Here is a 254,827-nt window from a genome sequence, read left to right as displayed (position 1 = left end):
TTGACCTCCAGGGACCCCAGCCAGCTCGTGGCCCAGCCTAGCCTGGGCCTGGTGCAGCTCGACGAGCCCTTGGCACCTCTTCCGCCCCACGCCCTGCCTCGCTGGCTCTGGGTCTGCGCTCGGTGCAGTCACCTCCACCTGGCCTGCAGCTACCCCTCGGGGTGGGCAGAGCCAGGGCAGCAGGCTGCTTCCACTCCCTGCAGCGCTCTGCCCTGCTGCCCAGGGACACCAGAGGCAGAGGTGAGGGGCCCACCCAGCCCGGGGAGCCAGTACAGCGTTCCCTTCTTCAGCCAGGTGGGGACACTGAGGCCGGGATTGCCTAGGACAGTCAGTTCCTCCGGGGCCCATGGGAGCCAATGCCGGGATGTGCTACCCTGCATGCCCACCCTGTCCAGGGGGCACGGGGCAGCAGGGACATGGCCCTGTGACCCGACAGAAGGGTGCTACACAACCCGACTGCCAGCACGCTGAGCCCAAGGGCTCTGGGCCAGGCATTGACGGGGGACGAGGGCTCAGTGGCCTCCATGGGGAAGGGACCAGGCCAGCCCGTGGGGGCCAGCGGGACGTGCTGGGCTCAGGCCTTGGGATCTGCTGGAGCTTGGCTGCCTGGCAGGCCTCCACCCAGGGGGTCCAGCTTGTCTCCTGCAGGCAGGGCGGGGGCCCCAGTCCCGCTCCTCGTTCCCAGGCCCCACGCCAGGGACATGACAGTCTATTCTTGGCGCCCTAGGAACTGGCAGCTGAGCCCCTGGGTTGGCCCAGGGGATTTTTAGCTCAGCCCAGGGCCGCTGCTGGATTTCTGGCTTCTTTGCCAGGGACCTCTGGAGCGTCCAGCCAGGGCAGGCCCAGCTCAGGGACTTTGCTCCTGCTCACACCCAGGGTCTTGGCAGCCGAGAGGGAGCCGGCAAAGACCACGGGTGAGATGTGGGTGGGGGTCTCAGCCAAGGCTGCAGCCGGGGGGCTGGGCCTGCCGCGAGTGCCCAGGCTCAGAAGGGTGAGGCTGGGGCAGGACCTGGCTGGGACACAGCAGGATGACGTGGTGATGGCGATTCAGTGGGAGGTGATGCCCTTCCGTGGCCGTGCAGAGCTAGGAGGCGCTGTGGTAGAGGGGAGCCTTCCTTGACCCTAGTGCCCCAGTGTGGGGGTTAGCTGGGGGGGCAGTATGATCTGCTGGGGGGATTCCATGCCCTGCTGTGGCCATGGCTCCGGGGGGGCAGCAAGCCCTGCTGTGGCCGTGGCTCCGGGGGCACCGCGCCCTGCTGTGGTCACGGCACCGGGGGGCACCGTGCCCTGCTGTGGCCGTGGCTCCGGGGGGGCAGCAAGCCCTGCTGTGGCCATGGCTCCGGGGGCACCATGCCCTGCTGTGGCCATGGCTCCGGGGGGCACCGTGCCCTGCTGTGGCCATGGCTCGGGGGGGGGGGGGCACAGCAGCTGAGTGCAGGCCCTGTGGCGAGGAGGGGCCGGCTGCAGGCCATGTGTGTTTGGGGTGTGGGTTGCTAAGTGGCCGTGGAGCTGAGGCCTGGCTGGGTGCCCGCAGGGAAGCCCTGCCGGAGCCCTCTGGCATGCACTGACTCATCGGCTGAGGCGGGGAGAGGTCGGAGCAGCCCTGGGCCTTGGCAGCGAGGCGATCCAGCCCCTGAGGCAGCCGCACTGGGATGACTCACGCTCCAGTCGCCCTGCACTGGTGTCAGTTGTGGCTGTGCTGGGCGGCCGGCGGAACCAGTGCGGACACGGCTCAGGGGAAGGGGCTCCAGGCAGCGCCGGGATCAGAGGCTCCAGAGCCTGGCATGCCAGCAGGGCTGCCACCTGCCCACGTGGTCACAGGAGTGTCGTGCTAGTCAGGGAGCTGGCCTGGGAACTGTCAGGATGTTCAGTGCCCGCGGCCAGCAGCCCTGCCTGTGGGCTCAGCAGCACCCGCGGGGCTTGGTGTTTTGGGACCTCAGAGGTGGCAGCCCCAGATGCTGGGTCGAAGGGGCTGCTCCTCCAGCACATTGCCCCGCAGAGAGTCATTTACACTCACTGTGCACAGGGGTAACTGGTCAGCAGGACTGGGGCAGGATTAGGCCCAATGGGCAGGGCCAGGGCAGGATTGGGCCCTTGATTTTCCCCTGACCAGGTCCCCCTGGAGCTGAGCGATCAGCACCTGAATGACGCAGCCCTGCACCCTGCCCCACAGGAGGCCACAGGGCTCCCTGGCCCTGCCCCTGCGGGACCTGCCCCCTCACCGGGCCAGGTAGACCCAGAGCTGAGAAGCTGTGAGGAGTCCTGACACAAGCACATGGCTCTGCGCCCCACCCCAGGCGCCTGCTTGCTGCCCCGGTGCAGGACCTCTGGAGCCAGGTGTGGGGCCGGGGCGGGGGGACTCCTTGGCTTTAATGAGCGAGTTATTCCAGCTGCTGAGTGAGAGCTGGGGCCCTGTGTGCACCCCCCAGCTCTGCCCGCGCCCCCCACTCCCAGCCTCCAGCACCCCTGCTGTTCTGCCGGCCTGACTTTGGCTGGCATTACCGGTGCCCCACACTCCTGACCCGCAGCCCCCCGCTTTCCCAGCCCTGGGCACCCCCATAGCTCTGCCGGTGCCCCTCACTCCCGAGCTGCAGCCCCCCGCTATCCCAGCTCTGGGCACCCCCATAGCTCTGCCGGTGCCCCTCACTCCTGACCCGCAGCCCCCCACTTTCCCAGCCCTGGGCACCCCCATAGCTCTGCCGGTGCCCCTCACTCCTGACCCGCAGCCCCCCGCTTTCCCAGCCCTGGGCACCCCCATAGCTCTGCCGGTGCCCCTCACTCCTGACCCGCAGCCCCCCGCTTTCCCAGCCCTGGGCACCCCCATAGCTCTGCCGGTGCCCCTCACTCCCGAGCTGCAGCCCCCCGCTTTCCCAACCCTGGGCACCCCCATAGCTCTGCCGGTGCCCCTCACTCCTGACCCGCAGCCCCCCACTTTCCCAGCCCTGGGCACCCCCATAGCTCTGCCGGTGCCCATCACTCCCGACCCGCAGCCCCTGCTACCCTGGCCCTGTTTTTCTGATCTTTTTCAAGCCTGGGGTTGGCACTGGGTGTTGCCCATCCTCAGCGCCCTCCCTCCCCCCGGCTGAGCCCTTTGCTCCCAGTGACTCCGGAGTCCAAAGGCCATGAGGAGTGGGGTGCAGGGCCCCCGTTCACACCACTGCCCAGCCTGGCCAGGGTGGGGACAGAGGTCACTCCAGCAGCTGCCTCCTTATCTCTGGCAGGGGGTGGGGGGTGAAACACGCGCCAGGCCCTTTACGGCACCATGGAAACCGGGCTGGGGCTGGGGCTAGCCTGACACAGAGCTGGGCAGGGTGGGGGAAACCTGCTGCCTCCGGCACCTGCCCCCAAACCCCCTGCCCGGGTTCTGCTCCCAGTGGCGGTGATGCCTGGGACAAAGGAGGAGCTGTCCCCACCCCGCCCCCACCAGCCGGGATCCCTTGGGTGCCGCGAGGAGCCAGCCGCTAGCCTGCCGGGGACTCACCGTGCTGGAGCCCCTGCCTCAAGGAACCAGCTCAGGCCTGCGGGGGCCGGGGGGGGGCGGGAGGGGACTGTCCACACACAGCCCTCGGCGGGGTGGGGGGGCAGCAGGGCAGGCTTGGGGTGCAGGGAGCTGGGGGGAGCTGAGTTGGGGAGTGACCCTCTCCCTAGTCCGCGGGGAGGGGAGATAGTGAATTGGGGAGGGGTAGCTCAGTGGTTTGAGCATTGGCCTGCTAAACCCAGGGTTGTGAGTTCAATCCTTGAGGGGGCCATTTAGGGATCTGGGCCAAAAATTGGGGATTGGTCCTGCTTTGAGCAGGGGGTTGGACTAGATGACCTCCTGAGGTCCCTTCCAACCCTGATCTTCTGTGGTTGCTGCCCCTGCAGCCTGGGGTGGGGGGGATTCAAACCTGTGCCCCCCGCCCCCAGCAGCTGTAACCCCTTGGGTGCCAGGCCCGCCCCAGCTGCAGGGCGTGCTCCTGTAGGGGGGCATGGGGACAGGCGCTGGGGTCTGGGTCATGCCCCCAGCTGACCCCCAGATGCTGTTGGGGGGTGAGAAGCTGCCCCCCATGACGGTGCCAGGAGTGGGGCAGGGAGCCCCGGCCTCGCTGAGATCTCCCCGCTGCCCTGGCTCAGTGGGCACAGCCCCCCCGGATTAATCCCCCATAGCGCTGAAGAGCCGGGCCCGGGCCGGCAGGGGGAGGGGCCCGATCGGAGGGGCGGGGCCGCGGCAGCCCGTATGCAGATGTGTGTGCGAGCAGAGCCTTGTGGGAGGGGAGCCGGCTGCCGAGCCGGGCCCGAATTCGGCAGGCGGGGCTCGGCGGGGAGAAGGCTGGGGCCCCGGGGACACGCGGGGCAGGTCGCGGCAGCGGGGGCCGGCGCGGGCGGGGCCGGCGGGCGTGTCGCGGCGGGCCCCACCGTGGGTTGAGAGTGCGGGGCGAGCGAGGGCGGGCGGCTGTCCTGCCGCCGCGTCTTCCCGCTGGGGCTTCGCTGCGGTCCCCTCTGTCCGCCCGAGCGGAGCCGCTTGTCCGCCTCCCGCCCCGGTCCCTCTCGGGCTCCTCCCGCCCCCGCAGCACGAAGCCTGGTTTTCACTCGGCCGCCGGGAGACCTTCCCTTGGGGCACCTTAGGGACCGACCCCTTTACTGGAGCCTCAGCTTCCGTGGGCGGCAGCTCGCCCCGTCGGACGTATCTCTAAGGCGCCACAAGTCCCCCTGTTCTCTCGGCGGACGCAGACTAACAGGGCGGCTACTCGGACACCGGCCAGTCTCCTTCTTCAAACCAGCCACCTTGGGCTGACAGACGCCAGGCCGGCCTGGCACAGCCCTGGGGGGGAGCAGGTTTTTTCCATTGCTTTAGCCCCCCCCCCAGTGCCCTGAAGGGGGTTAGGTGGGCTCGGGAGCGGGTTTCCTTGTCACCCCCCCACGGACGGAGCAAGGGCGACTTGTGAATTCAGGCTGCATTGCGGCGGCGGGCGTCCGACACCGGCGGGAGACGCCTGACTGGGGCGGAAGGTCAGGGCGATGGGAGTGTTTCGGGGCCCGGAGCCTGACCTCCGAAGGGGGCCGCGGCCCCTGGCCCAGCGCGCCTCCCGGCGCTACCCAAGGGGTGGGCACGGCCCAGCCCGGCACACCGAGGGCGGTGAGTTAGGATGGGACGCTCACAACCCTGCTGGCTTGTCAAGTCCGCGGGGAGCACCTGTGTCCCCGGGCGGTTGTGGGGACGCGCCGCGTCGGCCTGCGAGGGAGAGGGCGGAGCCCGGACAGCCCTGCGCGGCCTCCTGCTGGAGCGGAAACTGGACATCCCTCTGGCTGCGCTTGAGAGAGGAGCGGGGCGGGGAGGAAGAAGGGCCGGAGCAAGGGCAGAGATGGGGCCGGCGGGGGGCTGGCTACATAGGGAGGAAAAAACTCGGCTCCCTGAAATATTTCAGACCGTTCTCCCTGAACAGGGCTGGTTTGTGATGCCTTTAGGGACGTGTTTTCTTTCCAAACAGACTCCATCCCAAACGGCGGTGCTAACATGCCCCCCCTCCGCCATTACCCCACTGTCCAAGCGTCTTCCTAATCTTCACTGTCGTTCTCCTCCCAAGGCTCGTGCCAGCAGGGACGCGCCATCAGCCCCATTTTCCGGATGGGAAAACTGAGGCCCAGAGCGCCTGAGTGAGGAGGTGAGAGGGTGGGAGAGCAGGGGGCAGGACCCCGAGGCTTTCTCTTCGGGTTCCTGCTCCTCCCCCCACACCCCACCTTCTGGCTGGCTTGTGAGTGGCTCCTGCTCCCCCCGTGGCCTTTTTGCCCCCTCTCTGCTCTGTCTGCTGAGGCCCCGCTGAGTCCAGTTCAGGAGTGGGGCCGGCTTGGCGGGCTGGGGACAATGGTGGCCCGAACCCACACGGAGGCCTCTCAAAGTCCGTTCCCTGACGGCGCCACCCATGGCAGCTGCTTGCCTGCGCCAGAGTTCCTGGAGTCACACATGCGGTGAGTTTGCTGGGCTCAGCGCACTTGGTTTAGCACCAAGGAGCTGCCTGCTCGGGGGTGGGGAGGGCTGCCGGGACCGGGCGGTGTAGGCCTGGCAGCCTCGGCAGTGGTGGGGAGGGAAGCGTGCTGACTGCTGCTGTCCTCCCCTGGGCAAGGGGTCCCCTGGTTGCAGGGCCGTACAGCCACCCCATGGCAGCACTGGGAGGGCCCCGCCCTTGTCAGGGCAGTGGGGCAGCATGGTAGGCATCCAGCCCAGCCACAGGAGCCAGCCTAGGAGCCGTGCACGCAACCCAGTGCTAGCTGCAGGGGGCACGAAGGTCAGAGGAGGCCCCCGTCACTCAGCACCGGCCCGTGGGGGGGCAGAATGGGGCCATGGGCAGCTGGGGATGCAAGTGGGGCACTGGCTGTGGGGGCCCCCAAGCCCAGTGAGTGAGCATCTGCTGCCCCCTCGTGGGGAGAAGGTGCAAGTGCTGGGAGCCCCTGCCCAGTGAAGGCTCGTGGCCCCCCCCCAGGCCCTGGGGGGAGGGGATCTGTTACCCTTCGGGCCCATGCACAGCCCAGCGGCCCCATGGCAAGGGTGCGCATTGGGCTGGCGTCTGCTGGGCAGGGCAGAGTCCCTGGGCTGGAGGGGTCTTGTCCAGCGCTTGCCCTGCCTGGTGCTGACACCTGCCCCCTCTGCGAACTGGGGGCGCACTCCCTGGTGGCACACGCAGCCCGGGGAGGGCAGCACCTGCCTCCCTTCCCGGGCCTGGTGGGGCCATTCATTCCCTCCAGCCGTGGGACCGGGCTGGGTGTGCCGGGACCACCTCGCCCCCCCCCCCACTGTCAGGGCTGAGCGCCCCAAACTCATTGCATGGCCAGGGCCTGGAGCCAGGCAGGCGGCATCAGTCCCAGGTTGAGCCAGCTGGTGCCTTTAACCAGCAGGAAATGACCCTGCCACCAAAGAGTGGCTGGACAGGAGCCCTGACATCTCCCCCCACCCCGGTCCGCCCAGCTCTGCACAGGGGTCTGGCACCCCCAGCCCCTCACTGATCACACTATGGGCCTGACCCGCATTTCTGGGGCTCCCAGCTCTGTCCTGCGGGCTATCGCTGGGCGGGGCCCTGCGTGTCATGAGTTTGGGGGGGCTCAGCCAGTCATTACTGGTATTTTCATGCACTTGCACAGCTGCTTCCTTGCACAGTTGATGTCCAGCTTCCCCCCCCACCCCGCACCATTCCTGTTCACAATGTGGCCTGTGTCTGATGCCCCCCCCACGGTGAGCGGTTCAGCCCCGCCCCTTGCTTTTGCCCCACACAAGATTCTGGAACTAGGCAGAGGGCTAGAACCCAGGCGTCCTGGCGCCCAGCTGCTCCGCTCTAACCACAGGGCCCCACTCCCCTCCCAGCGCTGGGCTAGAACCTCTGGCTCTAAGCACAGGGCAACGGTGGGACTAAAGGGTCTCATGCCCCCCCCCACCAGTTCATTTGGCCAGATCCCGGTGCCCCCAGCACTTTGCAGAGCTGCCGGCGGCTTTGGGGCTCGCGAATGGGAGCCATGTCAATGCAGCGCCGGCCGGGTCCCTGGGGCCCCTTGCTGCACCGCCCGGCTCGGCTTCAGGCACTGCATTGGCTCGCTGGGCGCCGACCGTTCGCTGGCCCCGCGGCAGCCGGCCAGTGTCCCCTCGTGCCGCTCGCGGTGCGGGGCGCCCCTGTGGCACGGCAGGGCCTACGCCGCGCTCAGGGGCCACACGGGCCAGCGCTCGGGCCGGGTGTCTGCCCAGCTTGCCAGCACCTTCAGCTCCAGCTGGCTCATCAATGGGCACATGCCAGCCTAGAGCCACGTGCAGCCCTTCGGCCTGGCCACCTGGGTAGGCTGCGAGTCCTCCCCAGCTGGGGGGTGGGGGTGGGGGGGTGGTTAAACCTCCCCCACCCCCGGCAGGGGCCCTGGTGCTGTAAACCCTGCTCATGTGGGTCACATCAGGGGTGCATCAAAACAGCCCCTGTAACCCCCCGCCCCCCGCACCTGGCAGTGCCGGGCCCCTGAGCCCACATGCAGGTGAGCACAGGGCCTGCAGGGGGCAGTGTTTGCCCGTGGAATCGGGGCACAGGGCCACGGCCGCCCGCCTGGCAGGAGCCCGCCCAGGTCCCCCAGCACCGTCCGTGCCTGGCTGGGGAGCCTGACCCCCCATCAGTCACGGGGGGGAGATCCGGCCCCCACGCCCCCAGGCAGCCTGCGAGCCTGGGGCCAGCTGTGAGCCAAGTGGGCAGCGCACCCCCCCAGAGCCCCCGGACACACACTGCCCCCCAGCCTGTGCCCTCTAGACCCCCCCTACACACACTGCCCCCACTGTCCTCTACAGCCCCCCCCCACAGTAGCCCCCCAGCTTTGTGAATGCTCCCCTACCTCCACGCAGCCATGTACACACTGCCCAAAAGACCCCCCCAAACATACATCGGGCGCACACACTGCCCTGCCACAAATGTGTCCCCACACACGTGGGCACTCACTAAGGCTGCCCCCCCCGCAACCTGCAGAGATCCCCACCCCCCCCAGGCTCCAGGCACATGTGTACACACTCACTCTCTCTCTCTCACGGGCCAGACGAAGAACGAGGCCGGGACACCAGCAGATCTGGGATAGACAATATATATTTTACTCTTTAAAAATAAACCTTCCAGCCCACGGCTAAGGGTCTGTACAAACTACAAAAATAAACCTTTCTTCTTTGTAATATAAATAATTTATATGGCATGGCCCGACTGGGGCCGGGGCACCGCGCGCCCCGCCTGCCCCCCATGTCTCAGGGGGCGCCGGGGGCAGGTGCACCGCTTGGCAGCTCAGGGCTGTGGGTACCCCAGCTCCACGCCGTACTGACGGCTGAGTTACTTCCACCAGCCACACCCACTGGCCCAGGCGGGGACAATCGCTGAGAAGCTGCCGGCTGGACCAGGCCCCCGTCGCCGCCCTGGGCAAGGAACCCAAAGGCAAGCCCCAGGCGGGGCTGATGGGGACCCTGGGGCCGGAGGGAGCTTTAAAGTGCCGGGGAACGGAGAGGCAAGGGCCAGCAACTCCACGCCAACCCCCTGGGAGCCCAGCTGATCTCTGCCTGCCTCCAGCGAGTGGCCCCAGCCACAGGATCGGGGCCCGGCAGGCAGGGGGGAAAAGCCCATCCTAGGGGGCAGGGCAGGTTTCTGTTTTTCAAAGGCTCCCTGATCTGGCTGCAAGTGCCCAGGCAGGTGTGGGGGGGGCAGGGAGGGGGTCATGCAGGGGAGTTGTGCAATTGCACAAGGGTGTTTGGAATACACCCTTCCCCTACCAGTCAACTTCCATCGGGCAGCATCAAGGGACCCCATAAAGGGTGTCGGCGAGACATATGGGGTACCTAGGCCTTGGATGGGCTTGTATGGGGCAGCACATCCCGCTCCAATTTGTCCCAGATCCGCTTCCTGCCAGGACAGCCCCCCCCGCCCATCCAACACACAGGAGGAGCCCTCACAGTTCGGTCTCACAGCCATTTACAAAGGAGGATGGGTAGCGTTGTCCCCATGGGGAAACTGAGGCAGGGAGGAAGGGAGTACTTTTCCCAAGGAGCGGGGAGGAGAACCCAGGTGTCCTGAGGCCCAGGCCAGCTCTCTATTCATTAGGCCCCGCTGGATCTGGGCCCTGCTGGTGTCAGGATTTAGTGAGAAAATGTCCTACTCTGTGAGCGAGAGTTTCCCTTTTCAGTAACTAGGGTCAGGGCCGTTCCCATCTCCCAGGGTGGGGGGGACACGGCCCCTGTTCCAGCCCCTCGCCTGAGTCCAGGGCACCCCCTGGGCCAGAGCTCAGCCCCCCGCAACAGGGGAAGGGACGCTCCCCCCGACGCTCCCATCCCAGGCCAGGGTGGGGTCGGGTCTCCCCACTGGGGCTGGCATCTCATTCCCCTGTTGGGGGCATTGCTGGGCCTCTCCCCAGACACAGTTGCTCCCTGCCCCGGTCTCCTGGGGAGCCCCATGACTCAGTGCTGGGGGCAGGGCAGCAGGGCACGGCCCCGGCTCCTGTCCAAGGGATCCGCTAAGCGCCCCCAGCCCCAGGGCATACGCAAAATGGGCGGCTTCCTGCCCCTGCCAGTGCGGGGTGCAGAGGCCCGGGACAACCCACTTGGGCAGGGACCTGACCTGGGAACACCGGAGTGGGGGACAGCTGGGGGGAGTGGGGAAAGGGAATGGCTGAGGGGCCAGCCCGTTCACACACACCTTGCATAGAAACCTTGATGCAGCGATTCCCCCAAAGGCTCAGCTGTGCCCCCCAGCCCGGGGCAGCAGCCCCCGCCAGCCCAGCCATCACCTGCTGCGGGGCTTGGGGCGCTGCCAGGTGAGGTCAGGGCAGATCTCCGTCCCAGCGCGGAGCAATAATAATAAAATAAGAATAATTAATCACTGGGGAATAGCAGCAAATGCAGGGATGGCGGCAGCCCCGCTCCTGCCCCCGTCCGTGGGCACTGCCCCTGCTGGCAGCGCCAGGCGCAGGTCACCAGTCCAACAGCTCGCTCCAGCGCAGTGTTCAGCTGGCATCCATGCACGGGTACCAGCGCCCACCACGTCTCTCCGCTCTGCCCGCTCCCTGGGCAGGGGAGCTGGATCCGGCCGCACGGCAGGCCTGGGCTAGGAACCACGGCGCTTCCCGGGGGCAACCTGTGCGGAGACACAAGCCAGCCGGGTGAGCCGGATCCCCAACAGGGCTACAGCTCCGCTGGCTTCTCCAAGGCACCTGCCCGCAGGGGCCTCCCACACGCCACGAGCACCCGTGGAGTCGACACGTGGGCGTGGGCAGGTGTGCACCCTGCGCACGTCCCTGTCTGCGGGCACGAGTGTGCAAGCCCACTAGGTAGGTGCGGACGTGCACTGCCTGTGTGTGCATCCACCCGGTGTGTACATGTGGGCACCCTCTGTGTGTGCGAGCGGGCGTGCACCGTGTCCCTGTCTGCAGGCACAAGTGTGCGAGCCCCTGGGAACGTGCGAACATGCACTGTCTGTGTGTGCGAGCGGGTGTGCACCCATCCCTGTCTGCAGGCACAAGTGTGTGAGCCCCCTGGGAGCATGCGGACATGCACTGTCTGTGTGTGCGAGCGGGCGTGCACCGTGTCCCTGTCTGCGGGCACAAGTGTGTGAGCCCCCTGGGAGCGTGCGGACATGCACTGTGTGTGTGTGCGAGCGGGCGTGCACCGTGTCCCTGTCTGTGGGCACAAGTGTGCCAGCCCCTGGGAGCGTGCGGACATGCACTGTGTGTGCGAGCAGGCGTGCACCGTGTCCCTGTCTGCGGACACAAGTGTGCGAGCCCCTGGGAGCGTGCGGACATGCACTGTGTGTGCAAGCAGGCATGCACTGTGTCCCTGTCTGCGGGCACAAGTGTGTGAGCCCCTGGGAGCGTGCGGACATGCACTGTCTGTGTGTGCGAGCGGGCGTGCACCGTGTCCCTGTCTGCAGGCACAAGTGTGCGAGCCCCTGGGAGCGTGCGGACATGCACTGTCTGTGTGTGCGAGCGGGCGTGCACCGTGTCCCTGTCTGTGGGCACAAGTGTGCGAGCCCCCTGGGAGCGTGCAGACATGCACTGTGTGTGTGTGCGAGCGGGCGTGCACTGTGTCCCTGTCTGCAGGCACAAGTGTGCGAGCCCCCTGGGAGCGTGCGGACATGCACTGTCTGTGTGTGCGAGTGGGCGTGCACCGTGTCCCTGTCTGCAGGCACAAGTGTGCGAGCCCCTGGGAGCGTGCGGACATGCACCATCTGTGTATGTGTGGGGGGGGGCGTGCACCGTGTCCCTGTCTGCGGGCACAAGTGTGCGAGCCCCTGGGAGCGTGCAGACATGCACTGTCTGTGTGTGCGAGCGGGCGTGCACCGTGTCCCTGTCTGCAGGCACAAGTGTGCGAGCCCCTGGGAGCGTGCGGACAGACACCATCTGTGTATGTGTGGGGGGGGGCTTACACAGCCGCTGCTTTGGCATCAAATTGCCTCGCGGCGCCCGGGGGCGCTAACGCGCAGGGAGTTTACCCCAAGAGGCAGTAACCCCCGGGGCGGCCGGGCGCTGGCCCTGCCTGGCACGGTGGGGGGCGAAGGAGCCCCTCGCACAGGGCTCAGTCCCCGGGCTCACCTAGGGCCTCGCGGAGCCCTCTGCCCGTCCCGGGGGGTGTAGTGCGCGGCTCTCGGGTGTGGCCCAGCCGTGGGCGTTGCAGGCGGGCAGGCCGGGCTCCTCCGGGCAGTCCGACTCGCTGTCCTCGTAGCTCTCGTGGGTGTAACCCTGCAGGGAGCCTGGCAGGGGAGGGTGCAGGGCCAGCGTCACGGAGGCCGTGGCCATCACCGTGGCATAGCTGCCGCTGTAGGCGGGGAGGGCAGTCCGCAGGGGCCGGGGGGCTCGGGGTGGGGCTGTCCTGGCTCCGGGGGGGCCGGCCCGGGGCAGTCTGTGCTGGGGCAAGTCCCTGAGATCCGGGCCGGCCAATGGGAGGGGGTCGCCGGCAGGCAGGGGCTGGTTGGTGCTCGGTGGCTCCTTCTTCCCCGGCGGCTCCTGGTTCTCCGGGTAGGTTTTCACCACCTGTGCAGGGCAGAGACTCCCGTGAGCCAGTGGGCAAAGAAGGGGGCGGGGGGGGGCTGCTAACGGGGCAGCCAGAGTCCACACCCGGGGGGGGCCTCAGGACAAGAGCTACCTCCGCTCCCCGGCACTCACCGACCGTCCAGCCAAGCCCTGGGTGCAACCCCCCGCCCCGCTCTAACCCCTACCACACGCTCCCTTCCAGAGCCCGGCGGGGCACGGCCTGACAGAGCTCCGTGGGCGGGTGGGGCTGGCGCTGTCTGGCAGGGACTGAGCCGGATGGGCACCGTGCCTGCACTCACCGTGATGGTGGGGAAGCTGGGATTCTTGCCGGCCTGCACCAGGACCCGGGCTGGGGCGGGCGGCAGGATGTAGGCGCTGGGGTCGTAGGGCTGGGCGTGGGCCAGCCCCGAGCCCGCGGTGCTCTCCGAGTAGTACTCCGAGTTCGAGGAGTCCGCAAAGGTGCCAGGCCAGGCTGGGGGCGGCCGCATGTAGAAGCCGTGATGGCTGATGGGCGGGGGGATGGGCTCTGGTGAAGGCAGGCGGCTGCCATTATCCACCGGGATGACCTGGGCGAGAGGAGGGCGCAGGGTGAGACGGGAAGGCAATGGGATGCCCGGGGGTACAGGGAACCGGGCTGGGGGCACCATCAGAGCCAGGGTTGGCCCTTCTGAATGGGCTCCAGGCCTACATAGAGGCAGCTTTGGGAGAGGTGTCCCCGGTCCAGCTCAATGAAGCATTAACTCTGAAACCTAATGGTGGTCACTTTAACCTCAGCACTGATCATTCTCCAAGGAACTTCTAGTTCCCATGGGCTTGTGGGTGGAGCCTGTGGGTGTGGGTGGAGCCAGTGTGAGGCACAGACCACTGTTTCCCCCTCCCCCCCATCTGACGCTGGACCCAGCAAGGCAGAGGCAGACTTGGGAATGAACCCAGGCATCCTGGTGGCCACGCCCCTCTTCAAGCACTAGGCTCCACTCCCTGCCAGGCCCCATTGCCGGGGGGCTGTGGCTCAGTGTGGGGTGGGGGGCTCTCACCTCGGCCGGGGGCCCGATGACCGACAGCAGGACGGGCAGCAGCACCAGGCCATTCAGGAGGCCCAAGACGGTCAGGACGGTGAGCACGGCAAAGAAATACCTGGCAGAGGAGACGTGGTGAGAGGAACCCAGCCGCGCCATGGGCACAGGGCATCCCAGCATGCTCTGCAAACAGGGCCCACCCCCTCAGCCCTGACAGGCAGGGTAGGAGCATCGCAGAGGCAAATGGGCCTGGGGGGCGTAGAGCACCCAGCACAGTGGGGCTTTGCGCCCCCCACCCCATGACCCCACCCTGCCCTGCTGCCCTAGCACAGACTCTCTGCCTGGCCTCCTAACACCGCTGCCCCCATGCATCCCTGCACGCTCACGCACACCCATACATCCCCCCCGGACACGCCCACATGCACCTACACCCCCAGGAACCCCTGCACGCTCGCACATGCCCCCCACACCCCTGCACGCTCATGCACACCCATACATCCCCCCTGGACACGCCCACATGCACCTACACCCCCAAAAACCCTGCACGCTCACACATGCCCCCCACACCCCTGCACGCTCACGCACACCCATACATCCCCCCCCGGACACGCCCGCATGCACCCACACCCCCAGGAACCCCACAATGCTTGCACACACCCCCGCACACTGTTGCACACTTGCCCATGCCCACACCGCCCCCGCATGCTCATCCATGCCCACCCCCCGAACACTCACCAACACCCGGCCCACACCCCCCCCATGCTCATCCGCCCCCACGCCTGCATGCTTGCCCACACACACATTCCTGCACGCTCACCTACACACGTGTGTGCACACACCCCCGGGCACCCTGCACGCTCACCCGTGTGCACACACCCCCCACCCCTGCACACTCCCCCCCAAACACACCGAGGCACATTCGCCTACACACACGCACCCCTGCACACTCACCCACATGCACACCCATCCCTGGGCACCTTCCACACGTGCCCATGCCCACACCCACTCCTGGGCCCCCCCGGGCCCCCTGTATCTACCCCCAGAGCTGAGTAAAGAGCCGCTCCGGCCTCCCGCGCGCTGGTACCTCAGGATGAAGTCGAACTCGGAGCCGGCCAGCATAAGCAGGCCCAGCAGCGTGGAGAGCGCCCCGTCCAGCACGGGCGCCAGCGTGTGCTCCAGGGCCAGGGCCGAGCGCAGCGTCCGGCTGCCCATGGCCGTCAGGAACCCCTGCGGGAGGACAAACGGCTCAGCTCTGGGCCGGGGCGGGCAGGGAGACGGGCTGACCCTGCCCCTCCCGCCGGGGACTGACTGACCCTGCCCCTCCCCCTGGGGCCGGACAGACTGACCCTGCTCCTCCCCCTGGGGCCGGACAGACTGCCCCTGCCCCTCCCCAGCCCCTCCCACGGCCAGCCAGACAGACTGACCCTGCCCCTCCCCCCTGGGGCAGGACAGACTGACCCTGTCCCTCCCCAGCCCCTCCCACGGCCAGCCAGACAGACTGCCCCTGCCCCTCCCCCCTGGGGCCGGACAGACTGCCCCTGCCCCTCCCCAGCCCCTCCCACGGCCAGCCAGACAGACTGCCCCTGCCCCTCCCCCCTGGGGCAGGACAGACTGACCCTGTCCCTCCCCAGCCCCTCCCACGGCCAGCCAGCCAGACTGCCCCTGCCCCTCCCCCCTGGGGCAGGACAGACTGCCCCTGCCCCTCCCCAGCCCCTCCCACGGCCAGCCAGACAGACTGCCCCTGCCCCTCCCCCCTGGGGCAGGACAGACTGACCCTGCCCCTCCCCAGCCCCTGCCAGGGCCAGCCGGACAGACTGACCCTGCCCCTCCCGCCGGGGACTGACTGACCCTGCCCCTCCCCCTGGGGCCGGACAGACTGACCCTGCTCCTCCCCCTGGGGCCGGACAGACTGACCCTGTCCCTCCCCAGCCCCTCCCACGGCCAGCCAGACAGACTGCCCCTGCCCCTCCCCCCTGGGGCAGGACAGACTGACCCTGTCCCTCCCCAGCCCCTCCCACGGCCAGCCAGACAGACTGCCCCTGCCCCTCCCCCCTGGGGCAGGACAGACTGCCCCTGCCCCTCCCCAGCCCCTCCCACGGCCAGCCAGACAGACTGACCCTGCCCCTCCCCCCTGGGGCAGGACAGACTGACCCTGTCCCTCCCCAGCCCCTCCCACGGCCAGCCAGACAGACTGCCCCTGCCCCTCCCCCCTGGGGCCGGACAGACTGCCCCTGCCCCTCCCCAGCCCCTCCCACGGCCAGCCAGACAGACTGACCCTGCCCCTCCCCCCTGGGGCAGGACAGACTGACCCTGTCCCTCCCCAGCCCCTCCCACGGCCAGCCAGACAGACTGCCCCTGCCCCTCCCCCCTGGGGCAGGACAGACTGCCCCTGCCCCTCCCCAGCCCCTCCCACGGCCAGCCAGACAGACTGCCCCTGCCCCTCCCCCCTGGGGCAGGACAGACTGACCCTGTCCCTCCCCAGCCCCTCCCAGGGCCAGCCGGACAGACTGACCCTGCTCCTCCTCCTGGGGCCGGACAGACTGACCCTGCTCCTCCCCCTTGGGGCCGGACAGACTGACCCTGCTCCTCCCCCCTGGGGCCGGACAGACTGCCCCTGCCCCTCCCCCCTGGGGCCGGACGGACAGACTGCCCCTGCCCCACCCCCCTGGGGCCGGACGGACAGACTGCCCCTGCCCCTCCCCCCTGCGGACGGACAGACTGCCCCTGCCCCTCCCCAGTCCCTCCCAGGGCCAGCCAGACAGACTGCCCCTGCTCCTCCCCCTGGGGCCGGACGGACTGACCCTGCTCCTCCCCCCTGGGGCCGGACGGACTGACCCTGCTCCTCCCCCCTGGGGCCGGACAGACTGCCCCTGCCCCACCCCCCTGGGGCCGGACGGACAGACTGCCCCTGCCCCTCCCCCCTGCGGACAGACAGACTGCCCCTGCCCCTCCCCAGTCCCTCCCAGGGCCAGCCGGACAGACTGCCCCTGCTCCTCCCCCTGGGGCCGGACAGACTGACCCTGCTCCTCCCCCCTGGGGCCGGACAGACTGACCCTGCTCCTCCCCCTGGGGCCAGACGGACAGACTGCCCCTGCCCCTCCCCAACCCCTCCCAGGGCCAGCTGGACAGACTGACCCTGCCCCTCCCCCTGGGGCCAGACAGACTGACCCTGCCCCTCCCCAGCCCCTCCCAGGGCAAGCCGGACAGACTAACCCTGCCCCTCCCCCTGGGGCCGGACGGACAGACTGCCCCTGCTCCTCCCCCTGGGGCCGGACGGACTGACCCTGCTCCTCCCCCCTGGGGCCGGACGGACAGACTGCCCCTGCCCCACCCCCCTGGGGCCGGACGGACAGACTGCCCCTGCCCCTCCCCCCTGCGGACGGACAGACTGCCCCTGCTCCTCCCCCTGGGGCCGGACAGACTGACTGACCCTGCCCCTCCCCAGCCCCTCCCAGGGCAAGCCAGCTAGACTGCCCCTGCCCCTCCCCCTGGGGCCGGACAGACTGACTGACCCTGCCCCTCTCCCCTGGGGCCGGACGGACAGACTGACCCTGCTCCTCCCCCTGGGGCAGGACGGACTGACCCTGCCCCTCCCCAACCCCTCCCAGGGCCAGCTGGACAGACTCACCCTGCCCCTCCCCCCTGTGGCCGGACGGACAGACTGCCCCTGCCCCTCTCCCCTGGGGCCGGACGGACAGACTGCCCCTGCCCCTCCCCCCTGAGGATGGACAGACTGCCCCTGCCCCTCCCACTGGGGCCTGGGGTGGCTGGACACCCCCAGGTTGGGGGGCTCAGGGGGACGGTGCTCAGTGGGGGGCGCTGCCAGAACAGGGGCTGCCCTGGCCCAAATGGGCTTCCCCCCACCTTGTGGGGCTGAGCTGGGGGTGGTGGCTCAGCTCCCCCAGGGGGCCTAGCCCTGCTGGCCCAGGCTCTGCCCACCCGTGGGCGAGTGGCACCGACTCACCAGGGCCACGTGGACGGTGAACTCGACGCCGATGCCCACCGAGGCGATGAGGATCACGGCCGGGATGGCGCTCAGCTTGATGCCCATCAGCCCCATGATCCCGAAGAGTTCCACCGTCATCATGGCCAGCACGGCCACCTGCCGGGCACGGGGGAGAGTCACTCAGAGAGCAGGGCCCGCCCCACGGCCCTGCCCCACTGCATCCGCCCCACGGCCCTGCCCCACTGCATCCGCTCCACTGCCCTGCCCCACTGCATCCACCCCACAGCGCTGCCCCACGGCCCTGCCCCACTGCATCCGCTCCACGGCACTGCCCCACTGCATCCACCCCACAGCGCTGCCCCACTGCCCTGCCCCACTGCATCCGCTCCACTGCACTGCCCCACTGCATCCACCCCACAGCGCTGCCCCACGGCCCTGCCCCACTGCATCCGCTCCATGGCGCTGCCCCACTGCATCCGCTCCACTGCCCTGCCCCACTGCATCCACCCCACAGCACTGCCCCACTGCCCTGCCCCACTGCATCTGCTCCATTGCACTGCCCCACTGCATCCGCTCCATGGCGCTGCCCCACTGCATCCACCCCACAGCGCTGCCCCACTGCCCTGACCCACTGCATCCGCTCCACTGCCCTGCCCCACTGCATCCACCCCACAGCGCTGCCCCACGGCCCTGCCCCACTGCATCCGCTCCATGGCACTGCCCCACTGCATCCACCCCACAGCGCTGCCCCACTGCCCTGCCCCACTGCATCCGCTCCACTGCACTGCCCCACTGCATCCACCCCACAGCGCTGCCCCACGGCCCTGCCCCACTGCATCCGCTCCATGGCGCTGCCCCACTGCATCCGCTCCACTGCCCTGCCCCACTGCATCCACCCCACAGCGCTGCCCCACTGCCCTGCCCCACTGCATCCGCTCCATTGCACTGCCCCACTGCATCCGCTCCATGGCGCTGCCCCACTGCATCCACCCCACAGCGCTGCCCCACTGCCCTGACCCACTGCATCCGCTCCATGGCGCTGCCCCACTGCATCCACCCCACAGCGGTGCCCCACTGCCCTGCCCCACTGCATCCGCTCCACTGCCCTGCCCCACTGCATCCACCCCACAGCGCTGCCCCACTGCCCTGCCCCACTGCATCCGCTCCATTGCACTTCCCCACTGCATCCGCCCCACGGCGCTGCCCCACTGCTTCCACCCCACAGCGCAGCCCCACTGCCCTGCCCCACTGCATCCGCTCCATTGCACTGCCCCACTGCATCCGCCCCACGGCGCTGCCCCATGGCCCTGCCCCACTGCATCCGCCCCACAGCCCTGCCCCACTGCATCCGCCCCACTGCCCTGCCCCACTGCATCCGCTCCATTGCCAGACAGACTGCATCCGCCCCATGGCGCTGCCCCACGGCCCTGCCCCACTGCATCCGCTCCACTGCACTGCCCCACGGCCCTGCCCCACTGCATCCGCCCCATGGCCCTGCCCCACTGCATCCACCCTACGGCCCTGCCCCACTACATCTGCTCCATTGCACTGCCCCACTGCATCCACCCCACGGCCCTGCCCCACTGCATCCGCTCCACTGCACTGCCCCACGGCCCTGCCCCACTGCATCTGCTCCATTGCACTGCCCCACTGCATCCACCCCACGGCCCTGCCCCACTGCATCCCCTCCACTGCACTGCCCCACGGCCCTGCCCCACTGCATCCGCTCCATTGCACTTCCCCACTGCATCCACCCCACGGCGCTGCCCCACTGCATCCATTCCACGGCCCTGCCCCACTGCATCCACCCCATAGTGCTGCCCCATGGCCCTGCCCCACTGCATCCGCTCCATTGCACTGCCCCACTGCATCCGCCCCACGGCGCTGCCCCCCTGCATCCAATCCACTGACCTGCCTCACTGCACCTGCTGCAGCACTCTGCACCTTCCTGTCTGCCCCACTGCACTGCCCCATGGCAGCCACCCACTCTGCCCCACACAAGAGCCCAGATGCCAGGGCGATGGGTGCCCTATTGCTGTGAATGATACCAATTACAGACGCTTTGCCCAGCCGCCCTGGGAACGGGCACCATGGGCGTGTGAAGGGACATGCCGATGGGGAGGGCCTACCTCAACCGGGGGGCTGGTCTGGGGCGCCAGGTTGGGCGGGGGGTATTTGGAACGAACCCCCCCCCCACCACCACCAATTGGATCCGCTCACCTGGAGCCCAGGGGTCAGCACTCGGGGCAGCAGAACCGCCTGCAGGGTCAGGGCCTGAGAGCACCTGCCCTGGCGGGAGGGGAGGGAGGGGGCGATGCCAGGGGCCCCCAGGCTGGGAGAGCGCTGGTGCCAGGGGGCGGAAGCCAGGCCAGGCCAGCCTGTCCTGGTCCGTTCTCCACCCTGGCGTCGGGAGCTCCCGGTCACCCCCTGGAGACACTCGGGAGGCACTGGACTGTGCTCCAGCCCCTGTGGGCGCTCGGGGGCACCTGGGGGCTGGGGGTCCACCCGCGAACAAGGTGCCCCAGGTGAGGTCTCGAGTGACAGCTGCAGGGCCAGTGGGAAAGGCTGATGGGCCAGAGGGCAGGGGATGTGCTGGCTGTGGGGTCCTGGAGATCCCGGGGGGCTGGGCGGCGTCTGGATCCCACCCCGTGGTGCTCCCCACCCCGTGCCCATCCCCGTGGCGTCTGGGCGTACTCACGATGATGCCGGCGGTCCAGGGGTTGAGCAGCAGCAGGGCACACACCAGGAAGGTGCAGGCCAGCACGATGCTGACGGCCAGCAGGAACCAGTGGCGCAGGCCGATGTACTGCTCCCAGAAGAGGAAGGGGTAGCCGCTGGGGTAGCTGGCCACGCCGCGCTCCCGGGCCGCCTCCTCGCACACGGCCCGCACGCTCTCGATGGCCTCCACGAAGTCCGCGGTCTGGCGCAGGCCGCTCAGGTAGAAGGGGAACTGGGCGAACTCCAGGGGCTGGGCTGCGGGGACTGGGGGGAGGGGGCAGCGCGGGTCAGGCAGGGGGATGCCACGGCCCCCGACCCCCGACACTGCCCCCTTCCTCCTCCCACGCCAGCCCAGATGGGGGGCAACTCTGGAACAGGTCGCTCAGCACAGCTGGCATGGGGGAGGTGCCCGGCTGCACCCTGTGTGAGGCTTGAGGGCATGCCCGGCAGGACCCCGTGTGGGGCGCTGGCATGGCGGGGTGTGCCTGGCCGGATCCTGCATGGCATGTGGGGGGTGTCTGCCTGGACCCTGTGTGGCATGTGGGGGGTATCTGGCAGGACCCCGTGTGGGGCGCTGGCGGAGGGGGGGTGCCTGGCAGGACCTTGCGTGGTGCACTGGAGCGTGCCCAGCCTCCATGTGCCCACGGGTGCCCAGGCGTGCCTGCGGCCACACTCACTTCGCAGGTTCTCGCCGGTGGCGTCGTACTTGTCGTGCATCCACTCGGGCGGCGGGGGGTAGAAGTTGGCATGGGAGGCGGCGACGCCCAGCGGGTCGTTGCTCACCCACACGGTCAGGCAGATGTAGAAGGTCTCCGGGGGGATGATGCCGTTCTCGTCCACCAGCCGGCGCGTAGTGAGCTGCGGGGAGCAGACGGGCACGGGGTGAGCTGCGGCCAGGCCGGCTCAGAGGCGAGTTCAGGGCCATGCCAGGCTCTCGGGGGGGGCGGGGGGGGGACGGGCATGGGGTGAGCTGCGGCCAGGCCAGCTCAGAGGCGAGTTCAGGGCCATGCCAGGCTCTCGGGGGGGGGGGGACGGGCATGGGGTGAGCTGCGGCCAGGCCGGCTCAGAGGCGAGTTCAGGGCCACGCCAGGCTCTCGGGGGGGGGTGGGGGGCCGGGCACGGGGTGAGCTGCGGCCAGGCCGGCTCAGAGGCGAGTTCAGGGCCACGCCAGGCTCTCGGCGAGGCCGGGCACGGGGTGCGCTGCGGCCAGGCCAGCTCAGAGGCGAGTTCAGGGCCACGCCAGGCTCTCGGGGGGGGGGGGGGGCGGGCACGGGGTGAGCTGCGGCCAGGCCGGCTCAGAGGCGAGTTCAGGGCCACGCCAGGCTCTCGGGGGGGGGGGGGGGGGGGCGGGCACGGGGTGAGCTGCGGCCAGGCCGGCTCAGAGGCGAGTTCAGGGCCACGCCAGGCTCTCGGCGAGGCCGGGCACGGGGTGCGCTGCGGCCAGGCCGGCTCAGAGGCGAGTTCAGGGCCACGCCAGGCTCTTGGCGAGGCCGGGCACGGGGTGCGCTGCGGCCAGGCCGGCTCAGAGGCGAGTTCAGGGCCACGCCAGGCTCTCGGGGGGGGGGCCGGGCACGGGGTGCGCTGCGGCCAGGCCGGCTCAGAGGCGAGTTCAGGGCCACGCCAGGCTCTCGGGGGCGGGGGGGCGGGCACGGGGTGAGCTGCGGCCAGGCCGGCTCAGAGGCGAGTTCTGGGCCACGCCAGGCTCTTGGGCGGGGCCGGGCACGGGGTGAGCTGCGGCCAGGCCGGCTCAGAGGCGAGTTCAGGGCCACGCCAGGCTCTCGGGGGCGGGGGGGCGGGCACGGGGTGAGCTGCGGCCAGGCCGGCTCAGAGGCGAGTTCAGGGCCACGCCAGGCTCTCGGGGGGAGGGGGGGGCGGGCACGGGGTGAGCTGCGGCCAGGCCGGCTCAGAGGCGAGTTCAGGGCCACGCCAGGCTCTTGGGCGGGGCCGGGCACGGGCCGGCTCACCTGATTGTAGTTGAACGGCTCCTTTTTGTTGCCCGTCTGGATGAGCAGCTTGTAGGCCAGTGCACCGTCCTCGGAGCCATTCCGGTAGCTGTCACGGGTGATGCGCCCGGCCTGCCACTCCTTGTCGAAGGCGGCCTGCAGGCCTGGGGACAGAGTGCAGGGCTTACAGGGACGGAGGGAGACCTCCCCACGCTGCACGGCCCTTCCCAGCCACGGGCCAGCGAAGCCGGCTGGGCAGTGCCCTCGGGGCGGGGCTGCCGTCCTGTCTGGCTGAGCTGGCCCCTGGGCACCTCCATGCCCACCCCCTGCTACTGCTCCGTAACCTGAGCGAGTGCTGCCCAGAGCCATGGCCGCAGCAGGGCAGAGCGGGCCTGGGACGGGTGGGCCCGTGTGCATGCGGGCCACGGGGACAGAACTCTGGTGTGCCAGCCCAGGCGTGGGTGCGTGGCAGCCCACCTGCAGGTACCATGGCTGCCACCCCAGATTTAGAGACACGCGGGGACAGGTTATCCAAACCCATAGGTCGGCAGCAGGACCCCACCAAGCCCAGGGGCTGGCCCTGCTCTGGGTGCCCCCTCCTGATGCTCTCGTTTCCGGTCTCCAGCTCATCTGCAGGTGAGGCCGGCAATGCAGAGAGGGGCTGGCGGGGCGGACAGGGACAGATGGAGGTTGGCAGGGACACGCAGGGCAGACGGGCGCAGGTGGAGGCCAGTGAGGGCACATGGAGGCCGGCAGGGGCATGCAGGGCAGGCGGGGGCCAGTGGAGGCCAGCAGGGGCACACAAGGCAGGCGGAGGCTAGCAGGGTAGGCGGGAGCCAGAGGGTCAGGCGGGGGCAGGCAGAGGCTGGCAGCGGGCACACAGGGCAGGTGGGTGCAGGCGGAGGCCGGCAGGGGGCACACAGGGCAGGCGGGGGCTAGCAGGGTAGGCGGGAGCCAGAGGCCCAGGCAGGTGCAGGTGGAGGCCGGCAGGGGGCACACAGGGCAGGCAGGGCAGGCAGGGCAGGCAGGGCAGGCGGAGGCTGGCACAGGGGCAGGCAGGGCAGGCGGGGGCAGGTAGGGGGCACACAGGGCAGGCGGGGGCAGGCGGAGGCTGGCACAGGAGCAGGCAGGGCAGGTGGGGGCAGGCGGGCAGGCAGAGGCTGGCACAGGGGCAGGCAGGGCAGGCGGGGGCCAGCCGGGCAGGCGAGGGCAGGCGGAGGCTGGCACAGGGGCAGGCAGGGCAGGCGGAGGCTGGCACAGGGGCAGGCAGGGCAGGCAGAGGCTGGCACAGGGGCAGGCAGGGCAGGCGGGGGCCAGCCGGGCAGGCGAGGGCAGGCGGAGGCTGGCACAGGGGCAGGCAGGGCAGGCAGGGCAGGCGGAGGCTGGCACAGGGGCAGGCAGGGCAGGCAGAGGCTGGCACAGGGGCAGGCAGGGCAGGCGGGGGCCAGCCGGGCAGGCGAGGGCAGGCGGAGGCTGGCACAGGGGCAGGCAGGGCAGACGGAGGCTGGCACAGGGGCAGGCAGGGCAGGCGGGGGCCAGCCGGGCAGGCGAGGGCAGGCGGAGGCTGGCACAGGGGCAGGCAGGGCAGGCGGAGGCTGGCACAGGGGCAGGCAGGGCAGGCGGGGGCCAGCCGGGCAGGCGAGGGCAGGCGGAGGCTGGCACAGGGGCAGGCAGGGCAGGCGGAGGCTGGCACAGGGGCAGGCAGGGCAGGCAGAGGCTGGCACAGGGGCAGGCAGGGCAGGCGGGGGCCAGCCGGGCAGGTGAGGGCAGGCGGAGGCTGGCACAGGGGCAGGCAGGGCAGGCAGGGCAGGCGGAGGCTGGCACAGGGGCAGGCGGGGGCTGGCACAGGGGCAGGCAGGGCAGGCAGGGCAGGCGGAGGCTGGCACAGGGGCAGGCAGGGCAGGCGGGGGCCAGCCGGGCAGGCGAGGGCAGGCGGAGGCTGGCACAGGGCCAGCCGGGCAGGCGAGGGCAGGCGGAGGCTGGCACAGGGGCAGGCAGGGCAGGCAGAGGCTGGCACAGGGGCAGGCAGGGCAGGCAGAGGCTGGCACAGGGGCAGGCAGGGCAGGCGGGGGCCAGCCGGGCAGGCGAGGGCAGGCGGAGGCTGGCACAGGGGCAGGCAGGGCAGGCAGGGCAGGCGGAGGCTGGCACAGGGGCAGGCGGGGGCTGGCACAGGGGCAGGCAGGGCAGGCAGGGCAGGCGGAGGCTGGCACAGGGGCAGGCAGGGCAGGCAGAGGCTGGCACAGGGGCAGGCAGGGCAGGCAGGGCAGGCAGAGGCTGGCACAGGGGCAGGCAGGGCAGGCGGGGGGCCAGCCGGGCAGGCGAGGGCAGGCGGAGGCTGGCACAGGGGCAGGCAGGGCAGGCAGGGCAGGCGGAGGCTGGCACAGGGGCAGGCAGGGCAGGCAGGGCAGGCGGAGGCTGGCACAGGGGCAGGCGGAGGCTGGCACAGGGGCAGGCAGGGCAGGCAGGGCAGGCAGAGGCTGGCACAGGGGCAGGCAGGGCAGGCAGAGGCTGGCACAGGGGCAGGCGGGCCCTCACCTCGCAGCCAGTCCTGGAAGTAGTGCAGCCACATCTTGGGTGGCTGGCGGGCGCGGTCGCGCACCACGTGCGGGAGGCCGCCCAGGGCCCGGTGCAGGCCGTACAACGCCTCCTGCGAGCTGGGGTAGTGGAAGCCGCCCTGGGTGGCGATGAAGACGTGGTAGAAGGAGAAGTACTTGGCCTGGGTGGCGATGAAGGCATGCTCCTTGGTGCCCCGCGGCACGATGTCCGTCAGGTACAGCCCGTCGTGCACCAGCGTGGTGCCATACAGGGTGAGGCCCAGCAGCGCCAGGAACAGCAGCACCACGATGCCCTGGGGGGGGGAGCCTGTCAGTCTGTGCCGGGCACCCCCGTGGGCAGGCCGGAGCCACCCCGGCACAGACCCCCCGCCCCCTGCCCTGCCGCACAGGCCCACAGCAAGCAGTGGGCACCCAGCTCCCCCCAGAGTGCCAGCAAGCCTCCCAACCCCTCAGTGCCAGGGTCTCATCCCAGCTCTCCGGGCGCCCTCCCAGTGTGCCACAGTGCCAGGGAGTCACCCCAGCACCTCCCCCATGCCCGGGGGCCCCCAAACCGCCAGCGGCAGGGAGCCCCCCAGCATTCCCCTGCCGAGCCTGGGAGTTAGCCCCAGTCCCCAAGCTCCCCAGCACCGCCAGCGTCCGCCCCCAGCCCCCCAACCTTGCACCGCTCCCCAGGGGGACGAGGGGCCAACATGAGCCGGGGGCGGCAGGCCCAGCCCCCCTACCTTGGTCTGGGTTTGCAGCAGGAGGGGGGCGTACTTCTCCCTGGCGAAGTCGGCCAGATTCCAGCGGCACAGGGGCAGTGGCCCGCACTCCCGGCCCCCCTTGGCCCCGTCCAGCAGGTCGCGGGTGGAGCTGGCCGGGGCGAAGAGCTGGGAGCCCAGCGGGTCAGCGGGGGACAGCGGCATGGCGGGCGCGGTGCAGACCTGGGCGGTGGGCGGCAGGATGGTGACAATGTGCCGGCCCGAGGGGTCGCAGCAGGTGAAGGCCTGCACCGTGGTGGTGATCTGGGTGCTGGTGGCCACGGGCGGGTGCCCGTAGGGTGAGGGGTGGGAGGCATGGTTCTCGTTGGCGTCGGCGAACTCCTGCGGCTGGATCTGGATGACGCGGGAGGAGCACGGGCTGGGGGAGGAGGAGCCGGGGGGGCGTTCAGAGAGCTGTGATAGGCGCCCCTCTGACCACGCACGGCTGCCCTGGTGGTTACCGCACCCACGCTGGCATGCGCCCGCTGCTGGGGTGCAGCACCGCCCCTGCTTAGCAGGGAGTGGGATTCTCCCTGGAGCGACCCCTCCTGGCCGCCCCAGGAAAGGCACCCAGCTGTGCTCAAGCCGGGGGGCGAGGCCCCAAGCACCTCCGAGCCACTGCGTAGCCCTGCCAGCTGGGCCCCGATCCTGGCGCGGCAGGACGATCCGCACAGGGGCTGCCTGCGGGCTCAGGCTTGGGCCCAGCTGTGCCGGGCACGTGGGCTCTGCTGCCTATCGCCCCCCTCCCGGAGCACGGCGCGGGCCCGGCTCTGCCCTGGGTGTCCCCAGCCCCCCTCCCAGAGCACGGCATGGGCCCAGCTCTGCCCTGGGCCCCCCCCCGGATCCTCTCCCAAACACGGCAAGGGCCCGGCTCTGCCCTGGGCCCCACTCTGGACCCTCTCCCGGAGCACGGCACGGGCCCGGCTCTGCCCTAGGCACCCCCTGGGCCCCCTCCCGGAGCACGGCACGGGCCCGGCTCTGCTCTGGGCCCCCCTCTGACCTCCTCCTGGAGCACGGCACGGGCCTGGTTCTGCCCTGCCCCCCCCCCCCGACCCTCTCCTGGAGCATGGCACGGGCCTGGCTCTGCCCTGGGCGCCCCCCGGACCCTCTCCTGGAGCACGGCACGGGCCTGGTTCTGCCCTGCCCCCCCCGACCCTCTCCCAGAACACGGCACAGGCCTGGCTCTGCCCTGGGCGCCCCCCGGACCCTCTCCCGGAGCACGGCACGGGCCTGGCTCTGCCCTGCGCCCCCCGCGGACCCTCTCCCAGAGCACGGCACGGGCCTGGCTCTGCCCTGCGCCCCCCGCGGACCCTCTCCCAGAACACGGCACGGGCCTGGCTCTGCCCTGGGCCCCCCGCGGACCCTCTCCCAGAGCACGGCACGGGCCCGGCTCTGCCCTGGGCCCCCCTCTGGACCCTCTCCCGGAGCATGGCACGGGCCCGGCTCTGCCCTGGGCCCCCCTCTGGACCCTCTCCCGGAGCACGGCATGGGCCCGGCTCTGCTCTGGGCCCCCCTCTGGACCCTCTCCCGGAGCACGGCACGGGCCCGGCTCTGCTCTGGGCCCCCCTCTGGACCCTCTCCCGGAGCACGGCACGGGCCTGGTTCTGCCCTGTCCCCCCCCCCCCCCGACCCTCTCCCGGAGCACGGCACGGGCCTGGCTCTGCTCTGGGCCCCCCTCTGACCTCCTCCCGGAGCACGGCACGGGCCTGGTTCTGTCCTCCCCGCCCCCCCCCGACCCTCTCCCGGAGCACGGCAAGGGCCCGGCTCTGCCCCGGGGGCCGGCACCTGTAGAAGCAGCAGAGGACATCGAGCCGCTGGTCCTGGCGCCGGTGCAGGTCCAGGCTCAGGATGGCCGGGAAGATGAGCAGCACCATGGCGAAGTTAAACACCACGACCACGGCAGCCTGCGGGGACACAGGGCGCAGAGCTCAGGCCACGGGGCTCGAGGGGTTAAACCCGGCTCACCACGCTGCCCGGGAGCCCGGGTCTGCATGTCCGACACGCGTGTGGGGCCATGTCACACCTCGGTCAGTTACAGGGGAAGAGCGGGGGGGGAATACCTGCAGGGAGGCGCGGGGCGGGGGCGGGGTGAGGGGTGGCGGGGGGGCCGTACCTGCCAGGGGAAGGCGGGGCGGGGCGGGGGGGGTGAGGGGTGGCGGGGGGGCCGTACCTGCAGGGGGAAGGCGGGTGGGGCGGGGCGGGGGAGGTGAGGGGGGGCCGTACCTGCAGGGAGAAGGCGCGCAGGGCGGGGATGGGCACCAGGGCTGCCATGAAGAAGGCGATCATGTTGCTGATCGAGGTGAGGGCCACGCTGGTGCCCGTACGTCTCAGGCACTCACCTGTCCGCTCCTGTGCGGGAAACAAACAGGACAGGTCACCCAGCGCCCCGCGCCCGCCCCTGCCCCCCGAGGCAGGTCACCCAGCGCCCCACGCCCGCCCCTGCCCCCCGAGGCAGGTCACCCAGCACCCCGCGCCCGTCCCTGCCCCCCGAGGCAGGTCACCCAGCGCCCCGCGCCCGCCCCTGCCCCCCGAGGCTGGTGACCCAGTGCCCCGCGCCCGCCCCTGCCCCCCGAGGCTAGTCACCCAGCGCCCCGCGCCCGCCCCTGCCCCCCCGAGGCTGGTCACCCAGCGCCCCGCGCCCGCCCCTGCCCCCCCGAGGCAGGTCACCCAGCGCCCCGCGCCCGCCCCTGCCCCCCGAGGCTGGTGACCCAGTGCCCCGCGCCCGCCCCTGCCCCCCGAGGCTAGTCACCCAGTGCCCCGCGCCCGCCCCTGCCCCCCGAGGCTGGTCACCCAGGCCAGGGCGGCCTCACCTTGAAGGGGACGTGCTGGCTGGTCTCGGTGAAGGCGTGAGCGAGGAGGAACATATCGTCCACCCCGATGCCCAGGGCCAGGAACGGCAGCACCTGTGGGGACAGGAACCCGCCTCGATACTGAGCGTCTGCAGCCGGTCCAGCTGCCACCACCCCACGCCAGAATGCGCCCACCTCTGGGGGAGAAGCACCGGCCACAGCTCCACCCGGAGAACCCAGGATCCCATGGCCACAGGGCAAGGGATCCCCAGGGGCAACCAGCACAGGCTGGGGCACAGCCCCCCCCGGTCTGCCCCCCCGCAAGAGCAGATAGCGCTCTGCATCAGGCTGAGATGCTGGGGAGAGCGCTCCCTACTGAGCCCCCACCCCACGCCCTGCAGCACAGCGCCCCCCAGGGCCACACTGCGGTATTGGGGCCCAGGGCAGAGTACCCCCACGGAGCCCCCACCCTGCTCCTCAGCACAGCGCCCCCCAGTGCCACACTGCGGTATTGGGGCCAAGGGCAGAGTACCCCCACGGAGCCCCCACCCTGCTCCTCAGCACAGCGCCCCCCAGTGCCGCACTGCGGTATTGGGGCCAAGGGCAGAGTACCCCCACGGAGCCCCCACCCTGCTCCTCAGCACAGCGCCCCCCAGTGCCGCACTGCGGTATTGGGACCAAGGTCAGAGTACCCCCACGGAGCCCCCACCCTGCTCCTCAGCACAGCGCCCCCCAGTGCCGCACTGCGGTATTGGGGCCAAGGGCAGAGTACCCCCACGGAGCCCCCACCCTGCTCCTCAGCACAGCGCCCCCCAGTGCCACACTGCGGTATTGGGGCCAAAGGCAGAGTACCCCCACGGAGCCCCCACCCCACGCCCTGCAGCACAGCACCCCCCAGGGCCACACTGCGGTATTGGGGCCAAGGGCAGAGTACCCCCACGGAGCCCCCACCCTGCTCCTCAGCACAGCGCCCCCCAGTGCCACACTGCGGTATTGGGGCCAAGGGCAGAGTACCCCCACGGAGCCCCCACCCTGCTCCTCAGCACAGCGCCCCCCAGTGCCACACTGCGGTATTGGGGCCAAGGGCAGAGTACCCCCACGGAGCCCCCACCCTGCTCCTCAGCACAGCGCCCCCCAGTGCCGCACTGCGGTATTGGGGCCAGCCCTGACAGCGAGGGCAGAGTGCCAACGTTATTCCCCGCAGGTCTCCCACACCGCTGCGGAGCGGGTGAGAAGGTGGGTCCCGGCCCCAGAGGTGCCAGCTGTGGCCCCAGCAGCCCCCGCGCAGGAGGGCAGCAAGGCACGGCGGGCAGGCAGGGGCTCCCCATGGCCCTGCCGGCCCTGGCGTGCAGTACCTGGGTGGTGGCTGCGTTGAAGGAGATCCCCAGCAGCGAGCAGAGCCCGAGTCCTGACGCCACGGACAGGGCCACCAGCAGGACGCCGGCCAGGCCCACGGCCCCCTGGGATTTGGAGCAGTCCCAGCGCAGCATGGTCACGCAGGCGTACGCCAGCTGGAAGCAGAGCGGGGGCGGGTGAGCGCAGGCGGGCTTAGCGTGGGCGGGGGGCGGGCTGGCGGAGGGGGTGGGTACCTACCATCAGGAGGTAGCCCCCGGCCACGCGGATGGCGCTCACGTCCGAGAAGGACTTCATGATGTCGCTGAGCGTGGTGGTGGAGAAGGCGTGGACACCCTGGGAGCTGTTCTGCGGGAGGGACTCCTGCGCCAGCTGGGGAGAGACGGGGCCTCAGAGACCCGGCCGGCGGGCACCACACCCAGGGCAGCACCGTGGGCAGCCCCCCGGCACCCTCTCAGTGGGCCCCCCGCCCCAGGCCACGCCACACTACACTGCTCCCAGGGGGCAGCCCTCCCACCACCCTCCGCCCCTTGCAGTGGGCACCCCACCCGGGCTACCCCACACCCTCCCAGCAGCACCCGACCCCCTGCTACACCCCTCCTGGTGGGCAGCCTGCGACCTCCCCATGGGGCACAGCAGGAGGAGGCCGCAGCCAAACCCCCAGGCCCTGGGCTGTATCTGGCTGAGACCCTGTGGGCCCTGCAGCCAAGGGCCCCTGTGGGAACCTGGCACTGAGAGCTGGGGGAAGGGGGAGTCCTGAACCCATGCCAAGCCGGCCAGAGCTGCCCCCGGCACAGCCCCAGCCAGCCCTCGATGCCAGGCATGCTGTGCCCAATGTGGGGCTCTGACTCCCACAGGGGGGCTGAGCGCAGACGCTGAGAGGGCACTGGGGGTCCACCCCCCCAGCCCTCATTTCACCAGAGCCCCGGTGCAACCCCCAGAGCACGGCCACGGCCAACGTAGCATCATGCTGCCCTTCACCAAGCATGCTCACCCCCCGGCACGCTCAGCCCCCCCAGCTCACTCACATACACCCCGGCACGCTCACCCCCCGGCACGCTCACACACCCCAGCATGCTCACACACCCCCCGGCACGCTCACACGCACCCCGGCACGCTCAAACCCCCCAGCATGTTCACACCCCCCAGCATGTTCTCACACACCCTGGCACACTCACACACACCCTGGCACGCTCACACCCCCCAGCATGCTCTCACACCCCCCAGCATGTTCTCACACACCCCGGCATGCTCTCACACCCCCCAGCATGTTCTCACACACCCCGGCACGCTCACCCCCCCGGCACGCTCACACGCACCCCGGCACGCTCACACCCCCCAGCAAGTTCTCACACACCCTGGCACGCTCACACACACCCTGGCACGCTCACACCCCCCAGCATGCTCTCACCCCCCCCAGCATGTTCTCACACACCCCGGCATGCTCTCACACACCCTGGCACGCTCACACATACCCCGGCACGCTCACACCACACAGCATGCTCTCACACCCCCCAGCATGTTCTCACACACCCCGGCACGCTCACACCCCCCAGCATGCTCACACCCCCCCCAACATGTTCACACCCCCCAGCATGCTCTCACACACCCTGGCACGCTCACCCCCCCAGCATGCTCACCCCCCCAGCTCACTCACACACACCCCAGCACGCTCACACACACCCCGGCACGCTCACACCCCCCAGCATGTTCACACCCCCCAGCACGCTCTCACACACCCCGGCACGCTCTCACACACCCCGGCATGCTCACCCCCCCAGCTCACTCACACACACCCTGGCACGCTTACACCCCCCAGCATGCTCACACCCCCCAGCATGTTCACACCCCCCAGCATGCTCTCACACACCCCGGCACGCTCACCCCCCAGCATGTTCACACCCCCCAGCATGCTCTCACACCCCCCAGCACGCTCTCACACACCCTGGCACGCTCACCCCCCCGGCATGCTCACCCCCCCAGCTCACTCACACACACCCTGGCACGCTCACAGCCCCCAGCATGTTCTCACACACCCTGGCACGCTCACACACACCCCGGCATGCTCACACCCCCCAACATGTTCTCACACACTCCGGCACGCTCACACCCCCCAGCATGTTCACCCCCCCCAGCATGATCTCACACACACCCTGGCACGCTCACACACACCCTGGCACACTCACACCCCCCAGCATGTTCACACACCCCAGCATGATATCACACACCCCAGCATGCTCACACACACCCTGGCATGCTCACGCACACCCTGGCATGCTCACACCCCCCCAGCATTTCTCACACACACACCAGCATGCTCACACACACCCTGGCACGCTCACACCCCCCGCACGCTCACACACACCCCAGCATGCTCACACACACCCTGGCACACTCACACACACCCTGGCATGCTCACACCCCCCAGCATGTTCTCACACACCCCGGTATGCTCACACACACCCCGGCATGCTCACACACACCCTGGCACGCTCACCCCCCCAGCATGCTCACACACACCCTGGCACACTCACACACACCCTGGCATGCTCACACCCCCCAGCATGTTCTCACACACCCCGGCATGCTCACACACACCCCAGCATTCTCACACCCCCCAGCATGCTCTCACAACCCCCTGCATGCTCTCATACACCCCGGCACGCTCACACCCCCCAGCATGCTCACACACACCCTGGCACGCTCACACACCCCAGCATGCTCACACACACACCCCGGCACGCTCACACACACCCCGGCACGCTCACCCCCCCCAGCATGTTCACACCCCTCAGCATGCTTACACACACCCCGGCACGCTCACACACACCCCGGCACGCTCACACCCCCCAGCATGCTCTCACACACCCTGGCATGCTCACACCCCCCAGCATGCTCACACACACCCTGGCACGCTCACACACCCCAGCATGCTCACACACACACCCCGGCACGCTCACACACACCCCGGCACGCTCACACCCCCCAGCATGTTCACCCCCCCCCAGCATGCTCTCACACACCCCGGCACGCTCACACACACCCCGGCACACTCACACACCCCGGCACGCTCACACCCCCCAGCATGCTCACACACACCCCGGCACGCTCACACCCCCCAGCATGCTCACAACCTCCAGCATGTTCTCACACACCCCAGCATGCTCACACACACCCCGGCACGCTCACACACACCTCGGCACACTCACTCCCACCTCGGCACGCTCAGCCGCGAGCACAGATGTGTGCACGTAGAGACCCCGCAAGTCCCCCCCTGTTGCACTGCTGATGAGCGGCCATCCCCTCTATCCCCACATAGGGTGGGGATCAGCCCCCTGCTCCCAGCCCCTCCTACCTCCACGAACTCCCTCTGCCAGGCCTCCAGGATGGCAGCCGCCTTCTCCTCACTCCAGCCAATCTCTTGGATCTCGTAGTCGTCCTTGAAGTGCTCGAAGAGCTGCCGCGGGCTCATGAGCAGGAACATGGTTTGCAGGGCCTCAGCGCTGCCGGGACAGGACACACCTATGGGCCCAGCCATGGGACCCCCAGTGCCAAACGAAGCGCCCCAGCTGGGCGGCCAGCCCTGCCCCCGGTGCCCCCTCCAGAGCACTGTAGCTGGGCGGCCAGCCCCCAAACCCTGGAGGCACCAGGCAGCAGAGGCCTGGGCTGGCCTAGGTGGAAACAAGGGGCTCGTGGGTTTGTCCCTGACACAGCCTGGGCAGGAGAGAACTCACAGCGCCTTCGCCCTCCCAGCCATGCCTGTTCCCCACCCCGCCGCGTGGGCTTGTCCGTGGGAAAGTGACCAGCCCCACACGGGGGACCCTGAGGCCCAGGCCTCACCCCCCGTGCTCCCGCTTACCTCAGCAGCCTGCCCTGGGGGTCCTTTGTGGTGCCACCCAGGATCAGCTCCTCTTGCCAGTGCATGAATTTCCGGGAGAAGCCGTGGCAGCCCCCCGTCAGCTCAGCGGGGATGTCGGGGTCCTGGGGGGAGCAGGAGGGTGGGGTGGGTGAGGACAGGCACAGGAGCCGGGGAAGCCAGGCCGTGCACCTCCCAGGCCCAAAATGTTGTGAGGGCCGATGCCAGGGGTCCAGCTGTGCCCACGCAGGCGCCAATCTGGAGCAGAGTCACCCTGGCGGGACACGGCCCAAGGCCTCCCTGCTGCCGGCTCCAGCCGCCGGGAGCCGTGCCCTGCTGGCAGGAGCTGGGGAAGGGTCCAGGCTGTTTACAAGACCCGAGACCGTCCAGGCTGTCACTTGCCTGAACCCCGGCGCTCTGCCCACGGGGGCCTCCACCTCCAACCTCTGCTCTGCCTGGGCAAGGCTTTGGCTGGCAACTCCCAATGCTCTCCAGCATGGCAGGCGGTCACCCTTGGGCAGCCGGCAGTGCAGTCAGACCGCCCTGGCCCCTGGCTTGGGGTCCCGCTGGGGCTTATTCTCTGTCCCTGACTGGAAAGGGACGATCCAGTGGGCTTGGACCAGCCCAGCGGGTAAAGCAGAAACCCACCATCTGCCAAGCAGCCCTTTCTGCCCCCAGCCCCCCAGGCACGGCTCTCGCTCCCGGAGGGGCTCTGTGGAGCCCCTGCAGTGCCAACGGGTAAGATACCCACCAGCACCTGCCCTCCGCAGGCTGTGTGCTGCCCTGCCCGGGCGCCCCCCCCCCCCCCCCCCCAAATCCCATAGCGTCTTCCTCTGGCTGCTGCAGCCAGGCGGGGGGAATTGTTTGGGGTGGCTACATGGCCCTGCAAGCCAGGGGGCGCGGTGTTACAACTGACCCTCCCGCCCGCTGTCCACCCCACGCTTACCCCTGGCCCCAGCTCCCAAACTGTCCCCTGCTCCGGGAGGCCTTCCAATGAGAACTGCCCACCAGGCTGTGTTTGGTCGGCCCGCTGGCAGCCCTGGGGCTCGGGGGAGCCTCTGCCCTGCTGGCACAGCTCTCCAGCTGCCTCGAGCCATCAGGCGCTGCTAAAATGAGGAACCAACCTTGCAGATTCTGCACTTTACTCTGCCGGGGGAGCAAAGCCGCTGGTTCTGGATCGGTTCTGGATCCGGGGATGGAGGGGCCCAGCGCTGTCTGCCGGGCGGGCGGCAGAGAACCAAACCCTGCCAAAGCACTAGCTGTCAGCAGAGGGGCCCCGCTGCAGTGTGTGTGTGTGGGGGGGGGGTGGTTCCCTTTGCTCTCCGGTTCCTGTGTCCTGGCAGTCTCAGGGGTCACTGGGCCCATTGCAAAGGGGTCAACGCAGCCCCGGCAGCCCCTGACAGGGCTGGTGGACACGGTGCCGAGACAGGGATGGAGACGGAGCGGGGAGCAGCTTTGAGACGTCCCCAATTCCCTGGCAGGGTCGGAGCCGGGGCCGGGGCCACAGGGATGGCCTGTCTAAAATACACGGACAGCTCCTCCACGGCTGGCCATGGAGGACACCAGGGAGCGGCTGCCCCGCATGTCCACCCAGACAGCGTCCCCATGCGGCGTCCCGCTCCCAGAGCCTGCAAGCTGAACTGAGCGAGACAGGGAGGGAAACACACAGCAGGGACACACACAGGCAGGGACCCCTCCGCCCCTGCGTCCGGTGGCACCCACCTGCTGGCTCAGCCTGTTGGGGGCGCTGGCGGGGCACGCGGGCTCGCGGGGGTTGAGGCAGGGCCGCTCCACGTAGGCCTGCCCCACCTGCGCCTTGTCCAGCAGCTCCCGGAAGCCGTCCAGCGAGGTGAACTGGCCCAGCTCCTCCAGCAGCTGCACGGGGTCCAGGTTCGTCCACTGGATGTCCGGCCGCCCCCTGCCAAAACGGGAGCAAGCGCCCAGAGAATCAGGGACCCGGCCACTCCCCTCCGGACACCTGCCCCTGGACTGATGTGTGGTGATGTGGCCCGGCAGGATCGGGGCCCCCTTCCCAGTGGCACCTGCCCTCTGGCCACGCCCAGGCTAGTAAAGCAGGAGGGTGCCCTCCCACTCCCCCAGCCACCTCTGTCCCAAGCCCCTGGGTCCCTGGCAAACGCCCCTCTCCCTGCGCCCAGGACTCCCCCGCGGGACCGGCCAGACACCACCCCTACCCAATGCAGGAGGGACTAGGGCAAGGGTGGGATGGGAGCTGTAGCAATGGGGCTGCGAGGATTTGCCAACCCCCTCCCCGCCGTGGGGCTGTGACAGGCTTCATGCCCCCCCCCCTTTGCAAGGCGGCTGCCCCCAGAGCCGGCGCCAGATGCCAAGTCAAATAGCATGGCTGATCCTGTTACACGCCCCCGGCCCAGCGTGGCTCCCGGCCCCTCCTTTGTGCCGCCAGTCAGGGCAATTAGCGCCCGCGCCCTGACGTCTTGATAGAGGGGAGCAGGCGGCCGGGACAGGGCCAGGCAGCAGGGGACGGGGCAGCACCCCGGGGCAGGCGGGGGAAAGCAAGAACGGACAGCAAACTGCCCCCAGTCCCCTCTAGCCCCCTTCCATTCCCCCCTCCATCTCTTCCCCTCTCCTCCCCACAGCTTGCTCCCCCCGCAGTACGGAGCTCCCCTCCCCCGGCCCGTGCTTCGCCCCGCAGCTGTGGATGGTGCAGAGCAGGATGCAGCCGGCACAAGCACCTGCTGCTGGCATTTGCTTCACAAGCGGGGCAGCGGGTCCAGTGGGGAAGGGGCTTCTTGGCTCTGCTGCTGACCAGCTGGGCAACCCTGGGCGAGTCCCGCCACCGGGCCTCAGCTCCCCCTTCCACCCTGCACCAGCCTCTTCTACGCAGCACGTAGGCTGCTTGAGGCAGGGGCTGCTTGCTGCCACGTGTGTGATCTCCCCCCAGCCCCGCCCTGCCAAGGGCAGCCCAGAGTGCATGCCAACCCCCCACCACCCGCACACAGCACGCCAGGGCTCCGACCCATGGGCACGAGGGCTGCTGCACAGCCAGACCCCAGAGACCCCTGGGAAATCACAAAGGGGGGGAAGGCTTTACAATCCAGCCAGGCTTGTAATGCATGGCAGCACTGCCCTGCCTCCCACCCTGCCCCCTTGGGGGGGGGCCCAGCTGGCCACACCCTGAGAGTAGGGGGTGGGTGCTGGGACAGCCTGGCTCCTGAGCCATCTCCTCACTGTCCCCAGATGCAGGGATCCAGCAAATCTCCATTCACTGAAGCTGCCCGGACCCCTAGTGCACACCACGTAAACAAGGGGGGCAGCAGCCGGGCATGGTCCCAACCTGCTCCCTGCAGCCCCCACAGACCGGGTGAGAGCCCCGTCCTTCTGGACTGGGCCTGGGGTGGAGAGGGACCAGCGGGGACCCGCTGGCGCAGGGGCTGTAGGCAGGCAGACCCACAGGGGGTCATACCCCAGGAATCCTGCGCCCCCTGGTGTCCAGGCAGGAAGTGGGGCACGTCTGAGTGGAGGAGGGGGAGCAATGCCCAGGGTGGGAGTAACAGCCGTCCCCTCCCTCTCCTGTCAGCCTGGCCGCTTACCCCATCCTCTGCCCTGGATCAGGCCTGGGCCAGCTGCCATCCATGCCGTACACTAACACCATGCCAGCCCCGGGATCTGCCGCTCACGTGGGTCCCACGGGATGGGCATGAGGGAGCCCGGCCCAACGCCCCCCCCCCCGAGCACAGCCACCTTCTGCCGCCTCCTCCAGCACCGCACGGGGGGCTGCGAACCGAAGCTTTGACCCGCAGGCCCCGAGAGAGACGGGCCAGGCTAAGGGCACGGCCCAGGAGGCCAGGGGCACTCCGCAGAGGGGGTGCCAGCCACACGTCAGCGCCCGACAGACTTGGCCAGCCTTCAGTGGCCATGGGGCTGAGGCACAGGGCAGATGGCAAGCGAGATCTCTGGCTAGCTTGGCTAAGCAACACGCCCATGGGGGGCTAGGCGGGAAACGTCTCGGAGAGTTTGATGGGTGCGGAACCTGCAGGGGTGCAGGGAAGGGCGACCTGGGCGACTCCAACGGGCGTCTCTACAAGCTTGGGGAGGAGCGAGCCAACGAACGCGTCAGCTGAGCCCCAGAAGGATCTAGCCGGGGGCGACTCCGACTGCGGGGCCGGCTTCCGAGGGCAGGGCGGGAGCCCCGTCACCAGAGACGCTGGCCCAACCCCAGAGATCGGCCCGTAGGGAACAACCCTGCACTGGCAGCCGGGGATGGGCGTGGTGGGGCCAGACCAGCTTCCTCTTCTACAGCCCTGTGGCTAGAGGTGGGCTCAGCCACTGGCCGATCGCAGCGAGCACTGGAGATAGGGACTAGCCCTGGCCAATGGGCACCAGCCACCGTATGGACCAGCGGGCCCCATGTGGCCCTGATCTCGGAGGCTGGCAGAAGCTAGAGTCTCCTGGGCCAAGGACTCTCCTGCTGCTTTGGTCACGCGGCTCGGTCCAGCCACGCCAGCTGGCAGGAGGAGCACGCCATGGGTCCCAGCCTCAGCATCTGCTTGCTCCAGCTTCCAGGGCCCAAGGGATTCCAGTGCCTCAGGGAGGATCTGGAGCCGGCCTTTCCTTGGACACACCAACGCCCCTTCCCAGTGCCCATGGGACCAGCCGGGCACAGCAAAGCAGAGCTCCCTCTTCGGATGCTGTCGGCAGCCCTGGCCCCGCCTCCCACTCCATGAGCTCTGCTGAGCCGGTGCCGTGAGCTCCAGCCCCTCTGCTGAGCCGGTGCCGCAGCCCTCCGCTGTACTGCCTTCTGGATCCCACACAAGAGCAGGGAGCAGGGATGGCAGGGTCCGGGCCGGCGGGCGACTTCTCCTCCTTTCTCATAAAGAAACGAAGGAGAGAATAACGAGCTCCAGGAGGAGAAAGGAAGAGCGAGAGAGGGAGCGAGACGAGGCGGAGAGGAGCTGGGCATGAGGCAGAAACTCACTCCAATAATTCACGGCGGCTGGCTCGGAACTGGGCGAGCGCGTTGAGATTCCCACATACCGAACGGCCGCTGCCAGAGAGGGCTCCTTTATCTGCGGCTTCGTGCTTCACTGAGCCAAGTCAGCCCCTTTTGTTTTTCCAGCCATCGCTGCGCTTTGACCCCCTCCCCCTCGCGGAGAACCCCTCCGCTGGAGTGAAGTGGAAGCCGGGGCCGGGGGGAAAAGAGCCGGAGATTTCAGCCCCTCCGCACTGAGACCGGTTCACATTCAGAATTGGGAAACAGAGAGAGAGCCCCTTTCCCTCCGGCCCAGGGGCTGGGCGCAGGGGCAGAGAGGAAGGAAGAAGTGAGGAGCCGGGCCTGGAAGGGGGGTCATCCCGCCCCGGCTGTGTCTGCTCCCCGCTCTGCTGACACCGCTTCGGCGTGCGGCCACAAGATCCCCTTTTACCAGCCGGGGTGCTGCAGCCTCCCGGCTGACTCTGACCCCCGGCATGGCAGATCACAGCCCCCTGGCCACGTTTTCCCCTGCCTCCAGCACCCCCTCCTTTTGCCACCCATCCCAAAGTCAAGGGGGTGGGGGGAGTCGTCCAGGATTTTGTGGGGGGGGGTGTTTTACAAGCCTTCCCTCCCTTTATCTGCTGGGGTTTGAAAACCCCCCTCTCTCCCTCCCGCTCTCGTGGGGCAGCAGGCTGAATAACGCCACTCTTTCATTTGTTGGGCAACTTGGGCTTTCAGGGCAGCATTAGCATGAGAATGCAGGCACTGCCGTTTGCTGACAAAGGGCCTCGCAGACAAACAGCCGTGTAAACAGAAAGAACGCTATGGATTGTTCCCCACCCCCTCCTCCCCGCGCCGCGCCCAGGGTTCCCCCTCCAGACCCACCCACCCACCCTCAGAGAAACCGGAGGACCAGCCAGGAGAGAGGCGTCAGGGCCTGCCGCTAACGCACCCAGCTTGGAGCTGGGAAAGCTGGGTTCTCCTGCTGGCTCTGGTACTGAGCCGCCAGGCGACCTTGGCCAACTCTCCCCACTGCAGTTTCCGTGTCTGTATAACAGGGACAGTGACACGGACGGCTGACATTCTGCCCCCTCTCCGAGGTGGGTGGGTATCGGTGCCCCCATATACAGGTGGGGAAACTGAGGCACAGGGCAGCACTGCAACTTGCCCAGGGTCATGCAGGGAGTCAGTTGTGGAGCGACGAACCCAGGAGTCCTGCATTCTGCTGCTCACTCACCGGGAGACTTAATTCAAATTTGCGAATAGTGCCAGCAAAACACTCGAGGGTCTCACACCCTCTGCTCCTCCCATCCCTCCAGGGGCAGCGCCAACAGGCTGACACATGGGCTGGGCACAGAGGAGCATCAACTCAGCTCCACAGCGCGGTGCCCCTGGCCCAGGGCTGCAGCCTGCCCTGCAAGCAGGAGGCATTTGGCCCCGCGCCACCCGCCAGCCCGACACGCGCACAGGGTCACTACCGTGCCCCGCCCTGGGGTGAGGTCGCAGGCCTGAGCTCTGGCCCCACAGGCTGCGACCCCCCGCTGTGCCTGCTGCCCTCTGATGAGCCACAGTCCAGTCCAGGAGCAGATGGAGACTCCGCACAGCCCGGTGGGCAGCAACCCTGCCCCGTGGGGTCGCCGAGGGACTATCGCCAGGGGGTGCCCAGCTACTGGCAAGCACTACGGCTTCCCACAGCCTGGATCTGGGGAGCCCCCAAGATGGGAGAGGCCAGCTGGCTAGGACGTGAGCCCCCTGGACTTCATGGCCAGTGCCCAGGAGCCTCATCACAAGAGGAGAGCCATGAAAACAGTCGGGGGGCCGGAGAAGGTCAGCCTGCAGGGTCCTTGGCTGAGCAGCGGTCAGGGCCACGTGGGCAGAGAGACGAGTCCTGCACTGACCAGCCTGGGAATCCCTGGCTGTTTCCATTGCTAGCTCCTGCAGGGTGGCGGAAGTGGGGTACCGCGCACGCCAGGGGCGCTGGGGACTGGCGCAGCAGCTAATTGGCAAGAGGCAACTGGGCAGAGCTGGCTGCGTGCGCCGCCCCACCGAAACCCCGGAGGAGACCCCACTGGGAAAGGGGGACCCAGCTCCTCCCGCAGGGCGATAGGGGGAGGGCACTCACGGGAGGTAGGCGGAGCCTCCTTGCAGCTTGGCACCGTCCCAGAAGCAGTCCAGCGGGGTCAGGATCACGCAGGGGAAAAGCTTCTCGATCATCTGGGGGGGCGGGGGCGACACAAGGGGAGGGATCAGAACCATGGCAGAGACGCTGGATCCCCCGGGGCACTATCCCACCCTCCATTTGCTACTTCCCCTGCCGGCCACGGCCCCCACCCCTGGCTTCTCCTCTGCAACTCCAGCAGCCTCCCTGAGACCGACCCCAAGTGGCAGGACTCCCCGCTATGCGGCGCCAGACACCCCCCCCGCCTCTCTGCGCTGGGGCCAGACAAGCTCTGGATCCAACCCAGTCTTTTGTCATCGCCACCGGCCCTGGCAGCCAAGGGGCCATGCAGAGCGAGAGCCCCTCGTGCCCCATGCTCTCTGCCTCTGCCGGCGACGCCAGCATGGGGCCCAGGCAGCAGGACGTCGGGGATTTCCCGGTCTGGTCCCAGGGCCTCACTCGCTCGATCATGCCATTCTCAATGATGGGGACACCGGACTTATAGCAGATTTTGTTCAAATCCCAGGATCTGGGGAAATAAGCAGAGAAATTAAAGGAAGGTGAGACCGGCGGAGGTAGCTGTATGGTGCTGGGCGTTGGGCGGGGCGGGGCAAGGACATGGGGTGTGGGGCATCAGGAGGGGGCAGGGCATCAAGAGAGACAGGGTCATTAGGAAGACTTAGGAGGGGCAGGGCCTTGGGGCGTCAGGCGGGGCGGGGGGGGCAGGGGCATTAGGAGGGGCGGGCAGGGTGGAATCCAGACCTGGGACCCCCATGATCCATGGCCCTTTTGCGTCACACTCACTTTCCATACAGCGAGACTTGCACCTTGCTGGCTGCCAGCGCCGCCTCGAGGTGCAGCTCCAGAGCCTCCTGGGTGAGGACGTTCTCCCCTTCCCGTTTTGGGGTCTGGATCAGCATTTGGGACGTGTAGATGGATTCTTCCCCCAGCTTCTCTTTCGTGTATCTGAGCTCCTGGCTGACGCGGCTGCCAGCTGGGGAGAGAATGAGAGAACTCCACTAAACGCACTGCCCGCGAGGTGGCTGGGGACCCTCCTGGAGCCAGCTCCCTCCTGCACTGTGCTGAGAGCGCTGGAGAAGGCGGACACCACCTGTACATGAGACTGGCTGGAGCTCGGCTCTGCCCAGAGCACTAGAACAAGGGGACACCTAACGAAACAAGGAGGCAAGAAATTAGAGAACATGTTTTTACGCAATGCAAAATTAACCCGTGGAACTCCTTGCCACAGGATATCACAGAGCTCAGCAGGGGATCAGACGTTTCTATGGATCTTGAGACAGGCTGGGCCTACAAATTTACCCCAGTTGTGAGCTCAGTTGTAAAAAGTTCATCAGATGTTACAATAACCAACACTGGTGAGCAAAGGTCCAAAAGGGCGACAGAAAAACTGACGTAATCCAAGCTGACATCACTCAAGGACTGTGCTGAAATTAGCAGGTGAGGTGCAGCCGGAAGTTAATGTGCAAAGTTGATATGTCTGATATTAGGCCTCACTGGTGGACAAAATCATGAAAGAAAGAGGTTTTGTGGGGAAAGACATAAAGACCAGACAGAGGCTATTGCAGTGAGGCCCCCCACCCTAGCTGCCACCCGCACTGCCTCCGGGGGCCCTGGGCCTTCGTCACGCTGATCCGGAGACCTTTCCTGATCAGAACAGAGAGAGACGGACCCAGCCGACGTCGCCACCCCATCGGCTCCAGCCGCATCCCAAACGCCGGCTGGGTGGACCATTCTGACCATCTTTGATACCATTTAAAGCGATCAGACAAGGGGGCCTTTCCTTCTAAGGACGGGCTCCAGCTGACGGGAGCGGGAATGGGGCCTGGGTTACAATAAAAGCCATAGTTTATCTTTGACGTTTCAAAGGCTTTAGCCGTTTTCCCTTCTTTTCTGTATCTTTAATGAAAGGTTAGAAGGGTTTTAAGGGTGCATTTGCCGGGGCAGGAAGTGGGCTGAGTCTCTGTCCACCAAGCCCCGGGGTTTGTTTAACTCTGGACAATGACTGCATTACGTTATGGGGTACCGCCCGGATACACCAGAAGAGAAACAGAAGAGGAAGCAACCCCCCCCCCCCCCCCGCAGCCTGTCCAGCCCGAGCTGCCTCGTAAGCACGGTTTTGCTGCCCGCACCCTTGCGGCTCTGCGAGCAAGGCGCCCCTGCCTGTAAATACGGACACTCTCGTTTGCTTTCTCAGCACCTAGCGCATGCCAGCAGTTTGGCCAAACCCACCCGACACCTGAAAAACCCCCTTGACAGATACTACCCTGGCTGGGCAGGACGTCTGGGAACTGAGTCGATTCTCAATTCAGCTGTGCCGTCCCGCTCCTCCCGCTCATCGGATGCCCCAAGCCGAGCCCCACCCACCCTTCCTTCACTAACACGGATGTGGGGGAGCCGTCGGACCCGCCATTCAAAGCGAAATGAGAGGGACAGGATCAGAGCGATGGGCCATCCCATCTGGCTCGTCTTCCTGCCCCGTTGGGACCAGGTGTGGGGTCCGTAAAACGCACTGCACGCTCTCTGGGGCAGGGAATTGTCCTCTCTAGGGTGAGGCCTGGACCTGGCTGGCCTCTGCACACTGAAACAAACAACAATTCCTTGTGCTTTGCTGCTCATTAGATAAATCAGACTGGCCCGGAGATCACGACGTCAGGAATCTGCCTCGGCTGGGCCAGTCCCTTGGTGCGGGGAAAGGGCACGCCGTGGGTTTGTCCTGAATCTCCCTCGGCTCGTTACAAATTTCAATCCATTGTCGGCAGCTGGATGCAAAACAGAGCAACGCAGCCCACCCCAGTGGGTGGCTGGGACCCTGGCACCCTCACCTCCTTTGCCAGCTCTGAGCCTCGGGGCACCTGGGGAAGAGTTTCTGAGCTTCCAGCCTGTGTTTCAGGATGGCATCAGGCAGCCCTTGCTCCGCAGCGAGGCAGACAGAGGCTTGGGTGGCAGCCCAGGACTGCTCAGGCCTTGCCTTCATTTCCCATTCGCTGTCCCCTAAGTTCCCTCTCAGCTGCGCGGCCGCCCAGCTGCCGACTCAGCCCCGCGCAGGGGCTCAGGGCTGTGGCGGGGAGAGATGCCCCTCCCGCAGCACGGACCTGCCCCAGCGGGGAGAGCCGCCCCTCCCGCAGCACGGACCTGCCCCAGCGGGGAGAGCCGCCCCTCCCGCAGCACGGACCTGCCCCAGCGGGGAGAGCCGCCCCTCCCGCAGCACGGACCTGCCCCAGCGGGGAGAGCCGCCCCTCCCGCAGCACGGACCTGCCCCAGCGGGGAGAGCCGCCCCTCCCCGCCGGCCCCAGCGCGGACCTGCCCCGGACTGGCGGTGGCTGAGGGAGAGGAGTCCCTCCCCCTGGCTCAGCCGCGCCAGACCTCTCCTCCGTCCCAGAGCTGCTGCGGTGAGACAGGGCTGAGGGGAGTCCTCTCTCCCCACCGCAGCCCCAGGGCAGTCTGCACCCCAAACCCCTCATCCCTGGCCCCACTCCGGAGCCTGCATCCCCCTGCACCTCAACCCTCTGGCCCAGCCCTGAGCCCCCTCCAGCTCCCCGAGCCCTGCATCCCTGGCCCCACCCCAGAGTCTGCACCCCCAGCCAGAGCCCTCACCACCCCTGCACCCCAACCCTCTGCCCCAGAAATGAGCCCCCTCCCGCACTCCGAACCCCTCTGCCCCACCCCATGAATTTTGTTACGTGCACCAGTATGAACGTGATGTGTCACAGGGTCGTGTCACACATCACCTCCAGATTGGGGCACAGAACAAAATTCATTCGGCACATGGACGTAAAAAGTTAGAGGAAACACTGGTCCGGGCCCACGTCAACATCAGCCCTGCGGCCGCAGCCGGGGACGGACACGTCTTCAGCCCCTCCCACACAGCCTGCGCTGGTTCCTCCCCAGACGCAGGCTCCCCCAAGCGCTCCTGCCTGCACCCCTGTAGCCATCCCAGAGCGCTCCTCGCGTGGCCCCTGTCTGACAGACACTGGCGAGGTTTTGGTCCTTCCTTTCGGTTTGCCTCTGCTCCCGCCCCACCCAGCAGCGGGGCCGAGAGCCTTTCTCCAGGGGACTTGACGCCCTGCAGCCCCTGGCACGCCGGGCACCCCGCCGTGTGGCAGGCTCCTCACTCGCCCGTCTGCCGTCCTGACCAGCCCCGCCCTGAGAACAACCCTGTGAATTCAACACAGCGGAAAGCGGGAAAGCAGATGTGTCCAGCAGTACCTCAGCAGGTGCCGGCTGGGCCCACTGTCCAGCGGCTCCTACATTCAGGCAGCCCCAGCCCCTCGGCCCCCCGCCCGTCACCACCCAAAGGTGGCCGATCGCTCCTGCTAAGCACCCCCGTCTCGCCAGCTGCCAGTGACCGGACCCGTTTCTCCACCCGGCTGCGCTTCTAGACCATCCCAGGTCTTTCCTGACAGGCCTCCCCATAGCCTGGGGGGGTCTGGTGCCTCCGTTTTCACTTGAGAAGCCCTGAGATTTCCGTTCCCCGGCTGGCCCCGCAGCTCGACGTCTCCAGGCTCTAGCTGCCTTTCCCGTCTCAGCCAGGGCCAGGCCAACCATTTCCAGAGAAAGGGCAACGGCGGGGGCAGGGGGTTGTTTTCTGGAAATAAAATGCAGGGTTGGCAAACCTGACACTTGCCCCTTCCTCTAAAGCAGCTGCACCAGCACCAGGCGGGGGCAGGACACCCCATGGAACAGGCCCAGGATGGGATGGGGCACCCCACAGAACAGGCCCAGGATGGGACACCATGCAGAACGGGGCACCTGGGGGAGTGGGGGGGAGGATGATGCTGCAGGTGCGTGTCAACGTGGCGTTAGGGGTGCCGTCCGGGTGTGACTCTGCAGGACCGAAGCACCCGATCCTGCAGCCCTTCCCCAAGGCAGGAGCACAAGGTGACAGGAGCCCTAGGCTGCATTCCCAGCTCTGCCACGGGACCTTGGGCAGGGCTCCCGCTCTGTCCAGCACCAACTCTCCCCCTCCCCGGGGTGGCGGCAGGTTGTGAGGGTGCTGTGAGGAACGGAGAAAGAAGCGGGTGCTATCGCTCTTCCCCCCAATCAGCCATGGGCCCTCACATTCCCGTCCACCTGGGACGGACCATAGCAAGGGCAGGCCCAGGACGGGAGGGGACGCCCCTCAGAACGGGCCTGGGATGGGACAGGAGACCCTGAAGAGCAGGGCACCCCATGGAACAGGCCCAAGACGCCTCAGGGCACAGGACGAGAGGGGACGCCATGCAGAACGGGACACCCCATGGAACAGGACTGGGACGGGAGGAGACGCCCCTCAGAATGGGCCTGGGAGGGGACGGGACACCCTGCAGAACAGGACTGTCATGGAGTCCCTGGGCGATGCTCTGGAACTGCTCCCTATGAAGCCAGGCAGGACTCTGGGGAAGTCTCCTCTCTGGGAGCAGCCTGTCTGCAGGACACACGGCTCCCCCGGCTTCCACCTTCCTGGGTCTGACCCCGGAGCATTCAGCATCCTCTGCCCCTCCGTGCACTTCCCACAGCGAGTCCGCCCAGGTGGGGTCCTGGGGAAGCCAGAGGGTCCTGCCCCACAACTCCGCAGTCAGATGGGACTCTCAGCCAGCCAGTAAAACAGAGGTTTATTAAACGACAGGAACATGGTCTAAAACAGAGCTTGTAGGTGCAGAGAACGGGACCCCTCAGCTGGGTCCATTTTGGGGGGCAGTGAGCCAGACAACCACGTCTGCACTTCACTCCATGTCCCAGCCAGCCCCAAACTGAAACTCCCTCCAGCCCCTCCTCCTCTGGGCTTTGTCCCTTTCCCGGGCCAGGAGGTCACCGGATTCCTTTGTTCTCCAACCCTTTAGCTCTCACCTTGCAGGGGGGAAGGGCCCAGGCCATCAGTGGCCAGGAAACAGGGTGTCGGCCATTCTCTGTGTCCAGATCCCTGCACACATCTGCCCTCTAGGACTCTGGAACGGTCATAGACCCTTACCCCACCACCTAGACACTTAAGAACTGCATAGGGAAAACTGAGGCACCCCCACACTATTCAGAGGAAACATTAAGAACAGTCCCACTTTGTCACAAGGACACCCCATGGAACAGGGCCAAGATGGGATGGGGCACCCCACAGAACAGGCCCAGGGCACCCCATGGAACAGGACTGGGACAGAACACCGTGCAGCACGGGGCACCCCGTGGAACAGGCCGGGGACGGGACGCCGTGCAGCACGGGGCACCCCGTGGAACGGGCCGGGGACGGGACGCCGTGCAGCACGGGGCACCCCGTGGAACGGGCCGGGGACGGGACGCCGTGCAGCACGGGGCACCCCGTGGAACGGGCCGGGGACGGGACGCCGTGCCGCACGGGGCACCCCGTGGAACGGGCCGGGGACGGGACGCCGTGCCGCACGGGGCACCCCGTGGAACGGGCCGGGGACGGGACGCCGTGCAGCACGGGGCACCCCGTGGAACGGGCCGGGGACGGGACGCCGTGCCGCACGGGGCACCCCGTGGAACGGGCCGGGGACGGGACGCCGTGCCGCAAGGGGCACCCCGTGGAACGGGCCGGGGACGGGACGCCGTGCCGCACGGGGCACCCCGTGGAACGGGCCGGGGACGGGACGCCGTGCCGCAAGGGGCACCCCGTGGAACGGGCCGGGGACGGGACGCCGTGCCGCACGGGGCACCCCGTGGAACGGGCCGGGGACGGGACGCCGTGCCGCACGGGGCACCCCGTGGAACGGGCCGGGGACGGGACGCCGTGCCGCACGGGGCACCCCGTGGAACGGGCCGGGGACGGGACGCCGTGCCGCACGGGGCACCCCGTGGAACGGGCCGGGGACGGGACGCCGTGCAGCACGGGGCACCCCGTGGAACGGGCCGGGGACGGGACGCCGTGCAGCACGGGGCACCCCGTGGAACGGGCCGGGGACGGGACGCCGTGCAGCACGGGGCACCCCGTGGAAAAGGCCCAGCAGGGAACAGGCCCTGGACACCCCACGGAACGGCCCAGGACAGGGCACCACACGGAGGGCTGGGCCTGCTCAGGTTTCCTTCTCTCATTCTGTTTATTACAGTGGCACCTACAGCCCCTCTGCAGCCTGGTGCCCCGCTGTGCCAGGTGCTGCCCATGCCCCTGCCCAGAAGAGCTCACAATCTAACCCGACAGGACACACTGAGGGGAAGCAGCGCCAGGGAGGGGGTGACTTGCCACTGTTGCTCAGCCAGGCAGTGACCCAGCTGGCACCAGACCCCCACATGGCTGGCTGCTGGACCCCCGTTTACAGTCAGTCTTTCTTCAGGCTGCAGCCGCTCAGCGCCTGGAGACGCTGGATGTACCAGTCCTAAAGCACAGATCCCAGCAGGGAGCAGCCTGGGTTACAGCGGCCATGGGGCTGGGAGGGAAGGAACTCCGTGGGCCCCAGCGCCCGGCCAAGGGAGCAGGATTGGGACCACTCTCCGTCCCTCCCGCTGCCGGCTCACTGCGGCACGCTGCCAGCTCTGGCTGCCGGCCAGCGCATGGGAGGCCAGGCGCAGCGAGAGCGAGACCACAAATAAGCAACAGAATCTTTGCCTTTAATGACTTATTATTTCTTTCATGCTTTTATTTTCCATCCCACCCTCCCTGAAGGGCTGGGGGAACAGCTGGGGACAGTTGGATGCCAGTTGTGAAGGATGCCTTGCCAGGGAAGGTGGCCTGGGGCGGGGGAGAGCCATTGTGCCTGTGAAATGGGACAGTGAGATGCAGGGGGTGCTGCGTGGGTGTCGGAGGAGGCATCCAAACCATTGCCAGCTGTTTGGGAGATCAGGCGGGAGGTGCACTGAGCTGCTCTGGCCTCAGCTGAGCCACCCAGGAGAAACCCAGCATGGAGAGAGAGATAGGATGCTTGGGGGGGGGGTTAGGAGGATGGACAGCATAAGCTAGCGAGCGGGGGGTTTAGGAGGATAGATGGCATAAGCTAGCAAGCTCGCAGGCCTATTGTCTAGCCCCTCCTGCCGTGCATGCCCCACGGACCCCACAGCGAGCCTGCCCCGCAAGGTCCCGGCCATCCAGCTGCTGGGGATTTCCATGGTGTGTATGTCGTTACCGACAATTGCCACTGCAGGAATAACTGCACATCTGCAAGTGCTGGGGGGAGGGCGTCCCTAGTAATTAGTGTTAATTTGGAACAGGGCGCTCCGAGCCACGGGAGAGCTTCAAAGGCGACTGAGGAAGCCTCAAATTCCAACCCCCTAATTAACCAGGGAGCGAGATGAAAAGGCAAGGCCGAAGCCCAGGCCTGCCAAGCGCACTTCCAACGGGAGGGTCGCTGGCTGGCCGGGCCAGGCCCCAGTGCTGGCACAGGGGGGCACGCGCCCACCCCGGCCCCCCAGATCTGAGCTGAGGGAGTGCCACCGTGTCAGCCGTGGCTGGCCGCTGTCGTCCCAGGGGCAAGGGGGCTGCGTAGGGGGGAGGGGGCTCTGCCAACCAGCAAGATAGCAACAACGAGCATGTTAATGAGGAGCACTATGAAAATTTTCCTTTCCTCCAATTAACAAATGGAGCACTTGACTTTCTCATGCACAGGGCCCCTCTGGTTCCAGCCCCCCGGCCCCCCTTGGGCTTATTAATGCCTTTACCTCTGAGTGGGGCTTTGGAGCCCCCCCACAGCTCTGCAGGGGGAGCAGCCGGGTCCCAATCTCTCCTGAGCCCTGAGGGCTTGGGGTGCCGGACCCTCCCTCTCCCTCTTGTGCTTCAGCATCCAGGCACTGAGGGGATCTGCACACAGAGTGCCAGGGCCCCTGGGCTGGGGAGCCTCGGGCAGTGCCTGAGCCCCCCGGCATGCCCCCGAACAAGCCCGGCTCCCCACAGCCCTGCACTCTAAGCTGGGCCTCACCATGCACCAGGCCCGGGGCTGGGTTAAAACCAGAGACCCCTCATGTCACTGGCAGAGCACCGCCTGGCCTGGCCCTGCCAGCAGGGGACGGACCCCCCAGGACCAACAGGGCCGTGCCAGTTCTGGTGCCAATCGGCCTCCAAACACAGCGCGGGGGGGGGCCCTATTCCCTCTCAGGGCAGCTCGGTGGGAGCTGGCATCTGGGCCTGCCAGCAGGGGCAATGCCAGTCGGGGCGAGTTCAGAGCCGGGCCAGCCCAGCCCAGGTGCAGCTCACGCTCCCGGGCTGCTCTGGGCAGTACGGCCATCCTTCCTGGGCCGGGGCAGCCGCACCCAGAGCGGCGGGAAGAGACCCGGGAGCCCTCGTGGCCGCACACTCCATGGGCAGCTGCCAGGCGAGGGCGGAGCATCCCCAGCACGGGGGCAGGAGCAGACAGGCTGCACCCTGCTCTGGTGCCCACCACGGAGCCACATGCACCGGGGAAAGCAGCCAGGAGTGGGTGCTTTCAGAGACATTCAAGCTAAGGGTGCCCTGCTCCCCGGGCGGCTCTTCCCCTGGTTCCCAGCAGCACCACCTGGGACAGCACCGCTGCCCGCTCCTGGCCAGGCCCCAGAAGGAGCAGGGCAGCATCTCCCCAGTAGCCACCCATGCAGCCGAACGATCCTCGTAATTACAGAGTCCTCAGCTCAACGACAGCGCCAGGCATCTCCTCCCACCAAGCCAGGCCACCCCCGGCTGGGAGGCTGCCCAGGGAGCCCCACTGAGCATGCCAGGCCTGGGGAGTTATTGCCCCTCTGCCCATGGCTCGGCCTGGCACTACCCGCCCCGCGACCCTCCCCCCGAGCAAAATCTCTTCAGGGCATTTTCTCTGCCGCAAAACCAATGGGATTCTCATTACAACTCACACGCCAGCAGGGGCTGGAGGGTCCAGCCGAGCTCGGGGGCCCGTCGTGCCAGAGGCTGCACCCCCCCGAGAGACAGGCCCTGCCCCACCACAGCCTCAATGCCAGGCCCAGGGTGGATGGGGAAGGTGCTGGGCCGAGCTCCTCCAGCAGGCAGAGCCAGGGAACCCAGGCATCCAGTGCCATGCTGTACCCACTGGACCACGCTGCCCCCCCAGCTTCCCCCTGCAGGGAGCGGGACAGACGGCAACAGAGGGCCCAGGCCAGCTGCCGGAGGTAGGGCCACTCCGACAGCGCTGGGGCTCTGAGCCAGGTGCCCACCGATGGGCAGAGAGGCGGGGCTGATGCTGCGCCAGCCTGGCCCACGAGAGACTCTTGAGGGTCGCGCTCCTTTTGGTTGCTACAGCAACAGCATGGCGCCCACCGGCCGTCATCCAGGCCTGCTCGGAGCTGGGGTGCACAGCGCTGCCCCCAGCAGCGTCCCCCACGGGGCCTGTCTGACGCCCAAAGGGACAGCTCCTGCCCCGCCTTGCGCAGAGGATGGACCAGGCCCCCTGCAGCAGGCCCTGCCGTGGGCGCTGCCCGTCTCTGAAACAGCAGGGCCCCGTCGCTTCCTTGGCGCCCTGCTGGCTGAGGCGTCGCCCTCCCTTGGCACGCAGCCCAGCAATGCGGCCCAGCGGGCGGGGATTTCCTGGGGGCTGGGGTGTCGCCGCAGGCTCCCCCTGCACCTCTCAGCCTGGGGCTCCCACGGTCCAGGGGATGCACCAGCATGAAGCTAAGCGGACGGGTGTACGGGCACCAAGGAGAGGCCTATGGGCCACATCCCGTCCCTCAGGCCCCCTGCCCCAAAGTCCCCTCCCACCCCCGCACCAAGGAGCCAAGGGGCCTCCCCCTTCTCCCTGAGCAGACTGGGCTGCAACCTGCCCTCAGAGATCTCCCCAGCCCCCCACGTCCCCAAGGCTGCCGGAGCCCTACACAGGGCTCCACTGTCTGCATCTGCCATGTCTGGGTTCAGACCCAGGCCTCTGCCACCCGGGATGGGACAGGAAAGGGGACCCGAGGCCACCCCAGTTTCTGCAGCCGCTGCAACAGGGGGTCACCACAACCAGCCAGCGCCCCTACACTCAGCCTCCAGGAGCTGAATTCAGGCCACGACTCAGCCCCGACCTGCTGCTGAGCCGCCCAGGATGCCCTGAGCCATGCCCCAAAGCTGCGGAGCAGAGCGCACCATGTGGGCACCCAGCAGCCAGCCAGCCCGCCCGAGAGGGCGTTCACAGCCCAGCTGAGAGGGCAAGTGGTCGGCTGGAGGACGGGGGCTGGAGCCGGGCAGTGTGGAATTGCATTCGGAGCCCAGGAGCCCCGCTCTGTACGCCATCAGGGACACGGCACAGCCAGATGCAACCTAACCGGGCAGGGAGAGCCGCTCCCGCCAGTGGGGCCTGTCACCACTAATACCCCTCAGCTCCTTGCCCACCGCTTCGTGCTGCCTGCCCCCTCCTCGGCACTCACACCTACAGCCCAGCAGTGTCCCGCCCCGCGGGTCCCGAAGTCTCTCACACACACACACCCCGGCCGGCGGCCTATCTCGCTGCGGGCAGGCAGCGCCCCCTCCCACGTGCCCCATAGGAACCAGCTCTGGGGCAGAGCCAGGAGCTCAACCCGGGGCCCACCGAGCCCTGGGCCTCCCTGCTGAGGCTGCTAACAAGGGGGCAGCAAGAACCACGGGCAACGGCGGCTTCTGGGCCTATTGGGAGCCCAGCTGAGCCCCCCCAACTCATCACACGAGCCACCCAAGAGCCTTGGCCAGCAGGCAGGGCTGGCGAAGGCTGGACCCTGGCGCCTGCCCCTCTCCCCGAGATGCTCCCGCGCTGACGACCGCCACACGAGCAGAGCTCCCAGGAAACCCGCCTACCCGTCACAAACCCCCTTCGCCCCCAACCCCAGCATTGACCCGCCTGGCCAATCCAGGGGCATCACGAGCTGATGGGCCTGTGAACCCCGGTCTCCCAGTGGGCTGCCCCTCACCTCCCAGAGGCTCAGAGCACCCAGTGGGGCTTCCAGGGCAGGGGTGCCCAAACTGCTCCCTACACAAAAAGCCCAGAACATTGAGACTGTCCCTATAAAATCTGGTCACCCTGCTTAGAAACCTAGAGGCTGAGCTGCCCAGGAATGACGACTGCAATTCCACCCCCGGGCCTGGCAAGACAGTGAGGAGGAGCACCTGGAGCAGGCGGGACAGAGTCTCAGGACACCTGGGTTCTAGCCCCTGTGCCTCGGTTTCCCCACTGGCAGCAATGGGACTAAGGATCCTGCGGGGTGGGAGGCCGTGTGCCATACTGTCTGCAAAGTGCTTGGAGATCCTGGGACAAAGGGCAGAAATCCCAGGGCTGTTCCAGACACACACAGGGGGAAATGGCTCGCTCACCCAGACGAGAGGCCCCGTGTGAAGCCAGCTCTCTCCACACAGCCAGGGGGCTGCCAGGCAGATGAAGAAAGCCAGGGCCAGGAACACAGACAGACAGCAACCTGGGGCCTCTGGACACTGGGGCTTCCCCAGCCCCCGGTCATGGAGCTGTCCCACTGGGCTGGACACCACTATGAAGCGTGGGGGCCATGCTGGCACCTGGGTGCCTCCAGCTATGGGGCACACTCTCTAATACCACCCTACAACCTGCCATGGGCTCGGAGGCATGATCAGTCCTGCTTGGCCCCCCGCCCACTGTACTGCTCAGCCTCACGATCGCAGGAGATCTTAAGCTGAGCCCATCGCCCTGGTATCTGGGCTCCTGGAATCTCCTCTCCCTGTGACGAGCCCTCTGGTAGCAGCTACTGGCACCCACTGATTTCACGGCTCCCCCCATTGGGGCCTCAAACATTAGGGTCAGGCCTGTTCCAATGGGGCTGCCCTGCTCTCGTACCCACGGGGAGCCAAGCGGCACCAATGTGGGGGCATAGCGTGGGTCCAAAGTGCTGCGGGGCTCCCCAGGTAACACACAACAGCATCACACATAGCCCAGACCCCCGCATAACACACAACAGTGTCACACACAGCCCGCCCTCCCCTCTCCCTGCGTAACACACAACGGCATCACACACAGACCACCCTCCCCCCATCATAACACACAACAGCATCACACGAAGGCTGGGCCCCCCGCGTAACACACAACAGTGTCGCACACAGCCCAGGCCCCCCGCGTAACCACAATGGTGTCACATACAGCCCTCCCCTCCCCCCACGCCCTGCGTAACACACGACGGCGTCACACACAGGCCAGGCCCCCCGACGTCAGACACCGTCACACAGCATCACACCAAGTGGGACCGGAGGCTTTCTCCGCTCACTCCCCAGCTCACCTGCTGAACGATTCAGATAACGATGTAGCATGCTGAGCAATGGCATAGAGAGTACACGTATACTGTTTGCGGACGATACCAAGCTGGGGGGGGCTGCAAGTGCTCTGGAGGACAGGATTAACATTCAAAATGATCTGGACAAACTGGAGAAATGGTCTGAAGTGAACAGGACGAAATTCAATAAGGACAAATGCAAAGTTCTCCACTTGGGAAGGAACAATCAGCTGCACACATACGAACTGGGAACTGACTGCCTAGGAAGGACTGTACTGTGGAAAGAGATCTGTGGGTCATCGTGGACCACAAGCTAAATATGAATCAGCGGTGTGACACTGTTGCAAAAAAGCAAACATCATTCTGGGCTGCATTGGCAGGAGTGTTGTAAGTAAGTAATTCTTCCGCTCTACTCCACGCTGATTAGGCCTCAGCTGGAGTATTGTGTTCGGTTCTGGCCGCCACATTTCAGGAAAGATGTGGACAAATTGGAGAAAGTCCAGAGAAGAGCAACAAAAATGATTAAAGGTCTAGAAAACATGACCTCTGAGGGAAGATTGGAAACACTGGGTTTGTTTAATGTAGAGAAGAGAAGAGAAGAGAAGAGAAGAGAAGAGAAGAGAAGAGAAGAGAAGAGAAGAGAAGAGACATGATACCAGTTTTCAAGTACATAAAAGGTTGTTACAAGGAGGAGGGAGGTAAATTGTTCTTCTTAACCTCTGAGGACAGGACAAGAAGCCATGGGCTTAAACAGCAGCCAGGGCAGTGTAGGTTGGACATCAGGAAAAACTTCCTGTCAGGGTGGGGAAGCACTGAAATAAATTGCCCAGGGAGGCTGTAGAATCTCCATCATTGTAAGTGAGATTTGTAAGAGCAGATTAGACAAACACCTGCCAGGGACGGTCTAGATCAGGGGTAGGCAACAGGTGGATTGTGGACCAAATCCAGTCTGCCAGACGCTTTTGAACAGACCACACAATCTTTTATTTACTGTCATCATTATTGTCGTCATTTCTGTATTATCCTGGGAACTACAGGCCAGTCAGCCTCACCTCAGTCCCTGGAAAAATCATGGAGCAGGTCCTCAAAGAATCAATCCTGAAGCACTTGCATGAGAGGAAAGTGATCAGGAACAGCCAGCATGGATTCACCAAGGGAAGGTCATGCCTGACTAATCTAATCGCCTTTTATGATGAGATTACTGGTTCTGTGGATGAAGGGAAAGCAGTGGATGTATTGTTTCTTGACTTTAGCAAAGCTTTTGACACGGTCTCCCACAGTATTCTTGTCAGCAAGTTAAGGAAGTATGGGCTGGATGAATGCACTATAAGGTGGGTAGAAAGCTGGCTAAATTGTCGGGCTCAACGGGTAGTGATCAATGGCTCCATGTCTAGTTGGCAGCCGGTATCAAGTGGAGTGCCCCAAGGGTCGGTCCTGGGGCCGGTTTTATTCAATATCTTCATAAATGATCTGGAGGATGGTGTGGATTGCACTCTCAGCAAATTTGCGGATGATACTAAACTGGGAGGAGTGGTAGATACGCTGGAGGGGAGGGATAGGATACAGAAGGACCTAGACCAATTGGAAGATTGGGCCAAAAGGAATCTGATGAGGTTCAATAAGGATAAGTGCAGGGTCCTGCACTTAGGACGGAAGAACCCAATGCACAGCTACAGACTAGGGACCGAATGGCTAGGCAGCAGTTCTGCAGAAAAGGACCTAGGGGTTACAGTGGACGAGAAGCTGGATATGAGTCAGCAGTGTGCCCTTGTTGCCAAGAAGGCCAATGGCATTTTGGGATGTATAAGTAGGGGCATAGCGAGCAGATCGAGGGACGTGATCGTTCCCCTCTATTCGACATTGGTGAGGCCTCATCTGGAGTACTGTGTCCAGTTTTGGGCCCCACACTTCAAGAAGGATGTGGATAAATTGGAGAGAGTCCAGCGAAGGGCAACAAAAATGATTAGGGGTCTGGAACACATGAGTTATGAGGAGAGGCTGAGGGAGCTGGGATTGTTTAGTCTGCGGAAGAGAAGAATGAGGGGGGATTTGATAGCTGCTTTCAACTACCTGAAAGGGGGTTCCAAAGAGGATGGCTCTAGACTGTTCTCAATGGTAGCAGATGACAGAACGAGGAGTAATGGTCTCAAGTTGCAGTGGGGGAGGTTTAGATTGGATATTAGGAAAAACTTTTTCACTAAGAGGGTGGTGAAACACTGGAATGCGTTACCTAGGGAGGTGGTAGAATCTCCTTCCTTAGAGGTTTTTAAGGTCAGGCTTGACAAAGCCCTGGCTGGGATGATTTAACTGGGAATTGGTCCTGCTTCGAGCAGGGGGTTGGACTAGATGACCTTCTTGGGGTCCCTTCCAACCCTGATATTCTATGATTCTATGATTCTATGATTCTATCATCTCTGGAGTCTGGACCTTGACTGTACCTGGGCCAAGAAATAATTGATTACCACTGGCCTTGATAATCCTTATCCTGCCATGAGTGCAAGGGATGATCTCTCGAGATCCCCTCCCGTCCTTCTATTCTATAAGAACCGCGACATCACACTGTGTCATACATATCACGCCTTTGGGCCTCCAGCACCATGGATGGCAAGTAAAGCCCCCCACCCTGCCCCTTTCACACACCCCGCCCCCCCACCAGAGCCCCACTACCATGGCCGCCGGTCCCTGCCCCAGGCTAGTGCCCTCAGCCCCGGAGCACCGGGAGGACGGGGGAACGGCCCAAGCTGGGGCCAGCACACAGGGGGAGCCACAGAGCGGGAAGCAGGAAGGGGGCTCTGGGGGCAGAGCATGGGTGGGGCCACACCTGGCTGTTTGGGGCGGCACAGCCTCCCCCCGCCTACGATACCCACCGCTCATGTCCAGCCCCTCACCATGACACACCGTGACATCATGACCCCCAAGAAAGGGTGGGGGGCAACATGCTGGGCTGGGGCTCCAGCAACCTGAGTTCAATTCCCCACTCTGCAACTCTGGGCAAGTCCCAGGATGCGGGAGCACGCGCACTGTGCCTCAGTTTCCCATCCGTGCAATGGGGCTAATAATACTCCCTTTCTCTGTGTAGCCTGGGAGCTCCTTGCCGGCAGGGGCTGTCTGACCCTAGCACAACAGGGCCCTGATCTCAGCGGGGACCGGTAGGTGCTACTCTAATACACCCGGTAAGGCCCCCACTGAGAAACGGCCCTCGGCTGTTCATGCACCGGTCTCTGGGGTATTTCCCATGCCCGTTGGTGGGCAGGAGGCCATGCGGTGCGATGCACAAGGTTTAACAGCTTGGCCGAGTTAAATATGACCATCTCCTCCTGAGTGCACGCAACCCTGCCCCTGCCAGGGCCTCTGGCATGGCACCGCCAACCCCAGGGAACGCCCAGCATATCGTGCCCCACTCCTGCAGCCAGGAGCAGCCCCACGGCAGCGATGGAGCAGCCCAGCCCTTCCTTGCCCCGGGACAGGCCCCAGTTCCCTTTGGGGCTCAGCTATGAAAGCTGACGCAAGGGCAGGGGGGCGAACGAGAGACGTGGCCTCCCCCCAGCCACGGCACTCACACACACACACACGCGCCTGCACGCTCTGACTCAGCTCGCTAGCCACGGCCCCGAGGGCTGCGATGCACGCAGGCCGGGGGCCACCTTCAAAGTGTTGTGGGGCGGATTAGCGGGATTAGGGAGCGGGTGAAAGGAGCCGTGCTGCTTCGGAGGAAGTCGCGCCGAGGGCAGGCTAAAAGAGCCATTTTCACCTGGCCCGCCTGTGGCCACCAGCCTCGCCTGTCACAACACGGCTGCGGGGGCCCCGCTCTGCCCCACAGCCCCCGTGCCCGGGGGGGGGAGGAAATACAGCCAGTTGGGTGCCCGGGTGGGCACGGGAGGGTGGGTGGCTTCCAGTGCCTCCCCTCAGACTGCCCCAACAGGGAGTCTCGCCGCCAGCAGTTGGGGGTCCCCCCGACAGGCAGAGAAGACCCCAGGCTGGGGGATAAATTCTGCGGTTTGTGCCCCCCACAGACCCTTCTCTAACAACCCCGGCCCCGCAAAAGCAGGTTCTCCAGCCGCCTTTCCAACCAGCCAAGGCAAAGGGCGACCAGCTTCCCAAGCCAGCGGAGAAGCCGGGCCCCAGGCCCGGCGTGTGTCGATCAGAGCCAAACAAATATCTTTATCACTCGAAATCCCAAGGGCTGGCTTCTGGGGGTGGTGGCGGGGGAGGGAAAAGGCCTCTCCTGAAGGAGCTCCCAGAGCCACGGCCAGGGATGAGGGGCAGCACGACCCCCCAAAATATGGGGGGGGGGGGAAGAGTCGGTTGGGAACCATTCACTGCTAAGACTCCTGTCAGCACTGACATAAATTTCCACTGGTGTTGGCATTTAGGCCCTGGCTATTTCCATATGTATAGGGCTGCCTGGACTAATTATGCTAATCATCTCCTCTGTCGGGCGCTGTGAGAAATGGCTGCATTAGGCACTCCACTGCTTGCGAATGTCCCCTAATGCGGGGCTGACACATACATTCATCCCCCGCTGAATGGGGGAATTTTTCCACTTTGCTGCCTTCATTCAGGCACGAAATGAAGGGTTTGAACTCAGACCACTTTTCCAGGCCCGAGGAGGAAGCAGAGAATAAAACTCTTCTCGGCCCCGCTCCCTGCTGCCCCCCCCCCCCAATAGAAAACACCAGATACTAAAACGCTGCTGTCCACAAAACTCTTGCTGGGCCTTTAAACAACAAATCAGCAAATTTTCCGTCCATCACAAGCGATCAACCGGTCACTCGGGAGGGGTTGCAGGGAAGAGAGCCAGGAAGATACTTCCCCCCACCATGAGAAAAAGAAGCGATTTCTGCCCCCAACGCAGCTTTGGCACACTGAGCCGGGCTCCGACTTTGAGCTGGCTTCAGACAAGAAAGCGCTTTTCACAGCCAGCCCCGGCTGCGGGGAGAAGATGCTTCGGAGCAAACGGCACCGCGGAGGGAGCAAACAAAGCCGATATATCAACGAGTGGAGCAGGCTGCGGGTGTGCTGGGGGGTGGGCGAGGCGAGGGTCTTCTGCTCGCTGCCTGAATACAAACCCGGCTCCCTCTTTTGCTGGTGCGGAGAACGAGGTCTGTCCCCAAGGGTCTGGGCTAGCCTATGGGTCGCCCCGTCCCCCCCAAAAAAGAGCAGGGCAGGGGGAAGGAGGCCGAGACCGCGACGCAAAGGAACCAGGGCAATGCCCTGGCCGAGGGCAGCAGCAAAGTGGCATCCACAAAAAAGTCCGGAGTAAAAGTGATCTTGGGATGCCAGGCAGAGGTGGGCGCCCCTGCCAGTCCCCTCTGCATGGGGCAGCCCACGGCAGGGGGAGCAGACGCGCCCAGTCAGCGGGACACTACTAAGCACAGGCTCCAGTCAGTCAGACGTCCCCTCGCCCGCTCTAAATGGCCGCAGGATTTTGGGCTACGCCCAACTTGAGCCATCTCCGCGGGCGAGAGGTTCACAGGGCAGCTGCACAGCACTTCCCGACAGAGCGGACCCGCGGCCGCACCGTGCCCCAGCTTGGGCTCCCCACGCCCCTCTGGGAAACGGGGCCTGCGCACGGTCTCCGCACTAGCTCTGCCGCCCCCACCCGACTCCTCCGGCCGCAGCCAGGAAGCGGATGCCAGGGGATCCGATGCGACTGCCCCGGCTTGGTTTCCCGTGACCTCCGCTCCCCGCACCGTCCAGCGACAGCCCTGATGGTCTGTAGCCCCCCCACCCTCAGCGCTGCTCCCCCTCCCCAGGCTAGCGAGCCGCAGCATCCACAGACGCTCCCCTCCCCCCCATGCACATACTGCTTGCCAGCTGGCTCCGGCGGGCCTGGATTCCAGCAGCCCGGCTGATTTCGCGCAGCACCTACACCCCTCCTCCCGCAGGCCGGCTCCTGGCTCGGCTGCTAGCACCCCCAGCGCCTCTCTGGAGCCTGCCATTCGCCAGGAGACCACCCAGCACTCCCAGTGCCCACCCAGGAACCTTTCACCCCCAGCCTCCGCTCTGCAGACACCACCGCTCCTCTCCCACTGGATTTCCTCGCCCCTGGCCCCGCTGGGAGCAGAGGCCAGGGTGCAGCTCCCGGAATGTGCGCAGGCCCCCAAAACGCCTCCCCAGTCCCCCCACGCTGGCCCTTTGACGGGTGGCTTCGTCTGTCCGTTGGTTTTCCTCTTTCAAGTGGCACTGTGTGGAGATGGCAGGTCAGCTCCAGCCGGATCCCCTGGGCCCCGTCGCCCAGCCCCGCCCCCCCAGCAAGCTGAACGTGCCTAGGGGCTCATCCCCCCTCCTGCCAGCCCACTGCATGCCGGCGCAGTGCGGACGTCCCCCCGAGCAGACAGCCCCGTGGGCCAGGCTGGCTCTGCCCAAAACAAAGCGCTACAGAGAGGCCAGCGACTCCTGCCACACCAGGCTGGTCAACAGGCCACCAGCGCCAGCCAGGGCCGGGCCTGGCACTCAGGGTCCAACAGCCTAGCCGCTGAGCGGGGCAGATGGTACCGGTCCTCGGTGCGATGGGGCCAGCACGCACATCAGCCTCCAGGGGGCGCTGCTGCCCAGGAGCTCGGGGGGGGGCGGGGGCGGGGACCTGCAGGTGGGATCTCGGTGAGGGCCGCTGAGCACCTGCCAGACAGCTTCCCTCCAGCATCTGCTACCCACGGCTACTCCCCAACTTCCCTCTGCCCTCCCCGCACGGCTGCCTCCCTCCCCCGCCTGCTCTCTCTTCCTTTCCCTAAGTCCCGCCCTGCCCTCCCCAGGCTGATTCGCCTGCCCCCCGGTCCCACATACTAGGGGGTTTGTGGGGCAGCGAGCCCCTTGCTTTCCACAGTCCTTCCACCGGGGACAGGGAGCAGGGGAGATTCCCGCACGCCAGGTGGCTGCTCCAGTTAGAGGCTAATGCAGCTTTCCCCTGACCCAGCCTCGGCCCCATAAATCAGCCCCAGCCCAGCCTCCTGGCCCTGCAAACACACTCAGACGGCCAGGAACAGCTGCCAGGTGGCCGGAGGTAACTCAACACTCAGCCGGGGGGGGGGGTGAGGGGGGGTGGTTCAAAGCCTTCAAGAAGCTAATCGCTTTAGAGGCACCTAATTGAACATTTCCACAGGCGATCCCAATTTACGGGCCCCACCGTCTCTTTTCCCATCGCCCCCGTTGGATCAGGCCGGTCAATAACCCCTTCTTCAGCATGGGCGCAGCCGGTATGGCCCGGGCCTGGGCTGGTTTCCATCTCTCAGCCCCTCTCCATGGGCCACCCCTCCTGCTTCCAGCAGCAGCCGACACCCTGCCCCGGTCCCTCCCTCTGCAACGGTCCCGATCCCGCTGGCCTGGCACAGGAGGCGAGCTCTCGGGACAGGCTCCGCCCTGGGAACGGAGCGGGCCCCTCACAGGCCGGCCCGCCCTGGGGAGGAAGTGGCTGACGGCGGGCACCCTTGCAAGTCCGACGGTAGCTCAGGCATCGGGCAGGGGCAGCAGAACGAGGGCAGAGAGCTTATGGGCAGAAGGGACCCCAGGCCATCGCGTGTGACCTCCTCGACATCTCAGGCCACCGTCACCGCAGCAACCAAAGGATTACAGCCCTCAGGAGACTAGACGGTCACTTGCCACAGGCAGAGAATGGGCGAGCGGAGGGGAGAGGGAGCGCCCCAGTACCCGAGGCCCCCCCAATGCAGGAAAATGATTAGGTGAGAGACACCCAGATAACCTGGCAAGTGACCCGCACCCACACGCTGCAGAGGAAGGCAAAAAAATCCCAAGGTCCCTGCCAATCTGACCAGGGGGAAATTTCTTCCTGACCTCACATATGGCATGAACCTGTGGGAGAGAGTGCTCGCTGCCACCTCAGAGCCCTGACCCACCCAGCCCCATGTCCCATCTCCAGCCAGGGACAGCTCTGAGGAAGCAGACAAAAATCCCAGAATGCACTGGGGGAGGGGAAACCCTTCCTGACCCTTGCCAGTGGGGATCTGAAGCATGAGTGTTGGGAACATAAGCCACAAACTGGAAGTGAGCCCCAGGGCTGCTGAGCCGGGCCCCCACCATCACAAGCGGTCCCACCAGAGAGTCACGCTCATATGTATCCTGCCCTCTCTTCAAACTCATTATGTTGGTTTGCCCCCCACAACTCCTGTCCGGAGGCTGTTCCAGAACCTGGGCCCTCTGACAGGGAGAAACTTTCTTCTAATTCCCAGCCAGAATTGGCCCCGGGCTGGTTTGTACCCATTTGTTCCTGGTCCAGCACTGCCCTTCAGCTTAACGAGCTCGTCCCCTCCCTAGCTGGCGTTTACCCCAGGCATGTTGTGAGAGAGCAAAGCTCAAGTCCCCTCTCAGCTCCCCTAGGCTCCGCTCAGCGGCCAGGCTCTCAGTTCCCTGATCATCCTCACAGCTCTTCTCTGCACCAGTCCCAGCCTGGGGCAGGCTCCACACAGCAGCTGGATGTGCAGCAGGGTCTGTGCTGTATGCTGGGGCCTGCCTGCTTCCTTCCCCCATGGGCCCATCCCTGACATCACCTTCTGGAGAAGCCCAAGGCCACAGCAGCCAGCAACACGTCCTGGGGCGTAGAGCCCCTTCCCAGGCTGGGGGCTTGATCAGTTGCTGCTGTGGTCCGTGGCTCCCCTCTGCCTCTCCCCTCTGCCCCCCATAGGCGTGCTCTGGGCAATGCTCTCCTGCGTGCAGGGCAGCGGGTAGCTAGCTGCATTGTCAGGGAGCCAAGTGCTGGTGCAAGGTACCCACTGACAGGACCCGCGAGCCCTTGGCTTCTTCACAGGCCAGTGTAAGCTTCCCATATAGTGCCCCTGGCCCGCGGGACTCGGCCCTGCCGTGGGGAGAGAGGGGACTTGAGCCACCCTGGCCTATTCTGTCCTCAGTTTCTCTACCGAAACTGCTGTAGGTCTGCTCAGTACCCACTGTGCTGGAGGCTGCTTTGGAGACGGACCCTTGGCATCCCCATGCCCTGGCCAACATCCGACCCCAGCCCCTCTGTCACCAGTGACCCGGATCCACAGGGAACTGCAGCTCTACTCATAGGCTGAGCGCAAAGGCCCCCGGTTCTGACCAGCGACAGAAAGGATCAGGGACTTCAGCTGACCCATCTCCACCCCTGTCTTAGACCCGGACTAATCTGCTCTGGCCTTTCCTCTGCAGATGATTTATCATTTGCCCCACAGAGATACAAGCAGCAGCTGTCCTGAGCTGTCTTGTACCGGAAAATCAAACCCAGCCCTTCCCAGGACAGTGAGACCCCTCGCTGCCACCCACGCCGGCCCCACTCCTCGGTGTGACCCTCTCCACCCTGCTCAACAGCACATGTAGCCCGAGAGGCGGGAGCTGGGCCAAGCTCCTGCCACAGATCTAGCCCCCATGACCACTTGATGAAGAGGTCAGCCCTGGCTCAGCAGACTGATGGGAAACCCTAGGGCACGGGGGTAGGGCCGGCTGACGGAAGAGCTAGACGTGGCCCGAGTCCCTGTGGGAAAGGCTGTGTCATTGCCCTGCTGGGAACCAGGAGCTAAAGCCATCGGCACATGCTGCCCTTAGGGAGTGGCACACGGCAATGCCCGTGGGCAGAGTGACCTGCCCAGGCACTGACCAGCGCACAGAGCTTGGCTGCTTGGAGGTGTGATGGCAAAGGGATCCCGGAGGCAGCTGTTAAGCACAGTCATAGGACGTAAATGGCGGGGCTGAGCCCAGTCACCCCTTCTCTGCCCTGGCTCCTGACCTGGGCACAGTCCTACGCACACATCTCGCCCTGGCCTCCTCCTCTGGGGGCCCCTCCATGACCCCTAGAGAGGAGGGACAGCAGCAGAGTCTGGCAAACTCCTCTTCTGGAATGCCCTGGCTCCTGGGTCTCCATCCCACAAGCCCCTGCCTGGCTCCCAGGCAGCAGAAAGGGCACCAAAGCCAGAAAACCCTGCAGAGCAGATTTCCCTGCACTGGGGGCTTCCAGTAGGACGTGAATTCCGGCCTCCCAAACCCGCTAGCCAAGGGCCCAATTCTCCAGCCACCGCCGGGGGCGAGCCAGGCACGGACGGCCAAGGGGCTGCTGTACAGGGCAGGAGGCAGAGAGGAGCAGCTCTCTCAAGCGCAGGGCTACGTGCAGGCCGTGGGGGCTAGCAAGAGTCTGACCCACATCCCACATTAGCACTGGAAAAGTTACTGCGGCCTTCATCTGCACCCCGGTGAAGTCGGTGGGGTGGCAGGCAGGTTCTGATGGGCGACGTCGGTGAGCGGGCCAGTTTGATCCTGCCGAACCAGAACAGAGCCAGAGCCAGATCCATGCCCAAGCACCTGCCATGCCCATGCAAACACCTCGCCCGGCAACGTCAAGGGGCCCTCCAGGGCCTCTGCCACCAGAACCTTCCCTCGGGTCCGACACACGGCCCAGCCCTGAGCCAGGGGACACTGCACCGCTCGGCCTGCTCCGGATTCTCCAGCAGCGCTGACATCCTGCACGGCCCACGGGCAGGACACAACACTGGGCCCCCCTTTGCACAGAGGCCCCCCATCTGCCCATCACTGAGCACCTGCATGCTCAGCACTGGCCAGAAGATCATGCTGAGCCACTGCCCAGAGGAGTTCAAAATCTCGGGAGCACAGATCTGACCGCACAAGCTCGTCTCCGCCGGGTGATCATCTCACGGCCAGAAGGTTCACACAGCGTCGGCAAATATCACTCAGTTACTGGCAGTGCTTGGCACTGCCATCTGCCCATTCAAAGCACTGGGCAGATGCCACTTGACACCTCCTTGCAGTGCGCTACCAAGCCGGTGAAGGTTATCATCTGCATTTCACAGGTGGGGAACCGAGGCACAGAGGGGCCGCTGGAGCTGCCCAAAGCCCAGCAGGTGAGTCAGAATTGGACCCTGCCTCCTCAATCCACGACCGTTCCTCTCACCCACGCTGCCCATCGCATGCCTGAAGCGCCCGCAAAGCCACTGCCGTTGCTCAGCGCGCAAAACAACAGCCAGGCAGCACAAAGCGGCCTCTTGGGCGAGCAGGAGCCAGGCCTGAGCCGGACAGTACGGCACCCAGGCCAGCCCCTGGGACATCCTACGGCACACAGAGAATCTCAGAACAACCACAATCCTGGGCTTCTATGTCACCTAAAACTCCCCCCGTGCGCTGAGATCTCACATGGAGCAGCATGAGCTTCCAGCAGGACAGCTAACCATGTCAGCACACCTTGATTCAAAGCACCCTCCCCACGCATCTCTACCCCCATGCCGCACTCTTCCCTCCCACCCACCCCCCTTGGAGACTTGCAGGCCAGCTCTCATCTCCCCCAGGAACCCATCTGAGCTCCTGGGTCCTTGCCCCGTTCAACAGACACCAGTCCCGAAAGCTGCCGAACCCAAGCGAAGGAAACCCCACAGGGTACGGCCTCGCTTTGCAGGCGGATAAAGGTGGGGGGTCTTTCCCGTCTTTAAACGCTGAACAGCTGCAGTTTGGGATGGATCTGTTGTTTTTGCCACAGATCTGTGTAATGCAGAGGAAGGGTGGGGGGAGGAGATACGACCTAGCCTCCTTGTCTTAACAGCCGCACAGACACCCCTCTTCGCTGTGTGAAACAGGTGTGTAAACTTTACTGGCACTCACGGGGGGAGGGGGGGGCGGCTCTTTTAAAGTAAAGTTGCTTCTATTGTTGAACAAAATCCAGGAGTAGCTGAGGACCACACAAGCAGCCGGGGGGGCGGGGAGCACTGGAGCTCAAAGATGGCTGACACCTCCCGAGGGTGTGAAGGTCCCACCCGATGCAGCCTCAGAGAGGGGCTGCGAGAAGAGAGGCCAGAGACCCCGAAAAAGGGAAAGTCCTCCCAGAGCAGGAGAAGGGAAACTCGGAGCGCCCGGCAGCCGCGGGAAGAGTGCCGAAATCCAGGCTGGACTTATTCATAACAAAGGAATCGTTTTTATCAGATGTTTCCACTAGGAAATGAGGCTTTGCTCTCCTCTGCCCCTTGCTCTCGGCTGTTTGTGTTCTCACTGGATTCCCTGCTCCCTCTTCCCTCGGGGGGCAGGTGCATGGGCCCCAAGCCAGCCCCTAACTGACAGCACTGTCAGAGGTTTCATTCTCTCCTCCGGCAGCATCTTCCCGATTTTCAGATCAATAATGCAATCTCGGAAGAGGGCGGCTCGTTCGCAGAGGGAACGAATTTAATTACACGCGCCTCCACGGACGCACGGACATGCATCGACCGCGATCCGGACCCCACACAGAACCCAGCGCACCCACCCTGGCATGCACGCCCATGCACCCGCCGCCCCAGGAAAGCACTCCCGTTTATACGCGCACCCAAGGGTGCCCCAAAGCTACCGAAACCTTGGGGGATGCATAACTTCATCGGTCACCCAACTGTCATCCGAGCACCGGGAGCTGCTCTGGGAATGCCAGAGGATTCAAGGCAGCAAACATTTCCATCAGGGGCCGTGCATTGCTCTAACAGTGTTCACACCGGGGTACGCGTGTACGATCGTGTCCGGACATATATGTTTGCACGGGTTCACAGGCTGACGCACGTGCAGCGTTGGGCTCTCCCTTTATGCATTTCTCTTATGCCACAGCCAAGGTGTCAAAGCTGAGACGGAAGCGGAGCAGAGGGTGGGTCACATGCATGTTCACATACGTGTTGGTATGTGCCAGGTGCCCACCCACACCTTGGGAGGGCGCGTGTAGGATCCCGTCAGTAACGCTCCCGGAGCGGCTCAGAGCCGAGCCCGGCTGGATTCCGGTTCTGCAGCCCAGGATCATACATTCCCTGCCTACACCAGCCAGGATTTCCTCCTACACCCACAGGGCACGGAGATCCCCACTATAGCGCCCTCCCACCCCACTGCACCCAGACAGCCCCACCCCCCCCCAGCGCCCTCCCGCCCCACTGCACCCCCCACAGCACCCAGACAGTCCCACCCTCATAGACTCATAGACTATCAGGATTGGAAGGGACCTCAGGAGGTCATCTAGTCCAACCCCCTACTCAAAGCAGGACCAATCCCCAATTTTTGCCCCAGCTCCCTAAATGGCCCCCTCAAGGATTGAACTCACAACCTTGGGTTCAGCAGGCCAGTGCTCAAACCACTGAGCTACAGCGCCCAGACTGCCCTGCCCCTCTGCCCCCCAGCGCCCAGAGAGCCTGCCCCCCCCAGCGCCATCCCGCCCTACTGTACCCAGACAGCCCGCCCCCCAGCGCCCAGACTGCCCCGCCCCTCCAGCGTCCTCCCGCCCCACTGCGCTCAGAAAGCCCTGGCCCCCCCCGCCCCACAGCGCCCAGACAGCCCCCAGCCCCAGCCCGCTGCCCCCCGGCTCTTACCTTCCACCCACAGCTGCTCCAGGTCGGTCTCGATGGCGGCGGCCCGGAGCCCCAGGGCCAGCGCGCCGAAGAGCAGCAGCCCGGCGAGCAGCACCTTGCCGCAGTGCCGCTGGATGCGGCAGCCCAGCGCGAAGAGCAGCGCCTGGAGCCGGGCCCGCAGCCACAGCGGGGCCCTGGGGCCCCCGGCCTCGCCCTGCGGGAGAGGGGCAGCGTTACCCGCGGCCCGGCCCGGCTGGCCCCCGCCCCGTGGGGCCGCCCGGGGGGGCCTGACAGGTGCTCGCATCACGTCCCACCCCAGCTGTGCCTGGGCCAAGGGGCAGCGCCGCGGAGGGACCCCGAGGATCCCCTTTCCTCGCAGCCGCAGAGGCCTGGCTCCCCTCTCCCCGGGGGTGTCCTGGGGGGCAGGGCGCCCCCTGCGCTCAGCATCCCCCACCGCTGCCTCTGCCCTGCGGGACAAGCTTCCCCCAGCCGGCTCCTTGCGCCCTCCCCCCCACGGCCCCCCAGGCTCCCCGCGTCCCGCACCCTGCCGGGCCGGCTCCCTGCGCCCCCCCCCCACTGCTCCCTAGGCCCCCCGCGTTCCCCATCCTGCCGGGCCGGCTCCTTGAGTCCCCGCCTCCTGCACCCCCCAGGCTCCCCACGTCCCCCACCCAGCCGGCTCCCCGTGTCCCCACGCACCGCTCCCCTCCCTGCTTCCCCCCAGGTCAGCTCCATCCAGCCTGACCCTTCCTCCCCCGGCCACTGGCTCGGGTCAGTGACGGGGGTGCGAGGTTCCGCGGGCTCCCCCAGAAGCGCCCCCCTCCGGCTCCGCGCAGCAAGGGCTGGGGGGAGACCTGCTGGCCGCAGTGTGTCACACGTTCGGAGGGGGCGCCAAGAGGCCCCAGGGGGATGCGACCAAGGGGCGAACTTCGCCCCAGATGGGCCTGGCGCAACTCCCCGGCCCCCCTCCAGCAAACTCACCCCCGGATCCCGGGGGCACCGGCCGGGCGCCGCGCCAACCCGGCAAGGAAAGGGGGGCCGGGAAACCGAGCTCCCGGAACCGGCCGCGGCACCGCCAGGGCGCACGCACCTCTCCAAGCGGCTCCCTCCCCAAGCTGCCCGGGACCAGGGCGGGAGAGATTTTAGGTCCCCACCCTTGGCCGCGGCCGCCCCGTTGCCGTGTCCCCGGGGGCTCCGTGGGACAGTCTCTGCAGCCCCCTCACCTTGGAGATCCCCTTCAGCGCCGCGGCGGCGTGGGCGCAGCCGGCTCCCCGGACCGGCGGAGCTGAGCTCGGGGCGCGCTCTCCAAAGCGGGGCTCCGAGGCCATGGTCCGGCTCCAGCGGGGGTCGAGCGAGGACGGGCGGGGACGGCGGAACGGCGAGGGCGGTAATCCAGGGGGCAGCGGGCAGCATCCGAGGGCTCCGCTCTGCTCCGGGGGGCCCCTGCCAACATTATGTGGCCAGCCCCGGGGCCATGCGAGCGGGCCCCGTGCGCCCTCCGGCTGGGCTGCGCGCTACCGCGGCGTCTTGAAGCGCCCCGGGGTGCGGGGAGACCCAGAGCGGAGCCACACGCAGCTCCCCACAAGCGCGGGGAAAAGCCCCCCACAAGCGCGGCGGCAGCAGCCGATCGTCAACTCTCCCCCGTGCGCCTCAGATCCTGTCCCACCAACATTTGGAGCGCGCCGCAGCCTCCCCTTCCAGATCATGAAGGGGGGGGGGGGTGATGGGAATGCGCTCTGGTTCCCATTGGCTAAGGAAGAGGCAAATTACTTTGCAAACATCTCCTATTATTAGCTGCTAAGCAACAGCTCACCAAAGTGGAGACGAGGGAAGACCACCCAGGCAGCCCCCCTCGCTCCCTCCCTCCCGCAAATCAATGAGGGCAGAGACTGGAGAAGAAAAAACTTCACTAAACACAGGAATTCTGCTCCAGAGCCTTTCAAATGCTCCAGCCTTCCCCAGCTCCTGGCCTGCCTCTTCTATTTATTATTGCAAGCGGACATGGCCCCATTGAGACAGCTGCAAACTGTCCCTTGCAAGGAGGGGAAGGGGGAAAAAACCAAACATTCCCCCCCCCTTAAACTGGAACAGGGAGAATTTCGGGGGGGGGGGGTTGGTTTGAAAGAGCCCCTGGGCTTGGCACTGGAGTATAATTGATTTCAAAAAGAAACGCTAGGAAAGTTGCAACAAACCAGCGCAAACAGAAAGCCAGCAACTCTCCCCCTCCCGAAGGCCTGGGCGAGGGGGTGGCACAGGAGAAGCCGCGGCCGCAGGCCCGGAGGGAAAGCTGGCTGGTTCTTTTGGGAGTTTTGCAGCCAATTTAGGGGCACAGACCCCCTGGCTCAAGAAAACACAGCACCCCTCTTGCAAGTGGCTCTGGTGGGAAAATGGACTCTGGGATTCCTGTGCCCCCTCCCTCTCACGCCCAGTGCAGGGAAAGTGGGGGGCTGCCCCTTCTAGGGACAGACCCTTTGCAAAACGCAGCTGGAGCCTCCAGCACCCACGAGGAGAGCGAGTCCTTGTCCTCAGCCCACTTGAGTAACATCAGTCCCCTGCCCCCCCCCCGCCATTAGGGTGGGAAAGGCAGGGGGCTGCACCATGCAAAGCAGAGCCCCCCCAGTGCCAGATGTTGTGGTCAGCACCCTCTGCAAGGCTTGAGGCAGGGAGACAGAAAGGAAGGAAGAAAAGGGTGTGGGGGCAGGGGGAGCCCCAAAGGAGCTTAATTACTGCGAACAAATGACGGCTTAGACCCCTCCCGGCCCAGCTGCCAGGCTGCGTGAGAAGAGACACCGTGATCGGAGCCGCACCTGACTAAGGGCCAACCCGCTGAGGACAGGCAAGGCACTGGACCCCCCTTGGAAATGCCCCTTTCCCCCTCGCTCGCCGACCCGAAGAGCCGCCCCCCGGGAAGGAGCAGTTTTGAGGCCAACCTGCCATCTACTGCTCGATCACTTGGTTGCACTTCTTCCAGGCGGTGCAGAGGGCTCCCAGCCAGCTGCCGGGGCCCAGGAACTTTCGACGTGAGCCCCAGCGGCCCAGCCCTTGGACCCGAGGGGCAGCGGCTGCCACAGGCTGCAGGCAAGTCCTGCGCCATTGGCTGGGCCCAGGACTTTGATGGGGTCAGGCCCCAGGCCCACTGAATCCAGCATCGCCTCTTGGACAGCGGACAGCGCCACATGCCAGGGAGGGGGGTTGTTAGAACCCACCCGTGGGGCCCAGCTGTTCCCAGAGTGTGAACCAGTTAAAGCCAAGCCCTGCCCCTCCCCTGGGGGCAGCTCACCGCCCTGCGCCACCCCACCCTGCAGTGACTGGAGCATTTCATCACCCCCCCCCCACATTCTGCTAGGGAAGGTTGCCAGATGGACACAATCCCCCCCAGTGGTGGGGGTAGCTGCTCTGCCCCCTCACCCCCCATTCCACACCTGGGCCCTGAGCGCTGGTGTCAGATCCCTTGTGGCTGGCAGCCCCCTCCACCTGGCTTGCTCCAGGCCGTTTGGCCTCCTCTGTCCATCAGCCAGCCAGGAAGCAGCCAGGGTCTGGGGGGCAGGGCATGGTGGGGTTTAGCTGGTCTGCAGCACCTAGTTGTCCCCTTGACCTTGGCTCCACCCAGGACTGACATGGTAGCTGCGCAGAAGCTGGCCCTCAGCCATCTCCTGTGGGACGCATGCATGGCAGCGTGTAGATCACCCCGTGCTCCCCGACAGATTCCTGGGGGGCTGCTCCTGCTCTCCATGGCGTCCCATGGCCGAAAGCCCAGCTCCCCTGGTGGCCTGCAAGGGATTGGGGCTGGTTTGCTTCTCTTACTGGGAATGTCAATGACCCAACTCAAGCCAAGCAAAATGCAACCCAATGCCACAATGATGGGCACCAGTAGATAATGCCTGCAATTCCCTCCTTCCCTGCGAGAGCGCTGGGCTGGGCCCCACAGCCTCAGACCCACGGTGCACCTCCACCAGACGGTGGCAAACACCAGCTGCAAGGAACCCCCTTGTGGACAAATCTGGCATAACCTGCCCCCAAGAAGTTGCTTCCTAACCCCCCGAAGCTAGCAATGCCCGAAGCCTGATGGGAAGCGCGGCTGCACCCCGGCCACAGAAGCGGCTCTGCCGGGAACCCTTCCGGGGCCAGCGGAACAGATGGCTCTCAGATCCAGAGATATGATTTATTCTGTTAAAAAAGAAAAGGGACAGAACCAGCTCAAGGCTGCTTCCCCGACGTCACTGCGACGGGACGTGGCCAAAGGCTCGCTTGGCAAATGGGGCACAAGCAAACAATGTGGCTTTGAATACAGCTAAATGCAAATGTATCCATCCAGGAACAAAGACTGCCGGCCACATATACAGGACGGGAGACTCTACCCTGGGAAGCAACGACCCTGAAAAAGATGTTGGGGGGCCTGGTGGCTACTCCGCTGAGCATGAGCCCCCAGTGGGACACTCTGGCCAAAAGGATTAATGCCCCCCTGGGGGGTATAAGCGGGGATCCCCTGTAGGAGCAGAGGTTGTTTCACCTCTGGACTGGGCATTGGCGTGACCGCTGCTGGGGTTGTGTGTATAGTTCGGGTGCCCACAATTCAAGAAGGATGGTGATAAATTGGAGAGGGTTCAGAGAAGAGCCAGGAGAAGGATTAAAGGATTAGCGAACATGCCCGACAGCTGCAGATTGAGAGCTCAGTCTATTCAGCTCCACAAAGAGATGGTTAAGGTGTGATCTGATTGTAATCTACAGCCCTACATGAGGAACCAATATCTAATAATGGGCTCTTCAGGCAAGCAGAGGGAGAGGTATGAGGTGGGCCAGTGGCTGGAAGTTGAAACTAGACAAATTCAGACTGGAAATAAGACATATATTTGTCATGGTGAGAGTAATTAACCTCAGGAACCATTCCCCCCCGGGGGGGTGTAGCGGATTCTCCATCACTGGCCATTTTTCAATCAAGATGGGCTGTTTTTCTAACAGATCTGTGCTAGGGATCACGCTGGGGGGACAGTCTCTGGCCTGTGGTATCCAAGGGTCAGACTGGATCAGCTCAATGGTCCCTTCTGGCCTTGGGCTCCATGAAGTCCCCCTCCCCCGTTGAAATGTTTGATCTGGATGGAAGAGGAGCGTCCCCCAATTCTACACAGCAGCATGTGGCCTCACAGACTTCCAGAGATGCTGGGACTTTGCATGGGATCTCGTCAGCAACGCCTGGCTGGAAAGGGCCGGCGGAGGGGCGCATTAGAGACCTTGACTCTTCGGTGCTGCGGAGTCTGAGGGGAAAGTCCTCTGTGTCTCCATTTGCAGCCCCAGGACCGTGGAGAAGACCCAGGAAGTGGGATGGGGTGGAGACTTCGGTGCATACAGACATTAAGAGGTGAAGAGGATGTATAGCCCTGGCACATGGGGTCTGGGCCAGAGCTGCCCCCCCCATCTCTCCCCCAGCAATCTGGTAAGGAGCTTTATTATGAAACCATCTTGGAAAGAAAAAATAATCGCAGCCCCTCCTTTGTCAGGGGCCTGCTTTGCAGAGAGACAATCCCACTCCAGGATTGTCTCATCCAGAGAAAGAAGAGAGACATCCTTCCTCCTTGGTTTCTGCCCCAGGCAAGCAGCCACTCTCTGATTTAAAGCCCTCCACTTCTGTCTAGTCAAACAGAGCTCTCTCTCTGTCTCCACGCTTCCCGGGCTCCACCATCCGAGGTCCCTCGCCAGCTTTTTGCTGAGCTCCATGGTGCCTTGGTTATTAACCCTGAGCACTGATAAGGTGGAGGAGCAGGATCTGGAAGCCCAGGAGAGCCGTGAAAAGCTGGTTTCTCGAAGGAGAACTCCAGAAGATCTGGGGATGTGCAGAGAAGCTGCAGGACGTGGAGAGAGATTCAACCAGCAAATTCCTCCCCCTTTGTCCTCCCTCCTGGAACTTCGGGGGGGGGGGGGAAGAGGCGGAACGAAGTCACCCAAAAGGGCAAGGGGGAGACAAAGCTTGTGCCATCCCTCTGGGAGTAGCCCTGGGCCCAGCAGAGCTGTGGTAACCCCGACTCAGGCTGGCCAGTGCAGACTCAGGGAGGCCAGCTCTTCTGTGCGGGAAAGGGGGTTGCACAGTGGGGTGGTAAAGACGTCTAGGGCAAGCTAGAACTGGGAGGTCTGAGCATCCGCAGGGTCACCAGCAGCTGCACTCGCGAGCCTTGCCAGCACGTCCACCAGGACACAGGTGCCCCAGACCACGGCGGGGATCTACATGAGCCTTGCTAAACTCACACCTCCTGGAAGCAACGGTGGGTTAACGCCGATCCTCTCCCAGGCAGGTTAGCTCACCCCGACATGGCAATGGGCACACTCAAGACACTAAGTACCGGCCAGCAAGACCCAGGACTCATGGCCCCCACCACAGGCTGTTGAACGGTACGCTGCAACATAGCCCACCTGTTTAGGACAGGAAGTGAATCAGCGTCCACCTTAAACGGCGGCAGCAGGCGCCGTGTGCACCGAGAGACCCAGCAACGCCAGGCAGCACCAAAGCAGAGCCGTGTTTGCCAGACGTGCCTTCCTGGCAACTCAGCTCGCTCAGGGCACTGGCCGTCACCTCCCCGGCACACCGCCCCTGCTCCATGCACTCAACTCCTGGGCCGAGATCTCCCGGATTCGCAGTGCTGCGGGGGCAGCAATCCGCACACACGGGGCCTGGGGACCGGGCCGCCCGACCCGCTGACTCTTGCTCTCCATTCGCATATTCCTGCTCACGGCCCCTGCAGGCCACAGCCACGAGCGGGAGCCCTCGAGCGGGCAGGACGGTCCATCCAGCAGGGGGCAGCGTTCCTCCCCCACCCATGTAATACCTGGCACCGTACATAACAGGCTGCCATCACGGCCCACTGCGGCTCCGCTGGGCCTGAACCCGGCCCTGCCGCCGGTCGGGGTTCTCAAAGACGAAGCCTTCGTCTGAGAGGGCCCCTCGCGGCTCCGGTCCCGCCCGGCTGGCTGTCCCGGGAAAAGTCTCTGTAAAGTCTCGGGAGGGGAATCAGCACCCATAGGGCAGCCAGACAAGCGGAAGGGACGGTCACAGGGCAACTTCTCCTGGCTGACTCTGCCCCTCCCCATAACTTTGTCTCCGGTGGGAGCACTGGGGTTCCCAGGAGGCCCCCAAGGCTCCCAGGGCCCAGCGAGCGGCTGTCCCTGGCGAGGATCAGCCCGGAGGTGCTGGGGAAAGCTGGCTGTGCTGGGCCCAGCCTCTGGTTCCCAGTGCCAGCCCGTTCACCCAGCGCCCCTTGTGCATAGAGCCAGTGCCACGTGAAATGTCCCCTCTCTGCAAGGCCAGTCGTGCTCCCGGCTCCAACGAGAGCCAACAGCCTGGCCCGTCTTCCTTCCAGAGCCTGGCTAGACCCCGCCCCGCTGCCCGCTCCATCACTGGCGGGTCTGCTGGACCCCCAAGGACATATGGATTTGTCCCCATGGCACCCCGGGAGGCAGCGGGATTAGCTCCGTTGCAATGAGCTGGCTGCTGTGCATCACCGCTGCCCTCTGCTGCACGGAATCAGAACTGCCCAACGGCGTGTCATAGGCCCTACACTGCCAGCAGAGATTCTCCTCTAGCTGCTGGGGGAGCGGCCTGTGGTTTTGGAGCCCAAGGCTTGGGTGGCTATGGTAAGCCGGCTGGAGACAGGCAGGAGGCCATGGGTGATGAATAAAGTGAGGCAACTAAACCAAAAGAGGGAATGGCTTCCCCTCAGTCCCACGGCAGGTAAACGGCAGAGCAGGATCCACACTCAGCCCTGGCGAGCGCACGAAGCTTTGCCCCGGTCTGTCCCTCAGGCCCCTGCTCCTCCCCAGCCCCAGGCCTGAGCCCGAGCCCACGCTCGTCAGCCAGGAGCAGCTCCAGCAAAGCCAGCGGCGTTGTTCTGCACAGACTCCGGACACGGTCCTGGGGCTCCCAGCTAAAGGCATCCGCACCGGGCACCGGTCTGCAGTGCCAGCAGTCAGTGCTAACCCAGGGCTCTGGGCAGCACATGGGAGGCTGCGGGGGGGGCGGGAATGCATGCACCCCCTCTTGGTCTGGAGGGGGAGCCACTTTGGAGTGTGGGTCGGCCTGGTGGTACCATGGCAGGGAGCGGGTTCGGATCCCAGCCATGGCCCTTCGTGCCCAGCTGGCAGGAGAGGACTGCAGAGTCACTGACTCTCTAGAAACCCCATCTGGCCAATGCAGCATGTGAGTCTGGAACAGAGGCTGGGACTCGGGTGAGCTGGGTCTGTTCCCTGCTCTGCCACTGAGCTGCTGGGGGTCCTTGGGCATGTCACTTCACTGCTCCATGCCTCAGTGTCCCCTCCCACCCTTTGTCTGTCTTGGCTCTTTAGACTGTGAGTCTTTGCGGTGGTGCCCAGCACTGTGGGGCTCCCATCTCGGCTGGCACCTTGTGACATGACTGTAACGCCGAGCATCCCTGTCGCCAGCAGACACTCTCTGTGAGGGCCCCTCTGGTTTGGAATTCACTCCCTGCCCCAGCGCCAAGCCCAGCTCTGCAGCCAGGCCTCGGTGAGGGGAAGGGGGTGTTCCGCTGGGGGCGGGGGAATTTGCTGCTATGGCTGGTGTTTGAAAGGCAGAGCGAGGCAGCAAGAGCCCAGGAGAGACCCACTGGTTGTAACAATTACATTAAATAAGAGCGACTCTATTCTACCCCGTGGCGGCGTCTCTAGACACCCATCCCTGTGAGATCAAAGCACTGAAATCAGGGCAGAGAATAAGACGAGCACCGAACCCCCCTCTGGCCTGGCTGCTATGCCAACCTCCTTTCTGGGCTTAGGAACATAAGAACGGCCATAGTGGGTCAGACCAAAGGTCCATCTAGCCCAGTCTCCTGTCTTCCAACAGTGGCCCATGCCAGGTGCCCCAAAGGGAATGAACAGAGCAGGGAATCACCAAGTGATCCATCCCTCGTCACCTATTCCCAACTTCTGGCAAACAGAGGCTAGGGTCACCATCCCTACCCATCCTGGCCAGGAGCCATTGATGGACCTATCCTCCATGAACTTTAGTTCTTTTTAAAACCCTGTTACAGTCTTGGCCTTCACTACATCCTCTAACAAGGAGTTCCACAGGTTGTCTGTGCATTGTGTGAAGAAATACTTCCTTTTGTTTGTTTTAAACCTGCTGCCTATTAATTTCATTTGGTGACCCGTACTTCTTGTGCTATGCGAAGGCATAAACAACACTTCCTTATCTACTTTCTCTATACCAGTCATGATTTTATAGACCTCCATCATATCTCCCCTTAGCCGTCTCTTTTCCAAGCTGAAAAGTCCCAGTCATATTTGTGACATTCTGTACCTTGGGGTGAGCACCTTGTAACCCTCCATATTCCTCATCTGTATATAATTGTGATCTTACATCTAAAGCAGGCCTTGTAAGGTATCGGGGGAAAGGTCATAATCTGCTGAAAGTCATTTCTCTGTCCATAGGTGTGTATCATTAATGCATATGAAGTTATGAGAATTGTGTTGTATGGTGGTCACTAAAACATGCTGTAAATTGGGGAATGAGCCAGATATTAGCTCCCCCGAGGCAGCAGCAAGGAAAGTAACCAAAGCCCAGGCGGGTGTCAAATAGCTCATCAACAGCCATTGTCCACCAAGGGAGCTACCATGCAATGACTCACCCGCATGAGGCCACACCAGGGGAATTGTTCAACCTTGCTTGGAAAGACTCAGCAATGCCCCCCCCCAGATATGCCTGGACTTGTGCTCCCCAAGCACCTAGACTGAGGGTACAAAACAGACACAGGGCACATACCGGGCCCTTCTCCTGGGCCACCATCTTCTCTGCAAGCAACCAAGACACTGAGAAGAAGACAAGACTCCAACAAAGGGAATTGGCCCAGGTTTAAGGAACAAACCTGTGTATGAAGGACTGCAATATCCAGTGGGGTGAGAAAAACTGCTTCATCTAGGTGTTACCCAGTCAAATAGGGTTGAGCGTTTAGACTTTGTGCTTATATTTTATTTCTTTTGATAACTAACTGACTTTTTGCCTATCACTTAAAATCTACCTTTTATAGTCAATACATTTGTTTAATTGTTTACCTTTACCAGTGAGTTTGTATGAAGTGCGGGGCAAATCTGCTCAGGTTTGCAAAGGCTGGTCTATATACACTTTCCACTGATGAAGTGGTGAACCAATTAATAAATTTGCACTGCCCACCCTGAGCAGTGCAAGACGGTATATTCCTGGGGTACAGTGCTGGGAGCTGGGGGGATTTGGCTGATGCCTTTCTCTGGATGATTTGTGAATGGCTCTGGGAGCATTCAAGCAATCCAGGTGGGTGTGGGGCTCCACATATGGTTATGCTGAGTGATCACAGCACCTGGAGGGGTTTGCTGCTGGTCACTAGCAAGGCAATGTGAGAGAGAGCCCAGGCTGGAGAGAGTTCAGGGGGCCCAGCAGTCCCACGGTCCCAGGCTGCATCCCCCGGGGGGATCCCGTCACAGTATTAATCTCTCCTCATACAGCAGCCGTTCCATACCCCTCATAGTTTTTGTTGCCTTTTTCTGAACCTTTCCAATGCCAACATATCTTTTTTGCAATTGGGCGACCGCATCAGCACACAGTATTCAAGGTGTGGGCATACCGTGGATTTCTATAGAGGCGCTATGATATTTTCTGTCATATTATCTATCCCTTCCTTCCTGATTCCCAACATTTGATCCATTTGATTCCAAGATTTAATCATCTTCTAATAAGACCAATAAAAGTGTCATGAAATCTGCGTGGCTGGCCTGAGAGTTCTCTGGTCCCCAGAGTGGGACCAGCGGGACTCCCGTGGGGCCGGGCTGCTCTCAGTGGGGCTGAGTGGACCCTGCCCAGAATGGCAGCTGCTGAGCACTGCGCCTCCTGCAGGCAGGTTCTGCGGAGCTGACCAGGCCTGGAAGAGGACTGCGGGGGCCGGACAGGGGTTTATTTGGGATTTCCCCACAGCTGCAGGGAAGGCAGCACACGCAGGTCCCAAGGCTGCAGACAGGTAACTAGCACCTAGCAATATAATTAGCAAATATCTTAGCCCCTGACTAGGAAGTGAGTGAACATGCAGAGCCAGGGTTAACTGGTAGTGTGCATGTGCACCACCGCCCTCTGCTGGATGGCGTGAGAACCGCCATTGCGGGTCATAGACCCCACACTGCGAGGTGCTCACAGAGATTCGCCTTCAGCTCCAGTGGGAGGGGCTAGCGATTTAGGAGGAAAGCCGCTGGGCTCTCTGCCCGGGGTGGCTTTGCAGTGCCAACGGGCGGGCATTAGCTCGGCCCATGAATTGCTGGAAGGGTCCGGTGCTTGCCAAGAAGAGCCGGCCGAGCCGGTGGCTGCTGTGAACGGGAGACGGAAGAACTCGGCAGCGCCTGGGCTGACGCCGGTCGCGCTGGCTCAGGCCGTAGAACAATGGCCGTAGCCGAGGTGGAAAATTCACCCTCTCCTGCATTGTGGCGTCAAGGGAAGCCGAGGGGATCGCGTCATCGGAGACGGTGCCGGAGGCTTCGGCACGAGAGCGGTGAAGGGACAGCACCGCGGCACCGGCAGGCGGGTGCTTCCGGCCGGGGTGGCCCCGCGGCGGAGCCGGGCCACCTCTCAGACAGGTGGGCGCGAGGCCAGCGGCCGAATCCCTCCATCGAGTGCCAGCGGGGATTGGGCACCCGAACGGCGTCGCACGGGGCACAAGCGTTCTCCCAGCCCTGAGCCGCAGACTAGGCCTGGCACGAGGGGCCGAGGGGGGCTGCACATGACCTGTATCTTTGGCGTTTCTCAACGTAACCCATCGACCTTAATGCGTTCCTCGGTGGGATTCGCCAACGCCCCTCCGGAGCACCAGCCTCCCCCGCCCCCGCCAGCTAAGGAATCTGCCCCGTCCGGGATGCCAGGCCCATTCTCCGCACGACACAGGTGGGGAAACTGAGGTAGGGGCAGTGACTTGTCCCGGGCTGGGCTCAGTGCTGGGATTGGCACTTCTGGCCTGCGCAGAGCACGTCCCTCGCGCCACAAAACAGGGCAAGAGAGACCAGAACAATCGAAGGAGCCTTTGCTGGAACCAAAGCGCAGAGAGGGCCGACGCCAGCGTCCCTGGGAGCCAGGGCCAGCGGCACGTGCAGACAGTCTCCTCCTGCACTGGGGGCCAGGGCCACACAGAAAGAGACCCGCAAAGTGCCCCAGATGCCTCCGCAAGAGCCGCGAATCCTGCCCCGCGAGAACCTCTGCCCTCAGCCAGGACTGGGGCAGCGTCAGGCCTGGCAGAGGCACCAGGCAGCTGCTGGTCCCCCTGGAAGACACAGGGAGACGCAGCGAGAGGAGAGCAAGTGGCTGGGTGCTCCGGGGATGGACGGACAGACGGACAGTTGCTCTCTGCTCCATGTCCAGCGCGGCCTGCTCCCGCAGTGCGTTCTCCAGGGCTCTGGCCAGGCACTGGGGTTTCTCCCCTTTTCTTTTGGGAGATGATTCCCCTGCCCCCTGGACCTCACTGGCTGGAAGCTGCCCCTGCTGCTCTGCCTACCGTCTCCTGGCACGGCTGCTGCCCTCTTGGGGACCCCGGGCAAGTCCCTTCCTCCCTGGGCCTCAGTTTCCCCATCTGTGAAAGAGAGAGACAAGAATTCCCACGGCCTGTGGGGGGCGCCGGGAGGGACTGGGCATTCTGTCTGTTGTAGCCCGTTCACATTCACTGCGCCCGCGGGGGCGTTCCAGGGCACAGAGCTGCTGAGAATTTAAGAGCGGGGGGATGGGTGGAGGGCGGGTAGGGGCAATGCCAGCTTCACTCAGGGTATTGCCAGTTTGCCTCTCACCAGCTGCAGAGGCCCCTGGAGAGTGGGGGATCTTGTGGGAGATCATCCAATCCCCTGCCCTGTCTGACGCTCCCCCCCCCCCCCCGCTGGCCTGGCCCAGCCTTCGGGGCCTGTGGTCCCTGGGGGTGAAAACGGGGCAGGGAGCGGGCAGGAGCCTCCGGCAGGGTGGGCTGGCCGGACGGTTGGGGAGGTCGGCACAGACTTACAGCCAGGCTTCCCAGTGCCCAGTCCCCCATGTCTTTGGGACACCGCCGGCCCCAGCGGGGGCCTGAGTCCTGCCAACCTGCCAGCCATGCCACGCGCAGGCCCACAGCCTCAGACAGGGCAAGTGAAACGCCGCCCTAATGAGCTTCTTGTCAGTGTGGGCAGCTCCCCACCAAGCCCCGACTCAGCCGCACGCTCCTAACGCCCCTGGGCTGGACCCTGCCCCACCGGCCTGGGCTGGAGGGAAGGCAGCTGCCCAGGGAGACAGAGGTGGTGCGGATGGGTGGGGTGGGAGCTGTCACCCACGCTCCACTGGGCGCACCAAGGTGGGGCGGGAGCCTGACTTCAGTGCTGCTGGACACGCCGACTGCCAAACGGTGCCCTAAATGGTAGAGCACTGGGCTAGGACTCAGGAGACCTGGGCTCTATTCTATTCTCTGCCCTTGGGTGACCTCGGGCAAGTCACATCCCTGCTCCCTGCCTCAGTTTCCCCTCCCACTCTCAGCCTGCTTAGATTGTCAGGTCTTCAGGGCCATAAGACAGGCAAATGACTCCAGCCACAGAAACGCCGCCTTCTCTCTCCCAGGGGCCTGGTCCCTGTCCTGTTGGCCAGGGCCTCTGCCCCCCAGTCCCAGACCCACATGCTGGGCTAGACTAGCCCACGTCCACTCCCGGCCTTCAGCGGTGAGCACCCAGCTCCGCGGGCTCTGCCCTGCCTTGGCTGCCCGTACAACAGCAGGTCCTTCCAGCCCTGCAGGGATTGGAGGGCACAGGCTGGGCACCGCCCGTTCAGCCCTGCACCATGGAGAGTGGGGGATGGGAGCGAAGCATTCTGGGCAGAGGGCTTCTGCCACCAGTGAACGTGGCTGGCCTGAATTTCAGCCCTCCCGGGTGGCCGGCTCTGAGCTCCCAGTGGGCGTCTCAGGAGGCCTGGGCTGTCTAGAAGGAACCCAGTGTTCTCCTGCACGTCTGTGGGGTGCTCAGACACCCTGGTGATGGGTCTATGCAAAATGGGCAGAGCCCAACCCCGGGCCTGCCCACAAAGGCCAATTAATGCCAGTTCTAATGGGGTAGCTGCCCCTTAGGAGACACAGCCCTTCATGGCCCAGTCCCACTCCTGGAGCCACCCCACCCTGTGAACCAGGCCTGGCTGCTCGGCCACACCGGACTCCTTAACGGCTGCTGAGCGAGGCGCCAGCCTCGGGGGCCAGTCCTGGAGGAGGCCAGGGTGCTGGAAGAGCAGCCCATGTCTAATGCCACGCTGCTCATATGCTTCAGCATGGCATCAAGGACAGCACTTGGATCCACCTGCTTCCAAAGCCCTTGCCACTTCAGCCCTGGGAGAATCGCTGTGAGCCGTATAGGGCATATGACACACAGTGGAGCAGTTCTGACTCCATCCAGCAAAGGGCAGCGGTGTTGTAGCCACACTCGGCAGCCCAGTGCTAATATGGGCACACTGGGGGCCTGGCCAGGCAGGAGCACCCCGGTAGTGCCAGGGAAGGAGGAAAGTTATCAGTGCCTGCTGAAGGAAGTGGTGCCCCGCGGCTCCCTGGCTCGGCCCTCCCCAGACAAGCCCGTTGCCCAAGGTGCAAACAGGGGACCTGCCTAGGGGTGCCACCCAAACACAAAGGCACGGCCCAGTTGCCTGAGGCTGGGGGTGAGCCAGACAGCCCTGACCCAGTCACACGCTGGCGGCTTTGCACGGATGCTGCGGAGGAGACGGCTCCCTGGCGCGTGCCATGGCCCGGCTCTCCCTGGGATTTGCTGCTGCCCCGGGGGGCTGAGGAAGGGCTGGGGGCACCCCTCATGCCACCCCCCAAAATCACAGCCCCTTTGCCTGCTGCCCTCTACAGCCACCCGTCCCCTACCGAGGCCTGCGCAGCTCCCCGGCTGCCCAGCCTTGCCTCTGAGCCCATGGGCAGTGCCCAGACACAGGTGCCGGGGAGGGGGAGCTGCCGGGCCCTGCTGGTTTTAAACTCTACCAATCCAGGAGAAAGCAGGAGAAAACGCAGCTAATACCCAGCGCTTTCCCGGCGAAGCACTTTGCCAGCATCGCCAGTGAAACTGCCCGGCCCCTCTGGTGCGGCAGGCCCGGGCCATGGCCGAGCCGGGGCGGCCATGGCAGAGCCAAGGTCTCTGGTCCCGATCCTGAGAGGAGGCCACTGGACCAAGCCCATCTCTTGCAGGCTGGGGAGCTGAGCACATTTGGCCCCCCCAGACCATGGAGCAAACGCTGAGGCCGCACTCCCCCAGCCCCAGCAGATCCGTGGGGTCGCTCCCAGCCAGCGCCCCCAGCCCGGGCTGGGTCACTCTCCCTTCGTCCCTCTTGGCCGGATGGCAAAAGAACTGGGCATGAGCCACGTTCAGGGTCTCAGGAGCCTGGGCCCAGCCTGTCTGAAGGAGCCAAAAGGTGAGAACTGGGGACACAGGGAACTTTCTGCCCTGGCCCCCGCCTGGGGAACATACACCCCCAGGGCCTACGGCTGAGTGCCACCCAGGGCTCCGACCGGCCTTCTCCGCCCAGGCCCTTCAACCACCCCGCAGGCTCCCCTGGGGGAGAACAGAGCCCGTTCGTGCTGGGTGCCCCGGGCCTGCGCTGAGGAGCCGGGGACAGGACCGAGCGGCGGCCGTGGGGTGAGCCAAGCCAGACGGTGAGCAGCACACGGAGACAAGGGGCAAGAACGGTGCCGGAGGGCCAGTACTGCCCCCTTTCCCCCCCGCATGGCCAGACACGTCCCCGTGTCCCTCACTGCACATGCCGCACGGCTTCCTCCCCCCACTGGTGGCTGCTCCACATCGGAGGATAAGAGCCTACTACAGCTGCCCGCTAGAGGAGCTTCTCCCTTGACGGAGTACAGCAGAGGCTTCCTACTGATGACTCCATTGGGTGGGGAGGGGCGGGAGAGAAGCTAGATCTGCAACCCCTGAGCTGCTGGGCACAGTAGCCAGGAGGGTGGCATGAATCAGGCTTCCCTCCCCAGGGCGGGCAGCAGTCTAGTGAGGAAGAGGAGGCAGGCAAGCCCACGCTCGCAGGCTGAGTACTGGGGTGTCTTTCCGGGGGAAGGGAGCGTCCCACTGAGCTGGCATGGTGATGGGCCGTAGCCAGCGGATCCAGCACTTGCCCGCCACGTGGCACAGCTCTGGGGCACACATGGGCACCCCCAGCACCCCCAGATCCTGCCCTGCAGCAGAAACACCAAAGGTGCCCATCTGGATGCCTCCCGGCACTGCCCACTCACCCAGCAAGAGGCCCAGACTAGGCCCCCCTAAACCCTCCCAGTCACCTCATCCCACCTCCGGCAGCCAGACTAGGGCAGAGCTCATATGTAAAATAGCCCCCAAAGGAATATCTACCCCGGCTGAGCCCCACCCTCACAGTGCCCAGGGACCCCGCCGAGACCTGTGCCGGGGCACCCGTCACATCCACCCCCCTGCACGCCTAGCTGAGCCCCATGCCCGGGGCACCCTGTCACACACAGGCAGCTGGTGGGTCTAGGCCGTGGGGCAGGTACACACAGGCACAGCCCCAGGTATTACCCAATGGCAGCTGGCTGGCAACAGGCACCACCGTGCGCGTGTGCCCAGCCGGGTCCAGCTCAGCGCCCTGCTCCCAGCAGGGCTCCCCTGGCAGCCCTGGCTCGCGGGGGTGTCTCCCTAGGCAAGGGCAGGAGGGGGATACATTGGGGCCACCCCAAATAAGCAAGGGGGTGAGATGGGGGGCACTGGGCCGGGGAGGGGGCTTGTTTTATATCCTTAGCAGCTACCCTAGCGTGTGGAGGTGGGGCCGGGCGTCCCCACGCCCCCTTGGGAGCCAGCGGGCCCTGCCACCCACCGCCAGCCCCTGGATTAATTATGCTAATAGATTTCTTTCTTCCTTTGTCACCCTAATGAATGGGCCCCTTTAAGATGGCGAGGCCCTTTGTCTGGCCCCTTTTTAAGGGCTAGTGGCGGGTGGGGGCGAGCAGGTGGCAGGGCCCCCAAACAGGCCCTTTGTCGTCCTTGGAGGCTGGGGGGGGGGGGCTGGTTTGGGATGCAAAGGGGGGGCAGGCCGGGAAAATCCTTCAGGGGCTTCACAGCACTGTCTGACCCTGGTGCTGCAAACAGCCCCAGTGCTGGTCACGCTGTCCCCACCGAGAGCCCCCATGAGCCCTGCCGAGAGCCCCCCATGAGCCCTCCATGGCTGGGTGGGGCCCCGCAAAGCTCGCATTGGGGATTTACGCCTGGTGCCAGGATTGGGCTCTTCCCCCTCGGCTGCCCATGGCGGTGGGTTCGGAGCCAGCCCGAGCGGGGCGGGGGCACGGCGGAGACATTCGCGCCCTGGCAGTCGTTTGGATGAGGGTGGCTCCGGGCGCTGGCTGCCAAGGGCAGGGCCCGTCCTGCCCATGTGGGTCTCAGGCCCCAGAGGGGCCCCGAGGCTTCGGAGCAGAGCCAGGCCCCCGCATCCCCGGTGACGAGAGCAGGGCCCAGCTGGAGACCTGCTCCCCCAATGCAGCCCAGGATCAGGGATAGTCATGGCTGAGGCTCCCCCCGCGGTGTGAAGCAGGAAGGTCTGGGCCTGCTGGAGGGGGCAGCGGGTGCTCGAAACCACCCTCCCCGCCCCAGGGCATGTGGCTTCCCATAGCTCAGAAGGGCACCGCAGGGTGGCACAGGCCCGTGGGACGGGCACAGCTTGTGCTCAGGAGAGGCCCGTGTGGGTGTGGCGGGAGGCTGTAGAGCCCAGAGCTAGGATAGTGGGGGGTTATTGGTGGAGTGCATCAGCAGAGCTGGGGGAGCCCAGAGACTGAGGAACTGCGGGTCGGGAGTGAGGGGCACCGGCTGAGCTGGGGTGGGGGGCAGGGCTGGGCTGGGCTAGCAGGGGGCTGCGGGTCGGGAGTGAGGGGCACCGGCTGAGCTGGGGGTGGGGCAGGGCTGGGCTAGCAGGGGGCTGCGGGTCGGGAGTGAGGGGCACCGGCTGAGCTGGGGTGGGGGGCAGGGCTGGGCTAGCAGGGGGCTGCGAGTCGGGAGTGAGGGGCACCGGCTGAGCTCGGGGGTGGGGCAGGGCTGGGCTAGCAGGGGGTTGCGGGTCGGGAGTGAGGGGCACCGGCTGAGCTGGGGGTGGGGCAGGGCTGGGCTAGCAGGGGGCTGCGGGTCGGGAGTGAGGGGCACCGGCTGAGCTGGGGGTGGGGCAGGGCTGGGCTAGCAGGGGGCTGCGGGTCGGGAGTGAGGGGCAGCAGCTGAGCTGGGGGGGGGCAGGGCTGGGCTAGCAGGGGGCTGCGGGTCGGGAGTGAGGGGCACCGGCTGAGCTCGGGGGTGGGGCAGGGCTGGGCTAGCAGGGGGCTGCGGTTCGGGAGTGAGGGGCACCGGCTGAGCTGGGGGAGGCAGGGCTGGGCTAGCAGGGGGCTGCGGGTCGGGAGTGAGGGGCAGCAGCTGAGCTGGGGGGGGGCAGGGCTGGGCTAGCAGGGGGCTGCGGGTCGGGAGTGAGGGGCACCGGCTGAGCTGTGGGGGGGGCAGGGCTGGGCTAGCAGGGGGCTGCGGGTCGGGAGTGAGGGGCAGCGGCTGAACTGGGGGGGGCAGAGCTGGGCTAGCAGGGGTTGTGGGTCAGGAGTGAGGGGCACCAGCTGCGCTGAGGAGTGGGGCAGGGCTGGGCTAGCAGGGGCTGCGGGTCGGGAGTGAGGGGCAGCAACTGAGCTGTGGGGGTGGGGCAGGGCTGGGCTAGCAGGGGGCTGCAGGTTGGGAGTGAGGGGCACCGGCTGGGAGGAGGAGTGTCCCGTGTCACTCTGTCCCGTGACACGAGCGTGGGTACCAGCCTCGCCGGGCACGTACCTCACATTGGCTCAAGTTCTGTCCTTAGATTTCACCACCCAGGCGCTGTAACTGCCAGACCATGGAGTCACTGACAGCCCCCTGGGTGCTCTGACCTGTCTCACCCCCCGGCGAGCCGGCCTCTGTGATAGAGGGCCCTTTACACCAAGGATCACAGCAATATTCAGGTTACTCCCTGTCCCGAAGGACCAGTCACTTACCCTGGTCAATTGCACCTCAGATCTCACACCACAGACAGCAGCTCGTAATAAACCATCTACAGGGTTATTCTAGGGAAAGGAAACTGGAGAGTTATTTACAGGGATAAAGCAGATAAACACGGATACACACACGAGTTCCAAGCTGAAGTCTCAAATGTAACAGAAGTTTCTGTAATAAGCAAGCTCTGTCTGTCCTTCTGGGCGAAGCCAGGCTAAGCACTGGGGAGTTTCTGATTATGCCTAGTAACCCTTGCCCCCCAGAGCCTGAGCAGCACAGAGATCCAGTTCCTTCTATTGGGGGTTTTATTCCCTTCCCCGCAGGTGTTTTGAGCCGTGAGCTCTGCCAATGGGAGGAATCCACTTGCAAAACACCTTCACTGTGGGCATGAAGAGTTAAAAACAACATCTTTTGTCCTCTTTAACGTTCCCCATTGGTCCGTCTGGTGTCGGGCAGGACGTGACACCTTCTGGTGGAGACCAGCACTTCTCACCAGTTGATGGCTCTCTCCTGTCGGGTGATGTACACGCTGACAGAGTCTCGGACATCGCCTTACACTCCGGGATACGGCTGCTATCCCTGAGATCAATGCTGCAGCTGCTCCCAAGCATTCAGTGACCTCGAAACGCCGAACACGTCCTTAGCATGTCAATGTCTGAGCTGGGCTGGTTCAGCCATGCCACTGGTCAGTGTTCTGCTGAGACAAGGGGACCCTGGCGTGAGCGGGCACCTGGTCCTTGCCCCTGTTGATCCCAGGATGGGGCCGGAGGCATATCCAGCCCCCTGCCACCTGTGGCTTCCCACTGCTGCCGTGCCCGTGAGCTGAGCCAGGGTGCAGCCCAAGCTGCACCTGCCCAGAGCCCATCCAGTCTGGCCGCAGGGAGTTGGAAGCTGGTACCATCCAGCATGGATTCACCAAGGGAAGGTCATGCCTGACTAATCTAATCGCCTTTTATGATGAGATTACTGGTTCTGTGGATGAAGGGAAAGCAGTGGATGTATTGTTTCTTGACTTTAGCAAAGCTTTTGACACCGTCTCCCATAGTATTCTTGTCAGCAAGTTAAGGAAGTATGGGCTGGATGAATGCACTATAAGGTGGGTAGAAAGCTGGCTAAATTGTCGGGCTCAACGGGTAGTGATCAATGGCTCCATGTCTAGTTGGCAGCCGGTATCAAGTGGAGTGCCCCAAGGGTCGGTCCTGGGGCCGGTTTTATTCAATATCTTCATAAATGATCTGGAGGATGGTGTGGATTGCACTCTCAGCAAATTTGCGGATGATACTAAACTGGGAGGAGTGGTAGATACGCTGGAGGGGAGGGATAGGATACAGAAGGACCTAGACCAATTGGAAGATTGGGCCAAAAGGAATCTGATGAGGTTCAATAAGGATAAGTGCAGGGTCCTGCACTTAGGACGGAAGAACCCAATGCACAGCTACAGACTAGGGACCGAATGGCTAGGCAGCAGTTCTGCAGAAAAGGACCTAGGGGTGACAGTGGACGAGAAGCTGGATATGAGTCAGCAGTGTGCCCTTGTTGCCAAGAAGGCCAATGGCATTTTGGGATGTATAAGTAGGGGCATAGCGAGCAGATCGAGGGACGTGATCGTTCCCCTCTATTCGACATTGGTGAGGCCTCATCTGGAGTACTGTGTCCAGTTTTGGGCCCCACACTACAAGAAGGATGTGGATAAATTGGAGAGAGTCCAGCGAAGGGCAACAAAAATGATTAGGGGACTGGAACACATGAGTTATGAGGAGAGGCTGAGGGAGCTGGGATTGTTTAGCCTGCAGAAGAGAAGAATGAGGGGGGATCTGATAGCTGCTTTCAACTACCTGAAAGGGGGTTCCAAAGAGGATGGCTCTAGACTGTTCTCAATGGTAGCAGATGACAGAACGAGGAGTAATGGTCTCAAGTTGCAGTGGGGGAGGTTTAGATTGGATATTAGGAAAAACTTTTTCACTAAGAGGGTGGTGAAACACTGGAATGCGTTACCTAGGGAGGTGGTAGAATCTCCTTCCTTAGAGGTTTTTAAGGTCAGGCTTGACAAAGCCCTGGCTGGGATGATTTAACTGGGAATTGGTCCTGCTTTGAGCAGGGGGTTGGACTAGATGACCTTCTGGGGTCCCTTCCAACCCTGATATTCTATGATTCTATGATTCTATGATTGGCCTTAGTGGGCACAGGGGGATGCCAGCTGCATGCCCTGCTCTGAGGCCTGCATCCCCCCTTCAGGGCACACCCAGGGAGCAGCCCCCCCCACAACACAGCAGAGGCAGCCAGAAAGATCTCCTACCGGCTGAGTAAAGCTACTGCTAGGACATGGACAGTGCTCGGCCCAAGGGCACTGCCCAGCCCCCCAGCCAGCCCCAGAGCCTGCCAGGCCACCAGGCTCCCATGCCCCGCTTTCGGGGCATCTGGTCAGCCCAGCACCTTCAGGCCTCATCCTCCCGCCCCCGCACTGGGGCACCTGCGGCTCCTCGAAAACCAAAGCCGGGTGCCCCCTTCCAGCCCTGCCCCAGGCAGACGACAGCAGCAGGGACACGCAGGCCCCGGGAGGCCACAGGGCTCTCTGGTGCAGCCCAGCTCAGCCTCCAGCCATCAACCGACACGGGACATCAACCGACACGCCCCCAGGGCCCCCGGAGCCGCACCGGCCCCTGCAGGAGCGAGGAGCCGGTGGCAGGGAGAGCCCGTGTGTCCGGGCTCCAGCCGGGCCGTGGCTCGTCGTGCCAGGCGCCGGCCCGGGAGCACAGACTGCGGCTGGACGCAGCCACCGGCCAGCTCAGCAGCGCCGGGCTAAACTCGGTCCTGGGGCTCCCGGCGGCTCCGTTCGGGCCGTGGCGGTTTTAGGGGGGAGGAACTGGCTCGTGATTCAGCAGCGCAGGAGACAAATTTTGGAAGTGCCCTGTGAAGGGGCCGGGGTCAGGAGCAGCGGCAGAGCCCCCTGAAAGCTGGGGTGACCGGCCAGCCGACTCCTGGCCCCTCCCCTGCCGCCTGGGAATGCCAAGCCTTTATCTTCTGGCTCTCTGCCCCCCGGCACAGATTCCCTCCTCCGCTCCCAGCCATTTGGCCTGGAGGAAACAAGGCAGGAGCCTGTTTGCCTGGCTTTTGACTTCGCTTTGGCACAGGGCTAAGTTCTAAGCTACCCCCCCTTCGAGAAAGCCGGACAGAGACCCCCCCCCAGCAGAGCTCCACACACATTCTCGGCAGCTGGTCCCACCGCTGGATGGCGGCTGGCTCCTCGGTGGCTGACTTGCGCCAGCCAAAGGACCAGCGGCGCCAGCCTGGCCTCTGTTCTCACGTCTCATCCTCGCTTTGCTTCCTGGCTTATCTCGCCGCCCCACCCTGCGCCCTCTCACCAGTCACTGGGCTTGTCCGGAGCCCCAGCCTCACGGGGTGGCGCAGGGACCCGGGTGCAGGTCCAGGCCCAGCGCGATGGCGGGCAGTGCCCCGCGGCAGTGGAAGGTGGCACACGAAGGCAGACTCTGGCCAGACCCAGGCGTTGCAAAACAGACATGGCAGAGGGGAGGCAGAAAGCTCTGGGCACGCTGGGAAGGGAACGCCGGGGCAAGCAGGACGGCTGCCCTCTGGGCTGGCACTTCCAGCCTGGATCCGGGCTAAAAGCAGGAACTGCAGAGCCCAGGCTGCCAAGCAGGGGCCAGTCAGGTGGGCGCACACAGATCCCACTGACCAGCTGGTCCACACGCCCCTCGACAGGAGGAGAGGCTGAGAGACGGGGCGTCCCGAGGGTGTGACTCCCTGGTGTTACCAGAGGCCACCCGAGAGCAGCGAGGCCCAAGCTGGGAGAAGGAGAGGAAAGGCGCAGCACTGCAGGGCAGCCTGACCCGAACACGGCCAGTGCTGACCCATGGGCACCTGAGATCCACCCCCCACTCCCCCACCCCCAGCCCACTGGGAATGAGTCACCCCGAGCAGCCAGCTGGGCCGCCTGCAAGGGCCTTGGGGCAGGGCTGGGGCTGGTGTGGCTGCCCCAGGCCCACGGGACGAGCTGAGCTGCGCAGGATGGGGGTCCTGGGGGCTAGAAGGATCCAGAGAAGGCAGCACGGGGGCGGGGGGTTGGATTGAGGTGCTGGGCCTGGGAAAGGAGCATCAGAGCTTGGCTCACCAGGAGCGTCCCTGCCACGCCACCTGGCAGGGCAGGGCACAGCCATGAGCCAAGGCCCTGGCTGCTCCCACAGGCAGCCTGATACTGCGGGATGTGCCCGGGCCAGCAGCGGGGGTCCCACAAGCCAGCTCCGGTGGCCCGGGGGAAGAGATCCAGCTCAGATGCTGCTGTGGACGCAGATTCCTGCCGGGGCTCCGTTAGCGACCTAAGGAAGCCAGCCCCAGATCCCCAAAGGTATTCAGGCTCCTGGCTTCCTTGGCGCGTGGGGTGTTTGGAGCCCAGATGCCTTTGGGCAGCAGCTGGGCCCCCGTGCCTGGGGTAGGGTTGCCAACTTTCTAATGGCTGAAAACCGAATACCCTTGCCCCGCCTCTTCCCGAGGCCCCGCCCCTGCCTCTTCCCAAGGCCCCGCCCCCACTCCCTCCTCTCTCTCTCCCCCCCCCCCCCATCACTCCTTTGCCTCCCCTCGCTTACTCCCCCCAGACTCACCTGCGGCCTGCAGAGCCGGGCTGGGAGAAGCAGACAGGGAGCGTGCCCAATCAGGGCGGAGGGGGAGCTGTCCCCGGAGCAAGGGGCCAGGACTGGGGCAATTGGGGCATGGCCAGGCAGAAGGGGGGTGGACAGGATCCCGCCCTCCCCCATGGCACCTGCCTTCAGGAGCCCATCTGGAAGCCAGCCACTGCTCTCTGCCAGGGGTCAGCAGCTCCTGCAAGTGGCTCTAGGCACAGCTGCTGCTGTTCCCGCCCCCCAGGGGCAGCGTCCAGTTACTGCAACCAACTGGACTTTTAGTGTCCAGTCAGCGCAGCTGACCGGACACTGCCAGGCTCCCTTTTTGACTGGAAAACTGGACACCTGGCAACCCTAGCCTGGGAAAGCAGCACATGCCGGGGGCTGGTGAGATGGGCTGTGGAGGTCACAGCCTGGCCGCGGCAGGAAGTCCCCAGCCCCAGGAATCTCAGCCCTCACCTGGAGCCGGGGCTCCCATGTGTTTATCACTGGACTGGAGCCTCGTTTTCTCCTCCCGCCCTGCCATGTCACGAAGCGTTGCCACAGGCTGGTCCACAGCCATGCTCCTCCCCAGAGGCAGCTTCGCACCTGGGGCACCCTCCCTAGCTCCAGGGAGAAGTCCCCTTTCAGGGCCACTGCCACAAAGCCAGTCAGAGGGGCCGGCTGCAAAGCCCTCCGACATCCAACACGCAGCCTGGTCCGTAGCTCCTGGGGGGTGAAATTCAGGGAGCCCCGGCCTCACGGGAACAGGCTTTGAGCTCACCCTCTGTGTGGGGCGACAGGCTCCTTGGACATGCCATGGCAGAGACGCTGCTGACTATCCCCCAACTGGTTTAAACCGGGGCCATGCCCCGGCAGCAACCACCCTCTCCAAGGTGCGTTCTCATCCCATCGCCCGATCTACCCAGCCCTGCCCACTGCACGCCCGCAGCCCCTGGCCACGATCTCACTGGGGCCGGAGAGGTGTTGGTTCGGCCCAGAGCTCACATCCCCCTTCGCCCACAGCCCCTCCCTGCTGTGCTCTGCGGCCCGCTGCCCCGGCACAGGGGAGCAGGTTGCCCGGTTGGTGTGTTTGGTGGATGTTGAATTGGCAGGACAGGCCGTGGCCCACTGCAAGTGCCGCTGACAACTCCCCCGCCCCAAAGAAAACAGCAGCGCCCCCGCGCTCCCCAAACAGGGCGGGTTTGATGGATTTTTCTTGAGCCCCGGCCAAGCAGCGTATCTCATTTTCTGTAGGTTTAACTCCAAATTAATTTGTAAGCGATCTGGCTCTCTTGTTCCCCAACAGATATTTAATAGCGCAGGGGAGCGCCTGCCAGAGGGCCGGCTCAGCGGGCTTGAGGAGCGGCAGGAAGGAGAAAGCCAGAGCCCGTGACCCCGGGCGAGGAGTTAACTAGGTGTCAGGGCGAGATGTTTTCTGAAGGCACTAAGTGGATGTGACATCAGTGCAAGCGTTTGGATTGGGGGCGAGGCAGGGCCATGCAGGGGGATTAGACGCACAAGGGAGGCAGGGGCGGACGACGAGATGGGCAGGTTCTGCGCCTTGTTGAGGGCCCGATCCCTTCTGCTCCCTGTGAAGCCAAACAGGAGGGCACTCAGCACCAGCCAGGATCAGGGCCTGGATCCAGGGCAGGGACCCCATTGAGAAAAGAACTGAAGCCCGGGCTTAAACCCAGCCTTACTCGAGACACCGCTTAAAACAGGTGCAACTTTACGTCTGCACGTAACTCGCACTGATTTCCAGGGGGCTTAGCACAAGCGTAACTGCTGCTCCGAATCAGGCCCACAGACATCAAGGCAATGTCTTACCTCCTCGGCCGTGGCCGGTGCCTGCCGTGGCCAGCTACTCCAGAGGCAGTCATGGGATAAACTGGCTTTGGGGGAAATCTGCTCTGTTCCTGCATCAGTCAGTGGCTAGGTGGTGCCCTGGGGCATTCCTCATCTCCTCTGGCTCCTGTCCAAGCTTGTGGCTTTTCCTGCTTGCACCAATGTCCAGAGCTTGTTTGAATCCTGCTAAGCTCTTGGCCTCAGGAATATCTTGTGGCAGGGAGTTCCCCAGGGGATATCGCTGCGGGCAGGTCTGAGCCCTGCACCTTCCAGAGGCCATGGGAGCCCTAGAGAAGGCACAGATGAGGGCACAGCCAAGGATCGGAGGAAACGCCCGAGAAGGGACTGAGCCCACAGGAGCTTGCTTGGCCATCCGCCCTGATGGAGCGAAGCTTGCCCCAGCGTGGGGGCTCCGAGGGGTCAGGGTGCGGGTCGGGAAGCACCTTGAAGGGGACTGGTTCTACTGCAGGTGGTGCCAGGGCAAGGATCAAAGGCCTGACGCTGGGGTGGAGGGAGTTAGGCTGGAGCCGAGGGAGAACTCCTTCCCCGTCAGAGCAGCTGTGCCCAGGAACAGACCCCTGGCCGATGGTGGAGGCGTGAGCGGTCGCCAAGACGTGTTAGGGAGGGCGGGCGTCGGACTGGACGGCCCAGTGGGGTGTCTCTGGGCCCATCATCTCCGATCCACATGGGCCTCCCCCCTCAGCAATGAGCTCCCGAGGGCTGGCTCTGGGGTGAGGCTGGGGAGCCTGGCCTAGCCCCAGGCAGCCTGGACTCCGCCCAGGGCCTGTGACACTGGCGGACTAACACAAGCCCTTTTGTTTCCGCTCTCGCTCTTTGCCCACGGGAGCGGGCTGGGCCCTGCTCTGCTCTACACTCCCCTGTGGCCGAGCACGCCCCCAGCCCAGCTCAGGAGGGCGCCCCTATGGCCCAGGCCATGGCGGCACCCTTGGAGACGTCGCAGGTCCAAGGCAGCCCAGGCTCCCTCCCTGCCAGCGGGGTTCTGCCCTCGGCCCCTCACAGGCCCCATGGCGCTGCCCCGGCTGCTCACCTGCCTGCAGGGGAAAAGCAGAAGCTACCTGGGAGAAGTATGGTTTGCCTGGGTCTTGAAGAGCAACCCCCACATCCCGCTCCAGGCCGAAGGTGCAGAACAAGGACGCGGGCGGGCGTCGCCCCGCGGGGAGTTCCCAGCACCTGGCGCTCCGAGGTGCTCCGAAGGCAGCCGGCCCTGCCCCGGGCTGGCCCAGCTCCCCGGTTCAGGCGCTGAGGGAAGGGGAGCTGCAGGCTCCACCTTGGACAAGGACGAGCTGCATGGGAAGGGGTGAGGAGCACCTGGCAGAGCCCCCTGGCACCCAGCAACGGCGCCCTGGTGCCCGGCCCCGCCACACCCCAGGGCTCTGTGGGCACAACCCGCACAGGAGAGAGGAAACCCCACGGTGCGGAAGGGGAAAGGGAAGGAAACAGCAAATGGGGCAGGGGGAGGCTAAGCCGACCTCTTCCGCGGCCTTCACCATCGCTCAGTCCTCACTCCAGCCGTGCGTTGCACCGCGGGGGCCCTGCTGCTGGGTGTTAACACCCTGTTGCTCCAGCAGCCGGTATGGAGGGAGGTCTCTGTCTGGGGGCACCAGGCCCCTTCGCCCCCAGTACAGATCCCCTCCTTCCGGCTTGGGCTGTACGCTCCCAGGGTCAGGCCTTGGCTGGACCAGACCAGCCGCGAAGCTCACCACGCCCGCCCGTGGCACGGCCCCACGGAGAGGCGGCTCTCACTCCCTGGCCGAGGGGAGGTGCCGCTTTGGGGCATCCTGCCTCCAGCGGGTAAGTGCAGCGAGGAGCCAAGTCCGGCGGTGAGGGGCTCCGGGCTTCGAGATCCACGTGCAGGCAGCAGCTCGAGGATCCCCCCGTGCAAAGCCTGCCGCACAAGCTGGCCCTTCGCAGGGCGCAGCAGGAGAGTAACCGCGGAAAGCAGCTGCTCCCGCCCCACGCTCGCACGGGAAGGCAGGCGGACATCACAGGGGCCTGAGACCCACTGGCTTTGCTGGGGGGGGGGCTGAGACCCACACACCTTCCCGGGGTGGGGGGCACACCCACAGACCCTTCCCGGGGCCCAGCACCCACAGACATGTACAGGGGGCTGACACCGGCTCCGTTTTACAACTGTTCAGACTGTTATTGTTGAGACCAACAACGTGGCCAGGCTCGGAGGCGAGGCCGAGTCCTGACCTGCTCACTAACCCGCCCCCCCTTCAGCCCTGCTCCTGGAGCTGGACCCTTCCTCCCAGTGTACAGGCCAAGCTGGAGCCTCAGGTAGCCACCGGCAGCCACCGGCATTCAGGCCTGAGCCACGGGCCTCCTACGCTTTGAAGTGAAGACGGTTTTCTCCACTTCCTGTCCTGAAGTGCTGGGCACGAAAGGGGCTGGAGAGCAGAGCCACCTTCCACTCCAGCAGCAAGGCAGAGCCGCTCCTCTCGCTGGCTTGCTAGCTAGAGGGGCTCCTGGGTTCCAGTCCTGGCTCTACGGCTTGGACCGTGGCCCAGCCGGCACGCTGGGTGGTGTCGGGTACCCCGGTCACAGCCTCGGCCAGGGGAGAGAGCGGGGTGAGTCTCAGCTCCGCAGGGAGGGGTCTGGGAACATTCGAATTGCGCCTGCTGGACCCCAGTCAGCTCTTGCCAGGGCTCAGCGGAGGATACGCAGCAGGCAGAGTCCGGCACCACATTGTTTTTAAAACACAGCCTGAAACTGGCAAGCGTCCCTAAGAGGACCACAGAAATGAGAGACAATGTGGAGCATGGGAGCTGGGAGGAGATGGCAAAGGGACTGGCCAGGCTCTGCCCAGTGAAGCAGACGTGAGAGGCACCTTTCTCTTGCACAGGGTCACACTGCAAGTGAGCGGCAGAGTAGAAAAAGAACCCAGGAGTCCTGCTCCCCCGACTCACTGATAAAGCCCGCTGCTTCCCGAGGAGCAGGACCACAGTGAAGTGTTCACTGCCCACAAATACAGCGGAAATGGGAGCTCGGCATCTGGAACAACAACAGAGCTATTGCGGCGCTCCACCAATGCTGGGCAAAGCTGCCCTCTTTGCCCAGGTCCAGCATTGCCCCTCTGCCCCCCAGTAGCCTTTGTCCAGGCCTTGGTAGCTTCCCAGTGGAGCAGAAATCCAGGATACGGAGTCAGGGGACATTCTAAGTGTACCTGGCTATTTACCCCGGCATGGAACAGAGGCGGTCACAGACAGAACACAGGCAAATCCTTTCTTTCAGGGCTCTCTGCCCACCATAGAATCATAGAATATCAGGGTTGGAAGGGACCCCAGAAGGTCATCTAGTCCAACCCCCTGCTCAAAGCAGGACCAATTCCCAGTTAAATCATCCCAGCCACAGCTTTGTCAAGCCTGACCTTAAAAACCTCTAAGGAAGGAGATTCTACCACCTCCCTAGGTAACGCATTCCAGTGTTTCACCGCCCTCATAGTGAAAAAGTTTTTCCTAATATCCAACCTAAACCTCCCCCACTGCAACTTGAGACCATTACTCCTCGTTCTGTCATCTGCTACCATTGAGAACAGTCTAGAGCCATCCTCTTTGGAACCCCCTTTCAGGTAGTTGAAAGCAGCTATCAAATCCCCCCTCATTCTTCTCTTCTGCAGGCTAAACAATCCCAGCTCCCTCAGCCTCTCCTCATAAGTCATGTGTTCTAGACCCCTAATCATTTTTGTTGCCCTTCGCTGGACTCTCTCCAATTTATCCACATCCTTGTAGTGTGGGGCCCAAAACTGGACACAGTACTCCAGATGAGGCCTCACCAATGTCGAATAGAGGGGAACGATCACGTCCCTCGATCTGCTCGCTATGCCCCTACTTATACATCCCAAAATGCCATTGGCCTTCTTGGCAACAAGGGCACACTGCTGACTCATATCCAGCTTCTCGTCCACTGTCACCCCTAGGTCCTTTTCCGCAGAACTGCTGCCTAGCCATTCGGTCCCTAGTCTGTAGCTGTGCATTGGGTTCTTCCGTCCTAAGTGCAGGACCCTGCACTTATCCTTATTGAACCTCATCAGATTTCTTTTGGCCCAATCCTCCAATTTGTCTAGGTCCTTCTGTATCCTATCCCTCCCCTCCAGCGTATCTACCACTCCTCCCAGTTTAGTATCATCCGCAAATTTGCTGAGAGTGCAATCCACACCATCCTCCAGATCATTTATGAAGATATTGAATAAAACCGGCCCCAGGACCGACCCCTGGGGCACTCCACTTGATACCGGCTGCCAACTAGACATGGAGCCATTGATTTCTACCCGTTGAGCCCGACAATCTAGCCAGCTTTCTACCCACCTTATAGTGCATTCATCCAGCCCATACTTCCTTAACTTGCTGACAAGAATACTGTGGGAGACCGTGTCAAAAGCTTTGCTAAAGTCAAGAAACAATACATCCACTGCTTTCCCTTCATCCACAGAACCAGTAATCTCATCATAAAAGGCGATTAGATTAGTCAGGCATGACCTTCCCTTGGTGAATCCATGCTGGCTGTTCCTGATCACCTTCCTCTCATGCAAGTGCTTCAGGATTGATTCTTTGAGGACCTGCTCCATGATTTTTCCAGGGACTGAGGTGAGGCTGACTGGCCTGTAGTTCCCAGGATCCTCCTTCTTCCCTTTTTTAAAGATTGGCACTACATTAGCCTTTTTCCAGTCATCTGGGACTTCCCCGGTTCGCCACGAGTTTTCAAAGATAATGGCCAATGGCTCTGCAATCACAGCCGCCAGTTCCTTCAGCACTCTCGGATGCAACTCGTCCGGCCCCATGGACTTGTGCACGTCCAGCTTTTCTAAATAGTCCCTAACCACCTCTATCTCCACAGAGGGCTGGCCATCTCTTCCCCATTTTGTGATGCCCAGCGCAGCAGTCTGGGAACTGTCCTTGTTAGTGAAAACAGAGGCAAAAAAAAGCATTGAGTACATTAGCTTTTTCCACATCCTCTGTCACTAGGTTGCCTCCCTCATTCAGTAAGGGGCCCACACTTTCCTTGGCTTTCTTCTTGTTGCCAACATACCTGAAGAAACCCTTCTTGTTACTCTTAACATCTCTGGCTAGCTGCAGCTCCAGGTGCAATTTGGCCCTCCTGATATCATTCCTACATGCACGAGCAATATTTTTATACTCTTCCCTGGTCATATGTCCAACCTTCCACTTCTTGTAAGCTTCTTTTTTATGTTTAAGATCCGCTAGGATTTCACCATTAAGCCAAGCTGGTCGCCTGCCATATTTACTATTCTTTCGACTCATCGGGATGGTTTGTCCCTGTAACCTCAACAGGGATTCCTTGAAATACAGCCAGCTCTCCTGGACTCCTTTCCCCTTCAAGTTAGTCCCCCAGGGGATCCTGGCCATCCATTCCCTGAGGAAGTCGAAGTCTGCTTTCCTGAAGTCCAGGGTCCATATCCTGCTGCTTACCTTTCTTCCCTGCGTCAGGATCCTGAACTCAACCAACTCATGGTCACTGCCTCCCAGATTCCCATCCACTTTTGCTTCCCCCACTAATTCTACCTGGTTTGTGAGCAGCAGGTCAAGAAAAGCCCCCCCCCTAGTTGGCTCCTCTAGCACTTGCGCCAGGAAATTGTCCCCTACGCTTTCCAAAAACTTCCTGGATTGTCTATGCACCGCTGTATTGCTCTCCCAGCAGATATCAGGAAAATTAAAGTCACCCATGAGAACCAGGGCATGCGATCTAGTAGCTTCTGCGAGCTGCCGGAAGAAAGCCTCATCTACCTCATCCCCCTGGTCCGGTGGTCTATAGCAGACTCCCACCACTACATCACTCTTGTTGCTCACACTTCTAAACTTAATCCAGAGACACTCAGGTTTTTCTGCAGTTTCGTACCGGAGCTCTGAGCAGTCATACTGCTCCCTTACATACAGTGCTACTCCCCCACCTTTTCTGCCCTGCCTGTCCTTCCTGAACAGTTTATAACCATCCATGACAGTACTCCAGTCATGTGAGTTATCCCACCAAGTCTCTGTTATTCCGATCACGTCATAGTTCCTTGACATCACCAGGACCTCCAGTTCTCCCTGCTTGTTTCCAAGGCTTTGTGCATTCGTATATAAGCACTTGAGATAATCTGCTGATCGCCCCTCATTCCCAGTATGAGGCAGGAGCCCTCCCCTCACAGACATTCCTGCCTGTGCTTCCTCCCGGTATCCTGCTTTCCCACTTACCTCAGGGCTTTGGTCTCCTTCCCCCGGTGAACCTAGTTAAAAGCCCTCCTCACTAGGTTAGCCAGCCTGCTGGCAAAGATGCTCTTCCCTCTCTTCGTAAGATGGAGCCCGTCTCTGCCCAGCACTCCTCCTTCATGGAACACCATCCCATGGTCAAAGAATCCAAAGCCTTCTCTCCGACACCACCTGTGTAGCCATTCGTTGACTTCCACGATTCGACGGTCCCTACCCCGGCCTTTTCCTTCCCCGGGGAGGATGGACGAGAACACCACTTGCGCCTCCAACTCCTTTATCCTTCTTCCCAGAGCCACGTAGTGCTCTACTACCACCAGTGCCCACTTCCTAAGCAGCAACTGCTTCAAGCATCGACTCTGTTCAGAGCCGCCAGCAGAGAGCAACCTCTGCAGCTGCTCGCACAGCTCCTCCTCCATGGAGCCCTCGCCTCTGCCCTGAGCAGCGCGTCTTCCCAACACTGAACACTTGCTCGCACACTATGAAATAGGGCTTAGAAGACTGTGTGTATCGGTGCCTCCTGCTGACATCTGCCATAACAACATCATCAACAGACCAGGCAATGGATCAAGCTACCACGTGACTCAGAAATCATCTTCACGCAGCAGTGTTCGTGGTTAGGTTTCATACTTTGCATCTCTGAGGGATGGGAGATTGAGTGGAATGACCCAGTCATAACAGTCACCAACCCAAATCACACCACAGTTCTCGCATTAGGCCCGGCGTGCTGACTCTCACACTTGGGAGGAGCCCATGGGAACACCCATGGAGCGGCCTCATTATCCTCAGCGCTCGCTTTTGCCATGATGCCTGGGAAAAGCCTGGCAGAGGTGAGGCTGTGGGTGTGCAGAGACCCCAGCCTGCCCTGCCAACCAGCACCCTCCCCTGGTTTCCTTGTACTCCCGCCTGTCTGTCAGCATCCATCTGCCTCTTGGCATATCCCTGGATTACCAGCTCTTTGGGGCAGGAGCTGTGGTCTGGGTTTATGCAGCGTCTGGCACACTGGGCTCCTGGGCGCTACGGTAACACAGAGAATAAATCATCCTAACAAACAGCGCTCTAGCATCCATCCAGGCTTTCAGCCTGTGCCACCCCTGGGTAATTTCGGGGCCTTCCCCGAGACAGGCTGACCTGCCCGAGGACACACGAGATGCCTCAAAGCTATCGAAGGATGCACCAGCTCAGGGCGAGCCTCTGCAGACGTGGTTGGGGGGCGGTGCGTGTGCGAGAGCACCCCACACCAGGTGGTTCTTCTCTGTACCTCCCTTACACCCTTCGTGCCCCAGAACGTTTTGGGAGGATCGCTGGGCTCTGGGGCTGGCGCAGGGGTGGGGAGGAACAGACGTCACGTTTGTAGATTGCGGATCTCGACACAAAACAGGTGGTGGCGTTTTCACAGCGCCCGCATCACCGAACCAGGCCCGATCACGGCACCCCCAGCCGGGTGATTGCTTACAGCTCGCTGGTACGTGCACCCTCCCGCTGGGCTCGCATCCAAGCACAGACGACAACAGTCTGAAGTCGGCATCGCTCGATAACGTCTCGTCAGCGCTTGCCACCTCGCGACCAGCACCTGCGGCTTTCCCCTCAGTGGCACGCAGGGCGGGGGGAGTCCAAGGAGCATTTTAGTCCTTTGAAAGAGGGTTCTTCGAAGCCAAAAAAAGGGTCAAAATTGGATTCGACCCTCCCCTGCCCCCAGCTAAGCCCTAAACCCTCTTCCTGCCCGAGGGCGCCAGAGAGAAATGGGTTTGAAATGTCCACAATGCCCTCCCGAGGTGGGCACACCACAGTGCTTTGCACGCCAAGGCCACCAGGATTTTGTGGTGCCAACCCTGGGCAAAAGCCCAACACCCCCCATGTGTAAGTGAGGAGCAGAGAGAGAAGCAGCCTGTGAAACATAACAGGGCTCTAACAGACCCTTGGATTGCAAGGAGGCTTTGATGACCAATATGCAACCATAGAGCCGGCTGCAAGCAAACTGATCAGATTTCAGCTCGTGGAAAAGGCGGGCATTGACTGGATCTACATGCTGCTGGCAACCCAGGGTTAAAACTCACAATAAACCAGCAGAGGAAGATTTAAAAAACAAACCCCAAACCAATCCCAAGAATTTGTTTCTTGCTTCCTGGATCCCTCCCCGCACGCAGCCGCGTTTCCCTGGATGGCCAATTTATAATCAGCAGAATGGAATGCAGTAAATTAAATATTTTTAAACAACTTTGCTCTCTCTCTGGTGAAAGCGCGCAGAGATTGCTCTTTCTTGTCTGTGTCGAGCTGGGTGGTCTCCCAGGCCGCCCGCACATCTTCCTCAAACACAATTAACCATTTAGACGGTGCACAAAGGAGTAGCTTATGCATACAACACCAGCAGCTCGCTGCTTTGCGGGCGGGGGATGGAGGGGGAAGTGGCAGGCTGCCCTTTTATTTTCTCTGAAAAACAAAAATAAGAAAATCCCTTTTTCCTCTCCAAACCAGTCCACCATTTGCCTTGAATTGTAAAGGCACCGATCCAGGCTCATCAGCTGGCCTTGGATTCACTCCAACAACCCTACTGCTTCCTGTACAAAGATAATAATTCAGTATTGGCCTTTTAAAAGCTGTAAACACACAAGTTTATATCGGTTGCTGATCTCTTGCCTTATTTATTTATATCCGAACAGATCTGAGATTGCTGACTAAAAGGCCTTTCAGGAATTACTCTATGCTGACTGGTCTGGGAGGTAGGGGCAAGGCTGCACATCTTGGCTCCTGGCACCCAGGAGATAAACCAAAAACCTGCAGGATCCAGAGAGAGAGACAAGAAAGAAACCGTACATGGGCCTAATCCTGCAGCATTCACCCAGGCCAAGCTCCTGCAGCCATCAGTGGATGCTCAGCCTGCTAGAGTTGGGGAGCTCGGGGTCCCTCTTGAAAAGCTAATCAGTGACCCCTCAATCCCCCAGGATCCACTCGCTGGGATTCCCACTGTCAGCTCCCAGGGCAGATTTTATCCTCAGCGCTGTTCGTGTTGAATCTCACCCCTGGCCTGCCTGCTTTCCTCGCCCAGTGCCGTGCCCTGGCAGGCGAGAACAAGACTTGGTCTTCCCCTCGCAGCCTGTGCGCGAGGATCTCCAAGCTTAGAACAGTGACTCCCCGCAGCCCTGGCACGGTGGTATCCCCCCCATTACTGATGGAGAAAGGAGATCGAGGGGAGGCGGCTGGCTGGAGCCGGCACTGGAGAGCTGCATCAGGTCTGTGTCACTCTCAGGCCTGTGCCTTGGCACAGGCTCCGTTCTCCCCGACGGACAAGGGCTGGACAGAACGGACACCGAGACGGGGGATCAATTAGCACATCACTGTTCAACCCTTGTAAGACTCCTGCTCCGCTCCCTCCGGTGTGTTACCATTCCTTGGGGGCTCGTGTCGAAGTCCAGATTTGAGGCTCTGCGGGAGAGGGACCCTGTCTGTCTATTGGGAAGCCACTCATGGGTGCGCTCAGCATAATCAAAGGACAATCGAAGCTCGTGATCCAGCATGCCGCTGCCAAAGGCATGGGCTGCGTTCCAGGTGCTTGGGGAAGCTGCGGATTGAGGGAGTCGCTGTCCCCATTTCGAATGCAGGTCTCAGCACTGGCGGATCTTGACACGCTGACAAGGGGATTGGGAAAAGTGTCGCATTTGGGCCCGGCCTGTGGAGACAACCAAGCTGCCCTTTTAGAACCAGGTGAACCCGCCTTTGCTCCTTGGAGCTTTTGGCCAGATGTGACTATGTGACTCAGCAGGGAGGGGGGAGTGTTGACCTGGGAATGTGCCCTGGGGATGGGAGACCTGAGAGCCTGTCACCTGAGCCAGGAGGGGGAGGGGGAGGTAACACCTCTGCCCAGGAATGTGGACGGAGGCTGCAGCAGGGAACCTGCTGGGTGGGTTTAGTTTCAGTTTGGGGCTGGGTGGAGGAACACAGGGAACCCCAGGGCTGGGGTCTAAGCTCCCTGCTCCCCAGAAGGACGTGACTGAGGGGTCCTGGTTGTACCCACAAGCTCTGTTGTGGACTGTGTTCCTGTTGTCCAATAAACCTTCTGTTTTACTGGCTGGCTGAGAGTCTCAGTGGATCCCAGGAAGAGGGGTGCAGGGCCTGGACTCCCCCACACTCCGTGACACCAGTGCAGCCTGGCAGTGCAGAAAGTGAGATGTTAGAACATTTCTGTCCCTGGGCCACACAGCAGTTGGCCTGATAGCGAAGGCACAGCTGGTGGGACCAGCAGGGCATCTTGACAAATACTCCTCTCGGAGCCCAAGCCAGCCCAGCGAAAACAAAGCCACCAAGCATGAAAGGCAGACGAGGGGCGAAAGCAAGCAAGCTGGCAGGAATGATGCAGCTTTGGGTGAAGAACATTGGAGGGCATGTGGCTTCTAGCTCAGCAATGTTTTCTGACTTACGTGAAACGTAACGTAAGGTTCAGACCCGGGATTTCGGCTTCAGGTCTGTTTTTGTGAGCTAGATCACATTGGGGTTAGCACGGTGAACAAAGCAGCGACATCTCCCCAAGTAAATACTAGCTGCTCTCTCTGTCCTCTAACCCCTGCAGGACACACTGTTGCTAGGCATATGGATGAGGGAAGGAAGCCAGGATGCTCAGTGGATGCACTGAGTGTCTGTAGCAGGAGGTCCGTTTACCTTCCTTTGTGCCCCCCAGGCTACGCTCCAAAGTCCAAACGATTAGTCGCCAAAGGTCAGTGGATTTGAAAGCTCTGATTATCCCCGTGCCCATCTACCCCGACCGATAGGGGAAGCCCCAGGTCAATGACATTGGGCACAATCGACAACCAGCTGCTTCTCTCTTCCTACCAGCTCATCATGTCTCCCGGACGGCCTGACCACTGGAGTTATGGAGATCACATGCCCTTGGGCTGCCTGTTTTGAACAACGTGGGGCAATCACAGGAGTGAATGGAAGCAGGGGACTAGACCAGGAGCCCTGAGCCTGCCTCCCACTGACAGCATCTTCCCACTGTCAAGGCAAATGAACTCTTAGGGCTCTTCTGGATTTCTCCGTGCTCCAAGCCCCGCGACCAGCAGCTGCGGCCTGAAACGCCATCCGCTCTCTGCCTAGCCAGCAGGTTGTATTCTTTCCTGTTAGATGCAGCCAAAGCAATAGCTGTCCATGCTGTCACCCCCTTAAGTTTGGATGTCTGCAACAGGCTCTCTTTAGGATTGAAGGTGAAGGCCACATGGACCATTGGCTGGACCAGCATTCAGCGGCCAGATCACACATCAGCACTCCAGGTCTGACACTGCCTCCTCGCCAATTCCCGAGCTGCTAAGCCATAAAGCGCCCAATGGGCTGACTCCTAGCTAAGTCAGATGCCAATTCTCTCTCTGAGACCCTTCTCGGCAGCTGAAGGGAACAGATGCTGAAGGGGATGAGAGCCCAGGGCAAAACTCTCAGGAGCCAAGGGCTAGATGTTCGCGGCACCAGGCCCTCCGCTGGCGAGCTTCCTGCCACTGGAAATGGTGAGCCCCGGCTTTGCTGCATTCAGGGTGTCCTGCAGGATTTCCCTGTTTCATGAGCCTTCTCACAACAGTGACGCTAACAGCCAGCTCCGTGTCCCCTTGAAAACGTTCAAGAACAAGCCTTCTCCAAAAGCGCCAACATCTACAGAGGGCTGGCAAGTCTGATCCTTTCAAAAGTACGCTGCTTTGTACATCACAGTCAGAGTGCCTAAAGATCCTGGTGATGGGCACATTGCAAATGGGTAAGAGACACCAACTCGCTCAATTGCTACAGCAATGGTGAGAAGAGCCACATGTGTACTGTATGGAAGAACCACGTTTGCACTCCCAGAGAGTCATGCGTTAAAGCTATGGGGTAATATTTGCAAAAGCACGTCAGTGACTTAGGAGCCTAAGTCCTATTTTCAAAAGTCATTTAGGCGCTTAGTCACAGAGGCACTTTTGAAAATTTCACCCTGATAGCTAGTTTCGTAGATTCACCTGGTCAACGAAGACGCTAGGTCGGCAAGGGTTAATTCTCGGTGCCTGCCTGGGGGTTTGTGAGGGAACTACTCTTCCGAAATACTCTTCATCATTACTGCCACACACGTGGAGTACATCAAGACGGACTCTTTGCTTTGATAATTCGGGCTGTGAAATCTTGCTCTGAGATCTACTTTTATCTCACACCAAACACCTGCAGGTCATAAAGGGAAAAGAATACTTCTCAGAGCCCGGCGAGGTTTGAAAGTGTCAGAGAACGCTAAATTAATACCACAATTCTAACTGCACAATGAAGAGCCTCTCCTTAAATGAGCTAAACCAAAGCGCTAAAGCGAGGCGTTACCATAGAACTACGGCCCAAGGAGAGAAAACTGAAGCTATTAACCTAGGGGAAGCTGGTTTTTAAGAAGATGCGTAAATCAATAGACGGACGGGAAGGATGGCTTTGGGCTGAAGGGGAAGCCCCGGGACTCAGGAGATCGGGACTCTACATCTGGCACTGACAGATTTCTAGCAGAACATTAAGCGAGTCACTTAAGCCTCTCTGTGCCTTCGTTTCCCATCTGTAAAATGGGTCTGATACTTACCTCCCATACAAGGCATAGCTCATTAACATACACAAAACAGCTGAGATCCTTGGAGGAAAGGGATTTGACATCTATTCACCCACCAGCCTCGCAGGTGATGCTAACCTGAACTGAACTCTAGCTTGCCTTGTGCTCTCCACAGCCTGACACAGCCCTCCGAGCCAGCACACCACCCTTCCCATTATTAGGCGGGCCTTTAATGTGGGTTTTTAAGGTATGAAAGGCAGGGCAGGGCTGGATTATAACCTCTCCCTTGTCATCTGGGCCAGGAAGCTGAGATTTTCTGCCAGGGGGTCTGTGCCCACGAGACATGCCTTTGAATGGATCTCCATAGTTAATAACATGTCATCTTTCCCAGCCACTAGCTGGAAGCGCCTCTCCATGCCAAATTGCCAGGCCCAGATAAGCGCCCCGCTGAATCCAACTGGATTCCAGTCAAGAGTGTTTAGGCAGGAACCCCAGTCCAATTCGCAGAGTTGCAAGAAAAGCTTGCGCTTCAATCCCATCTAGGTACTTTCCCATCCTGGCAGGACGACCAACCACAAGGCCCTGGATTTCATGACAGCTTGTTACTCATCTCGCCTCGTGAGTCACCCACATACAGTTTAAGTGCGTGGAGAGGGACCTCATGGCTTCACACATGCTGGGCTTTCAAGCAAAGGGGCCGTCAAAATAAGGCTGATAGCACTGATGGTGACATAACCTCTAATTATGTTCAGGTTTCCTCCTTCCCCGCTCCCCACACGTGCGGTCTCGGGCTTAATTTCAAAGCAACAGGCCAAATCCAGAGGGTATGAATGGGAACGCCTTTGGCGCACCAGCCTCAATCACAGTATAGACTAAAAACAGCTGCGTAGATTCAACGTGTCTGTCCCAGGGAAGAAGGGGGGTGGGAAAGTTGGAGAAGCTGCAGGAACAGCAAGGAAGTAACCCTGCTTTGTTGCTGAGCTTTTCCAGCCCTCCCATTGTGTCCTCAAGATGCATAAAGCAGCTCCTGGCTTCCCTAAGGTACTGGGACGGTGGTGCAAGCCCACAGAGCCTGGGTTTGTATCGAATGAGATCAGCTAAGTCGTTCTTTTGAATGGGCACAGTCTGTGTGGTCCCAGCTTAGTGCTACTGGAAAAGTACAGTGCATTCGCTCAGCGGGCAGGCACCAATACTAGACTCTGCAAAGCACCAGGCAGATCAGCCAGGTGGGGAGGGGCCCGGGGAGAGACAGACAACTTGGGAAACGCTTCTTTACTGAGACATAAATACAAAGTTGCACGGGAAAGGAGCGATGACGCTGTAAGCTCTGCCAGGCCTGCTCCAGACGAAGGGTCTTCCGAAGGTGCGGACTCTGGCTTCCTTGAAGGCATCTTTACAAGCGGCATGTTAGATTTCCATCAGCTGTTCGCTGCCCACAATGACTTCGTTAATGTGTTTGGCTGAAAGATTAAAAAAAGAAGGAGGAATTGGGGTTTGTAGCAGAGTTTGGAACCCAGCACTTTTCAAATCAGCATCTTCAGGAGAAAACGGGAAAAGCAGATTCCAGTGAATTTCCACATTGCTTGGCTGATCCCCATCCCCCTATCCCCATGTGTCTTAGTCACTGTCCCACCCACATGGCGAAGGCCGACACCACGGACCAAACACCAGAAGGGTAATGGAATGAGATTTCTCACACGGATGTGTCACTTACTCCACAAAGCACAGCTGCCACCGACAGGTGTATGTCTGGGCACCGGCATGGAAGCATCGAACCCGGGGGGAAACAGTGACAGGAACGTTACGTCTGGCTGGGCCTTTCAGAGTGCTGAGTGCCCACAACTTGCACTGCAGTCAGCAGGGGCTGGGCGCGCTCAGGACCCTGCAGGATCAGGCCCAGCGTCACAAGTAACTTGTGAAGGGATTGTGAGCGTCTATGATCCCTGATCAAACAGGCCCACTTTACAAGTCAAGGTTTCAGAGTAACAGCCGTGTTAGTCTGTATTCGCAAATAAATTGGTTAGTCTCTAAGGTGCCACAAGTACTCCTTTTCTTTTTACAAGTCAAGAGGCAGGATTTTCCTTTGCTGCTTCCTGCCCCCAGGATCCAGGAATACAGACAGGCCCTTTCCAACATCAGCAGTGAGCAAGGGGCTGTGGGCTTAACAGCAGGGACCCTTAAGGCAGACTCAAGCTCACACTCCCATATCCCACCTCTGGGAGAGGTGAAATTGGAAAACGAGACTCAGGCTTCCAGCTGTCAGGAGTGGCCAGTTTGACAAGGTCCCGTCTCTGGCTACTCCCCCAGCTTTGCACCAGCTGAGTGACTATTCAGTGGCCAAGGCACAATCACCCCTTGCTCTGCCCCAGACTCCTGTGCGACCCTGGGCAAGTCACTTAGCCTCTAGGTGCCTCAGGGCCCAGCTGTCCAGTGAGGATCTGTCACGGAGTCCCTGGGCGATGCTCTGGAACTGCTCCCCGTGAAGCCAGGCAGGACTCTGGGGAAGTCTCCTCTCTGGGAGCAGCCTGTCTGCAGGACACAAAGCTTCCACCTTCCTGGGTCTGACCTCAGAGCATTCAGCATCCTCTGCCCCTCCGTGCGCTTCCCCCAGCGAGTCCACTCAGGCGGGCTCCTGGGGAAGCCAGAGGGTCCTGCACCCCAATTCCGCAATCAGACGTGACTCTCAGCCAGCCAGTAAAACAGAGGTTTATTAAACGACAGGAACATGGTCTAAAACAGAGCTTGTAGGTGCAGAGAACAGGACCCCTCAGCTGGGTCCATTCTGGGGGGCATTGAGCCAGACAACCATGTCTGCCCTTCACTCCATGTCCCAGCCAGCCCCAAACTGAAACTCCCTCCAGTCCCTCCTCCCCTGGGCTTTGTCCCTTTCCCAGGCCAGGAGGTCACCTGATTCCTTTGTTCTCCAACACTTTAGCTCTCACCTTGCAGGGGGGAAGGGCCCAGGCCATCAGTTGCCAGGAAACAGGGTGTCGGCCATTCTCTGTGTCCAGGCCCCTGCACACACCTGCCCTCTAGGGCTCTGCAATGATCATACATCCTTACCCCACCACCTAGATACTTAAGAACTGCATAGGGGAAACTGAGGCACCCCCACAGTATTCAGAGGAAACATTAAGAACAGTCCCACTTCGTCACAGGATCACAGCCCTGCCCCGCCTCCCAGGCGGTGTGAGGACAAATCTGTTCAAGGTCATGAGGTGCTCACACACTGCAGTGATGGGCCTAGGACACACAGGGAATTGACTAAGATGCTGGCGGGTGGCAACCATAATGATGGTAAAGACTCGTGCTCTTTTACTTGCCCATCTCCGTTACTCCCCTGGGCAAGGAAGAGTTTGCCAGGCTGCTGGAAAGCCAAGATTAAGCAAATCCTTAGCAGTCCCGATCCATTGGCAAGTCAAGGTCAGTGGTTTGAGCATTGGCCTGCTAAACCCAGGGTTGTGAGTTCAATCCTTGAGGGGGCCATTTAGGGATCTGGGGCAAAAAATGGGGATTGGTCCTGCTTTGAGCAGGGGGTTGGACTAGATGACCTCCTGAGGTCCCTTCCAACCCTTGTATTCTATGATTCTATGATTCTCGCGGCTGATGTGCTCCAGGTACACACTTAATGCCAGGAGACCTTCCATTTTAACATAATGCCAAGTTTCAAGGAGTCCTGGCCCTGCAACAAGATTCTTTCCAGCTGTCACCCTATCCCTGCACCACTCCTGCCGACCCTTCATCTCTTCAGCATGGGGACTGCATGGGCTAATCAGGGACTCACTCCAGAGGCCCTCCCACCAGTCTAGGGAGAACAACTCAGAGTCGCCTGTGGCTTTCAGTACCATAGTGGGCAATTGGACCCTTTGCTCCTAACAAGCCTTCCAACCCATGGGGCATGCCTCAGAGCCCCAGCCTGGATTTCCAACTTCGAAATCCAATCCTCACCACTCGCTCCCATTTATTCTTTTGGTTTGGTGTCTTTACTTAGTGTTAGACTCCTCACTGGCCAGAGAGGCATGCCAGGGAAAATCCGGTGCTTTACATAATGAAGGACTGACTGTCCTGGTGCCACGTATGAATACGATGTAGGTAGGCACCATGCAAGCAACAGACCCGAGTCCCAGCCTGTAGCACCTACTCCCACTCCAGTCCTGGACCCCCCACTGCTTTGCTGATGTACCTTAAACCAGACCCGCAGCACGTCTTGCTATTCCATTCCTCGCCCCCTTGCAACCTTCCCAATACACCTCAGACAGGCCCTGGAGCAACTCCTGCTACTCCATTCCTGAACCTCTTCCAAGTAGATTGCCAATCATGTTGATTTGTGTGATGGGGATAAGACCCTGGACAGATTCCAGCAGGATTCATCACATTATAGCTTGCAGATAAAATGGGTCTTCACTGAAGTTTGTAAAGACTCATGTCAATTTCGGTTTCAGTATATTCATTTGTAGCACTAATCTATTCTAACACACACCTCATTTCATTTCATCCAGTGTCCCTCAGTTCCTGTCCTAGGCTTGTGGAGCTTTGCTGTATCTTGTAAAATATTTTGCCACCTTTCTGGGGTACTTTGCACTTCTACAGCTCACAATTATTTACAATAGCTCACATTTTTAACATTGGACGAACTCAAAATGCTTTACAACAGCGGCTGAACACCACCATGCCCATTTTACAGATGGGAAAACCAAGGCACGGAGAGGTTAAGTGACTCGCCCAAGGTCATGAAGTCAGTCAGTGATATGGTAGAGAAAGAACCCATGTTCCCAGACTCCCAGCCCCTTTGCTCGGTCTGCTGAATTACACTGCCTGTTGGTATCACTAAGGAGAGCCAGCCAGCCCCAGTATGTGATGTGTGGCCTTAGCACGAGTGGGCCAATGACTCTGAAAGTTTGTAGTCTCCCCTGGGCCTTGCTCCTAGATCAGAGACTACAATGAAGCCACCAGACCCATTTTCACCTGTCTGGGGGTGAAACTTAAATCCGTGTACTGGTTTTTAATACGAAGTGGAATGGTTTGGCTAGAAACTAAAAGCTGAGCAGCTACCTGGCAGGCACGCAGGAGGCAGGAGAGAATATGCCCACTGCCCGCCTCCTCCCTGACCTCTCTGGAAAGCCCTAGGTACAGATGAAAGGTCATTCTGAGCCCCTGCTGTGTGCCAATCAGAGCTTAAGGAGAGCTGAATACAGACAGTGTTTAGTTACAGACATGGCTTCTGCCCAACAGTAGCTCAGCCTGATCTCCGCAAACTCAGTTCATGCCGAACCCCTGGGCATAGGGAGAGGTGCATTGGAGCCCCATCCCGCTCGCCCTTCAGGTTTCTGTGACACTTCCAGGGTTACAGCTGCATTCAGACTGCGCAGAAAGAAGAGGGATTAAAGCATCTGGTGCTATGCAAACGCAGAGCGGCGACACCTTCAAACACCCAATTAGCACTTTGCTGCAATTTGCTGACGCGGCCCAGCCCAGAGTTGGTCTAGGCGCTCAAGCTGAATGTCTGTGGAGATTTCACTGGGTGCAAATCAAAAATCTGTCACTGGTTACAGATGCAATTCTGCTTCACAAGGCGTTTGTTTACAGGCACTGTGCATCCAAGCGCCTTAGAAACGCAAGCCCGGTATGTGGGGAGCCATAGAACCTCTGCGGCTTGATTCAAAACAAACTGTAATGCAAATAAACACAGGGGCGGAAATTACTCTGAATCCCAGCACAAACCCAGCCATAATCCTGGGCGCTAATGGCCCAGGGCTTTCCTCTCCAGCACGGGCCGTGCTTTCTGGGGGAAGGAGACGTGGTGGCATCCCAGTAAGAGCACCATGAAAGCATCTCCTTGTTGTTTGCTCAGTTAGCCCCTAGACACACTGCTGGTGGTGGCAATGCTCCCTTGTAAAGGGGAGGGGGAGGAGGGGAAAAACAAGGTTAGGGTGGAGGCCCGGGACCACCCCGAAGGCCCAGCCCTCAGGGGCTCCAGAAAACGTTTCGTTTACTCACTCAATTACATGCACTGTTTTATAAACCTGTTAAAATCCAATAGAAAACAGTTCCTGGCACAGAATTACTGCTCCATTGTACAGCAGGGAGGAAAGCCACTGCTGGGTGTTTGCTCTCTTTAAAACTAAGGCGGGGGGAGGGGAAGCTACAGAAACCCGCAGGAAAACCCGCACTGGGTGGCTCCTAGCAGCATCTCCCCTGGACAGAAAGGATGGGAGAGCAAGAGAGAAGCACCGCTTGCTCGGCTCTCTGCATGGACGCCGTAGCTATCCCTGAGGGGGAAGTGAAGGGAGAGCAGCATGAGGGGAAGCAGCTGCAGTCTGACACTGGCAGGCTGGGGGGAGTTTGGAAGGGGCATGTGGAGATAAAGAAGGGAAGCAGGCGGCGGAGCCAAGGTGTTTGGGTTTACAAGGCAGTAGGGGGTTTGCCAAGGCCTGCTGTAGCTCCCCCGCCCACCCCCCAGCACACACCAGGGATGACCAAAGTGCGGCCCCCCAGAGTTCTGTGCAGCAGCCTGCCCGCTTGGTCGTCTGACCCAAGGGGAGACTGCAGATGTCGTGAAGCTGGGGTGCCCTGGATCGGTGCTCAGGAGGCTGCAATCTCAAGCAGATGGGCATGGCTGGCCTGGAAATGGTGCTGAGGAGGCAACGGAAGGCAAGGAGAAAAGCTGAGAGAGTAAGCTGTTAATTGAGTCAAAGGAAGCAGCAGCCACATTGCTCTGCCCAGCAAGCCAGAGGGCCACATGGCAGAAAACTGGGGGTGCCCGGGAGTCAAGTGAGCATCTCTGGAACTCTGGCTGAGCGGTAGGGTCAACACACACCTGGCAGCACGCCTGCATTAACACTGGTGTGCCACTCCGGAGGATGGTACCCTCAGGATTTGGGCTGACACCGCGAAGGCATACTCTGACTGCTCAATCGTGTTAACCCTGCACACCTGAACCCTACCTGGGGGGCTGGGCTGTTCGTGTTGGACGGGGTGGGGGGAGGCAACAGGTGGTGAAGCAGATGTCCCTGTGGGTCAGATCAGATTTCCGGTGTGGGGAGGAACAGTTGGAGAGCATGGGCAGCATGGTGGGTCTGCTCTAGGGGGTCTCAGAAGGCAGGTTGGCCAAGGTGATGGGAGAGGGAGTCACTGGGAGCTAGAACTTGAATGGATGTGGGGGGGGAGGAAGGGGGGAACGGGACAGGGGACAGACTACAGTGGCGTCTTTACTTAGTGGCCTAACAGAGAGAGCACAAGAAAGAGCAGTAGCTCAGGGCAGAGTTGATCAAATGATCTGGCTGAAATGAAGGATGTCCTCACTGCACATGCAAGAAACAAGCAGAGCAGAAATGGAAGCGGGTGCTGAATTGTTTGTTGATTCACAGGCAGAGATCCTTGGCTCTTTTCAAAGGAACCAGAATGCCACCAGCAATGCACCTCAGATGCAGCTAGGAGGATTGGCAAGCATGGCAGGAGATTGACTTTTCAGGGGATCCAATCACACATTGGGACACATGGGAGAGAGGCAGATGATGTGGCCAAAGTTCAGAAACCCTGGTAGGAATGACAGTGGGGGAGGATTCTGACATGCTATCAAGGAGATACTTAGCATTTTGATTTTACAAAAGTTGTGGCCTACTGGGCTGAAGAATGGGAAGTGGCTTACACTGAATTGTTCCCATACTGTTACCGTTAATTACCAGCAAAATTACTCCCACTGGCAGGGGGAGTCAGAAATGTCAGCTTGAAGGACTTTATTCCCCAAGGCAGCATGTGCCTAGTAAGAGGAGCTTGTCACCACAAGAGCTTGCTGATTGCTGTGCTGAGCACAGGTCGAGTTTTCCTTTCCTTGTGTAGGCAATCAGGGTATTTCTCCAGACTCTTTAATGTGGCTGAATTCTAGGAGTGCACAAATGGTAATTTTCTCTGGATGGAGCATGTGAAAATATTCCTGCAAGGGTAAGAACTGAGGCCTCCCGGGCAGATTTTTCACAATCAACAGGCAGACTATGTGGCAGTTCACTTAACCCTTTCATGCAGGAAGCCTGAATTTCCCCAGCTGAGAATCCCAGGGCTAGCAACCAAAAAGTCCGCAACAGCAGGAAGTAGAGGACAAAGTGTTACTGAATGGATGTCCTAGGGAAATTACATACCACCACTGAAGGCCAGATCTCATACACCATCGTTATCCAGTGTTTGGAAAACAGACATATGGGGATCAGTCAGAAACGTGCCAATGACCATAGGACCCCTGCTTCATTCAGTGCACAGAATGCACCTGCTCTGGGGAAGGGTTAGGGAAGTGAAGGCAGAGAAAGAAGTGTTGTATGGTTACGGTAAAGACGGCCAGGCAGAGTTTGAGTCTATCCCTGCTTCTGCTACAGAGTTCCTGGGAGATGCTGGGCAAGTCACTTAACTCCAAAGTTTCACAGGTGGCTGATAATTGTGTGTTCGTTGTTTTCTGGGTGCCCAACTTGAGAGCACTCACAGCTCCAAGGGAAGTCGATGGGAGCTTTGCTTTGAACATATAAAGTGCTAGAGAAGGCTAAGTGCTCTGCAAAAATGAAGTCCTCCAACTGGGCACCCAGAATTGGTGGATCCTTTTGAACTTAATCTCTCTGGCCCAGATCCTCAAAGGTATCTAGGTACCTAATTGCCATTACTACCAATGGGCATTAGCCACCTAAATACCATAAGGAGCTGTGCTTGTGTGTCTCATCTGTAAACTAGGGGTAACAACATCCCCACCCCTCACAGGGGTGAGGGAAAACAACACCATGCCTGTTGGTGAAGCTCGCTGACGCTCTGGTGATGAGCGCCACAAAACAGCCTGGAGGAAATCAAGAATTCTGTCTTCACAGGGTTGGAATAGTGCGTAAATCCCAGAGCCACACACTGTTCAGTGCGGAGAAAACCAAATATTGAGCAGCGGCTCACTCCATATGCACCGTCCATCCTGTGAGCCGGACAAAAGAGAGCCTGCAATCCCGAGAAGACTGGCTCCTAGAGCATCGCACAAGGGGGCTGAATGAAGGGTGAACGCCCAATCTTCATTCTAGCATTTCCTAACTTCTGGGGGTTTGCTGTGCAACTGTAACATCCTTTGCACATAGTTTTTGGGGGGTGGTTATTTATAGAGCCCCTAAAACATGCTAGCCCCTTAACCAAATGGACAGGCAAGGGTCCTGCCCCAACGCAACAGAGATGAAGGCTGAGACAACGAGGGCATCAAAACCCAGGGAACAGTGGGGATGTTTAGCATGTGTTTTGCTAGTTCCACACTCCGTGAACCGGTCTCATCTATTTTGTTAACACTGCTTTGAAGGGAAGCTATGTCAATTTACTACTGACGCCTGGTTTTTGACTGCCTTATACCAGAGGCGTGACTTGCTCTCTGCTGAATCTGGCCTAGTTACTCCCTGGGGAGTTGCACCCACTTACTCCAGGGATATAAAATATCCCTATGTCTATGGCTCTTTTGAGCTCATCTTTTCAAACAGGTTGAGTGTAAACCTAACAACAGAGTTCTGGAAACAGTGAACCATCAAAAGCTTTGCAGAATTAAGTTCTTCTAGAACTGCCATCCATCCCTTTACCTCCCTTGTCTTCAGCACCAACATGTCTTTCAAACTGCTACCCAGGCCAGGGAGCTTTCAGAAAGCTTGGCTGTTATTTCTCCGCTAACACGTTCCCCCAATTAAGGCATCAAAGTGGCAAGAAAGTGGAGGGTTCCTAAGCATGGTAATAAAACCAACAAGCAAGAGAGGGCTTTCAGGAACCAAGCTGCACAAATTCAGATGTTTACTAAAGCAACACAGCAGCTCCACGCCCACATTGTATCAGTGGCATTTAGCTGCAGCGGGGACTGAGGTCAAGCCAGGATTGGAAGAGTGCTGAAGACTATCAGCTCTCAAGCCTCTCGGGTGCCTAATATTCTTTTGATTTTCAGGACCTTAGAGCTAGAGAAGCTTTAGCAGGCTGCCTCCAACCTATCGCCAACGGCTAATGCAGGATTGCTCTCTGTCTGCAGGGTTGTGCCACGCCCTGCAGGAAGTGACAGGGGCTCCCACCACTGCCCTGATCAGATTATTCCACAGCCTCACAGGCCCGACTGCTGGGAACATCTTCCAGCTTTTCAGCCCAACTTGTTTAACTCAATCCCAAGACTCTCAGCTGTGCCGTCTGAACCACCCTACGCATGCCCCATAAGGAAAAGGAGGTGAACTGGTGTGAGTTACATCTGCCCATTAGCTGGGGTAGCCGGTTTTCTGACATCCTGCTTGCATGTAACTGGGTTTCATTTTGTAAAAGGGGTTAGAGAGCCAGTGAATCCAATGGTTCCCGCATCCCCAACTGCTTCGTCAGAGCACTCGGGGGTCGTGAAGAGAAGAGGCAGCGTCTAGGTGTCAGCATGAAGTATTCAGTGATCCATGCGGACAGCAAACCGTTTGATAGGATTCACCAAAGAAACTGAATGCAGCTGATGTTCTCAGACCCCAAACTTACAGCCCAGCCAGAGCTCAGGAGGGCTTTGGGAAACCACATGGTTTCTCAAAACACATGTTTTCTCATCCCTGGAAAACAGCCTCATGCCACTGATAAGTGAAAACGGGTTCATGGCAGAGACTAACAAAATGTGACACAGTTCAGCCTTGTTGGCAATCTGTGCTCAATGGAGCAGCAGCAGGACTGAGGTACACTGGCAAACCTGTGAGGACATGGGGCTGGCAGGCCAGGACTGCAGGAGCAGGAGGTCCCGTCAATTCAAACTGAAGTGAATAGGCAAAAGTGCATATGCTGCAAAACGATGGTGTGCTGGCCTGGCTGCGAGAACACCGGCACGGGGCCGGCCTGCTGTATCTGTGGATCACATCCACCATGTAAACACTTCCGTTTCATGAGCAACAGTTTCACTCTTAAGTTTCCAATTAAAGAGAAAACTGTGGCGTAGACAAGTCTACAGCAGGGCTAACAACACAGAGCCCAGGCACTAGAGCCAGTTAAAATTAAAAAGTACACTCTGAACATAAAAGCAAGTAACCAAATCCAGGTCAGAAGGAATGACTTCACATGGAGTCTGTCCAGACTCTCACTTTTGTCATCACTCCACACCCTGAAGTAGAGATCTGCCAGCTCCCCACCCCATAAATATTCATTAAAGCCCCTGTTTGTGATAGAATCATGTAGACAATCTGCCCTTTGTCATCTGAGAAGGCAGGACAATTTTACTCCGGCAGTTGCCAAGATGCTAGTGCTAACATGGTGTCTCGACTTTACCCATGAGGCAAAGATTGTTCCCTTCCCCAGCGCCCAGAAGGTGCTTTTCATTTGCATAAAACAGAGCTGGTCGCAGGTGCCTTGATAGCTAATATTGAGCAGATTTTAATGCATGTAACACTCAATCCTGACTCTAACGACGTCCCCTTGGCTCAAGAGAGGGATGTGCGCTGGTCCCTGTGGGCAGCGGGACTTTCAAAGGCAAGGGAGGCAGGGGACTGCACGGGTCAACTCGGTGGGCTGCGTTTGTTCCCCTGGATGTTGACAAAGATTATTAGTCAAAATAACGACGCTCTGTGCCAATGGCAACCTGCAGGCTGATTGTGGTCTCTGGGAACAGACTGTCTCGGGGGTCCAGTGCTGATCTCAGAGATGTAAATGGGAATTTCGCCAGTGACTTCAGTGGGAGCACCAGTCCCTTAACCCCCCTTCATTCAAGAGGATGTCGCTTGGACAAAAAAAATCCATCCTAATGCGACAAGGCCCCATGTTGTGGGAGCAGAACCTGCCCATTAGCTTACTGCTGCATCCAGGTGGAAACAAGGATAAAACGTAGGGTAGGAAGTACAGGAAATACCCAGTCCCTTTATTTAATTCTAAGACCATTATAAATAAAGCCCCCTGCTTACATTTGGGTTCCAGACGCTGGCTGCTTCCAATCAAACAGTCCCTGAGGTCAGCTCCTTTCTCTATCACGGCGTTATGACAGATGAGGCAGCTCTGGAGGCTGCACCTGTAAGGGGAACACAAAAAGAAGATGGATACAGAATTTAACTAGGGATTCAAGCAAGTGTAATAACTAACTGCTCCACGCTATCCGAGGAGCCTAACACAGGATTCTGTAGGCAGGCCAAGCTTTGATGCAGCCCCATCTTGCCTGGACTTTCCCCAAATTCCACCCGTTCCCTGACCATTGCACTAGTTGCTCTGATAGAACCTTCCCGCCAGCTGTCAGAATGGGTACACAAAGAATGGGTGCACGTAGAAGTTACTGAAAGACAGTTACACTGAGAGATGATTTTTGCATTTAGCTGAGTGGTAACAGGGGAGCATAGGACTTACCAGGGTCCATCTAGCCCAGTTTTCTGTCTCCAACAAAAGCCAGCACCAGATACTTCAAAGAAAGTGTAAGAACCCCACAGCAGGGAGTTGTGGAATAATCTGCCTCCCAAATTAGGTCTCCTCCTAAAGCATGAGGTTCAATATTCCTTCCACAAAACTATTTTTATTTTTAGCATTAATTATTGCAAGTTTGGATATTCTTCTTTTCCAAATAATGTCCCTTTTTGAATCTTGTTAAAATCTTGCTTTCAGTGATTTCCGGCAGCATGGAGTTCCACAGTTTTACATGTGGTGAAGCCCCCAGCCACTCTGATCTTTGCTCAGGAGCATCCCCCTCCTTGGTTAACAGTTTCATTGTTCTGGCAGAATGCTGCAGCCACTGGAGGTCCTGGTGGTTGATGGACAGGCAGTCTATCGTGTAGCTAGATACAGCCAATCCCATGAGGGCTTTGAATGTGGTGTATACAGAGCTCTAGAATTCAGTGCAGAACCATGCGGATGTGGTTGCGGTGACCTGAGTTAAGACAGGCTTCCCCACCACCACCTGCCAGCCCTACAAACTCACCCTAAGCTCCTTCCCGCTCACACACCATCATCAGACACAGATTCTGCCACCCAAACTTAGACAGCAATTCTTCTGCTGATGTATGAGCCAGGGCAGAATCCAGCTCCCTCTCTGACAGCGGCACCGGGTCTGCAGGGCTAACAGGAGCTAGAAGGAGCAAACCCTCACTTCAGTCAGTAGAAGTCATCAGCTCAGACCCAGGAGTACACAAGAGGAGGTCTGGGGTGTAAGAAGGGGAAACCATAAACATGTGCTCTGACTACAACCATGCGTGAGCCCTGTCCCTCCCCCCGGAGGAAAGGCGATAGGGATTTACTCTGGAGCTGTCCAGCTCAGGTTGCCTTGCCAGGTTTCTATGAAGAAAATGTTAATAAGATAATCAAAGGGGGAAAAGGCACCACCCTGTCACAACTGCTGCCTTCCCTGCAGAGCAGTTTGGAGGCCATCATGTTCCAGGAGAGAGTATTAGCTTAGAAATAATGTTTATCAGTAGAGGTCAGATTAAGGAATGAATCAGTTCAGCACAGACTGCCCGGTGCTTCTGTGCGTTTTCCTAGCAAGGAAAAACCTATCCACAGCGTGCCCCACGCTCAGGGAGCCTTATCAGTGTGTGAGCACTGCGTGGGCCAGTCCTAGCGGATATCTTCCCAGCCTCACGTAGGGCCCAATCCTGGGCATTCCCAGCACCCCTAACTCCTACTGATTACAAAAGGAATTGCAAGTGCTCAGCACGTCTCAGGATTCCACCAACGGTTTATAAGCCTTAACCACTTCCCACTAGTGCACATGTCTGCAGAGAAAGGATTTCAGGAGTGGCTGACAAGGCTCAGACAGGAGAATGCTGGATCTGAGCGTGGAGAAAATCTTGGAGGTGGCTCGATAAGAAGAAGCTGGGGTTATAACCTAGAAACTGCTCCTGCAGTCATCATCTTTGTATTGGCATCAATGATAAGCGAGTTTTCCCACAAAGTGGGTGTGTGGTTGGGGTAGGCTGTGCGGATGCCAGGGAACCAGAGGAAACTTGCTGATGCAGGCCAGGTGCTCGCAAACCAGGGGAAACCTGCCCTTCTTCACCGCCAGTGGGGGGGGGGGGGGAAATTACCACCTCCAAAGCTTATAAAAGCACTCAAGCACTTAGAATTAAAAATCATTCACAACATTGTCCCCCCAATCCCATAAAATAGCAGCAGATCCAGTTTTTATTGTTCGGGTGGAGCAAAACTTTAACAGATATAAACACATTTTGTGGGTGTTCCTTGCAATCGCTGACAGATGTAATGCAGCCATTTTGAAACCACTTGTAAATGCCTTTTTAAAAAGTATGCTCTGCAGGCTGCCAAGAGAAGTATTCTGTGTGTTTATTTTATTTTTATTTATTCTTTAACATAAAGAGAGAGGAAGGAACTTTTATTCTCTTGCAGGGTAAATGTTACATCTCAGGACAAGTCTATTGTGTTCTCTAACTCTTTGGCCACTGTACTTCCTGGCTGTGTCAAATACTCAATAGTATTTTATCCTGGTAAGAGCTCTGATAGCTGTCAATTTGATGAACATTGTTGCATGTGGTATACATGCACACAGTTGATTTACTGCATTCTAATGGGAACCATATTTTTCTTCCTAAAACGTAGTATATTTTTCAACTTTTCAGCACTGTGAAAATGGATATCTTCTGACCTTAAAACTCGAGGACGACATTCAAACCCACAAGAACTAATTTGAGTCGTTTGATTTACAGCTGAAATTTCAATTAGAATTTGTTTTAAGTGAGATTGCACAGCTGAAAAGTCTGGCAGCTGGGTGTTTTGCTGAAAATAAATAGAAATATGCAGTGTGTGTCTGCATTCTAGAGCGAGTGTTTTACAAGCCCAGTCCTGCAGTGGGAACAGATGGAGATGTCGGCTAGCCAAAGCATATTAGTTTGCTCCACAGGTACAATGTGCAAGTGAGAGCGTGAGTATGTGTGTCTCTGAAAGACAGAGAGACTGACTTTGTTTCTAAAAAAAGGGAGGGAACAAGAGGAAGAAGAGTAATGGCCAAGGAGGCGGGGGGGTGGGAGGATTACAAGGATTTAGGTCTTTAAGCTGCAGACCACCTAACAAGATCACTCTGAAATGCCACTAATTTCAGTAAAGCCACAGACTACCCCCACCTCTTCTCCCCTCCTCCCCACATTGTAAACAACTAATCCCAGCAGAAAACAACAGAGAGCAAAATGTACACACATTCTGCAACATTCCAGGCCCTTCTTTATCTTCTATTTATTTTTCTAAAAGGTCAGAGATTGGGGGGGGGGGGGGGGAGAGAGAGAGAGAAGAAAGCCAAAAACGCAGTCCATCTCTTGTGTGGGCTGAGTCAATGTCCAAACACACACAACATGGAGCTTTTATTGCAAAGCAGTCCCTGGACTTGGCATACTTCCCTCCATTCCCCGCCCCCCAATTTGTGGCAAAATCTCATAGCTTTAAACCAGAGGACAGGGTGGTCGATTGCATTTGAAAGAAATGTAAAGAATTGGGAACGAATTCCATCTCCTGTCAAACTTATAAATAAGGAAATATTAGTCCCAGAGACAGACTGATTTACGCAGCCCTGGAACTGCTGACTTTCAGGCTGGCTATCCGTCTATAAATCAAACTCTTAAATCAAATCTGTCAATTGCAGTTGTAACATGTGACTTAAGAAAAGCAAAGCATCTACCACCTAAGGTAGTCAGATCTCCCAGGAATTGTGGTCCTGGATTCTTCTTAACCTTTGCAAAATATGCAATGCTCAGCACACAAGGAACGGTCTGCAGGAATCCAACACACAACCCATAATTACAGGCTACCCACTGATTATTTAGGACTCCGTGATTAGAGTGATGAACGTTCCTGGAAGAAAGGGGCTTAAATAACGGAGGTCAAGACCTCAAGTGGAGCGTTGGCCCTCGACGTACAAGCTTAGGAAGGTATGGATGTCACACGTTTGCCTTACAGCAAAACGGCTGAAATGGAGATGGAAAATATCCAGGGCCGCTAGCTTAATCCAGTTGTGCAACAAAAGGTGATAGGCAACAAGGCAAGCCAGGGATGTTACACATCAGACAGAGGATTTCTCACTGAAAGGCGTGAGAAGTGGAGGAGAGGTTGAACAGGCTCTGGAATGGAGATGTACAAGCTCTAAGAGGGATGGGGTACAGAGCACTGTACCAGAGCTGCACGGCCGGCTGAACACTGTACCAGGGCAGCACTGATGCATCCCTAAGGAGGTCCAGCCACTCCTGCTTGGCCAGAAAGATGGTAGCCACCACAAGAGGCCATCAGGGTGGCAGATGAAAAGCAAGGAAAGAAAGAGTAAAGCATGGTTCTCTAGCAGCTGCCAATACTTTCCAAAGGAGTCCCGCTTAGTCTCTCTCAGCCAGTGGCATGGGGGCTATGACACACAATCAAAGGGGTCAAACACTATGATCATGGGGAAAATGGAGAGCTTCCAAGCCAGGAACCCAGAGAATCCTGAAACTTCACTTTCATAAAAATACCTTTTCACATGTTATGTTATTAACATACTAAAATAAAATTGTAAAATAGTACAATTGAGTATCCCAAGTCTGTTAAAAGAATATGGGCTTTGATCTCCAGTTCTCCCCCTAGGGGGGTAACACAAAACTCCTACCAACCCCCTAAGTTCTTAAGCAATTTGTATGATCTCTGAGGGTGTATTTGCTGAGGAACTTGTTTCGTGTCTCTTTTCTAGACAGATATATGTACTGTGCTCATTACCATGGTATGATTGCTTTACACTTCTCCTGCCTCACACCCTAAATATTGCACTGTGCATTATATGTACTTGCCTGCATTCATATTTTCCAGTTACAATTCATGGGATCCTTCACATAACTGACCCAGAAGAACTGCCTCTGAGCTACCGTCACTGGTTTTAGAAGGTGAGATACTGGTTTCTGGGCAAGGTGGACTGGGAAGTGGTTCCTCACCTCTGACACTTCAGTTTAGTTACCTCTTGTTGATCTTGGAGTAAGTTCATCCGTGGCCCTTCATTTAGCTGAAGTCCAATTGTAATACATGGCAGATCTGTTGTAGCCTTTTTCATTGTAGGAACCACAGAGCATCTGGTCTCTCAGGATTCATTCGTTTACAGGTCTTACTTTAGGAGGGCTGTATCGCCCGTGATCACATAGAATCATAGAATCATAGAATATCAGGGTTGGAAGGGACCCCAGAAGGTCATCTAGTCCAACCCCCTGCTCAAAGCAGGACCAATTCCCAGTTAAATCATCCCAGCCAGGGCTTTGTCAAGCCTGACCTTAAAAACCTCTAAGGAAGGAGATTCTACCACCTCCCTAGGTAACGCATTCCAGTGTTTCACCACCCTCTTAGTGAAAAAGTTTTTCCTAATATCCAATCTAAACCTCCCCCACTGCAACTTGAGACCATTACTCCTCGTTCTGTCATCTGCTACCATTGAGAACAGTCTAGAGCCATCCTCTTTGGAACCCCCTTTCAGGTAGTTGAAAGCAGCTATCAAATCCCCCCTCATTCTTCTCTTCTGCAGGCTAAACAATCCCAGCTCCCTCAGCCTCTCCTCATAACTCATGTGTTCCAGTCCCCTAATCATTTTCGTTGCCCTTCGCTGGACTTTCTCCAATTTATCCACATCCTTCTTGAAGTGTGGGGCCCAAAACTGGACACAGTACTCCAGATGAGGCCTCACCAATGTCGAATAGAGGGGAACGATCACGTCCCTCGATCTGCTCGCTATGCCCCTACTTATACATCCCAAAATGCCATTGGCCTTCTTGGCAACAAGGGCACACTGCTGACTCATATCCAGCTTCTCGTCCACTGTCACCCCTAGGTCCTTTTCCGCAGAACTGCTGCCTAGCCATTCGGTCCCTAGTCTGTAGCTGTGCATTGGGTTCTTCCGTCCTAAGTGCAGGACCCTGCACTTATCCTTATTGAACCTCATCAGATTCCTTTTGGCCCAATCTTCCAATTGGTCTAGGTCCTTCTGTATCCTATCCCTCCCCTCCAGCGTATTTACCACTCCTCCCAGTTTAGTATCATCCGCAAATTTGCTGAGAGTGCAATCCACACCATCCTCCAGATCATTTATGAAGATATTGAATAAAACCGGCCCCAGGACCGACCCTTGGGGCACTCCACTTGATACCGGCTGCCAACTAGACATGGAGCCATTGATCACTACCCGTTGAGCCCGACAATCTAGCCAGCTTTCTACCCACCTTATAGTGCATTCATCCAGCCCATACTTCCTTAACTTGGTGACAAGAATACTATGGGAGACCATGTCAAAAGCTTTGCTAAAGTCAAGAAACAATACATCCACTGCTTTCCCTTCATCCACAGAACCAGTAATCTCATCATAAAAGGCGATTAGATTAGTCAGGCATGACCTTCCCTTGGTGAATCCATGCTGGCTGTTCCTGATCACTTTCCTCTCATGCAAGTGCTTCAGGATTGATTCTTTGAGGACCTGCTCCATGATTTTTCCAGGGACTGGATACTCATCTGATGCAGAAGCCATTTGTTCTTCATTTCAAAGGCTCGAAACAGAACAATTATTCCTTAATTTCCAACTCTGGTTTAATCCTCAGGTTTGCTAGCTGACCCACCCCAGGCAGATGCCGTGCTATTTGGAGTACATAACAGGAAGGCACTCTCCTTGGGATTTTCCAAGTGCAGATCTTTGTGGTATTGTGGGGTGCCCCATTTAGGACATCACATTAACCTTAGTGCAAAGTGAACCCCATTTGAGAAGTCTTTTTCTAAATGTCTGTCTTGCCAATCGAGCCTGGGACCTGACAGCCAAGCCAGGTTCTTTCCTTCTCTCCCATTAGCAGTAAAACAAGTTCCTCATCTCAGTTCTGCCTTAGGCTACATTTGTACACTCTTCATGGTCTTCAAATGACCCCCTCTCTTACACTTGTGCAACCCCATCGTTCCCACAGGAACTTGGTTAACAATTGTGTTGATGCTACAGAAGTTTACCTCACTCTCCCATACCCACGTGGGGGAGATTTTCAAAGGTACTTACGTGCAGAATTCCCTTTGGAAGTCAGTGGGAGTCAGGTGCTTAACTGCCACATGTGCCTTTGAAAACCTCCCCTCTTGGATCTACACGGCTAGCAGGAGCAGAAACTTACTGGTGTCTCTGAAGCCAGATAACTCTGATGAGACACAAGGATCAGATCAGCTGAGCTGGAAGTGGTCATTTCACACAGTCACTCTTCAGAGTGGAACAATGATTTAAGCTTAACCTCTGATGTAATTTTTATTTGAACCAAATGTTCTGAAAACTGGCAAGAGTTCCTTGTGCTATCAGGGAAACATCTGTATCCATGTTAAAAAAGTGGTAATATATGTAATGCAGCTTGATGTAAAACAACGTTAGCCAAAAAGAATCTCTTTTGGGGGATTAGTGATAAAAGCAGCTCAAACATCCAGAAGATGTAGGTATTTTATGAGGAGGAATGCCGTAAATATATAAAGTGGACTTCAACAGAGTTGAAGGTGGCTGAAAATCAGTCCTCTAAGTAGCTCAAAGATACTCCTTTCTCAAGGTTCCCGGGATGACCCACCTTTTCCATTTAATGGCTGTTGGTTAACACATAATTCACCAAAACCAACAACAACTGCTCAAATGTGCCGACAACACCCAACACCGGAGGCGCAACAAACAGAGACCGAGAGAAGACGGAACCCAATCACAGCGTTACCCAGAGGGATTAGACCTTGCAGTGGAGATTTGCTCAATGTAATGCCCTACATTCAGGGAGAAGAAATACAGAGCCCAGAACAGGCTGCATAACCCAGCAGCCATGCAGCTCCCATTTAAGAAACTCAGGCCTCAACTTAGCAGAGCACTTACAAACCTACTTAACTTTAAGCATGTACATAAAGTCCGTCCCTATTAAGCAAAGTAGTTGAGAACATGCTGAAATATTTCTCCGTAACTGCCCTAATTTGACTACTTCTACAGCTGCCACAGGGAACGTGTGGAAGTGGTGCTGGAGGAGACAACTGCCATCTTAAAAAGTGGGGCATGACATAAAATGTTTGAGGGTCACGGCATGAGCTCAGGTTTATTTCCAGCTTTGCAAACTATTGGGTTCGAAGCAACTGCATCTCCTCATTCCTTCTCATGAGGGGACGTGTTGTAAAACATATTTTACAATGCCACACAAATGGTGCCTTGGCAACGGGATCTCTCCTTTGTACTGGTATTATCCAAAGGGAAAAATAAGACCACTTCTGTGCTGAACCCCTATAAAATTCTTCATTCCATCCTGGTTTTAATTAGAGCTTTCTTCAAATCGTTCCATTTCATACATCAGGTGCTGATTTAGCACTATCAAGGAAACAACCAATAAACTTCACAATCAATCTGCAGTTAGTAGTCAATCCAGCTTGCTTTGCTTGTTGTTTTCTCCCTTTGTACATGTTCTCATAGAAAGTAGCATTAAATTGGAGACATGTGGTAAACTAGAACAGCATTTAACTAGACACATGTGGTCCCTCTTAAGCCCGTTAGCTGAGTAACAACTACAGCAAGCATTTGTGCTTTCTGCTTCAAGACAGGTAGCTGGAACTTGTTTAACAAAATCCAACATGTAGTTTATTATCTCAGTATGTCTGATCAGGGAAGATCCCAGTTTTGGTCAATATAGAATCAATGGTGATAATTCTTTGCTCATCTTTTGCCCTGTAAAAGCAGGTCATGTCCAAATCTTGCTGCTTACTCCTCCTTACTGGTTTTAAAAGTCATCCTTTTCTTTTTCCTACACACCCAGAACTCCTATGATTTCCCATCCTGATCACTGTAAGCTCCTTCTCTCCATCCCACCTCAGGTTGATATCAAAGACAGCTGCTAAGACCACCTCACCTCGATCGCTGAACCCTGCACTGGCTCCCTCGGGTTCACCACATCAGCTTCTTGTTCTCAAGGCCCTTTACAACTTCATCCGTCTGTTCGCTCACCTTTACTACTCTGACCAGCTTCTCACACACACATTTCTATTCTGTCTTACACTTCGCTCCTTACATGTAGAAAAGCCGCCCTAAAGAGAGACACAAATCCTCCAGATCTCGCCAAATCCACTTCCATTGCAAAGCCCCCAAGGACTCAGCCTGTTAACGATGGCACAGATGGGAATTGTTGGAGCTTCATTTATATAGTTATGAAAACCTGCAAACTAATATATGCATACACATATTTTGTATATGCTTGCTTGTATTCCTCTCCCCTTAATATGTACCTTGTCTACTTAGGTTGGTTGCTAAATGGGGCAGGCAGTGTGTCTTCGGATGCATTTGCATAGTTCGTTAGCACAGTGGGGCCCCCATCCTAATAGCTGTTACTGCCATAATAAATAGAAATAGAAGAAGAGGAAGAACTATAACTAAGTTTCCTTTAATGAGCCAGTATTCTTTAAAACTATACAGCAGTCATGGCATTTACTTTGTGATAAGTACATACCGGAGAGCGAGAATGGAAAGGGACAGCTTTACACCCGTGGTTTTCAACCTCTGGTCTGCGGACCCCTGGGGCTTAGTGAGGAACTAAGTGAACCTCACTAGGTTCACCCCCGGTGAACCTAGTGAGGAGGGCTTTAAACTAGGTTCACCGGGGGAAGGAGACCAGAGCCCTGAGGTAAGTGGGAAAGCGGGATACCGGGAGGAAGCACAGGCAGGAATGTCTGTGAGGGGAGGGCTCCTGCCTCATACTGGCAATGAGGGGCGATCAACAGGTTATCTCAAGTGCTTATATACAAATGCACAAAGCCTTGGAAACAAGCAGGGAGAACTGGAGGTCCTGGTGATGTCAAGGAACTATGACGTGATCGGAATAACAGAGACTTGGTGGGATAACTCATATGACTGGAGTACTGTCATGGATGGTTATAAACTGTTCAGGAAGGACAGGCAGGGCAGAAAAGGTGGGGGAGTAGCACTGTATGTAAGGGAGCAGTATGACTGCTCAGAGCTCCGGTACGAAACTGCAGAAAAACCTGAGTGTCTCTGGATTAAGTTTAGAAGTGTGTGCAACAAGAGTGATGTAGTGGTGGGAGTCTGCTATAGACCACCGGACCAGGGGGATGAGGTGGATGAGGCTTTCTTCCGGCAGCTCACGGAAGCTACTAGATCGCATGCCCTGATTCTCATGGGTGACTTTAATTTTCCTGATATCTGCTGGGAGAGCAATACAGCGGTGCATAGACAATCCAGGAAGTTTTTGGAAAGCGTAGGGGACAATTTCCTGGCGCAAGTGCTAGAGGAGCCAACTAGGGGGGGTGCTTTTCTTGACCTGCTGCTCACAAACCGGGTAGAATTAGTGGGGGAAGCAAAAGTGGATGGGAATCTGGGAGGCAGTGACCATGAGTTGGTTGAGTTCAGGATCCTGACGCAGGGAACAAAGGTAAGCAGCAGGATACGGACCCTGGACTTCAGGAAAGCAGACTTCGACTCCCTCAGGGAACGGATGGCCAGGATCCCCTGGGGGACTAACTTGAAGGGGAAAGGAGTCCAGGAGAGCTGGCTGTATTTCAAGGAATCCCTGTTGAGGTTACAGGGACAAACCATCCCGATGAGTCGAAAGAATAGTAAATATGGCAGGCGACCAACTTGGCTTAATGGTGAAATCCTAGCGGATCTTAAACATAAAAAAGAAGCTTACAAGAAGTGGAAGGTTGGACATATGACCAGGGAAGAGTATAAAAATATTGCTCGGGCATGTAGGAATGTTATCAGGAGGGCCAAATCGCACCTGGAGCTGCAGCTAGCCAGAGATGTCAAGAGTAACAAGAAGGGTTTCTTCAGGTATGTTGGCAACAAGAAGAAAGCCAAGGAATGTGTGGGCCCCTTACTGAATGAGGGAGGCAACCTAGTGACAGAGGATGTGGAAAAAGCTAATGTACTCAATGCTTTTTTTTGCCTCTGTTTTCACTAACAAGGACAGTTCCCAGACTGCTGCGCTGGGCATCACAAAATGCGGAAGAGATGGCCAGCCCTCTGTGGAGATAGAGGCGGTTAGGGACTATTTAGAAAAGCTGGACGTGCACAAGTCCATGGGGCCGGACGAGTTGCATCCGAGAGTGCTGAAGGAATTGGCGGCTGTGATTGCAGAGCCACTGGCCATTATCTTTGAAAACTCGTGGCGAACCGGGGAAGTCCCGGATGACTGGAAAAAGGCTAATGTAGTGCCAATCTTTAAAAAAGGGAAGAAGGAAGATCCTGGGAACTACAGGCCAGTCAGCCTCACCTCAGTCCCTGGAAAAATCATGGAGCAGGTCCTCAAAGAATCAATCCTGAAGCACTTGCATGAGAGGAAAGTGATCAGGAACAGCCAGCATGGATTCACCAAGGGAAGGTCATGCCTGACTAATCTAATCGCCTTTTATGATGAGATTACTGGTTCTGTGGATGAAGGGAAAGCAGTGGATGTATTGTTTCTTGACTTTAGCAAAGCTTTTGACATGGTCTCCCATAGTATTCTTGTCAGCAAGTTAAGGAAGTATGGGCTGGATGAATGCACTATAAGGTGGGTAGAAAGCTGGCTAAATTGTCGGGCTCAACGGGTAGTGATCAATGGCTCCATGTCTAGTTGGCAGCCGGTATCAAGTGGAGTGCCCCAAGGGTCGGTCCTGGGGCCGGTTTTATTCAATATCTTCATAAATGATCTGGAAGATGGTGTGGATTGCACTCTCAGCAAATTTGCGGATGATACTAAACTGGGAGGAGTGGTAGATACGCTGGAGGGGAGGGATAGGATACAGAAGGACCTAGACCAATTGGAAGATTGGGCCAAAAGGAATCTGATGAGGTTCAATAAGGATAAGTGCAGGGTCCTGCACTTAGGACGGAAGAACCCAATGCACAGCTACAGACTACGGACCGAATGGCTAGGCAGCAGTTCTGCAGAAAAGGACCTAGGGGTGACAGTGGACGAGAAGCTGGATATGAGTCAGCAGTGTGCCCTTGTTGCCAAGAAGGCCAATGGCATTTTGGGATGTATAAGTAGGGGCATAGCGAGCAGATCGAGGGACGTGATCGTTCCCCTCTATTCGACATTGGTGAGGCCTCATCTGGAGTACTGTGTCCAGTTTTGGGCCCCACACTTCAAGAAGGATGTGGATAAATTGGAGAGAGTCCAGCGAAGGGCAACAAAAATGATTAGGGGACTGGAACACATGAGTTATGAGGAGAGGCTGAGGGAGCTGGGATTGTTTAGCCTGCAGAAGAGAAGAATGAGGGGGGATTTGATAGCTGCTTTCAACTACCTGAAAGGGGGTTCCAAAGAGGATGGCTCTAGACTGTTCTCAATGGTAGCAGATGACAGAACGAGGAGTAATGGTCTCAAGTTGCAGTGGGGGAGGTTTAGATTGGATATTAGGAAAAACTTTTTCACTAAGAGGGTGGTGAAACACTGGAATGCGTTACCTAGGGAGGTGGTAGAATCTCCTTCCTTAGAGGTTTTTAAGGTCAGGCTTGACAAAGCCCTGGCTGGGATGATTTAACTGGGAATTGGTCCTGCTTTGAGCAGGGGGTTGGACTAGATGACCTTCTGGGGTCCCTTCCAACCCTGATATTCTATGATTCTATGATTCTATGACTATGTCTAACATTTCCAAAGGGGTCCGCACCTCCATTTGAAATTTTTTAGGGGTCTGTAAATGAAAAAAAGGTTGAAAACCACTGCTTTACACAGACAGGTATGGTCAAATGGCTGTACAGGTAAGAATGTCTCTTTACAAAAATTAGATATCTGAACCCAAAATTCTTAGTGATGTCCAGACACTGCTGGTGTGTGGTCAAACAGCTGAAATTCCGTCCACGGATTTTACAGACCTTCCCTTATAAAGGACACAAATATGCCCCATACCTGGAAATCATCATCAACTCCTTTATCACATACTGTAACAGTCTTAGAATCAAAGGGACAAATTCCTTCCAAGTGTAATGGAGTTCAGTGGAGTGGCATCTGCTTATACCAGTGGTGAATTTGACCTAAAGCATGTAGGTTTTTCTCTCTTCCCCCTCAGCAATGCAGTACTGGAAGAGAGACACACGGAGAGTTCTATCCACGCTGGGTTTAGATGGTATTCATATTTATTTATATAGTGCCAACATGTTATACGCTTTGCAAATACATAAGACGACAAGGTCCTTGCTCAGAAGTTTTTACAATCTAATCTATAAACCATACACTTTGCACTCAGGGATGGCATGATATTTAACAGAGGTGGTTTTTACCACGCTGGGAAAAAACAGTTAATCCCAGTTTAAGGCATTTTCTATTTCAAAAACTGTTTCATTAATGCATACCACATTACATGTAGTTTTAGTTAAATATTCAGATTGTGGCTACATAAGGCTATATAGATTCATAGATTAGTTTAGGGTTATACCAATAAAACATAAAACTGCAGTGGGCATAGTACAAACATATGTAACTAGAATACTGAACATTAGAAAGTCTGCATACATTTTGGTTGGGTTTTCCTCTCAAGGAAGTTACAGGGCATGACTCATTTCTGTTTTCAGTATTATATAAACAAAAGTTAAAGCATTCAGTTGTATGAAAACACCAATAATGCAGTGCTGTAGGCTTGCAGCACTAAGCAAGCAGAAGCATGTGAAGTTGCAGACAAGCAGTCTAGGTCCATTCGGCCACGCAGCCCTCTGAGGCAGAAGACCAACCTTGATGTAGTGGACAGACCGAGCCTCTTCCTCAGTTCTGAATGGATGTACCCAAAGTTTGGAAAGATTCACTCTGTTTGCTGGACACGGATACCATTATTTTTCCCAGGGTTAAGCCTGTATTTACTTTTCTCACCTAATTTTTCCCCAGGAAATTGCCAACTCTGCTTGCACTTGGATTTTATGATACACTGAAGAAAGAGGATACACCGTCTCATCTACAAGGCCTATTGGCAAGGAGAGGCTGACCTTATAGGACTTGCAAGATTGGCATGTTTGTTACTTGTCAAATTTGACAGTGTCCCTTTAAATCTATTGATTATACATACAATATAAAAAATAAATCTGGCTAATATACAGTCAAAGTCAGAACCCTGCTCACTTCAGCAATGAGTTCAACATCACTGCCACTGGTGAGGACTTCCACTAGCACGGAAATGCTCATATCATCATAAGCCACGCACCTAGTTCTGCCTTACACACTACGGCGAGAGTAAGAATCTCACTGAAATCCCGCAACGCTCTTTGCCTGTGCACGTGTCACACTCCGACACACAAGAATTGAAATACATTTGTGCTTTGGGTTTGCCATTGAAAAATTAGTACCATTTCACCACATACGGCACTGTGGTGAGTCACAATAGACTCTCTAGAGCCAAAGCTTAACCAGCACATGTAAAGACTTAGTCACTTACTCTTAGTGCCTGTAATGTTCTCTCATTTGAACGTCCCAGAAATTTTTTTTTACTGTCGTTTAGTTGCCAGAAATGACAATCTGTTTAAAATCTTAACTTTGTTATGCTATTTCTTTCAACACCTAGTAAACTCCGGTTAGCTGCACTCAAACAAGCCAGACCATAAAGCAGTCAAGGGCTTTAAACTTGACCTGAGCCACCTTCTGCAATTCCAGTCCTGCACCTCTCCTGAACCGAGATGGCCAGTTGTGTCCGGCTGGCTGGTGAGTGGTGGCTGTTATTCCTTTCTGAAAGGAATCTTTCCCTCCCTGGTCCCTTTTGGCTTTTTGGCATTCTGCTTCAGGAATTAATACCATTTTTTGTTGGGGAATCTTATGACACATCAGTTTCAAATAAAGCCACGCAACTGAGACTGGGAAAACCGTGACATTTCTACAGTCGAAACCTTACAGAGTTGCAAGCAAAGCATTCTTGGGGAGTGGCCACATGAGAGAGGTGAGCACACAAGACATGAAGGGAGATACAGCCCCTCCCCTGAGGACTCTCCAGGTTTAAACCTTAATGTGGCAACTGCATCCATGCAGGTGAGCCCCTGCATCCATGTGGAGCATGCTGACTTCAGAGGGCAAGCGACTCAGGACAGGGGCTGTAATTTGACAAGCCTGGATCCTTCTGGTGCCCATTTTTAACAGATATGTAAACTAAACCCTAGAACAACCTGCCAGTAGGGGCTGGGGTGGATTCGGAATCACCTGAAATCTTTAGCTCACGATTGGACGTCTCTTTCTGAACGATATGCTCCAGCACAAGTAAAAACTATGGGCTAGATGTAATAACTGGATGAAATTCTCTAGCCAGTGTTATGCAGAAGACCAGACTCAATGATCATAATGGTCCCTTCTGGCCTTAAAAAAAAAAATCTCTGAATAATGGCTTTGCTTCCATCCACTCTGATTAAAGCATTGGTGTAGCAGGCAGAGCTTCCTTGGCTTGTACTCAGAAGGTCCAGGCCTCATAGGTGTTGATTTAATTGGAATCCTGAGGTAATTTTGGATCATAAGCATCTTGCCATCACCACCATGATGGCTTCCTACTTTCTAAGGAAAGTGCCAAACACAGTATCTATGGCTGATGTGGAAACTCTTACTTACCAAGAGTTGGTTATGCCTGCCTGCTGCTTCGCTAAAGGTATTAGTCAAGGATGCAGCAAAATATGTATCTTCAGTTCATCAATCTACCATACGGTTACTATGGTACTGACTTCCAAAATTCAACAAGACAATTCTAAAATAGTGTTTAGTTATAAAGCTGGTCATGAGCCTTGTGCTACTTTGTCTGAGCTCCTGACGTCTTGCACCCTCAACTAAGCTCTGAGCTACCCAAGAACCAGAATCTTCCATTATGTTCCCATCTCTCGAATTTTTCCCAGTGAAACTCTTGGATTCCATGTCCAAAGAGCAGAGATGATGCACAGGGTACTTCCGGTAATTATAACACTAAGAGTGCATTTTTACACACCTATGCCCATCCACACCCCTACCTGCAAATCTTCAACGGCCCTCTCCATGATTATTACCACAGCTCATAGGAGGCCAGTCATGGACCTGGACCCCACACACAGAACAGAAACACAGTCCCTTTCCCAAAGAGTTTACAATCCAAATAAATCCCACAGTGTAGAAAACTGAAGGATCAATCAATCAGTCAGTCTCAAAACCTTGAGCCAAGATTTCAAAAAACTGGGGCTAAGGTTAGGCTCCTAAATCCATATTGAAACACCTAAAGAAGTGGCCTGATTTTCAGAGAGGTCAAACTTTGCGGGGAGCTGCTGGGAGCGATGATCTAGGTAAGTGACCACAGCTCCAGTGTACTTCCGAGGCACTGCATGAAACAAGTTTAGGGAGCTCAGTTCAGAATCATGATGGTTACAAAACTGTTTCCAAGCAGTACTTTCTGTTCAGCAGAAGGACCAGGATGGAATTTAGTGATACCAGCTCTCTGTAATCAGCACTGTCTCCCCAGGTAGCTAGTTTCAATCACCATCAGGCTGGCACTGTCGTGGGTGCATGCACTATAAATGACCTGTAGTCAGAGGACTTTTACATCAAAGACTTTCAGACACACAAATCTCAGAACCCCTTGGTACTACACCTCCTCCACCCCAACCAAAACAATAAGTAGAAAGGTCAGCCCCAGCTGCTAGACAGATTGAAGATGCTCACAGCTACTGTGCAGTGTAGATAGAGAGGCAGGAGTTTTCAGGTGACTTATTATTTCAGCTCGATTAGTAGTTTTCCTCTATGTAACTCAGTGCAGTCATTTGTCACCGAGCTCCAGGGAGCTGTCCAGAGGGGAACAAGAACATTTTCCACACTGCAGCATGTCACCTGGGCTCTCAGCACTTGCACTGTTCTATGAATTACCTCCTCTAGCAGCTTTCAGCTGCCCGTCTCTCCAAACTTGGTCAAGCATGTCCATCATTCAGCACATATGTAATACGTGTTATTTTATTGTCTAACTGATGGAAGAATTAGCTGTGCAGTGGGAAACACATTAAGGAGGAACTGCTGATTATTTTCCCTACGTTATTAACTTCTTTAATCCTTTTGTAATCTCTTATGACAAGGATTCATGTCCACCCAAATCATTTGACAAGAGCCAGGTTACAGAATTACTTTGTACTATGCCTGCTTTCTTCTGAAGATTCCACAGTAAAACTGCTTTTGGTCCACTGGACCGATCAATGTAAACCATCAATGGAGAAATGGATCGAAATCTGAGAACAGTATGAAGATGCTGCTGTACAACAGGGTCCAAAATTCCTCAGTTTATTTCCTTTGGAAGAAGTTGTCTCAGTCTGGAAGTATCATCCAGGTGATTAGCTCAGCTTTTTGCATGACTAGCTAACCACAACCCCAGAATGCCAATCCAGTTTTATGAGGATGCACCTTGTGATCGTCCCATCTGCTTCCATGGAAGCTGTTTACCTGTCTCCAAGAGCAGGTGTTAAATTTCATGAGGCGGCTTCCAAAAAACTCTCTGGTTGGGAAATGGAATTTTGTGAATCCTTAAATATCAGGAAATGCAGCAGTTCCTACAGCATCTTGGGTTCGCACTGGAATCACCACCGTTTGCAATATCTCATGGAAATGCAAAGTGATGGTGCTCAGGAGATTCAGAGAAAAACCTCCTTGCCTTCCTTGCACTTTACTTAGTGAATCAAAGCCTCTGAGGTTGGCCTCAAAACACTGTAACCACACTCTGCAGTGTTCATGCAGGTTCTTCGGAGTGCCTCTGGCTTCACCCCAGATGGGCAATTACTGCGCTAACCAGCAAGATGGAGCAATGTGCCCATGGATGCTGGAAGATTTGCACCTCCTTCACGGACAGAGATCATGAATGTTTCCTTCCAGGAGGGCAATGTCCCTTAACCAAATGGTGACTGGGCCCTTGCTCAAGAAATCATCCTTTGGTGATTGTGCTCTTGCCATGTGTGAGCTGCCATAAACATTCCTGTTTGGGGAAAGTTATTAGAAAGGTCACGGTGAGGCAGCTCTGGGTTGATTTAAATCACTGACTTCTCTAGATCCCTAACACTCCGATGTCAGGACTGGCCATAACATGGGGACTGAATTACTGTCACTAGTTGATCCAGCCCACAAGTTTGGGTACGCATGTTGTTTTTGTGAGCTTTTCCGGTAGCTCTTGATTTGGCTGATCATGAGCTGTTGCTGATGTGCCCAAGAGACCAGGTAGGGAGCATGGGCTTGGTTTTCAGTAACTCTTCTCCCTTCTTTCTGATAGGCCTCAGTGGGTTGTATGGAGTAGCTGCTCAGCAGCCTTATAGGCCCTCTCATACAGGGCCTCTCTCTCAGCTCCAGTTCAGTGGGCCCATGAAACCGTTAGAGAGACTGAAGTATTTTGGGCTGCAGTGCCACCAAAATGTTGACAACACTCAACTATTTCTCTTTTTTATTTCTAAGGCAACCATCACTGTAACATCTAGGGATCATTCTACATTGCCTTTCAATCAGACACAGATGGGGCAGCTTCTCCGCTTTCCCTATACCTGGCCAAGATGTGAACCAGGGAAAACGTGAACTAGCCGAGGTTCAATCCAGAAAAGCAAGTGGTGAAAACTGGTTGGCAAGGGGAAGCAAGAAAAGGTCTTGCCAAGGGCAGTGACACCTGTCCCTAGAGTACCAACACACCTTGCCAGACAGGCTCAGAATGCTGGGCTACTTTGGGGCACCCATCAGCTCTTGGGCTCCCAAGGAGCAGCAGTGGCTCATTTGACTTTTACATCTTTTGGTTAGCTAAGTGTTTCTCTCCTTTCCTCGATACAAACTTTGCAATAATATACCTGTGTTCTGTAAACAGCACTGCTTTCCATCTGCTTCAAGGTGCAATTCAAAGGTGTCATGTCTAATATCTAAAAACCTACCCGGTGATAGACCTGGCTTGCCTTAGGACTGCCTCTCTTCCTATGCAACACCAACATGGCTTAGATATGCTATGGCACTTCTACTGGAACTCGTTTGCATACCTTTGGGGGACTGGAGGCAGAGCACTGTCACTGGATGGTCCCCATGTGAGAAAATCATTCCCTCTGGTGGTATGGAAGAGCCAGAGTTTACCGACTTTCTGACCACAGTGCAAGACACCATTTTAACAAGTCCTTTCTGGGATGATCGCTGGGTTACTTATGGATGTTTGAAGCAGGAGAGATAGGGAACCTGTTTGAGGAGGGGAGCTGTCTATTGGGGGTAGTTTAAAACAACATCAACAAAGTTAATCTACGTGCTGTATCCAGAAGCTACAGCCATGGACACATCACCAAAAATAAAAAAAAAAAATCCACCAGCTGCAATTAAGGATTTGAAAGAAATGAAGGTCAAAATAACTGCAGTCATTTTTCCTTTTCATTAAGTTAAGATTAAGGTTTCTCTTACCACAACTCAGCTTCCAGATAAATTTCCAAACCTTCCTAGATGTTCACTAGAGGCTTCCCATGCCAGCAAAACCAAGAGATTTACATAGTGTGATACAGGAATAAGGTATCAGCACAATATTTACACAAGCTTATCACATATAATATGAACCATGTTGAACTTTGAAACAAACCTTTATAGTGTATAGTGTTAATTCCACACAGAGAAAAAGCACTGAGACTCTTCTGGTGCATCAATAGTCAACAGCAAAAAAGCAGTTGGACTGATAGACTTTTGGAACTATCAAGGCTGTTGCTACGTTTTGGAGCATGACTGATTGCTGAGAGCGGCTGCACTGGCTTTGTTACAATAATGGCTAGGAAGAGGAGGTTAGTCAGAAAACAAAACCGGCGTGCCCACAATGGTATTTTGCTGTTCAAATCAATATTTGAACATACTGAAAGGCACACTCTGAATGATGATTATTAGGATAACATTCCCTGTTGAGGGTTTAGAACAGAACATTGCTGTGTATTCAGTGCAGAGGAACACATACGGATTTCATTAGCTACTTTTGTTATCTACCTATTTATATATTTAGGCCCCTTTGTGATTTCACCGTAGAGCAGCTTACCTCGTACGCAAAACCCTGCCAGAATGCCTGTGGTACCAATCCATTAATCAAGACAACAGTGTAGCTCATTGTCAAATCAGAGTATTTCCTGGTGCTTAGAGGACGGCAAATTCTGTGAGACTGCCATACTGGAGCCATTTACAAGTGAACTGGAGATCAGCTATTATCTACACACCAAGGAATTCTGATTTATGATGTGCTTGAAATTACTGTGGATTTCTATTAAAGACTAAACACTTGGCAGTGACGTACCATACTTATTTACCTGTAATTTAGCTCTGTAACAGTAGTATTCTCCACAGACCCAACATCCTTTTGTTTTTTGTTTTCAAGCATGTGACCGGGAGAGCCAACTTGGCATTTTTTAAGGGTTTGACTTCTCCCACAAGGACCCTCAGCAAACCTCATGGCATGAAGGAGCAGGGAATTAATAAAGGCCTGTACAGACTCTATTGAGCAGTTTCTTTTCCACTGACACCCACAGGAAGCTGGCTTGTAAGACGAGGTGGGAACTTTCAGGCAGCAACTGCTTGGTCATTTTCCCCTCACTGAAGAGTCAAGGGATGTTTCAGTAGCACAACACAAAAAAAGTGGGATAAATATCATCTACCTTGGAGACTAGGAGCAGAGCGAGCTCCTCCCTGAATATATAACACACACAATACAAAGCAATGTCTACATGCACCTAGGTCGCTTCTCAAAGACACTCATGAGAGAACAGGAGCCCCAGAACTTGTGTGTATTGGGGGGCAGGGGGAATCTATGGAAGGTAAGTCTGGGAATCATTTGATGACTGGGCTGATTCTTCTTCTGATCTGCGAAGCAGATCTTCTTGTGAAGAGGACGTTGCAAGTAAGTAATGACTGACTTTCCGGGTTTGGGAAGCACCGAGGCAGGATGAAAGATCAACTAGCTTCAAAACTGTTCATTTTTATTGGTTTAATCTTTTACAGTTTGCAAGCCCTTCCAGCATGCCAGGCTAACGAATTAATGAGGCTAACAAGTTAATGAGTCTGCTCCTGTCCTGCCACAGTGACCAGCTAGAATTTTAATGGTGCCAAGACAGAGGAGGTCTCATTTTTAAACATCTAAGTATTGGTGGTAACTGTTTGTGTGGATACCCATTCATTAGCTAGGGTCTCACACACAAGGAACCTCTACCATATGACAGATTTCCTTTTGGGAAAGCTTATTTATTTGCCCCGTTTTCCAGCAATTGTAATGCTAATGTAAAGATTCAAGATGACAATGAAAAGACCTAAGAGAATGTCAGTGGAGGCTCTCGAAATACTGAAGCAGTAGGAAGATTTTTATTGGTAAATGTGGAATTTTTACATCAGCAACTTTATAGGAGTATGCAGATGTTTATACCAAAAATGTTGAAGGCTAAGCCTTTAAAATAAGCCTTCAGTATTGGAAGGATGCGATCCAACCTCATGCAGACCAGTGAATCCATTCCATCTATATGACTTAAAATACATTGTGCAGATGACAGGCTCTCCAGAAGGATGGGATGGAATTAATCCTCCCTCTCTGGACCCCTCTAAGTGAGCTGTAGCTCACGAAAGCTCATGCTCAAATAAATTGGTTAGTCTCTAAGGTGCCACAAGTACTCCTTTTCTTTTTCCCTTGTTATTAGTATCCTATTGAGACTAGACAAGACTTATTTCTGATTCATTCTTACATCCCCAGGAGATGAGAAACAAGCTTCTTCCTGAGACTAATTGTCATGGCCAGGAATCTCTCACGAGGACAGCCAGCATCCCAGTGCCTTTCTCAGACAGAGAAACAGCTTAGGACAGGGAGATACAAAGAAGTAACATACCCTTCCTCAATTGTGACAGAGTTCATGATGATGCAGTTAGTTATTTTAACTCTGTCTTTTATGGTGCAAGTGGAGCCAATGATGGAGTGTTTAATGGATGTCTTCTCTCCAACCTGCGTGGATGAACCAATGATGCTGTCAGATCCAACCTAGAGAGGAACAGAGTGGAAACTCAGTCAAACTATCATGGCTATATATTAAGTCATCCCCAAATCAATGTTCTTCGTATAGGATCTCTATCAAAAAAACATGACTATTCTCCATATACCTAGATACCATGAATAATACAAGCTATAAGTCAGCGATAGGCCTTGTTTACTTGTGCACACACAAGACACTTCCACAGTTACTGTCAACATATTCTGCATCTTCAAAAAACTTAGCAAACATCAAAATTCAACTACCCAAAGGCTTGTAAAGTCTTCGCAGTCTGGAGCATGTTTAAGAGTAAGAAATTATATTTTACCATGTTAACTACAGCAAAGACCTCACCTCTGAGATAAACCTATATCATAACCAGGAGTGAATGATGATGACTTTGTTCATAGATGAGAGCTACACTTAAAAGTGACCCTTCATAGGTTAACTATCTTACTCTTGATTAAGGGGAAGATCTTTTCCCCAGTATGCAGTTTTGGAAGTAAAGCATATACCTCAAAGAAGTGAGTACGTGTGGGTGAGGCCTGGTGGACAGGTCTAAAGCATGTTGTATGATCTGTAGAGTGCAGATTTAAAAGAAGAATCTATGGACTTGTCTCCATGAACGCTTAGTTTGCAGGAAGCCCTCAGACACCTAGTGTCCGTGTGGACGCTGTAGTGCGCTTTAATCTATCCCGCTTTGAAATGGGACTAGATCAAAGCACAGTAGGGAACTGTTAGTGTGCGGCAGCAGGGTCAAGATGGATACTTAGTAAGCGACAGGCTAGTGCGGGGGAAATTCACAGCTTGCTGCAAGCTAAATGTTCCTGGAGACAAGCCCTGTGTGTTGAAACAGGCAGTCACAGAGCAATACTGCATCAAAAAAAAAAAGAATGGGGAATACAAGAAATAAGATATTACCCTTGAATACATACAAAGCAGGACCTTGATGATCTGAATGTCTTGGAGAACACCTAAGACTTCTACGGATTCCAGGGTTTGGATAAATTGAGGTGGCCAGCTCAACAGAACCCCCTGACTGAGCACAGCCTGGTGACCATTCCCCAGACAGACAGCTGGCCAGTTTCCACAAGCCTCCCAGCTCAGGAAGACTTCAGCACATGGGGCCCAGCTGTGTAGCTCTTTAACATGAAGGCAAGGACCTACGTGAGCAGTCCTATTTAAGTCAGTGGGACTATTTGTGTGAGTTCAGAACTCACCAAAGTGGACCCAAAGCATAGGGGTTTGGAGCTGGGATTCAGCTAAAATACTTTAGCTAAGAGCCAGCACTAAAATACTAAACCCGCTAAGCTTGCTGGCCTTTGGAAAGCCAACTGCTTGTCTAGCCTCATCTGCCAAACCTCACATCAGCCTGCTGGGGGACAAGACGCTGGTTTGGGGTAAAATTTGTATAGTATCAAACAGTACAGTACAAACAGTAAAATCTGTTTTTAATGAATAAAGATTGAAGGGCAGGAACTGATGGACGAGGATACATGGGTGCTTTGGGTTGTTTTCCATTACTCTGTTTGACTCAGTAGTATTTAGAATATGCAGCTGAAGGAGAATACACGATCGGGACATTTTATTTTGTGTTCAGTCATATCTTAGCTCGGAGCTTCAGAACCTTGGCTACGTTTTTGAGACAGAAGTTGAATTACAAGAAGCAGCTCTCGAAATTAAGGCTTAGCAGATAGTTCCACCTCCCCTCACACATTCCACAGGAACAGTCACTCACCAGGCTTCTGTCAGTGACTTGAGCGGACATGTGAACCAATGGTTCTTCTGGACACAGAAGAGCAGGTAACAGCTTAGGAACCTGGAAGAGGAGAGCCCAAGTCACAGGTGAACAAGCTAATGCTACATCAGTGTATTACATGGACAAATCCAAGCAGGCTTTTGTTTCACGGCACTTCGGTATATATCGTCAACTTGCTCATTTACAGAAGATATTTTACCACCTGTGGTTTAAGTTTGCAACAGATGTGTGCTAGTTACCCTCTTCACTCCACAGGAGAAGACAGACTGTACTGGTACAGTGCTGGCTATTAGTATGTCTCCTCTTTGCACACCCTGCTGCGTAGGTAGATCTAATCAGGAGCCAGCAGCAAGCTGCAAGGCTCCCACAGAACTCAAAGGACGCGCAGTATTTGAGTTCGTACAGTGTCTCCCCTACAGAACGTAACTCCGCATGCTTTGACATAACACAGCAACTATACAGGACTCATTACACTACAGAGTACTCAGACATCCTAGGATGACTAAATTAAAGCATCTAGTCAGAAGGGAGCTAGCTGAAGCACAGGCAAGGGACAACTATTTCAGATGTGTGAGGGGAAAACAAAAAGGTGATGAGGTGTCTGTTCCAGAGAGCAGAAGCTGCAGAGGAAAAGGCGGGTGCTAGAGAAGAAGACATAGCAGAGAAGGTAATAGAGAGAGACGAGGTCCAGGAAGTAGCCAGGGACAAATCCATGAAAAGCAATTTGAACTGGCTCCTGAAATGAATGGGGAGCTAGTGTTACAGGAGGACGGGATAATCCCACCCTTCTTCTTTGTGCAGGAGGGAAGACAGGCTAGGGGGGCACAGAGAGAGCAGGGGGGCACAGACTGAGCGAGAGGAGATGACAGCATGGCTGAGAACTGCAGCGGAGGGGCAGTGGGGCACACAGGCAATGCTGCAGAGGTGGCCATGGACAGACTGACATGCAAGATGCATGAGGAGAACAGTTCAGGGTTGGGAAGGATGCCAAGGTCATGGACAATGAAAGGTCCATGTTGAGAAGAGAGAGGTCATGGGGCTGTTTCAGGATACTCCCACTTCTTTCAAGATATTCAGTTGAACGCAGCTGAGACAAAGCCACATTCGGTTAAGACAGACAGAGAGGAGTCCGAGTAGCACCTTTGTACAGACATCCAAGTATCACCTCAAGTGTGGCAGTGAAGGTAAAAGTAGAAGTATGATCACCAAAAGGGAAATGGTCGGTAAAGAAAAGCAGAAGGCAGAGAACTGAACCTCATGGGATTCCATCCGGTGGGAGGTGTAGGGATCAGATGAAAGAAAATAACTTGTGGTCTCACAATGAGATGCCATTCACAGTGGATTGTGCAGATATGATCAGCCCTCTCCCTTCTGACATGCTCTGATCAACACAAAGAGTTCACAATGCTGGCTTTTAAATGGTCGTAAAGGTTCAGAGTGGACCCTGCGATGAGATGAATGGCTAAATTCACCCCTCTCAGAAAGCAACCGTTTCAGGCTGCCAGCAGCCCCAGGCAGTCATTGCTGCATCTGCCACTCTTCACATCTTGAAGGTTGTCTCTGCCACCACCAGGGCTAGAGACAGAGCTGTTTAAAGGATGAAAGGTGACTTCCTGATGCATAAGATGCAGTCACTATTGAAAAGCAACAACTCACTGAGCCATCCCAACGAGGCCAATTTTACCCCAGTGGTTATGCCTTGGCATAGGGACGCTGTCCTAGCTTGAGACACAGTAGTGCAGCCATGACAGAAGGGATCCAAGAGAGAAATGAACAGCTATGAAGTAGCATGGAATGGTCCATAGTGTCAAAGGCTGTTCCGAGGTCTGGGAGATGAGGAGGGAGAAGCAGCCTTGATCAGCAGAAAGGAGGAGGTGGTTACATACATGAAGAATGATTTCTCATTTGTGGCCAGGGCAAAACCCAGATTGAAATCAATCAAGAGTAGCACAGCACAGGAGGTGATCAGAATGATTAGAGAAAGCTACAAGCGCAAGCATTTTTTGCTCTGAAAAGGAAGGCTATCGATGGGGCGGGAGATAGAGGGAGTGTCTGGGTCAAGGGGAAGTTTAATGTTTTGCCTTTAATTCATCTTAGAAGGAAGCTATTTCCTGCTACTGAAGCTAACTCCCCCTTGAACCCACTGCCCACACACTGGCTTCAGGCATCCAGAAACCCAGCTGGAAGAGAAACAATTCAGGTCCAGTGTCTCCTCCCCATGAGGGCAATGGGTTAGAATGCCGCCCCTCTTCTGGCATTAGAAGTACAGTGCAGTAGCCATAGGCCTGCCTTCTTAACACACAGCTCGCTTTGAGCTGCCAGTAGCAGCTGTAGAGAGAAGGCATCAGAACTGCCTACAAAGCCCAAGAGGAGAGCAATTGCGACTCAAAGATTCCTCAGAGCAGAACAATAGAGGAGAAAACCACAAATAAAATGAAGGGTGCATCTTTTACCTGCAGTGGTAAGAGAAACAAAATGCAGCAGGACTGACAAGAGCTCCTTTTCCAGGGCTCCTCGTTCAGTTCTGTTATATGATTCACCTCCGCAGAGTTTCCTTAGGACCCTTACCATTCCGGAAAGCTAAAAATTCAAGGAAAATCTTCCCCAACATTGCAGGTCCCAAAGTGAATTCAAAGCACTAACGTTACGTACCACCCAGGAGCAAATGCATTTCCAGCACTGACCAAAATGTAGAATATTTAGGTTAAAAAAAAAAAAACACCCAAACCCAAACCACATGGAGCCTGACTGGCTCAACTCAATAACTTTTCACTCAAGCGACTGCTGCCAAGTGCACATGCTCACTTCTGCTAGCAAGTGGCGCTCTCCCTTAACCCTTCCGACCCTCTTGTCCTTGGGCTTATAACAGAACTTGCTCGCTGCCCTGTCAGCAGCACTGTGCCCTTTCTACCTTGTGTGTGCTCGACTATAGGCACCAAAACAGCTCCTCCCCACCCAATGCATGCAGAGCCTTTAAGCCCACAACTCCTGGGTTCATACCAGTTGTGCCCTGCCCCCAGCTATGGTTTGCATTCATTCACCCATCCATTCCAATGAGATACCACAAACGGAACCAGGAGGCAGACACAGGACTGGCCACTCCCAGAAATACCAACCCAGCCCCTTCATCTCCCAGCCACAGTCCCCGATTCCTCCCCCGCAGCATCCCTCCAGTCCTCACCAGCCTCCCCAAACTCCAAAGAAATCGGCCAGTCCTGATTGCGCACCCCCCATCACTTGATAGGTGAAGTGAAGATGTGTACAGGGCAGCTGCCAGTTTGGCAAAAAATGGGATCCTCAGGGTTAAAGCTTTTAATCCTCAGGTCACTAATGCCTACTATTAACGCCACATTCTCTCTCTCTAGCCCTTCCCTTTCATCCCATATTTAACGAAGCCCTATATCAGGGTAAATGTGAACTGGAATTGTGACTGATCGATGTTATCTTCTCTGTCAGCTGGAGTGCCCTGAATTACATTGTTTACACTGGACAAAAATCTGCTCAAGCAATGGTACATTTAGAATGGAAGCTATTAGGCAGCCTATATATGTGGGTTGCTATCAGCGCCCCCCAATAACAACATTCATTTTCATCTGTAGCTCTCAGGGGTGGGAATCATCAGCCACAGCTTACAGTGGGGGAAGTGAGGGGCAGACTTGCCCGAGGTTGCCCAGCGAGTCAGAGGTACAACTGGGACTAAATCCCAAGTCGCATACCCTCTGCAGTGACCATGCTGAAGTGCTCAGTCAGCAACTGGATACTTGAGGGAGCTCCCAGGCAATCCTCACCAAAAGGAGGGGTGTCACTGATGAAGCTATCCCTACAGATAACATACACACACACACGCTGTAGTCCCATATACAATTTTTATATTTTCTTTACCTGTCTGTTTGCTTCAATGTATAACCCAAGAGTGTTCACTCGGTAACAGAGCCCCTCTTTCATGATATGGACGTAGCAACGCACTTGTCCTCCATTCAGATCTCCGCTGTGATCATTCCAACATGATTTATCTGGGGCAAATTCCAGCAAGCTATCACCCTTCACATAACTGTAGATGTCTGCAGAACATACATATGCAACATGAGGCAGGCTTCACAGAGGTAGCAACACTCTCCACAGAAGGGTTCTAGACACAGCAGCTTTAAAATATCTTGGGGAGGGGAAACCTGTCCATGGCCCTCACCTGAATATTTTACAGTCATTAAGGATTTTCTCCTGTGTGGTAGGGAAGTGCGACCATCCCCATGTTACAGCTGAGGGGCTGAGGCCCAGGGCACGTTAAACGACTTGCCTATGGTCACACAGGAGGTCTGTGGATGACCCGGAACAGAAGCCAGGGCTCAAGTTCCAGTCTAGTACCCTACGCACTACCCATATTTTCACAATTAAATTGATTTGCACTGTGGCACAGGAAGAAAAACACAGATCCAGAATCTGGTTGATTCACTGATTACAATGGAGTTACTCCTGATTTACACCAACATAAGGGAGATCAGGATAAACCCCATAATGCATCCTCCTGTCCCAGCGGGGAAGAAGCCTGTATCTCAGAAACTCCTCTTTAATGCCCAAAGAAGTTTGACTTTCTAACCCCTGAACAAGGGGAAATCCAGAAAGCACAACAAGAAATCTTGGGGTTCTAGGTCTTTAAAAAGAGCAGGCAAACAAAACAGGGAAGAGTTTTGGTTTTTCACGTTGCCTATTAATTTCATTTGGTGAGCCCTACTTCTTGTGTCATGCGAAGGTGAAAATAACACTTCCTTATTTCCTTTCTCCACACCAGTCATGATTTTATAGACCTCTATCATATCCTCCCTTAGTCTCTTTTCCAAGCTAAAAAGTCCCAGTCTTATTAATCTCTCCTCATATTGCAGCTGTTCCATATCCCTAATAATTTTATTGCCCTTTTCTGAACCTTTTCCAATTCCAATATATCTTTTTTGAGATGGGGCGACCACATCAGCACACAGTATTCAAAATGTGGGCATAACATGGATTTATAGAGAGGCAATATGATATTTTCTGTCTCATTATCTATCCCTTTCTTAATGATTTCCAACATTCTGTTCACCTTTTTGACTGCTGCTGCACATTGAGTGGATGTTTTCAGAGAACTAGTTGGGATTATGTTTTCCAATGTGCATTACTTTGCATTTATCAACACTGAATTTCATCTGCCATTTTGTTGCCCAGTCACTCAGTTTCGTGAGAGCCTTTTATAACACTTCGCAGTCTGCTTTGGACTTAACTAACTTGAGCAGTTTTGTAACATCTGCAAATTTTGCCACCTCACTGTTTACCCCTTTTTTCAGATCACTTATGAATATGTTGAATAGTACTTGTCCTAGTACTGACCCTGGGGGACACCACTGTTTCTCTCTCCATTCTGAAAACTGATGATTTCTACCTTTTGTTTCCTATCTTTTAACCAGTTACCAATCCATTAGAGGATGTTCTGTCTTATCCCATGACAGCTTACTTTGCTTAAGAGCCTTTTGTGAGGGACCTTGTCAATGGCTTTCTGAAAATCTAAGTACACTATATCTCCCTTGTCCACATGCTTGTTGATACCCTCAAAGAATTCTAGTAGATTGGTGAGGCATGATTTCCCTTTACAAAATCCATGTTGACTTTTCCCCAACAAATTATGCCCTTCCCTTTTCTTTCCATTTAGCTTATTCCCCTTAATTAACCCCCCAATCCCTCTCCCCAGAAGAATGGAACTAACATGACATTTACCACCATCACACTACTCACCCTGCTTGTGTGTTCCACCTCTTCCCTCACCTTACACCTGTCTTGTCTGTTTACACTGTATGCTCTATGGGGCAGGGACCGTCTACCGCTTCGTGTTAGTGCAGTGGTTCGCACAATGGTGCTCCCCTCTTGCCAGGTCCTTAAACATTACCATAATAAGCATGTTGAATACATAAAAAAGAAAAAGGACCCACTGATTTAGACAAACTCTGGAGTCTACCCAGTAGCTCAACTGCAGCATAAATGCTTCAAGATCTTCATTAAACCAGCTGATTCTTTCACTCACCTAATGACTTTTGATCCTTCTTTTGATCCTGCTCTTTGTTGTCCTGTCCTTGTCGTAAGGATGCAGGAGAGGAGAACTGTTTCCTAACTAGATACGGAATCAGTTCACTTCGGATAGATGTTAATGACCTAGGCAAAAACAATGACCACAAATGAAATCCATGAACATTAAGTGCTGATAATCATTTGATTTCTTCACAGAAGATCCAGCAGACATTTTGCAGGTTGCTTATTTAGCAGAAATAAATATGCCAGATGCTCAAGAGCAACTGGCACTCAGACAGCTTCCATTAAATGTGTGCTTTCTTACTATATATGAATCTAGAAGGGACTTCACTCAACCTTCTTTGTGAGATAGGGAATCAAAGAAACCTTCTGACCTTCCCAGCAAATTCCCCATTTCTCTAACTCAAATCCTTCGGGTCTGTAAAGGGAGTATAAAACACTACTGGATCACAATGGTGATGCTTGGAACCCACAGTGCATGGCTGCAAACGATGACGCACAGTGCCAGGAAAATAAGAGACTCCAGCGCCTGCTGCAACGCCCTTCTCAGGGAAAAACAATAAAGAAACTACTTGTTGAATAGTGAAACGTTCAAGAATATCTGAAATACTCAATCCTTAAATGAAAACAATGAATCACAAGCCATAACGGTGTCCTGTTCCACTGCACATCTGAAAACCCAAAGAACATTTTCAGACTTATTTCCTTAACCAAAGGAAGTTTAACACATATCTTAACAAGTTCAGGAATGAAGTGTCATATTCTTTAAGGGCCTCAATCCAACAGCCACAGAAGTCAATGGAAGGGGTCCCACTGACTTTACTGGGCATTGGCTCTCTCTCTCTTATGGACTTATTTGGCCCCACTATCAAAGAAACTCAGCACCTCACAAACTTTTGTTGTATTTACCCTCAACATCCCATCCCCTGTGAGGCCAGCCAGGGCTGTTATCTCCATTGTACAGATGGGGACTGAGGGAGAGAGAGACGAAGTGACTTGCCCAAAGGGCAAGGGCAAGTAAGTGGCAGAGCAGGATTACAGCCAGGTCTCCAAAGTCCTAGGCTAGTGCCCTCCACTGGGCTACTCCTTTGCTTTTCTACAACAACAAATAAAGCCTGCTTCTCCCCCCACTCCCAGGAAGGCCAATGCCATGTCTATGGCACATGAGCTTGGAAGGCTAGTATTTTACTGGAGAGTTAACATTGGAAGATCATTTGAATTTGCAATAAAAAGTGTTTGAAAATAACGCACATGTAATCACTGATGTACTTACTACGTGAGGAGAAGTAACCTGTGGCCTACAACTTCCTTACATTGGGTCTGAAACCAGTTTTATTGTTATTGCTTCATTACTTTAACAATATGCATTTTGTTGCTGGCCTGTTAGTTATTTAAAGGCTGGGAAAACCAGTTAGCAAACTGATCCAACTTGGCCTATACAAAGGGGACTGTATAACTTCTGTAATGTATGAGGAAAGGTTAATATGTATCACTTGGCTAAATGATAGCAGGGGATATCCATAATCAGTGGAAAGGTGCAGACATCAGAGAAAGAAAGGGTGGTACCCAGGGCAGAACTAGGAGTTAACTATGGATTCAATTAAAGGAGGAAATATTTAGGTTGAATATTAGGAAAATGCTTTCTGGGCGGTGAGATCTATTAGATGTCAGAACAGACTCAAGTGGTGGAAGTCCTGAAAAATATGCAGCACAGAACAATCCCACCCCAGTATCCTTTGGGATGTGTGACGCTGGAATGGGTTTGGGAACCAGAAAGGTCTTTTCCATCTGTAGCTTCCCTGGGCAAGTTCAGATTAGATCATCAGACCTACCACAAAGACCAGAATGAAGCACTATCCTGGCATACTGACAACAGAGGTTGGAAGGCAACATTTGTGTTACATATTCTGCCCTGTAATTTTTTAGGTTTTGCATATGGAACCATCTGAACCATCCCAAATCTAACCCTTTGATCGTCTCACTTTTGTCCTGAGAGAAAGCCCATGTGCTCTATCCGGCAATCTGTCCTTAATCGTCAAAACAACATAATTATATATCATCTTGAGGTAGCCATATTTCAGGAACTAATGAAGCAAAACTCTTCGTTTTTTAATCACAAAATCTCTCACCGCTAACCATTTACAGACTCTCTGTGCCATGGTCTCCTAACCCTGCATTCTGACATACGTGTGGGTATGCAGATGGGCAGTTTACTAGCTTAGAATGTTTGCCTGCAGCTGTGCCATTCAGCAACGATTTCCTGCTTGGGTTTTATACTCTGTCCAAAACCGACAATCATGTTTTTCCCTCAGAGGCTGGCCAGGGCATTTATGGGATCCATTACCTATAAAATATCTGAGTATTTGGCACAGTCTTAAAGAGTCTGAAGCAGAGAACAACACAACAGAGTAAGACGTGAAAGAGGTAGAAATGGGGAAAGACAAAGTTTTGCCCTATTTTGGATGTTTTATTCTTTCCTGGCCATACTTTTACAATCTGCCCAGCATTCTCTGAAATGTGATCCATATTCCTCACTTACACTTCCTAACTCCAGTCACCTATAGAATATCTCACTCTCACACTTTAAACAAGATTTAATGGAACTGTTAAAGGGAATTTGCTGAAAACATTAGCAGTGAGGCATTTGGTAATCAAGATTTGGAAATTTCTCTTGACATGTTTTGCAAATGTGGCTACTCAAAGTAACCATGTAAGAACATTTTTTGAGAGTCTGAAAAGTGGCAAACAAACATCTGGCCAGGGCAAGAATGAAGGCAAGGAATGAGAAAGACAGAAGGATTAGGTCTGAAAAACCTTAATCAGGAAAAAAAAGTTAACAAGAATTTGGGAGGAAGCCAACTGCCCTGCACATAGATTCAGGAAAATTAAAGAAGAAAGGGTTTCTGGCCCAGCGCTATAAAAATATTCTTATAATAATAAAATCCTAAAGAGCAGTTACAAGAGCCTATGTAAAGAATCAGAGAAGAAAGGATAAGCTTGTTAAATCTGGGAAAAGGAGTCTTTCCTATTCTACCACCATGGCATCTGTATTAGCTCCACTCTGACTCAAGCACCAAGGAAGGCCGAAACACACCATGAAAATGACATAAGGAAACCTCTACTATTTCCAGAGTGAAGAAGTAAGGGGTAATGCAAAGTTAAGGCAAAAAGCCTGTCTGGATGACTGTATTCTGACACCCAACAGAAAAATATGGGGGATAAGAAGCAGATGTACCCGCTTTTAAGACTTTCATAAATTGTAATTAAAATAACAAGCCATTTTCAGCTTCCATTCCCTACGATTTTATTTTTAAATGTTCACATCTGTCTGCTTTCATCTCAGCAGAAAGTAGGATTTCAATATAGCTGTCCAAGTGTTAGACATGCTGCTACTCTATCAAGTGTAAAGAGAGAGAACAAAACGGAGCTCCAGTCCTGCTGAGAACAATGGGAGAAGGTGGCTCTTTTGAAGGGGTCAATTTGTAATGACTCAAAATTTCAGTTATGAAAAATAACAGCCAAAAAATGACCATTAATCCCAAATACCTTCAAAAGCTACTCAACAGGCAGGCCAGGAGGAAGAGGGAAACAAGGGTGTATTGATGTGTGTTTGCAGGGAGGAGAGGGGGAAGCTGGGATGCATGGGCAGGGGGAATTTGGTGGTGTGTGGACAGGAGGTGCAAGAGAAAAGTGGAATTTCGAGTGGTTTGTGTATGAAATCTTTTAAAAAGATGTCCAAACAAAAACTATGTTAAAATGGAGTTAAAGTTGAGAGTAATATCAGTAACTTAGGGTAAACTATAATACCAGGATGTTGTAATCATCCCAAAACCAAGGCATTCTAAACTTAAGAAATTCACAATTAAAGTTAAATTTTAAAAAATCCAAACACATTAAGGTATGGAACAATCGTTAGAGCATCCAAACAACCTTAACTCTGCCCTCTGATGACACCATGGGGTGGGGGGAGAGAATCCAGAGTGTCATTAAAAATCACTTTAATTTAATCAGGGTCCCACACACTAGAATGCCTTAATCATAATCGTATGATTTTTGCATGGTGTCACTATGCAGAGTTTAGGTTTCTGCTAGAGGAAAAACTTTCAGTTATGAAGAGGAGTAAGGAGAAAAATTACCATTCGTTCCCCAAAATACTACTCAAATGTAGCCTTTGCACAAGATCTCCATGAGTTTTAACTGTACAGAAAGTTAGAGGAGTCCGTGACAGAGATACGGTTGTTTGAGTGCTGATTGTGCTGATGCACTTCTATACATTCTGATTGTGCTGTGCACTTCTATACATTCTCTCTCTCACACACGTACATTCACACACACAGAGGAATCACTTCAAGCTGCCTCTTGGATAGAGCATAGCAGCATTATAGCTTGCAAAAACATGGCAAAAAAGGAAGTGAAGAACAATGGATCCAGCTGAAGCAAAAGGTGGAGTTGAGGCAGAATATGATCCTCTAAATTGGAATTTAGTCTGGGTTTGCTATAAAATGTGTGATGTGGTTTTTATTAACCCAAACTGGTTAGAACCTTGATTTCCTGTGTCTCAATACTCCTTAACATCGTTAACAAAAAAAAAATCACAAACCACATTGCCTATTTAAACACATCATTTGATGTATTCCCCTCCCCCACAAAATGCATTAAGTCGAGGTGCTAGGATGGTGCCATTGGCTTGACACACAGCAGGAATGGAAGCACCCACAGCCTTTATTTCCCTGTGCTATTTTGCACTTGCTGGAGAGGTTAGTAACAGAAGCGTCAGTCCCATTTACTGGCTGTCATTCGTTTTTATCTTCCAAGTTTAACATTAAACACCATAAAACAGCACTAATGAGAATTTGCATGTTATTACCAACCCCAGCCCCCCCACTTTTTTTTTTTTAATTTATCTGTGTGGAAGCGTGAAATCTACTGTTGTTGCCAGGACCCACCTGTAAAACCAGTCACTCTTTTTCACGGGTTAGTTACTGGGGGGGTGGGGGGACACATCTTAATTAGAATCAGCTAATTCCATAGATGCAGACAGTGTTTATGATTCACAACCACAAAGGAGAAACTGGTTTGTGTTTTCCTTATTTAGCACTGTCCCTTTTTTAGGGGTATAATGTTCACTCGTGTAGTGCTATGTAACGCAGTGGGTCAGATTCTGATATCTGTTACCGGAGTGATTCCACTGACTGCTGCATAGTCCAGATTCACATCAAAAGTAGAATATGGCACAATATTTCTAATCAGAACTACTGGTTAAAGTTCAAAGTGTCTACATATACACAACTAACAAATCCTACAGAATATTATAGCATCGTCCAAAATGAGCTTTGCATGTTTACATAGGATAATAAAGATCTAAGAAAAAGGGAAAGAGGAAAAAAATAGAGGGGTGGAGGAAGAAAGAGAAAAGTTAATGATGAAGCTTGTAGGTAACATAGTTCATGGTTCTCATCGTTTAAGGGATAAAGACAAATAACGTTTAAAAATTCCATGTAAGCCGGGAGCTCTCTTGTTGAATCTCAATGTTATTTTCTCATGATCCTTTGATGGAGATTAAAAATTTCCATGTGAATACAAAGAAAGAAACAACAGATACTCTGAGATTTCCCCCCCAGCTTTGAATTCTCTAAACTAGAGCAGCAGCCACCATTCCCATTCCCTCCTCCCGCCACCACTCTCCCTTAAAGAAAAAAGTCAACTCACTTTGAAGAAAAAGACAAAACAAGGCCAGGGCAAGGAGGATTAGGGAAATGATATTTATATCATGGACCAAATTAAAATGTCAATGCAAGAGGCAGGGAAACAGCCCTTGCCATATATACACGCCAGGCATGTTTCCTCAAGGAAATAGGAAAGAGATTTGAAAAGAGTTAATGCAGTCCTCAGTTAATACCACCTGCCTCAGACTCAACACCACTTAAAAGACAGTGTTTGGGTCCATTTCCCACAATGTGGTTTTAACGAGCACAATGGAAGAAGCCATTACAAGCCTTTTTCCCGTCTCCTTATTGATTCGGGGCAAAAAACTCTGGAATTTCTGAGACACGCTAAGAATTTGGAGGTAGCAGATGTGGGTTACATGCAGAAGGGAAAAAAAAGCAGCAAAAATTAAACAGCATGATGGGGGGGGGGGGGGTTGTACTGTGTTCTGCTACAAGACATATTTTTCCCCACATCTCTCAATAACCTCTCTCCCCATTCATTTTCTTCTAACCCAGTGGTTCCCAAACTTTAACAACCTGTGAACCCCTTTCACTAATGTCAAGTCTCGCGAACCCCCTCCTAAAAATGAATATTTCCAGGGATTGCCTCCTTTACCTGAATATAAATTATAAAAGCAGTGATCTTGGAAATATAAAATTTGTTTTTATGACATGCTTATTACACACTATTTATTATTAATTATTATTTATCACCACAGTATTTTTATTACATTAGGAAAATGGCAACACTCTTACAAGATCTCACTTTTGTAGCTTGAATCACTTTGAATGAGCCTATTATAAGACAAGGCTCCTAGGTTTCATCAAGGAGTATCAGATGTGAAACAGCAGGAAGGGATTTAAGAAGCCAACTCAGAGTTCCTCCTACACAAGCATTCAGGTCTTGAGCAAAACAGGCAAACAATGTACGTTACAACAAAACTTAAACTTGTTCTTCATGATCATTTTAAAAACAACACTAGCTGCCTATTTAATTTTAAAAACAGCAAAAAATATCCACCTCCCTTTCTATTTCTTATAAGGAGTCTTGACATTTACATCTTCTCAGTCTGATAGTTATGCTTGCTTTGATCTGCTTAGCTCTTGGAAGTCCAGGGGCTCCAGGCTGCTGACCCCGTGCTGCCCAGGTTCTCTAGGGACAGCTCTGTTGGCCATTAGGGATTTTTTCCCCCAAGAACCCCCTGTAACATTTCACAAACCCCAGTTTGGGAACCACTGTTCTAACCCAAGACTAATTTTAACCAAAGTAACCAGGTGGGCCAATAAACTGTTAGGCAGTTCCTTGTACCTAACCTGATAACCCACAGTATTAATCAGGGCACTGAACAAACATTAGTGCTTCTTTCATTTTCCCCCGTTTTGCTATAAAAATTTTTGATGCAAAGAGAGAAATTGTCAGTTTTTAATTCTAATGGGAGAAAAAAACCTGGGAGAGGAAAGTTTTAGGCTATTCAGTTCCAGCTGTAAACAGGTAAAATCTATATTTTTTAAATCTCACGTTAATTAGGAAATTTGTCAGCGTCTTTTATATTATTGGAGCTAAAAATCCACAAATGAGTCATGGAAACTTTGAGAAACATTCTGTTGAAAAACAAGTCCTCCTGCCTGCTGCCATACTTCTTGTCCCAGATTTTCGTTAACTAGGACCTTTGGTTCTGACAAGTTGACCACCTTCTGCTTTCATAACCTGCATGTGACCCCTTCTACAGCCATCATTCAGCGTTCCTGGCTAGCCTCAGGCTTTTGACCTTAGACCAAAGTTTCTGAGTGAATTTCTCAACCCCCAGGATTGCCTCTAAAATCTCAGGACTCTTGGCAGTGATGATGGCCAGAGGGAGCACACATGCTATGATCACAGACAGCACAACCTGAAAGTAGGGTGGACTAAATTATGGAAGGGACAGAGTGAAGGCAGGACGCAGCAAAACTGTTCTTGAGTTCCATCAATGTTTGGGTTCACTTATACCAGTAGTCATATTCCCAGGAATCTACTTCAGCCAAATAACATTAAGAGAACTAGGCAGCTTTCTAAAAAACAAACCATAGAAACAAAGGTTCCTCTTAACTAAAAGCTCAAACCATCTGAAAGTATGTGCACACACACAGGCATATCCCCAGGGTCACCCAAACACCCTTAACTCTGCCCACCTAGAGCCACCCAGGAACACCAGACAGCTCCAGATACTTTGCCTGGGAATGCCAACAGGTTTTCAGAATTGCTCTTTAAACAGAAGTCTCTGCTGCCCTTGGAGGCCACCCAGGGAGTTTGGCAGTCCTCACCAACTGCTCAGTAATGGATCACAATCTTTCCCAGACAGCATCCCCTTCTGCCAGATCAGCCCCACCTGCAGTTCCCTGCCAGCACCTCCCCCGCATCATGTGTATCTGAGCCACACGCTGTCTGCGAACTGCCTGGGGGCCAGGCTCATTTGCAAAGTGTGCATCAGACAGAGGCTTTCTGATATTATGCCTCGACAACACGTGTGTCTATGACACACCAGTCAAACTGGTGTCTGTATATCAAAAAATGGTGTATTATGTATACATTTAGATAAATGTATATAAAATACACCTTAAAAGATGTGCCTACAGAATGTATTTACACTTCAAAATACAGACATCTCTATAGTAAGTGGATTTATGTGTACACATTTATTGTGAATTTTATATTCTCACAATATGTCTGTTTCGTATTTTTGAAAAAAATTTTGAAAAATATCTCCATAATCTCCACAAGCTATGAAAGTACCTACTGCTTGTGAAGGAGCTGTGGGCTTCGCCTGCACTAGGTCATTTCCCACTGCACCTGTCAGCTCCAGTGTGTTTCCTCTCTCAAGGATTGAACTCACAACTCTGGGTTTAGCAGGTCAATGCTCAAACCACTGAGCTATCCCTCCCCCCCATTGTTTCATCTAACCCTGCCACAGAGCATTGATATTTGATGTTTCTATAGAAACAGGTTTAGAGCTATGAGGAAACCAAACGTTTTTAGAAAAATCCTTGGAGAGAGAGAGAAACAGGGGAATTGTTAAAATTTTCCTTAATTTTCCAGAAAAAATTCAAGTTTGGGATGAGAGGAGATCAAGATCATTCAGGTAGATCAGATGGTTTGTGATGGATCTGGGGTGGAGAGAAAAGAACTGGAAGCCAGCCTCCAAGTTAACCCTGGTGAGAGGGACTAGCACCTCCCCCCGGTAATTATTTTCCTGGTATAAACATGAGGAAATTGTCAGTTTTTAATTCTAATGGGAGAAGAAAACCTGGGAGAGGAAAGTTTTAGGCTATTCAGTTCCAGCTGTAAACAGGTGCAGTATGCTGTCACCGTATACATAGGGGACCGTGTCATCAAGTGAGGAATGCATGGCAGGAGTAAATGGACCTTTCCCACCCAAAAATCCTGCCTTATACACAAGTGGCACTGTGTGGAAAAGAACAAGGTAGTATAATGATATTGGGAAGCTTGGATAATATTGTCCAGGAGACAAAGATTAAAAAGTCTAGAGGAGACAGGCTTGAGAGTCACATAACTGGCTCAAAAAACATTCCAAGGGTTACATGGAGACAAAGTTCAATTTGACTGGGAGCTAATCACTGAGGCTACAGGACCTGAATAATGCAAAAAGAATTCTCAAAACTGCTTTACTTGTTAAGTGAATCAGCATTGGACGTTTTCATGTCCTTTCTGAATTCACTTTCTGCAGTTAGAGTCAATGGGCCCGATCCTCAGCCAGAGTGCCTCTACTGAAGTTAATGGCTGAGGATCAGGCCTATTGAATCGTACTAGCACAAATGCTCAGGGACTGCAAATTTCAACACCATACGTACAAGTATTTACAGAAACCAAAATAGCAACATTTTCACTTTCAAGTATTTGTCAGAGAGGTACCTGCATGCTCACCCAGTCAGGGATCAGAAACAGCACCATGTGACTTTGGACCAATCATAACCAACCAGCATGGCTCAAATTTCAAATATGGCATATTGAGCTCTCACACCAAAGGATCTATGTCTGATCAAGCCACAGAATTAAACTGACCCCATCAAATAAGCAAACTCACGGAAGCTGAGGTCTGCTTGTGGATATTCCACACACAGAAAGAGAAGCTGCATTCATCAGAGATACGATTTGTTGAGAATTATTTACTCAGATCCAATTTGAACAGTTGAGGTTTTTTCCATTTAAGTTTCAATAAAGGAATTTTGCATCAACAAGCTGAATCAATACCAGAAAAGGACAATGATCTGGCAAGTTCTGAGTCGTGTCATGCCGGATAAGGGGCAACATCTGATGTGAAAGGAAATGGAGACGATAAACTCACCTTTCATGTTCCACTTGCTTAAATGCACACAGCTGGGTGAGGCTGGGATTTTTTTTTGCTGGTTTGGAGAGCTACAAGCTCTTCGCTCTGTCTACATACAGGACACTTCCTGCAGGAGCTGTTTGTTTATTTACCCATTTGGATCACAAGGAAAGTATTCATTATAAAACCCCTCTTTACAGTGAAGAGGGAAACATTCCAACCATACGGCTGACACATGTTAACTTGCAGGTATTCACAGAGCAGGTTCTGTTTTTAAGGCTGTACAAAGACCACCAAGCTGGGAGTTTAGCTCTGCCAGACCTCCCCCAGCCAGCAGCTCTTGCCAGAAAACACAGGTGACAGTCTGAATGATAAAAAGGCATTTACAGGGGAAAAGGGGAAAACGCACAGGTTTAGTCTGCAGCACCTTAACGCAAACTTGCAAGGGGCCTCCATGTACAACCTACCACACAGCCATCCAAGCATGAGCCTTCATACAAATTCGCCCTCACCCCCAGTTTTAAAAGACCCAGGTCGTCTCTCTACTGTCCCGTTTTCTCCACAGGGGAGGAGAAAAAGCCCGGTTTATTCCTATTTATTTCGGCAGTGCAAAAGACAACGGTTAGCTTCATTAAAAGTGAGCCACCAGATCGAGCTGGACTTTCATTACACAGTTTGTTGCAAAGGAGATTAGCCCTCAGTCCTGGGAACAGTTCACGGCTGGTAACCCTGGCTGTTAGGTCCACAGTCCTGAGAAAAAACAGTGAAGATCTAATCCTTTTCCTTAGCTCTCAATCAGCTCCCTCTGATTCCATAAAGCCCCTGCGGGCAGAGTGCTCAGCCGGGAGTGAGTGAGACATTAGGGTGGTGAGTGACAAGTTAACTGTATCGGGGGAACTGTGGCTATCATGCCTACTTTTCCCAAGTCAGACCTTCCAAAGTAATCACACTATCACTCTCTATTATTTTTGTCCTTCACTGTAGTTCTAATTTGCCCTGTTAGTATCAGGAGTCCCACCATGAAACAAAACTCTCCAGCGTCCAAGTGGCTGTAAATAAAAGCAGTAGATTATCTTGCATCAAACAACTCAAGATTGCTAGGTTCAAACCACAGATGTGGTTTTTAATATGCACAGACACATAAAAGATTATATCCAGATCTTGAAAAGAAATAGGAACAGGAGAAGTGCTCCAATATGTAAGAAACGCATTTGTTAGTAACCATGGTCATTTCTTTTATACACAACATGCTTAAGAGTCTCATTTTCAGGAAATTGAGGCCAAAGGCCCACTTGCATTAGCAAATGCAGTTACCACAATTGTGCACACAAATTGCGCAAGATTCACATGCACAAGGGAAGTAACTACACAAGTGCAAATGCAATATGGTATCTGCTTTCTGAAAACTCCGGCCCTAAATTGTCATGTATGTTTATTACAGGCAAGTGGTGTCACCCAATGTTAAGGCTGACCAGCACTTTCCAGCAGAAGACCTTGCTTTCACTTGCTTATAAACTTTGCCAACCTTTAACTATTTCAGCTGAACAAAAAGGAGTACTAGTGGCACCCATACCAGGTGTTTGCCTCAGGCTGCTTTTTTTGGGGGAAAGTTTCAGCAAAAATAGCTCAGTCGTTTCCAAGACTGAGATTAGGGGAAAATGTGTCACTTTGTCCATGTTAACAATCAATCTCCCCTCTACCCCCGGCCTTTAAAAATGAGAAGCCTCCATGCTTTGGTGCGAAGACTTGAAATTTGGCACAAGTCCACCTTTGTGTCAGGGATGTGTCATTTACCATCCCCATGAAAAAATGCCCAAATTTGGCCAAGTTATAAGAGTGCAAAAAAACATAATAATAATAATCATCACAGATCACACATACTCAGAAAAGACTCTGTTTTTCAGCTAAATTCTTCCAAGAGTTTCCCTGCACTGGGCATGCTCTACCCGTTCACAATGCCTACATGGTGAATGGCCCGTGCAAGGGCCATTGCCAAATCCAGTACTGAGAGGGGCAGCGAGGGAGGAGTAAAAGCGTATCTCAGTGCCGTGAAACCTTCTGGCACCAGCATGGAAGTCGGTACAATTGGGCCAGACTGATCTCAATTTGTCTTGCGGTGTTTTGGTGCTGTCCTTTGCCTGTGCTGAGGGCTTATCCCTTGACCTAGAGTCCTCCCTGTGGGGAGGATGTGTTGCCCACTTAGAGCTGTTTATGCCTGGTGCAGAAGCACCTGCCCCTTTCAGGGGACAGAGCTGGGTCTCTCTGCCCTGGAGTGCTGCCGACACCTTGGGGCAGAGGTAAACACAGCCAATGTCAGGGATGTTGCTATCAGGGGTTCTGGCACCTTTGTTTCCCTGCTGGAAGTGAGAGTGTGGTGCCCAGCAGCCAAGGGGCTCACTGAGACGACAGAGAGAGAGTTACTCACCTTGTGCAGTAACTGAGGTTCTTTGAGATGTGTCCCCCTGTGGGTGCTTCACTTCAGGTGGCAGTGCATCCTGGCGCCGTTGATCAGAGGTTTTTCCATAGCAGTGCTCGGCCGGGCCAGCTGTCTCGTGGCACCTGTCTGTCTCATTGAGCACACATGCACAGCGTGCCCCCACTCAGTTCCTTCTCTACCTTAGAGTCCTCTTATCAAACTTCAAAGCAGAGGGGAGGAGGGTGGGTAGTGGAGCACCCATAGGGACAACCATCTCCAAGAACCTCAGTTCCTGCACAAGGTGAGTAACCTTCTCTTCTTCTTCAAGTGCTGTCTCTGTGGGTGCTCCACTTCAGGTGAATGTAGAGCAATACCCATTAAGGATGGGTGGACTTTGGAGGTATATGGCTAACCAAAGTAGAGAGGACCAAAAGGCCAAGTATGGCATCGTCCCTGGAGTCTTGTGTAATGACGCAGTGATCGGTAAAGGTATGTTCTGACGCCCAAGTGGCGGTTTTGCAAATTTCTGAAATGGGTACATTGTGAAGAAAAGCCACGGAAGTTGCCATGGCATGTGTGGAATGGGATCTGCATTGGCTGGGACGATTTAATTGGGTATGGGTCCTGCTTTTGAGCAGGGGGTTGGACTAGATGACCTCCTGAGGTCCCTTCCAACCCTGATATTCTATGATTCTATGATCTGATGCCCATAGGGGGTTCTATACAGTTTGATATTAATTTTGAAAGTTGTTGTTTGGATATTGCTGACCCTTTGGATTGTTCCATTGTCGAGACAAACAGTCTTGATGATTTTTGGAAAGATCTCATCCTGTGCAGGTAGAAGGCTATCACCTGTCTGACATCTAGGGTGTGTAGTGCAGCATCCTGTGAGCATGTGTGCGATTTGGGATAGAATGTGGGAAGGTGAACGGGTTGGTTGATCTGGAAGGTTGACGACACTTTGGGGAGAAATTTTGGATGGGGTCATAATGTGACCTTGTCCTTGAAAAAGATGGTGTAGGGTGGGTTGGCCATTAGTGCACCAGTCTCACTAACTCATCTCACGGAGGTAATGGCTACTAGGAAAGCCACCTTCATGGACAGATGCAGTAAGGAGCAGGTAGCCATTGGTTCGAATGGAGGTCTCATGAGGCCCTTGAACGTTAAGTTCAGGTCCCGTATTTCCAGATAGAGGGTTTGTAGGCCAAGCATGAGGCGCTTTGTAATAGGGTATGTGAAAACTGAAAACCCCTCGATTGTGTCATGGAAAGTATTAATCGCCGCGAGGTGAACTTTGATAGAGCTTAGCGATAGTCCCAAATTCTTCAATTCAACCAAATAGTCTAGTACCACCGGTAATGGTGCGGTACATGTAGTGATCTGTTTGTTTGAACACCACGTGGAGAAACGCTTCCATTTCTGCAGGTAAGTAATGCGTGTAGATTGGCGTCTGCTGTTTAGTAAAATATTTTTCACTTGTTCTGAACAGGTTAGCTCTCGTTCGTGGAACCATGCTTTCAGGTGGAGCTTCTCTAGTTGCGGACATAGGACTTGTCTGTTGTCCTGCGACAGAAGGTCTCATGTTAATGGGAGAGTCTGTGGTGGATGGGTAAACAGACATAACAGGTAAGGGTATGTTTGTCTGGGCCACACTGGGGCAATCACAATGATTGTAGCGCTGTCTTCCTTTATTTTGCGTAGGACTCTGTGGATTAGTGGTATTGGTGGGAATGCGTACATAAGTGAGTTGTCCCACCGGATTAGAAAGGCATGCCCTAGGGATTGGGGGCAGAGTCCTGCTCTGGAGCAGAACGAAGTACATTTGCTGTTCTGGGGCATGGTAAATAAGTCGATGGAAGGGAACCCCCATTATCTGAATATTCGGTGGAGGGTCATTTCCCAATCGTGTTCCCGGGAGAAGTGTCTGCTGAGGGTGTTGGCGGTGGTGTTTTGGCATCCAGGAAGGTAAGAGGCTGAGATGTCTATATTGTGGCGGATGCACCAGTTCCATAACATCATGGCTTCGGTGCACAGGGAGTGGGATTAGGCCCCCCCTTGTCTGTTGATGTAGAACATGCATGCTACGTTGTCTGTCATGACTCGGATGGATTTGTTCCTTATTGGGGGAGGAAGTGATTAGGGGGATCCTTGTCTGATCCTGGGAGAAGTGATTTCTCCATTAGGATCATCTTCAGGCGGAAGTCCCAGTCTCGGCGGGCTCATGCCCACAAGTTGCTGCAATGGACACACTTGGAAGGAATGTGCATCTCTCTGAGGCACCTCACACATTGAGCGTGTCCATCAGATCTAGGCATTGCCTCGTGGCAGGAGCCACATCTCTTAAAGCCAGGGGAACCTGGCATAGTCGTTAATGTTCATGCCCTGAGAGGGGGACTATGAACTGAGGAGAACTAAAAATCTAAGTATTGAAGAAAATTTTTTTTAAATGAACTACAAAACTACAATAGAAGAAAACTTATTTAACTACTGATTTTTTTATACTCCAGGGGGAAACGGCTCTCGCACTGCGGAGAGCTCCGTCTTCAGTCAAGGACGGTTGAGAAGGAACTGGAGGGAGGGTGGGGGAGAGAGAGGGCCAGCATACATACGTTCAACGGGACAGACAGGTGCCGTGAGACAGCTGAAGCGTGCACGCACGGCCCAGCCAAGCACTGCTATGGAAAAGCCTCTGATCAATGGCTCCGGGACGCACCGTCACCTGAAGTGGAGTCCCTACAGGGACGGCACTCAAAGAATACTAATTTCCTGCCTGGAGGACAGCCAAGATCCTTGAGCTGAAGTTACCCTCATGGGCTGCTCCAAGAGGAGTAACTTGAGGCTCACATGTCAGGATTTTCACATGCAAGACCAAAAGGAGCAGCAGCTAACAGACTTGATGGGGACATGTGCTTCCCCGAGACAGAACAGGCAGCTACTCTTACCTTCTATGGTGAGTACAGAGTTTAAACTCCGGTTTCAGAGTAACAGCCGTGTCAGTCTGTATTCGCAAAAAGAAAAGGAGGACTTGTGGCACCTTAGAGACGAACCAATTTATTTGAGCGTAAGCTTTCGTGAGCTACAGCTCACTTCATCGGATGCATACCGTGGAAACACAGCTCACTTCATCGGATGTATACCGTCCGATGAAGTGAGCTGTAGCTCACGAAAGCTCATGCTCAAATAAATTGGTTCGTCTCTAAGGTGCCACAAGTCCTCCTTTTCTTTTTAGTTTAAACGCCGAGGATTTGGAGTCCGCCATAGCTAGCGGTTGTCAAGAAGCACCTCACCCCACTGTACAGGGAGGTCTCCCCTCTGTTTGTTCTAACTGCTCGCTTTCCCTCTTTTTTGGGCGGGGGGGGTGTGGGAGGATGGCACACAAATTATATTGGAATTGGAAGAGGTTCAGAAAGGGCAACAAAAATGATTAGGGGTATGGAATGGCTTCCATATGAGGAGACATTAATAAGACTGGGACTTTTCAGCTTGGAAAAGAGACGGCTAAGGGGAGATATGATGGAGGTCTATAAAATCATGACTGGTATAGAGAAAGTAGATAAGGAAGTGTTGTTTATGCCTTCGCATAGCACAAGAAGTACGGGTCACCAAATGAAATTAACAGGCAGCAGGTTTAAAACAAATAAAAGGAAGTATTTCTTCACACAACGCACAGCCAACCTATGGAACGCCTTGCCAGAGGATGTGGTGAAAGCCAAGACCATAACAGAGTTCAAAAAAGAACTAGATTAATTCATGGAGGATAGGTCCATCAATGACTACTAGCCAGAATGGGCAGGAATGGTGTCCCTCATCTCTGTTTGCCAGAAGCTGGGAATGAGTGACAGAGGATGGATCACTTGATTCCCTGTTCTGTTAATTCCCTCTGGGGCACCTGGCACTGGCCACTGTCTGAAGACAGGATACTGGGCTAGACAAACCCTTGGTCTGACCCAGTAGGGCCATTCTTATGTTCTTAAAGAAAATTAAAAGAAAGAAAGGAATGAAAAGGAATCCGGAAAGAAGCTTCTTTACTGAAGTAAGGTTTGAAAGTCAGAACGGGATCAGATACAGTCCACCTTGCACCTCATTGCCATGAGTGGTAAGAAGGAATCAAAGGGCGCAGGGCCGCTTTGCTCTTTAAGCCCTCTTATGGGAGCATGAGGTGACTCAGGGAACACGCGCGTCCCAGACACAGCCTGGTAGGCAAAAGATTCCGATCTCGCATACATGGGATGCATGTGCAGCTCCAGTGGGATCTACACGGACTCGAAGGAGAACATGTATTTTATGGGGTCAGAAAAAATCTGCAGTAAGATGAAGTCCGACAAAAGTGATCTTAGCCAAGAACCACATTTTTCATATATTATATATACAATAAAAATTATTTTGGGGGAAAATTATAAGTAGGGCTATATTTTTTAAAGAGGCCTCAACTTGGCCTCTAATTTACTGCCCACCATCAATTGAGAGTGAAAATGATGGCATTCACATTTGTGGGGACACTCAAGTAGTTAGCCATCACCATAAATGCTATCCTTTGTGCCTGTAACTGACTGTGGGCACAATATTATTGATACATCCTGTGTACTATAAACACACGTTGCATGCATGCGCACACCCACACCCACAGACACCCATTCTCCACTCTGCCAAATTCACAAAGGGAGTTTTGGGGTGTCAGTGATAAGCTCTGTAAAGCAAAAAAGGTGCTGTGTTATTTTTTTAAACAGAAATTGTGCCAGGGTAGAGCTTTGGAAATATTTTGGAAAAGGAACAAATGAAAATCTACCATGTTATTTCATGTAGATCACAATTTTTCCACTAAAAGTTTCCTGGGGATTGTAAGCAAGCCAACTTTGAGCACGTACTGCACGGATATTAACACCTGCCTGCACAGCATGCGTGCTTGAAGAGCACAGGCTCAGATCCTCCCTCTGCTACCGGTTGGGCTCATGAGGGAAAAGGGGGTAAGGACTCTTTTTCCATCCCCCTGCAAGCAGCAGCAAGGCAGAACTCCAACCTAGTGCTCAAGAGAGAGTGCCAGAAAAGGGGATTGGCTCCCATGTTGGCCAGCATCACAGAGCCCCAAGGGTGTGAGGCCTGCCAGCTGTGGGGTGTGAGCATGCTGTCTGCAGCGTGCTGGCCTTTGCTGCGTGCTGATCTTTTTAAGAGAAGCAATATTGTGCACTTCTCCAGGAGGTGCAGGGCTCATCAGGAGCCGTCCCGCCCCAGGCTGGCAGAATGGCTCCTGTAATTAACACACGGCCAGCACTGTTCCATTCTCCCTCACTACTCCAAGGCTCTCCTCACACTAACAACTTGGCCCTCGAGTTATCTTTATCCTCATAAAGGAGGCTTTAAAAAAAGGGAAAAACTCTCTCACAGGTGCCATGTTTAGGACCCTGCCTAGAGAAGAAGCAAGGTCTTCTATTGAGTCACGCTGGTATCAGGGTCTCCTGCTCAGAGATGTAGGGATATTCTGCTGACTCACCATGGCGCCAACACCAAGGCGGTCCCATCAGCTCCAATCTCTCGCAGGCAGAGGGAACAGAGGGTCCTGCAGGGAAAATCCCTAGGAACAGCCAAGCTCAGGGTAAATTTTAGACCAAGTTTGTTTCTCGGTGTTTAAGTTTACATTACAGGTCCTCCCCAGGAAGACAGCAAGTTTAGACCAACTTAGTGTAACGTGTGTGTATTGTGCCAAGGGCAGGGTGGGACTGTCACAAGTCCATAGACCTATTCCGCCGGAATTCAGAATTGGGATAGCTTTTGAGAGATGTGTGGGGTTTGGGGGGTATTTTAACTGCCAAAAAGATCTACCTTTTCACACGCAAAGAGTGTTTTTCCTTCTGTGAAGAAATAAACCCTGAAAAACCTCTCCCAGGTTTAAATAAACAATAACAAGGGTGTGTGACCTCTTGACTTTGCAAGGACACAAAAATTGCAGTATTTGATGTACACATAATACATAGACAAAAATAATGCCAGTTTTCATAGACTATCATTCAGATGCACTAGGGAACCTTGCTTTTCGGAAGCTCTAGAACTTGTTTGCTTTGCCAACAGACTTCGCTGTAACATAACAGAACTTCTAGCAGGAATATCAGTTACTCCATCACATTTAATATATTATCAAGCCTGAAGTTCAGAGAGCTGAGTTATGGACTGGTTAATAAGAATTTGCCCTCTCTTAGCATCTTCCATCAGATAGTTCTAAGCACTTTACAAACATTGATTAATTTAGTCTCCCAATATCCCGGGCAGAGTTGGAAACTGAGGCACAGAGAAAAGAAATGACTTGCCCATGGTCACGAAGGAAGCCCGTGGTAGAGCTGGTAACAGAATGCTGGAATCCTGACACTGTATCCTGTTCCTGACCCACAAAAGCAGGGTCTTCTCTAGAAATCTTGCACTACTGGATGGCTTCTCTGGGGTGTGACCCTCTTATATCCAAAGCAACAGTCGTACTTCAACCAACCGTGAATTGGTTAAGCTGTTGTTAAAGGATATTTCCCCCCCTTTATAGCTGATGCTCAGCAACTTTGGACTTGTCTACATACAGTGTGTGCACCAGTTTATTTAAACTGCAACTCAGTGTATTAAATCAGATGATTTTAAATGGACTACAAACTGATTTAAGGTAGCCCAATTTAAGACATTCAAATTGATTTAAGTGCCTCCCCACCCAAAAGTGCACTGATATAATTAAACCAGTTTAAAACTCACATCTTCAATTAAACTGGTGCTACGCTGTGTGTAGACCAGTCCCTTATGCTGTCCGGAATGACAGGCACTCTGTGCTCCCTACCACTTTACAAAAATGGATTCACAAGATTCATTACTATTATTTTTGAAAGGTAGTATGTATAAAGTATCCTGATATTGCAGTTAACACATCCGGAGGAAGAAATCCTCCTAAAAAAGGTACAGGAAAAGTATTGTAAAAGTTGAACTTTTCCTAATAAAGGACAAAAGCACAACTGCTCCCCAGGCAATCCCTCAACCTGCCAGTAATCATAATCTTCCTCTGCAACATGCTGCACCATAGCTGGCCCTGGGAGCCAAGCTTTTAACTGCTAGGCCAGGTGTTTTCTCCTTTTGTATGTTAAAATACAATGAAAACAAAAGTGTGGATCCCTCACTCATGCTGCAACAATGAAAAAGACAAGTTATTCCCACCATCACATCCCCAGGTTCCAATATTAACACAATGTAAATATTGCAATACCAAGGAAGTACACTGTGTCAGTGCTTCCTGGCACAGTACAACAGCTTCACTGTTCACTTCAGGCCCTGCTGTTAGTTTTAACCACACTCAAACTTAAACAAGGCATCTGAGCTTCTCCAGCTCCAGCATGGAATTGCAGAGAAATAAAATCTTAATGAAAGTTTTCTCTGGACTGAAAAACAAAGTATTTAAAAACAATCATATAAACGTCAGTAATTTTGAGGCAAAAATATTCCACAGGATCTTTCAAACGTCCTGGAATACTGCTACTGAGCATGGAAAGGTCTCTGAGTATGCACTGTCCTTCCCTTCCCCCAGAAAAGAAAAACAAGCTGAGAATGCCCACCAATGCCGGAAGCCTGAAAGCCTGGGTTATTCATTGTGGCAGGAATCCCATTTTCCAAGCATGGAGATACTGTACCATGGTTGGCTCTCTCGCAGTTGGTTATTGGTTGAATAACAAACATGTAGCTGAATAAAGATAAACAAGCAGCCACCTGTGGTTGGTAATCTGAGTTTTGTTATCAAGTCTTGAAAATGTTAACTAAATGGTATGACACATGCAGCCAAGAAGTCAATTATAATTTAAAGGGCTTAGAAAATCAGACCTAATTTAGGAGATGTGGACCTATTCAGCATACAGATAAAAGACAACCAATGATAACTGCACAAATGAAGAGCTCTTGTAAAGAGGACAGGGAACAGTTATAGGTGTGAACAGAATTTGGCATTTTCATAACAGAAAGTGCAATCCTGCTCTTGCCGAAGTAAAACCTCCCTGGCTTCAAAGAAAGTAGCATAAAGCCTCAAAAATATTATGAGTCAAATTTTCAAAAATGCTATCTAATTTTGCACATGCCTTTTACGGATGCCAATAAAAAGATGCTGCTTTCTATCCCTCTGAAATGATTATTTGTCTAGCACACAGGGACCAGGCCTGAGTTATGTGAAGCACTGTGCAAACATATAAACAGAGATGACCCAGAGTTTACCAGCTAATTTAAGACAAGAAACAGACCAAGAGGGCACAATATAGACAGTGAGGCAGTGAAAGGCATGACACATCTAACATCACCATTTGCACCTGTAAAATTAAGTGGGTTGAGGCCTTTGTGAAAATTTGGCCCTATGTGTTCACTTAGGAAAGAAAGGCGCAAACTATGTTTCGCTCTGATGTCATGTGACCCATAAACATGACTCCACAAATGCCACCTGCCTTCTAAAATGAACTCTCACAGAGCACTGGGAGCTTTGACTGCTCCAAGAACCAGCTACCCGGGGCCAATCAAGCATTTCCATCTTGCAGATTTGTTTCCAGTGCCTATGATTAATTCAACTGACTGGTACAAATGATCCCAAGTACCAGTCCCAGCAACAGAGAAGCACTACACTCAACAGTGGCAAGAGTGTCCCCTGGAGATTTGTTACTGATTTTCCCTTTAAAAGGCACACACATACAACCCTGATCCTGCAAACTTTCCACGTGTGGAGCCTCCAACCAAATACCCAAGAGAGGGCATGCGTCATGTATTTGTGCCTTCCTTCATGATCAAGGCCACGAGAAATTCCTTCCTTCCTCAATGTTCTCTCTCCTGTCAGTTGCTCTGCTAAGAAATATGGCTATGAATTCAACATCTAGTCATGACCTTTAGCCTCCACCTCACCTCAAAGGGGGAAAATATAGCCGAGAACTTAGTGCACATTCACGATCTGTAGTGGGCATGACAGATGCCACAGAAGATCTAGGAACTGAAAGTCGTCCCCAGGCTGAACTACTAGCTGTGCTTGGTTTAAGGTAAACACGTTGATTTTTTTCTCCTGTTTCATGAAATGTTATAGCCAGGATCACTCTCCTCTTGCATAAACGGATGTTTTTCTCACCCTTGGTGGGTGGTCTCAGAGTTTCCACATGGGAACACCACAAACTAAGAGCATAGGATGCTACAGAGATAGCCTGCCTATGGGTTTAGTGGGTGGGGAGGGGGAGAGAAAAAGGTGATTACTGAGCGTGTGCGGGAGAAAAAGAAATAGGCGTGAAATGTATTTACGACTCAACTCAGTGAGGAAACTCTATAAGAAACGAATAGCCTAGGAAGTACAGCTGTGTAGGTAGAAACAAGAGACATGGTGACATTATCAGAACGGCGGCAAATTTGTCTGCTTTTTAATTTTGCTGTTGCAGGAGTTAAAACAAGGGCTCTGGTTAGAAATCAGAGATTTTTAAACACAGCTTAAGTGTTTGGACAAGTTATTTGATTTTAGAAACAGATGCAAAACGCAGTTTAACAGAACCCTGTAGACAGACAGCTACGTATCACATTAAACGTCTGGCATCACCACCTCCCTCTGCCCATTCCTTACCTATTTTCGGCAAGGAAGTCCACCACATACTTCTTCAGGCAGTATAGATGGGCATCCGCCAGCGCTGTCCTGATGTGCATTCGAGGATGCCTGGAAGAGAAAAGAAAACAGGGAACTCACACCAAAGCCATTTTTAAGAGCTCTACCTTGTTGTTAAAGCATTGAATAATAAAAGTTTACAAGGGGCAAATGTATTGCTACCCACCTACTGCAGGCTTAACAAAGAAATGAACAGCGATGACTGCCATCACTGGAGTCTGTCTATAAATGTACACCTGCTGGCTCTGTACTGACCGATTACAGGGGAAAACGCTTCCCCCCAAAAGTCATTATTCCTGCTACATTTCCTTTGTAAGCTGAGATTGTACATTGCTGGGGAGAAAGCCAAGGTAATGGGCCCAGCCTGCTGCAAGTTACAGCGGGTAATGTCAGGGTACAGTCATTTAAAGACTAACCTGTGGGCATTGCAACTCCAGCACCTTTTAATGTCCTACTCCTCTAACGAACACGAGTCACTTCAAGGAGGCAACAGTTGTATTTCTTCCAACACCACGTTGGGTGGGGCCTTTGAGAGAAGGGGGCGGCACACCTTTCCCACTGGAACACCATACTAGGTTACAGCTCCAGGACAGAGCACGTGGTTATGTGATGGAGTCACCCAGAAAAGGCCATTCAAATACTCTCTCATCACCGGCCCTCGCTGACCAGCTGTGAATGCAGAGGTCCTACCTATAACTGGTCGCAGCAGTAGTATTTCTGGCAACTCTCAGTATTCTCAATTGATTTGAATCTGTGTTAAGAACAAAGGACAGTTCACATTCTCTAGAGCAGTGAGGCCCATTTATTCCTTCCCCCTGCGCATCCTCTTTCCCTTTAAAGACGGTGTGAAGCCCTGTATTACAGCATACACGGAGGACTCTGGCATTTCACATTGATTTTGCTTTTCTCTCCATACTAAACTCGTCTCATTCAAAAACATTCTGGCACAAGGAGAGGGATGTCTGATCACCTTTCCTATTGCCAGAGCAGAACATAGGGACTGTGCTAGGTTAGTCAATAATAATAAAACACTATCAAGTTGTGGGAGATATTTTTAACGAGACTCATCAACCAAGAAGGGTTAGTAAGGAGAGAAACTCCCACCTGCACCTGAACCGGACTTCGTTTTTAGCTCTTTCCCCTTTGATGTCTGAATTCAATTATGAAGCTTGACCCAACACATCCTACCAGTGTGTACTCCCCCACCCGCACACACACACACACACCTTTGTTCTGCTTTCACCAGGATCAAGAGCACTTGCCTTTTTACTTTTATTAAAAAGAAAAGGAGTACTTGTGGCACCTTAGAGACTAACCAATTTATTTGAGCATGAGCTTTCGTGAGCTACAGCTCACTTCATCAGATGTTTACCGTGGAAACTGCAGTTTCCACGGTAAACATCTGATGAAGTGAGCTGTAGCTCACGAAAGCTCATGCTCAAATAAATTGGTTAGTCTCTAAGGTGCCACAAGTACTCCTTTTCTTTTTGCGAATACAGACTAACACGGCTGTTCCTCTGAAACCTGTCATTACTTTTATTAGTTAGTTAGGCCAGGAAAAGGATCACTTACAACTCTGGGCCAGTTGTCTTGGGATGACGTGGAAAGAGGAGTTCTCTGTATAGAGCGTGACAGAAACCCACAATACTAGTATGCAGGGAACATTTCTTTATACCTGACCACAGTGAACACCAGAGTGTTCTGTTGAAAATGTTTTTCTGTGTATGTCTCTTATTTATTGGATTGGATTATCAAGGCATATAAGCAGGACAATTCTACTTTAATTTAGGAGCATTTCTCAAGTGCGTCATTCAGCTCAAGCTAATGTAAAGTGTAATGTAAAGTGTGCTACACTAAAAACTGGTATATAAACTTGGAGGGGATTACTTCACTAACAAAAACATGAGCTCACCTAGTAATGCTCCAGGACTGATGTTATCAATGGGCCGGATGTGGCTATGAAAGGAAGCCCTTATAGCAATATTCTATATGCAAAGAAGATAGGGAATCCCACTAGTTTTAGAGTTTCGAGGTCCTCCTGCACAGCATCCTGGGAACGGTTTCCTCCTTTCTATGTAGGATGGAGAATTCTGATAGTCTCTCTCACAAAAAGAGGTTTGCAAAAGGCCAGGACCATTTCTCTCCCCCCGCCCTCCACTCCCCGAGAAAATATAAAGGTGACACAGAGAAAGGAAAGGGAGCAAGCAGAAGAGAGGGGGAAAAAACAATAGAAATAATGGGAGGAGGCAACAGACCTGTGAGAAAGGAAGAGGGAAAAGACAGCTGAGCAACAGAAAGACAGAAAACAAAGCTGTGGGAAAAGCAAGGAAAACGCCGCAAGGCAATTCCTAGCTTTAGGGTTTAATTCAAAAAGCCCAATTTCCCTACACCATGCTGGGTTTCCCCTTCCTGAATGCACATGACCTGGCAATCACCCTTAAGTGCAAAGGTGAATACGACCAGGGTGGCTTGCCCTAAGGGCTGGAAGGCCTGTGGCCAGCCAACCCTGATTACTATGGAGCCACACCTGGGAGAGATCAGGTGATTGTCCTACAAAGAGCAGCAGGAAGCTGCAAAGAAAAGGAGGGAAGCTCAGGAAACTGCACAGAGAAAGGCTCCTGCAGGGAACACATTGATATCAGGGGAGTTTGGAGGCCAGAGCCCAGTGAGCAGGAAGCTCCTGGGGGAACCCAGACTGGGTTTGGGCCTTGAGGCCAGAGCCAGAAGGTTGAGTTGCAGCTAGGAAGAGCTGGGAGGACGGGCTGTGAGAACAGACTGGGAAGATGAGCTCCGGCTAGAAGATGTCAGAGCTAAGTTTGAGCTTTTGGGTTGTGGGGATGGACTTTAAATTTGGGACCCTGAGGATTTTTGAACTGTTTGTGTTATTAAACCAGCTCCAGGCCCGGGTGGCTTTAACCCAAAGAGAAGGAAACAGAGGCAGGGTGCTGCACAGTGATCTCTGGCCACCAGGGGGAGCTCAGGAGGCAGCCAACCCTATTACATGGCTCAAACAGAAGAGCGGAAACCAGGAACTCCTCAGTTAATACTGGCTTGACACTAACTTCATGTGTGGTCCAGAGTCAGTCACAACCTCTGTGTGTCCATTTCCCCACCGGCAAGATAGAGACAATAGTACTTACCTCCCTGTGGCATTGTGAGCATTTACAAGCTGGTCTTTCTGCAACATTTTGAAACAAATATATTTAAGTCCAGGTATCATTATTACAAAATTACAGCCCTGCACACTGTACAGCCAGAAGCAAGAGGCTATCCTGCTCACAACGCCATCAAATAATATCTGCTCCATCAACAAGACAAACCGATGGTAAGTATCCAGGCTAGCGTACAGTTTGGCACAAGTGGACAAGAAGGGAATAATAGGCTGGCTAAAGCAAAGATATCTCTTGAGGAGGATTCCTGTGCTTCAGAGATCACCTAAGTGATTTGCAACAGAACAGAGCCACCGATTACATTATAATCACAGCTTCAGATGTCAAGTGGATGAAGCTCTGGTCTAAACACTGTAAGCCTCTGGTGAGGACAGCCACGCTAGACGAAACTGATAACACTACCCTATCGTAACAGGCCACTAAGGAAAAAATTTGGTTTAATGTATTAGTCTTATCTTCAGGTGAAAGCAAAAATAGGGAAGTAATCTAATCGACTACCAGGGCAGCAAACTCCATCACCCATTCAAACGAGCATGTGGTAACGAAGATCAAAAGAAGGATGGCATCCTGCTACCGTCTTTACAATAGTATGAAAAACAGGTCACAGCCACAAGGACCAGCTGATAGCGAGAGAAAAATACTGAATAACCTGTGTCTTGAATACTGATACATGCCAGGTTTATCAGCCTGAACAGATAAGGCAGTAGGCCTTTAATTATAGCATCAAAGTCACACAGTATTTGCTAGGAGGAGCTGGTTGCAGTTGGGTAAGCTTAAATAATTAATGCAGGTTTGTTTGTTAAAAAACTTGCCAGACATTTCTCTGGGTGGAGCATTATATGGGCAGTGATTATAACCTCCACTGTTTGAATTCTTTTGTGTCACATAGGAAACCTTCCTATGAAGCACATCAAGCTACCAAGCAACACTTTTGTCCAGCAAATGCTACTGAACTTAGGGTTTGATCCAGCCTCACTGAAATGAAATGGCAAAACTCGCACTGAATGCAATGGTGCAGGATCAGTCTATAGTACTTACTACCATGCGTATTTCCACGGACGTCAAGGGGGCTGCTCACAGTAGCAAGCGCCTTTCATGGCAGTAAGTGTTTGAAAAATCAAGCCCTAATGAGGAGGTCTGAGGGGCTCACTGGAGGGAAATCTACATTGGTGAAGCAACGAGAAGTCAGGGGAAGATGGGGGATAAAAAGAAGAGGCTTGCACTGCATGAAAAAAGTTATTTCATTTGTCAAATTAGCACTCCGTGGCAGGCGGCTCTATGAAATCCTGCGTTTGGATGTGTCTGCACTAAAACCCCCACGAGCAGCCAGACAAGTCTGAGCATGCAGCCCCTCACACACCGCTCAGAACCGGGCAGCAGCACTGACAGCCCTCATGCAGACATCTCCCCTCCCACCGCTTTGAAAATGGAGCTCCAAGCTTTTTCTGCCTGATAACTGCTCTCGCTCAGGATTTCCTCCATCAGGGAAATCAGCCACTGATAGTGGAGACTCCTCTTGTTTGAAGAAAAAAATGGACACTCGTTTGAACTGTAAACTAATTAAGAGAGATGACCACTAAGAGCTTAAGGTTCAAACCAGCCTCGCACTCCCACTGACAGTGAGGTAATGCCAGTCTGGGGTCAAAACCATAAATCTACAGGGAGCACAGGGAACGTTTAAAGCCAAAAAGTCTCTCTGCTAAGCGTAAGATACTGCCACACTAACCCCACCACCTCACAAATAAACCAGCTGAGCACAAGGAATCCTGTGGCATCTCCCCATAACTTCGCACAGCTGTGGATTGAGAGCAGACATACTCTTGATGAAGCCCAAGGACTTGAAACTGTCCATATTCTAACGCTAATCTGAGCCCTGTCCTAAGGAAAAGGCACTCACACCTGCAAGGATTAATCTGGCCTCTGACCTTTGAACTCATTGACATGTGATCTACAGGCATCCTGTAGTCATGGGTGGTTAGGGTGCATTGTTCCCCTTTAAAAAACACCATGAAATGCTCTAAGTATGCATCACACTCCTCACTCAATCTTCTTAACTCAAGGATATACAGCACTTTTATTCTGTATAACCCACACACTGTAACAGATCTTTCATATCTCCTGCACTACGTGCTATGTTCTTACACTCTCACAGGGTCAGCACCTGTTCCAAATGTACATCACTGTTCCTCAACTGTTAACACAGAGATGCCATTCTCACGTAAAGCTGTGGATGCGAAAGCAGTGTACAGCTCAGTGCTAACAGAAATCTTACAGCAAAAGCTGCTAGCCAACCTTTAAATATCTCAGGCATTCCTTTTTTTAAAGAAGAAAAGTCCATATAAAATGTATGGCTCATTTACAGTACAGCTCTTGGCTGTAAATATTACCAGTGGGAAAAAACCCACTGTTACTTCAGCTCTTCAAAATCACAGCCACTTTATAACCTCAACTTGATACAGTGCCTTTAATCCAAAGAGATCCCAAAGCACGTAACAAAATGAATGTACCTACTTGTAACTAAGGAGCACTTTGCCCACCAGCGAAATGCTGTCACCTCTGGGCTGAAATGCAGTAGCTGTTTACTGTGCACAGCGGCATAGTTTAAGGACAGCCTTGCAAAATTCTATGCACCCACCCACCCAGATCAGACAGGGTTTTGGATGGGGGAGTAAAATAGCAGTAGTAGATTTTGTGCCTGGGCTGGTAAGCTTTCGTGACAAGTTTGGGAGACTGGTTTACAACTAGCAGTGAATACTCCATCCAAAGGAAACTGTGGGAGGAATGTAAATTGGCAGAGATGGGATTACCCAAACTGGAATTTAACAAGGACACGGGCTAATACTGCTAGTTTACAAAATGTGCCGTGAGCATGTGTGACTGGGACCTATTTTATATCTCATCCAAAGCATGGCCCCTGCAGCAGCTCCGGACTCCCCCAAACCACGCTAGAACATTAGCTACTGACAGAGGAAAAAGAAAAGGAGGACTTGTGGCACCTTAGAGACTAACCAATTTATTAGAGCATAAGCTTTCGTGAGCTACAGCTCACTTCCTCAGATGCATATCGTGGAAACTGCAGCAGGCTTTATATATACACAGAGAATATGAAACAATACCTATTCCCACCCCACTGTCCTGCTGGTAATAGCTTATCTAAAGTGATTTCCAGCACAAATCCAGGTTTTCTCACCCTCCACCCCCCCACACAAATTCACTCTCCTGCTGGTGATAGCCCGGAAATCACTTTAGATAAGCTATTACCAGCAGGACAGTGGGGTGGGAATAGGTATTGTTTCATATTCTCTGTGTATATATAAAGCCTGCTGCAGTTTCCACGATATGCATCTGAGGAAGTGAGCTGTAGCTCACGAAAGCTTATGCTCTAATAAATTGGTTAGTCTCTAAGGTGCCACAAGCCCTCCTTTTCTTTTTGCGAATACAGACTAACACGGCTGTTACTCTGAAACCTGACAGAGGAAAGATGCAACTTGGTTTCTTAGGACAGTTATAAAGGGTGGATATGCCATATTCACAGATTAATTCCAGTAGCACATTACCACCAGCTGATGGGAGAGATCTTAAAAAATGACACATGAGGAATAAAATTTTTTGTACCGAGCTATTTAATACGCTATTGCTGCCAAAGAGGCAGTGCATTGGTACAGCACCTGCAATAGGAAGGTGGCTTTATTCACCATAATGGTTTGGGATGCAAATGGGTCAGAAATAAAGGTCTCAGGATACTGTGATTCAGAATCTCTCTTTCTCAACTCCTCGATATGATGCAAGTGATAAAACAAAGGATAAAGCCATAGCTCTAGATTTCTTTAAACTGAAACAATACTCATGATTAAGAATGCCATACAACACGGGTCGTTACAACCAGGAAACTGTTTGATAAACAATGCCTCTCAACAGAGCACTTCTTACCGCTGATTACCCTTGAGACAGAATGCTAATGACTGAAACATTTCTACCCAGGGTATACAGCTGTATAGGCTAATGGTCAGAGCACAGGATTAATAGAGTTTTAGGCCAAAGTGATATATGATGATCAAGTCTGACCTTCTGCATAACATGGGCCAGAGAATTTCATCCAGCATATCCTGCATCTACGTTTTAGACAGGGAACTGCTGCTAACTCACTGTCTGATCTTGTACAAATCACTTACTCTGCCTCAGTTCCTCCATCTGTAAAATAGAAATAGCAAGACTATCTATTGCCCCAATTCCCAGGGACACTAAGTGCCATTGCTTCCCGGCTGGTTTTGTCGTCGAGTGCCCATGCTCTCTACCCAGCTAAACGTTTGCTGCTGCAGACCGCACGTTCCTCCACTTGGGTCTGCAGTTCCTCCTGGCCATCCCCAGGGCAAGTGGCTGAATGGAGGTGGGTGGGTGATGGATCTGTACAATTTATTAATTCCGATTGATACTGTGACGTTGTGTTATGAAAGACTGCTGTATTACGAGTGCCTGTATGTATGTGGATCCAATATTGCGGATAGGGCCTGTAGCAGATAACCCCAGACAGATACAAAGCAAATACTTAAGGCTGACGACAGTACTTAAACCTCAAAGGGTTATGCAAAAAAGCGGAAAAAAAAGGAGGACTTGTGGCACCTTAGAGACTAACAAATTTATTTGAGCATAAGCTTTCGTGAGCTACAGCTCACTTCATCAGATATGTCATGGCAGCTCATGAAAGCTTATGCTCAAATAAATTGGTTCATCTCTAAGGTGCCACAAGTCCTCCTGTTCTTTCTGTGGATACAGACTAACACGGCTGCTACTCTGAAACCTGCAAAAAGGCAGCTGCATCCTTAGGGGAAAAAACACTTTAGGTGTCTCCTCTGAAGGGAGGCAGTAAGGTAGGATCAGTGGAAATTTATCAAGAGAAGAACAAAAAGGGTCAGGAGAGGTTTAAAAATTAAGAGAAACACAGGAACAGGGGCCAGACAGGAAAAGGAAGCTCAGGCCAGGAGAGAGCAAGGTCACAGAAGCTGGATAAGTATAACAGAGCATAAAGGTGTTAGGATGTGCAAAATATACATGTCCAAAGAGCCTTGCACTGTAAACTCCAACCTTTGGGTGCAGTTCTGGCAGAGTGTTTAAGTGACTGGGGTACCTCGGGCAGTGCTGACCTTGGGGGCTTAGGACACATTGGCTGAAGAACCCCATTTCCACAGAGTCAGTGCCCTGGAAACGAGCCAGGGAGAAACCAGTGCTGCAATGTGCGGAAGCTCTAGGAGCTTAACACAGCCCTGGGGATCCAGAGCAGCAGAGGCCTGGATTCTCCTCCTGGGGGCACTCACTGGGAGCAGTGATGGGGAAAAGGGGGCACCGAGTTCCCCTTATCCCATCCTCCCCTCCCTCTCTCTGATCTTTCTCCTTCTTACACACACATGCAAAGAAAAAGGATGGAGAGATGACGTGGGATAGGGAGTGGAAAGACTTGCCTGCACTGGGTTAATTTTGCACCACTGTAGCTGCACTGATGCAATCCCCTAGGGCAGGAGTTCTCAAACTGGGGGTCAGGACCCCTCAGGGGGACGTGGGATTATTACCTGGGGGGGGGTCATGAGCTGTCAGCCTCCACCCCAAACCCCGCTTTTCATCCAGCATTGATAATGGTGTTAAAAATATAAAAAAGTGGTTTTAATTTATAAGGGGAGGGGGTCACACTCAGAGGCTTGCTATGTGGAAGGGGTCACCAGTACAAAAGTTTGAGAACTACTGCCCTAGGGTAGACATGTTGTTCTGCAGTAGCTTACTCTGATTTGAAACTGTGAAAGCGAAAGGGAGGGAGCATGTGCCAGAAAGGAGGCACTAAGCAATGAGGGGGTTCGTATGAATGAGGGGGAAGAGGGAATGGGTGAATGATGAGAGAAGTAGCACAGTAAAAAGGTGGAGGGAATGGGAGAGGGAGAGACGGCATTCACAGATTTTAAACTGGAACTCTGGCAGTTATTTGTTCCATACACAACAGGAAAAGTTCTTTCTAATGTTTGCCAAGTGCTGTGAACATTTAAAGCACTGCCCAAAATGGTAAGCATATACATTCCATATAACATCTGAAACTACACCTATAATCGGGCCAACAGCATAGCCATTTATTGCATATTAAAAGTGATTCAATTCTAACTAGAACTGAACTTGATTTAGTCAGTTTGGATCAGATCCAGTCTCCAAGTTCATTTTTCTTATATTGGGCTAGAAAATGATTTAAGGAAGATAATCGAGCTTTGGAAGATTTTCTGTTTTACTAAGGAAGGAGTAACAACTGAAGGTCTGCAACTTAAAGACTTACAACCTTTAGCTCTTTTTATCCCTCCCAACACACATGCTCAAGTGGAAAGTCACCTGGGTAAAGAATTATTCCATGAAATCGGCAGGACTGAAAAGATGGCAACCCAGAAGGGGAACAAGCTTTACGCAAACATCAGAAGTCAAAGGACTGTAGGGATGCTACTGAAGAGCAGCTCCAGTTAATCATAGAATATCAGGGTTGGAAGGGACCTCAGGAGGTCACCTAGTCCAACCCCCTGCTCAAAAGCAGGACCAATCCCCAATTAAATCATCCCAGCCAGGGCTTTGTCAAGCCTGACCTTAAAAACGTCTAAGGAAGGAGATTCTACCACCTCCCTAGGTAACGCATTCCAGTGTTTCACCACCCTCCTAGTGAAAAAGTTGTTCCTAATATCCAACCTAAACCTCCCCCACTGCAACTTGAGACCATTACTCCTTGTCCTGTCCTCTTCTACCACTGAGAATAGCCTAGAACCATCCTCTCTGGAACCACCTCTCAGGTAGTTGAAAGCAGCTATCAAATCCCCCCTCATTCTTCTCTTCTGCAGACTAAACAATCCCAGTTCCCTCAGCCTCTCCTCATAAGTTATGTGTTCCAGACCCCTAATCATTTTTGTTGCCCTTCTCTGGACTCTTTCCAATTTATCCACATCCTTCTTGTAGTGTGGGGCCCAAAACTGGACACAGTACTCCAGATGAGGCCTCACCAATGTCGAATAGAGGGGGACGATCACGTCCCTCAATCTGCTCGGTATGCCCCCACTTATACATCCCAAAATGCCATTGGCCTTCTTGGCAACAAGGGCACACTGCTGACTCATATCCAGATTCTCATCCACTGTCACCCCTAGGTCCTTTTCCGCAGAACTGCTGCCGAGCCATTCGGTCCCTAGTCTGTAGCTGTGCATTGGGTTCTTCCGTCCTAAGTGAATCCTAAGGACCCTGCACTTATCCTTATTGAACCTCATCAGATTTCTTTTGGCTCAATCCTCCAATTTGTCTAGGGCCCTCTGTATCCTATCCCTGCCCTCCAGCGTATCTACCACTCCTCCCAGTTTAGTATCATCCGCAAATTTGCTGAGAGTGCAATCCACACCATCCTCCAGATCATTTATGAAGATATTGAACAAAACCGGCCCCAGGACCGACCCCTGGGGCACTCCATTTGACACTGGCTGCCAACTAGACATGGAGCCATTGATCACTACCCATTGAGCCCGACAATCTAGCCAACTTTCTACCCACCTTATAGTGCATTCATCCAGCCCATACTTCTTTAACTTGCTGACAAGAATACTGTGGGAGACAGTGTCAAAAGCTTTGCTAAAGTCAAGAAACAATACATCCACTGCTTTCCCTTCATCCACAGAACCAGTAATCTCATCATAGAAGGCGATTAGATTAGTCAGGCATGACCTTCCCTTGGTGAATCCATGCTGACTGTTCCTGATCACTTTCCTCTCATGTAAGTGCTTCAGGATTGATTCTTTGAGGACCTGCTCCACGATTTTTCCGGGGACTGAAGTGAGGCTGACTGGCCTGTAGTTCCCAGGATCCTCCTTCTTCCCTTTTTTAAAGATTGGCACTACATTAGCCTTTTTCCAGTCATCCGGGACTTCCCCCGTTCGCCACGAGTTTTCAAAGAGAAGTTGCTCCCTTCTACACCAGTTCGCAAAGGGCCAAGCAGTAGACATCCAATACATTTTCTTAAATCAAATAAGTACAATGAATGCATGGGAAATAGTGAAACTAAAAACTGGGTCAAAGCTGTAGGTCGCTGTAATGTGGACCTGACTCCAGAAACTGCACAGAGTCCTCCAGGTGTGCTCTCGGTGAAGCTTTCTTTCAAGTCCCCTTCACCAATGTCATGTCCGAGATGAGGTGGATTTTACTAGTGGTTGGCTCAAAGGAAATCTCTGGTCTGTAAAATCTGCAGATTTAAAGCAGTTGCTGGGCTCCACACGGTCACTAAAACAAGCACCCCAAACTGCAACTAAAATAGTCACAATGCAACTAAAAACTTAACCGGGGGCAGAAAAGACAAGGTGAAAATGAGTGGTGCCAGCAGCAGGATAACATCACTAGCTTTCACTGTGCTCTATGGTTCCCATAAAGTGGCAACCTAATGGACAGCCAATGAAAGCCATCCCCTTCTGCCCAATCAATTCATTAAAGAAAGATTTGAAAACCCCTCCACCACCTGCCCCGTTGTGCACAGCCCCACACATGGGCAGAGGGGCAGCGAGTGGTACAGAGCTGAAATCCTCATTAGGAAAGCATGGGTTTTTCAAGACTGAACTTGTGTAGTCTTAAAAGAACGTCTTTTAAAAGAAGCTCAAAGTGGCATGTTCATAAAACACCAGCAAATACGGTTCCTCTTCACATGCTGCTTTTACAATGCACAAACACACTGGTGTAATTTCATAACTACTGTGGCTGCTCAGAGCCAGAGGGCACCAAACCTGCAGGATGCCAGGTGTACCACGACTCAGGCAGGCACTGAAGTTGCTTCAGCAGCTGGGCCTGGTAGGCACTAACCCCGGTAGGTCCCAATAACCACTCAGACACACATGGCTAATGGAAGGGGTATTTTACTAGGGCTGGCAGGAAAGGAAAAGGTTGCAAATACCCTAGGTTCAGAGGCTTAGCCCTGGTCTACACTATGGCGCTAGGTCGAATTTAGCCACGTTAGGTCGATTTTAAAATGAATGCAACTACACAACCAACCCTGTTCCATCAACCTAAAGGATGAGTCAAATTTGGGATAGTGCAGATGCAATTTCGATGGTATTGGCCTCCGGGAGCTATCCCAGAGTGCTCCAATATGACTGCTCTGGACAGCGCTTTGAACTCCGACGCACTCGCCAGGTACACAGTAAAAGCCCTGGGAAATTTTGAATTTCATTTCCTGTTTGGTCAGCGTGGCAAGCTCAGCAGCACAGGTGACCATGCAGTCGCCCCAGAATCGCAAACGAACTCCAGCATGGACAGAAAGGGCGACACTGGATCTGATTGCTGTATGGGGAGAAGAATCTGTGCAGGCCAAACTCCGATCAAAAAGAAGAAATGTTAATATATATGCCAAAAATCGCACAGGGCATGGTGGAGAGAGGCTACAAGGGACACACAGGGACACACAGCGGTGTCGCATGAAAGTTAAGGAGCTCAGGCAAGCCTACCAAAAGACAAAGGAGGCAAATGGTCACTCCAGGTCAGAGCCACAGACATGCCGCTTCTATGATCAGCTGCATGGCATTCTGGGGGGGACCCTACCACTACCCCACCACTGTCCATGAACACCTGCAAGTGGGGAGTCTCACGCAACAGGGAGGAGGATTTTGTGGATGAGGAAGAGGAGGAGAACGTGCAGCAGGCAAGCGGTGAATCCGTTCTCCCCGGCAGCCAGGACCTTCTCATCACCCTGGAGCCAATACCCTCCCAAGGCGGGATCCCCAACCCTGAAGCTGGAGAAGGCACCTCTGGTGAGTGGACATTTGTAACTACAGTACAGAGTTTAAACGCAATAGCGTTTAACGTTTGATTTGCCCTGAAGAATCGGGATGCATTTGCGGCCAGTACAGCTACTGGAAAAGTCTGTTAACGTGTCTGGGGATGGAGTGGGAATCCTCCATGGACATCTCCATGAAGCTCTCCTGGAGGTACTCTGAAAGCCTTTGCAGAAGGTTTCTGGGGAGGGCTGACTTATTTTGTCCTCCATGGTAGGACACTTTACCAAGCTAAGCCAGTAGCAAGTAGTCTGAAATCACTGCAGCACAAAGCATGGCAGCGAATGGTCCTGGGTTTTGGTGGCATTCGAGCAACATTCGGTCTTTATCTTTCTGTGTTAGCCTCAGGAGAGTGACATCATTCATGGTCACCTGGTTGAAATGGGGGAATTTTTGTAAGGGAACAGTAAAAGGACCTCATTCATGCTGGGTTCTTTGTGCTTGGCTAAAAGAGATCATCCCAGAGAATAGCCATGCGGTGGGGTGGGGGGAGCTGCGTGCTGCACATCCACCCGAAAACTGCAGCCCCTCCTTTTAAACCCAGCCGGCATTGCTTGCTCTGGGAAAGGATGGCGCCACAGTTTGAAACCATTCCCACATTTTATGAAGGCGGAAGAAGCCAACCCCACATACCAAAAGGCTTACCATGGCTGTCTGGAAACCGAATTCTGTTGCCCAGCCGTGTGTGATGTGTCACCATACTGGCAGGTGCTCAATATAAAAGGCAAAATGTGACCGTGTACCAAAAGCACATGTGCTGTCTGCTGTGAATTGCTTGATTCACTGTGAAAGAGTCTCCCTTTTGTTCTCAGAAGTGTATCATCTTAAATTATACTCTCCCTTTTTATCTCCCCCCAGGTGCAAAATATTTCTATGCTCCCCCAATCATCTCCGTCCCTGAGGTGATTGCAGATTAGAAGGAGAAAAAAACACACTCGTGATGACATGTTTTCTGAGCTCATGCAGTCATAGAATCATAGAATATCAAGTTTGGAAGGGATCTCAGGAGATCATCTAGTCCAACCCCCTTATCAAAGCAGGACCAATCCCCAATTTTTGCCCCAGATCCCTAAATGGCCCCCTCAAGGATTGAACTCACAACCTCCTGGGTTTAGTAGGTCAATGCTCAAACCACTGAGCTACCCCTATCCCAGTCCTCCAGCATTGATAGGGCACAGCTTAATGCATGGAGGCATTCAGTGGCAGAAAGCATTAAGCAAGCATGAAGAGCAGAGGCAGAAGGCGATGCTGAGGCTAATGGGGGAGCCAAGAGACATGATGAAGCACCTGTTGGAGCTGCAGGAAAGCCAACAAGAGCATAGACCCCTGCTGCATCCATTGTATAACTGCCTGCCCTCCTCCCCAAGTTCCATATCCTCCTCACCCAGATGATGGGGGAGGCTCCAGGCACCCAGCCACTCCACTCCAGAGGATGGCCCAAGCAACAGAAGGCTGTCATTCAAACAGTTTTGATTTGTAGAGTGGCTACAATAAGCCATGTGGCCTTGTCCTTCCCTCTTCCTGCACCCCACCGCACCCAGGCTACCTTGTCAGTTATCTCACTTTTTTTTTTAATTAATAAAAGGAAGAATGCATGGTTTCAAAACAATAGTTACTTTATTTCCTTTGCCAGCTGTGATCGAAGGGGGGAGGGTGGTTGGCTTACAGGGAATTAAAATCAACAAAGGGGGCGGGTTTGCAGCAAGGAGAAACACACACAGCTGTCACACTGTAGCCTGGCCAGTCATGAAACTGGTTTTCAAAGCCTCTTTTATGCGCAGCGCGCCTAGCTGTGCTCTTCTAATCGCCCTGGTGTCTGGCTGCTCAAAATTGGCCACCAGACGATTTGCCTCAACCTCCCACCCTGCCATAAACGTCTCCCCCTTACTCTCACAGATATTATAGAGCACACAGCAAGCAGCAATAACAATGGGAATATTGGTTTAGCTGAAGTCTAACCTAGTCAGCAAACATCTCCAGCGAGCTTTTAAACATCCAAAGGCACATTCTACCACCATTCTGCACTTGCTCAGCCTATAGTTGAACTGCTCCTTACTACTGTCCAGGCTGCCTGTGTATGGCTTCATGAGCCATGGGAGCAAGGGGTAGGCTGGGTCCCGAAGGATAAATATTGGCATTTCAACATCCCCAACGGTAATTTTCTGGTCTGCGAAGGAAGTCCCTTCTTGCAACTTCTCGAACAGCCCTAAGTTCCTAAAGATGCAAACGTCATGCACCTTTCCTGACCATCCCATGTTGATGTCGGTGAAACGTCCCTTGTGATCCACCAGTGCTTGCAGCACCATTGAGAAGTATCCCTTGCGGTTTATATACTGGTTGGCAAGGTGGTCCAGTGCCAAGATAGGGATGTGTGTTCCGTCTATCACTCTACCACAGTTAGGGAACCCAATTGCAGCAAAGCCATCCAATATGACCTCCACATTTCCCAGTCACTACCCTTGATAGCAGAACGTCAGTGACTGCATTAGCTACTTGGATCACAGCAGTCCCCACAGTAGACTTGCCCACTCCAAACTGATTCCCAACTGACTGGTAGTAGTCAGGCGTTGCAAGCTTCCCAAGGCTATCACCACTTGCTTCTCAATTGTCAGGGCAGCTCTCATCTTGGTATTCCTGAGCTTCAGGGTGGGGGAAAGCAACTCACAAAGTTCAAGGAAAGTGGCCTTACGCCTACAAAAGTTTCACAGCGACGGTGAATCATCCCATACCAGCAACACTATGCGGTCCCACCAGTCTGTGCTTGTTTGCCGAGCCCAGAATCGGCATTCCATTGTATCAACCAGCCCCACTGCCGCCATGACGTCCCAATTGCCACAGCCCGTGCTTTCAGGAACGTCTGTGTTCATGTCCTCATCACAATCGTCCTCGTGCTGGCGTCTCTTAGCCCGGTTCTGCACATACTCCAGGATAATGCGCAAGGTGTTTACAATACTCACAACAGCAGCGGTGAGCTGAGCGGGCTCCATGCCTGCCATCATATGGCATCTGCATGAGTAACCCAGGAAAAAAGGCGCGAAATGATTGTCTGCTGTTACTTTCATGGAGGGAAGGAGAGAGGGAGGGAGGAGCAACTGACGACATGTACCCAAAACCACCCTCGACAATGTTTTTGCCCCATCAGGCATTGGGAGCTTAACCCAGAATCCAATGCGCAGTGGAGACTGCGGGAAAGCTACCCACAGTGCACCGCTCCGTAAGTCAGTGCTAGCCACGGTATTGAGGACACACTCCGCTGACTTAATGCACTTAGTGGGGACATACACAATCACCTGTATAAAATCGATTTCTAAAAATTGACTTCTATAAAATCGACCTAATTTCATAGTGTAGACATACCCTTAGACAGTTACAATTCAAAGTGAGCAGCAGCAGTTCTTCTGGGTACCTTGGGTAGCCCAGTAAAGAGTCAAGACTCTTCAGGGATAATGCCTGGGGTGCCCTTCTCAGTCCAGTCTCTGTTCAAGCGTTTACCAGGCTCAGTTACCATCTCTCATTGGGGCCCCTCTGCACTGACTCCCTGCCCAACCACTGCTGCTCCCCAGCAACTCCCACACAGGCCTGCACCCAGCTGTACGGTTCGGCAGTCACAGCCTGTTTCACACGCAGCTCTCAGTGCAGTTCTAGGGATTCCGCTCTGAATTCAGCTTCTCTCCAGATCCCTGCTTGCCACCTGGCTGCTGTTTCACCATCTCTGCAGCTCCTGGCTAGCCAAGGTACACCAGAGGCTTCCAAACTGAGCCCAGCCATTCCTGGTCTAGGACCTTTCCCCTCACCTGGCCACGAGGAAGGGGATGCGCAGTGGGAAGCAGGCTGAAGGGAGATGGAGTCCCCTGCTTGGCAAATCCAACACAACATTCATCTCTTTTGCCATAATCACGTTCCATGGGGCCCAAGAAGAGCCTGCCAAGACTGTCTGGTAGAAGGAGCGGGTTTTTTCTGGTTGTTTTTTTTTTAAACTCTTGTTTTTATGATCTCGTCATTATTTAGCGCTGTGAGCATGGTGCTGTGCAAAACTTGGGTAAGACTGTTTCTGGCCCCACAAAAAGCTTACAGCATAGGAGGGAAGAAAGAGGGGACAGGAAGCATGTATAAACCCAAAGGGAAAAAGTCAAGTATTCTTATGTTTGACATTATTAAAGGTGTCTCGGTCTAAGCCCATATAGGACTTCCCCTGCAGTAAATCCAGTAGCACTGTTACTTCCTTGGACCTTGATATATGGTGAGAGAAGTACTGTCATTTCATGCTCTCTGTGGTCACGTCTCTGCTGAATTAGTGTTCTGAACTGCAGTTCCCTTCGGGGCCTAGTGCTTCTGTCTCACTTTTGATACACAACAAGGATTTAAATCAAAGAAGCCAAACAGATTCGCATTGCAGATTCACAGAACTGCTGCCCTTTTGCGAGCCGGTTAACACATCAGCCCCACCTTGCTCCCTGACAGATCTCACTCAGTATGTATGAATGGAAACCTATTTAGTCTGTCAGGTAAGGACAATCAACTGAATGGCTCCAGCCTAGCCAGAAGTTAATGAACATCACTATGGGTATATCTTCACTCCAGAGGAGCCCAGGCTTACCTATCCTTGGTGATACATCCGTACTGGAAAGCCCTACCATGCTACAGAGATAGAGGACAACAAAATACCAGCTGAAATTGTGGAAGGCTTTGGTCAACAACCAGCACCCAAGCTTGATTAGCCTGCATCCTCATTGCAAAATAGGTGGGTTGCCAGCCCAGGCTTCAGTGAAACCCTGGCCCAAACCTATTCCTCAGCCATGTATGCTAGCCTGGGCTTAACAAGCCCAGGTGAGAGGTGTGTGAATGGCAGGGGGGATAGGCAACACCCAGATTAGAGACCTGCAGTGAAGTTATACCCTTTCTGTAATAAGGGCTACAGAAAACACACACTAGAATATTTAAATAATATTTTCCTCAACAGCCATAAATTACACAGGACACATTTGTTTCTTGTCTAATGATATTCCAAAGGTATAAAATAAGTTAATGAAAATTAAACTAGTAATTAGAAAAGACAGAACTCTAGTACGACTGCCATCTCTAACCAGACTTAAAAGCAAAGCAGAGTTGGAATTAGATTAAAACCAATTAACAGATTTCAGAGTAACAGCCGTGTTAGTCTGTATTCGCAAAAAGAAAAGGAGGACTTGTGGCACCTTAGAGACTAACCAATTTATTAGAGCATAAGCTTTCTGAAGAAGTGAGCTGTAGCTCACGAAAGCTTATGCTCTAATAAATTGGTTACCAATTAACAGAGATCGCCGATCATCACTTTAATTCAGATAAAATGTTTACATGCAGAGAGTTCTAATTATTAGTTTATAAAGAACACCCTCAGAAATACCATGGGGCCATGGATGTAAGCGCCAGCAGGAAAAAAGCTCAGGAAAAATCTATCGTTACTGCAAAAAGAATAAGATGTTCACCAAGAGTTCAAATTAACATTTTTAAACACAAAATTACAGTGGTTGGAACCACACTGGCTTATTTTCTGTTTAGAATAGATTACTCGTGATTTAAAATTTCCAGATCTTTTAATGGCAATAACAGAAGTCACTGAATCATATTACTTACTAGGAAGAAACGAGCTTACACCTAAAATGCTTTTGGGAGGATGTTAAAGTTGGAACCCTACATCCTTAAACTCCAACTGAATGTAAACATACCACACACACCGCACACTGAAGACAGGTCTAGGTATTTAAAGAGTCTTTTTCATCTTTCACCCACTTACCAGGGCCTGCATAACTACTCAAGAATGAGAGCTGGTAATTTTGTTCCTTTTACAAAGTGACCAGACTGCGGTTAAAATAGCACAGTGGACAGAGGAAAACTAGAGCAGGAATCTTGGCTAACTCAATGGATTAAGCCAGTGTTTAGAGCAGTAGGGTACCTTCCTTCCTCTGTAGGACTACTGCAGAATAGAAGCTCCATACAAACTGAACCTTGTTCTTCACCTGTTAATTTACTTAATGCAGAAGATGGGTTGAGGGTGGGGAACTGCTTTTAGAATAAATACAAGAGATTTTTGCAGTGTTGTTGTAGCCTTGTTGGTCCCAGGATATGAGAGAGAGAAGGTGGGTGAGGTAGTATCTTCTATTGGACCAACTTTTCTGTTGGTGGAAGGGACAAGTTTTTTGGGTTCCACAGAGCAGAGATTTTGTCTGTTTAAACAAACATTTTTTAAAAAAGAAAAGCAGCTGTCTTGAAAGCCAACAAGATGGTGTCCATCCCTGTATTTTTTAAATGTAAATACTGGTGTCATTTCTTTGTTTTATGTGGTTGCAGTTACAAAGTCTGGTTTCCAGTTGTAACTAATAAGAGCTTTATGGTTTTCTAGCGTGTTTACCGGCATATTGCTTGTCTGGAGACATACCGTGGCTGTCATGCTTAAATTGGTAGAAGAGATGTTACTAATCCAGACTTAAAATAGTTCCTGAATATTAGTGCAGTGGCACAGAATGGCCTTTTCCACACAGGACACGTATCACAGACCACAGGATGTGGCTGAGGAGCAAAAACACAAACAGCAACTGATACTTTTACGGTTTAGCTTGTCCACTTGTGGCACCAACCTAAAGGTTCACAGCTAGAGGAAATGTACTGGCAATGACTGGCTGCTGAACTCAAATGCTCTGTAATCTGATCTTTAAAAACATTTCCATGCAAGTACCAGAGTAGCAACAAATCAGATCCTTGTACTTCAATGAGGATAAATGCCTTGTAGGACAATTCTCCCATCTTGAACCATTTAGCATTACAAACAGTAAAAAGGACCCTTGTGGTTGATGACCTGCAGATTATCACTTAAAATTTTTTTTTTTAACAATCTCAAATTTTATTTAAAAAAAACAACTCCTCCCATTTCCCTTCTTGCCTGGAAGAGACTAGGCCCATTCCCCAGACGTGGCTAAGACCTGCCTCGGTATTCCCCAGCAGCCCCAACGAGACTAATGTCAGAAGTAGGCCTTCAATGGCTTGAGGTTTATAGGAATGAAAGAAGGAAGAATTAAATTTGAAACTCTGCTTGTTTACTAGCACTAATTAAATATGCCAGATTTCTGGGCAAGCTTCCTAGCCTGTGGCTCCTAAATTACTGGCTTGTAAAACAGTCAAAAATTACACAAGTGCGGAGAGTGAAAGTACAATAACAGAGTGTTTCACGTCCAGTCCTGCCCTCAGCTTGTAAAGAAAGAAATGTATTAGAAACCATCTGAAACTATAAAGACCTATGCTGGCTTCCTAGACTGTAATGCAGACATGATAAAGGCTTGACTCTACAATTGTTCATTCTGAGGAGTGAAGTATCAAGTAGGAGGGGTTAAGAATCAGTGGCCAGCACACAAAATGAACCTTAAAAATCCAGCAGCATGCTTACTCCTCAAAATACAAGGGTTCTGATTCTGCTCCCACTGGAGTTTTTCCATTTACTTCTCAACAGGAGCAGGTAGGATCCAGTATCTGAATTCGAGAATCTGCAGTCCTCAGAGCAGGACTGTTAATTTACTCAGTGATTCACTGAAAATTAACTTGTTTCCCCCCAACCCCCCCACACACACAGTTGGGATTCCAAAATTAAATCCAACCGAAGGTCACAACCAATTTCCATAATCCACTGAGACTGTAAACTCTCTGGGGCAAGCAGTGTGTCTTTGCTCTGTTTGTACAGCACCCAGGGCTGCTAGGCACTACTTCAGTAGCGATCGCTAAAAAAGCTGGGGAAGACTGAAGTCAACTTCACCTTTAATGGAGCCTCTGGAGACTGCTCATCTCAATGTACAAGGGAGATGAAATGGAATCCTGTATGTTGGGATTTGTAATGTCCACGGGCATTAAAAGGTAAGTCAAGGCAGGGAGGAGGGAAAGAGACAGACTAAAATTCCGTGGACCACAGGAGGCACTTTTTATACTCCAGGACTATAGGGAAAAGCTTCCCAATTACTATCAGAGACTGAAATAAAAGTTTCTGCAAAAAGTGGCAGAAACACTCAAGTGATTAAGAAACACTTAGAAATGTGACCCACAGCCCAGATGTCCTACAAAATTGCACAAGAACTTATGATGAATGTGAAATTCACATACGTCATCACTGTCCAGTAGTTTTGCTCAGTTGTAATGAAGGCTTGAGTTATGCTGCAACAAAAATATTCTGCTGTAAAAATAAGGGCACAAACATATAACACTCAAACTCCCAGAACAATGTTCACGAGGCAGAGAGAAACTACACAAAAATTAGGTCTATGTTTATAACTGAGATTTACAAGAGCAGTTCCAGAAACTGCAAGTTCTTCCATGGAAGCATTAATTTAATTAGCCTGCGTAGAGCACTGGGTTTGTACTAAGGCCTTCAATGTATACTTACACACACACACTCGGGGGGTATTTAGAAGCATGACTATTTACTGAACTACTTTAAAAATGACCATGTGCAGATAAGAAGTCTCCCAAACATACTCCCACAAGATCCCTTTTACAAGCAAATAATATACATTTTACATGTATTCAGACTATATGTTTTAAATTAAAAATGTGACTGCATCAGATATTCATATAATCTTGCAAACCTGCCAACAATCAAACGCAAATTACATGAAGGAATTTCTGGAAATACAACCCCTGCAGCTCTGCAGTTCCATTTCTTGTAAAGAGGATGACGTTCCCTTTTAAAATGAATCTAGAAGTGACAGTACAGTATAAAAGAATACCACACTTTGGTATAATGATATTAATAAAAGATCCTCATAAAGAATTAGAACATATGAATGGCCATACAGGGTCAGACCAAAGGACCATGTAGCCCAGTATACTGTCTTCCAACAGTGGCCAGTCCCAGATGCTTCAGAGTTAATCAACAGAACAGGCAGATTTATTGAGTGTGATCCATCCCCTGTCGTCCAGTCCTAGCTTCTAGCAGTCAGAGGTTTAGGGACACCCAGAGCATGAAGCTGCATCTCTGACCATCTTGGCCAATAGCCACTGATGGACTTATCCTCCATGAATTTATCCAATTCTTTTTTAACCCAATTATACTTTTGGCCTTCACAACATCACCTGGGGCAATGAGTTCCACAGGTTGACTCTGCATTACCTGAAGTAGTACTTCCTTATGTTTGTTTTAAACCTGCTGCCTAGTAATTTAATTGGGTCACCCTTGATTCTTGGATTATGTGAAGGGCTAAATAACATTTTCCTATTCACTTTCTCCACATCATTCATGATTTTAAAGATCTCCATCATATCCCCCCTTGGTTTGTCTCTTTTCTAAGTTGACCAGTCCCTATCTTTTTAATCTCTCCTCATATGGAAGCTGTTCCATCCCCCTCATCATTTTTGCTGCCCTTCTCTGTACCTTTTCCAATTCTAATATATCTTTTTTTGAGATTGGGCAACCTGAACTGCATGCAGTATTCAAAGTTTGGGTGTACCATGGATTTCTATAGTGGCATTATGATAGTTTCTGCCTTATTATCTCTCTCTTTCCTAATGGTTCCTAACATTGTTAGATTTTTTGACCGCTACTGCACTTTGAGCAGATGTTTTCAAATAACTATCCAGGATGACTCCTAGTGTAGACCAGGGCAAAGAGATCTTGGAGTTGAGGTTGAATTTAGCAGCATTAAAGCGACTTAACCCTGCAACCGTCCACACGATGAAGCCCTTTTTTCGACTTAAAGGGCTCTTAAAATCGATTTCTTTACTTCACCCCCGACAAGTGGATTAGAGCTGAAATCGGCCTTGCCGGGTTGAATTTGGGATACTGTGGATGCAATTAGACAGTATTAGCCTCTGGGAGCTATCCTAGAGTGCTCCATTGTGACCGCTCTGGACAGCGCTCTCAACTCAGATGCACTTGCCAGGTAGACAGGAAAAGGCCCACAAACTTTTGAATTTCATTTCCTGTTTGGCCAGCATGGCAAGCTGCAGGTGAGTGCAGAGCTCATCAGCAGAGGTGACCATGATGGAGTCCCAGAATCGCAAAAGAGCTTCAGCATGGACCGAACGGGAGGTACGGGATCTGATCGCTGTATGGGGAGAGGAATCCGTGCTATCAGAACTCCGTTCCAGTTTTCGAAATGCCAAAACCTTTGTCAAAATCTCCCAGGGCATGAAGGACAGAGGCCATAACAGAGACCCGAAGCAGTGCTGCGTGAAACTTAAGGAGCTAAGGCAAGCCTACCAGAAAACCAGAGAGGCAAACGCCCACTCCGGGTCAGAGCCCCAAATATGCCGCTTCTATGATGAGCTGCATGCCATTTTAGGGGGTTCAGCCATCACTACCCCAACTGTGCTGTTTGACTCCTTCAATGGAGATGGAGGCAACACGGAAGCAGGTTTTGGGGATGAGGAAGATGATGATGATAAGGCTGTAAATAGCTCACAGCAAGCAAGTGGAGAAACCGGTTTTCCCGACAGCCATGAACTGTTTCTCACCCTGGACCTGGAGCCAGTACCCCCCAAACCCACCCAAGACTGCCTCCTGGACCCGCCAGGCAGAGAAGGGACTTCTGGTGAGTGTACCTTTTTAAATAGTATACATGGTTTAAAAGCAAGCGTGTTTAATGATTAATTTGCCCTGGCATTTGTGGCCAGTACAGCTACTGGAAAAGTCTGTTAACATGTCTGGGGATGGAGCGGAAATCCTCCAGGGACATCTCCAAAAAGTTTTCCTGGATGTACTCCCAAAGCCCTTGCAAAAGGTTTCTGGGGAGGGCAGCCTTATTCCATCCACCATGGTAGGACACTTTACTGCACCAGGCCAGTAGCACTTAGTCGGGAATCATTGCAGAACAAAGCATTGCAGTGTATGTTTGCTAGCATTCAAACAACATCCGTTCTTTATCTCTCTCTGTTACCCTCAGGAAAGTGGTATAATTCATGGTCACCTGGTTGAAGTACAGTACTTTTCTTAAGGGGACATTCAGAGGTGCCCATTCCTGCTGGGCTGTTTGCCTGTGGCTGAACAGAATTGCTCCCTGCTGTTAGTCACGGGGAGGGGTTAGCCACGTGGTGGGGGGAAGCAAAATGCGACTTTGTAACGAAAGCACATGTGCTATGTATGTAATGTTAACAGCAAGGTTTACCCTGAAAGAGTGTACGCATTGTTCTGTAAAATGTCCCTTTTTTTCCCCCTCCACCAGCTGTATGTGTTTCAAGGATCACGGGATCTTCTCCTTCCCAGAGGCTAGCGAAGATTAGAAGGCAAAAAAAAAAAGCACTTGTGATGAAATGTTCTCTGAGCTCATGCTGTCCTCCCACACTGACATAGCACACACGAATGCGTGGCGGAGACAATGTCAGAGTGCAGGAAAGCACAAAATGATCGTGAAGAGAGGTGGCAGGCTGAAGAGAGGGCTGAAGCTGAAAGGTGGCGGCAGCGTGATGAGAGGAGGCAGGACTCAATGCTGAGGCTGCTGGAGGATCAAACTAATATGCTCCAGCATATGGTTAAGCTGCAGGAAAGGCAGCAGAAGCACAGACTGCTGCTACAGCCCCTGTGTAACCAACCGCCCTCCTCCCCAAGTTCCATAGCCTCCACACCCAGACGCCCAAGAACGCGGTGGGGGGGCCTCCAGCCACCCAGCCACTCCACCCCAGAGGATTGCCCAAGCAACAGAAGGCTGCCATTCAATAAGTTTTAACGTTTTAAACTTTTAAAGTGCTGTGTGGCCTTGTCCTTCTCTCCTCCACCACCCCTCCTGGGCTACCTTGGTAGTTATCACCCTATTTGTGTGATGAATGAATAAAGAATGCATGAATGTGAAGCAACAATGACTTTATTGCCTCTGCAAGCAGTGATCGAAGGGAGGAGGGGAGGGTGGTTAGCTTACAGGGAAGCAGAGCGAACGAAGGGTGGGGGGTTTCATCAAGGAGAAACAAACAGAACTTTCACATCGTAGCCTAGCCAGTCATGAAACTGTTTTTCAAAGCTTCTCTGATGCGCACCGCGCCCTCCTGTGCTCTTCTAACTGCCCTGGTGTCTGGCTGCGCGTAACCAGCGGCCAGACGATTTGCCTCAACCTCCCACCCTGCCATAAACGTCTCCCCCTTACTCTCAAAGATATTGTGGAGTGCATAGCACAGTAACAACAGTGGGAATATTGGTTTTGCTGAGGTCTAACCGAGTCAGTAAACTGCGCCAGCGCGCCTTTAAACGTCCAAATGCACATTCTACCACCATTCTGCACTTGCTCAGCCTGTAGTTGAACAGCTCCTGACTACTGTCCAGGCTGCCTGTGTATGGCTTCATGAGCCATGGCATTAAGGGGTAGGCTGGGTCCCCAAGGATAACTATAGGCATTTCAACATCCCCAGCGGTTATTTTCTGGTCTGGGAATAAAGTCCCTTCCTGCAGCTTTTGAAACAGACCAGAGTTCCTGAAGATGCGAGGGTCATGTACCTTTCCCGGCCATCCCACGTTGATGTTGATGAAACGTCCCTTGTGATCCACCAGTGCTTGCAGCACTAATGAAAAGTGCGGTTTATGTACTTGCCGGCTTGGTGCTCCGGTGCCAAGATAGAGATATGGGTTCTGTCTATGGCCCCACCACAGTTAGGGAATCCCATTGCAGCAAAGCCATCCACGATGACCTGCACATTTCCCAGGGTCACTACCCTTGATATCAACAGATCTTTGATTGCGTGGGCTACTTGCATCACAGTAGCCCCCACAGTAGATTTACCCACTCCAAATTGATTCCCGACTGACTAGTAGCTGTCTGGTGTTGCAAGCTTCCACAGGGCTATCGCCACTCGCTTCTCAACTGTGAGAGCTGCTCTCATCTTGGTATTCTTGCGCCTGAGGTCAGGGGAAAGCAAGTCACTAAGTTCCATGAAAATGCCCTTACGCATGTGAAAGTTTCACAGCCACGGGGAATCGTCCCAAACCTGCAACACTATGCTGTCCCACCAGTCTGTGCTTGTTTCCCGGGCCCAGAATCGGCGTTCCACCGCATGAACCTGCCCCATTAGCACCATGATGCCCACATTGTCAGGGCCCATGCTTTGAGGGAAGTCTGTGTCCATGTCCTCATCACTCTCGTCACTGCACTGACTTCGCCTACTCGCCCGGTTTTGCTTTGCCAGGTTCTGGTGCTGCATATACTGCTGGATAATGCGCGTGGTGTTTAATGTGCTCCTAATTGCCAAAGTGATCTGAGCGGGCTCCATGCTTGCTGTGGTATGGCAGCTGCACAGAAAAAAGGCACGGAACGATTGTCTGCTGTTGCTCTGACAAGAGGGAGGGGCGACTGACAACATGGCTTACAGGGTTGGCTTACAGAAAATTAAAATCAAAGGGGGTGGCTTTGCATCATGAAGAAACAAAAACAACTGTCACAGAATGGCCCCCTCAAGGACTGAACTCAAAACCCTGGGTTTAGCAGGCCAATGCTCAACCCACTGAGCTATCCCTCCCCCTGGTATTTCAGGCAGGACTGAATCTCCATTAAACTTTTCAAGGTGCCCCTGACAGACCTCACCGAAACTATTATTGGCCGTTGATTCCATGGGGGGGGGGGGGGATCAAATGAATACAAAACAAATCCGGTTTTTGATCCACAAAACAAATTTCTTGTTTTTGATCCACTCCATCCATCTTTTACAGCTTTGGCTGGCAGCAGACGGTGCAGTAGGACTGCTAGCCATCCTCATCTCCTGGCTGCTCAGCAGAAGATGGTGCAATAGGACTGCCGGCAGGACTAGAGAGAATGACCTCGTCAAGTCACTCCTATTTTAGCCCCTGCGCCCATGTCTGCCCAGGCGCTCCTGACCTACCTTACCGAGGCGGCCAGGAGCACCTCAGACATGAGGACGATGGTTATCAGGCCTATTGCACCCTCTGCTACCACAAGGCAATGAGCTGCTGCTGTGTAGCAATGCAGTACCGCGTCTGCCAGCACCCGGGAGACATACGGTGACAGTGAGCTGAGCGGGCTCCATGCTTGCCGTGGTATGGCGTCTGCACAGTTAACTCAGGAAAAAAAGACATGAAACGATTGTCTGCCGTTGCTTTCACGGAGGGAGGGAGGGCAGGCCTGACGACATGTACCCAGAACCACCCGCAACAATGTTTTTGCCCTATTAGGCATTGGGATCTCAACCCAGAATTCCAATGGGCAGCGGAGACTGCGGGAACTGTGGGATAGCTACCCACAGTGCAACGCTCCGGAAGTCGACACTAGCCTTGGTACTGTGGAAGCACTCCGCCGAGTTAATGCACTTGATGCACTTAGAGCATTTTGTTTGGGGACACACAATCGACTGTATAAAAACAATTTCTAAAAAAACGACTTCTATAAATTCGACCTAATTTCGTAGTGTAGACATACCCTTTGAGTGGTAACAGCTAATTTAGACCCCATCATTTTTGTATGTATAGTTGGGATTATGTTTTCCAATGTGCATTACTTTGCATTTATCAACACTGAATTTCATTTGCCATTTTGTTACCCAGTTTTGTGAGATCCCTTTGTAACTCTTTGTACAAAGAGCTTTGGACTTAACCATCTCGATTAATTTAGTATCTTCAAACTTTGCCATCTCACTGTTTACCCCTTTTTATGGATCATTTATGCATATGTTCAACAGCACTGCCCCAGTACAGAGCCTTGGGAGACCTGACTATTTACTGTATTGTAGCAGGCAGGGATCAAACAATTCTAACAAGTTAACCCAATTTAGAGAAGCTGGATTTGGTTTTTAAAGACTTGGCCTGCTAGCTTTCAGCTGGATGTGCTGGTGCCATCCTTGACCCTCACACACAGCAAGCCCTTTGCTGCAGTCTAAAGAAAATGAATGGTGTATATTTTTTTCTTTAATGTATGAATAATTCCTGGCAAGAAGTTGCAGAAAGCGGGCATCAACGTCCTCCCAGGAGGGGATATCTGCGATATGGCCCAAGAATTCTGAGCAGAGCAGTGGAAATAGAATAGTTTAGGAGAGGAGCAAAGACCAAGAGAAAACATTTCTGTACCACAGGAAAGGTTAAGGACAAAGATGATTCAGAGAGACCAAGAGAGGATCAGAAAGAGGTATAATTTTGTTCTTCTTTTGACTGACAAAGGAAATCTGTGAAGGTGCCTGGACTTAAAACACCCAAATGAATAGGGCTTTCTGCAGAATCACTGCAATCTAGTATCTTCCTGCTACTCTCACTCATTCCAACAGATGTATTATTGTTTCTGCAGATTAAGGCTCATTCTGGCAAGGCACTGACTGCCTCTCTATTACCTGATAACCTGCAAAGTGCTGATCACTGTCAACACCCAGATACCATCGTGAGAGGCTGCTGTAGAATACCCAGAGCAAGACAGATAGACTTAGCACTCTTCTGGGTTAAAGTTTAGGACTGTTTTTCTTAGTGCCTTGTGAGAAAGGCTGTTAGTGATGAAGCTGGCAACTTAACAAGTATGAAGATTGGAGTCTTCAAAAACGGTGAACAAAATCATATGGACAACTTCTCAATGGACACACTCCACCCTCGTTTAGGAGATCAGGTGTGCCGAGAGCACTGCCTGTCACCCTGACCAGTACTATCCCATTGTTTCTTTGTACTCCACCATCTGGCTGTATCCATCTGTTGTCTCTTGTCTTGAATTTAGATTGGCAGCTCTTTGGGCCAGGACTGGCTCTTTGTTCAGTTTGTACACTGCCTAGAACAATGGGGTCCCAGTCCACAAGTGGGGCTCCTAGCTGCTACCGTGATATGAATAATTAATGATAACATCATAATTGAGTGAGGGGGAGGAAATCAGGAAATGGATAAACTAATTTGTAAACTGACCTTGGACCTTCACCACTGTAAAGGTGAGAAGATGGCTAGCTGTGATTCATTCAATGCTGTCCTGATAAAAGTTTTGGAAAAACTAAAGTGAGGAGTGACATGTAGCTCAGCTTTCTGAGGAATACCTGCTCCATCCTGTTGCAATTTTAAGGAGAGAACAAGTCTAGGTTGGCAGGAGATGCTTTAGCTGATCTAAAACGTCCTTCCCAATCTCTAATTTCTAGTATTCTGTGGTTTATTTTGACAGTCATCTGGCAAGAAATTATTTTGATCAGATCCTTCTCCTTGAGTGGCCAAAAATCCTTGCTGTTTTCCACATCTGCACCAAGAAAGCTAAGACACTGAGAAGGAATGAGCACTTACAAGACCTGGAACAGAACATCTCTCTCCTAAGGCTCTCGCTTGTCATGAAAAGACTTCCCGCACCATAAAAAGATTTGAAGAGTCGTCTTACTAAGAACAGCTGTGTGCCCATAAACCTGCAGTATTTAGGGAACGTTCTGAGCGTGAAATAAAGTTCGAGAGGTAGTTGCCACCCTTTCCAAATGGAGCACACTTCCAGCTATACCCAGATGTAGCTACGAGATTCTGCTTACCTAGCACAGCATTCCACATCTTCCTGCTCCATAATCACACGTATTCACATTTACACAAGACAGAACAAGAAAACTCCTCTCCAGTAAAGGGAGGTAACAAGCTCTATAGTGCTATCTCCTCATGAGAGGATCAAGTACGAATGATGCCTTATAAGAGAAGATAGAAAAATTTAAATGGTAGAAATGCAGCAATAGCCCACTTTTGTGATTTATAAAACCCACCTCTTTCTGACTGACGCAGAAATCAGAAGCGCATTCACATAAGAAGCTAGAATAGCTATCTATGGAACCACATAACCGTGTTACTATTATCTGCAAAGCTATCTCATTGTCCTTATTAAAACTCTCCTTTTCTGTGATGCCTCCACCAGTTACATTGAGAAACTTAAGGAGCTCAATCTGTGTCGCTTCACAGTCTGCACTGCGCTGCAGCACGTACTATGTGGGTGACAACTGCAGAGTGCATTGCTGTCGTGAACTAACAAGTACCCAGCTCACATTAAGGTAGCCCTGTTTGAAAGAGGACTATGTTAATGTGAACCAGATGCCTTTTAGTTCGTGTCAACAGCATCACACAAGGCAGTTGGCGTGCAACACTTTGGTGCACTGTGCAATTCACACCCCCATACTCCGCAATGCAGCATCGTGTAGACACACCAAAAGAAGCTTAAACCAGTGACTTGATCAGTTTATAAGTAGTACACAGGATGAGATCTGATACTACAGGGCTCTTCAGTCGAGCACTAAAAAACATAAGATTCAATGACTGGAAGTTGAAGTTAGAAAAATTCAAACTAGAAAAACACAAGTACATTTTAAAGCAAGGGTAATTACCTAAACATCTTATCAAGGTGTGTGGTGGACTCTCCATCACTCACAGTCTTTAAATCAAGAGGGGATGCCTTTCTAAAACATACACTAGTTCAACCACGAGGTATTAACCTTGCACCAGGAGTTACTGGATAAAGTCCTATGGCCTATGTTATGCAGAAGGTCAGACTGAATAATAATGGTCCTTTTCTGGCCTTAGAATCTAAGGATAAGAGAAGCCACCAACGTGGACCTCCTTCCCTCATGTTATTTTCAATTCTACTCCCAGCCCCACACCCAGCCCCGGTTTGGTGTTTCTTCCATTTATAGCATTCTTAACCTATGATGAATTTGTTATATCTTCACTTATGAAATTGACTTTTCATGAGGTCATTACTTAGCAAAGCAATCATATCGCCTCTTGTTGTGTTTCTAGTCTGTCACTTCAAACATAAAATATTCATTAATAAGACATGCAAGAAGCCCAAACAACAGCCCAAATGAACAGGCAAAAGAGAATAAAAAACAAGACTAGGTATAGGGGAACTGTTGGCAGGTTTTTAAAAACACTGGTTAGAAGAAATGTGCAGGAGGAGAAGCGTTGACAGAGACTGTTGATGATGAAATCAATCTCTGGATAATTCATTTCATATGAAAGTAAACTAGCCAAAGTGAGAGAAATGATAGATTTTTGCAATTATTTAACATTTGTACCGTAGTAGCATCTGGAGGCCCAACCCAAGACTGTACAGCTGTACAACAAAAAGCCAGCCCCCACCCCAAGGAGCATAGGTCCCCTTAAAAAATTACCATTGGGTCAACTTGTCTAGAAGTAAATGACTGGAAAATAAACACCAGGGTTAACAAGTACTGGGCAAACCCAATTGTTTTGCCAGTAATTCACTCCACATCCTTGATGTTTTATTGTGAACATTTGGAAATTAAAGTAATCTGAGAGGAAATTACATGCACTGTAGTACTTACATTAAGAGTATTATGGAAAATTACAGTATGTAATAAACCATATAATAATATATTTAAATATTAGAGGACTGACACACAGAAAATCCAAAGTCAAGACTGAAAATCCAGGTTTAAATATGACCCTTAATTCATCTGGTATACAAGTACGAAGCGCTGCAGCAGCTGCTTCTTGCCGGTCATGTTTGAACAGTTATTATTTGGATTCTACAAAGCAGCAAGTCTGTAACACAACTGCTTTTTACTCCCAGAGCAGTGGTGCTCAAACTTGTCCTGCCGCTTGCCACCCCCTTACCAGGGATGGAATCTGTCCACACGTCCTCCACCCCATTACTGTACAGCAGAGCTGGGGGCAGGACTGGGGACAGGAGAGGAGCTAGGGCTAGGGGCGGAGCTGGCCTGGAGACAGAGAGGGAATGAAACAGGGGGCGGAGTGGAGCTACGTCTGGGGGGCGGAGCTGGGTGGCACTCCATCCCGCCCCCCCCGCCCCACCATGTGCTCCCTGCACCTCTCTAGGGAGGCACGCCCTACAGTCTGGGGACTGCCGTTACATAGAATTTTGCATGTAAGGAGGTTATATAAATAATATGAATTAAGTCTTGACACACTGATGAGGTAGGCAAGTATTGCCCCTTCAGGCACCAGAGCACATACACCGAAGGGAATCCCAGAGGAAACAGAAAAGACAGACGCTTTCATCCCAGTGACTGTCTATAGTAAGCCAACAAATTAACTTCTGTATTTCTCCACAAAAAAACGAATAGAGCACTGTGAAGTTGATGTTTTGAGTTAAGACCAGACAATCTTCCTGCAATATCAGAGTTTAAAAAAAAAGATTAAGAGATCAGTTATATTCCCAAGCACCATGAGGCTTCAGGCTCTCTGTAAGCTAGTGCTCACAGCCGGCAGAACGGTTTACTTTGCTTGTGCCTTGCCTTCCCCTTTTTCAGCTAGATGAAGTCTACTGCTATAGTGAGACTTATCAGAGTCCAAACTTTTCAGGCCTCTGCCACCATACAGTAATGCAATTTTTAAAAGTCCATTCTACACCTACATCATCCGGGCTTATGCATTTATATCTGAAAAAAACAAATGCAAAAGATACAGTCGTTAGACTTTAGATATGTACTATTTTTTGAAGTGGAAAGATATCAAAAACATACCAGAAAGTAGTAATTGGGCTCATGGAGCTGTGCCCTCAATAAACAGACGTAACTGGCCTTTGCTGTTAAGTGTGCACTGATCTACAAGGAATCTAAATTCCATAAATCAATCACTCGAGAAGGATTTTATGGTTGGGAAGGGGAAAGGAGGAAGAAACAGAACATAAGCAGGGAAATAAAATTATTTGACACAATGGTGGCTCCAGAGGTCTGGCAGTATGGATATGAAGAATGGAGTTGATTGTGGGAAGAGTCTATTATTCTTTCAATAGCGTCTGGGTGCTGCTAAATATGCGCTCACATACCTTCCTACTTGAAAAGCTTAAATCTATAATAGCCGTTTGGTCTGGGAAAGTGGCACTCATTCAAATGCTAAAACAGGGACCTGGGAAGGAGACCTACCTGAGGAACAATATTTTTCAAGTGCTTTTAGAAGCTAAGATGGACAGAAAGAGCAGAAGCTTGGAGAAGTCTCATTCTCAGGGGGTTTTATCCATTCTGTCTGGTGCCTACCCCTCAGGTGCCGTTCTCAGCACACATCCCTAACACATTCTATTGCACGAATGGAAATAGGGCCCCTCTGAAAATAATCACACTTGCTGAAAGACCTGCCCTGCATAAATATCTTTAATAACAGTACAAACAGAAATCAGTGTTTTTTTCTATAGTCTAGTTGAAATTTATAGCACTGCTGGCCTTGGTTCTGTTATTACTGTTCTACCTGGCTGAGACTCAAAATCACAAATGTGGGAAGTTCAGAAATACTTTCAGCAACGCTATAGTTCATTTGACAAAAGACAAAAATCCAGTTCTACGAATGCTGCATTAATACACTAGGAAGGACTAATGCATATAATAGAAATCAAACCATAAAAATGTAGGGCTGAAAGGAACACTAAGAGGTTATCTAGTCCAGGCCTCTGGGCTGAGGCAGGACTAAATAAACCTAAATCTTCCCTGGCAGGTGTTTGTCTAACTTGGTCTTAAAAACCTCCACTGATGGGGATTTCACAACTTCCCTTGGAAGCCTGTTCCAGAGCTTAATTATCCTTATAGCTAGAAAGTTTTTCCTAATAGCTAACCTAAATCTTCCTTGCTGCAAATTAAGCCCCATTACCTCTTGTCCTACCTTCAACAGACAGGGAGAACCACTGATCACCATCCTCTTTATAACAGCCCTTAGCATATTTGAAGATTTATCAGGTCCCCCCTCAGTCTTCTTTGGCAAGACTAACCATGCCTGGTTGTTTAACCTTTCCTCAGAGGTCAGGTTTTCCAAATATTTTTTTCATTTTTGTTTCAGAGTAACAGCCGTGTTAGTCTGTATTCGCAAAAAGAAAAGGAGGACTTGTGGCACCTTAGAGACTAACCAATTTATTAGAGCATAAGCTTTCGTGAGCTACAGCTCACTTCTTCAGATGCATATCGTGGAAACTGCAGCAGGCTTTATATATACACAGAGAATATGAAACAATACCTATTCCCACCCCACTGTCCTGCTGGTAATAGCTTATCTAAAGTGATTTCCAGCACAAATCCAGGTTTTCTCACCCTCCACCCCCCCACACAAATTCACTCTCCTGCTGGTGATAGCCCATCCAAAGTGATAACTCTTTACACAATGTGCATGACAATTAAGCTGGGCTATTTCCTGCATAAATCCAGGTTCTCACATCCCCCCCACCCCCATACACACACAAACTCACTCTCCTGCTGGTAATAGCTCATCCAAACTGACCACTCTTCAAGTTAAAATCCAAGTTAAACCAGAACATCTGGGGGGGGGGGGTAGGAAAAAACAAGAGGAAACAGGCTACCTTGCATAATGACTTAGCCACTCCAAGTCTCTATTTAAGCCTAAATTAATAGTATCCAATTTGCAAATGAATTCCAATTCAGCAGTTTCTCGCTGGAGTCTGGATTTGAAGTTTTTTTGTTTTAAGATAGCGACCTTCATGTCTGTGATCGCGTGACCAGAGAGATTGAAGTGTTCTCCGACTGGTTTATGAATGTTATAATTCTTGACATCTGATTTGTGTCCATTTATTCTTTTACGTAGAGACTGTCCAGTTTGACCAATGTACATGGCAGAGGGGCATTGCTGGCACATGATGGCATAGATCACATTGGTGGATGTGCAGGTGAACGAGCCTCTGATAGTGTGGCTGATGTTATTAGGCCCTGTGATGGTGTCCCCTGAATAGATATGTGGGCACAGTTGGCAACGGGCTTTGTTGCAAGGATAAGTTCCTGGGTTAGTGGTTCTGTTGTGTGGTATGTGGTTGTTGGTGAGTATTTGCTTCAGGTTGCGGGGCTGTCTGTAGGCAAGGACTGGCCTGTCTCCCAAGATTTGTGAGAGTGTTGGGTCATCCTTTAGGATAGGTTGTAGATCCTTAATAATGCGTTGGAGGGGTTTTAGTTGGGGGCTGAAGGTGACGGCTAGTGGCGTTCTGTTATTTTCTTTGTTAGGCCTGTCCTGTAGTAGGTAACTTCTGGGAACTCTTCTGGCTCTATCAATCTGTTTCTTTACTTCTGCAGGTGGGTATTGTAGTTGTAAGAAAGCTTGACAGAGATCTTGTAGGTGTTTGTCTCTGTCTGAGGGGTTGGAGCAAATGCGGTTGTATCGCAGAGCTTGGCTGTAGACGATGGATCGTGTGGTGTGGTCAGGGTGAAAGCTGGAGGCATGCAGGTAGGAATAGCGGTCAGTAGGTTTCCGGTATAGGGTGGTGTTTATGTGACCATTGTTTATTAGCACTGTAGTGTCCAGGAAGTGGATCTCTTGTGTGGACTGGACCAGGCTGAGGTTGGTGGTGGGATGGAAATTGTTGAAATCATGGTGGAATTCCTCAAGGGCTTCTTTTCCATGGGTCCAGATGATGAAGATGTCATCAATATAGCGCAAGTAGAGTAGGGGCTTTAGGGGACGAGAGCTGAGGAAGCGTTGTTCTAAATCAGCCATAAAAATGTTGGCATACTGTGGGGCCATGCGGGTACCCATAGCAGTGCCGCTGATCTGAAGGTATACATTGTCCCCAAATGTGAAGTAGTTTGTTGCTCTCATCTGCACTCTTTCCTATTCGTACACATCTTTCTTAAAGTGTGATGCCCAAAACTGGATACAATACTCCTACTAAGGCCTCAACAGTGCTGAGCAGGGTGGGGCAATTACCTCCCATGTCTTACACGTGACACCCCTGTTAATATATCACTGAAAGATATTAGTCTTTTTCGGAACTGCATCACACTTGACTCAGACTCAATTTGAGATCCACTATAATCCCCAGATCCTTTCCAACAGTACTGCTGTATTTGTGCATTTGAGTTTTCCTTCCTAAATGTACTCGTCTTCATTTAATTTTATCTGGTTGATTTCCGAACAATATTCCAATTTATCAAATTCACTTTGAATTCTAATCCTTTCCTCCAAAGGGCTTGCAGCTTGGTGTCATCCACAAATTTTGTAAGCACTCTCTCAACTCCATTACTCAAGTCATTACTGAAAAGATTGACTAGTACCAGACCCGGGACTGACCCCTGCAGGGCCCCGCTATATACATCCTCCCAGTTTGACAGCGAACCTTGATAACTACTCTGAGTATGGTCTTTCCACTGGTTGTGCACCTAGACCACATTTCCTTGGTTTGCTTATGAGAAAATCATGTTGGACTGTGTCAAAAGCCTTTCTTAAACCAAGATCATCACATCTACTGCTTCCCTCCTATCCACTAGGCCAGTAACCCTGTCAAAGGAGGAAATGAGGTTGATTTAGCATGATCTGTTCTTCACAAATCCATGTTGGCTATTACTTACCACCCTATTATCCTTTAGGTGTTTACAAACGGATTCTTTAATAGTTTGTTCCAGTATCTCTCTAGGTATCGAAGTTAGGCTGCCTGGTTTATAAATTCCCAGGTCTTCTAAGTTCTTACATAAGAATTTAGGAGCTGTGATACTGGGTCAGGCCATGGCCCATCTTGCCCAGTACCCTGTCTCTAACAGTGACTCAAACCAGAGCTTCAGGGAGCATGCACAAAGCAGGGTGATCATGGAGTGATCCACTCCTACCTTCTACTCCCAGCTTTAGGAAGTCTGAGGTTTAGGGTCACTCAGAGAATGGGGTTAAGTCCCTGATCATTTTTTCAGAGTAGCATCCGTGTTAGTCTGTATCCGCAAAAAGAAAAGGAGGACTTGTGGCACCTTAGAGACTAACAAATTTATTTGAGCATAAGCTTTCATGAGCGACAGCTCACCTCATCGAATAAATTTGTTAGTCTCCAAGGTGCCACATGTACTCCTTTTCTTTTTGTCCCTGATCATGCTGGCCACTGATGAATCAATCCTTCATGAACTTTTCCAGTTCTTCTTTGAACTCTGTTATACTTTTGGTCATCGCACCATCCCATGACAATAAGTTCCACAGGTTAGTTGTGTGCTGTGTGAAAAAGTACTTCCTCTTGTTTGTATAAACCTGCTGCCTACTAATTTCATCAGGTGACCCATTTTTTGCATTGTGTGAAAAGGTAAACACTTCCCTTTTCACTTTCTCCACATCATTCATGATTTTGTAGACCTCTACCATATCCCCCCGTTTGCCACTTCACTGTTCAACCTTTTCCCAGATCATGAATGAATATGTTTAATTTATTCCTGCCACCATTTATTTACCCCACCAAGTCATAATTGAGGTCAATGAAGTCATAATTTAACTTGTGTATTAATGTCTCCAGTTCTTCCTGTTTATTCCCCAGACTCATTGCATTTGTGTAGAGACATCTAAGATGCTCAGCAGATTGTCCCATGGTTTTCCCTCTTCGCTCCTACAGCACTATTGTAATTTTCCAAGCCTCCCGTAACATCTAGCCCTCTGTTAAGATCACCGTTTTTTTATGCCTTCCAGTGAGCTTTTGTTGCCTGACCCCTTTGAACCTAGTTTAAAGCCCTCCTCACTAGGTTGGTGAGTTATCAAAAGATGGCCTTCCCTTTCTTGGTCAGTACACCCCATCTTTTCCCAGGGGTCCTCCTCCCCAGAGTCAAGGGAGCCAAAACCCTCCCATTGACACCATCTGCACTGCCATGCATTAATCTCCAGAATGCACGCGTCCCCACCTGGGTCCTTATCCTCAACCGCGAAGATAGATGAAAACACCACCTCTGCCCCCCGACGCCTTCACCCTTGCTCCCAGAACCCTGTAGTCACTACTGTTATGAGGGGGAGAGAAGTTAGGAACACATAAGGCAAATACTTAAGGTCTCCAAAATTCTATCTAATGCAATGACTTGGGGCTAATAAGGCAAGGAAATTCAAAGGGAAGTCTGAAAGACAGTCCTTCACGCCTTTGTAAAGTTCACCAGTTGCTCAAAGAATTATATACAGGAAACAAGAGGATAAGTTCAATTGTAACTTTGAATCTCCCTTGCTTTTTACTGGTTTGTATCCAACCTTTGGAGTTAGTTAAGATCCATCAGCCAAAGTTTTAAATGTGAGAGCCTAAAGTTAGGCTCCTAAATGCTTATTTAGGCAACTAAATAAATAAAGTGGCCAGATTTTCAGAAGTGCCAACCACCCACCAGCTCCCACTATTCTCAGTTTAAGGACTTGGATTTTTTCCAGATGAAAGGATTTCAAGATGACCAGTCAGCAAAATACTAATAGATATTATTGCCCAGGGTTTAAATATATGTAAATTATTTTTAAAATACAAAACAGTGGATGGCACCGTACTCTGCATTGCCATTTAGGAGATCCAATTTGTGATAATCTCTTGAATCAGAAGTAGGGAAGGGCACAGTACAATAAAGTACTTCAGACTGAGCCACTGGGGAAGGAAAGCCTTATATAATCTAAAAGAAATCTCCTGGACCATTTAAGAAGGGAATTTTCTACCTAAAAAGGAACCTCCATCTAAGCTTCTTAGCAGCATCAAAATGAATTAGCGAGGGGAAGTATCTAAAGCCAGGGAACGTGTGGGGAATTTTCTGGATGAGACAGAAATGCAGAGGACATACTGTCTTTAGAAAAATATCTGTGTTATTTACTCCATCCACTGGAAGAACTCATGGGAAGCACGTCTTAGCAAGAGAAAAGAAAATCTGTTATGCTCTTCATTTCCTGTGTAATGCCAGAAACTGCCAGCACAATTCTGTTTTGGGAGAGTCACATAATGGCTATTCAACAGGGAATGGAGAATTTTAGCCTCAGTGGAATCATTTAAAGAGATATATCATTACTGTAAGTAAAACAGAATGCTCACTTTGTAACGGTTTCAGGCACATATATCTAACTTTACACAAGCTAATTGTGTATTCTGATCCTTTCCATTATCGATTTTTATGATCTGTGTTTAGCAACAAGAACAAGTCATTCACAATCTAGAGCCCCAGTAGACAACAGTCGGTGTAACAAATTGGCATTTGAAGGATTATGTAACAGTTTGTTCAATCAAATGGTTGCTAACTTTAACATGAGACCACTGTTCTGTACCCCTGCGGTACAGTGTATTTGAGATCTGAATGACTATGCTTAAGAAAGAGTTCTTTAAGGTCAAGGTTTCTTAGTGAGATAGATGAATGGTGCTTTGCAAGAATTCCACAGGTATTTCCCTCCTGCCAGCTGAAAACCCTTCTGTTAGGCATGACATTAAGGAACTTTAAAAAAACAAAAAACAAAACAGTACAGAATAGTAAGACAACTACAAGCATGAGCTCTGGCCAGGGGAGGGAGTCAGGACCTCAGCTCCAAGCAGAATTGAACCTTTTAACTTTTATAGAATTTTATGCGCCTCATTTCACCCTTACTTTGCTTTAAAACTAGGGGATTTTTTTTCTCCCCTGCATTCCTGCCTGCTCTGCATCATGGAGTTCCATAATTCACTGATGAGTAACACATGTCTAACATGTGGCAGAGGAGAATCTGACAGCATTCAAACAGGCATAGATAACTCCTCTGACCTTTGATGTCCCAACAGCACAATAGTGCATTTGTGCCTCTATTACCTACTGGTTATTTCAGGAATGTAGTCCACAAACTGAGATCCCCAAAATTTCAGCAGGCTGCTCTGCTACACAACACCAAATATACTCTGTGCATCAAAATATAACCCCAAAGAGAAAACGTTTAATAGCGCTGTGTCTTTTCCCAAAGTATTCCTAGGAACAGCTGGTTTGATTAGAGTTAACATACCATAAAAATAGCCAACAAAGATGGGCAAACTTCGCCCAGACCCCATGAAATACATTAACTTGTTCCATTAATAAAAGATCCCAGACATGGTGCTGAATATTTTAAGATATCAAAAGCTCTCTTTAAAACAAAATATTGATCAAGTTTCAAGATCCAGGCGTCTGGTAGGGTAGTGATGGGGATTAGCGTTTGTATTGTCTAAGGGGATACGTTCACACAAAATATTGTATCACCAGGCACATGCCTCCTAAGATGTCCAAGCAACACTAATTTCTTCCTCTTCTGGAAACTCTGAATAATAAAACAGACTCTCAGGACAAGCGCTGGTCTAAAATCAAGCCCTAACAAGCATTACATGGACAAATGACCGAATCTTCCTCTCCTTGTTTAGTCTTGCACTTTTTGTAATGCTAGTAATAATCAGATAATAAAATTCATCTCCAAACTTTTTTCTAGCTACATTCAATAAATGGTCTTGCAAATATTTCCAGATTCGATTCTTAAGTCTCGGAACTCTATTTATCTGTTCGCAATTCAAGTACCTGGAAGCAGGCACACTCCTTCTTCCAGAAATAAAGCAAGGGTATATTCCATTTTCCTCTCAATCTTTTCCTCTCCCCCCACGTGAATAGCAAAACATACCAAGATCCATATCAATCAGTAACGTATATGTATTCTTCAAAACACAGAGTTCAACACTCAGTAAATGGCTTTCGGAATATATGTTTGTTGTACAAGTGCAAAATAAAAACACAGCACTGAAGAGAAAAACGACATCTATTTTTATTTGGCTCCAATATCTATTTAAGAACCATAAAAAAGTAATTCCAAAATACGTCAGTGTGTGAAGTTGGAGACCATATCCATCCCCAATGTATTTTCAGCAAAGAGCAAACTAAAATTAAGCAAAGTTTAAAAGCATAATAAAAATGCAGACTTGTTGAAAAAATGCATGTCTTTTAGCTGATGGCTGTTATACTTAATGAACTGAGAAACTTATAAACAGGCAAGCAAGAGCTACAAAGAGTACCTTGAGAATGTCTATTCCCTACCGGTGGCTGATACAGCGGCTAACCTGCCAATATTCTGTTGCTGAACTATTCAGCAAGATACTGATTTGTAAAGCAATATGATTAAAGCCATACCATGGTTTTAAAAGTGTGATTTTACTCGGAAAAGTTAGCATGTAAAAATCACAGCTTTTTATTCAATAGACCTGGTCCCCTGGTTTAATTCAGAGTCAGTTCTGCTTACTTTCCTGGCAAAAATGTTACTACGCTTTAACTGCTGTTAGCACTATAAAGCCAATACACCCCTGAGAAAGGGAGCAGGATTCTTTTGTGCTCATGCATCAGCAACAGGATCATTAATAACTAAATTCAAATTGGAAAATTTTCATTTTCAGTGATGCATGAGCAGAAAGAACCTAGCTTGACTTTCAGACGTCAATTAGAAAATCTTCTTACTTATAAACTGCACAAATCTAGAGTCCCTGAAAAGACAAATATAGACTCTCATGTAGTTCTTAAAAAGTGACTTTTCAGAGCAGAACCACAGCCTTAAGTGATCACTCTCGTTACAGTGTGTATAGTAACACCCATTGTTTCATGTTCTCTATGTATATAAATCTCCCCACTGTATTTTCCACTGAATGCATCCGATGAAGTGAGCTGTAGCTCACGAAAGTTTATGCTCAAATAAATTTATTAGTCTCTAAGGTGCCACAAGTCCTCCTTTTCTTTTTGCAAATACAGACTAACACAGCTGTTACTCTGAAACCTAACATTAAACATCTTTCCACAATGGTGTCCAATCCCTCACTCCTTGCAAAGAGAAGTTTTAATGCAGAAGCCTTCCAATTTTACCAACATATGTGAACAAACAGTGACAAACTAATGTAAAATATTTTACCCAACGGGAGTCACTGCATTTGTGTATGTCACACACCCCTCCCCGTTCTCATAGCATTACATTTGAGAATAAAAGGTAGATGAGTCAGTAACACTAAGAGTCATGGAGTATTTCAGAAAGATAACTTCCTGACTGGTGCACTGCTGCACAGACCATCAATATTCAATGACTCACCGTGAGTCTATAAGACCCCCTTATTTAAAACCAATTATGAGCAGAATGAAGGTGGGATCTTATGGCAATACAACAGAAATAATATGTACCAATGCTCTTTCTGAACTCCCATTAGGCACCTGACATGATGGTTAGTCTCTAAGGTGCCACAAGTACTCCTTTTCTTTTGACATGATGTTGACTTTTTCCTATTAGCAGATCCTTAAAGTGAGGCTACATCATTAATTTGTATCCTCACAGCATGAGAGGGAAGGGAAGAAAAAAAATTCTCCGACGCTACCCCCTCCCCCCTGCTTTTTTGTATTAAAAAAATCTTAAAAACAAGTCAGCAATGTTACTTCAGAGTTATTCCCATAATTACTACATACATTTATATATGAGGTATTCTTTTCTGTCTGAAGCACATGAGGTAATGAGTAGCTGAGATTGTCCTGGTGATTTATTAGCATATCCTCTTGGAGAAGCACAGCACCTGCGTTTACACAGATGGAACACCCACGAAGACGGATGGTTTATTAGGGACGACTCACCCTGAAACATCCCACGGTATCTTAAAAGGAAATGCTCCAAATTTAGACCTGCTCCAACAGGTGTCTTTTACTGTCTTACTTTGTGTGACCATAAATGTCTAAGGTGGAGAAAACAATTCCCTGTCCCTGTAATCAACAAATGCTTCAGCCCCCTCTTTCAAAAGGGGGGGAAAAAGCCCATGGAATTCTCATTATTTTCTCAGTTTGATGGCCTGCCAAGCCCTAGTCAGAGAGACGTAACTGGTGAATTCAGGCTTCAGGGATGAGCATGCTGCCTTCATTTCTCTCTCTCTCTCTAAAGGACCCCAGCTTGGCTCACAAGTTTCCCCACAGCATTTCCTTCGTTCTTATGCCTCATTTCTCAGCCATTTACCACAATTCACCTAAGGAAGGGCCCACACAGTTTATTCATAACTTTTCTATAAGCCCCTATTACCCAAGCAGGAAATCTCTTCCTTGAAAATTCCTTCCCTAACAGCATTGCTCTCTTTAGGTGCTCTCAACAAATTTGCTTACCTGTCCCCTCCTGATGTTTTGTTACATATCTACAAATGGGGCTGCACATGGATATCTGACCCTGTTGTGTTTGTGACGATATGTATTCCTGGGGGAATCCTGCGCCACTGTGCACGTGCAGAATGTATGTCCCCTGCAGATTTCCTCGTTTCCCTGCAGAAAAATGGCTCTCTGATGGGGAAGCGGGGTGGATAAAAATCAAGGATTTTAAAAAATCAGGGTTTTTTTATTTAAATTGGATTTTGATCAAATGCTTTTTGAGGAAAAAAACCTATCTAAAGGTAGTTTTATTTAAGATACATTATAGCTCAAAGATATCGCATCACGGAATAGGGATTATAAATTCTAATTCTATGGTATGAGACAATATACTCATGTAATGTTTAAGAAAAGTTTTGTAATTGAGTTCCAATAGTTCATGGATTAGGGATCCTCTCTGCCAGCTGCCCTGGGCACCTGAAACATACAGCAGAGAAGTAAATCACTGTGGGGCAGGAGGTTGGACTGGGGAAAACCCAGCTGGTGAATCCTACCCTGAGCCAGGCTCAGCTGCTAGTCCCAGCTGGGCTGAGGAGGACGGGACTTCCTCTTCCTCTGCATGGCATCTGGGGCCATTTCAGACCCACCCCCAGATGTAGGAAGCTCTGCAGAGTCCCTCCTGCCCCACACACACACTTCCTGCACCCATCGCTCCTCAGCTGCAGGATCACTGTACAGGGAGTTGCTTCTCCATCCACCCAACCTCCATACATCCAGATCCTCTCATACACAGACAATCCCACTGAGCCTCCCCCTCCCCCAGAACCCCCCATAACGAGCCTCACTCCCCCTGTACCACCCCAACAAGCCACCCTCACCTGGATCCCTACCCCACTGAGCCCCAAACAGCTACACCTGAATCCCCATCCCACTAAGCCCTACTCCCCCAACATCTGGATCCCCTCCACTGAGCTCCCCACACCAAACCCCCCTGCTGAGTTCTATCCCCCCACTGAGCCCCTACCACTTTAACCTGGAGAGTCCCATTACTGTTGCACCCAGAGCCCTCCAACAAGCCCCCTGTGCACCCAGATCCCTCACTGAGCCTCCCACACCCAGATTGCCCCACACAGAACCCTCTCATCCCTCACACTAAGCCCCTCCACACTTGGATCCTGCCTTGCTGAGTCTGCCTGCCCACACCTGGTGCACCTGGCATGGAGGGACAGGGCCCTGAGGTGTTTCTGGGGCAGGCCGGTTTCTTGCACTGTGTCAGGGTTGGGTGAAGCCTCAACACTGAGACTGTGTCACCGGGGGGGGGAGGGGGGAGGGAGAAGAGGAGGGGCTGCACAGTGATCTCCCACCTCTGTGCAGCCATAGGCCTGTGCTCCCCAATCCCATGCTGGAGCATCCATATTTATTTAACAAATAAAATTTGCAGAATTTTAAAATATTTTGGTGCAGAATGTTTAGTTTTTTGGCATATAATGCCCTCAGGAGCAGATATGAAGACTTGATCAAGAGAGAGATCAGGTATATCAGCTACAGAAGAACAAGAAACTTTGTCAAACATGGCTTGATGTTTTCACAATTGAAGAAGCAACGTCCAGAATCACATGTCTGATGTATAAGGTGGCACAGCTTCCCTTTGTTAATCTCAATCACTGCCCACAGCTAGCAGAAAGTGAACACTACGTCAAAGAAATCATACGCCAAACTGAAGAGCAGAATATTAGGGAGAAAACCAGATCACTCGGTAAACTTTTGCTTCTCCTCAAAAAAGGTTCATTCTGCAGTAATTTAGTTACTGCTGACCCCCTCTGGGTAAGGAGCAAATGAATATTTAATCCACAACAGATACTCAGGAAAGTCTGCATTTAGCCCTTTCCCACTGCTCTTTTACAGCAGCAAAGAGCTTGAAATCCAGTGGTAAGAAAAAGGCAGGGAAGGTCAGAACAAAGGATTTTCTGGGATATTTTGTTTTGTTTTAAATAAGTGTTCTACAGCTTTGGATCTTTTGTCAGAGGAGCTTCCACGGAAGCAAAGTTCCTTTGACTAGCTCTTGCATTAGATCTAGATTTTTGCCATGGGTAAACAAGGAAGTCAACGAGGTTCTGATAACTTCTCTTGGTGTGACAGTGTAAAAGAAAATTCACCCCTTCCCCCCCGCCACCCACCCACCAAACACAAACCAGAAATGAAGAGCAAACTATGTATTGAGAGCGTTCTCCTTGAATTTTTTTTTTTTTTTTGGTGTATAACAATCATGCAACAAGGCCACCATAACTTTTCAAAGTATTGATAGAAAGCTAGAAAGTGAAACAGATTTCTTTCTAGGGGAATTAAATGTGCCCTGGAAATTCTTTTCTCTCTACATGAGATCAATGGGCTATAATTCCTCTAAACGAGGGAAGTCCAAAGAACAAGAAGTGACCAACCCAGCAGATACTAGCTGAAGGATGGTGACCTACAATGGGAATTAAGATTGGGCACACACCCTTTTCACAGAATCACAGAAGATTAGGGTTGGAAGAGACCTCAGGGGGTCATCTAGTCCAACTCCCTGCTCAAAGTAGGGCCAACCCCAACTAAAACAACTGAGCCAGGGCTTTGTCAAGCCGGGCCTTAAAAACTTCTAAGGATGGAGATTCCACCACCTCCCTAGGTAACGCATTCCAGTGCTTCATCACCCTCCTAGTGAAACAGTTTTTCCTAATATCCAACCTAGACCTCCCTCACTGCAACTTGAGACCATTGCTCCTTGTTCTGTCATCTGCCAGCACTGAGAACAGCTTAGCTCCATCTTCTTTGGAACCCCCCTTCAGGTAGTTGAAGGCTGCTATTAAATCCCCCCTCATTCTTCTCTTCTGCAGACTAAATAAACCCAGTTCCCTCAGCCTCTCCTCATAAGTCATGTGCTCCAGTCCCCTAATCATTTTCGTTGCCCTCGGCTGGACTCTCTCCAATCTGTCCACATCCTTTCTCTAGTGGGGGGCCCAAAATTGGACACAATGCTCCAGATGTGGCCTCACCAGTGCCGAATATCTGCTGGCAATGCTCCTACTAATGCAGCCCAATATGCCATTGGCCTTCTTGGCAATAAGGGCACACTGTTGACTCACCTCCAGCTTCTTGTCCACTGTAATCCCCAGGTCCTGATTTATGATGTTTAAAAGAGGCTTCAAAGGTTATTTTGTTTAAATGTTTTGCTTGTTTCTCACCTGAAAAATTCAGGTCTTGAGCAAGTTAGCTTCTGAGCAGGTCTAGGCAACACAGTGATTAACCTGTCATTGGCTGACAACATTTTTTCTCTGAGAGCGCTCCTTCGATGGCTACCCACATGGAATTGCACCACTGGGAAATTTTAAGTCAAACAGTGTAGTGTAGGAAAAGCCTTTTCCTTAAAATTTCCCAAAGATGGAAGCACTAAGGCAGAGGTTCTCAAACTTTTTTTGTCGGCAGACCCCTTTTCAAATGTAATGTTAATCACAGACCCGAAACTGATGGACAAAGGGATATGTGTACTTCATATAAACATGTACTGTTAGTAATGCTTTAAGAACAGCGTAATTAGAGATGTCAGTGAGATGGGTGTGCCTGCTTCTCACTGCAGAGTCTATCTATTGTTGGTGTGATAGCTGGCATTTTGAGAACCCCCTGTGCAATCTCTAAGGACCCCAGCTTGAGAATCACTGCACAAGGGTACACAAAACACTGGTCTACACTACTCAGAGTGGCCACAACACAACACATTGGTGCTGGTGATTCAATAAGCGGTGCTGCCTCCTCTGAATCAATACCAAACCCAGGCTTCAGTGTGGTGCTCCAGAATGCCACACAGCTGCAAGTGCCACCTACAGGGTGAGGCGTGAAACCAAGGTCTTGGCCCCTTGTGCATTCCAAGAAGCAAACTCCATGTTTACTCTCAACTACCCTAAGGGGAGTGTTGTGAAGCTTAAAATAGGGTTTTCTCCAAAATGTCATGTATAAATGGTCTTCTCTTAGCAGATCTTCTCCCTGCACACTCGCACAATCACATGTGCTGACCCGAGTGACAAAAGTAACATTTCACTGGTTTTCTCTGCCTACACAACGAACACAGGCAAGACAGAGAGAACTGCAGAGGCCATCCCAGTTTGTACATCATCAGTACTACGATTTATTAAGTGCCAGTCAGTTGCATTTGTGAAAATCTACTGAAGGCAATGGGGTTGAATGGGTAACCCTGAGGTCTGCAGGATGAACACTGAATAATTCTCACGCTAGAAGCTAAATTAAGTGAGATAACAGGAGTGAAAATCCACTGGTGAGATAAATCTGTAAAATCAATCATAGGTCAGCTAAAATCACATATGTTGCAGCAACTGCTAAGCTGCCATACCGTATCCACCTGTAAATGCAATGACAAAACCACCTAGAAAAGCCTCCAATAACAATAGCTGCAATATTCTTTACTAGCCCCACAGAGAACAACTAGCGTTGGCTTGCCAATGATGACAGCCACAGAACACAATTCTAACAGCAAGCACATCAATCGGGAACCAGCTGTAACAATTCTGTGACTGCCTTGGATATCAATGAGGCAAATTTTTCATTTCCATGAATGCATCCATCACAAATATAAACTATTGAATTTGAACAACATCTGAATTTAGCCACCCTGGCTTTTCTTAAAGAACACATGGCTCTTTCACTCATCCCTTTCTCCTTCCTTGCTCTTTCTCACGATAATCCTTCTGTTCTTGCCAAACAAGGACACTGGCCAGTTGTAGGTGCAAAATACTTCTCACTGAAAAATAACCTGTGCTTTCATTGCCATTTGTGGGAGCCACCTACCATGCATCAGGAAAAATTCCTTTCCCCCTCCTCAGCTTACCCCAGTTCATCTTTCTCCATCAATCCCATCCCCAATTTTTTTCCCCACTCCAAGCTAAATTTCCATTAAGACCCAGAGGGCTTACTTCTGAAGGAGGGATCTCTTAATGACAAGTTCTTCATCCAAGTCAGCTTCATTAGCCATGAAGAGCAACCGCTTTCCTGTGTCATCCACTCCAATGAAGTCGCGCTGCTCCACTGAAGTAGAAAATCAAACACAGCCATTTTACAGTCTTATCTTAATGGAATCCAGGACAACAAGGAGGATTGGTCAAATTGCCCCGGACTTCAAAATACGTAAACATAAGCAGAGATTAACCCATCAAGCCTAAGAACCTTCATTAATGCTCTACAGCATACATTTATTTCAACCTTTCAACCAGGGTAGCCAAAATGCGGCTCATGAAGATCTAAAACATGGCCCCTGAAACCACCCACATCTTTAATATGAAGATGCCAACTGTGCAGACAGTGGGTCCCAGCATGCAATGCTCCATCTTGATTGAGCTAATGCGTAATTCTCTTCCCTCTTTCTTTACTACTACTACAATTTGCACTAAAAAGAATCCAGGATAATTAATAGCTCATCCGAGCCAGCGCCGCCTCCTTCACCATAAATCACTCTCCTTTTCTCATATCGCAATTAGCTGGTGAGGAGAGGATTATGGATTTCAGACAAGACTTCGCAACTAGTATCCTGTTTTCATACACGTTTTGTTAGTAACAAACATCTAGGCTACATGCGCACACAGCTCCAGACTCCTAATACTTGGATGCCCTAGGACACGTATTGGTTTAAAAAGGGCACCCATGCAAAGGGATACCTAATTTTCACACTATCGTGTCAATTTCTCTCTAGAATAACGCTACTGAAATCAATGGCAATACACAAGGAGTGACTTTGGCCTAATGGTCTAGAGTACTTTCTTTTTGAACAGTCCGTCCCAAGCACTGCATACAGTGACAGCAAAACTTCATTCTAACAAATCTCTATGGATACGTGTCAAACCAGTTCTAGAGTAAAGAGCTCAGGAGAGCTTGGGGAAAGCCAGTTGGAAGGTGATTTCACTTTGCAATGAATATGGAATGCAACACAACTTTGGTGGTATCCACAAGCTGTTGCCTTGCCCTGAAGCTGAAAGCACAGGAATATCTGCAATGGCACAATTCTGATGCAAGCTTTTCTTTTTCTTCCCAGAGATGGTATTTTTGGTCAAATGCTGGCATATACTTACCCTCCCCAATTCCTAAAACTCACATCAACCTTGTGTGAGAAATGAATGCCTTGGGAGAAATAATTTCCTTACTGTCTTCTTTTTTTCCAGCTAAATTGCATTTTAATTCCACTTTTCCTCCTTTGCTTTCTTTCTATTTGCATCTTAATAGCTGCCATAGTAACAGCTACCACCAAAATAAGGCCAAAACTACGTAGCTGTTGAAAGCTTCCCCACTGGCAGCCTTTGATCCAAGTGATCAAGCTAGCTCCTTTCAGAAGCTTCCCCTCTCAAATTAATTATATAACTAAGGAGCACAAAAATAGGCCCTGAACACACAACAATGTGAAAAATTAAGCACAATTAGGATCGAGCTAACCAACTCAAAATTCTTGAGAGCACTGGCTCTATTCATTCTAGGCAGTAAATTAAGCTACAAGCCATGGTCCAAATTGTAAGCAGAGATAAACAAATGCCTACTGCACCTAACCCTTTGAAATCCTTGTCTGCACCTACATACAGAATAGCGACAGGTTTCTCAATAAGGGCATCATGCTTCTTAATTTAAAGTCAGGTCCTAAGCCATCGTCTATTCTACTGTATCTTTAGGTCTGTACAGCAAAGAGCCTGTCTACAATAAAAAACAGAACCATGATTAAAACAGAATTGTGCAACATGGTTGTGGCCAAACAGGTTTTTCTCTTCCCTGTGTGGATAGAAAAAATATGGTATAATAAATGTTAGTGAACTATGTTTTAACCCTAGGAGAAATCTAGATAAAATGTGCTTTCCCATGCACAGGCAAGAGAGATGATTATTTTTGTGCCGCAGACCAGGCAAAATGGATCACCAAACCCTGTAGTGAAAAAGGACAGTTCTGAAATGCACTGATGTTAACAGGCTGGCTGCAGGCAGATAACTAGTTTTAATTAGTCCCTAAGAGAAAGGAAGGGGAAAAGAGAGAATGTGCAGGAATGGTAACTTAAACATTACCCACAATGGGGGGGGAAAAAAATACAGACCAGGGTTCAAGTCCATTTATGTTGGATAAAGATGGCTTGGAAGATTTTTGCCCCCCAAAAAATTGTTCTTCTTAGTGTGTGTCTACACTACCCACGTTGCAGCATGGCCGCGGCAGCTCTGTGGCGTGGGCAGGGTCGACACACCTTATAGCCGGGGGAGAGCTCTTCTGGTGATAAAAATCTCACCCCAAACGAGCGGTGGTAGCTTGAGCGCCCGGAGCGCAGCTCCCAGAGACGCAGAGCGGTCTATATTGGCGCTTTTCAGCGCTAAAACTCTTGGCGCTCGGGGGGTGTTTTTTCACACCCCTGAACGACAAAAGTTTTAGCGCTGAAAGTGGCAGTGTAGACACAGCCCTAGAAATCCAGGCTCTGCCTACCCGGGGGACTTTGAGAAGTGGAGAAATGATGACATCACAAGAGAGTGAGGCTGAGCAAATCAGGGGAGGAATTGTTAGTCAAATTTCTAAATCTTTGTTTTTAAACAAACCTATTGAACTCCAATGCCTAATTGACATTTGGGGAAAACGTGTTAAAATTCACCATTCCCACCCCTTTTCGATTCAGGTGAGAGAAATCACAGGCCACATCCATCATGAGGTCATTCCCCAACCCTACAGATCATCGGTAACATTCCTAAGGTCTTTAAGGTAAGAAAAACAAGCAGGAAAGAACCACACCCTCACAATCCTTTCAGTCTTTCTTTATACATATAAAGGCATAAACAATTATGGTTTAAAATCCTTTGCCCGGGACTGACTAGGGGAGGACAAGGGATCTAGGACATAGAGCCAGGGATGGGAAGAGACAGGACTGAGGCAGAGACCGGGACAGGTTTAAGGCACATAGGTTGGGTCTTGCTTGGACGCTTAAATTGCTCATGACAGTCTCAAAAAAATCAGGGCAGGTACATTTGGCATGTACGCCTTGGTCTTTGCCTCAATGCCCAGAGATAAGAATAGACTAGCTCAGCACCCGAATACTGGGTTTCATTCTTCATACATCCGCTGCCTGTCTGGGTTACTATCACCCCTCAGGGTCCTACTGTGTTTGCATTGCTTCCTATGACTATGTTCCGCAGACGTTACGGCCAGAAGGGACCATTATGATCACTAGCCTGACCTCCTACATAAGAAGCCAAAGAACCTCACCCAGCACTTGCTGCAGTGACCCCATAACTTCCGGTTGAATTATACCACACATTTTAAAAAGGCATCAAGGCGCACAAGCATTATTAAAGAAGGTCAGTGGGTTAGCCTCTGTGGCTAATGCCTCTGTTTAAAGCGGACTGCAGCAGCAAATTTGTCCTACAGCTACTCAGTTTATTTCAAACCAGTTCTCTCCAGCAGAGGTATTAAACATCTAGAAATGATAGAAAATGGCCCATAAGGAATAACTATCAGCCTGGGGCGGTCTGGTAGATCTCACCCATCTCTGACTTCCACAGACTTATGAACTGATGGCAACATTCATTGTTAGTTTAACAGAGCTTGCCAGGATTCAGGATCCACGGGCATCCTTAACTGTGGCATTCCCTGAGCTTTGAGTGCTTGACTGTGCAACCTAAATAGCATACTCGCAACAGAGGGTTTTGTAACAATTTTCCAGGGTTTTTAAAAAAGAGAAAATTGTAAAAAAACAGATTCCATCATGTGGCATCGTGTGGACATCCACATGGCTCATCAGCAGGGTTGCCACTTTTAGATGTACTGAACAGACCTCCACCACATGAGCTAATGGAGTAAAACTGATAGCAACAGTAGCTTGTCAAAGCTGTCCCTGCCCCACTTCAGTCCTGTCTCTGCCCCATCCCTCACTCCATGTCCCAGACCCATTCTCCTCACCTAGTCAGTCCCTGTCTTCTTGGGCTTCTCACCACAGTTCTAGGCTCCCCTTCTCTGGCTCTTTGCCCAGACCCTTTTTGCCCAATGGGGCAAAAACTGCATGTCCCCTGTGCCTATGTCTTAGGAGACAGCCTTTAATTACATGATCACATACTATTTTTCCCACAGGATCCCTGCCTCTCTCAGTGTCTGGGCTGGACCGTGCTCACTTAATGAGCTCTTTCAGATTTTGTTCTACCCTCACTGCTCAATGTGCAGCTGCAGGTTTATTTAGCGCCATTTCTTAACTTCTGAGTGCTCGACTGAAACTGTAATAACGCCCTTCTAAGATGGCATTTTGTAGTCATTTATCTACCCTCGCTGTATAAAGCAGTGTTTCTTTCAGTGGCCTTCAGGGGAGGGATGACCCAAGCTTTCATTTCAGTCCTATTCTCTGTCCTTAAATCCTTTAGTCTAAAGAGGTAGCCAAACAAAATAGTTTAAGCTGTCTTCTTTTAAAGCCCCTCCATCTTGGGGCACACATTAAGGCCACTTGGTGGCTTGGCCCTTCCATTCTCAAATGGTGTAATATTATTGTTATTCTTTTGTATGACTTTAGTGCCTTGGAGCCAGGACCCCATTTTGCTGGATTTTTAGTTTGCTCATGTGCACTGAGTAGGAAGAACAGTTAGTCTACGTACCTGGCTTTTTCTTCCCTTTCTGTCCTGGTACCATTTCTGTGGGTTCATGAGCTTTTTTCATCAACATGGAGAGTGTCGCGTCATGAGCTCGAAACAGATCCACCACCTCATGTAAAGCAACATCTGTGATCAGATCACAGCTCAGTACCAAGACATCAGTCTGCCAAAACACAGAAGAAAAAAACAAACATTTCAAAGACACAAAATACCACATACTTGTCAACTTGGGATGCCTTAGCAACAAAGAGTCTGTAATGTTTCATGGCTTTCTCATTTGAGATCCACATTAAGCCACCAGACAGAGTTCCAGGTGTATGTTTTTACTGGCATGAAGAGGATATCTAGTGGTAAGGTTACTGAATTTGTTACCATTGCCAGCACACTGCCAAGAATGGGACATAAAGCCCATGGAAGCATCCAATTTGTCATCCTCTCTTGGCAACCCAAGGAGCAGGATTATGGACACACAGATGAGTTCACAGCCTTCAGTGCTGCCATTAAGTTCTGCAACACTTACCATGGCTATATTAAGTTAATTAATAATAATGACCTTTCTGGAGTAATCTTAGTAGTTAACTTCCCATCTTGCCTAAACAATTTAAAAATGTATTTCAATGAAGTCACTCTTATTGGAAAAATCAAATGCTGGACAAATCTGGCCCCTGATTTACTCAGACATCACACCTCGGTTTGCTCACTTTATGAGTATGCCTTCTAAAAGCCAACATCATCCTGCAGCAAATTTTAATAAGCAAACTCCTATTACATTTAACTTTGATCTCAAAGGATCCCAAAGTGCATGGCAAACTATACAAGAGAACCACTTCACTCACCAGTGAAGTACAGCCACTTCTGAGGTGAAATACGACCGATTCCCCGCTATTGCCAATTACAGATACGCATGTCAGACCAGATGCTCTCTTGTTTAGGATCCGCTTTCAATTTCCTATGAGTGGCAGAATACCTACTTTTCCAAAACCAACTAGTCAGACAGCTATCCTCACCTCATTTAAATTGCTCCTAACACCCTATTTCTAGAGTTTTGCCAACAGAAAAATTAGTGAGTTTGGACTTTATTTATTAAATTCATTAATTATTTTGCTCCTAAATGGCATAATCACAACATTATGTTTCAGGGACACAGTTCTTCTTCCCTCCCTGGTGTTTGTTATTTTCATTTTTTCATCAGTCCATCATTTACTATGTAAGCTCTATGGCACAGAGACACTGATGTTTTTTGTGAAGCTCCTACCACATGATACGTCACGGTGATAGGAGTTGAATTACTTCAGCCAATATTCCTGCTTTAACTGTGACCACCACATCAATTCAAAGAGAAAACATGAGTGTGCACTTTTTCGTTTGGATGGGATTGCAAGACAGCCCTTTATCCGATATTAGGAGATACAAAAGTCACAACTAGGAATAACTTTGAGGTCTGATATACTGAAGGGCCTGCAGAGTCTTTCCCCAAAAGGGTTTGGAGATTTTCAGGTGTTCACCTGTAACTTCGGGGAATGCCACAGACTGTGTCACAGCTACAGTGTTAGCAGGCCGCGCATGGCGACGGCTGGTACTGTGCATGGCCATGCCTATCATTTGTAGCGTAGGTTATCTGCACAAATAATTTATTATTATGAAGATTATGGCCCCTTCATTTGAAGGGATAACATCCAGGTTGGAGGTCTGACGGGTCCAAATTGTGACCTACCTCTCTCCGTCTAATATTGCTTTTCAAAATCCAAATTTTATATGGAGGTTTCGCCTAGGAGAAATGCTATGAGTATCTCATCTGAAAAACAAACCAAACAATCCAATGTCAGCTGCCCTCCACTCAAGAGCAACTCTACATCCAAACCAATATGTGCAAGCAACGATTTCAGCCTCCAGCTTTATGACTGCAAAGAGTGAAACACGCAATGAATGTTACATACTCTGAAAGACGGTCAGTCTTTCTAAGCTGTAAAACTTCCAGATATTTGGCTTTCTGCAAGAGCATGAATTTAGTCGCAATACTTTCAAAGAAGGGCAAGGATTTGTCAACGGTGTTTAAAAACAGACCAACTTTTCTTCTTCTACCTGATTTTGTAGAGGGAAAGGAGCCCTGTTTAAATCTAAATGCATTCACAACGATGGTGAATAAAGAGACAGACCAGACATATTGTAAGGAACGACTATCTTGACTTGTAAAACGAATCTCATAATTATTTAATATTTTACTAAGTGCTTTAATCTATCATTGTAGTAAACTGCCAACAAGCCTTTCGTAATTGTGAACAGGCCCCTGGGTTTTTCCCCTCTCTCACTTTAGGACGAGCTTTTGCAAAGACTGAATGCAAGACCCCTGAGGAGCACAGGGGAACAGAACCACCAAATGTCTGGTTGCCATCTGTTCTACCCATTTACTCTCCCAATATGTAAATAAACGTCAGCGAGCACAGGGACCAGTGAAACACACAGCTGCTCTGTAAAGCCCACATTTCTGCCTCTCCTCCTGATGAGCAGAGCGCTGGCCTCAGAAGCATGCTGAGAATACACCGTGAAAGGCTCTTTGGGGACTCAACAGCCTCCCCTTTGAAACCCCACTCCCCCCATAAATAAAGCCCTCACTGTCTAATGGATGCACTTTTTTCCAGCATTGAATCCATGAAAGAATACACTAATGGCTGAACGAAAAAATAAACCCTACTAGCACCCTCGGAGAAGTGCGTGTTTTTCTTTACTTTCTTAAGGCTGGTGCAGTAGAAAGAAAACAAATGGCTCAGCTTGTATTTGTTCAAATATGTACTCCACAGACGTACTCTAAGTACAGGGCACAGGCCTGACAAAGCATCGATATAAAGGAGACATACAGTATGCACACATGGGCATTCACGTCCCTTAGCACTCAATTTAATGAATTATGCAAACACTGAACACACAACAAAATCTTAATGAAATTAAATGCAACACTGATTACACCAACCCCAAACTATTATACAAACATGATAAGCAACATGAACTGATTAAAAAAAACAACCCAGCATATGTCATACTTAATAAGCACACACCCTGCAAGCTCAGTCACTACAAGGGAAAGAAAAAAACAAGCAACTTATTATTCAGACTGGGTCGATAAAAGATGAGGTGAAGATAGCCCAGGCAGGGATGATGGTCCAGTGGTTAGAGTGGTAGCCAGGGAATCAGGAGACCCTGGCTCCACCAAAAATCTCCTGTGTAACTTTGGGTAAGTCATTCAGGGCTTGTCTACACAATGCTTTAATCTGTGCCAGCAGGGGGGGTAAATTCTAATGTGCACGAGCATGTGTGCACTAACTGGCTTGTATGGATGCTGCTGTTGTATATTAAAAGTTCCCTGGTGTACATTAATATAGTCCTGTTTCAAAACAGGACTACATTAATACACACTAAGGAACTTTTTAGTGCGTGCCAGCAGGGTCCACGTGGACTAGTTAGTGAGCGAGATGCTGATGCACATTAGAATTTACACCCCTGCAGGGGTGCATTAAGGTACAGTGTAGACAAATCCTTTGTTTCTCAAATGTTTAGTTCCCCATCTGTAATATGGGGATAACAGTACTTCCCCACAATGCATTATAACTGTGATGTATCCGGATACTAAAGGGGGCATGTAAGTATTCATCTTCTTCTGTGTGCCTTAAGGACAGCAATGTTAAATGTCCAAGTCTAGGTTGGCGATCCAATTGATTGCTTCAGGTGATGTGGAGCGGATGGCAGAAATACCATCAGGATATGATCGTTGGGGACACTGTTCACAAGGTGTTCCACAGTTCAGTCTCTTTCCACAGCCGCAAATAGAATGGTGTCTCAGCCGCCATTTATGGAGGAGGTAGGTAGGTGCATCTGCCATGTGATGTGCAGAGGCAAATCACAGTGGATCATTTTTCATGGGGGAGAAAAGCCACTGGTTTCTTCAGTTGGGTCCTTGATCAGCAATTTGTTCAGGACGTGAATCCTTCCACTTTGCTTGCCATCAATCTTTGGGGGAAACCCGGAGTTGTCAAGCTCTTGCACTGCAAGCCAAAAAGGTTTTCTGAATTTGAGTCAGACTCTTGGTATATTATGTAGGTCTTCATGTGTTGAAAGATCCTTGTTCCCTTGAATACAATGGAACTACCAAAGGATTCTCATAATAAGTAAATCCCGCGCAGCCATAACAATGCCCTCAGCACAGATAAATTTCCGTGACGACTTTCAGGGAAGGTCGCTGGTGACCTGGTCACCAAGGAAAATGCAAAACCATTTTCCAAACTCTTGGGAAGAATTTTACCATTGCATTGCATGAGATCATTTTGATGGCTTTCAAGAGAAGGGCGTTCCTCCATACGGTGTCATAGGTGGCAGATAAGTATAAGAAAGCTGCCCCAGTCTTAAGTTTTCACTGGAATCCCACCTTGATGCATGTTTTTAAAAGGCGAATACTTGGTCGGTGCAGCAGCAGCCTAATTGGAAACCCAATTATTCATTCAGCAACATTACTTCTACAACCGGCATAAGCCGTGCCAGTACTATTAGGAAAGTATTTAAAATGTATTTATCCATCACACCATACCACACCAGCCATCAACAGGAAGACAGAATGCAATCCAAAACATCAAGATATTCATGGAAGTTTAGATGCCATGGTGACAGGCATCATAAAAAAAACTTTAGTGTGAAGTTCTTGCCAATATGTCTTCTTAAACCCTGCCCACCATGGGATGCCTACACAATGAAGAAAATAAATCCCCAAAAGAGCATCTTAATATTTCAACATGAGATTGATTTAAAAACAGAAAACACATTTTGAAATGGAACTAATTCACAATATAGATCAAAGGAGGCATACAACAACTATATAGTGTGATATCCCTGCCTAAATCAAACCCCTTGGATTTGCTCACACCCTGCATACAATGGACACCGCTAAAAACTCAATGTCCTACTCAGCAGTGATTGAAGTATCTCTCCTGTTCTAATAATAGGAAGATATCAAGGTAACCACAGGCTACTGTCAGGGAATGTTCAGTTTTTAATAGCATCCATTATAGTTTTTCTATCAAGTAAATTTACAGAAAAAGGGCTGGACCTTTGTAGACTAAAAACAGCCGCCTAAACACGAGTCCAAAAAATGAGAAAACATATGCTACACGGAAAATCTCTAATTCAGACAAGATCAGGGTTAAGAGAAAAAGAACAAATTTCAGTAGTTGCATTTACAATTTAAATTAACACATAACCACCGGGGGAAAAAGAAAAGGAGGACTAGTGGCACTTAGAGACTAATCAATTTATTTGAGCATAAGCTTTCATGAGCTACAGCTCACTTCATCGGATGCATACCAGGGGGAACAAACAGTTTCTAAGGGAACTAAAGAAAGACATGTTAAATGCAAAAAATAATTATAGTAATGCAAGATTACAATTGAGATGTTACAGGAACAAAAGGCAGGAAGTTGAAAGGTTTGGTTTCTACAGCAAGCACAACTCAATTTATTTGAACAAATGAAATATTTTGCTTTACTTTATATGGCATTCATACTTTAATATAGTACAGTATAACCAAAATGGGGCCAAGTTACAGTTACTGTTGGAATCAGGTCTTTGATGTTCCTAACTTTTGGGAAGGCAAAATCTTAACGATATGTTGCATTATCATCAGATTTTGTATCAAGTGTCCCTGTAATTCTAAAAATGGAGGAAAGAGAACAGTTCTGCTGTGGGCAACTGCTTCGACTAAGCACCTGCCTTCCATAGGAACTGCATTACCCACCATGGCTCAAGTTAAGAATCTAATTGCATCCAAGGAGATAGCAGAACCTGCTGCCCCCTCAGTCTCTAAAGATCCCCTCCAATAACCACATCCATGACCTTTTTAGGGTATTTGAGGCTCTTTGGCTGCTGCTGTAAGTGCAGCAGGGAATCTGTACGTAACCTTCTGCTTTGATTTTTCAGAATCTATAGGACTTTGTTACTTACTCACTGAAACGTCCACCTTTGATGGGGAATTCTCACTGCTACTCAATGGCAGCATTTAGCACCAAGCCAAGATTTCCTATCTAGTAATAAAATAAAATAAAAAATGGTCACCAGCTGTGCACTGAGCCTCAAGCGCTAGAGTTTACTGGTACTCTAGAACGTTAGCCACTCCTGTGAGTATAACCTCAAGCAGTTTAGGAGGATAAATTCTGTCCTACAAGGTTGGCTCTTTCTAATGGGGACCCAACGCTTAGGCTCTAGCCTGAACATCTGCAATGCAATTTTACAGCCCCACAGCCCGAGCTCTGAGAACCCGAGTCACCTGATCCGGGCCAGCCGTGGATGTTTAATCGCTCAGTAGATGTACCCCAAATCAGAAAACTGTTCTTCCTCAGCGGGCAGGGGATGAAGACTTAAGAAGAGTCCAATCCCTTTAAAAAAAAAAAAAGATATAGTTTCTTCTGGAAAAAGCGGAAGAAATAGGGAAAGTACCAGGAGCCAGGACAGGCCCCTGAACTCCCAGGTGAAGCTGTCTTGAGGCCATGTAACCACTTTCACCTATATAACCTGCCCATTTCACTGCCTGTCCTCTGCCACAGTGAGCTGAAGGAAAGCCATCAAGGACTTGGGAGGAGACCCAAAGCCTGTCCTTTAGTATGGATCATCCTGCCCACCATCTCAGGAGGGATCTCAAGGCAAACACTGTTCTATCTTATCTCAACGTCTCAAGAACAGCCGTGCAAAACTCCAATTTTTTAAAGTTCACACAGGCAGAGAATAGGAATGAATCGTTTCAGCCCAGAGTATATTACCAAAATTGACATCTGGGATGGAAAAGATAACTTAAAAAAAACCCTAAGCACCTGAAAACAGGAGGTTAAGGATGAGCATATTGAGTTCATGAATGTATGCTCTCAAAACAGAACTTCAGTATAGTGACATTATTATTCAAATGTGGGAAACAACCACAAGATTTGAAGTCTGGAAAACATACCTTATAATACATTCATTTCTCTGCTCTTGACAAATGCAACCTTTCCCCACTTCTATACATTCAGGATGCTGCTGCAAAGATCATTTTCCTATGGCCAAGTCAACCCTCTCTTTGCATCCCTTCGCTGGCTAATCCTTCTCTATGCATCAAACATAAGTGACGTCTTCATTTTCAAGGCTCTTCACAGCCCATCCCCACCCTCCCTAGCATCTCTCACTACTTAGATGTTGATTCCTGCCTCCAATTAGCCCATGATACCAGCCTCCATTGCCCACTTGTTCAATTTGTGCTTTCTCCTATGCTGCCCCTATGCTTGCGAGGAGCTGCCCATAAATATCCAGAATGCTACCTCATTATCTTCCTTCAAAACCTGCCTGCAAACTCCTTTCTGTGATGCCTACAAAAAACCTGATGCTGGTTAGGTCACCAGTGGGCTGAGACCATAGCCTGTCATCCTGGCCAATCTTTCTCATTGGGTCCTTGTATTCCCCCATCCATATCCATCTGTTGTCTCCTGTCTGATCTTCAGAGTGCAAGCTGTTTGGGGGTCAGGGATCATCTTTTTGTTCTGTTTTTACAGCATCTTGCACAATGGGGTCCTGACCTTGACCCCTTGATTAGGGCTCCAGGCACTACAATAATACAGATTAATAACAATACAGGAGATCAACTTATTTAGCTAATTGGGGAAAAGGTTAAGAGGGGATTTGATCTCAGTCTATAACTGCTGACACAGGGAGCAGACATCTAATAGTAGGAGGGCTCTGTAATGGAGCAGACACAGGCATAACAAGATCCAGTGGCTAGAAACTGAAGCCAGCAAAATTCAAACTGGAAATAAGAAATATTTAAGAGTGAGGATAAACAACTAGTGGAACAAGTTATCAAAGGATGTGGTAGAGTCTCCATCATTTGGAGTCCTTAAATCACGATTAGATGTTTTTCTGAAAGATATTGTCTAGCACAACCACAAGATGTTGGGCTAAATGCAAGAATCACTAGGTGGAATTGTCTAGCCTGTATCATGCAGGTCAATCCAGATGATTGCAATGGTCCCTTCTGACCTTCAAATCTATGAATATAAAACAGCAGCAGCATGCAAGATGAAAAGACACATAAGTAACAGAGGCCTCGAAGATCATTTCTTCAGTCATTATCAGTTTGATTCTAAAATAAAATACGCTGCTTTTGGGAGGTGCAGGGGAGAAGGAATACGTTTATCTCCCAGATCAAACCCTCAAAGAAGTCACTGTGCAAAGAACAATTTCAGCTTTGCTTTGACGAACAGAAGCACCATGGCCTCGTCAGTTCCACGTTATATTCTAGACCGAATGAATCACTGAGACCTTGAAACGTACTCAACTGTATAGGGCTTTCAGAATGTCCTCCTTTGAACCAAGAGCTATACCTTCCCCCAGAACTGTCCATGATGACATGACTGGCCTGTACAGGAATAAAGAGAGCTGCCAGAGAGATAAATCAAAATTATGGGTGCTCAACCACCAATGTAATCCAACCCATCGTTCTGCTGTATCCACTCTCTTTGAATATTCCTAAACCAGTTTGTTCTCCAGGTCAGCTGTCCAATTTTCCGCCACGTTTGTTATTAAATAAGGCTTTGAAATCTTCATAGTTTTCGTCAACATCATGCAGCTTTCCAGAGTCCTCAGATTTCTTGTCCAAAGTGATTAGTGAGGCCTAAATGACAGAAGAATGCAAGAATTTCTTCAGATAAATCTGGTACTTGGTGAAGTGTCACTTCTCCAGTGTCTGGCCAAGTAAAAACAAATGCAGAAATAGCTAGGTCTCGAGCAGACACACAGCTGAATTCTTGGGCAGCAATTTCAGTTACCCTCAACATGACCTTCAACAAGGTAGAAGACCATGGAAGAAGGGTAATAAGTAAAGGGCATCCTCAATCTCATACCATTGAGATCATGTCTTTCCCCATCATCACCATTTAACTACAGCTGGTAACAGCACCAAACTGCAAATTCAGAAAGGAGAATCCCTTTTGGGGGATCATTAAGAGGACGTGTGTTCATTTTGTTGTCACCTACTCCCCCACTCACTTTCCAACAAACTGGGACTACCTAAACATAAGGTTAACATGTAATTTCCCATTACATCATTTTTATTTTCCTCAGTTTAACTCTTGGATCTCAATTCTTCTGTTTATTTGTGATCAGTTTAGTGCTTATAAAAAATGCCACTCTTCATGATAACCGGAATTGGTGGACAGAGCCCAGCAAAGCAACAAAAGCCTTCACCCCCCAGGTAAGGAATTGGCCAATGAACCCAGAAATCAATCATTTACAGGGAACAAAATGAACGATCAGGGACAGATTGAAGGTCAAAAGATAAAAAATGAAGGCACTGGATGGGGACACCAAGCAGAGAAACCTAGACAATGACCACTGCTCCGAGGTGGCATCGCAGAAGTCCATGTACACCACCCAAAGGAACTGCCAGACTGCCAGTCGCACAGAACAAAGTTCTCTATTTTTTTTGATAACAGGAACAGCATGGACAACTCTCTCATCCTAAATATGGCCCCAAACCTGACTTGAAGGGCCCAAATCTAGGGTGAGAGAATAGTTAGGTCTCCAAGGCTCATTCAACCCTTGGCCTCTCCACTGAGATGGCCAAGAAGGTTGCCAATTACTGGCAGCAGTGTCTGAGATACTGATACATTTGTGTAAGAACATAACAGCCATACTAAGTCAGACCAAAGGTCCATCTAGCCCAGTATCCTGTCTTCCAACAGTGGCCAATGCCAGGTGCCCCAGAGGTGATGAACAGAACAGGTAATCATCAGGTGATCCATCCTGTCTCCCATTCCCAGCTTCTGGCAAACAGAGGCTAGGGACACCATCCCTGCCCATCCTGGCTAACAGCCATTGAACTAGATTGTGTAGACTGTGAACTAACATTGTATAGATTTTTACACGCTCATAACAGCAGAATATCTCCTGGGAACAAGGTCACCAAACTCATTTCATACAAGCCTCTGAATATGCATCAAATGCAACAACTTTTGATCACTACAAATATGGATTTGAACAAGCAACCTAGAAGTGAAAGGTTCCGTATTCCATTATCAACCTCAGAGCCATACAGTCCTTTACTCTCAATTCCTTTAAAACACTTCGTCTGTATACCTCCATGAAAGCTGGATATAAATATTTTTTAATAGAGGAGTTCCAAATGGGATTTATTCAGATTAATTTTTACTTAAGACTTTTTATGTTTAAAATATTCCCATTTCAGTCATATTAATTCTTCCTAAAACACACATTGCAAGAAAATATTTATACAAAAGTTGTGATTTATTTTAAATAAGGAAAACGTTAGATGATTGCAAAGGCTTCACTGATAAAGAGGAAGACTATTTTAACTTCTGCTGTTTATACCATTAAATGAAAACTATAATGGTAGCACACAAAGTCTGCACTGCTATGGAATAAAATCATTAATTTTTCAGGATCACTTTAGCAAAGCTATTTTAATTAGATACTTTTGTAAAGAGTCCACTACTTTTGCAATTCAAATACCATCTTGTTTGTGAAACTCACATGGAAGTGTACAGGAGTGTCTAGATGCAAAAACATATTAACATAGGCAAAAAATATTGACAATTAAAATCTATAAAGGACTTCCAAGTGCAAACAAGCTTCAGAGAGGTACAGTCTAGTGGACTCAGCACAGGACTGGATGCCTGGAACTTTAAGCCCTCAGAACAAGTGATGGGGCCATCTAGTGACTCCCTCTAGGACCTTGCAAATAGCTGTTAAACTCCCTGCTTCATTTCATCTTCCCCACATGAGATTTTGTGAGGACTTAGCATTTGCGAGGCACTGTAAAAGCATCAAGAGTCATCGTAATTATTCACAGCTCTGCAGGTCAATATCAATTGCCTCATGCAAGCTTCTAACATTTTGTTGCTAATCCACAGTAAACAGGCAGCAAAATAAGTAGCCATATCATTTTAAAGGATGGGCTATCACCAGCAGGAGAGTGAATTTGTGTGGGGGGGTGGAGGGTGAGAAAACCTGGATTTGTGCTGGAAATGGCCCACCTGATGATCACTTTAGATAAGCTATTACCAGCAGGACAGTGGGGTGGGAGGAGGTATTGTTTCATATTCTCTGTGTGTATATAAAGTCTGCTGCAGTTTCCACGGTATGCATCCGATGAAGTGAGCTGTAGCTCACGAAAGCTTATGCTCAAATAAATTGGTTAGTCTCTAAGGTGCCACAAGTCCTCCTTTTCTTTTTGCGAATACAGACTAACACGGCTGCTCCTCTGAAACCATTTTAAAGCCGTGCAACTTTGGGGTTGTTGGTTTGTTTGTTTAAGTTTGGAAAAACAATTTAACTCTGGAAATGTGCCAGACAGAACACGATTAGAGGGAGCCCTGTATATAGCCACCAAACAGGTACAAGGACAACAGCACGGCCTGCTTCCCGCACACAGCGTCACCAGCCTGCTTCAGAGGCCCATGGAGCAGGAACGGGGGGCAAGAGCTGCCTGTCAGTATCTGTACTTCACCACGAAGACTGTCAGCTGCGGTGACTGTGGTTTGGGGATGTCCACTGTCCATTAGGAATTGGACAATGACATAGAACCCACAATTCATTTCACCCTAGCCATCCAACAGCCATCAGACAGTGGTAACTCTGTCACTTCTGCCTTGGCTGGATGTGAGGCCGAGACAGAGGTGAACACTACACATCCACTGCCAACTCCTTGAGCCATCTAGTTCTTCTGTGCCGCACATTAACGTCATGAGAAAAGCAGAACAATCTCTTTGGAGTCATCAAAACAAAGGGGTGAGAAAAGGCTTTTTTTATTTGCATTTGCTGACAGCGGTGCTGAAGAGACTGGTGAAATGCTTTTAACTGAGCTAAACGTTCTGCTTATCAAGTTTAAAATTAAGTGCTGCTTAGAAAAAGATCCTGTTTGTCTTCTTATAGATGAAAGCCACTCGGTTTTTTTATTTCCACTGACAGTACAAAAATATATATCTATATATTACGGGGATTCAAGTTTTTCTTTCCACTGTCACCAAATGGAGCTCAACTGTACAAGGAGGATTCAGATTCCCCCTTCCAGCCAGTACAGTGAGCTTACTTACATCATGTGTTTGGAAAGGAGATTTTCAACAGAGGAAGTGAAGCGCTTAGCCATGCTGTCCAAGACTACACGGATCAGTGACCCTCAGCAGCATACAGACCACCACTGTGACATCACAATTTCCACAACATGGCTCAAAAAGATGCACATACCAGGAGAATCTGGAGTTTCAATCTTTATTTGTTCGGGGAGGGAATTTTTTTCCGTAATGGCCGGCTTTTATTACAATTTTTGGAAATTTTACTTTCGAAACTGGGAAAACCAGGTGGACTACCTGAGACGGAACATTTCATATGCAAGCACTTACCGGAGATAGTAGCAGAAGGCATGCTGATTAGTTCACAGCATATTAGCCAGGGCTTCCGTTAACACAACTCAGGGCTCATCAAGGAAAATGTGAAATAGTTTCATTGCTATTACTCTCCTAGAATGTCACATTTTAACAGTTGGCCAGAGTATAGTTGGGTGACACAAGGGAGAGGAAAGCTTAAAAAGATGAAAAAATATGGACTTAGTGAAGACAAATGTTTCACACAGGTATACCCACCCTCCCTCTGCCCAAAACCCAGATTTCATTACTAACCAGGTTTCTCAACCTGCCACCTAGAGGGCTCCAGCCTGAGAGGGTGGCACCAGAGAGCAACCACATGGGGCTGATGAAACCTGGCATCAAAACAGGGTGGCCAAAAATGAGAGAAGCCTCAGTTTAAAAAGAACTCATTTTTAAATTACACTCTCAAAAAGAAATGATGATCACAGAAAGTTTTGAAGCAGTTTTGATAAATGGTACAAGCAGCTCAAAGGATTAACCCAGAGGAGGTGATCGCATCAAGTGCCTGCCAGAACACTACAGGCAAACACATCATCATGAATTTGGTGTTGGTGAGTTATCCAACGGAGAGGCTAAAATTTTACCTTTGCTGAAGCCCTTGCTTTGGAAGAACCACAGTTTAGAAGATTCTTCCTCCCCATTTAAGATAAAAAAACTTTCAAAACTTATCTTTTCTAAGTGTAGTACATTGAAAGTACCTCTAAGAGCTCAACACTATGGTATCCTTTATAGCTTGTAATTAGTGATATTAAAACTGCTTTTCTATTGCAAAAAATGAGAGGCAATTCAGAGAAGCCCAGCACAAAAAGGACTGTGGAGAGATTGACTTGTAAGAAAATTAAACAGGAGGTAAATATGTATAGCTTAGCTACATGGCAACTAAGTGAGAAAATAACCATCTACCAGCAGCTGTACAAGGGAACATAACTAAGAGTGATGGGACGAAATCAACGGAAAGAAAATTTAAGCTGAATATTAGAAAAAATCCATCCTAACCACAACAACTAGTAGACTGTGGAACAATCCCTCCAGGGAAGTGGTGGAAACACCTGTTGGCAGATCCTGAAACGACACTGAACAAAGCACTGGGAAATGTATGGAATGGAGCTACCCTACCTAGCCCCTGTGGCTGGATTAGATGACCTAATAGCAGGGCTTGAAAAACCATTCACTCACACCAGCTGAGTGGGAAGCCCGCCCTGTTGAAAAGGGACATATATCAACTACTTCAAAATCTAAGCTTTCCGAACATGTTAACAGAGATCAAACGAAATTAAAAGCCAGTCTAATTTTTTGCTTGTGAAGGTAACCATGTAAACATGAACCACCTGTAAACCAATGCAGTATCATCCTCCTGAATCTGCAGCATACACCACCACGGTCTTTCCTGCTGCTAAGACCTTTGCCAAGTAGCAGGTGTGAAACTGACAGGACTAATCAGTTTCACTGGTGATATTCAGATTCACATCAATTTTATACTCCAGAAGCTGCTGGCTTGGTAAAAAGCCTTGGGCAGCAACTCAGGTAAGCATTAGAAACAGATACTGGGGAGGAGTCAAAAAACCAAAGAGAGGCTCGGGAAGGTCTAATGGAGACCTCCTCCTGGGTGACCCCACCAGCAGACAACAAGCACCAGAGGTAGAGAAGAAACAGAAAGCACCTTCCCCATTCTAGCAGCTACAAGAGTGCAAAGTTCCAAATTTATAAGACCAAGTTCAGCATCTCTCTTAATTCTTGGTAGCTGGTGCTGGGACATTTGCTGGACCTCACACATGACACTCCTTTCTTATCTCTCCCCATTCATCTTATGTATTTACCTCTGAATTAGGAGAGGTCTTAAATGTTTCAAAATCTGCCTAATAGGTCTTCTCCATCCCTAACTCTATAACCATGCTATCTTCCCCCACGCTAACCTTGTAGAGCAAATCTTCTTGTTGCTGATCTTTAAAACTTTAAATGATTCTACTACTACCAGTAACTGAGATTACATAATTTAGGTGCATTAAACAAATAGTGACTGGGCCATGATCTGACAAATGCTGACACATAAGCACCATTACTCCTATGAATAATTCCAGAGAAATCAAATTCCAACAAAGATTCCAGAGATTCAGATTCTGATAAAGATGCCAATCACTGTGTACAAGTCCCTTCTACTTAGCCACATATAGCTATCCTTTCTGAAAGTAACGTTGCTACTTATGAGGCAGCTATTGTTTTGAAATACTAATAGATTTGCTTGCCTGACCAATATTAGGGACTTACAGTAATGATTCCAAAGCTGGAAATATGATCCTTTGAGCTGCTGAGGACCTCCTGCAAGGTGCCGAGTACTTTCCGCTCCCATAGCCACTTAACAACCAGAGTCAGGCTCTACAGTCTTACTGTAAGACAATTTCTATTATAAACTTGGTTTTGATCAAACTAACTCAAATTAAAAATTCTCAAACCTAAAACATTGCATGCTTCATTTTACTCCAGAGAATTTGGGAAAAGTTAAGGGTTAATCAGACCAGCAGGTTTACAGTTAAGAGTCTTGAAAAAAACAGTATTCCTTTTATTTTTGAAAACTGTTCATTTTTTGTCTGCTCACAACTCAAATGGATTGGCCTAGTCCATGCTTACTTAAAAGTTATTTTCACATTTATCCCCAATGAAAACCAGGACTTTGGATGACTTAACTTTTTAGAGTGCCTATTCTTTAGAAGTTTAGTTATTTTTCCACTAACAAAGTCTAGAGGCATCCTGGCAACCACCTGCTTCATATATCCAGAGAGCACGGAAGATAGACAGACACACACAGATATTCTACAGCCCAGTGGTTATAGCACTGACCTGGTAGGTGAAGACAAAGGGTCCAGCCCCTCTGGTCCAATCACTGTTTAATTACTCATGCAAAGAGGAACAGCTTCGAGAGGAGAGACTGAGGCAGCCACACATCAGATTCTCCCGTAGCTCAGTGGTTAGCACTCTCCTGAAAGGTGGGAGACCCCTGTTCAAATCTTCTCCCCCGCTCAGGCAGAAGAAAGTGAATCTTCGCCTTCCGCATCCCAAACAAGTGCTCTATGCACTGATCTAAAGGTATAAGGTGGGCCCCACCACCTCTTCCCACTTTTGTGCAGTGAGGCAGGTGCCTAACTCATTTCTGCAAGAACCTACTTGAGCATCTAAGGCACCTGACTCCAAGAGAGGGGTTCCTATTCATGGATCACTAGCAGCAGTAGGGGCCTCCCTGCCACCTGGACTTAGGCACCCAGACTAGTGGATCACATTCTGAGGCACTTTCCTCCCCCGCCATGTACTGTACAGGTATCCGAGGCGCCTACCTCAGGCTTTGTGGATCACAAAGCTGTTCCTGTGATTTTCTAGGTGCCTAAAAGTTAGTCCCCCTGACACTGAGTGTTGCAGTGCCCAAGTCCCTTAGTGGATCGGGCCTTATGGTCTGATTTAAGGCAAAATGTGACACTGGTAAATAGAATCATAGAATATCAGGGTTGGAAGGGACCTCAGGAGGTCATCTAGTCCAACCCCCTGCTCAAAGCAGGACCAATCCCCAATTTTTGCCCCAGATCCCTAAATGGCCCCCTCAGGGATTGAACTCACAACCCTGGGTACAAGTGGATGCAATCGATCGGAAGGAGGGTGGGTAACGGTGATAGGAACAGTGATAAGATAGGGGATAGTTACATAGACTGTGCACCATTAGCAGGTCTCCAGTTAAAAAAAAAGAGTTAAGATGTACGTCAAGAAGAAAATTTTAGTGACCCCTTCTGGCTACCTGCCTATGGTATGGAAAACTCTAGTAGGTAGATACAGCAGAAGTTGATATAAGCAGGTCTTAGTTATTTAAGCTACTGAATTTTCACTCCTAGTCTTTATAGATACTCAAGGTTCTGAAACCAGACAGGAATATACAGCAAGAGCTAATCAGAAGAATGGATTAACAACATTCTGTACAAGATAAACAGCGTGTTTGTGGCTGCCTCTGACTTCACTGCCAGTATAACTGGAGGCTTTATTTCTCTCCTGCAGAATCCAGCAAAGCCACTTGTCTGTGACTAAACAACTAAACTACCTTAAAAGATTCAATGAAGGAGGCTGTTCCCTTACTTTAAGCAGCTTTTTCTGTGCTGCTAGCAAAACAATGTGGATGAGATCCACAGGAGTTCCATTTTTTGTATGTATCCATCTCAGTTTTGTACACCGCTGGGTCTGAAGTTTTCTGCTCCACTGGTGATGCAACTATCGAAACACCACAGAAAGTACTGGAGTCTTCCATAAATAACGGCAAGAACTACACTGCTGCAATGTTATGTTTGCACATTTAAGAGAAAAAAGAAAATAAGTCAGGAAACGCAAAATTTAAAACTTGCACAATATGAACTCAGTCAAGAGGCTTTATTTTTATAACATATACTGTTTAACACACTATAAAAATACCGTCAACTTGAAATCTAGCCAATTTTCTAAAACCTAAGTTAAAATTAGTTTCTGATATAACTACCCGAGTCCTCTTTCCAACTTTTTGGTTTTATAATCACACCTTTTTACTTTACAAAAAAATTTCTCTCCGCACTGTTGCGATGTTAAAAATGCATACATACCAAGGAAACTGATTATAAAGACAGCAACGAAATTGACCAAACACATAGACAAAATTTGATATTTTTTCAGTATACTTGGGATATTTGACATCCGAAAACCCCAATCATGCATACTGCTCAATGCAGGCACACTCCTGGACCTACATGGAGCTCTGCTGAATTCAGCCACTTTCTGCACAAGGTACACCTGTATGGCAGCCACTGAAGGATTGGGGTTGTTAGATGTTACTTGTAACAATCAGTACAAAGTTTTCAGACAGAAATAAAATCTGTAAGTGACCCTTTATAAGGAAGGCTTAAGAAATACAGGAATAGCAGCACTACATATGTGCAACCTAGCCAGGTTAACTTTTGTATTTCATGGCCTGGTGATTTGAAACATGTGATCTTAATGTTATATTATCAGTGTTTTGCATTTAATTAATGTGAGCATTAACAATCCCAACTAGAGTTTGAAGTTCAAATTAAATGATTCTTCAATTACTTATAAAATTTAGACAAAGTCATACTCCCACTAAACCAAGTATTCCTTTTGATCCACTTTTAAGTGCTCATTCAACCACTGTGTCTTGAGGGCTTGCACCTCTATTTGGTATAGCATTTCAGCAGTTTCCAATAAAAAAGCAACTTCAGCAATAATCTCTGAACTTGTGTATTGTCCTGATCCCCTGGAACAAGCTGGCATCTCACACATGGAAGAGAGGAAGGAGGATCTTGTGGCGAAGGCACTGGTCTAGGATTTTACAGATTGGGGTTCAATTACCCGGTCTGTCACAGACTGCCCGTGAGATGTTGGGAACTTGAGTTATTTTTCTGTGCCTTGGTTCTCTACCTGCAAAGTGGCGATACCCCTCCCCTACTTCACAGGAGTGTTGTGAGGATAAACCTGTTACCGGTTGTCAGGTGTTCAAATACTGGTGTTGAACACCACAAAAGGTCTTGAAAATAAATTAATTCTGAAGGAGCTAATTCAGGCAAAGAAAGGGCAGATCCAGATGTCTTTACCTAGGAACTCAAAGCCTACAATTCATGGGATTAAGTTATCAGCATTGTCCATTAACTCCCAAATACAGATGTTTAAGGATAAGATCCTTACTTAGGAAGGGCTGGAGCAGGAAGAATTTACTATATTGACAAGATGCACATCATGGGGGCTGGTGATTGAATCATTATGAAACATGAGATGTTGTCTGAGTGGCAGAGTTTACTGGACAGACCAGTGTTCCAATCCAGCATAAACACCTTCTGAGTGTTTATGCCTGACAGATAAAGGCAGGGGGTGCAAAGCAGGTGAAATGGAGACTGACGAGATTTTGCACAAGTTTGCTTTGCCCTCATTCATTTCAATAACCAGGGGACAGAGCCCATAATGAGTGGAACTAGATGCTTGCTGCTCTCAGCTGAGAGAGTGTGTCTTGTGTTTGAATAATCAAGACTAGTACTGTAACAAGGGATAGAGGAAGGATGGTAAAGTTGTTAGGGCTAGAGACACAGGTTCAATTCCTCTGTGACCTTAGTGTCTCTATGCACTTGAGTTCCCCATCTGTGAAATGGGGATGATCATACCTCACAGGGCTGGTGTGAGGAGAACAAATGCATTCAAGATCGTAAGGCACTCAAATACCACCGTGATAGAGGCCAGGTAAGTATGAGAAAGGGGAAAGTCTTTTCCCTACAGCACTTACAGGCTCAGCAGACCCGAGCTCTTCTGATGTCAGTTGTACGAATTTTTTTAAGTCAGATCTTGGAGACTCATCTAGCCTTTCCAAAACCAAAATGTTTAATTCAACCATGGCTGCAATAGCTGAGCTTCCACTATATTGCAGTGTGCTGAGACAGCAGGTCACAACAGCGTGACATCCTTGCATAGGAGAACATACAGAACAGCTAGGTCATGTGCATTTCATGATTTCCAGTGGTCTAATACCTATTCAGAATTTGCAAAAAGAAAAGGAGTATTTGTGGCACCTTAGAGACTAACCAATTTATTTGAGCATGAGCTTTCGTGAGCTACAGCTCACGTCATCGGATGCATACAAATGAGCTGTAGCTTATGCTCAATTAAATTGGTCAGTCTCTAAGGTGCCACAAGTACTCCTTTTCTTTTTGCGAATACAGACTAACACGGCTGTTACTCTGAAACCTATTCAGAATTTATTGAGTTTTGCAACCAGCTTTGAACTGGCCAGAGGGTTATTTCTAACTGTACTTTATAATCTTGGCTTTACTCTCCTTCACCTGCACTAAATACAGGCAAATTGTCTAGAGCGTTACATCATTTTTACTGTGTAAAACAGACTTGTTCTTCTGTTGGTGAGTAATTAACTCATCGTGACAAATAAAAATTTCAACAACCAGTACAGACTTCTCACCAGTTTTTGGCAGTGGCTGTGATAAGGCTGCCAGCAAACTGTTGCCACAAGCATCAATTGTTTCGGCAAGGAAACTTCAGCTTCTCCAACCAGGTTCCTCTCCTGCTATACCTGAGCTCTACTAGACAGACTCAGCAAATTTTCAGCTTCCTCGACTGTGCAGTTCTCTCACCTATACCAGACAGGAGATGACATATCCTGTAAGAGGTATACCAATTGTATTCATTAACCAGTGGAATGGCTCCAAAATACACACCATGCAGCAATCTGCTCAAGAATTCAGTGCCAAATTATTTGCAACGAGAGGGCACTATTTCCATCTTTGCTGGACAAACAAAGATGGGAAGCAAAGGGAACTGCAGGCCGCCAATACATTCACAGGCCGCAAACCTTTGCTAAAGCAAAGCCTCACGCTGCTTCCAACTCTTACACTCAATTCCTCTCTGGACCTTCTCTAATGTCTCTGAAAAATATATGTCCACTGAAGCAGTATGTCATTTTCTACTCTTCTCCCTACCCTTTACCCTCTTCACTGCTGTCTCCTAAGTCTCCAGAAGAGAGTTGCAAGGATGGCCAAAAAGAGCGATGCCTAACTGATTAGGGATAGATCCAGCCAGCCAATACAACTGATAGAGCAGTGGTCCTGCTTCATCACTGCATTCACACACTTGGGTCAGAATACCACCCAAACAGCTCCGAACTGTAACTTGCACTTCAGTCCTCTTTGTAGCACAGCTTTGCCCATTGGAGTTATTTTGTTCTGTATACTCTTCCTATGAATCACCTTTCCTGAATTACTCCCATCGCGTGTATCCAGAGTGTAGGTCTGCCGTGTATGGGTATGTCTACATGGCAAAGAAAAACCCCTGGCAGGCCCATGATAGGTTTGGGGGGCGGGGAGGGGGTTCCATTTGTGTGTAGACTTCTAGTCTTGGGCTGGAGCCCAGGCTCTCAGACCTCAGGGTTTACACAGCAATGAAAGAGCTCCGCAGCCCGAGCCGGGCAGCACACACCAGCCGCAAGTTTTTCTTTGCTGTGTAAATATACCCTAAGAATCTCATCCTGTCTTTGTGGGTGTCTGCACATAAGAAGGGGAAAGTCTCTGCTTATACTTGTGTTTCTTTCTTCCTATGCCACACACATGCGGGGGGTATGGATACTTCGAACCTTACCTGGTCCACTGGCATTCCACTGGAATCAAAAGAGAATTTAACGCCATGAAGGGAAGGGCAAGGGAATTAAAAAAACACAGGAGGGGGGAGGGAAGAAACAACCAAACACATTAAAACATTAAGCATCTGACTTCAATCCACAAAAGTAAATTCAATATTAAGGCAGAAATTCTGTCCTTAACTTACACAGTGTGCCTAGGTATAGATTATAGATTATACATACTGAAATAAGTAGACAAAACAGACAATTTCAAACCTATTTCAGAATTTCCTTACTTCTGTGGTTTGAAATTAAATCATCTGCATGCCTATTTGTATTATAGGCTCCAACCAAGATCATGGCGCCGTTGTTCTGGGTGTTGTATGACAAACAGTAGAGAGAGTCATAACATTACACAGTAGAATTCCTAAAGAACTGCTATGATTTTAAATCACACGTGAAGGAAAAATCTTAAAGGAGACATCCTTTAGCCAAGGTAAAAGCGTTGTACCTTAATTTTCTGATGAATATGCCTTAGTGAGTCTGCAGTACCCATGTCTGCATCATCAGGGATACACACTATATCTAATTTCATCTTTGTGTCTAGGTTTAGCAACTTCTGGACTTCTTTGGTTGTAACCACAATGACCTCTGTAGTAGAAAAGAAGAGAGGGGTGAGGGGAAATAAGGCAACAAATATTGATGTATTCATCCATCCAATGTACAGGATACACACACACTTTCAAACTTTCTCCAACTTCCATTGTGCTTCATGAATGGATTTAATGGAGTTCTTCAAATCCAAAAAAACACTAGATCCAGATTAATCAATTTCACAGAACTGGAGGATTAAGTTTTTGACTGACATGAAAGTAACCCTTTGTACATTTTTCTTCATTGTGAGAGGCATAGTATGAAATTGAGAGGGGAGCAGAGTACATATCCTGGTACTGTTAGCAAGCAATTTATTTAAACTACATGTCTGATAATGTCTCTGACACCTTGAATATCCCTGTCTTGGTGCACCTAAGGATCAGTAATTTTACCAATGAGAGATACAGAGTTAACTTTCTTCCCCTACCTCTCAACTTGCACAGCTCGCTCTAGAGAAACACCAAACGTGCTATTAGAGACAACAGTGAAATCAACTCGCCTAGCACCTGCCTGAGAGGGAAATGGAATACTGTTTGACTGAGTACAACACAGTTGGGATCACTCTAGATAGGAAAGACAGAAAGGACCTGGGGAGATGGAGTGGTATGTGGGAGCATTAACAACACCACGGAGATACAGAGGGAAAATGAAGACTATGGTGGTAAAGTATTCCAGGTAAGGGAACAAATATTATAAACAAAACATCAACCGCAACAGGCATTTACTACGGACACCCAGGAATGAAGGACAAGGTGAAAAGCAAAACTTCTTGAAATTAGTCTTGAAGTAGATAAAACTCACAAAATACTGTACACCTGGGGACTTTCCCAAAAACTTATGGTAGGTAACAAACACAACCAGACATTCACCAGAAATGTCCCCAGGTTACACAGATGAAAGAATGATCCAATATGAAAAGAATCTAACCAAAAAAGCCATCCTGGATTGACTAATTAATGAGACGGAGAAAATTAATGAACACGAGAACAATAGGGCAGTTTGGTACCGCTGACTAAGAGCTACTTTTCAAAGTTGATTTATTTTGTTTACTAGAATTATAAAACCAGAATGTGAAGGGAGCATGGAATTGCAATTGATTTTAGGAAAAGCAGTTGCTATAATGTCCCACAAAATCAAAAACTGCCTTGGATTCAAAACTGGCTAAAGGACCTAAAGAAAGGAAAATGATAAATGGCAATGTCTTGACGGGGGGGGCGGGGGGAAGAACAGCCAGTGGAGCAGGGCTTGTTAGTACATCCAGTCTTATTTGACATTTTTATTAAATTGTCTGATTGAGGGAAGACATCAAGTTACTGAAATTCATATACTGAGACCTGTGAACACTGGCAAAAATAGAACAGTGATACAAAGATCTAAACAGGCTGGAAATGTTAAAAAAAATCAATACGGAATTTAAGTATGAGAATATAATTAAGGTTAAGATTTTGTCATGGTTATTTTTAGTAAAAGTCACAGACAGGTCATGGGCAATAAACAAAATTTCACAGAAGCTAAGACCTGTCTGTGACTTTTGCTGCTGCGGCTCTGTGGTTTCTCCCACCACCAGGGTGGCTGGGAGCTGTGGGGTTCTCCCTCTGCCCATGGCAGCTAGGAGCTTCAGGGGGGGCCTCCCTCCGCCCACGGTGGATGGAAGCTGCAGGGTGACCATATTTCCCAAAGAGAAAATGGGATACCCCCAGCCGCTCACTCAAGGTGTGTCCCCCCGCATGAGGCTGGCGCCCATCACTGGAACCGTGCCAGGGCATGCTGGCTGCCAGCTCCAGAGTCCAGCAACACTTGGGGCTGAAGCAGAGAATATCACGGAGGTCTCTACAATTCATGGATTCCATGACTTCCATGACCTCCATGACATACACGTAGCCTTAAGTATAATTAATGCCAGACAACACAGTTTTATAGAAAAAAGGTCTAACCAAACAAACCTGATTTTTTGATTAAAATAGAAGTTCAGTTGATAACGGTAATTTTGTAGATGCAACATTTCCTGTGTCATTGTCTGTACACAGAAAGGTGGTTACCCTTCCCTTTATTTTTATGACATGCCCCCCCCAAATCACAGATAGGTATACAATGCTATAAAATCCCTCCTGGCCAGAGGCAAAACCCTTTCACCTGTAAAGGGTTAAGAAGCTAAGATGACCAATGAGGAGACAAGATACTTTCAAATCAGGAGCGGGGGGGGAACAAAGGGTCTGTGTGATGCTTTTGCGGGGAACAGATCAGGAATGCAGTCTCAGGACTTCTGTTAGTTAGTAACTAATCTAAGGTTTCAGAGTAACAGCCGTGTTAGTCTGTATTCGCAAAAAGAAAAGGAGTACTTGTGGCACCTTAGAGACTAACCCCATGCTCAAATAAACTGGTTAGTCTCTAAGTTGCCACAAGTACTCCTTTTCTTTTTAAGTAATCTAACTAGAAATGTGTTAGATTTCCTTTTCTTTAATGGCTGGTAAAATAAGTTGTGCTGAATGGAATGTATATTCCTGCTTTTGTGTCTTGTTGTAACTTAAGGTTTTGCCTAGAGGGATTGTCTATGTTTTGAATCTGATTACCCTGTAAGGTATTTACCATCCTGATTTTACAGAGGTGATTCTTTTACCTCTTCTTTAATTAAAATTCTTCTTTTAAGAACCTGATTGATTTTTCAATGTCCTTAAGATCCAAGGTCTTGGGTCTATGTTCACCTGTAACTTATCAAGCCTTCCCCAGGAAAGGGGGTGTAGAGCTTGGGGGGATATTTTGGGGGAAGACGTCTCCAAGTGGGCTCTTTCCCTGTTCTTTGTTTAACATGCTTGGTGGTGGCAGCATATGGTTCAAGGACAAGGCAAAGTTTGTACCTTGGGGAAGTTTTTAACCTAAGCTGGTAAAAATAAGTTTAGGGGGTCTTTCATACTGGTCCCCACATCTGTACCCTAGAGTTCAGTGGGGAAGGAACCTTGACAAACATACATAAACTTCTGTAAGGCGTTTGACTTAGTACTGGATGACATTCTGATTTAAAACTAGCATTGTACAATATCAATAAAACACACGTTAAATGGATCAAGGACTGGCTAGCTGACAGAACTGAAGTAGTCATCATCAATGGGGAAATCATGATTGAAGGGGATGTTTCTAGTGGAGTTCTGCAATCATCAGTTCTATCGGGCCTAACACTATTTAACATTTTTATCGATAATCTGAAAGTAAATACAAAATTACTGCTGATAAAATCTGTTGCCAACACAAAGATTGGCAGAGTGGTAAATAATGAGGAGGATAAGGCAGTCACATAAAGAGATCTAGATTGCTCAATAACCTGGGCCCACCTAAATAAAATTCATTTTAATACAGCCAAATGCAAAGGTATACAACTAGGAACACAGAATGTAGGCCATACCTACAGACTGGGAAACTGTATAGTGGAAAGCGGTGTCTCTGCAAAGGATTTAGGGGCTAATGCAACCCTTGAATGTATAAACAGGGGAGTAATGAGGAGGAATAGAGAGGTGATTTTACCTCTATCTACAGCATTGGTGAGACAGATGCTAGAATATTGTGTACAGTTCTGTTCACATTTTAAAACGGATGTTGAAAAACTGGAGACAGTGCAGAAAAGAGCCACAAAAGTATTTGAGAGATGGAGAAAATGCCTTACAGTGAGAGATTTGAGGAGCTCAATCTCTTTATCTTGCCAAAAAGATTGAGAAATGACTTGATTACAGTGTATAAGTACTTTCCTAGGAAGAAAATACCAGGTACTAACAGGCTCTTTAATGGAAAGGCAGAACAAGAACAAGTGGTTGGAAGCTGAAGCCAGATAAAATCAAATTAGAAATTGGACACAATTTTTTAAAACAGTGAGGGTGACTAACTACTGCAACAAACTACCAAGTAGTAGTAGTGCTTCTCCATCTCTGGATGTCTTAAAATCAAGATTGAATGCCTTTTTAGAAGAAATGCTTTGGTCAAGTACAAGACGTTGGGCTCAATGCATGGGTAACTATAGGAAATTCTATGGTCAGACTAGATCTAACTGGTCCCTTCTGGACTTTAAATCTATGAATCTAAAAGTAATTTTAAAACGTTAACACTGGAAAAATATGAACTAATACAGATGGAGAAAAATAATCTAAAAAACTAAGTAGCAGAGACAATGACAATTTACAAGTATATGAATGGTTTCCACCAAGCAGGAAGAGGAATTATTTACGGTGCTACAAAGGGTATAATTAGGAGTAATGGATAAAATTAAGGAAAGGGGAAAATTTAGGCTGACTATGAGGAGAAAGTTCATGTTTGGCTATGGAAAGTCTCCCGAGGGACGGGATGGAAATCCCATTGCTTTGCACACTTTAAGGTAGAGCAGATAAAGCCATAATAAATACTGTATTATTAGGCTTGGAAGGATCAGAGTCAATTCCACCATACACACATAACTTGACAAAACATATTTCCATTTACAATAATAGACATTTACAGCTAGCTAGGCAAAGTAAGACAAATGCTGCTTGAGAACTTAGAGTTTAATTTAAGATATTTACTTCGTATATTTTGACATGTGATGTTGACAATTTGTTTTTTAATGCTTATAAAGCTTTAACTTTTTGAATCTCAGTGTCTACTGTCATTAAGTAATTACTGTCTCCCCCCTCCATCATTTCTCACAACTGTTTAAATTTACATTGATAATTAAAGTTTAAAACCCATAATGTTACAGAACTGTAAACATTAAAATAAAAATCTAAATTATGGTTACAAATAAACACCCATATTATCCATGACAATTATAAATTATTAAAAAAATAAACACTGAATTTCTGCCAAGCCTGTGTGTTATGTAGAGAACTACCCTGCCCTGACAGGGGAATTAATTTGCTAATTTATGGGTTAGCAACTGGCAATCTCTCACCTTCAAATCCAATTCGCTCTAACAAATTTAATGGGTACCAGATTAAAGGTTTGTTGCCTACTGGCAGGAGGGGCTTAGGGATGCTGGAAGTTAGGTCCATCATTCGGGATCCCCCACCAGCTGCCATCACCACTGCTTGAAACTCCATCTTTACAAACTGCAACTGAAAACAGAGGGTGTTTTCGACGCCACAGAATAACACGTTCAGCCCCTCCTCATAATCACCCAAATGACACCAGAACATTTCAGTCCAAAGCCCCCCACTCGGGGAAACTATTCATTCCCCAATACCAAATCAGCCGTTCTTCCGCGGCAGATGTCAGACAACCGTTTCCTGATGCTTGAACATTAAAAATTAAGATAAACAACACACAACCATGTAATTAAACCCCGGCCCCGCCCGGGGGGATGGGAACCGCCCCCCCACCCGCCGGGGGACCCCGGGCCCCGCCCGGGGGGATGGGAACCGCCCCCCCACCCGCCGGGGGACCCCGGGACCCCCACCCGCCCCACAGCCGGGGGACCCCGGCCCCGCCCGGGGGGATGGGAACCGCCCGCCCCACAGCCGGGGGACCCCGACCCCGGCCCCGCCCGGGGGGATGGGAACCGCCCCCCCACCCACCCACCCACCCCCCTGCCGGTGGACCCCGGGCCCCGCCCGGGGGGATGGGAACCGCCCCCCCGCCCCGCAGCCGGAGGACCCCGGGATCCCCACCCGCCCCACAGCCGGGGGACCCCGACCCCGGCCCCGCCCGGGGGGATGGGAACCGCCCCCCCCCCCACCCCCCTGCCGGGGGACCCCGGGCCCCGCCCGGGGGGATGGGAACCGCCCCCCCGCCCCGCAGCCGGAGGACCCCGGGACCCCCACCCGCCCCACAGCCGGGGGACCCCGGCCCCGCCCGGGGGGATGGGAACCGCCCGCCCCACAGCCGGGGGACCCCGACCCCGGCCCCGCCCGGGGGGATGGGAACCGCCCCCCCACCCACCCCCCTGCCGGGGGACCCCGGGCCCCGCCCGGGGGGATGGGAACCGCCCCCCCGCCCCGCAGCCGGAGGACCCCGGGACCCCCACCCGCCCCACAGCCGGGGGACCCCGGCCCCGCCCGGGGGGATGGGAACCGCCCCCCCGCCCCGCAGCCGGAGGACCCCGGGACCCCCACCCGCCCCACAGCCGGGGGACCCCGACCCCGGCCCCGCCCGGGGGGATGGGAACCGCCCCCCCGCCCCGCAGCCGGAGGACCCCGGGATCCCCACCCGCCCCACAGCCGGGGGACCCCGGCCCCGGCCCCGCCCGGGGGGATGGGAACCGCCCGCCCCACAGCCGGGGGACCCCGACCCCGGCCCCGCCCGGGGGGATGGGAACCGCCCCCCCGCCCCGCAGCCGGAGGACCCCGGGACCCCCACCCGCCCCACAGCCGGGGGACCCCGGCCCCGCCCGGGGGGATGGGAACCGCCCGCCCCACAGCCGGGGGACCCCGACCCCGGCCCCGCCCGGGGGGATGGGAACCGCTGCCGGACGGGGGGTTAGCCCGGGGTCTGTCGGCCGGGGCAAGGCGGCTCCTCTGCCCCACAGCAGCCAGGCCGCCCCCGCCGTTACCTCAGGTGCCTCCTGTACCGGCTTCTCTCTCCCGGGACAGCAATGGCGGCACCGGCAGCTACTGCGCCTGCGCTGCGGTTTCCCAACGAGCGCCGAGAGAATCGATAGGCGGCCGGAAACGGCAGGAAGCGGTAGGTGAGCGCCGAGCTATAGATCCCCCCCAGGAGAGACTGCAGCAAGGACAGAGGAGCACAGAGTCATCGATCCCCCAGCAGCAAGCTGCGGCGAGGGGAGGAGCACAGAGTCATCGATCCCCAGCAGCCTGCTGCAGGCTAGAGAGGGAGGAAGCCCTGGAGTGCAGGGGCAGCACCGGGGGCAGCTCCCTGGCTCCGGGCAGAAGGGGCTCAGCCAGCCAGCCCCCTCCCCTGGTTGGGCAGGGGGCACACACTGCAATAAAGGGGGGCTTTAAGGCAGCTGTGGCTCATGGCGGGGGATCCCCCTTGCAGAGATACAGGGCTCACTGACAGCACCTGGATACTGAAGAGAGGGGGGGCTACACCTGGGTGAAGGGGACCCCATTTCCAGTCAAGGTGGGGGCTTCCTTGGCAGCTCCGTTTTCTAGGGCGTCAGAAGCCGCATGGGCCGCCCACACGTTCAAACCTCAGGAGTCAGGCCGCAAATGATCATTGAGATTGGCCTAGCCCTCGTGAGATTTTGGGGGTTCTTTCTTTGCCTTCTGGTTCCTGAGCTTTAGGGTCACATGTGGCTCCCATTTCTGAGCTTTTCTCCCCACCTACGAGGGCTAGAAGCTTGCCTACATTTTAAACGGAAGTTGAGATTATCACACAATTCCAGGCGCTGGGGCTTTAAGAAACCACCAAATACCATGATAGACAAAAGCCCATAGGCAGAAGGTGCTGGTGGTACTGTTACCTCAACAGCACCATGCACGTATTTCTCAGAGTGGAGAATATTCTCCCCACCCCCCCGCCCCGGGAATGTTATGCTCGAGTTTGTCAGGAAACACTGAGCAAGTGTTGTTAACATCGTCATTCGCTGGACTTCGGTCTTTGCTCCAAGCACCATGCATCACGCAGAGCGCTTGTTCCATGGGGCACCTGTTGTCTGGTAAACACCTCATTTTATAGGGACAGTTCTGATATTTGGGACTATTAGGAGCCACCCCCCTCCCGATTATTCACATTTGCAATCTTGTCACCCTACTCCCGAACTGCTGTTATTTTTGTTATTTCCAAATTCCTATTTGATAAGTTGCATATGGTATTGGAAATATTTCGTGATCAGACAGGGCTCTGATTCCAATTTGAGCTAAACAACTGAATATGGACCCCAGATCTCTTTCCTGGCATTTGAACCCCACTTTCCTTCCAAGGCACTCCATTTAAGAAGGATCTGCACTGCTGGATCAATAGAAACTATTTGCATAGATGAATAGTATTTTCAAGTCCAACCCAGTAGGGTTCTGGGAAAGCACCAAAGGTTCCCCACAGCAGCTAAAATTATTATAACTGTCTTAATTTCTCCCAGAAGAGGCATTGTTGCAGCCAGTCAGAGATCTCCTTGATATTTGGAAGGATATCTCAGGACCACCAACCAAGCCCACAGGTTATCTTCTGAACTTAGCAAAGCAGACAACCACTGCTTGCTGTAGCAGCCAGAAATCCCTGCTGACTCTGAATTCAAATCCAAGGAACAGGTTTATTTCAGCATAGGTACAGAATACCACACCCCAGGGATCAATTGGGGGTAACAGGCGAATGAGTTGGGTGTACACAAACAAAGGCTATACATAAAGGCAAAGGCTTTATCTCAGCACACTCTTTTTATACCTAAGAGGACACCCTACTTTTATCAACATCCCACTTTTATCGACACTCCCTCCTCTGATTAATTGCCTAATAGTTATGGCCATATATGAAATTCTACACTACGCACTAGATTATATAACATGTTATCTACTTGTGACACTCTGTACCTCGGGGGAACACCTTACACCCCCATGTTCATCCTTATAAAATGATTGTGTGATATCCAATGCAAAGTTTGTCATGGTGGGTGTCTTTGGAAGGCTCATGATGCACTGAGCATGGTTGTATAATAATGTTATAGGTTATAATTTCATGTATATAGATATGAGGCTGAAAATGTGTCTTCATGGCTTAAAATAAGCCCAGGCAAAAACTCTCCAAGAGCAGAGGGGCAGTTCACACCTCATCAGGGCATGTATGGGATAAACCCAGCCCAGCCTCATAGGAACAAAGGATGCCGGCCCAGGCAACAACAAAAAGATGTGTTGGATTCTCGAGTGAGTCACCTCCCTTCCTTTGGTCAGTTTGGGACTGCGATGAGGTAATGCTCACCTGACTCTGAAGGGAGGGGGCAAAGCGAAGAGTGAAGAAGGAACATGATAAAAGGGAGAGACGTTTGCCATGCTCTTCCTCTCTCTTCCACTTCCATCTACAGACATCATCACCAAGTGACTGAAGCGCTGATCAAAGGGGAGAGCCTGGCTGAAGAGCAACCCAGCCAGCCTGTGGTGAGAAGCATCTAAATTTGTAAGGGCACTGAAAGTGTTAAGATCAGCTTAGAATGCATTTTGCTTTTATTTCATTTGACCAAATCTGACCTGTTATGCTTTGACTTATAATCACTTAAAATGTATCTTTGTAGTTAATAAATCTGTTTGTTTATCCTATCTGAAGCAGTGTGTTTGGTTTGAAGCATGTCAGAGACTCCCCTTGAGATAACAATCCTGGTACATATCAATTTCTTTGTTAAATTGACAAACTCATATAAGCTTGCAGCATCCAGCGGGCATAACTGGACAGTGCAAGATGGAGGTTCCTAGGGTTGCGTCTGGGACCAGAGATATTGGCTAGTGTCATTCAGCTGAGCAATCCAAGGAGCAGCTTACATGCTAGAGGCTGTGTGTGAACAGCCCAGGAGGGGGGTCTCACAGCAGAGCAGGGTAAGTCTGGCTCCCAGAGTCAAGGATTGGAGTGACCTAGCAGACCACCAGTCCAGATGACACCAGAGGGGAACGTCACGCTACTTATTAACAATAACAAAGCTATTAGTCTTATTATTAGATGGGGATTTCCCTTGCTTTCTCTGATTGTGCTTTTGTTGTCCTGTACCCAAGTCAGGTGTATTCAGGACATTCCTGAAACTGAATATCTAGTAAGACAAAAAGGCTTTGTTTGCACTCCTTTCCAAAAAGGTTATTCAGAGGTCTTATTAACCACACTAAAAACTAGCCAACAATTATATTGCTTATATTATTATTAACCAATATATGATCCATTAAATGCACTTAGGGCCTTATTGTCTTAAACAACCTAAGTTCACCTACTCAGTGTTTTGCTTCCTTGCACTCCACCACTTGAGACCTCCCTGGTCACTGTGGCAGGGTGCTGGTTGAGAAGCCCTTAATCAGGTCCTGACACTCCAGCCCCAATCAAGGGTGATGGATTGGGGCCAGGTGAATAGCCCTGTGCCTGCCTGGTAACTGGCCGCACCTGCCAATCTTATTAGTCCAGAGCTATAAAGGCTGGGAAGAAGCCAGAGAAGGGGGCCCTGCCCCCTACTCCTCCTCTTCCCCCCCCCCAGGCCCCACCCCTAGCCATGCCCTCAGAAGCCAAAGCCACGAGTAGTAGGAGCTGCCCGGTGCCGCTGTGGGGAACCCCAGACCCCTGCACCTGAGCAGTGCACCCCAGGGGGTGGGGACACAGGCCAGGGGCTGTTCTTGGGCATCCCAGCCCATCGCCCAGGGTTTGGCCCTAGGCCTAGTGCCTTCTGGGACAGTTTTTGAGAGATTAAGCATCAGACTGTGTAGATGAGGTTGGATCTGTTCAAGAAGGACGTTAGGTCTGATCTGGCCAGGGGCTGAGCTCACTGGGATGGACAAGATCCATCACAGAAATGCCACTGGGCACAACTCTCCCTGGGAAGCCTTGTGAGCATCGGAACAGAACGAGCCTGCACATGGCAGCACCGCCAGAACCGTGCCCTAGGAGGTGCTCTTACACACAATTCAGGTCAACATTCCCTCTGCAGCACAGAGCCGGGGACCCAATTCAGCTGCAGTTAAAGGCCAGAATCCACCTTGCTGAACCCATACTGTCAGCTCTAGGGGTTTTAACGCAACCCGACCACTGCCCCAGCCATCTGATGGGGGGACAGATGGAAACTGTGTATGCTAGCTCCCCGGAGCAGGGGCAGCTCCACAGATGTCAGCAGAGCTGACACCCACTTGCCCAAGGGCTGCCTTCCAACCCAGGTAGCATTCACCCACCGCCCCTCTGGAGCGGGTAATGGCACGGCTCTGATCCCACCCCCAGGGAAAACAATGGAAAGAATCCCACTGGCTTTGGCTCAGACCCAGTGGGCCCAACCCATCTTCCACTGATGCCAATGGGAATCGTTCAGCTGAAGTCAATGGCACTGGATTAGGCCCCTAAATGGGACACAGAGAGACACTTACCTGCTCCCTGCCATGCCTCCAGCAGGTTACAGCCCCGCAGACCAGGACTGCCTTGTATTTTGAGCCTTCGGACTGAACCGCGGAACACAAGAGCCTGCAGAAGAATTGGAAAGATTGGGCCAAATGTGCCCCGGTGGCTCTGCAGTGATGTCTGTGACCTTCCACAGGGATGGCTTGTCCCCTCATTTCAGCATTTTACAGTCTAGCCGGGCTGCAGTATCCCCGTGCTGTTGCAAAGAACACCAGTGATTTTTGTCCTTCCCCCACATACTTTGCTGGAGTGCGGCGCTTACCGCCCCATTGGCTGCCCCATGCCCGCTTTGCAAGCAGTGGGGCGGTTTGATCTTTACGATCCCATTTCACCGACATTGGCAGCCCCTCCCTGGCTTTACTTTCCCCTGCAATTAACAAAGGAAAGGAGCACAGATTCGCCCCGATCAAAACAACACGAAAAGTGCTATGTTGCTCCAGGAGATCTTTAAACCCTCTGAGCCTCAGTCACCCGGCAGGCTGCTGGGAGGGTTTCTGGTTCTCACCCAAAGAGCGAGCTCTTCGCTTCGCTCACTGGCCCTGGAGAACACATGTGCCTCTCTGGAGGAACTGATCCTTTTCTATCCTCGTCCCTGCTGGAAGATTTTCAGGTCAGGGAGTCGCTGGGTCCTGCATGTTCGCAAAGCGCCGTGCACGTCTGAGAGGCAGGAGACGTAATCACGCGAGAGCCTTTACATTACAGGAGGCTTTGGGGCTCGGGCGGAGATCAGGGCCCCGTTGGGCTGCACAGACACTGTCTGCCCTGCACAGCTTCCCGTCTAAACAGACGAACGGGGTGAAGGGAGTTGCTCAAGGACCCAGAGAGTCAGCAGCAGAGCAGGGACTAGAAGCCAGATCTCCTGGGGCCCTGGCTTGGGCCTCAGTTGCCAGGCCGTCGAAGGTGCAAGCGCAGCTGTTTAGAGTTCGCCACGTGCTTTAGGACTTTTCCCACTCCCCACCTGCCAGCCCAGGTTTTCTCTTGAACGCGACAGGGAAAATCCAGCTGGGATTACATTGCCCGGGCTGGGATTTTTGGTTTCGCCTCCATTAACAGCCACTGGAACACAGCACGTAGCGCCTTCCCGCCTCCGCCCCCGGCCCCCGGCCGAACCTTTATTTAACCGTAGATCACAGCTGGAGGGCTGACTGCACCTCCGCTCCCTCTCTGGTCGCTCTGCGTGCACCTCCCGCAGGCGTCAGGCTTCCCGGCTCTGCTTCTCCTGGGATGGAAGCACCCACCGGGCCTGTCTTAGCCACCTTCCAGAGGAGAGTTGGGCAGCACTGAACTCAACAGCGTCCATTATTCCCTTGGAAGACGACATCTGGCCACTGCGGGAGCCGGACAGAGGGGCCTTAGCAGGGTTGGCTGTGATTTAATGCGCTAAAGGCCTCGTGGATTTCCCCTTTCGAGGGCCCAGCCGGCAGCACTTTGGCCTCAGGCCTGGCTTGGAGAAGGGAGCGGCTTATACGACCACACCCAAGTTAAATTCTGGAGAGCAAAATGCAAGCTGGCGCACGGGGGTCGGCGTGAAAATACTGCAGCAT

At 52.8% G+C, this 254,827-nt stretch overlaps 2 protein-coding genes across 4 annotated transcripts; both read right to left on the bottom strand.

The window, feature by feature from the left end:
* Nucleotides 1–8,558: 8,558 nt before the first annotated feature.
* On the bottom strand, nucleotides 8,559–68,613 carry PTCH2 (patched 2). Of its 3 annotated transcripts, XM_078854137.1 has the most exons (23): nucleotides 68,116–68,312; nucleotides 66,917–67,109; nucleotides 41,319–41,508; nucleotides 40,974–41,043; nucleotides 40,479–40,570; nucleotides 35,131–35,326; nucleotides 33,412–33,533; nucleotides 32,908–33,055; nucleotides 29,793–29,924; nucleotides 29,555–29,710; nucleotides 28,221–28,313; nucleotides 27,634–27,759; nucleotides 27,196–27,314; nucleotides 25,393–25,789; nucleotides 24,651–24,963; nucleotides 22,137–22,279; nucleotides 20,850–21,030; nucleotides 20,153–20,436; nucleotides 17,473–17,610; nucleotides 14,593–14,735; nucleotides 13,527–13,626; nucleotides 12,792–13,058; nucleotides 8,559–12,492 (listed from the first exon to the last, which is right to left on the bottom strand). In XM_078854137.1, the coding sequence occupies exons 1-23, from the start codon at nucleotides 68,218–68,220 to the stop codon at nucleotides 12,055–12,057; spliced, it is 4,146 nt and encodes a 1,381-aa protein (XP_078710263.1). In that variant the 5' UTR covers nucleotides 68,221–68,312; the 3' UTR covers nucleotides 8,559–12,054. The 3 variants fall into 3 exon arrangements, with proteins under 3 accessions (XP_078710263.1, XP_078710264.1, XP_078710265.1); XM_078854138.1 differs by lacking the exon at nucleotides 66,917–67,109 and having other exon boundaries at nucleotides 68,116–68,613; XM_078854139.1 differs by lacking the exons at nucleotides 66,917–67,109; nucleotides 68,116–68,312 and adding an exon at nucleotides 65,902–65,965.
* A 37,743-nt stretch (nucleotides 68,614–106,356) lies between these two features.
* Nucleotides 106,357–248,915, bottom strand: EIF2B3 (eukaryotic translation initiation factor 2B subunit gamma). Its single transcript, XM_073357915.1, has 12 exons — nucleotides 248,809–248,915; nucleotides 247,213–247,375; nucleotides 242,161–242,300; nucleotides 221,082–221,241; nucleotides 216,411–216,522; nucleotides 168,768–168,857; nucleotides 146,731–146,858; nucleotides 144,567–144,745; nucleotides 140,664–140,744; nucleotides 138,788–138,936; nucleotides 116,988–117,091; nucleotides 106,357–106,559 (listed from the first exon to the last, which is right to left on the bottom strand). Exons 2-12 carry the CDS (start codon nucleotides 247,358–247,360, stop codon nucleotides 106,507–106,509), a joined length of 1,344 nt encoding a protein of 447 aa, XP_073214016.1. The 5' UTR covers nucleotides 247,361–247,375; nucleotides 248,809–248,915; the 3' UTR covers nucleotides 106,357–106,506.
* Nucleotides 248,916–254,827: the final 5,912 nt, after the last annotated feature.

The sequence above is a fragment of the Lepidochelys kempii genome, chromosome 8 (assembly GCF_965140285.1).
Source record: "Lepidochelys kempii isolate rLepKem1 chromosome 8, rLepKem1.hap1, whole genome shotgun sequence".
Classification (NCBI taxonomy): Eukaryota; Metazoa; Chordata; order Testudines; family Cheloniidae; genus Lepidochelys; species Lepidochelys kempii.
Note: the sequence above shows the minus strand (reverse complement) of the source record. Positions and strands in the feature narration are given on the sequence as shown.

Excerpts from the sequence above, each read along its gene's own strand:
- PTCH2 (XM_078854137.1), bottom strand. The coding sequence starts at position 68,220 with ATGGCCTCGGAGCCCCGCTTTGGAGAGCGCGCCCCGAGCTCAGCTCCG. Across the intron at positions 67,110-68,115 it reads CGCTGAAGGGGATCTCCAAG|GGCGAGGCCGGGGGCCCCAG; the intron begins GTGAGGGGGCTG and ends CCTCTCCCGCAG. Across the intron at positions 33,534-35,130 it reads CCAACAGGCTGAGCCAGCAG|GACCCCGACATCCCCGCTGA; the intron begins GTGGGTGCCACC and ends TGCTCCCCCCAG.
- EIF2B3 (XM_073357915.1), bottom strand. The coding sequence starts at position 247,360 with ATGGAGTTTCAAGCAGTGGTGATGGCAGCTGGTGGGGGATCCCGAATG. Across the intron at positions 168,858-216,410 it reads AAGAGATCCCTCCTTCAGAA|GCATCCTCGAATGCACATCA; the intron begins GTAAGCCCTCTG and ends TTTCTCTTCCAG. Across the intron at positions 138,937-140,663 it reads AAGTCACTGACAGAAGCCTG|GTTGGATCTGACAGCATCAT; the intron begins GTGAGTGACTGT and ends GTTCCTCTCTAG.